Source organism: Trachinotus anak, unplaced genomic scaffold, assembly GCF_046630095.1.
Source record: "Trachinotus anak isolate AG129_WGS33_773 ecotype Australia unplaced genomic scaffold, CSIRO_AGI_Tana_v1 ptg000012l, whole genome shotgun sequence".
Taxonomy (NCBI): domain Eukaryota; kingdom Metazoa; phylum Chordata; class Actinopteri; order Carangiformes; family Carangidae; genus Trachinotus; species Trachinotus anak.
The window spans coordinates 1,586,500-1,874,857 of NW_027273863.1; the positions used below are offsets into that span (position 1 = coordinate 1,586,500).

Sequence of the window (288,358 nt, forward strand, 5' to 3'; positions counted from 1 at the left end):
AATACAGGGAAATGGTTAAAGTCTGGTGGAATTCTGTTTTTCCTCACAGTCGACAAATCCGACCCTGAATGTATCCTACCAACTTACTCCTCTGTGCCACAGAGCTCCATTGTTTTCCAAAAAAATATTAAACACACACACTGTCCTGATGCAGGACACACCAGCACCAACTGTGTATTCATCTGACGCTGAAAACATTGTCCGGCAAATGCACTATTTCCTCAGTTTGAGTAAAGTTTTCTAACAACTGCAGTTGCCAGCTGTTCCAGGAACAGTTTCTGAGCCACTTTAAAAAGGTTTATGTGTTCAGTAGGTACCAGTGGGCATGTGCTTGGGCACAGTAGGGAAGTCTGAAAATATTGAGAGGCAAACTAAGTGTTGGTTTTTAAAAATGTGGAATATTTCCAGATCTATTCTTTAACCCAGAACACGTCAATATGTGTTGCAACAGTCGGATTATTGTTGGTCAGGGATCCTTTTTCTGTTCCACTAGCTGTACTGGTGTGGCACCAGTACTGATGGCACTGTTCATGGAGTGTGTGCATGTTATATTTGCTAAAGGTCTTTCTGTTGAGTTTTGGAGATTAACATAGATTATTAAGTGTTTCAACTTTTCTGTTTATAACAGTAAAATCAGTCCAGTTTTGTTCTGTTAAAGCTATTAAAGCCTTTTGAATATGGTGCTTATCCTCATTTTCATTCTGCTATAATGCTGCTGTCCCAGATAGCAAAATGAAACTTCTGGACTAACATATGTCTTGGTCTTATGCCCCAAACCTGGCCCATATACTTCCAGTGAACAGCACAGTCTGGCTGTCATCCTCCAGTTTTGACTGACTGAAGATTTTCTGTGTGTACACTGAAAGTGGTCCAGACGTGGAAGCAGCATCTGACAAACATGCTGTATCCGGGTTATGGAACCGGGCTTATACTGGGCCAGAAGAAAACAAGCATGTGGCCCAAGTATGGGCCAGATTTATTTCGCTGTCTGGGGTTGGTCTCTAGAACTTTAATCCTGTTTTTAACACATCCTGACAGCGACTGAATGAGGTTATTTCTATGAAATCTAACAGGAGCCTAAAACTAAGTGAATGAATGCCTAACAACTAAGTGACACATTTTATTCATATGGCATACAGTCCATTAACTCATTAAAACAGACCACTGTCCTTCCAATAAAGTAACTGTTATTGCTATTCTTAGTTAAAAACGCTTTAATGTTATCAGTTTGAGGGATCAACTCCGGCACAGGACCTCCCTCCCCAGCTGCCTGGTTCTGGGTTTTACACCTACTCTTCCTCCTGGGTGTGGGCCTTCAGTAGGTTGTCTCCATATTTACCTCCTCCCTCTTTATTTGCTGACTTCCGGCTGGTGTCGAAAAAGTTTCTCCTCCTCATTAGTGATGTGATTGTGCAACATGTGTATTTATGATTTTGCTCTGGTGCTCAACCCCTGGCTTAGAATGGAAACTGTTTCAACACTACCCTGAAGTGAAACATGTAGGCCCTCCTAGGTCCAAGCAGCCATAGCTGGGAGATGGAGCCTCCCTTTTTTTTTGCTAATTTCCGGTTGGTGACAAAACAGTTTCTCATTTCTCCTCATTACTGCTGTAACTGTACAACATATACCTGTCTGTATTTTAGCATTCACCAGTTCCTGTACAACAGGTGAGTGTATATGCTTTAGTTCTGGCTCCAAGTTAACAGCCCTGGCTGCTTTGACATCTCTGGTCCTCACATCTGGTCTCTGAACCCGGCTCTGCATCTCATCCCCTGACACTGGCTCCAGGCTCCAGGCTCCAGGCTCCAAGCCCTGGCTGTTTGTGACTGGGTCAGCCACACACCTGGTCTATTAAGGTGTTTAGTAAAAGACACAAAAAGGCCAACCTTATGGCTAACTGAGCAGATATTAGGCAGGGACTGTATGAGACAAAGGGATTATGCTCTAAAATCTTTAAAAAATAACAATAAAATAAAACTGTAAATGAACACAGGAAGTGCAGAGCAACATTTTTAATTAAAAGTCTTTTGTTTTGGAAACATATTAAACATCCCATTTTAACAATTTGTCTGACTTGGAAGGTGAACAGTAAACACTGAACAGAACCTAACAAAGCTTAAGTAAGTGCAGTGCAATAGAAGTTTATGCCATGATAACAGAGCAGGAATAAAAATGATCCTGCTGGAACGTTTTTCTACCTTTAGGCCTATTCATTCATTGTCCATTTTGGAATGCTGGAATTTGTATAACTTTAAACATTATCATATCAACTATGTCTCAGGCACCTGCTGCCTGTGAGTAAAGAGAACAGCAAAAAGAGTTAAGTCTCACTCTTTGACAACAGCTGACATTCAAAGATCCAATGTTTTGGCTGGAGGAGTGAAGACGTACAGATGTCCCTGCCAGGTAAAAGCTCAAGGCAGCATCTGACCGATCTGAGGGACTATTACAACTTTCACTACTATGGAAATCTTTAAGGTTTCACTTTGTCTGACTTATTTAGATGCAGTACATAACATCAGGCTACTTTAAAGATATTATCAGTGAGCATTAACAAACCTGACTATCACATTTGAAATGGTCTTAAAACATCCAACAAATCATTCTCTTCCTTATACACTATATATACACTATACATACACTATACTACTGGATTATTTAACCACTGTGCCTATTTTCTCAAACTTTAGAAAGCTGCACCAAAGCTACAGAAAGACATGGGGAGTCTCAGCTTCCACAGGCTGAGCAGTAGTCATGACATCTATACCTAATTTCATGTGTAAAATCCGTGGTGTGTCCCTGTATTTCTAGTTTAAGAAAAAAATAAACAAATGTATCTCTGATGACAAAATGTATAGGCCTACTAGCACAGGTTGCTTTTCCTGCATTTCCTCATAGATAATGTCCACAAATGGCAGCAAACAAAGGCTGAAAAACAAATACAGAACCTCTTCAGTACTGACAGTAGACATCATGGGCAAGTAGTTCAAGTTGGCTCCCAGGACAAGAACTCCACTGTTGGTACAGACATGTGCAGACTTTCATTGTGTTTTACACCTCACTGTGTTTCAGCAGCATGAGCAAATAATTGGAAACCTTTCTCTCAACACTCATTCTAAAGCATCGTGGACACTTCAAAGTTGTAATGTTTAGAAAAAAACTGAGCAAAGGCTTGTTGTCTTTATTTCCACTGGTTTCCTGTGGAGGGCGCCAATCGGCCTGAAACGCTTCATATCTGCGTAAACACCCTCAAACCTCCTTTGATAATCAAGAAAAACTGTTTTCCTCCTCCAGGTCCAGCCACTGGTGTCAGTATTAAGAGCATCCATGTATTAATATAAATGTATCATCGAAAAGACAAACTGAGCGCGTTGTTATTTCCTCCACGGCTGTGGGCGTTTACAGAGAGCACGTGAAGGCACCAGTCGGTCACCGTGTGTGTGTGTGTGTGTGTGTGTGTGTGTGTGTGTGTGTGTGTGTGTGTGTGTGTGTGTGTGTGTGTCGCTGACCGTCAGGGCGGAGACACACACACACACACACACACACACACACACAGGAGCACCCGGACAGAGACACACGGACTCGGACTCGGTCAGAATGAGGGAGAACAGTTTGCCCCGGATTTGCGTGATTATCGTGTGTGCTGTGGTTTTTATCGCCGCTGTAGTCGTCAACGCTTTGGCCGGAGCGGGCAGAGGTGAGTGACGGTAACGTCAGAGCCGTGAGGCGGTGAGCGCCTGTACTTCCCCCGACACTTCCCTCTGGCGGTCCCTCAGCATGTTTAAGTCGCATCGCGGCCCGGGCCGTCCTCTCCTGGTGCCACTGCGCGCCGGTCATGAGGCTGAGTCCGTAGAGGACGCAGGGCTGGCGGCTCGTTGTCACACGGAACAGCGGGGGCTGATTTCCACGACCTTGTACGTGTTAGCATGTTAGCATGTGTAGCTAATCGTTGTATAACTACCCGGAGTTGCTGGCTGCCTCTTCTTTTAGTGAAAGCGCTGTCGTTCTATGTCAAGACGATGCAAAAAACTTTCTGAGACGAAGAAGCTCAATGTTTTTGCACCTGTAGAAATGTTGGCTCACCCAGTCAACGTGTAGGTGTTTGTCCTCTAACTGTATTAAACCATGCATCTAAACTCCATCCAAAATGGAGTCGCAAGGAATTTAGCTCTGTGGTTCTCACTGCATTGAAAATAAGTAAAGATTAACAGCAACGTCTGTGTCACCACAAATCACTGTGAAGAGATTTTATTTGAACTACTTTCAACCGAAGACATGGCTCGAATAACTTAAGGACGAAGACCCAGGAGAGAAAAAACAGTCATTTAATAAGAAAGGGGGGGGGGCTCCATCCTTGGCTTCATCCTTCATAGGGTGGGGCTCAAAACTCCAGTCCCAGGCTCTGGCATGGATGAACATATTTTCCCCTCAGAGTCTCAAGTGTGCTGTAACAAACTGTTGCATCACTTTCTTCTTTTCTTTCTTTCTTTTTTTTGTACAAGCCCAGATTTATTCAAGGCTTTGTATTTTTGGCCATGCTCTTCATTGCCATTCCTCAAATTAATCCCTATGACCTGTTGACATTGTGATGTATGGATTATTCACAGTAACAGCCAGTGTGTTTATATGCACTGAAGTGGTGCTGGAAAGTAACTGTAAATACATTTGTCCAAGTACTGTACTTGTATACACTTTTGAGATACTTGTACTTAACTTGAGTGTTTCCATTTTATTTAACTTTATACATCCACTCCACTGCATTTTATTTGGAAATGCTGTACTCCACTACATTTACCCGACAGCTACAGCTACTATTTACTTTGAGGTTAAGATTTTACATAAGAAAACACAAGTTTCTGAAATCCAATAATTTGTTAAGGATTAAACCAAGGCTTGCCAAAATGCTTGGCTTGTTACCTCTCACAAAAAGCAGTGTGTAGTTGGGATTCCTTATCACGGCCATGAGCTGTTAGCTGAGGGATGTCCCCTCCAAATGTCTCATATAGTTTCATTAATCACTGATCAAGGCCCAAAGGTAACTTTTTAGAGAAAATTCATGTAAAGAAAATGAATTCAAATTTGTGTGCAAAGCTTTTTCCCTCCCCATTAATCATCTCACAGTTACTCAGTGACTCATAGGAGAGCCTCCAGGGAACCACTAGACTAAACTTTCCAACTGCATATTAACTTTTACTTTGATGCTTAAAATATATTTTTTGATCATATTTCTGTAATTACACTGTAGTGGGATTTTGAATGGAGGGCCTTTACTTATCATGAATTTTTCCATTACAATTTTACTTGTAAACTTGATTTATCTTTAGATTGTTATGCTGTTACCTTTTCTTTGTTAAGGGATGTGTGGACTTCTTCCACCACAGCACTGGAGTAGGGAGCACTGGAATTAAGTGTTATTGTTCAGTGCTCAGGACAATAGATAATGTTCTGGTCTCGAATTTTTGTTTTTCTGCTGATACCTGTCATTCTCTGTAGCAGTGATTGAAAAATCCTGTTGATTTGACACACTTCATATGTTCATAGAGGGCTCTTTAATCCAGCTGAAATAGTTATTTTTTCTCTAAGGACACCTCTGTCTCTCTTTAGTCAGAGTATGCCTGCAGTGTTGAAGGTAACAGTTCTCTGGCTGCTTGGACGTGCTTCCATGCATGCAGTCAGCTTCATAAAGAATTGGTTTTATAAGAACTTGACTGACCTGCATAGAACCTTTGGCATCTTTGGCATGGACTGGAACACCTACAGTGAACCAGGCCTTATCAGACAACATTAATGTTCTCACTAATGCTTGTGGCTGAATGTCTTTGCTGTTTTCCAGGACCTTTCCATCACTCCACTGGTAATGTGTCAGCCCGCTATGAGACCGACATCACTCCAGCTGGCTGGACCTTCTCCATCTGGGGTGTCATCTATACCTGGCTCACCCTGATGGTCATATATATGACCACATATGTATTCAGAGGGTGAGCTCACATCAGAGTGGTTACTCATGTAGATTCCACCTGTCTGATAGGAGTCGTTACTCAGAGCAACGTGCAGATGAAACTGATACCTCTCTTTCTGTTAATAGATCCTGGGCTCAGTGTCTGCTGCCCTATGCCTTCTATTTTTGCTGGCTGTCCAACATGGTGATGAACGTGGCATGGCTGCTGCTGTGGGACAGAGAGTATGTCCACTGTTTCTACTTATTAGTTTATGTATTTGCACAGAAAAGGTATTAAAAAAAACAGAAAACAAAGAATGATTAAAATAGTTTGAATGTGAGTATTATATGTGGACTTGGTGTGAGGAGAGCACAGGGATAAAAGGACTGGAAACACCCTCTGACCAATCTCAAGTAAACATTAATACATGTTTAAACCTAGTCAGGGTGCTCTGGGGAGCGATGCAATCACTATATGAAGAAGAAAATTACATATATGCTAATGATGATCAGATTCCTCGCAAAGGGTCGGTTCACCCAAAGAGAAGTTACTATTTCTAATTTACATTGAGCCTAACTGGGCCTCTTTGAATTTCAATTGTATACCTCTCCCTTAAACATTTATCCAGTGTTTATATTATGTCTGACCATATCTAGGCCCTAGATAGGATAACTTCCCTATGGAAGTCAATGATTGGATTTTGTTAGCTACAGTATTTCTATGTCCATAGTAGTAAGACCTAGAGTTTGCTGATATGATGCATTTATGGCCCCTCTCTGTTTTTCCCTCTGTCTTGCAGGTTGATGCTGGCGGCTCTGGTTGTTTTAATTTTGATCGCCATTTCCAACTACAGTGCCTTGTTCTTCTGTTGCTTTGCTACGGATTACTATGGGATGTGGTTGAAGACATACCATCGCAAAGACCTGGGCTGTCTCATAATACTGGTAGGGCAGAGTGAGTGTGTACTGACAGATGTTACCCAGAGAAAGTTTTGTCACACACATTTTCTCTTTATTCAGGATGGTGTTGATGAAAAATCCAGTCTGTCTCCTGTGAATAACCTCTCTGTGCTTGCATGTTCATATGTTCAGGTCCAGAATGGTTTGGCTCTGTACACCACATGGACATCCATCGCCTCTCTGATCAACTTCTCACTGGTTCTTCATCTGTGGGGTGTGGACAGGAGCACAGCAGCGACCGCCTCTCTGTGCATCCTGTTTGCAGAGGTGGCAGCATGGTAAGCTCTGCTTGGACACAGTTAAATGATGAGCATTTACAAATAGAAGAGCAAAACACTCATCATGGGGTACTAGAAGATTGATGAGGTTTTGTTTAACCTCTGCTAATGAATGCTTTTATCAAGGATCCATCACTTCATTGATTGAACTAAGATTGCTTTGCACACCAGCTGCTGAGAGAATGATCCCATGCTGTCTGTTTCTTGATTATATGAAAACACTGATTTATTTTTTTGCATGAAACTTCATAAATGTTACTTAAGTCAGCAACTCACAGAAGCTACAGAGCAGAAATACTGGTACCAGTATCAACTTTTCATCACCAGCAATATTACATGGGATAAAATCCACTCAAGCACTGTAAATTTCATCACTGTGCTCCAATACATTTTATATTTGTCTGATAATTGCTGTCCTTGTGTGTTTGTGTAGGTTCATCCTGGAGAACTGGGTGCTGGACCGTTGGGTGCGTAACATCCTGACAGTCTACCCTGTGGTGATTGTGGCGCTGGTCGGAAACATCTTCAAACATTTTAACCCAGATGATCCCACTCCAAATTCTGTGTTCATGGGTGAGTTTAACACAAACATCGAGACCAGTCACTGTGAGTTCACCACCACCAGCACCATAGTAGAGAGTAACAACTTATGTCCTTTCCACCTGACATTAATACTGTATGTGTCCTGGGTTAACTGCACAAATAAATCCCAAATCCACTCCCACCCTTTCAGTTTCAGGTGTCAGTGTAAGTTACAGTTTTATCCACTGAGCCTGAATACACTTAGAATAAAAGAATCACAGTATGCTGTCTGTGTTCCTTACAAAGAGTTCCATTTTTGCATGAGGTGAATCTTGTGGCTGTCACCGACTGGTTCATGTTTTTTTTGTGTTTATTTTCTGGTTGTGTCCTATCAGTCGTACTCTTGGTGTTGGCGTGCATCCTGCTGGTTTCCCGGGTCTGTACGGTCATCTGGAGGAACATGTGGCGGCCTCTGTACTCCCCAGGTTCAGCACGGCTGTTGATTTCACCTCTGGATGGCAGCAAATTCAGGCTCTTTGCTTAAACAGTGGGAACTCCAGCAGTGCCACCTGCACTCTCAGCCAAGACACATTGTATATTCACACAAGCAACTGCAAAGATCATTTGTAAAACTGCCACGTCTATGATGGAGCTGTACATTTGTTAAGGTGTTTATCCAGTCATAGATCTGTAAAGGAAAGGCAGGAAAATCTCTTCTTTTGTCTTCTCTCTCAAACTGAAATTAAGATGATGCATCCAGTTTTTCCAAGTTTCTTGAAATACTAATAATAAACTAGGACTGTTTACCACTACTTCCATTAATACTGTCTATATAAAAAGCACTTTTTATACATACACAGATAAGTTGCTATTTTAAGGTTGTTTTATTGTTGCATTTAATGCTTTTTTTTTTTTAATCTATACGATGGCATTAGACACGCAGTCATTACATGTTGGCTTCATCTTTTCTAAACGCTCACACAAATTTTGTTGAACACATTCTGATTTTCTAATTAAAACATTCTGCTTCATATCTAATGCAGTCTGGTTTCCTAAACATTTATATGAAAAAAAAAACAGGATTTGATATATTGATACATATTGCTGAAGATAAGTGTGGAGATGTGGTTACCTCGGTCCAGGAGGTCATGCTTTCACTCGTGTCTGTTTGTTTGTCCGCAGGATTACACAAAAAGCACTGAACCCATTTGCACTGAACTTGTGGAGGGATGGGTCACTTTCCTTTACGGTGCAAGATGGGACATTTAATGGGACTTTTTTTTTTTTCAATTGCTTAGGAAATAATTTATGGATCTTGATGCAAAAAAATCAGCATATTAATGGTGTTGACATCCATAAGTCTGTATAATTTGCTCTAGATGCAAAGAACAATCCAGACCTGGTGGAAGTAAATGCAGGACTGTTTGGTTGTGGTGGAGGTATGACTCCACTGAGTCTTATTCTAGTTCAAGTTGTAAAACTGGGGACAGACCTGAGAGAACATTTCACATTCTCTAGCAAGTCTCTTATCCCCTTATCTGTTTACATTACACCTCTTACCCCTGGTGCAGTAAGTGCTCTTAATTCTAATATATTATAAACTGCCTCTTGGTTCCTAACACAGCTTAGCACTTTATTTTTCGTATCTTTATTCTTCGTGTTGCTGTTTTCTTTGCTTGTATTATATACCCCTGTATTTAATTCTGAATTGTATGCAACACTTCTAATGTCTTCGGTTGTCTTCTTGTGTTTTTATTGTGATTATGTTTCATGTTTTTATTACTGCAAATAGAATTTCCCTTTGTGGAACAATAAAGCTCTGAACTGAAGTTGAATCTGCAATGATTATACATCACACACAAAAAGACAACCAGAAAGAAGTGCATATGAAATGAGAGAGTTTTGCAGAGGTGGTGGCACTAACAGATAAACATCTTGCTTTGACCAGTGTCCTCTGCAGGGTCATGCTCACAATGTCCTGCTGCTCACACCTCACAAAGATGTTGAGCACATTCTATGATGAGACTGTGGTGTAAAAACAAATTGTTGCTCAAGACTTTGAAACAACCAGATATTTGTTGACCACTCTGCTCTCCCATCGTTCTTGAATGCAACTGAAGTCAGTGAACCTTTCCCACTTCACTGCAGCTCCCAGAGAAACATTCTCCCCTCAGGACCAATCGCCATCTGTCTGGTGTATTGTTGATTTAATCTCACAGCCGTTAGTGTGTTTCCCTTCTAAAATGATAGATGTGCTTTATTTAAATCCAACATAATTTCTCATGAATGTCATTTAAATTCAGCTCTGCAGTAAAAGGCAGTAAAACACACTTTAGTATGTTAGGAAACTCTTTGCCAGTCACTCACAAAGAATTTCCTGTAGTTTATATTTGGCTGCGGGCAGAGCCACCGTCACATCCTCAGTACTGGAGAGGATGGAGACTGGCACTGTGTGTATCTGTCGCCAGGACAACGAGGAGCAACAGTGAAAGAAATGGAGGTGATCCATTGTTTATGAGAGCGGCTCCATCTCAGCGTCTTTCCTCTGCAGCTCAGCTCCTTCACCTCACCTGACACCCACTGGGGCCCCTTGTTTTCTTCTAGGATCTGATTATCTGATCAGGTGAACCAGTTTGATGTCCTGCTTTCTTCACCTTTCCTAAATCTAAAAAAATATGGTGCATATTTTTCACCTACACTGGCCTCGTTAGAAAGATTAGTTAGCACAGAGGGCAGCTGTGGATTTGTGTTTGATCCCAGACAGTAGCTGTGTCCACACAGTGTAGTGACCAGATCCCTCTGCAGGTTCAGACACATCAAAAGGCAAGGCTTCGTCTTATCCAGCTGAATTCCTTATTATTTTCTCTTCTCGGTGTTTTGGGTGAGAATTTCACTTCCTCACCACAGACTGAAAGCCAGTCTCCGATCTAAACAAAGCTCTGTCTACTGTTAATGTGCGTTTGCTGATATGCATTTTGTTGAGTTTGACCACATGCTGAACTTGCAGTTCTGTAACAGAGGATCAAGTAATTATGGAGGTAGAATGAGCAGAAACATACAGAGGATAGTTCCAGGTTCTGCTTGAACTTCACCGGTTCTTTGCCTCATTTACAAAATGAGGTAAAGAAGTGTTGTTACATGGGGAATAGTTAAAACATGATTTAAATGTAGCCTTCGTAACCTTTTGTGTGGTCAAGTCTGAGTTAATGGGAAAAGCTAAACTGTGATGTAACAGCACAGCACATGTAGAGAAGAGTAATGAGTGAACTGACTCAGCGAGGTCAGTTACACTGCAGTCTGCTAACACCAGCTAATATTAGCCACCATCAGCTAATGGTCACATCAGACCAGGTAAGACTGTTAGAACCAAACACCTGACGGAATGGAACTGAGCGAGGGTCCGTTTTATTGCTGATGAACTCAACTGTTTATAGAAACCATTTATGGTCTAAACCAACACATTTTTCTTTCTGTTTTTATTCTCTGTTCCTGTTTCACGTGTCTTTTTTTTCTCAGATGCATAGAAACCAAAAGAACACACACAATAAAACGGTTAATACTTCTTTGATCATTTGTGTTGACAAGAATCAGATGGTAAGGCTGGATTACTGACTGGGCAAAGCACTTCTGGTTGCATATGATTTAATTTGAACCCAAAAACTATTTTCTGTCTCAGAAACCATCTCACACTGATATGTCCATGGGCACAGACACTGCAATATGCAGGCAAATGTAAGATAATGAAACTTGGAATAGCACAGTAAGATAGGACAGATATGAGCAGTTTCAAAGAGTTTTACATTTGGAAGAGTGAGATGAGACACTGAGAACTTTGAGAGGACAGGAATCAGTGACATGAGAGACAAACACAAAGCTTTAGTAATGAACTCAAATGTATTGTTGTGAACTTATTACAACTTGACCCAACACCACAGTAACACTACAATCAGCACCATGTGTCGTACTGTTGGAAGTGGAATCTGATTACTTTGTTCAGGACCAGACTGTTCTCATTTAATAGGTAAATGATCACTGTTGTCGTCAGAGAACTCAAAGCTACCACAGGAACAGATGTGTCTCTTCAATGTGGACGGTTTGCCTGGTAATTTGATTGAATTATGTTGCTGGGAGTTGATTTTATTTGCTTTGTTTTTCTACCCTCTAGTGGTCATATATGCTTAATGCAGGTTTAATAACATTATTATTATCTAATCCTGTGAAGTTGACCCTCATATTTTGCACCACTTGTTAAAGGTAATCTGTTGAATGTGGAGTTTAATGTGGCTCTTATGGTTTTAACCAAAGGAAAAAGTACAGCAGGAATGTTTCTGCTCCATGTGATTCATTTTAAATTCTCACAGTAGATTAAAAACAGAACTCAATAAATAATCACTAATAGTGTGACAAAAAAATGACTGCAATAATTATGTGTTACAGATACCACTGTGATGAAGGACTGGTTAATATGTGTATCATTGCAGTTGAATCACTCAGCTGGTTGGAGGGAACCAGCTAGTCAGAGCCCTTCTTAATAGTTCATGCACTGTAATAGATAGATAGATAGATAGATAGATAGATAGATAGATAGATAGATAGATAGATAGATAGATAGATAGATAGATAGATAGATGACTTTATTCATCCCCGAAGGGAAATTAGGTTGTTACAGCAGTCCGGTGTACTATAATAAAAAAATACAATAGAATGGAATACTGAGGTAGACAGAATAGAAATAAAAATACAGAATGGCAAGATATAAATACCATAAATAATAAATAATAATATACTATGAATAATGTTTTGTTTTATTGTAGAAAACACACACACACACACACACACACACCACCCTTCACCACAACCACAGAGACCGGTGACATCACCTGAGCCTAAGGTCCATTCTCCACTTTGTAAATAACAGTTTGAGGATGGTGTTATTAATATTTGGTGCCTCTGAACATTTGGAGCATTTATGTTTCCTTACCATAGCTGTCACAGGCTGGTTAAGTCCATTTAACAGTTCGAAGATCTATATTGAACCTATTCTACACAGTAGGTTCAGTAAATGATCACTGTTTCTAAACTGTGTCCTAGGCTGTAAATCTGAGACAGGGATGAGCTTAAGAGTTATGTAAAACTACACCACCAGCAAGGATTTATTCCAGACACAACCAAGAATATCACAAGGGTTGTTGCACATGACCTTGCTCGCTCAGACATATCCTCTTAGAGGGACACGTCAGTGCCAAAAAGCACAATTTATGAAAATGAAAATGGCCTTAATATGCGTAAGTTGCTTTGGGGGAAAAGCGTCAGACAAATGAATGAATGTCATGTAAATGTGTTTCAGTGACAGGGAGAATGATGAGAATCCATTTTCCACCCACATTTGCCACAAGGCAAATATTCAGAAACAATTTTCTCAAATATTCATTCTTTTTGGAGCACAAGCTTAACATTGGTGCCTGAGGTTACACATGAAGTAAAAGATGCAACGTTTGTGGGGGAAGGGAGATATCAGACATGTTTTTACCTCTCTTTTTAAAATTTTGTCTGTTCAATGTTTGGAGCTATGAGCTGACAGTGGATTTAGATGTAAAAGATGAATTTAGTCTTTGTTTAGATGGAGGGAAGAGAGAGGGATGGCAGGGGGCAGGCAGGCAGCAGAATGAAGGGGATGGTGGAGAGGAAACATGGAGGAACTATGATGACTGTAGAAGTAACAGGCACTGGACCTGTGGCACAGCAGATAACAGGCTGAGGAAACACAAGAAAAAATAGCTCCAGTGAATCGGTTAGTGAGTGGCCTGAGTGTAGCTACCACAGAGCAAACTGATCAATCTGGAAAGAGTGGAAGGAGAGTCAGGGTTCTTGACCTGCACATCCAGTCAGGAATGCAGACTATTGAAAGCAACATATAGATTATAGAGAAGAGTATTTAGAAGCAAAGAGGTGGTTATTTAACATTAACAGGATGTGGCCTGCAGGTGTTGAGGAGAATAACAAACCCATGTGATTATTGTACAGACTGTATATTGAGTCTTTGTGTGATCTTTTAGGTTCCAGCCCGTGAAGGTGTGGTAGGCAGTAAAGACGTCACTGAGATCCCACAGAGTGGACGACAGGTTCCTTCACGTAAAGCTCAAAACATGCAGAAACAGTTCTTGAGCATCGGTCAAACAGGAAGCGCTGTACAGTAAACACATTCATGTTGGTGCTGAATGAAGGACATTATACTGTAGAGCTCAATCACACAGTTAGATTATGTCTCCTTTAAGAACATAACCTTTGTAATAACTTTAATATACTGTTTAATAAGGGTTAGGGTCCATCTCTGTGTTTACTGCTGTCCTCCTTCTCCTCCTCTTCCTCCTCCTCTCCTACATCTCTTCATTAGCTGCTGTCCCTTCCGGACCCTCAGTTAACCCATCTTTGCCAACATTCTTTTTATTGTTTTCACAATATAACAAAGAAATACAAAGAAATACAATTACATGTCTTGAACGAACATGTCAACCCCCCACCCCCGGCCCTTACAAGTTTTCAAATTCTTGGTTGGGAATCAGGTTAGTGAGTTCATTATATAATAAAAAATAAATAATATTAAAACAAACATATTTCTGTAATATTAAGTACTACAAAGCGCGACTGTTTACATGTCCCCAGGCTCTTCCACCACATGAGACAAGTCTGTCCTCAATACATAACAAATAAAGGGGTCCCAGATCTGGTGGAAATTATGTTGTTGATGTTTCATTGTATATGTAATTTTCTCTAAAGGGAGAGTTGAAGACAGTTCAGACAACCACCTCTTTACACTTGGGCTACTGGTGTTTTTCCATGAGCACGCTATTACTCTCTTTGCCATGAGTATACTTAAGTCTACAAATATTCGTTGATGTTTTTGAAACTTCAAATTATCTGGATATAGACCAAATATAAACAAATGTGGGACTAAGGGTATTTGAATCTGTAAAATATTTTGAATACATTGTTTTATTTCTTGCCAGAATTTTTGTATTTTTGTACATTGCCAGATACAGTGGAAAAATGTACCTTTTTCCTTCGCACATTTAACACAAATATCAGGTATAGTGCTGTTACATTTGTGAAGTTTTTCTGGAGTGATATATGTTCGCATCAACCAGTTGTATTGTAGTAATTTCAGGCGGGTGTTAGTAGTTCTTGATTGTGCTTGAGAGCATGCCTCCCCCCACTTCTCTATTGGGATGTCCTCCTGTAGATCTTCTCTCCATGCCCCCAGTCGTCCTGCTGATGTTTCTGTACTTCCATTTACTAGGCATTTATAAATTTTGGATATTAAACCCCTCCCTGAGCAATCCATACTCATTAACTTTTCTACTGTAGAAATTTCAGGGATGCATAATGTTTGATTTTGGTGTGTTCTAAGTTTCTCAACTGCAGGTATTTAAAAAAATGATTATATTAAATTGTAAATAGTTGTTCCATTCCTTTCCAGAGAGGAACATCTCTTTCTGTGAAGTAAAACAACATTGTTCTTAATTGAGCCGCCCAATAGTACCAGAGAGGGCAGGGACATTTGAGTCCCCCTCTGTCATAAGGTAAGTACAGTAGTGATAGTTATGTCCGGGGACGTCTATTATTCCACAAGAATCGAACGAACAGTCTTTTAAGCTGAGTGAACAGGTTACTTGGAGGAGGAAGTGGAAGGTTTTGAAACAAATACAACAATTTGGGCATTATATTCATTTTAAGGATGTTTATTTTTGTGTTTATTAGTGACATGGCTATGGGTGTCCACCTTTCCAATAATTTTGAGATTTCTTGTAGTAATGGTTCATAATTACTGGCAACAACATATTTAAGTTGTGGGACAATTTGAATGCCTAGATATGTAAAGCAATCCACAATTTTAAATTGAGTGGCTGTTTTAGGAGGACTTTTATTTTCTAACTGATTTAAGAACATTATTGATGATTTTGATTTGTTTAATTTATATCCTGAGATTTTTCCAAATACATTAAGGAGTTCTAATAATTCAGGAATGGATTTTTCCATCTTTTTAAGGAATATGATTACGTCATCTGCAAATAGAGCCAGACGGTGTTCCTGTTGCCCAATTGATATGCCAGTTATATTTTGGTGTGTTCTTACTGCTATTGCCAGTGGTTCTATAGCCATAATGAAAAGGAGAGCGGATAGGGGATCTCCTTGTCTACATCCTCTTTGTATCTTAACGGTTTTGGATATATTACAGTTAGTCATGATTTCAGCATATGGTTCTGTATATAGTAGTTTTATCCATTTATTAAAGTTTTCTCCAAAGCCAAAATGTCTGAGGATTTCAAATAAATAAAGCCATTCTACCCTGTCAAAGGCTTTTTCAGCATCCAATGACAGTAATGCTGTATCTGCTGCTCCCTTCTCCTCAAATAATATATTTAGAATTCTCCTAACATTATGGAAACCTTGCCTACCTTGTACAAAGCCATTTTGATCTTTGTCAATAATATTCGGAATTATTTTCTCAAGTCTCCTGGCTATAATTTTACTAAAGATTTTTAAATCCACATTTAAAAGACTGATTGGCCTAAAGTTTTCACATTTGTTGTTCGCTTTGCCCAGTTTTGGCAACAAAGTAATTAGTGCTCCCCTTAATGATGTTGGAAGGATTCCGTTGTGAAAGGATTCCTTAAACATTTCTAGTAAAGCAGGCATCAGTCTATGCTTGAACATTTTATAAACCTCAATGGGTATTCCATCTGGCCCAGGGGTTTTCCCTCCTTTGATACTGTCAATGGCCATAGATAGTTCCATTAATGTTATATCTTTCTCTAGTTCTTCCTTAATTACTTCTGATATCTTGTGAATTTGGATTTTGTCCAAAAAATTATTCATTTCAGATGTATTTGGACCTATTTCCGAGCTATAAAGCTTTTCATAAAATTTTTTGAAATTTTCATTTATTTCAATTGGGTCGACAATATTTTCATTATTATCATTTTGTAGTGAGGTTATAAGTCTTTCATTCTGAAGTTGTTTGATGTGCCATGCTAGCACTCTGCCAGGTTTTTCCCCTTGATCATAGAATGTCTGTTTAAGTCGTAGTAAACTTGATAAAGCTCTTGTTGTAGATATTTCACTGTATTGTGTTCTTATCAAAAGTAATCTTTGATGGGCATCTTGAGAACCTGACTGGTAGTATTCTTCCTCTAATTTCTTTATTTTTGTTTCTAATGATTTTGTTTTATTGTAGGATTCTTTAGCTTTAAAGCTAGTAATGTTAATTATTTGCCCCCTGATAACGGCCTTAAACGCTTCCCATCTGGTACTTCGTGAGGTTTCTATTGTATTTGTTTCAAAATAATATTTAATCTGTTCATCTAGAGAAGTAACAAAGCCAGTATCAGCCAGCCATTTTGTTTTAAATCTCCATTTGGGAATATCACTAGCCAGTTTAGGGTCATGATAGACTAAAGAGTTTGGGGCGTGGTCTGACAGGAGTATGGCGCCGTAGGACACCTCCTTTATTTTATATTTTAGTTGTGCTGAAACCAAAAAGAAATCTATGCGGGAATATGACTGGTGTGTACTGGAGTAACATGAATATTTTTTCCCATTGGGATTATCTTCCCTCCAAACATCAATTAGACTCATTTCTTTCATAAAATGATGAATTACACCCCTGCTTCTTGAATGTGACTGACACCTGAACTTTTGTCTTTCTGGGGATCTAAGGTGCAGTTAAAATCACCTGCCATTACACAAGCACCAGGTAAAGAGGCAATAGTAAGAAATAGATTTTGGAAAAATTTGGGTTCATCTGTATTTGGAGCATAGATATTTATTAGAATTAATTGTTCCCTAAGAATTGTCCCTTGAATAATCAAATATTGTCCTGCCTTATCTTTGATAACTTTATGAATTTGTAATGGAATACAATCGTGGATCAAGATCATGACACCCCTTGCTTGAGAGGTAAAGGGAGCTGACAGAATTTTACCCTTCCACTCCTCCTCCTCCTCACTTTAAGCTCATCTTCATGTGTTAGGTGGGTTTCTTGAAGGAATACTATTTTAGACTGTAAAATTTTAATCCTGTTCATAACTCGCTTGACCTTTTTTGTTTTCTGTAGCCCTCTGCAGTTCCAGGATGTAATTCTAACCTTAAGGTCAACAGACAGATGGACCGATTGTTTTGAATTTTCCCAACAATTTAAGTATTTTCAGCTCGAACAAAAAAAGAGAAAAAAAATGAACAAAAAGAAAATTCATCTCCCTCGGCTATCATCAATCCACCTGAGTGTTACCCCGTCAGGTGTCCCCCCTCCCCTTCATATGTTGGACTTCCCGAAAGCAAGGAGCTGGTCCGCACAGTGTGAGGATCAGTGTAGCTCTGCTGATGTCAAAAACAGACAAACAAACAAAAAAACAACGGAGTGAGCGTAACTACTCTGCTACTGTGTTTTAGAACATTCTTTTAAAGCAACCCAGCAAACGAAAAACGCATCCATATTTGCTTAGTTAAACAGCGCATATCAGAAAATTGTCCTTGATCAGGGTGGGAGAGCGCTCAGGACTCAGTGTAACAACTTGACTAACTTTCACTCTGCCCCCCACTCCTGTCTCTACACTGCATCCAAATATCAGAATAATGTTCCATCAGCAGTGTTGGATCACATTTCCTACCCTGTCATGTGTTCTTCAGTACCTCAGTCTGGATGATTGTCTGACTGGATCTTCTTAACGCAGCGCTCGGCTTCGTGCTGCTGAAGATGTGTGAGCGCTCTCTGTAGGTGACAATAAGCTGGGCAGGGGGGTCATACCGTTCCGGAGCCCCAGGGAACTCTTTTAGTTTCTTGTGCGTCTCTGCGGTCATGTCTTGGTGAAATCGCACCGGGTGATTTTTGTAGAGGACTTGCTTTTTCGCCCTGGCCGCTCTCATCACCGCTTCCTTGTCTTTGTAACTCAGAAACTTCATTATGAGGGTTCTAGGTGCGGAGTCAGTCTCATGTTGTCTTAGTTAACCCATCTTTAGTTAGGTTCTTCAGTAAGCAAAGAATCTAGTTGTATGTTCAGTGTATGAGTTCATTTCTTGTCCTCTTGTTGTAGTATGATAGAATCTGTAGCAACAAAAATCTGACTGCACAGGGAAAAATGGTGTGGGGAAGAATTCCCATTTCCCCTAAACCACTAGGGACATTACATGGCTTTGAAATGTTTTCCTTTTTGATAAATATAAAAAAAATGTAATTTGTTATTGTGTTCCACACATAAACAGTGCTGCTCATGAACAGCACATGGATCCTCTCATTGCATGATCGCGGTGTTTTGTATGTATTACTTTGTTAAAACAAACAGATTCTTAAACACTAACAATGAAAAATAGATCACGTTACCTTGAAGGGGAGAGTACTGAAAGAAAACAGCGTTTTCTAAGGAACGTCGTCCGAGCGCCGGGTCCAGCACTCCGGCCCAGCAGGTGGGGTAAGACACTGGTTTAGCAGCCGCCAATAAATCCAAAGAAGAAGAAGAAGAACAGGAAGTGAGGACGCGAGGACGCGAGGAAGTGAGGAAGTGAGGAAGCGGCTGTGAAGTGGACGGCTGAGCTGCAGGTATCTGCTGTCCTGAACGTCTGCGTTTCTCTGAGCAGCCTCCACTGCTGTGTCCAAAATGTCGAAAAACACGGTGTCCGACCGCTTTAGGAAAGTGGACGTGGATGAATACGACGAGAACAAGTTTGTGGACGAGGAGGACGGAGGAGAGAACCAGGGGGGTCCGGACGAAGCAGAAGTCGACGGTCTGCTCAGACAATATCCTTCCACTTCACTGTTTACTCCGTGCTGAGTTCAGACAGACACGACCTGTCCGTTTGTCGCCATGTGGACAGCTAACGGCTGTGGGGAGGCCGAAACCTGGATCTGCTCCGTTAGTTAGTGTTTCAGTGTACTTTTACACACTCAAAATATGTCCAGCTAAACTGTTCATATTGCATTCATGTAAAATGAGACATGAGTGACCTTTATTGGAAATCTCCGGTGCAGTTTGCAGCAAATGTCCGTCGAGTGGCTGTCAAAAGCGTGGCTTCCGGGTGTCAGTTCACAGGAGGGTGTGGTCGCCGCGGATGTCTCACTGTTGAAGCTCGGGGGTGTTTTATCCACGCGTCTTTATCTGCGATCGGATCATGTGTCGGTGCACCGACCGGAAACTTTTACCAGGGTTATGAATGGTTAGCTCCAGTATTAACCAGTAACTCCACTGTACTAGTGAACTGACAGCTGGAGTCACTAGTTACATTGCTCATTAAGACCTCACATTGTGTGACCAGATGTATAAAAAGCATAATTATTTAACTGCACAAAATATACAAAGTAATTACCAGCTACAACATTAAATCCCTGCTTACAGTTTAAAGTACTCATAATAATAATAATAATCTAATTTAGGTTTGGGGCAATATTCGATAATATCGCGATGTTTCCCGTCATGCACGACATGTCACTGCTTTGGTTACGGTACAGTGTGCCTCAGCATGTGACTAATTAAACAAATGAACTGCAGGTTAGCGGCAGCATTGCTTATACCTGAAACATGAAATACAATAACACCCCCCCCCCCCCCCGCATATCGCTAAAGCCTAATCTAACTTTGTGATTCGTTACAATAAAGTACTTTAAATAGATTTAGCTTATAAAACTAAAAGCGCCTTTTTGTGTAACAAAAGGGGCTTCATAGAGTGGTATCACTTTTTTCTGAAACAATATGAATAATAGTGCCACTGGTTAGCCTTAATCGGTTGTTTAACCCATGTAGCTCATATTTGAATATCTGTTTGCTGCAGGGTTGTATTTACTTATGGAATTTGGAACCAAACTTCTGCATCGAAATGCAGAAAAAAAATCAACATTTTGCTTCAACTCAGGGCTTAAATTTTCATTTGAAATGTGTATAGTATTTGTACTGTTTTACATTTTCATGCCCCAAGCCCTTGTTTAACCCATATAGAAATATATAATACTTCCTGTGTGTATGTTTCACAAAAAAAACCTTTCCAGAGCCTCAAGGGGCTTAATCCCTTACCTTACCTGGAGAGCTTTGATTGTGAAAAATCCACAGGAGAGTTCAGCCAACAGTAAACCCACAACATAAGTAAGTCAGTGAGAGCAAAGTGAGGACTGTGCCCTCACTCTGAGGTGGCAGTGGACAGTGAAGAGGAATCGCTTCTCTCATTTCCTTGTGTTTATTTACCTGAAACAAAGAAGAGCACATGTATCTCCACCCTGTGGAACTCTGTGGTCCTTGACTGTTGTTTTGCAAGGGGAACATGAACGCTGCTCTCCATGCTGTGCTGAAGAACCCTCCAATCAACACCAAGAACCAGAACGCCAAGGTATCAGTGTCTGTCTTTGCTAACTGTGTTTGTGTATCTGCAGTGATGCTGTCAGAGGTAAACAGCCTCTCCACTGTGACTTCTGATATTCTTCTCCTCCATCAGTGAACTGATGTGCAGCTTTAATAATGCCAGTGTCTTTGTATGTATGTACTGAGTTTGTTGCTTGGAGGTTCATGATTTGATTTTATGAGAAAGACGTCTCATGGTGTGCAGAAATTATTTAGTTATTTTAGTGATAGAGCAGCTGTGGTGTTTGTGCCTGATGCAGACAGATGCACACAATTAAAATGTGTTTGTTTCTGGAAGAGATCAACACACACAAGGCAGCAATCTAAAGAGCAGATGGATGAGCAGCAGAAGTCACATCACCTGCTGCTTTATCAGAGGCATCACCCTGAACAGTGGTTTAAGAAAAGGCTGTCCTTCAGCTTTTAATAACTGTGTGCATCAGCACAGGAAGTGCAGAAAAAAGAGGAAGAAACTAAATTATTCAGTGTGTCCTGCAAAAACATCAGATTCAGATTTATTAGCTGGAGCATTTTAACATGGAACAGAGAATGAAACAACACACACAGCGAGAGAGAATTAAATGCTCTTAGTTTATACAGATGAATTCTCGATTGTGACAACAAGGAACCTAAGCATAGATGGAAGGTTTAATAATACTATATATAATACTACACCAGGCTTTTCCTATTTCTTACTATTCAAAGTTGTAAAGTTAGTTGTTAGTTGTAAAGGTTAGTCCCTTGATAATCACAGTTGGGAAACCTTTTTTTTCTCAGAGTGACTGTTGGGATTCTGGTTTTGATGACCATCATGTCTGTAATGTCTGTTCCCATGCAGGTCATACTTTTTATTTTAAGCTGTTGGAATAGAGATGACGAGATAAGATGATGTTTCTGGACTCTGTTTGTTCTGCAGTTTGCAGAATATGATTCAACAGCAGAAACAGCTGAGTCATGTTGTTTGACAGTATCCTCCCTCTGTGTGTGTGTGTGTGTGTGTATGTGTGTGTGTGTCTGTGTGTGTCTGTGTGTAGGAGCGAGCGGAGCTGCTGGTGGTCAAAGTGCTGAGCAGCTTTAAGAGCAGTGACATAGAGAAAGCTGTGGGGTCTCTGGACAGAGCAGGAGTGGACCTGCTGATGAAATACATCTACAGAGGCTTTGAGAAACCCTCCGACAACAGCAGCTCTGTGCTGCTGCAGTGGCATGAAAAGGTAAAACAGTACAAATATTCTACACATTTCAACTGAAAATTTAAGCCCTGAATAGAAGCATATTGTAGATTTTTTGTTTCGACATTTCGATGCAGAAGTTTGGCTCCTGGGCAGATTACATAAGTAAACACAACCCTGCAGCAAACAGACATTTAAACATGAGCTTTTCTTCATCTTAATGCTCTGTTACCTTCCATTTCATGAATTTAAGTCATTTCAAGCCAGAAGCACCTTGATGTCTTTTTACAGCCACCTCTGCATCAGTTAGCTTCACTTTCAGATCCTCAGTCAGATGTTTGCTCAGTGTTCCCACAGTCAGAGACTTTATCAGATGACGAGTCACATAATTCTAATAACTTACAGAAATAATAAAATGTAAGAGCATTAACGTTTGAAGATGTCTGTTTGCTGCAAAAACAAATGTCTCAGATCAGTGGTTCTCAAACTTCCTGTCTCACCTTCCCACTGGGGAAATTAACAACAGAACCAGGTGCAGTGTTCAGAGAACACACAAGATTATCCTTTGAAATGGATGCCCAACCTCCTCCCTGTCTCCCCTCTGTGCCTCCACAAAGGGCCCCGCCCACACTGTACACACTAATGGGTTCAATAATGTGGTGAATTGGACTAAATCTGTCTGACACTGGTGTTTGTGAAGCTATTTGTGTACCGGAGTCCATTCAGCTACAGGGTTCTGCAAACTAACCTACAAGCACATAAATGAAACACAGGTTCTTTAAATTCACTGTAAGTGTATGAATATATTATAATCTGTTACAGTACATTTGATGTGTATTTCCACCCTGTGTGTGTATCCACAGGCTCTGGCCGTGGGAGGGGTGGGCTCCATAGTCAGAGTCCTGACTGCCAGGAAGACCGTCTGATGGTCCAAGACCCAGTGGAGTCCATTTGTGAACGAACGTTAGTCAGAATCTGGCCAAACACGAAGTCACCGGAGCTGACGACAGAGACAAGTCTCTTCTTCTTCTGCTTTTGGACATGATCCCCATTTGTTTTTGTTCTGGAACTGAGTGTCTTCTTGATGCAGCTCTTTCCTCTTTTTTTGTTTTTTTCTGCATTCACTGTTTTCGGTCACACCTCTGGGATTTAGAAGTGCTGGCAGTCAGACAGGAGGGTGCTGGCACCTCAGACTGTCTGTGTTTGCCAGCCATGCAGACAGAAGACACACTTCAGATGCTTCACTCAAGACACATTCTGCCCAAAGCAGCTCCTCGCTCTTTTAAACTGCTTCACAGCTGCTCTGATGCGTCTGCTGGCTCACTTTAACATCTCTCCTTGTCCTCCTCGTCCTCCTCGTCCTCCTTGTCCTCCTCTCCTCTCTTCCTTCTCCTCTCCTCCTCCTCTCTGAAGCCTCTGAGTCATCCAGGTTGAGGAAATGGAAAAGATTGTTCTCGGGTGGGCTGTCAGACTGGTGACCTGTTCAGGATGTTTCCCCGCCTTTGGCCCAGTGCATGCTGGGTTCTTTTTTCCCTACTGTTCTAACTTCTCAACATCTTTGTTCTATTTTTTTCTACTTAGATTCCACATTGCTTATTCTTTTTATATCTGAAATAAAAGAAAAAATAATGCGCTAAATCTGAAAGTTGATTGATTCCATTCCTGTCTTGTTGCTTGTAGCGTTGCTGCCCTCTCAGTTTCTTATGTCTGGGATTTGCTAAAAGCCAGAAGTTTCAGTTGTGACCAGGAAGACTGATGTGGAAACAGATTCACTGAAACTGCAGCTAAAGTCAGTTCTGATGCTAGCAGAATGAGTGGAGGTGTACTGAGAAATCAAATGCAGCAGCTGTTCAGATCTGTCTTGTATTAATGGTCTCTCCTGTGTTTTCTATCAAGTCCTGTTGAATCTATGAAAATCTCTTGTGGGTCTTGTCAGGGCTCATTATGGTTATGAATGGAGTCATAGATTAAGTAGTGGTAACGAGAGATGTGTAGCAGCAGTTTCAAAATTCAAAACTGTAAAACACAGAATTCTGCCAACACAGAACAAGCAGAGTCCTTAGACTCACTGGAAAACTGCTGTAATTTGCTACAGGAACATTCAATAACGCACAAGTTAGATTTCCAGAATAAGATGTAAAGTCTTATTCTGGAGTTCTGTGTTCTGTACACACCTGAGAGAGAGGAAATACATTAATAATCTCATGTTTCATAATAAAGTCACTTTCAGGTGAATTTCAGTGAATGACACCTCAATAATCTCTTTAGAGTCCATTAAGGCTTTCTAGGTAGAACAGGAGAAACCACTTCAACAGTTGTATATAAAATACATACAACTACATTAGTGCTGCTGGACATTAAAGCTCCACCCAGTCTAAAGGTAGATGTCCATGTGTTTGTGATTATAAAGCAGGTCTAGGTTCTATATTAATACTGTGAAAGTATCAAAGTCTCAGTCCACAGAGAAATGCACACAGCCTGTATTCAGAAACTGAGCCTTAAAACCAGCCGTCAGGACTTCTGGAACTTTGTGATGTCACAACTAAGCAGTCACCGCCCTCAGCCATGTTACAAGCCCTGCCCACCTGGACCCACCATCCAACCTTGCAGGATTTGGTTTCTCTGAGTGTTGACCTGAAATCTGCTGTATTTTTTTATTGGATCACTCAGAAAACAGTCAGCCAATCAGAAGAAAGGCTCAGATCTTCTCTTCTGATTGGCTGACTGACCTGTTGTTACTAGAGCTCCAGAGAGAAGCCTGAGAGAGGAGATGTAAAACTACACTGAGATGGTTTTTGGTTCTTAAAACCACAGATATATCTTCTGATGGAGATCAACACTTCAGATAAAACACAGGAGAAGTTAAAACATGGAACCTTCAAACCTGCTCATCTTAAACTATGACTGTGTGACCACTCTTAATGGTTCCCATCTAGGCTTTGGATTTCCATCATCATATCGTGTGTGTGTGTTACTCAAAATGCACACATCTGTAATTGTGGCAGTTTTCATGTTTTATTTTGTCTCCAGCTTTGACACTTGGAAGTGAGTGCTGTGGTTTTGTGGTTCGGTGGGACAAGACGTAGATCTATATTCATTTAATCCACTTTCACTCTCCTGCTAACAGCCACTCTCCTGGTTCTTTATTCAGCTCGACCCATTTTTCTTTTATGACAAATTCAGTTTAATGTGCAAAGACAGAAGTCTGACCTGAAGTTGATAGAGAGTGATTAGAGTCCATTACCCTGCTCAGGATGCAGTAAACTCATTGTTAAATCAGTGAGGACACAAACAGCAGCGGCACTGTGTTCCAGGTTGAACACACAGATTCAGGTTTATTGTCCAGAAACATAAAGATGCAGTTCACAGGATCCACACACACAGACAGCTGTTCAGACTCACAGGTACCAAATGAGAAGGGAGTGATACTGTTTTCATGGAGTTGTGACTTTAGTGTTGAGTTACACCTCTCACCCAATGTCTTTCAGGACAGTCCCGTGAAACGTCTCTTTCCTAAAGTTAGAAACTAGGGAAAGGCCATTAAATTCATCAATAAGATCAAAAGAACTCAGCAGAAGTCAAATGTGAAAAGTCATTCTTGACCAAATAATAAAAATAAAAAAAATCGACACGAAGTCCATTGTTACAAGAGAAAAACATCTCTGTGACAACTGCTAAATACATCTGCTGATCAAGACAGTGAGATGCGATTGAAAGCTCTGACAAAAGCTATTAAATGGACCTTCAGTTAAGGTGTTTGTTTCCTGTCAGATTAACAGAAATGATGTGGGTCACAGGGAGCAGTACAGAAGTAAACGGTGGTGATAGCCTCTAGTTCAGGAATCTGAAGTCCATTCTCACAAACACTGACTGCACTGCCCTGAATCAAAGTGAATATTGTGAAATCATAAAGTAGCTGCGCTCTGCTTTTAATGTTGAGTGTGGCAACACTGCGCTCAGACCGTCAGATCACATGTTGAGGTGAAATCCTGGTTCTCTTCATCACTTCTGAAACCATCGCTGACACCGTGCCACATGTAAAATGCTGCAAGTTGTAACGACTCCTGGATCAACATGTGAACAATATCACAACATGTACAGGTGGTGCTGAGGATGGTATCTTCCACACCCGATGAGCTGCCAACACACCCATCAATTCATTCATCACTACTCATCATTAGTGTATCTGCCCCCTGGTGGTCTTCAGCAGCTTTAACTTGCCCCTTTGCAGTACTGCTCATCAAATACAGAGCTTTACACATAAAAACTTTAAAAAAAAAATAAAATAAAAAAAGATAAACTCCTGTTAAACAGAGTGACATCATGTCTGAACCTGTAAATGTTGGTGTCATGGCTGTGGTTTCTCTCATCAGCTTCCTCGTGAACAGGACAAGGTACCAAATCAGGTTCAAAGTGAAAGGCGTTTTAATATCAGGACGTTTATGGCACAAACAGGTTCAGCTTCACATTCACTCACTCTTGCTCTCGCATCCTAAAACTGTCACAACTGTTCCGGGCTTCCTGTCCGTTAGCTACATGGAGAGCCAAACCCCCACCAGGTGTCTGTCCTTGTACGGAAACACAACAAAAACAAATGTACCCTAATGTGTTCTGTGATGTAATATTTGGTTAATGTCGCGTCTTTACGAAGTGACAGACAATCATGTCCCACTGGTGACACAACAACAAAGGGAGTAGGTTTGTTCAAATAGCAGATGAGATGGTGAATACTGTTATGGTCTGACTATGGTGCTGCAAAAATACCCTCCCACCCCACCCCACCCCACCCCACCCCACCCCACCCCACTCCACCCCACTCCAATCACACAAACTCCCTACTCTCCATGTTACAAAAGACATTTATAAAAGGAAAAGCAGCCACAGATATTAGAAGACAGTTTGTTCCTACAGGCAACAGATCAACACAACAGCTACGAGATTCTCTCTCAGTCCAGGGTTTCCAGGTCAGTCTGTTACACTGCTCTTTGCAAACCTTGCTGATGGTGCAGCTGGGTTGTTATCATGTGCTCGCACTGGCAGCTTTGTGTTCAAAGAGTCACCAGAGCTCCATTTATTTGGTTCTCTTGTTCCCTGGTAGTGATTCAGTTTTCAGACAGCAGCCACTCACACCTTCACCATTCTCTGGTTTTATTTGAAAGACTACAGAGACACGTCAAAAAAAAAAAAAAAAAAAAAAAGTTCAGAGAACACTTGCAATATTATTGAAAACAAACCAACAAAAACACCAATTTGCCTGCTTCAACTTTCGTAGCTTCATATCACTGTGTACTGTAAATGTGACTGGATATGTCTGCACTGCCCCCTGCTGGTCACAACTGTCAAGTTGCTTACTGTGAACGCACATTTTACCATCTAGTATTTAAACAGACAGTTTACCAGGTGCTTGTGTGATGACAGCATGTCATGCTGTGCCTGCTGTTTAAGTATTTTAAATCCAAAACTGTCTAGCAGTCATTTCCTCCCTGCCTTCACTGCTGCAGTTCTTGGCACGTTACCGCCCCCTGTGGATCAGTGGCATAGCGTGGCGGGATCGTGTATTGTGTCACTTGTGTGTGCAACATGTGCTGTACATTAACAAACCAGGGACCCACTTACAGAAAAACACCTCCATAGTGCTAGCAGAAGTCAAAAACCCCATAAGGGACCTTTAAAGGAGCCAAGTTTTGCTATTGCTACATAGCTAATGTTAGAATTAACAGCAACAACCTACCAGTAATGCCAAGAGCTTCATGATACCAGAGGTTGCAATAGGTCCTGAGCAGCTACTTCTTCAGGATAGACTGGACGCTACAGCGACTCAGTGTCTGAAAGTGACGAGTCAGTCTGGCCGGACCAGGACTAGCTGCTTAGCATGCTAACTTCAGTAGCAACAAGTTCCTGAACTTGCCACGTTTCTTCTAGACTGGTAAGTAAACAGCTGTTAATGCTAACGTTAGCTATGTAGCAATAGCATATCTTACATATAGCTCCTTTGATATTTAACATTAAAATATGTCTGGATTTATGTAATTGGAATCGATTTCTGGTAAATGTCTGGTATATCATTTCAAGTTGACCATTTTACGCATCTAATTTTCTGACACAACTTATTGGTATTAAAAGTGCTCAGACTCAATTCTGCACATCAAGTTTTTAGATGGGATTGGTGAAATTCAAAATTCATGGTGAGAAGCTTAAACTTAATCATTCAGGGTATCAAGGATAATCAGTCGAGCCTGTATCTATTCAATTTAATCTGTTAATCCGAAGGCCCTTTCAGATGAGCAGCTAGGAACCACAGACTGAATTTGAGGAAAAAAATAAACACACAACATTAAAATTGCAAATCTTGAAATGACAGGTGACAATAAAATTAAAATTATTATGGCCTGTCTTTGTTTCCATACATGTCATGTACTTATGGGCCTGTAGAGTTGAGAAGCACACACCCATGTGGTACGAATATATGTCTATGGGCATTTACAATGCTGGTATGTTGGCCTGTGTATGCAGTGTTACTTAATGCTGTTTTGTGAGTGGTTATTTTGTAGATGTGGGTTCAGTTTTACCAACGTGGTCCTCAATTTCAGACTAGCATTTTAGAAGCTTGATACAAGTGGTTTTGGTCTCTAAAGCTCTCAATCAACCAGCAGTGGGTGTGTCTCACAGTGAGATCAAGGAACAAGAACTGGTCAACCTTCATCTGGGACAGACCACAATCACACAGTATAAAAGGGCCTTTGCTGAAGACAGATACAGTATAATACAATGTCTTGACTTGGAAAACAGCACATTGCTAATTCAGACTGTGAATGGACCCTGGTTTTCTGAGTTGGAGAGAATCTACACTCACTGTTCACAGTCCATTATCTGTGATTTACCTGCTAGCTGCTGTACTGATCTGCTACCTTCTACTGAGAGAAAGATAGAAAGAGACACAGAAAGATACAGAGAATATAAAACAAGGTTTTTTCTTTTTACAAGAGTCCTTTTGAGGGTTTCACCAACCCCCCTAATCTCCTTCAGACACACACATTCCTCTCCTCTTGTTTTTGTGTGCGCAGGTGTAGCCGAGTCCATCTGTTTACTTCTTACTGGTGAGTGTGTATGTGTTTTTGTGTGTATGCGTGTCTATGTTTTCATGTGTCTACTTGTGTTCTTTAGTGGGGGCAAAGTAGAGCTCCATGGGTTTGTTCACCTTCCAGTACTTTTCGCTGACCAGCTCCAGAGAGAATGAACCATTCAGAACCTGTGGACAGAGTTGAACAGTTCAAACATGCAGCACGTCTCCCACTCTCCTCACCTGTGTCACACTGTGCACTTCAGTCCATCTTTACCAGCAGAGCTGTTCGCTCTGACTGCTGTTCCACTGCATTAGTATCAAATCCATCTAATTCAGTTTAGATGCAAAAAGCTCTGTTCTACTGTGTTCTACTATTTCTCTAAAGTAAAACCCTGAAATTCCCCAAAGTCCAAGGGAAATTTATCAAGCAGCTTAACACCTGTTTACTTGTAGATTTCTGGATGACCACCAGACACAGTGTGTAAAACCTGTACCTTCACCAGCTGTGGTGATTAAGAAGAATGAAACAAGTTTCCACATCACAGAGACGTCATTACTGTTATTATAGCTATCTCAATAAGAGGGGGCTGCACAAAAGGCAAGTCAGATTTCTTCTTTCTAGATGTTGTAGCATAATCAACAGGACTCTATGGTTAAATTTTTTTAATGAAAATATTTAGGGGCCACTACATTTAAAAAAAAAAAAACAAACAATTATGTCTTTGATAAATACCAAACATACAGTGTGCATAAGACACAGGAGATTATTAAAAGATTTTTGAAACAAAAGAGGTCCTTGGGTCCTAAAAAAGGACCACGATGCATTTTGCTTCATGACTACATCACTTTTCAATAAGTCAGATAATTCATTTTAGTAACAGCATTTCATCAGATCGGAATCCAGTTTTACGTCAGTGACGGCATTCACATTCATTTTAGCCAATGAAAGATCAACACTGGCTTAAAATGAGAAGCTGCTGTCTGAATGTCGTGATTGTCATGTGAGTCAGACCAGGGGCCGGTTTCATAAAGATACACTTTGATACTATCTTAGATATAACAAACAGTCAGACTTCAGATAGACCTCGAAATACATCCATTGTACAAGGCAGTTTAGTTCTTGCCGAACTCTGGTACAATGAATTCAACTACTCAGCTCAGTTTGTCTTTTCGAAGAATTCAACAGTTACAAGGAAGTTTTATTTTACTTTATTATGAGCCACATTTTCTTGTTTTTAGTGTTGGGTGCTTCTGGACAGTGCAGGTGGAATTGACTGTTACCATGGTAACTTTTGGCCTTAGGCCTGAGTCTACCTGGGAGTAAGGTGTCTAATATTTTGTCTTAAAATGAGTCAGTCTTTATTTGTCTTATTTGCATTAGACTAATCTATGAGCACAAGACTGGACCAACACTACAGACCAGTCTAACATATTTCTGTGAAACTGGCCTCTGGGGCTGTGGTGAGGATTTCATCAGCTACAGTAAACTACTGTTTTCTCCAGCTGTTTGGTTCATCACTGATTCTCTTATCAGTTTGTTTTTATTACTAAAAACAATTGTTTAAAAATAATCATTAAAAAAATAATAAATTCAGAACAAGACGAGAATTTATTAATATATTAAAATAATACATTATTTCTAGGGTAGCGATATCTACAACATCAAAGCATCATTCACATACAGGAGCTAAATGCTGACACCATAAGAGCCCGAGAAAGAATCTGTATATGTAATTTTCTAACACAAAAAAGGTGGATTTAGTGTGAAGATACTGTCAGTCAGGAATGAATTTAATAAATCTGCATTTAACCAAAAGGATTTTGAAATGACTTTATTTATGTGGACACAGAATTTTTTTACAGTCATTGTAGGAAAAGCACAGGTGTTAATAACAGTAACAACTTTCAGAGAACTGCTGTTCTCTGAAAGTGTCTCAGTGTACAGAGAGCCAGTATGGACAACACCAGGACCTTGAAACTAAAACTGAATTCAGACGTCATTCTTTTTTATTTTTTTCTCCATTAATTTCACTATTTACACTTGAGCTTTTCCTACTGTGGCAAGTCAACATGTCTGCTGTGGCCACTGCCACTGTCACTGTGAGTGCAGTGCCATTTTTAGTGTATAGATGATGTATAGGGGGGTGTGTGTGTGTGTGTGTGTGTGTGTACTCACAGTGAACTGGTTTCCAGCAGTGGGTATGTAGATGGTGTACTGTTTCTCTGAAGCTGCCTCCACATTAACAGGACTGGCCTCAGCGTTTCTTCTCAGCTCCTCCAGAGCCAATCGGACAGCCAGGTATTTGGACAGGTGATCCACTGTGGCGTTACCGGACGTCTTAATGTAGCGAGGGACAAACTCCACACTGCAGACACACAAACACAAACATGTGTAAACAAACAGGTAGGCACAGCTGATGAGGACACAGACACCAGACGTGAATATGGTCTGGTACTCGACTGATTTCATTCGTCTTACTATGAGGGCACTGATCCAAAGTTCAGACCCTTCCTTAAAACTGAAGCTGTATTTCTGTGTGACACTACCTGTTGTGACCGTCATCCTTCTCCATCAGGGTGGGATGTGGCCTAAACACAAGCTCTATTTCACTTGCACCACCATCAATCACAGAGTCCCCGCCCCCATTCTCAGCAGCGTTATCCATGTCCAAACCACTGTCGTCACTCGTCTTGGTGCGTTTGATGCTTGGACCTGCCTCCTGGGGAAACAGATGAAAATACATAGTCAGTATTCGTATTAAGACCACATAAAGACACATAGAGACACAGACAAGGCTAAGTTGTTCCTGAATGCCATAATTACATTGCTGTAACAGCAGCACTGACTAGGCTTTGTATTACACCCAGTGGCACTACATATCTCCACCGCTCACACCATCACAGCTGAATCCCAGCTGTGCTTCTGAGGTCTGACACTTGCTTTGCTTGCTCTGTTATTCAGCAGAAAAATCAAATACTAGTGTGTTTAACATCAGTGTTAGAATCACGTGTTGTCAAGTGTGCTAATATGTTGTATATGATGACACACCTGGTTGCTGTGGACGGAAGCATTGCTACAGTGGGAGGAGTCCCCGTTGTCTTCAGCTCCGCTCCCATTCTCCACTGTGTGCCTCTTACCACGCTGCAGTCTGACAACAACACAGACAAATTCAGTTTATTAGACTAAACTGAATTTTATGTGTGAATCTATGTTATTATTATTATTATTATTATTATTATTATTATTATTATTATCATTGTCATTTGTGTATGTTGAGACTGGCCTGTTCACCTGGTCATAGCCTGTATCTTCAGCCCCTCCTCTATGCTGTGGGACAGGGCTTGCTGGTTGTTGTGTTTGCTGATGCGGGCCAACACTCTCTCCTGGTGGGCTTCGTACTCGTCACGGCTGGGATAAATCTTACCTGAAATGGGAATTAAATGAGTTTAAAACAAAGGTCTACAATATTTTTATACTTTGACTTAACGGTGATAATTTTCAGTTCATCCAGATTTGTTGAAACCTTCTTCTTGTGGTAACTTACTAATCAGAGCATCAAAGTTCGGGTCTGGGCGCAGCGACCTCTTAGACACCAGCTTCTTACGACAGGTGGGACACTCTTTATTACTGCAAAGACATGCAGGACAGGTGGACAAATAAAACACCAATACCAATGCAACAATGTGACAACCACTGTATGAAACTTTTTCCTGATAAATTTTTGTTGAAAACTGTGGAGAGGTGCAGTCAGAGGCTTCTGTGACCAGACTAACTGAAGCACTGCTGAGATTTTCCCTTTTGAAGTTTCTGATCAAGCCTTGGCCTTCTAACCAATCAGAGAAGGCCAAAATCAGGGTGTGGAAGCTCATAGCTGTCAATCAATACGTGAGCATGACTCTGGTCTACTGTACCTCTCACACTGAGGCTGAGTTACTAGTACAGACAGTGACAAATTACAGGAAACACCTGAATAAATGAGGAGAAACAGGATGGCAATGCCCCCATTCACAGAGACAGGAGGGGTCATTAATTGGTATGAATATGAAAATAATGTGAATCATATGCTCGTGGCCTTCAGTCACCAGATGTCAACCTAATTGAATTGAACACTTATGGGAGATATGATATGTTAGACAGTGCTCTCAATGCCCTCCAAGGAGCACTGGAGCTGTACTGGCAGCTTGTGGTGGCCCAACACCTGACTAAGTCACTTTATGTTGGTTTTTCCTTTAATTTGTCAACTGTTTAAACAAGGCTGTTAAAAACAAAACAAACAAAGAAAAAAGACGCAATGATGGAGTCAAACCTGAATACCTGTAGGTGCCTCAGGCCACATGTGGGCACCTTAGAGCAGACTTCACAACACAACACATAACTGATCTACGCAAACCTTTTGTTTGACATTTACTCAGAACCAAGTGGCAACCCACCGTGACGTCACCCATTGGTTTGCGAATTTCCATTTTTGAAGGCTCGAGTTTGCAATTTGGCTGCCGTCATCTTGATTTTTTGAAACCAGAAGAAACCATATTTGGAGAAGAAGGTGGAGCTGAGGAGGAGCGAGGAGTGGAGCTGACCTAAGAGCCGAGGTCACTGTGCCCGCCCACCTAAACTGTCGTCCTGACAACGGCATCAATCTTTCGGCTACGCAGCGCTGCTGAATCTGAAGTCATTTTCCATAAGTCGAGGTAAACTTTATTACGAAGTGTTAAAGTACTTTTAATAGTTAATAGTTAAAAGGGACTGCTCTTGATTGACAAGCCAAAATGTGTCAATCATACGTTAGCCACGCCCCAATGCACACCCTACTTTATCGTCTATTTTAAATTAAATGGGACTATAATTTTAAACATGAACATCATGTTGTATTGAAGAAGACTTGAAACAAGCTATTAAGACCATAAACTCATTATGAAAACGTTTACTGGAGTCATAAACCAAGTGAGAAGTAGGGTTATTTTCTCATAGACTTCCATTCAATCGGACTTCTTTTTGCAACCAGTGGTTCGCCCCCTAATGGTCATTACATAGAATGCAGGTTTACGGCACTTCCGCATTGGCTTGATTTTCCGGAGCTAGCATCGACGTCCATTTTTATATACAGTCTATGCTCAGAACCCTTTTAGAGGGTTGTGGTAAAAAAAAAAAAAAAAAAAAAAAAAAAAAATAACCCACATCAGAACAAATGTTACTGCTGATGGAAATAAAAGAGCTTCTGATTAATGAGCATGCACATTTGTGATCTCATGAGATGGACAACGTAACATTTCTTCCTCACTGGCTGCTTGTCCTGCAGATCAGAGTTTTAGTGGGCCCTTTTATATTTTCACTGGCCTGAGGAAAAACAGATCCATTAAAATAACTCCCATAATTTGATAATTATCAGGGCCCTATATTGTATGTTATAAGACAGGTACATATTTACATAAAAGAGTACAGTACAGTACATTGTAGAGATGCCATTATTATTATTATTATTATTGTTAGTAGTAGTTTTAGTAGTAGTAGTAGTAGTAGTAGTAGTAGTACTTCTTGCCTGATGCAAGCGACATCATGAACAATGAGGCAGTCCACAAATTTGGCAAGGATGGGAACAATAAATCAAACACACCCTTCCAGGCGCTCAGAGTGTTTAGGGAAGAAGCTAACAACACTATGATCTGAGGCCAGTCACAGACTATGGAAGTCACATCGCTTGTTCAGACTGCTGTCTGTTGTTTGAATAAAGCCTCACACTGTGTAACATCAGGACTTATCTTGTCTACCGTTGGCAGATTTGTGCAACAAGCGACCGCCTGCACAGCACTCGACATTAGACAGTCAGCTACAGTAAAAGTTACGTTAGCTAGCGTTAGTGTTAGTTCAGTACAGTCACCGAGCAGTGAGCAGCTGAAACAGAAGAGTCTGTGCTGTAGTAACAGTCATGTTTTAGATCTCAATACTTCATGAGCAGATTTACACTAGTTCTGAACTTTAATTTACCTTCAACACACCACATTGTTCTTAAAGAAGAGCGACTGTCTTTTCATAAGCAGATCAGTTACTTGTCTTGTCTTTCTCTTGTCTGACTGTGGAGACCACACTTGACACTCTCCCTTCCCTCTGAGGTCACCATTACTCATTCTGAATTGCTCAATTAGTTCCCCACACTAGGGTAAGATAATCAGAAACCTGAATGCCACCACAGGGACAGGGGGAGCGGGGGTGGCTCTCCTGGTTTCTACTGCAGGGTACAAACTCACCCAGATCTCAAGGCTGTGATGATACAATCAGCGCAGAAGCGGTGCAGACATTCTTTAGTTGTCATTGTGTTCTTCAGCATGTCCAGACAGATAGGACACATTAGTTCGCTGTGCAAGGACCTCGGCGACACTGCTATCTCCAGTCCATCTGTTATAGCTTCCTGTGCCAGTACGAAACAGATTGAGATGAAGGTTAGTACACACACAGAAACAGCTATCTCTAGAGTGGTACACAACTGATACAGGTCTGACTGATGCTTTTAAAATCTCATAACTACAGTCAGTATTTTGGATATTGCACATGTCAGTGTTCTAACTGAGTTATAATGATAGTTATAGGATCAACTCATATGAAGTGATTACGTGTTTTAGGTATATGTCCCTTATACTGGGGATGTTTTGCTTTATGACACATTCCTGATAAAAGTCTGGTCAAACTTGATGAAGGCACAGAAACAAAAATTGATTTCAATATGAGACAGTAAGGTCAAGGCTTAAAAATGATCTAAAAGCTCTACACCAGAAACACATCAGCATGTTGTGTGATTGATTAAAAGCAAAATGATTATGAGAAGTCAAATATGTGATTGAACTGATCAAGTGTGAATGGGTACCTGTGGAGTTCTCTGTAGCTCATACAGACTCAGTTCCCAGGTCTTACTGAGGGGTTGGACCCCGTTGGTCTGAACCGTCTGAGTCATCACTGCAAAACTGAAACACACAAAAACACAATTTTTTCTCATTCTAGGATGCGACAAAGACCTCTGGTTACAATGACTGGCGGCTGCAGATAAATGGTAAACGATCTCCACTCAAAAATCTTTTCTACCTTAGCAGACAAAGCCCTTTACATTTTGCGTCTCACACAAGCACAAAACTGAGGTTTTACGTCTTGCTCAAAGGCACTTTGGCATGTGGACAAGAGGGAACCTGCAAGCACTGGACGATCCATGCCACCTCCTCAATGTAGCCCTAAATAAATTTCTCTAGTTATGACAATATGTCTACAACCCTAGTGGACACCCCTCTGTATAGTTGCCCTGTTTTAATAAATCAAATGCCAACTTTTTTTTAATTTCTACCTCAGTCACCACTTATTTAGATAAAATATGTTCACAATATTATTGTTTTTGTGCCTCATCCAAATTTGATTTTTAACTGTATGCTAATGTATGCACTGTATACATTTCAAGTTAACTCCACTGGTAAGACACAACATCTCAATAAAACATGCATGCATCAGTTAATCTATATGAACCAGTGAGGATTTAGAAATGAATGAATGGGGAGAGAGAAGTTCACACTCTGTGCTTCTTGTTTTACAGATGGATACCTCTTCTTCTCACCATGAAGACTGTATTATATCTGAATTTGACTCTGCTGTTCTTTTCATTTGTGTCCACATGATGTTAATTTAGAGGTGCTTTTGTCATACAATGTAATTAACCTCGTTTTGAGGCCTATGTAAAAATGTTCAATTATTCTGTTGCACTTGTTATGCTTTCGTCAACACACTTTTGATTACAGATCTGGGAAAATATAAAAAATTATATCACCAGAGGAAATGTTTCATTACCTAACATTACACACCAACAACAGCTACTCAAAAATTTCAGGAGGCCCCTGTTTAAAACACACCTATTGCACTGGGCTATTTTGTCTACCCCCCTGCAGGTCATTTAAGCTCATTTGTAAAAGTTACGAAAATGAAAGAAAAAACTAAATTTGAAAAGAGACCAAGAGGGGAATTTTCATTTTTTTAAATCATATTTTAAAGATGTTTTAGGTCATGAATTTGATAGAAATTCAGTTTCAAATTATAAACTCAAATCTTAAAAAGATTCTTCACAATTTTACAGCATCATCAAGCTGGCGATGAAATCCCTGAAATAAGAGATTCATTATTCCCTAGGCTATAGGCTTCCTTGAGAGAGAGAGAGAGAGAGAGAGAGCTATTCGGGTTGACATCTGTTTTAAATGTCTTTCAGTATCCAAAGATCTCAAGTGTGTTAATTACAATTGACAGTTCGGAGTTGTCCTTTGCCTCTTCATCAATGCTCCTAAGACCTTTGCGCAGCGCAAAGCTTTAATTCTTGACCAAAATATCTCTCAGGCAGTTAGGGGTTACCCGCATTGGATATTAGGTGTGATGGACTCCCTGTCAGTCCACAGAAAAGACCAACATAAGGACAGAAACCTAGATTCCAGCTCTTCATGTCTGCTCTCAGATGGCTGCGTTTTTGTGACCACACTGCCATGCATGTGAGGAACAGGGGCTGGTGCGGGTGGTCCACATCAAACACACGACGTGGTTTAAGGCAAACTGTTGTGTCTTTTCACATAAGCTTCACATGTAAAGAAAAACAACACGAACAACAGATACTTCAATCTCGGGATGTCTTGACTACAACTTACACATTCTGTGTGCCGCAATCATTAATTCATGTCAATAAACAAAACCGATGTCTCACAACTACTGCCTCAAATTACATACGCGCTCTCTTCGGTTGTTGTCTTTTAGATCGTTTTGCTCGCTGGCACATGATAAGGAGGCTCCACTTGATTTAGTCCCTCTTATCGGCACTAGCTAAGCAGCCGCAGTTAATGGACAGACCCCACGCACCTATTTCATGTAAAATCTATGGTGCTCGGCTAACGCGAACTAGCTTCCACAGAGGGTAGCTATTCTCCGTAACGCTAACATTAGAGGCAAAATAAGCTCAAGATACATCGTGTATGAAGCCGACAGAGGACAGATTATGTGCAGACACCGGAGACAGTATCACTGTGTCCATTTACACTGTACAGTGAACGATATGAGAAGCTAACGTCTGAAATATTGCGAGGGAGTCATGAATGTAATTTGTCGCTGTGACAGAGGGAAAAACAACAACAGAGAAAAGACCCGACGCATCAGTCTTCTGAGGTAAGATACGTGTGTTTTAAACCTTAATTCCAACATTTAAACAGCCGAAACGGTCAGAGATGAACAAATGCAGACACGGTGGCGAAATATTTCTAAATGGTATAAAATATGATTGTTTCTGTACTTACATTTTCAGTTGTGGGTACGAACCGATCCAGCCAGCGCGTTCAGGCGAAGGCAATATGGCGGATGCACAGGAAGCGATGAAGTCTGGGAAATTGAGGCGCTATGCCAGAGGGGCCCCGGAGTCCCGACGATAGGAATGGAGGAGCATGGCAAGGTGAAGACAACGGACAGCGCATCTTTGTGCACGTCGATTATCCAACAGCTTAACATCCAAAATTACATCATTTGAGAAGAATACATCCATTCATGGCCCTAGCGCCGGCTCTGAGGGACTCACTGATAAATCCCGTACTTATAGCAGGTGAGAGGGACCATGCAAAACTAACGAAAGCACTGAGACAGTGTCAAACACAGCAGAGTGTAGAGTTAATTCCGAAGGGCAAAACAAGAAGAAGCTTTAGTTTAATTGAGGTGTAATAAAAATGATAGAGGAGATGTTATTTTTTTTGTTTGCAGACTCTCTTCCCTCCCTGTGTTTCCTCTCTTTTATTTTTATATCTCCCCGCGAATCACATTCATTCATTTTGTCCATTTATCCGCTGTCTACTGTGATGTAGTTTTACATTGATGCCACTAGAAGACGTCAGAGCTCTACTGTAGCCTATCAGAAATCGATAGTAGCTATAAGTACCCAGTTTATTTATTTGCAGGTTTAAATGTGTATTCAATTGGTTGGTGAAAGTTATTGGGTGTCTAAGTTGATAAAATCATTGTTTCAACACAATTTAGCTGACTACAGTATATTTCACAGTGAAGCAGATCCCCTAACTGTACAAATGTTAAGTTACAAATATGCTGTGCATTCAACACTCAAATACAAAAACACAATGTGTAATTGTAAAGCAAGGATCTCACAGCTGTGTGGCATTAAAGTGATTGCCCACACACCAAGGGGAGCAGGGAGGCACTGGGCATTAGCAGCTACAGGATCAAATGTTTGAATTCAGTACAGGTTTGCAGGGACAGGTTGAGGCTGGAAGGAACACACACACACACACACACACACATACATGAGATAACAGAAGCTGAAGAGAGTTTTAGGCTGAGGATAACTTGTTGAATGAGATGACAGCTAACAGAATTGGCAAAATAAAGATGACACAAAACTATGTGCTGAAAATAATTTTTGGAAACGGCCAGAGACATCTTTCCTCAATAATCAATAGTCAGCAGTCATTAGTGATGGTTATGGTTGAATTTTTAAATGATAATTGTACACATGTATTTGTGAAGTATCAGTGGATTGGCCGGGGATTAATTAACAACAATCCAAATCAGCAGTAGCAGTTTCACCATTCATCCAACATCGGCTATTTTCTATTAGTAATCAATAAAATAACTTCAAAAAATAGGCAAAAACTAAACTCTAAGCAACAAACAATAAAAAAAAACAGAACAAAAAAACTGCAGCGAGGGTGTCCTTGTGCGCGTGCGTACGTTTGTGAGCGCGGGCGACACGAGGGGGCGTGGCTCCATCAGAGAGGGGTCGGGGTGGGAGGAGCCAGGAGGGCAGGAGCGGTGGGGCTCGGTGGGGAGCGGAGGTGCGGGGAGGCCGAGGGTTGTCGGTCCATGACATGAATGAACCATGTTCGGTAACGGAGGGTTAGCTCTCCCGGTTTGCTCCTTTCTCCTGCTGCACCTCCCGGTTTTCCCGCTAACGAACAACTGGCCCATTAAGGTAAATAGCTGGCGGAGTAGCCGTTTGTTCACCTCCCAGTGCTGCAGTTGTAGTTCTCCATTAGCGCAGTGGTTTAAGGTTATGAAGGGGGACTGGTAGTTTGCTCCAGTGGAGAGTAGTCACTTCACAAGCCTGTCACTTTGATGCTGCTTTGCTTGTCGTCAATGGCACTATCTGGGTTTCACCCTAAATTAATGAACGGAGCAATTTTTCAAAGATACAATTAACCCAGCAACGATAATGTCTGAGTGAAATTTCACTCCCCAGAGTAGTTCGGCTTTCGAAAAACCACATAACCACAGTGTTATTGTGCATGTGAAGGTAAGCTAACTGTTACCAAATGCGGGAATATCACTGTTCCCTGAGGCGAACCTCCAAGAAAGTTGATGCTTTTTTTAATGAAGTGTTGTCGGATGCGTCAAAGACTGAACGGTGACGACTGTCTTATATGTGTTTTCATCAGATGAAAAACAAGGCAGCTGTGAAATGACATAAATGATGTCAGTTGTAAATGCTGTTTGGTTACCCCTCTCTCCTAACCAGTTGTAACGTTGAGGAATGAGGTCCCCCCCCAAACTTTGCGCTCAGATCAAACCACATCAGATAGTCGTGACCCGTTATGTGTAGTTTATTTTAATCACCAGATTAAAATTCTTTCTGAGTGGGGTAAGATGTTTGGACTGTTACTGCTTCCCCCCATTCAACTTGTCTTGCTTGTTTATGATGGTGCAGCTAAAAACAACTTGACCATTTTGTAACAGAATCTATGATTGTAATTATATTCATGTTTTATTCAGGCAGATGGTTGTAAACGCAAATCATGTGAATAAGCGACTCATGTTAAGACCCTAATGTGTTAATTGTGTGTTTGTGTATTTGGCTGTTCTAACTCACGATTTTCACATTATTGTTGTCTGCATTCCAGTTTTGTATGAGAAATAAATGTTTCAGTCCATTCAGATCTCTGCCAGTTGAATATCTACCTAAATTGGACATTCAGGTAATATGGTAATTGTGTCATATCTAACAGTACTCACAGAGATACTGCTTACTATAGTGCAATTGGATGAACAATTCAACATGAAAAAATTAATTCATTGTTAGTTTTGGTCTACATACAGTACTTAACTTTGTACTTTGTTGATTAATCTCCCTAAAAGACAATATTTTATACCACACGTCTTCTTCTTGTTGGGAAAATCAATTTGTCTTTATGTGGCCAAGTATATAAGTGATAAAGTAATTTAGTTTGTCAAATAGACAACAACTGTCAGCGAGGGAAACATGTGGACTCCAGTCTCATAGATTGCAGGATAAAACATCTCTGCCTTAATATTGACCGACCATTTGGCTGCACTGTTCACTGTGGACTAAATGAACAGTTAGCTGACTGACAAACTAACTGATTGATCTGCTCCTTGATCAGGACGCTTGATTGTTAAACTGTGTAAATAAGACAACATGGTGACAGCCAGCAGCCAGCCAGCCCAACAGGATTGAGGTCTAATGGTTGAAACTCTGAACAGATGCATTTTCAAAAACTGTGCAATCAATTGTTTGCAGACACTCAGTGGTAACCACTGGCATTAACAGTTTGGTTAGCACAGATTTTTTAAATTCAGTCGATTTATTCTTTCCAATGAATGGAATATACCCTAAAGTGAATTTAAAAGAGCCCTGGGTTTGTGGATGTGAATCTGAGCTTCGTGGACTACACATAAAAATGATGGCAGAAGTAAAAAGGGATAGTTGTGTAATGCACACAACAACTGGCATGACATCTAATATACTTTTTTGGCAAAGGTTATTTAAAGACAGTGTCTTCCAACAGTGGTAAAGCAGTCTTTGCACATTATTACACACAAACGTAATGCATCATAGCAGCGATGACGCAATGCTTTCTATTTAAAGGTTTACATTCATTGTGGTAACATTACTTGGTCTGAAATAGCAGGCGAGTTGCTTGATTGAACTACATGCATCTTTTCTCAGTGTATTGGTGTGCGCACTGCACACAGCTTTCAAAGTAAAGCAAGCAAAAGACCATACATATTATATGATAATCTTCCCATTTGTTGTAGCCCTATTTGTGAAAAATGTGGGCATGCCTTTTGATTCTAACCTTATATCCAAGAGCCACTTAAGCAAAATAGCCAGATCTTTTAAAAACGTAAAAAACTGGCAACCAAGACATCGGCAATTCTGTGCTTATGCATTTGCCATATCAATACAGATGCATCAGTGATAACCGAGTACTGACTTATTATATCAACCCTGCTGACATTTACTGGGCTGTTCTCCATACCTCCAACTTGTTCAGAGACTTGCTGCTGGATTTAAACTAAACAACACTGGTGTTCATTGATCCATAAACAGTATTATAAATGGTCACATAGAGCCAAATGCAATGCTAAAAAAAATTAATAGACATGGTTCTTGACAAACTCAAAACTCAGACCATCTTCACTTTAAGTTGTGAGACAGAACCAGTTGTAATATATTTTAATCTCAAGCACAGGTTCAGTAGAATGTGTAACCACTGACATCACATGTGCTAGCTAATCACAGCACCACAAAATTAGCCACATTCTATTGTGGTGGTCGACAGATAGAACTTTTAGGTGTTTAGTTTCCCCAGTTCAACCAAATTGAGATTTCTGTGTACATGTGCTCCAAGTTCATGTGTGTGTGTTTGTGTATATGGTGTGTGTCTGCCAGGACAGAAGTGAAGGGAGGGTGGAGCAGGGTAACATCCATCTGCAATCACACAGCCATGGAAGTCTGAATGTCAAACACACAAGCAACAAGGTACTGCATTTACACACTCACACTCTTTTTAACCTGTTTATCATTTTATTTGTAATGGAAATGTAATCTGTGTATGACTGAAATCAATACGTGAAGCCCTCTTTACACAGAGGTCTGGCTATACTCATTATACCACCACTTTTGCTTGTTTACACTGAACAAAACAAAGCCAACATATTGCTGCCCCCAATATGTGTGATTTTTTTTTTTTTTAAATCAGCATCTGTCCCGCAGTGCTGGCTGACTGTCTCCACTGCCAGCATAAAGGTGGAACAACAAGCTGCCCCACATGCCATGTTTTTACCTTTTGTACAGAATTGCGAGGTGTAATAAAAACGCAACATTCCTGCCTTCTGCAGACTGTGTAAAAAGGGCTTGAGTCTCAGGTAGGGGCATTCTAACATTGTGGACAAGAGTTTCCTGCCGGCAACATACATACTCCAACCTCAACCAATGCTCATGCTTCTGCTCAGGTTTAGGTCATAGATGGTTAAGGTCAAGGACGTCACATACCAGCTACATATGCTGTTTGATGTTGTTTTCAGTGTAAGCCCCCACACTGGTGACAAGCAAAATTCCATCATCACAGGTTTTTATCACCTCGTCTCAGCTATAAAGACTATATCCAACACAATTTTAATAATACTCCCTAACTCCAATTACCAAACAGTTTGATATGTTACACCTCTCCCTAGTTGAAATTACATGCTTGTTCAGGTTTTTTTAAAATTTTTTTATTGACTGTGTATTTTTTTTTCTAGGAGGAGGTGTTTCAGTGGTGGGGGGAGTGGTCCAGTTGGTCCTCTTGTTCCAGGAGCTGTGGAGGAGGAGTGAGGAGTCAGGAGAGACACTGCCTCATACAGAGGTAGTGTGTTTACAAAAACTACATGGATACACACACACACACGTAAGATGGAAAGTGATTTTCATTGGGACAACAAGAGGAAGTGGGTACAAACATCTCACGGTACAAGCACATGTGAACATGACCATCTGTGGTAGCTCAAACCAGGCACAGCTTGACTGTCAACCTCAGATCCTGGAGGAGCAATGTGGATTCTGTCCTGGTCGTGGAACAGCTCTTTACCCTTGCATGGTTACTAGAGATCTGTCATGGGAGTTTGTCTATTCAGTCTACACAAGTTATGTGGACTTGGAAGGATTACAACCGTGCCCCTTGGGAAGTCTTGTAGTGGGGTGTATGGGGGTATGAGCTACAACGGCAGTTGCTATCAGCCATTTGGTTATTTTATTAATGTAGAGACAGCTGTGCCCGCATTCTTGGAAGGAAGTCAAATTTTCATTTTTTTGTAGGTGCTGGGCTCTGCCAGGGTCCCTTGTCACAGATTCTGTTTGTGATTTTAATGGATAAGATCTGAAGCTGCAGCTGGTGGGAGGAGAGTGTCGAGTTTGGCGACCTAAGAATTGCTTTCCGACTCTTTTCAAATCATGTCGTTTTTAGGGGCTTCATCAGACCGCAACTTACAGCATGCACTGGGGTGGTTTACAGATGAACGTTAAGTGGTTGGGATGAGACTCAGCACCTCCAGGTCTGAGCCTGTGGTTTTCAGCCTGAAAATGGTGGATTACCGCGCCATGTGGAAAAGAAGCCAGTTGAGGTGGTTAGGGCATCTGATCAGGATGCTTCCTTTGGATGTTTTCTGTGTATGTACAACTGGGAGGAGACCAGGTAGACTCAGAGCATGCTGGAGAGATTGTATATCTCTTCTGGGTTTGGAAAGCAGCAGAATCTCCCAGAAGGATGTTCAAAAACGTTGCTGGGGGAGAGACATCTGGACTGCCATGGTTAGCCTGCTGGCACCACGACCCTGATAAGCAGCAGAGGATGGATGGATGGATTTGGGAGAAATTTGCCAACAAAAGCCAGTAAAATTGCATAGCATTTCTCCTTGTGCCTGTGTGAGTTTCCTCTAGGTACTCCCACAGTCCAACGACATGCAGGGTAGGTTAACTGGCAACTCAAAATTGGCTGTAGGTGTGAATGTGAGCATGGTAGTGCTATGGTAGACTGACGACCTGTCCGGGTGTACCTCGCCTCTCGCCCAATGTCAGCTGGAATTGGTTCCAGCCCCTGCCATCCTCAAAGGATAGCTAATGGATGGAATAACACACTGTGGAAGAGTGAGTAGAGACATGGCCATATACAGAAGGAATATAGGTAGAGTGTTGACAGAATGTGTGTGTTTGTTACCTTTGACCTTCCCCTGTCAGACTTGCGGAAGTTTCTGTCAACCAAGATTAACACCACTCTGCCCTCACTGTTGGCCCTCTGTCTCTCCCCTTCTTGCCCCCTCTTCCCTTTTCTTTCTCCTCCCATTTTCTTTTCTCATGTCTGCCCCCTTTACTCTCTCCATTTTTCTCTTTTTTCTCCTTTTTCACTCTTTTCACCCTACACTCTTCTCCTCTTTTTCCTCACTTCCCAGTGAATTCACAGCCTCCACTTCTCTCCTCTCCTCCGGCTTTTCTTCTCTCCCCTCTTCCTCTCCTGTCCTCCCCTCATCACCCTCTACCAATTAGATGTGACACTCTCACATAGTGACCTCCCGCTCACCTCTTCCTGCTGTCTCTCCCACTTTACCGTCTAAACAGTGTAGGAGGATGGGGTGAAGAAAGAGAGCCCCGGATAGATAGACAGAGGAGGTGTTTATGTGTGGGGGTTGGGGGTGGGGGGGTTAACATGGTAATGAAAGACAGATGCATTAACTCCATGTTGGAGTTCTTTAGGTCCTCCCCAACACACATACAGAATTGGAATCATGTTGAACATAAACTACAGCACTCTAAGATTTTTCTTGGTGCAACTGGTGCAGACACACATTAGCAGAATTTTGAAGTGTTGAGACCCTTAAGACGTGTTTCCAACAGCTGGTTTCAAGTGAATAAAGAAGTCCTTACTCCCTCACTGTCAAAAAATCCAAGTTGTTCCTGTTCTTCAGAATCAATTACTGTTGATCACATGTTTCTTCTGAAGACATGAATGCATGTACTTGCTAGTATATTCACCTATTCTCAATAGAAAACTAAACACAGGAGCAATAGCAGGTTTTCATTCAGCTGACCCATGGTAACATGTTAACATCATATCCATCAGTTTTCAACATATATTTTTGATTTTGCAATGTAAGTGAACATAAACAGTTTTTTTTAATTAACTGGGAAATTTTGTGATCACATTTTGACTTTTATGTGAAGCTGTTAATCAAAAACATGCACTTCCAGAGTGTCAAAGTCTTCCGCACTATACAGTATTCTGACATACATGACACAAGGACAAGACAAATAACATGTACAGCTGAAGTTAGAAGTTTACATACACCTTAGCCAAAAATATTATACATTACCTGTCTCAGGTAAGTGAGGATCACCACTTCATTTTAAGAATGTGAAATGTCAGAATAACAGCAGAGAATGGTTTATTTCCGCTTTTCTTTCTTTCATCACAGCCCCAGTGGGTCAGAAGTTTACATACACTTTGTTAGTGTTTAGTAGCATTGCCCTTAAATTGATTAATTTGGGTCAAATGTCTCAGGAGCCTTTTACAAGTAAGTTGTTAGAATTTTGCTCCTTTCCTCCTCAGTCAGATTTGAAGGCCTCCTTGCTTGCAAATGTCTTTTCAGTTCAGTTCACAGATTTTCCATTGGATTGAAGTCAGGGCTTTCTGATGATCACTCCAGTACCTTGACTGTGTTGTCCTTAATCCATTTTGCTTCAACTTTGGAAAAGTACTTGGAATCATTGTCCATTTAGAAGACCAATTTGCGACCAAGCTTCAATGTCTTGAGATGTTGCTTCAGTATATCCACATAATTTACCTTCCTCATAATACCATCCGTTTAGAGAAGTGAACCAGTCCCTACTGCACCAAAGCACCTCCACAGCATGATGCCGTCACCCCCGTGCTTCACAGTCGGGATGGTGTTCTTCAGTTTACAAGCCTTATCCTACAACTTCTGACCCACTGGATTTGTGATATAGTGTATCTATCTGTAAACAATTGTTGGAAAAATGACTGGTGTCATGCACATAATAGATGACTTTACTGACTTACTATAGTTCTGACCAAAGCCATGGTTTGCCAACATGAAATTTGGTGATTAAACAATTAAAATTAGTTAAATGATTTCAACCTAAGTGTGTATAAACTACTGAGGAATAATGGCAGATATACTACTAATAGATAGCTAGATACTTTTTTTTTTTTTTTTTTGGCCAATTTGGGGGGGGTGGGTGGTCTTTAAGAACAAACAGAAAACCCAGCTGCTTGCTGATGCTAGAGAGAATGTTGAAGAGATTAGAGTCTGGGCTGTAGCTATGAAACAAGGAGCTAAAAGAGGTTAGCTGCACAGAGTGGACCCCTTTCATGTTACACATTGTCATTGTTAATATAAAAATATTGAGTGCAGCTTTAAATTGATACATATATTCAACCATTGGAGTATACAGGGTGCTCTGTGGTGTGCAAAATTGGGGAAAATATGAAAAACCTTAGCATCAACGTTTAAAGATTTAGAGTTTCACAATAACTGTACAGCACTGAGTAATAATGGTGATTCTGTGCTGATTAATTTAGGTCATGTTTACAGTATACCTATTTAGCTAAAGTGTTGTTGGTTGAACAGCAACAGTGGGGCCACTGACTGACTGACTGATATATGGTAGAGTGACCACAGCTCCACCATTAGTCAGTTGAATGCCACGTGACTGAACTGGAGTTTCCCCATTGGCCAATGTTCTCTTAAAATGAATTGGTGCAAACAGATTGCATTAGGAGGCGTTTACAGTCTGCAGCACATTTGTCACTAGATTTAGAGACATTTTTTCATTAAAAAAAAAAAAACAAACCAAAAAAACAAACATAGAGACAAATCTAGTAACTTTTTGGTCAAACCTTGGCTACTTAGAAGAGAGTCTCCAGTCCTGCCCTCACACTGTGTCGGCTTTGTTCAGTGAGGGGCAGAGAGGCGGAGCAGCAGTCAGTTAGCCACACAGAGCCTGTGCGCTGTGTCAGAGACTAAATAAGAAAGATATTCTGTCACTTCTCACTTTCTCTGAGTGATCATTTACAGTAAATACAGCTGAAATCACAGCACAGTCTTTGTCTTTAACTCATGTGTTTGGTGATTTTTTCAGATGGTGTCATGGTTATAAAGGTCAGGATTTTAACAGCAGCAGCCGAGCAGCAGCTTGGAAGTTAACATTTTGGACTCTATTTTAACAGTCCAAAGCACACAGTGTACAGTGTGTGGTGCAAGTGCATTTATGTCGTGTCCATGTCACTTTTGCTGTTGTAATGGCAGAATAAATACATTTTGTATTGTATGCGAATCGTGTGCCCACCTGTGTAGGCACATAATACTCTCTTGATAATTTGTCCAAAAATAACAGTGAATTACTGTTACTTAAGACCAGGTTGTTGTTGGTCAGTCACTTTCCACTGTCTCAAGATAGCAATGTGCCAACAATTCACCTGACCACACTTCATTTTAAGACCAACACACCCATGGACGCAAGTGTATTTTTAAACAGTGTTGGCACTGGACAAAAAAATGACAACTGCATCGACTTGAAACAAGCAAAGACTCTCCTTTTGCACCTTGTGCTGGGCATTAGATGGGGCCCGTAGTCGTTTCAGTCACTATTTCAAACTTGTTCCACTGTCTGACAAGAGAAACAGAAAAACATGTCAATGAGAGCAGCTTTATTATGAATTCAGCTGTATTAAAACACTGTACATGTGAGCACAGAGAGGAGGAGAGAAGCAAACAGATAAGGAGCTGAAACCAGCTGACACTGGAGAGAATGAAAATGGGACACGATGCTGTCAGTTGTTTACAGTGGTTCCACAACAGTTTTCAATCACGTCCTCAATTTTGCGCATTGACCAAAGGCAGCCCAGCCACATACTAGGGTTTGACTGAGTCTTCTTACATTGAGCTGCTGAAAAGTGGCTGAATAGCTGCCTTTATGGAAAGTGGAAGTGGAATAGCTTTTCATTGGGGAAAAAGTGAGTGCTCTCTGGAGTTTTTAAATGTCCACCACAACAAAATGAAAGTGGATTGAAACTGCAACAAATGGAAATGGAGCAACTGATTGTGATAAATTTGGTAGTGAGTGTATAAAATGGAAGACAGTAATGGGGATAACATTGGCATTAGTCAGCATGAAGCATTTTAAATGTGCTGTGTGAATTTGTGCCAAGTGTCTGAGAAGTATATAAGTAGTGTTTGCTCACAGTGGCAGCTGCTCTAGCTACTCATTACAGAAACAAACTCACTTTTCATTATAAGCCCTAAATGTCAGTGAATCACTGTTTATTCTACCAAGAACTATTTCTTCATAATGGGCGAGTTGTCACGAAAGCTTTGTGGGCATGATAGACTGTATACTGGAGGAAAGGTTTTGGGTTTTGGTCTTGGATAGTAACATTTATTTCTCTACTTTTCATACATTTCCAGGCACCACTCTCAAGCCTCGACTCCTCAGCTGGCAGCCTGCTGGCTAGCCCTCAGGTTTAGTGATCACAGGCACTTTGATTTCTGACTCAATCAATCATCAAGAGATATTTCATTCATAATTTGTCATCCATACTGGTAGACAGGTGATGAAAGTTGCTTTAGTTTAGTTCCATGTCAGGACTAGACTAGACTGCCATCAAAAGCCTTTGCTGGACAGCTGGCAAATGTCTTCAATATCTCTCTTGCCCAAGCAGTCATTTCCATGTGCTTCAAGTCACCTTCATCCTGTGTGAAGTCATCTGTATGCTGTCTGAATGATCACCTTCCCCGTAGCACTCACACATATCATCATGAAGTGCTTCAATAGGCAGGTCCTGCAACACAAGTCAGTCCAGCCTCCCCATCACACTTTTAACCCCCTCCGGAACAGCTACTTCTCCAAAGTACTTCAGTTTTTAAGATTTGGGTTGACACTCAAAGGTGAACACACATAAGTCTCAGTTAAAGCAAGAACTTCCCTTATTAAATGTAAGATTTGATAACCAGAAGAGAGGTAGGTAAACCCAACCGGTCGAGGCAAACGGCTGCCCACCCTGAGCCCGGTTCTGTTGGAGGTTTCTTCCTGTTAAAAGGGAGTTTTTCCTCCCCCCTGTCGCCAAGCGCTTGCTCGTTGTGGGAACTGTTGGGTTTTTTTCTGTAACAAAGTAAGGTCTTGACCTGACCCTGTTAAGTGCCTTGAGATAATGGAGATTATGATTTGGCGCTATACAAATAAAATTGAATTGAATTGAATTGAGGTACATCACATCTTTCCTGTGCATGGACTCCATGACAGATGAAGTAAAGTGGGGGGTCACACCCCCACAACCTGCCCTGTCTCTTGTGTAGTTATGTAAAAATATACAGAATTATTTTCTGCATTTTGTGTGTTGTCCATGTAATACAGTATATTAACCATGCCGTATTCTGTATCCTATGATGTATCCTGTCTCTGTCTCAGGCTCTCCACCACACAGAACATAAACAGCTCATATTGTGTTGGCTTCCCTAAACAGTACCAGCTCTGTCCAAACCAGGTACGATGACTGATATGATACGAGGTTAAAGGTATAATATGTAACTTTTCCACATTTAAATGTCTAAAAATGACAAATTAGAGAAATCCATGAGTTTAATCATGGTACGGTCCGTTTCATTTGTTCACCTTATATATATGACTCAGTCCATTTGTTTTGGACATGAGACTTGTGTGGATCATTCCCTTAGTGCCAAAAGCTGAACAATAGGCACTTGAGGAATCCTAACTTGGAGAAACTGACTGCTGTAATGGGAGTGGTGGTAAAGACAGCATTTCCCATGATCCCACACTACTACTATAGCCGTCTTTTGTTATTGTATTCATTGAGAGACCACTAGTGGCAGAAGTTACATACTGTGCGTTTAACTAAGGTTCACAAGAAGTTGGTGAAAAACTGAAGACCTTGTCATGCTTGAATTGTCCTTTAAGCTGTAGGCGTCTTTTTCCATGTGTATGTGTATGTGTGTATTTGATTGTGTGTTGTTGTGCTTTCTAGCCCTGCCCCAGCCATAGTGTTAGCTTCAAACAGCACCAGTGTTCCCAGTTTAACTCTAAAGCCTTTGGAAGAAGATACTACCAGTGGATACCCCTTTACCCAGGTATTCATTCTGTCTGTCTGTCTGTCTGTCTGTCTGTCTGTCTGTCTGTCTGTCTTCATACTCCTCTAACTGTCTATATTGCACATGAGCATTCACAACTTGCATGTTTTCCCTCTCTTGAATAAATGAAAGTTATTTTTTGCCTAAATTGTCAATTGGGTAACTGCTGACAATCATTCACTTCTAACATGGGGTAATTTAGTCCTACTAACTCTTGCAGTGGTGAGTCTTCTGATCTACTCTCTTGAGTTAAAGCTGCATTAGGACACGTTGCACTTTGGCAATCCCGAATGATAACCAGATATAACTAATTGAGTTTTGTAGTCTGGATTACACGCAAATCATATATTGTAATGTCAATAAAGTAAAATTTTAAAAAATACTATAATTTCCTGTGTAGCTGATTACATCAGCATCTCCAATAAGCCATGTGACCTGCAGTGCACAACCATCAGTGGTGAGCGACAGCTCCTTGTTCCCGCCCACGATGGTACATTCTGCCGCGATACCAAATACCACGGAGTCTGCATAGAGGGAATATGTCAGGTAATCCAACCAAGGACAAGTGGTGTTTTCATTTTCTTTCTGTAAGAATGATTAAATGTACTACCATGCAAAATACATTTAGTTTTTTTTACAGTCATTTAAGGCAAAGTTTTCTTGTTATTGAGAAAAGTTGACTGTCTCAATAAGTGAAGCTCTAAAATTGCAACCTGACTGTCTTACATGATTTAACTCTCTTCTCCTGCAGCCTGTAGGTTGTGAGGGGAAGCTGTACAGCAGTAAGACAGTGGACAGATGTGGAGTATGTGGAGGCAATGGGACATCATGCCAGCGCATCTCTGGATCATACAGGAAGGCACTCACACAGTTAGGTAACACACACACAAACACACATGTAGACAGATGTGCATACAAGTATTAATTATGTACCATTTTGATTAAAGACAAGTTACCAGGTGGTGAATCTGGTTACACCAGCACAACAATACTTAATATGCTGGATCCACATTCAGATTCAAACATTGTTTTCCATGTAACTCTCATCCCTCATGCTATAACATTTTGTACAGACACAGTGAAGAGTTTTCACTTATGTGGTGAAAACATTTACTCAAGAAAAATTGTATTGACATTAATGGTATCTGGAAGATGTATTCTAATGATTTATGTGATCCTCTGGCTTTTTAGCTAGCACCATCATAACGTGAAATTTTCACTTTTTCCAAAATTCGGCTTTGTGACCAAATACCTGCAAAAGTAATGGCATTCCCCTCAGACTTAGTAGATGTTAGCATGTTAACAAGCTAAACTCAGACGTTGGACATTATACTTGCTAAAGATCAACCTGTTAACATTACAATTGCATATTATCATGCTGACATTAGTGTTTTTGCTCAGTGTAGCCTCACAACCACCAGCATCACTGTAGATTCTTAGGGCATGTTGATGCTTTGACAACAAATATACCAGACTGTCAAAACGGAGTATCAAAATCAAACTATCTGCATTGTTAGATTTTACCCAATCAAAGTTGGAGACTACTGTTTTTGTGATTTGGGTAAACAGACATTTTTCAAAACCCTCTAGAGCTGCTGGAGAAGCTGAGGTCGAATTGAGCTGATGTTTACAGCTGAGCTGTACATACACTTTTGTTTCACTGATGACAGTCAGGTCACATCAGACAATCCTGCCTGTATTTTTCCCATCAGGTTATGTGTTCATCACCAATATCCCAGCTGGAGCCACTGACATCCAGATCATAGAGAGACACAAGACTGAGAACATCCTGGGTGAGAACCTACAACTTCTGTAAGGTCAATATACTGAATATAAAATCACCAGATTTTAAATAATCATTTCAAGCACAAAGTACCACTGTAACAGTGGTTCTGAGATGTGTTTTCTTAATTTATGAAATTATATATATTTTAATATATCCACATGAGATGGTGAACATGGCCGGACCATGTTCAGCCTAGCTTATCTCACATGTATGTCTCACTGCACAGAGATCATTTAACCCTGGGTAATTTGGTAATTAGAATTTCAAAATCTATATTGTGGTACTACAATCTTGAAAATGATTTTTGTGTAGATATGTTTGGATTCTGACCCAGTTCTAAATATCACCGTCTTTGTCTCACCCCCTCATATTTCCTGTCACATCTAGCCCTGTCGGACGAAGCCGGTAATTTCTTCTTCAATGGAAACACTGTGTTTGACAATCCTCAAAACTTCCGAGTGGCGGGGACAGTGTTTAAATACCGACGTCCAAGCAATGTGTTCTCTGATGGGCTGGAGTACATCATCGCCCAAGGACCAACACAGCAGGGCCTCAATGTTATGGTAGCACACACACACACACACACACACTCACACGTTTTGTTAAAGTATATGTCTAATTTTTACTTATAAAATTAGATGAATTTCAGCCCAGTATGAAGTGTTTAATCAGTATCATTTTTATCCTTGTGTATGTAGTACTACAACTTGAATGGGAAGCTGCCTCACATCACATACGAATACACCGTCCCCCTCAAGTCTTATGACATCACTGCTGCAGAGGGCGCCACTATGAGCCCTGGCCACTCCCATCTTAACTTCACCTATAATGAGGTAAATGAGGATGTTGAAGGGGATCAGGTTAGGTTGACAAATCACAGCAGAGGGGGCGTGACATCTCTGCATCACTACAACACCCAGCTGAGAGCTGACGACCAATCAGATATCCAGCTACAGGAAGAAAAAGAGGAGGAGGAGGAGGAGGTCCTGTGGGAAATCCGGACACCCAGCCCTCCGCCACCAGCGGCCATGTTGGTCTACAGACCTGCTGATGTCACCAGTCATGTTTTCAGCCACAATGATGTGGAAGAGCAGGGACCCCCTGCACCATCTGGCTACCGTGAGTCAGAGACTGATCAGAAAATCAACAATTAGCTTGTGTCTATGTATATATATTTTAATACCATAATTTCAGTGCATTATTGATCTAGGTCTAATAGCCAGTCGATGGTGTTACTGTCCATTTGACAAATTTTGAAAGTTATAGAAATTGCCCGATGCAGTCCCCAGAGATGTTTACAGATACTAATTAATTTTAGGACTGTCCAAACAGGACCTCTTCTGGAGAATATACTGGCCTTTAGATTAAAAAAATGCTCTTTCCCTCTGTCCAGCCTCTTAGTGTTGTGGGCTTACCTGTCATTAATATCTCTCTATTTGTTTTCTGTTGGTTTTTCTGGTCATTAAGGGAGTTCCTCCAATTTGATTGAGGAGCCGTCCGCTGCTGATGACAACACTCTAGTGCTGTCTTTCCCAGGTAGGAAAGACAAATGAAACCTTTTTTTGATAGTTAAGTGTTTATGCTTCCCTAGGAAATTAATGTATATCCCTAAAATGTTTGTTTTTAACTTTTGAAATATTATATTATCTGCTACACAGAGGCTATTTCAAGACATTGGAGATGAACAATTTAACCAGTATTATCTGCACCCTTTTTACTAACACATCTTTAGAAGTTAGCAACACAATATGACAAATCCTGCACACAAATGGACTGGATAGGATGGGAATAAAGTGGCTGGAAGAACACTACGCCCTGTTTAAATATACAACTCACCAGGCCCCAGCAGTGTGCCATTGTGTAGCTGTAAATGTAAAGAGAGAAGAGATTATAAAAATTGCCAACAATCATAGATAAATTATTTCAGTTTAGTAATTATTAAAAAAAAAAAATCCAGTTTAGCTTAATCTCTTAAATAAGATAGTATGTAGTAGTATAAATGTAGTTTACATAAATCTCTGTCCCTGGTTTGCATTAGTTAATGTCAAATATCTCAGGATGTGTTAAATGTTTATATGTCCATTCACAGGCAGTCAGAGTGTTCATCCTGCAGCCCTGCCTGAAGAGGCTCCCTATCTCCTGCTGGAGGACCTACAATACAACCAGACACACTCAAACACACACTCTGTGAAACACATCCTCACTGATCCACAGTCACCAGCAGAAACACACGTGGAAACATTGGCCCCCACAGACACAGTGACACATACAGACACACAGTTGGAAATACACCCAGACATGCTCACGGTCACTGACACACACTCTGTCACACACATGGAAACAGAGCCCGGTACACACTCAGACACACACACTGCCATCTTGGTACAGCTGCAGCAGGTGTCGGCAGTTCAGGCAGCCAACACAGAGAGGTACGAGGGAACAGCTGTAGACAATATATCCGCAGACCACTGACGCCACGAGATGCAGTTCAGTTCTCTTTTATGCTATGATGTTCAAAAGCTTGAATATTTGGAGCTTATAATCCTGATCATTAGTCCATTTACATGCTCTTAAATAACCAGGTTATAGTCTTTGTTTTCCAGCAAGCCCATTTCTTAAATGTCAATTAGAAACCTGGTATCCATAACTACAGCAGGGGATTAGAGAAACCTGTTTTCCCAGGTTTCCCATGTTTCTCTGCCTCGAATACAGGTAACCAGCTTTCTGAATGGCTTTTTCTAAGTGCACATGTTCATGACAAAAAAATGCAGACAGGGAAATAACAGTGAAACAGCTGGATGAAAGGAGAGCTCATTACACACAGTGATGTGTCTTTGTGTTTAAAATAATTTGGTCTTAAGTCCAACTGGGACTGAGACTAACACAAACTAACCTCCAGAAATGTTAACGAAAAGTCTTCACGCTGAACATGTGAGCGGTTGTTGAATTCAGACACATCTGCGCTGTGAGAAAAAGCTCTGTTTTGTCACGGTCAGGAAAGAGGGGAGATCTGATAACTGACCTTGTGTGCAGGTCTGGTGATAACACACAACATTCATTAGAGGAACACAGTGGAGGAGAAGGAGCATCAGGCTGAATGACTGAGTTCAGACCCAGAAGTCTCTTTGAAGCCAGCATCAGAGACTTGAATTTGATTTAGGTAGTAAGTGTAGGTCAATGAGCAGCAGAGTGATATGTGCCCTTTTAGGCTGATCGAAGACCAGACAGACTGAGTAGTCTTGTTACTTAGATGCATCTAACACACTGAATGAGTGCTACATTACATAAAAAACTAATAGATATTTCATGTGAATTAATGAAAATCATTAAGATTAGCCCTTTCTGTTTGAATGACTGTGTAGAAGCTTGCTTGTGTAAGCACATTAATTGTTACATTAGTAGGTTTTTTTAATAAAATAAATGGGAAAACAGTCAGGTTTCCAAACTGTGCTTGTTTGCCTCTGTCTCTGTGCAGCAATGACTTTGATGTGGGTCTGGACCCAGATATTAGTCTGGCAGACATGTATCGCTGGAAGGTTTCTGCTTATGCTCCATGCAGCTCCACCTGCACAACAGGTAAACTCATATGTACTATATGCAACTACCAAGATGATAATATAAGTGAATTAGAATCTTTGATATTGGCTCAGCTGACCACATTTCAAACATTGTTCTAAATGAGTTTGTTAAACTGCAGGTAACCATAGTGACACTTCATACTGCATTTCCACCTTGTATCATCTTCATTGTGTTTTGTCCTATGTATTTGCTTTTATTCCTGTTCATCTTCTGCTAATATGCACAGAGAGCTGTACATGCAATGTAGTGCGCAGAGGTTGTATGTTGTTGATTCCTGTGTACATGTTGTTAACAGTGTGTGTCTGTGTGTATCACCAGGTATTACCACTAGCTATGCCCTGTGTGTTCGGTATGATGGTACTGAAGTGGATGACAGTTACTGTGACTCTGTCACCAGGCCAGAGCCCACACACGAGTTCTGCACTGGAAAGGAATGTCCTCCAAGGTACTGCCTACCTTCACTAATTTAACCTGCTGACTGACCAACTTACACAAACTACACATGATGAGGTCTGCTCCAGTCTTCATGGTTTAGCAAAGTTTCATCTACAAATGACAAAGAAGTGATCATTAAATTGTGTGGCAGATCAGAAAAGCTGATGCAGGATGTAGGCATGATTCTACTACAGCACTGTTGTAGTTTATGTATTGTGAGAAAAACTAAATAATTAAAGAAGTGGGCTGAGATTTTGGGTTTCACCCCTTTAAAAACTTGAAATTTAGATCAGAAAAGGATCTGTGTGTCTGGAGGTTAACTGAGGTCAGATCAATTGATTAGGATTATGTATTGTGAAACAAAGCCCTGAAAGGTTTTGAATTTTATCTCTGTTTTTTTAAAAGGTTTTATATGCTTTTGTTCAGTCATGCAGATCTGCAGTATTTTCACTTGTAGTTTTTTTCATTTTCTTGAAAAATTTGCAAGGCCAGACCCGTAAACGCCAAAGTCTGCGACTGACTGACTAAGTGATAGAGCTAAGTGATCAAGTAACACCATTGGTCAGCTGCATGCCACTGAGTCATGAAGTTACACCATTGGTCGTTGCTCTTTCGAAACTATTTGGCGCAAACTGTTTCTATTTGGGGGCGTTTAAAGCTGCAGTGTTGACATCATAGCACTAATTTTTTGCTAGATTTAGAGACTTTTTTCAAAAAGCAAAAATAACAAATCTACAGACTTTTTGGAGAAACCTTGGCTACTTTCCACAGAAGAGACTCGCCAGCAAGGTTAAAGTGGACTGAAACGATCCACTTTCTATTAATAAGTAAATGAATCAGAGTGTCTAAACACAGAGAGTGAGACGGACGAGCGCACACACACACAGGCAGGAGAGAAGTTCCTCTTGACAGATCGTCACACACAGCATTGGTCCTTTTAACTTCATTTTAACAGAAGAAATAATGTCCTGCTGATCCAGGAACACATAAAAAGCTCTGTTATGAATTCATGAGGTTATTATAAAAATCAGCTCTACGTGTGTTTGAAAAAGAGAGAGAATACAGAGAAATGCGCCAGGCTGCTGATCGTCCGACAGAGTTGGACTGGTCACTATTTCAAAGTTGTTTAACATCAGAAACAGAAAGACATGTCAATAAGAACAGCTTTATTGTGAACTCAGCTGCATTAAAACTATGTATAAGTGAATTCAGAGAGGAGGAGAGAAGCAAACAGATGAATAACTTTTCAACTATGTCCTCAGTTTCACACATTGACCATACGTGGTCCAGCCAGATGCCTGGTTTTGACTTAGTCTTGTTGACACTGGTGATAACAAACACACACTGGTGGTAACAAAAGAGACACTGGTAGGGAGGAATGCATGCCGACTATCCCCAACCCCATGCAGCCATCGAAGTGTCTTAGGAACACAAAGATGAATGGACTGAATGCAACAACAATCCATAGGCTATTAAGTTTCACTGGCTTTGTCTCATTTTTCTACAAACAGGAACCAATTGAAATTCTACACATAGTGGCTTTAAAATGTTCCAAGGATTTCCTTTGGAAAAAGAAATCATAAATATTTCCAGAAGAAAGTGTGACGTCTCTGAATGTGACTCAAATGGTTTTACTCACTAAATAAACCTGAAACTTGATTCACTTTGACAAGAACTTTACCAACTCCACCGTCTCACCACTTTCTCCTCAGATGGGAGACCAGTGGTTGGAGTGAGTGCTCTCGAACCTGTGGTGAGGGTGTTCAGTACCGCACTGTGCGCTGCTGGAAGATGCTGTCACCCGGTCTTGACTCTTCTGTCTACGATTCACTGTGTCTGTCACATGACCTGCACAAACCAGCCAATAGAAAGGTCTGCCACGGCCAGAGCTGTGGACCGCAGTGGGAGGTGTCTGAGTGGTCAGAGGTAATGAAGCAAGTGCAGTGTTTTTTTGCAGTGTATTGTGATGTGCAGAGATGTCGATGATGTTGATTGTTTTCACTGTGGAGACCATCTTGAAGTCTGAGGCCTTGAAATTAGACATTGATTTAGTCAAAGAAGCAAAAAACACAAAGCGATGTCCAACAACTGCAAGTGTGCATTCTGTTCATTCAACATCAGAACATCAAAACATTTGATTTTATATTTTACAACATATAATCTTATATGCTAGAGTTTGCAGTGAGGAGTCATCATAAATGTTGAAATTTAAAACCTAAAACTGAAAAAAAACCATAATAAATTACTCTGGCATCCATCCATTCATTACTTTGAGTCACTGGGAAAGCAGAACAGCCCAAATGTCCTTATAGACTGTCCTGCTCCTCCTGGAGCCTCCAAGTCTCGGATTAACAGAGACCTTTAAATCCCCCCACATATGCTGGGCCTCCCCAGTCGTGTTCCCAGGATATCCGAGAAGAGTGGCCGCTGGGAGGCTTCCTCACCAGGGTGAGGGGCAGTAGCTGAATACCCTCAGATTTGCTTAATTCCTCATATTTACAGTTTCATTATTTTGGTCACTCCACAAATTTTGTGACCACTACCACATACAATGCCAGTGTCCCCTCCGAAGGTACACGACACCTGGCCCCAACACAGACCCTACAACTGACTGCTAGCTACATGACCCCCTCCGTCGTACAGCTGCCAGAGGTGGTCCCACTTTGCATTTTCAGGCTGTGCCCAGCTGAGCTGCAGTTCTCTTAAATCATCTCAAAACAAACACAGTCTTCTTGAAACAGAATTTCTCAGACATTAGTTAACCCTCCGAGAACCTGGACTCCTACACTGCTGCTCCCTGGGTCGCTAAATTCCACAAACCCCACCACAGTGGCAAGTTTGAGATTCACAGAAAGAATTGCCCTGGCTGTGAAAACAAAAATGAATGGAGCAATATTTCATGAAATGGATTTTTAAATGGCCAAAGCATAAATAAATCTGACTTGTAAACAGGACACCATAAAGTTCCACGGGATTGAAACAGTATTCCACACTTTTCTTAGTATTAGTAGTAAGTTGGTGGTCCCACCACTATAGTACATGGTATGTGGGAGACAAGTAATCACTGCAATGTAAGGGGGGGTCACCAATATATAAAAAAAACCCAGAAATTTGTCCCCCCAGCATTTGAAATGACCAGTCATCAACTAGCTCCAAAAACAAAAAAAACAAATTTTATTCCCTTAATTTTCCCTCCCAGATGTTTCCATGTAAATCAGCAACAGGAAACACAACAGCTGTGTGCTGCTGATGAAATGTTCCTCAGTGCACACAGCTGTAATGTTAATATCAACATTTCAAGTTTTCGTAATACATTTTTTTTAAGTAATGATGTGTGTGTGTGCGTGCCAGTGCTCAGCACGCTGTGGCTCTCGGGGTGTTCGGACTCGGGAGGTTCGTTGCTCCATGGAAATTAAACTGTGTAACAAGTCATCTCAGCCTATCGAGAGTCAGGAATGTGAGGGCCCGCCCTGCGACAGACGATGGACAGTTTCTGATTGGGGACCTGTGAGTTTAACAACACACACACACACACACTTCAGAAGAGTGAACATTCACACTGAACACATACCACACCGCCTCTCATTTGATAGGTAGTATATGAAAACAACAACTTCAGTTTTATGGTGAACTTAAAAATGTCTTCATGTGTGTGTCAGTGCTCAGGTGTGTGTGGAGAAGGGAGGATGATGCGTGCAGTGACATGTCGATCATCAGGTGGGTTAGTGATGTCAGAGGAGCAGTGTGACCAATCACTGCGCCCACTGGCCATCTATCCCTGTGGTGACAGAAACTGCGCCCCCCACTGGGTGGAACAGGAATGGCAGCAGGTAAACAAACAAATTTTGACTGGTGGGGGGGTGTGTCTCTCTGTAAAATCAGAGTCAGTCCACACAGATATGTTAAGTTCTGTTTTGTTTGTTTGCTCATGTTTGTGGGTGTGTCAGTGTAACGCTACGTGTGGCCGCGGTGTGCGGCAGCGTCAGGTGGTGTGCGCTGGGCTGGACAGTGGTGTGTTCAAAGAGTTTCCAGACAGCAGCTGTGACCAAAGCAACAAACCAGAGACCAGATCCTCCTGCTTCCAGAGACCCTGCTCCAAGTGGTTCACCACATCCTGGTCCCAGGTAACTTGGCCTGTCTCTCTCTGTCTGCCTGCCTATTGATGCATCAACCAGCCACTTCACTACCATAGTGATCCAAAACCACAGGGGCTATTTGTATGAATCACTGTACCTTCATAAATCCTCTCAAACTGTCTGTGTGTGATGTGTGCACTTTGTTAATGACACTTATATCTTGATTTGTGTGTCCAGCTGTATTTGAACTGATAATATGTAGAGAAAAATGAAAAGTCCTGTTCCCTGCCCCCTCAGTGCAGTAAGACCTGTGGGAGTGGTGTCCAGGTTCGAGAAGTCAAGTGTTACCAGGGGGAGGAGCTGGTAACCAGGGGCCACAGCTGCGACTCTGCCCTCAAGCCAGAAGCCAGACAGAGCTGTGAAATCCAGAGCTGTCCGACAGACGCACCAGGTACAAAAACAAACACAGTGTGTGCGCATTTCCTGGAGCTGATGCAACATTTCAGTGCACTTTCGGCTCCATCAGAGGAGGATAAATGAGCTCTGCATGCGTCACTGTGACAGTGTTTTTCTGCAGTGCCCTAATGAATTAATTCATCATTTTCATGGCCTTTGTGTGTTCATCCAGCAGCGGTCCCGGCAGAATCTGTAGCAGTAGATGACTCCTGCCAAGATAAGCCAACAGCCAACTGTGCCCTCGTCCTGAAGGTGAAGCTGTGTTCCCATTGGTACTACAGAAAGGCCTGCTGCCAGTCCTGTAGGGCACCAAGATCCTGAAGTCTTCACTGTAACCTCTCACCTCAACTCCTCAGCTCCAACCACTGGTACCAATGGTCACACCACATTCTAACCACACTAAAGCCTGCTGCTAGCAACGTGGCCTTATGACATCGACATTTACCTTGTTACTGTTACTCTATCACTGGTGTCAAAGGTCAACCTGTGTTCACTACCTTCTACTTGTGTTATCCCTTTACTCTTGTTCCCTCACGCCAAAAAATACTCCTAAAAAGTAAATATTTTTAAGTATCATCACTACTATAGATAATCCAATCATATTTACTTCCCAGTGCAAAAACAGACAGACCCTCACTTCCTGCTTTGTCCCAGTATTTTACAACTGGACATTTACCTAAAGTACTGAAACCTTACAACCTAACACATCGAACAAGGCTTAAGTCTTCTTCCTGGATTTAGTAGCACATTTAGTGTGCTACTAAATCTATTCACTGACCACCTCCTCCCCAGACAATGTGAAGATAGACTCACTGGGATGTCTGTTCATCTGGTCACTTAACTCAAAAACATAAGATGAAACTGGTCTTTTGATTAAAAAAAAATTCTTCCTCCGGAGTTTATTTCGTCTGTAGCTCCACCCTTCTCACCACCACCAAGGACTCTTCATCTATCCATAACTCAAAGTAACTCCCATCCCTCTTTAAGGTGCTGTTCTGTACAGTCTATATGTCTGTAATCTATCCATTCCTTCACTTCTTTTTAAGGTGCTATGTTCCACTAGAGAGAGTGCATCCAAAGCTCATGAAAGACCTAAAGAAGCTTTGTTGTTAGTGTGGCAACAGACCAGGACGGACTAGACCAGGAAAACACTGTAGCTGAGCCCCCTGAGCCTTGGTCCAGTCCTGTCCTGCTACACACACACAGCCTCATACAGAGAGTTTGGTCAGGCTGTGCTGGTGCCATGCTGGTTTGTAACTATGCTCTTTTTTTCTACCACTGACCAGCTGATCTAAATCACAGCCCACAGCAACACTTCTCCTAAAGAAAGAGCTCTCCATACGTCCCGCAGGTGCTCAGAGTGAGCCTGGGTGTAGCATGTGAAAACTGGCCTCTAGACTACTACGACATCCAGACAGGCACCAGTCGATGGCGAGTGAACCAAATGCAGCAGTAGCTGAAAATCCTTCTGTTTTTCAATGCATACAAAGAATAACACTGAAAATCTAACAGCAGTAATGGTTATATCAACGTAGACCTGCAGTAGCTGGGTCACAGATGCTAACGCTACATCAACAACCAGAACACTCACTTGACAGGCTGAAGCATGGGGCTTCACACAGGGGGCTCATTCACAGACAAACCTGTGGCTGTTTCTTTTATACCTGTGTGTTTGTGTGTTTTCACTTGTATAATGTGCACGTTGTTGAGTTTTGGGGTGCGTGCACGGTGGCTCCTCTTCAGGCAACCTGTGGTTTCTCATACCTCACTTCACTGCACAGGTTCACAAATACATTTATGTGTATCTCTGTAGAGGCACAAGTCTGGCTTTAGTCAAACACACAACATGCACAACTTCACTCCACTGAGTGTTTTACATACACAACTTGCTTGTTTACTGTCTCACTCAGAGTCACATGAGAAGCTCAAGATCAGTTTCACCGCAGCGTGCCTGGAGTAAGACATTTTTAGCCTAGCTTAGCACAAAGACTGGAGGGGAAACTGCTAGCATAGCTACTTCTGTCAACAATGAGACAAATCATCAAACAACCTATTTACACATTTAACTTGACACATAAAGAAACAGAAGAAATTATGTTTTCTGTCTCCAGCAGCTGCTGAGGGCCTGAACTGTGCAGCACCTCAAAACTCTCAACCTCATTGTGGCGTTCTCCGGTGGCTCTTAGACAGACAGTAGCAAGCTATAAAGATAAAACTGATGTTTATCCTCTCATATCTCTCTGGGAAAGATGGCACAAAATGATGGTTTTCCTTTAGAGCAATCAAAAAGATTTTTCTCCAGGAGGCATTTGTATTGTCAGAAATGGGAAATAATGAAGTTAATGCATCTGCAGAACCGGTTATACTCCTGTAGACATTTCAGATGCGATGGATCATATAAGAACTAAATGGAAACACATCACCTGAGTTTCTGTTTGAAAATATAAGACTAGCACAAACACAGCACAACACAGAAATAGCTGAGGAGCAGGAATGTGGTGCTCTGGGTGCCAGTGAAGATTGTTGGGACCAAACTCATCTATTCAATACACTGTGTAAACATGACTGTCGCTGTCGGTCTCTCCCAAAGTGATGTTTACCTGTTGTTATCCTGCCCACAGAGCTGCTGCTGCTGCTGCTGCTGCTGTTGTTGTTGTTGTTGTTGTTGTTTACTGTATCACACATAAAGAATAAAAGACTGGCTGTTTGTGACAAGCACCAGTGTCTGACCTCTGACTGCTGCTCCTCATGGTGGACAAACACTGGACTGACCCTTGCATGTTCACTACTTCCTGAAGAAAGCTTCGGGTTGTGGAGACTATTGAATAAAAACGTGAAGACCTGAAAATCAAGCATCCGACCAGTGTCAGTGATTAACAGCTTAACCATATTAAAACACAGAGATATCAGGGTGCATGCTGGGTTGAATGACTAAGAGAGGGGAGCTGTGTGTGCTAAGCTATCATCAGAAACATGATCTGTTTGTGTCATAATTGACCATTGTGTTGTTCAGAATACTCGCCCCCTCTCACCCCAGCATTGTCAACTTGCATTGCCATGGTTACAAGAGATGGGATCCCAGTGGATGACTCCTTGGTGAAACCAAATCACACACATGAACGCACACTAATTACCCATCTGAACTGGTCTCGACAAGGCACTTTGGGTCTTTGGCTTACAGACGGCTGGTAAGAGGACGTCACGGTGGTTTCACGTCATTTCATTTTCAGATTTTTCCAACATTCAGAAACAGTTCAGCTGCCACTCTGTTGTAGCTGCAGAGGATTCCTGACAAATCTTTGTGTTTGTCTGCGGGAGAAGAGAAGCAGCTCCAGAGAGAAGGTGAGCACTTCCACTTGGACTCATAAAACACACACACAGCTGATGTTCAGCATTTGCAGTGAGAGGATCAGCTGTAACACCTAAGATCTTATACAAAATACATGAAACTTTTACCATCCAGGCAGCTACAAACTCACTTCAGTGGTCTGTGAAAAGTCGATTTGCTGACAGTCTGAGCTCTTTGGGCAGTTACTGTGGTAACATTTTTGCATAAAACTTTGTGAAAGTGACAGGAAATCAGAAATGTAAACAACCATTACACATTTTAAAGGTAGTGACATTACTAGTAATTGTATGAGAATAAATGGCTTCAGACCAAAGCACTAATGACCATGTTATTGCATCATATTCACATTGTCATATTCATGTGGATTAAATCTTCCTGCAGTCATAATTCTTGACCCACTGAAGTTTTACTTCATTTTTTTCATGGAGCCTTAATGTAGTTAGGAAGTTAGTTGAGGTGGCGTTAGCGTAGCCTAACTGTCTTTTTTCTCAGCAGCTTTTACTGTTGCATTAGGACAATGCTTGCAATATTCTATATGTTTTCTTTTTCTGTTTCTGTTTCCTACTAACCAAGTGCTCTGTGTGTATCTAAAGGCTGATATAGCTTATTCCTCTGTGTCATAGAGCGCCATTGTTGTGCACAAACTATTAAACACATCAGGAAGATACACAGCAGCACTCAGATCCTGCACTGTGGTTAAAATATCAGTGCAGCAACGTAAAAACCCTCTGTTACAAGGAAAAGACCTGCATTTAAAATTCTGCGTAAAATGTACTTAAAGTTGCAGTTTGTTAAGTATCAGAAGTTACTTGACTAGTTCAGTTCAGTGGTTTCCAACCCTGGGTTTGGGCCCCTAGGAAGGGTCATCAGATGAGTCTGGCTGTAAGATGAATAAAGGGGCGGGAGAGAAGAAAAAGCAAAGTTCTGATACACATTTTTAAAAACTTTTCTCAAATTATTGCTTTTTGTTAAATGTTGATAAGTTTACGCCTCTATGTCTCAAACCGGTATGTTTTAAATAAAATAATCTGAGAAGCTTTTTAAGGAAATATATCTGTGGTGTAACTGCCAACAACTTACAGCCATCTGAAATGTGGGCCCCAACCAGACTCTGTTTTTCTGTAAGAGGTCACAAGCCAAAAAGGCTGAATCCACCAGATTAATCTATAACAAATAATGAGAATATTTAGTAAAATTGTACTTAAACTCACTATACCAGCAAATCTATGTAGTTACTTTTCACTACTGGTGCTTGGTTTGTTCCTTCATTACCTCAGTGTCCTACTGCCTGGTAATTATTAGAGCACTAAACGTGAAGACTTATAGCTAGGGGAAAAAAAGACTTTAAGAAAACTTTATGACTGAGAAATGGACTAATGCATTGTTGATTTAGGAAAAATATAGAAAAAAGTCATGCTTTATTATTACTATACTGTAGATCTAAGCATAGTTGAATTCACTTTTAAACCCAGACTGGGAACTGTGGAGCATTTGATGTTACTGTTCTGTGGGAACACAACCATCGCCTGTTGAATAAAACCCAGATGGGGCTGCATGTCCATGAGCCTGTGTATGAGCATTTCTGGGAGTTATTACATTCTTAGGAAATTCTTACATTATTGTTTTCTACAAAGCCCATCACTGCAGGTCTCCAAGGGTCTCGCTTCATTTGTGTCTCCTTCCTTTCTTCTTCCTGTTACTGGTGCTACACTCATAATGTGATGTTCCTCTGTGAGACTAACATCTGGCTCTGCTGTGTCCCGTCTGTTACAGATGCCTCTCAAAGCCTCTGTGTCGCTGTTCGTCCTGATGTGTGTGTGCTGTGTGGAAGAATGTGTGTGTTTCCCCAACGGCTCGGTGGCGTTCTCCTGTGGCAACATGATGCCAGTGCACCCGCCCTTCACCCCCTCCACCAGCAGCCCGCCATTCAAACTGTCCACCTCTAGTGCTACCTATAGGCCTGGTGGCCTCATTACAGGTACATGTGTGCTGCAGCGTCCCCATGTACTGAGCATGTCCAATGCAAATCATCATAGGAGCCTAATGAATGACTTACTTTGTGTTCATATGTATGGAAGGCCAGGGATGTCACAGGAAAAGTAATAAAGCATTTCCTTAATTTCATATTTTAATAGTCATTAAAATATGAAATGTAAAAAGAATTTATCAATGAATGATTAATCCACCAATAAATACTTATTAATTCATGAATAAATAATAGACTTTGAAAAACTATGAGAAAAGGTTGTTTAAAAATGGGAATAACTGGATTCCCTTTTCAAGAATTTATAAATTCACTATTAATCCATCAATAAATACTTCAGATGAGCATAAAACATTCATTAAATACACCATTTATAAATACATTTATTAATCAATGAATAAATAATATAATTGTAAAACATTTTTGAAAAGGCCCTTTAAAATGGGAATACATACCTGGATTACAATAATCTTAACATGTAAAGGTAAACTACCTTTTTTTACTAGATTTTTTTGGAGAAATTCCATAAAATTCAAAACAGAATCCTCAGAGTCATTATTTCATTGGAAAGTACAATTTGATTGAAAAAAGGAGTGACAATAAATTAATTTGCAAATTGGTATCTTCTCTTCGTTGTGTTGTCACTTGCAGTTAAAATTTCAAACCAACTCATTTTACCTGGGCAAAAGCATTTAACCACAAAGTGTCTGGTTTAACTGCAGCCAGGTGTCTTTAAAATAAGTCTATGAAATCAGTTGATTTCATGTCATGTAGCTGTGCTGAGATGGAACACACCCGAACGTTTTTTGTGGTTTCTTCATAGATCTGTGACTTGAACGTGTCTCTGCAGTGAAGTCATAATTCAGATGTGATTCAGTCATAAAACTCTGATCACCTGGGAGGACTTTATAGAAATGCTGATTATTAACAGAACACACTGACAATCAAACACCACATTGTATTTTTCTGTATGTATGTTCTCTCTCTCGTCCACCTCCATTCTTCCCCGTCTGTCTCTCTGTGGTCTGTCTCCTCTCTTCACTCTCTAATTCTCCATGACCCCGCCCCCGTCCCAGGAGAGGTGTTAAGTAACAGTTCAGAGGTCAAAAGTCATGTTTGGAGGAATTTACTTTGACCTCACTCCTACCCTCAGCCTCCCTCTTTTTTCTCCTCCAGCATGAGGCGTCATTAACACATTCCAACTGAGACGCTTTTTCTTTTTCCAGACGAGTTGCACATACAGTTTTAAATGGGGCTCAGATGCAAAGAAATCCTCCCCTCTCCTCCCTTTTCTTTCCACCAACATACACACACTTTACCCATAATACCTCTTTCCAACCCCGGTTGCTCCTCACAGCTTCTGTAGTGAGCCTGTGTGATATGACCATGACTCCCTCTCTGTCTCCCTGCAGTGACGGTGGAGGTGGTGAGGAACAGCTCCACACAGTTCCAGGGTTTCCTTCTACAGGCCAGGAGCAGAGACGGACAAGGTACAAGATCCTTGACTGTTGGAGTGTGTACATGTTGATTTGTCATTTAGAAGAGGATATGGACTGTGTGCCTGTGTTTGTCTTTGTCATGACATTAAGGCTCAGTTTCATCCTGGTAAAAGTTTTTGAGGACACCAGTTTTCTGTGTGGATGAACTTTCTGTTTCCGTTTCCAGCTCTGCTGTGGCCTGTAGGAAAGTTCACCAACATTGACTCCACCCAGTTCACTGCACTGCACTGTCAAAACATGGAGGTATGTGTCAATGTTACATTTCTGCTGTTTCTTTGCATCCTGAGGTCTGGATAGTTATTATGTTTGCTACATACATTGCCTACATATACATATATAGCAAACATATAGGAATAAAACATGTCACATCATGTTGCAGAATGTGTTTGCACCACAATACATTTAAAAAAAAAAGTCATGAAACATTGAAAAACTGCAGAAAAGTTGAAGATTTAACTTATTCTTCTATTGCTAAGTGTAATGGATCCCAGTCAACACAAAGGTCATTTTACCAGTTGTTACTATATCATAGTTTTTATCATTGACTCATGTGTAAGAAATTTTTTAATAATTTACCGTGTGTGTGTGTGTGTGTGTGTGTGTGTGTGTGTGTGTGTGTGTGTGTGTGTGTGTGTGTGTGTGTGTGTGTGCAGAACTCAACTGTTAGTCAGGCATCAGGGGCCAGGAAACAGAAGGTCCAGCTGACCTGGGAGGCACCAAGCAACAGTCACTACAGAGAAATCTACTTCAGGTAGATAAAGTCACACACACACACACACACACACACACACACACTCACACTCAAGGGTCATTGCTGACAACACCCACGTGTGGTTCTAATCTGAACCTGAAATCACAGTCCAGACTGATTTTATTAGTGGAAAAGCTTCAACCTGAGTCACATCCAACACAGTGACAGCCCCAGATCTGACTGTATTATACTTGTTGACCTCCTACATCATTCACTGACTCACTTTCATGTCCTTGTTGTTACTGTTGCCATTATTGTTGTCACTGTCATTGTCGTCATCGTCGTCGTCGTTGTTGACAGTGCCACTCTGGTCCAGGACTACACAACATTCTGGGTTCAGCTGAACAGCAGCTCTCTGAGACTGGACAGCAGTGGAAACCCTGCAGCTGGAGTGAGTACTGACTGACTGATTCACTGACTGACTTATCTGGTGCTGACTATATAAGACTGTAAACATTGCTTGTTGTAATGACCAGTTGACTCTTCTTTGGGGTTTTGTTCACCTAGCTACAGGAGCAGGTCTGTTACAGGAGCTCCGATGTGCTTGGACACTTGTTTTAAGCTCTGACGTTTCACAGGGTGGAGAGAGCTCGTCTCCTGTTGCTTTACAGACATTTTATTTAAGTAAATGACTTGTGTAAGCTTATGGTGGCACCAGAGGAAACGTCAGGGGGTCATCATCTGCATCTTGGATTTGGAGAAGGTTTTACACCAGATGTCCTGACCACCTGTACAGACAGGGATCAAACTGCCAACCCGGAGATCAGCAGCCAACCTGCTCCACCAGCTGGACCATGCTCCCCCTCATCTGAGGACCATGAATGTCTGTGCAAAATTTTGTGCCAATGGAATAGTTACTGAGATGTTTGACTGTAGAAGTGATGGACGCACTGATTGATGTACCGTAGCCAGGGACATGGTGCTGCCTGTGTGAAACAACAGCACTGATCTTATTTTAAGTCATATGAGCTTGTTCTAAGAATTCTGGTAGCTGAAAATCTGAGTGTGCTGGCTGCCACGGAAAGCTCATCCCTAACCTAATGTTTTCACCTAAATTTGATGAGGCTTTTTTGCAGAGTGCAGAGCAGAAACAGCTGACTGAGCCGTCTGCTCCACGTCTGAGCTCTGCTGTGATGCTGACATGTTTCTCTTTCCTTCTCCTCAGGTCTCCTCAGCTCTGATCTTCATCAGTCTGCTGAGTATATCTGCCTACTGCTGAGGCGCGCGCACGCACACACACACACACACACTTGTACTTCTATCTTTGTGAGGACATTCATTGACATAATGCATTCCCTAGCCCCTTACCCTAACCTTAACCATCACAACTGAGAGCCTAACCCTAACCCTGACCCTAACCTTAACCTAAACCTAATTCTAACCATAACTCTGAAACCAAGTCTTAACCCTCAACATGTGATTTGAAGGTGTCTCAAAAAGTGAGGACCGGCCAAAATGTCCTCACTTTCCCAAAATGTCCTCACTCTGTTAGTAAAATACTTTTTTTGGTCCTTACTATGTAGCAAGTACACACACACACACACGCACGCACACACGCACGCACGCACACACACACACACACACACACACACACACACACACACACACACACACACACACACACACACAATCCTTACTAACGCTATTGTCCTTCTTCATCAAGCTTCATCATGTCTCTTGTAGAACATGCATGTTGTTAGTGGAAATGGAAACTATTGGGAAATAATTAGAATATTTTCAGTGAGCTTGAAAATAAAAGGTAATTTGCTGAGAATGTTGTTTGACTGTTTTTATTTGATTCTTTAACCAGCTTAAACTTAAATTCAACAAAATACCCGTTTGCCCCTGGGGGGTTGTTATATTATAATGGTGGATTTACCAGGCGGAAAGACAGAGCTCCTCACTGCAGAGGATGTGTGGAGAGGTGTGTGTGCCTGTGTGCATCCTGGTGACCTTTCCAGGGGATTTAATGAAGGTCACGCATAATGGCGTTGCGCTGCGCCACAGCCGCACAGAGCAGACACTTTACATCACAGCCTTTAAATCACTGAACTACTGTGTCACTGGCCTCAGGGGCCCTGGGCCCCATCCTACAGCGTATTGGCTAGTGTCAGGCCGACGCAGTTGTCATTTTCTCATCCAGCGCCGACGCTGTTTAAACAGCAGATACACTTGCACCATCTGAAAATGAGGTGTGGTCAGGTGCACTGTTGGCGCATTGATATCTTGAGACAGTGGAAAGTGACTGACCAACAAAAACCTGATCTGAAGTCAGTGATGAGTGATTCACTGTTTCCACTGCACATCCTAAAGAGAGTAATAAGGCCGTACTGAGGCTCTGTGCCTGGTGCAGGACCCAGGGCCTGAAGCAGAACTCTTCAGAATAGATCATCAGTTCATGAATGCTCCTGTAGGTCTAATTCAATGACTTCACACATGAATTGATTCCAGTTCAAATGAAACATTAATCGTCATGAGTAATGCATTAAGCGTCACTTAATCAGTTGGACATAATCTCATAGACACTACAGTAAAGTGCCAAGCCTCAGCTTTGATCTGAGGAGCTTCACACCTACACTGACAGACCTGAGGGAGAAAAGGCCCAAAGTTTTAAAAGTTATTGGACACTTGGCTCGAACATGACTCCATCCCCAAAGTCATCTGCATGGTGAAGAAAAACTCACAGCGAGTTCAGAGGGTTCACCACAAGATACAAACCCCTGATAAACCTCAAGCTGCAGGCTTCATCATATATGATCTTAAGTTGGCTTGGTCCCAGATTTCATATATCAGCATTCATACCTGAGGAGGGGACTTTGGGGGGATCACAGGATCTTTTTTTTTTAAAAAAGTGCGTGTTGAGAATCTAGTGAAAAAAAACTAAGGCTGGATTTTTATTATGGAAGAATTTCTCAGTCAGGAAAACAGTCGGTCAGGTTTCTACGTTTTCTATCCAACTCACTGTCCTGTACTCAGCACTGCAGACTTGATGATCTGGTTTCCTGAGCCTAAGGAGGCAGCATCATATCTGTGTGACCTCCTCACTCACAAACTGCTGCTGGGATTCCCCCCACTCCACGGGCAGCTCCACCAGGTACCTATTTCTCCTACAGTCAGCGCCGTATCAGTTCATCCTTTACACTCGTGCTCCAGTCTCTGTTCACTGTGATGTTTGTCCCACTGTGTGTGATGTGATGCGTTTGATTCAACAATGAAAATGAAACCAATGAATACAAATATTCAACTCAGGAAAGAAGAATTCTCAGAGACCAGATGATCAAGTCAAGAGGATTTTAAACACAGAACAGTTACACACAGTGACACTGGATGTTTCCAGGTGTTAGTGAAGATACACACTGTGACTTTTCTGAACACATCTTCAGACTACTGACACAGGAGCTGCAACAGTTTGTCCTCTGTGTCTTCTGTTGTCACCAGGTTCCTTCTTTCTTAGAGAAATGCTGATGTTTCATGTTAAAATTCAAGACAAGACACAGACTCATCAGGAGACGTCTACGGCATCGTTACACAGGAAAAAAAGCTACATTCATGCACATGAATGAGTTTTACATTAAGACGCAGCTGGATGATGATGATGATGATGATAAAGACAGGTTACACTGGAGAAATGTTAAACTGCCAAAACAGCTGGAAGACCACGACTGAGGGGTTTTATGTCATGAGTGTAAAGGCATCAGATGGTGGGTTCAGGGAACACGACAGTTTACAGAACTCAGCACATCACTGGTGCTACAGCTGGTGATCAGGTGACTGTAGGTAGGTCACCTGTTCAGACAGAAGGTAGGTGAGGACAGTGAGGAGGTAGGACTCCAGGTGTGAACGCACAGTGACATTATCTCAGTTCTATAAGAATCATGTCTGTTAGACGACGGCTCAAAGTGCTTTAATGCACAGTGAATGGTGTGATTAGTATCATGGCACAGTTCACTGAGAACAGTCAAGAACATGGTACTAATGACAAAATGTCTTTAAAATCGGTTAAATCCCACTTCACCGAATTAAGTCAGAGATTTTTGAGTTGACTCTGGTCTGGAGCTAAAGCAGCCACCTCCTGATCTTGACTTTCTTTCTGTCCAATGTGGTTTGATGATTTTCTCTTTTTGAGAAGGTCAGATTAGTAAATGCAGATTTTCAGGTGAACACAGGAGAGAAACTGTCCTGTCGAAGAGATACATCTGTATCAAACACTGTGTTGGTGTGTTTTAAACACTGTCAGGTTCAGGATCAGGATCAGGTTCAGGATCAGGTTCAGGTGGTATCTGTAGGTTTACAGATGATTCAGGTCCTTGATATAAACATGAAGCAGGAGAGTGACCAAAATACTGTATTGATTACTAACACTAAAGCTGACTGGCACCATATCTGCTCTGAAGCTGCTACTAGTTTCAAAGAACTGCTGTGAATATGCTGCATTTATGTCACATGAGAAAAGAAGAGGAAACAGTTCACGTTAGGTTTCAGCTGGAGAACTGAAAATACAGCAAATCTAAGCTCAGTGCAACATGGGAACTCAGGCCTCAGCAATAAAGGCCAGCAATCATAAGGAAGTTGTTTAACGGAGAGAAGCTTTAACTAACTAGTCACCTGACCATCTGTGTGAAACTAACACTGACTGTTGAGCTGCGATGCATGAACTCAAACAGATCCTCGCTCAGATGTGTTAAAGTGAACCAGAAGTTAAACAAGTCAAAACAATGTCCATCAAATTTCCCACTACACATAAACGCAGCATGAAAATCACTCTGATCACTCAGCAAGAGGTCGGAGGTCACGACTGACCCTGGTGATTCACAGACTGAATCGCTGTTGTGTCTCCTCAGTCAAACTTCAGCCCGCAGACGTCTGCTGCTCTCAGCTACGACAGGAAGTGTGACACCAGGGGCCGCAAAGGTCATCTAGAGGTCATGGAGGACCTCCAGCACAGTGGCCAGAGACCAAGCCTGGGTCTCACAGCTGAATGGGCAGTACTGGCCGTTCTCATTGGTCAGTTCTGGCAGACCCTTCCACGGAGACCTGAGGGAGCAGAGGACAAGAGGAGGGTTATCAAAATGTACACAGCTCCACAAACACAGGAGGATGAGGATGAGCAGGAGCAGGAGGAGGAGGAGGAGGAGGAGGAGCAGGAGCAGGAGCAGGAGCAGGAGCAGGAGCAGGAGCAGGAGGTGATGAGAGACAGTCGTACTTCTCCAGGTGGGTGTAGTGCCGGGACAGAACATTTTTGACCAGGGTGACGGTTCTGGTGTAGGTTTCCTCTCCCAGCTTCTTGGCAAAGTAGAGTTTGGCACGCAGGAAGTAGCCTACCGGCCACAACCACTCCTGCACACACACACACAGACACACAGATAGAGAGAGACAGTGAGTTCCAGTGTGTGTTGCAGCGCAGCAGAGACAGGAACCACTGTGTCAGTGCTCCTCCTCTCCCTTTTAACCTCCTGTGAGAAGAACTGAGAGTTAGTTGCTGTCTCCTGGAGATGATGTAAGTGCTGTCTCAGTCAATCAGAGCACTGTATAACATGTGCCTCTGGCATGTTACATTAAATACATCATCTGAGCTTTAAATGGTTCCTACATCTAAACTCAAAACCTTGGAATATAAAATTTTATTTTGTCAGTAATTTTATCTTTATTTTTATTTTTTTAAAGTGAACACATTTTTGTTATGATGTTATTTTATATCTCATATTTAGTGCTAGGTTACACAGTATCCAAGGTAACAACGCAGCAAAATAAAGTCCATTACTGTGGGAACAAGTCGGCAGGCTTGTGTCCCTCAGGTGAAATCTGTAAATCTGAATCTATTCATGTATATCCTATCAGAGAGAGGAACAATCACTGTCTGTGTGTCTTCATTCATCTTTCTCAGAAGCGTCTTTATATAATTTATAATAGAAATGTTTTGATCCTGGTAGAGTTAAACTGTTGGTCATATGATTTATTAGTTAACGGTTCCTGAACCTGCTACAGTTCACTCATTAGTGTTTTAAGTTTCCACCGGGCTCGTATCCTACAGATCCTGAAGAGCCTGTAAATGATACAGAGGTCAGTGAATGGACAGTGGAGCTGTGTGTGTCTCCTTGTTGGAGCCAACCAGTCAACTGCCAGCTGTGAGTTCAGCACGTCTTTAACACAACGCAGAGAGAGATGTGACAGGCTGTTGTTATATGTGTATCTGTCCTAACTTTTGACTGGTAATGTAGACATTCAGGAGTGGACTGGACTCTGGAGGCTTGAACCATGTGGATTGACTGTTATGAACCTACACTGAGCCTCAGTAGCAGCAGGGCCTGGTCTCACTCACCGGTCCCTGGTGGTAGTTGAAACCTTTTGCCAGGTTGTAGTTGTCATTGTCCAGGGCGTTGTCATAGACACCACAGTACACCATATCACTGGGACAACACAAATACAATATGAGACTCTTCATCAGATATGATCATAACACAAACACATCCAAGCTAAAAAAAGGTGGTTGGCTGAAAAACACAGACACAGACACAGACACAGACACAGACACAGACACAGACACAGACACACACACACAGACACACACACACACACACACACACACACACACACCTGGCTCAGTGCAGAGCTCCAGTTTTCACTTATTCACTGCACAAAAAAACCTGGTGACGTTCAGAGCACCACTGCTCTGAGAGCAGTGAAAACTGGAGCCCTGCAGTGTTTGTTTGTTTCTCATGATACAAACACAACAACAGTAACATTTACCACAAGAGACAAAAGAACACAACTGCTTCTCCTGCTCAAGAATAAAATGACTGATCCTTCCACTACAGTTACTATTTAACCTTGTTTAGTTGAAGTTGTCAGACGCAGTTTCTTTTATGTGGAGGGATACAGACAGTAGGTTGACCGTGTGTGTGTGTGTGTGTGTGAAGATGTATTACTCAGGGTCTAGTGTCTTCATTCCCAGTGGTCCCAGTAGTTTCTTCTCAGCCACGTCCAGAGCGTGCCAGGCTCTGTCCACTGTGAACAGCTCCGGAGCCTTTAACAACAGACATCAGGTCAACTGACCAATCACGGCTCAGACATCATCAAACCCTAACCTTTAAGCAGTAAAATGAAATATTTATTTATAATTATGGTTTCCATGCTTTCCACCTACCACCACCATGGCGATAGTGAAATTGGGTCTCAGCTGATAGTCACACCAGGGGCTGGAGGCCCCATAGCTGTCTTTGTAGATGCCTTTTTTATGCACCAGATCAGGGTGTTTCTCGTTGGGGTCCTTTGGGTCCCCAGACACCCAGAAAGCAGTTTCAAAGGAGTTCTGGAGCTGCTGGTTCCACTGGGAGTAGGAAACGAAAACTTCTTTACCTGGAACAGAGTAACAGAAAATGAAAAGTTGGGTTATTGTACAAATGTAAAAAAATTGACACACACAAGGAGGGAAAATTGGACCATTAGGCTGAATACAACACCAAATTAATATGCAGGTTAGACAGAGGAGTGATTTTTTTATTGAGGGAGAAAGGATAAGGACCATGGAATGATATGTATTAGTGAGTTATTGCTTTAAAACATATAATCAAAAAACTCAACCGGATAACTCTGGCTCCCAGGTTGTTTTTATAGTTTTTTAATATCTGAAACCATCTTTTACTGTAAAATTCATGCAACAATAAATAATAATAAAACAACTGTGTAAAAGATAGTTCGTTTTATAGTTAATAAAAGTAATGCTTGTTTTTTTTTTTAATACCTAGGAGTCTTTTAAGCGGTTGGTTATGATGTTTTTATATAAAGATAAAAAAGCAATTGTTTATAAAAACTTTGATATAAAAGAAACTAACTTATTGTTTTTCATTTAGTCCTTTTGGATCTATAGTTTCCAATGTGTTTATCCACTCTCTCTCTTTTCTTTTTCGTAAGGATCTCGACCAGTTATTGTTATTTTCTAGTCCCAAAAAGATATAATTATAGGGACCATGGTTTCTGAGGTGATTATAAAGAATAGTACAGTTTTGTGTTTTATTGAGTTGATATGTATGTTGATAGATCCTTGTTTTTAAACTGTTGCCTGTCTCTCCTACATATATTTTCTTACAGGTTGTGCACTGAATTGCATATACTACATTCCTGACGTCCTCTTTAAAGCTCTGTCTGATGGGAGCACCTTTGTCAGAGAATGTATTCCCTATAAAGAGTATGTTAATAAATTTGGGGTTGTTTGAGCGTGGTCTTTCTTGTTTTTCCATAGCTGTGTGTACTAGGATGTTCTTCAGATTCTTGTTTCTCCTGTAGGCAGTGATCATCTTAAAATCTCCCAGTTCCTGGATCTGGTTTTGTGCTTCCTGGAAATGGGTTTTCAAAGCAGAGTTTAATTGTGACACATGTGGTGAATAAGTGATTACAAAAGGTACGACAGGCATGTTATGTTTCCTGCTAGTGTATTCCCCAGATGATTCGAACAGTCTCCTCACCTCACTCTTAATAGCTCTGAGAAACCTGGCTGAGTAGCCTCTCGGTCTCAGAACTGTAAATAGAGTGTTGGTGGCAGTTTCTACATCCTGTTTATGGGTGCAGATTCTGTGAAATCTGATAAGTTGTGATTTTATGAGACCTTTATATGTATGACGGGGATGAAAGTTAGTCTTATGGAGTAAGGCATGCCTGTCTGTATCCTTAAAGTGCACTCTGGTGGCTAAACCCTTTGAACTGTGATTAACATCACAGAAGAAAGCTTGTGTGTCCAGGAATTCCACTTGGTGTGGTTGGATATTATGTTTGAGGGAGATTTTAGGATGGTGGTTGTTTAAAATTAGCATAAAATCATTAAAATCTGCCAGTGAATGAGGCCATATTCCAAAAATGTCATCCAAGTATCTTAAATAGAGGCCTGGTGTTTTCCTGCATTTTTGGAATGCTGTCTTTTCCCAGTCTGCCATATAGATGTCCGCATAAGCCGGTGAGTACTTACGGCCCATGGCGCATCCAGAGACCTGCAGGAAATATTTGCCATTAAATTCGAAATCGTTTCTCTCTAGTGTGAGTTTTAAAAGGTCTAAAATAAACTCATCAGGACGAGAGGGATTAGGATTCCTGCTAAAAACTTCAGCCACAGCTTTCAGAAACAGCGTTGTGTCTATGTTTGTATACAGAGAGTCAACATCGATGGAAAAGATAAAAGCATTAGTGCATGTTTGTATATTTTTCAATTTATTGACAAAATGATATGTATCTTTCACATAACTTGGATGTTGTTGCAACAGTGGATTCAAAAAGAAATCAATGTACTCCGTGATGTTATACGTCTCCGAGCCACAGTCGCTGATGATGGGTCTGCCTCTGGGGATGACGTGTGGAACTGGCCACGATACAGAAGATTTGTGGATTTTAGGCAGCAGATAGAATAGGCATGGGCGGAAATTATCTGGACCCATAAGGTGAGTTTTTTGTTTGTCATTTATGAATTTGTCCCTATATAACTGTTCTACTCTGTCTCTGACGATGGTTTGTGTTTCAGGCTGGAGTAAGTACTGTAAAGGTTTGTAATAATGGATGTCACTGAGTTGTCTATTGGCTTCTTGTAGATAATGTACCTTGTCCTGTATGCAGATTTGGCCTCCTTTGTCTGCACCTTTAATAATGATGTCAGGATTACTGGCGAGACTGGCAAGCGCTCCTCTCTCTGCCTGGCTGATGTTTTGCTTGCCTGTGTGGTGCGGCTTAAATTGGCAGAAGGCTGCAATGTCCTCTTTAATGAGGTTCTGAATGGGAGAGGACACTGCTTCCAATTTCAGTTCCCAATGTGATGACGTAATGAAAGGTACAGATTCCTGTTGTTTGTTATAATCAAAGTAGTCTAATAATTTTAGACGGCGATGACACAGGTGGAGGTCTCTGCGTATTTCTAGATGAGCTGGTGGTTTGGGCGTGGGTATAAAAGTTAATCCTTTTTCAAGAATTTCAATTTCCGCCCTGTTTAAGAAGAAGGACTGGCTTAAATTAACTATATTTGATGATGAGGGGAGTGCGTTAACAGCATTTTCCCTTCTTACATGTTTAATTTGGCCAGCCAATGTTTGAGGATCTTGTCTGCCGTCTCCTTTGTCCAGTGGATTGGATCGTTGGGATTGACAACGAAATCTGGTCTGTCAATATGGGTAAGGAAGTTATACTTAAGCCTGATTTTTTTATTCATTTCTGAGATTAATACTTGTTGGTTTTCTGGTATCTTATTCAAGTAATGAACGATGGGGACATGAATTAGGGTTAGGTTAAGGTTAGGGTTAGGGTAAGGCACTCAGTTGTGATGGTTAAGGTTAGGGTAAGGGGCTAGGGAATGCATTATTTCAATGAGGGTCCTCACAAAGATAGAAATACAAGTATGAGTGTGTGTGTGTGTGTGTGTGTGTGTGTGTATACTACCGTCTCTGTGTACTTTAGCTCCATCATAAGGGAACATTCCTTTGGTGTGGAGCTCCACCACCCAGCGAACAGTTGATTTACTGAGACCAACAATCTCCACCGCTGCTCCGTCCCTGGACAGAGTCACACAGAAAACTGACTGTTATCTGTTTTTATTGATTCATTTATGATGATTTCATTTATATTAATAAAGTCATTTATATGAATAAAGTCACAATTTCTAATGAACAACATCAAAATCTAAGATATTCAATTACAATCATGTAAATTCAAAAATAAAATCTGACGCTCCTGGAAAACTGAGAGTCTGGCCGCTGTTGAGCAGCTGGTTAGAGGTGATGTGTGTGTGTGTTTGTCTTACCTCGGAGTAGCCGGCATGCCTTTGTTCCTGGCTCTCTCGCTCTCTCCCATCTTGTCCATCCATGTGCCGCAGTTGAAGCGGTTCCCTCCACTGACAAAGCCTGTGGCTGGATCCACTTTAGCAAACAGGTTGAAGCCTGCTCAGGAAGACGTACGGTGTTAAAACACAGAGCAGTCTGCTCACTGCTGTTTACAGAAGAGTCTGTGTAGAACTAGAAAATGATTTGTGATGTTTGTTGATACAGTAAAACTTAAGTATTCAAACCAGAACTGAACCTCCACCTCCTCCTGTATCGTCTCATACTGGGAGATCTCTGTGAACATTACACTGTACTCAGCATGTGTATCTCTCTCACACACACACACACCCACACCCACACCCACACCCACACCCACACACACACTTACCTTCATCTCTCATGTTCATGTCTATCTTGGGTCCAGCGTTTCTCTCTCTGAAGGAAATTCCTTCCAAGTGGCGCTGCAGAGCCTCCTGGATCACATCATACAGAGGCTGCTCCTGTACGCACACGCAAATAAAATATATTAGGCATGTGAATACACATGTTTGAGCATCTGTGTGTGAGAGTGGTGGTTTAAAAATGAAATTTGAAAATGTTGGTGGTAGTATAGTACATACCACCTCTCCAGGTTTACAGGGCTCACAGTCATCAGTAGGGTACATGCGTGTAACTGGGCAGCGGAGGATTTCATGTCCTTGGGGAACGTGGGTAGCGTAGTCCTGAATGAAACCAGTGCGTCATCAATAATAACATAATGACATGACTCTCCTCATCCATTTCTATTACTATTATACTCATAAACCTTTCAGTGTAACGTTTCAGATTATGGGGTTAGGGTTAGGGTTAGGGAGGGGTACTTTGTTCTTAGTGTTTCTGGAAAAGAGGCACTAAGGACTGTGTGTGTGTGTACCTGGATGCACTGCAGCCACCACCACACAGCATCACGGCAGTTGTATCTGGCACAGCGACCCTCACCCAGCAGGTTGGGGATCAAACCGTGGCGCAATGTCCCCGCGAAGGCCAGGATAATATTACTAAACCAGGAGACAAAATGTTTGTTTTTAGATTTGAAAATAAAATCAAAACAAGCAAAATGAAACTTATATATTTCTATAGTCAAAGCAGTTCATGCACACACACCGAGCCTCAGTGTGTCTCCCAGTGAGCAGCATGAGTCCTCTGAGGGCGATGAAGGTGTCTCTGCCCCAGCAGCGGAAAATCCCAGAGGAGAAGTGAGGAAGACCTGAAGAACCAAACAAACAACCAGTCAATCAATCAATCAGCTGACTGTACTTTTCCACACTGTAAATACTGAATCTTTATCTGGATTTTTCAAATCAAAGCTTGGCAGTTTTTAATTTTAATTTCTTACATGATTATTTTCATTTTATTTTCTCTTAACTAACAAAAGAAACATGAAGTGTCTTGTTGTACCTGCAGCCAATGAGACGCAGCACTGCTCCTTCTCGCCTGTGATTGGACTGATGCGATAGGGAACATCGTCTAACTTCACAGACAGGGGAGGGAGGGCGGGGAAGCGCCCCACTCCACACATCTGAAGTGAACCTAGCGCCAGGTGATGAACGAAGGTGGAGCCATTCTGGACGAAACTGTTTGGACAGAGAGAAAAATGTCACTTTACTAAAACAAATCAGTGTCAGATTTTATTCACATTAACAGCACAGCTGCCTCTGACTCTCCCACCTCGACATGTGTTTGTAGGTGGCATCCAGGGCTGTCATGTAGGTCGACACCAGGATGGCGTCAAAGTAACAGGGGATGAGGTAGCGGGGGATGTGCTTCAGGTAGTTAAACATGGCTGCCAACCACTGACCCACCTGTGAACCCACAGAAACAAGTAAGACAGTTAAAACCAGAACTACCTGTGTGGCTAGATGAAAAATATTTGTGTAATTTGGGTGAGTTGACCCTTTAAGGGTGTCACATCGTCACCTGAGACAGTGGTCCCTCCCTGTGTATCAGTCTGTTAGAGACAAAGTCTATCAGCCAGTCTCCTTGTCTGAGGTTAGAGCACACAGGATGACCCAGGTCGTTGTTTGGACGGATATCAGCCAACACTGACATCAGACCTGCAGAGAGACGACAACTGTTTTTACACTCTGTCACAGACACACACAGGAACAAATACACAGTCAGTCATCAGTGTGAATACAAAGTCATTTTGGCCAAGACTCTAAATGTCGTTTCATGTTCCACACAGAGCAAAATTCATTCAAACCCCTGGGTGATGATTCTGTCCCCCTCTATTCGCCAAAGTTATATCCAAACGTTTTAAAACAAGTCATACATATAACAGAGCAGGATGTCCAGCTGCTCTGTCCAGCCTTCTTTGATGCAAGGTATAACACATGAGTATGGCCTACATTTCTCGGCAGCTCTTGCTTATTATTTGAAGGTGCCTCGTTTGTACTGTGTGTGTATGTGTGTGTGTGTGTGTGCGGAGATGGGTAAAATCACTGCAGGTCAGAAGCAACAGAGATAATGTATATTATGATTTGGCGCTATACAAATAAAATTGAATTGAATTGAATTGAATTTACGTTTGTCACTACTATGAGATATTTAAGTTTTCTGGTTATAGGTTTGATGATAAGCATAGTTTTAGTTGTAGATGCTGTTTGGACCTGGTTTTATTTTTTATTCCACATTTACCTTGCAGTCCAGCATATTTGAGGCTCTCCCATCCTGGGATGCTGTAACAGCCTCCTCCGTCCTCCTGTTCCTCTGAGTCACAGCGAAACAGCAGGACATTGAGGTCTGCCAACGTCAGCTGCGACATCAGCCTGTGAAACACACACAACTTTAAAATAAAAGTTCACATTTACAGATTTACCAAATGAAATACTGTGTCTATGTGCTGCTTTTTCCTTATTCCTGTACTGTATGTATATATGCTCTGTATGTTCTGAGATTTTCTGTTACCCCCAAGACTGCACTATTCCATCAAATGGAAAGTTACTCAATGTTGTGTATAATTTCATACAATTCCCCAAATTACCTAAAAACTCTTCTAAATTCTCCTTCTTTGATTTACAGCTTACAAACAGATTAAACAAGTTCTGCCCTGATTCTGCTTTGAACTCATCTGACATTATCAAATTCATGATGGACACTAAAAAATCTACTGCAGCAGAACTGATCAAAGAGTTAATGTCTTGTTTATTTCATGCATTCTTCTCCTGTGTCAAGCCTGGCGCCTACATTACCCAGAATGCAAATAAATCACCAACAGCTCAGTCAGAAATTTGTGTGTGTTTTAGTAGCGGCAACTAATGTAGACTACAAGACTCCAGCAGAGATGAGGAGGGGGCTGCAGAGGTCTGGTACAGTCACTTTCTCTCTCCACATTGTTTTTCCTCCTCAGACTTCATGTGTACTCACTGTGCCAGAGGCTTCTGCAGAGCGTCTGGTGTGTTTTCATCTGTGATGCTGCCTTTTCTGTACTTTGGGCTGAACTGGGAGAGATAATATCTCAGCACCCCCACCAACTTCTGGGCCTTGGGGTCCAAACTCACCCTGAGAGGAGGAGAGAGAGAGGGACAGGAAACAGCTGATCAGAATATACAGTGTCAGTACATTTACTTTTAATAAACCATGGATGGAAAGATGCAACACACACACTCACCAGCCACTTTATTACTGTTCAACTGCTCGTCAACGCAAATATCTAATCAGCCAATCACATGGCAGCAACTCAATGCATTTAGGCATGTAGACATGGTCAAGACGACCTCCTGAAGTTCAAACCGAGCATCAGAGCGGGGAAGAAAGGTGATTTTTTTTTAACATGGTTGTTGACAGACGGGCTGGTCTGAGTATTTCAGAAACTGCTGATCTACTGGGATTTTCCCACACAACCATCTCTAGGGTTTACAGAGAATGGTCAGAAAAAGAGAAAATATCCAGTGAGTAGCAGTTCTCTGCGAGAAAATGCCTTGTTGATGCCAGAGGTCAGAGGAGAATGGCCACACTGCTTCGAGCTGATAGGAAGGCAACAGTAACTCAAATAACCACTCGTTACAACCAAGGTCTGCAGAGGAGCATCTCTGAACACACAACATGTTGAACCTTGAAGCACATGGGCTACAGCAGCAGAAGAACACACTGGGGGCCACTCCTGTCAGCTAAGAACAGGAAACTGAGGCTACAGTTCACACAGACTCAACAAAACTGGACAATAGAAGATTGGAAAACGTTGCCTGGTCTGATGAGTCTCGATTTCTGCTGCAACATCAGATGGTAGGGTCAGAGGTCAACAACATGAAAGCATGGATCCATCCTGCCCTGTATCAATGGTTCAGGCTGCTGGTGGTGGTGTAATGGTGTGGGGGATATTTTCTTGGCACACTTTGGGCCCCTTAGTACCAACTGACCATCGTTTAAACCCCACAGCCTACCTGAGTATGTTGCTGACCATGTCCATCCCTTTATGACCACAGTGAACCATCTTCTGATGCTGCTTCCAGCAGGATAACGCACCATGTCACAAAGCTCAGATCATCTCAAACTGGTTTCTTGAACATGACAATGAGTTCACTGTACTCAGATGACCTCCAGAGTCACCAGATCTCAGCCCAATAGAGAACCTTTGGGATGTGGTGGAACAGGAGAGTCACATTATGGATGTGCATCTGACAAATCCACAGCAACTGTGTGATGCTGTCATGTCAATATGGACCAAAATCTCTGAGGAATGTTTCCAGCACTTTGTTGAATCTATGCCATGAAGAATTAAGGTAGTTCTGAAAGCAAAAGGGGTCCAACCTGGTACTAGCAAGGTGTACCTAATAAAGTGGCCAGTGAGTGTATATTGACTTTTTCTGTTACAGTTTGTGTGTTTGTGTGTGTGTGTTTCACCTGAAGGCGATGACGCTGCCAGGAGTCAACTTCTGAAAGGTGATTTCCTGCACAAACTCTGACCGACCTTTAGATGTCACCCCAGCCTGCTTCACCACTGTGCTCTCCTTTAACTATATTACATGTCACAATTATTTTATTAATGTGTTCATTCACTTTAGTCATACACAGGATTACAATGATCCCACAAATGTTCAGAGTAACTGATATTTGCTAAGATACAATATCATGATATTTCCTGCCATTTGTACATATATAATCATATAATATCATACACTGATATCATACATATTACCCAAGCCTGATTAGAGTAATATTCACCGATATATGCTCTTTTAGTTCCACAGTATATTCTGGCATGCCGTTGATAAAGTTGTTATTCTTCTTATAGCTCCCAGCATGCCTTTCTACTGTCCTCGCCTCCAGTACCACTTCCTCTATCTTCCCTGGAGGGAGGGAGAGAAATATTTTCAGCTGTGGGAAAACTCTGTTAACATCTCACCTGGTTATGTTCAAGTTGAATAAAAAATAAAAACAGTGTAGGAAAGTTAAGACAGATGTGAACAACTGTGGAGATACTGCTACTAAAATACTCAGAAACACATGTTTGATTCCTAACATGACTGTGGTCATGTTATGGTCATACCAGGTATGAACATGGGTGGAACGTTGGTGCTGTACTGGTGGGTTTTGGGGTTCCAGAAGGCGGTCCTGGACACGGCCACCACAGACTGGTGGGTGCTGGGACAGTGGCGAGTTACTGCAACAATGTCTGCATCTACCTGGTCCACATACACCTGATGAGGAAGATGTTCAGAGATTAAACTCTGGCACGATGTTCACTGACAAGTGATCTCTGGGAAACACAACAATTGGCATAAAGCACTATGAACTGACATGAGGCCGATGGCGGTTTGAGTGTGTGTGTTGTGTACATGCAGCTCACTGCAGTCCTGTACCTGTATGAAGCCCTGGGAAGCCAGTTCCTGGTGCAGCTTGTTGAGAGCCAGTTTTCCAGCTATGATGCCAGTCTGGAATCCAACCTCACCAGGGGAGGTGGGGGGGGCGGAGGGGTTCCACTTGGGGTAGAAACGCTCCTCCTTCACCACAGAGATCTACACACACACACACACACCTTACGTAGGGTATCACATATAATGGTACTAATTCATCATATTTTTCTGTTTCCCTGCTGTAAAGCAAAGAAGTTCATATAAGCAAGTGTGTGTCACTCATTTACTAGTTCCCACAGTCAGTTCTGGAGGATCAGTGTTTTTTGAGTTTGGATCAAAATAATTTCTGTGTTAGAAAATAATTATTTTCAAATCTTTAATGAGAAGAAAACCACAGAATGAGGCAGAAAACAGCAAGCAAGTCTGATCAAAAGGCTGCTGCTTGAGACAGACTACCTAAGTCAGGGGTCGGCAACCTTAAACACTCAAGGAGCCATTTGGACCTGTTTCCCACAGAAAAGAAAACACCGGGAGCCACAAAACCTTTTTTACATCTAAAATGAAGATAACACTACATATATTGTTTTTTACCTTTATGCTATGTATAAAGAAACTATAGTGTGTTGCATTTATGAAGTCAATGAACTGCTACAGAGAAAATGAAATTTTATTTCTGCATGCAGCAAAAACATTTTGAACTCTGAAAAAAAAGACGCTTAGTTGAAGGTTACTTTCAAATAAAACACTCAATGTCTATTTGAGTTCTCCTCGTCAGCAGTGAAAGCAAATGAATCTGCCCACATAGCATTAAACGTTCTGTTTTCTTCAAAAACTTTTCTTTTCTTGGATTTATCCATGGTTGGCCTACCGGGGGTCGAAAAGCTCAATAAATCGCGTGCCGGTGGGTGTCCCACATCGGCAGTTGTGATGCATATTTTGAGCAACAAAAAATTAAACACGTTTTATTTTAATGTTACAAGATCACCATAATCTTCAAATTTAGAATAACATTTAAAATACTAACGAACTAAAATAAAATAAATTTAAATTAAATACTTATTATTCAAAGCCACAGGGAGCCGCAGCAGAGGGTTGAAAGAGCCACATGCAGCTCCAGAGCCGTGGGTTGCCGACCCCTAAATTCAATTCAATTCAATTCAATTTTATTTGTATAGCACCAAATCATAATATACATTATCTCACTTTACAGGGTAAGGTCAAGACCTAAAGAGAAAAACCCAACAGTTCCCACAAAGAGCAAGCACTTGGCGACAGGGGGGAGGAAAAACTCCCTTTTAACAGGAAGAAACCTCCAACAGAACCGGGCTCAGGGTGGGCGGCCGTGTGCCTTGACCGGTTGGGTTTAGGAGAAGATAAAAAGAGTGGGTGGAGGGAGGAGAGAGGAGAGAAGAGAGAGAGAGAGAGAGACCAGGAACAGCTGTGTAGGTAATGGTGTTATCAATAATAATGACAGGTAACAGTGGTTAATAGTAAAGATGAGTAGTGGTGGATCTGGATCCTGCTGCTCCCGAGGCAGAGATACCTGCAGAATGAGGACAGAGAGAGGGAGAGAGAGGAGAAGCACAAACTACGGGAGAGAAAAAAATACAAAGTTAATGGCATGAAGTCATCGAGAGAGAGAGAGGGAGAGAGACAGAAATAGAGAGAGAGTGCCCAGTGAATCATGGGAATCCCCCAGCAGTCTAGCTCTATAGCAGCATAACTAAGGGATGGGTCAGGACATACCTGAGCCAGCCCTAACTATAAGCTTTATCAAAGAGGACAGTTTTAAGCCTGATCTTAAAGGTAGAGAGGGTGTCTGCCTCCCGAACCCACACTGGGAGCTGGTTCCACAGGAGAGGAGCCTGATAGCTGAAGGCTCTGCCCCCAATTCTACTCTTACAAACTCTGGGAACCACAAGTTGACCTGCATTTAGAGAGCGAAGTGTCCTATTGGGAAAATAGGGAACTATAAGCTCTCCAAGGTACGATGGTGCCTGACCATTAATGGCTTTGTAGGTGAGGAGGAGGATTTTAAATTGTATCCTGGAGTTTACAGGGAGCCAATGCAGAGAAGCTAACACAGGAGAGATGTGATCTCGTTTCCTAGTTCCTAGTTTTTGGGACATCCTGACAATAAAGAGTTACAGTAGTCCAGTCTTGAGGTAACAAATGCATGAACTAGTTTTTCAGCATCCTTTAGACACAGAATGGGTCTGATTTTTGCAATATTGCGCAGGTGGAAGAAGGCTGTCCTAGAGACTTGCTTTATATGTGAAGTCCTGGTCAAAAATGACACCAAGGTTTCTGACTGTAGCACTGGAGGCCAAGGTAATGTCATCCAGAGTCAGTATATTATCACATAGTGTATCTCTGAGGTGTTTTGGGCCAATTACAATAACTTCAGTTTTGTCTGAATTTAAGAGTAAGAAATTACTGGTCATCCAGGTTTTTATGTCCTTAAAACACACCTGAAGCTTGGCTACCTGGTTAGTCTCACCTGGCTTCATGGATAAGTACAGCTGGGTGTCATCTGCGTAACAATGGAAATTTATCTGGTGCCTCCCAATAATGTTTCCTAGAGGAAGCATAGATAGACTGAAGAGCATTGGTCCTAGCACCGAACCTTGTGGAACTCCATGACTGACTTTTGTGATGATAGAGGAGTCATTATTAACATGAACAAACTGGAGTCTATCTGACAAATATGACTTAAAACAGCTTAGTGTGGTTCCTTTGATGCCGACCATATGTTCTAGTCTCTGTAATAAAATCTTATGATCGACGGTGTCAAATGCGGCACTAAGATCTAGTAGGACAAGTATAGAGACAAGTCCATTGTCTGAGGCTATGAGGAGATCATTGGTAACCTTAACCAGAGCTGTTTCTGTGCTATGATGGACTCTAAAACCTGACTGAAAATCTTCAAACAAACCATTTCTGTGCAAATAATCATATAACTGGTTTGCAACAACCTTGCAGGTCTATAATTGGCTAAAACATCAGGTTCAAGAGTAGGCTTTTTAAGTAGAGGTTTAAGTACTGCAACTTTAAAAGCCTGCAGTACATAACCAGCTGATAAAGATAAGTTAATCAGACTTAATATAGAGTTGTCGATTAAAGGAAAAACTTCTTTGAACAGCCTTGTTGGAATGGGGTCTAGAGGACAAGTCGATGGTTTAGATGACGAAACTGTTGAAGCGAGCTCAGAGAGATGTACAGGAGTAAAACAGTCAAAATATAAACCAGTTACAGTTGACTCTGAGGCTGCTGAACTGGACAGTACATCTGAGCCAGCTGTGGGGAGGAGATGGTGAATTTTTTCTCTAACAGAGACAATTTTATTTGTAAATAAGCTCATAAAGTCATTACAACTGAGGGCTAAAGGAATAGATGGATCAACAGAGCTGTGGCTGTCTGTCAGCCTGGCTACAGTGCTGAACAGAAACCTGGTATTGTTCTTGTTTTCTTCTATCAATGATGAATAATAGGATGTTCTGGCTTTACGGAGGCTTTTTTTATATGCCGATAGGCTGTCTTTCCAAGCCTTTAGAGATTCTTCCAGGTTAGTAGAACGCCACCTTCTTTCTAGTTTCCTTGAATTTTGCTTTAAAGCTCGTGTTTCTGAGTTGTAACATGGAGCTAGCCTTCTCTGACTCACTACCTTCTTCCTCAGAGGGGCCACAGTATCTAGAGTTGCACGCAGTGAGGCTACAGTACTGTGAACAAGATCATCAACCTGTGTGGATATGAAGTTAAGAGAGCTGTCCCCTACTGCATTGATACATGGCAGTGGGCTAAGTACTGATGGGATCCTTTCTTTAAATTAAATTTCTTAAATCGGTATTGTCAGACAGACACCTGCTGTAATAGATTTTTTCCCCAGATGCTGTGTAGTCCATGACTGAAAACTCAAATGTTAACAGAAAATGGTCGGATAAAAGAGGGTTTCTGGGAGAAACTGTTAGATATTCAATGTCAATGATGACATTCAATGATGGTGTTTAAATCCTGTATACATTAAACATTAAGAGCTAAATGTGAATGGTATAAGGGCAGTCATGTAGCATCTTCAGTAGCATAAACGTTTGCTGTTTAGCAGCTGATTCTCAAGTTACCTGCTATAAACATGCACTGAACTATTTAACTGACTCATTATTGTGATACTCAGGCTCTTCATCTAGATTTAATGAAACTACACAGGTCACAAGTTCAGAGAAAAAAATATATATATTTGAAATCAGAATCAGAATCAGAATCAGTTTTATTGCCAAGTATGTTTTCACATACAAGGAATTATTTCTGTTGATTGGTGCAATTGAGGATCAGGGGGATCAGCAACAGTGGGGCTCTCTAGCCTTGTTGATAAGGCTAATAGCAGATGGGAAGAAGCTATTTTTGTGGCGAGAGGTTTTGGTCCTGAAGGACAGCCTCCTGCCAGAGGGGAGTGTCACAAAAAGTTTGTGTCCAGGGTGGGAGGAGTCAGCTACAATCTTACAAATAAATTATCCAATTTTAGGGATTTTAGGGATTTTGTTTTTAAAACACATAAAACAAACCATCAGCCAAAATGAGTGTGTATGTGTGTGTGTGTGTGTGTGTGACTAACCTGATGTGGGACTAATTCATCATATCCTCTGGTGGAGCCTGTAGCACAGCAGGCCATAGAGACAATAGCGGAGCTGGGCAGAGAGTCCAGCGCCGAGCGCAGCTATGAGACAGTCAAACAGCAGCAGTTACAAACCAACACCTGCAGAGTTTAACCAGTGCAGCTGAACTCAGTGATGTCGTCATGATTTCTTTTTGAACAAAGGCCCTGCCCTAATCTGTCCCTAACAGACACCCACCTGTATGGGACACTCATTGTCATGGGTTACATCCAGGAACATGGCATGGGCGATGGAGGGCGTAAGAGGGCGGAGACTGGGCTGAACAAAGGCTCCCACTGGCTCACCTCCGTAACGGTAGACTAACCGGCCCTCTTCATGGCTGTCGCCAGCTGACATGGCCTCTATGGACAGGGTGGGGGGTTAGGAGAGACTGGTGAGTCAGGGGAGGACAACACAATCCATGCAGCACTGTGGGTCAGTTCACACATTCAAAGCTTAGTGCAATTTTGTTTGAGAGCTGATGGACTACATGAACCTGCTTTTAGTAAATATATCTAAGCTGCCTGTTAACCCTCAAACTTGATGAATACACAGTTTATCAAAACTATCCTGTACTGAAAGCTTGAACTGAAGGTGAAGTTCAATTTATATCTGATTATTATTTAAGAAGATTAAAATTATTTAAGATTATACAGTGGGGCAAAAAAGTATTTAGTCAGCCACCAATTGTGCAAGTTCTCCCACTTAAAAAGATGAGAGAGGCCTGTAATTTTCATTATAGGTACACTTCAACTATGAGAGACAGAATGGGGGGAAAGAATCCAGGAAATCACATTGTAGGATTTTTAATGAATTAATTGGTAAATTCCTCGGTAAAATAAGTATTTGGTCACCTACAAACAAGCAAGATTTCTGGCTTTCACAGACCTGTAACTTCTTCTTTAAGAGGCTCCTCTGTCCTCCACTCGTTACCTGTATTAATGGCACCGTTTGAACTCGTTATCAGTATAAAAGACACCTGTCCACAACCTCAAACAGTCACACTCCAAACTCCACTATGGCCAAGACCAAAGAGCTGTCAAAGGACACCAGAAACAAAATTGTAGATCTGCACCAGGCTGGGAAGACTGAATCTGCAATAGGTAAGCAGCTTGGTGTGAAGAAATCAACTGTGGGAGCAATTATTATGGAAGACATACAAGACCACTGATAATCTCCCTCGATCTGGGGCTCCACGCAAGATCTCACCCCGTGGGGTCAAAACGATCACAAGAACGGTGAGCAAAAATCTCAGAACCACACGGGGGGACCTAGTGAATGACCTGCAGAGAGCTGGGACCAAAGTAACAAAGGCTACCATCAGTAACACACTACGCTGCCAGGGACTCAAATCCTGCAGTGCCAGACGTGTCCCCCTGCTTAAGCCAGTACATGTCCAGGCCTGTCTGAAGTTTGCTAGAGAGCATTTGGATGATCCAGATGAGGATTGGGAGAATGTCATATGGTCAGATGAAACCAAAATAGAACTTTTTGGTAGAAACTCAACTTGTCGTGTTTGGAGGAGAAAGAATGCTGAGTTGCATCCAAAGAACACCATACCTACTCTGAAGCATGGGGGTGGAAACATCATGCTTTGGTGCTGTTTTTCTGCAAAGGGACCAGGACGACTGATCCGTGTAAAGGAAAGAACGAATGGGGCCATGTATCATGAGATTTTGAATGAAAACCTCCTTCCATCAGCAAGGGCATTGAAGATGAAACGTGGCTGGGTCTTTCAGCATGACAATGATCCCAAACACACCGCCCGGGCAATGAAGGAGTGGTTTCGTAAGAAGCATTTCAAGGTCCTGGAGTGGCCTAGCCAGTCTACAGATCTCAACCCCACAGAAAATCTTTGGAGGGAGTTGAAAGTCCATGTTGCCCAGCGACAGCCCCAAAACATCACTGCTCTAGAGGAGATCTGCATGGAGGAATGGGCCAAAATACCAGCAACAGTGTATGAAAACCTTGTGAAGACTTACAGAAAACGTTTGACCTCTGTCATTGCCAACAAAGGGTATATAACAAAGTATTAAGATGAACTTTTGTTATTGACCAAATACTTATTTTCCACCATAATTTGCAAATAAATTCTTTAAAAATCAGACAATGTGATTTTCTGGATTTTTTTTTTTTCTCAGTCTGTCTCTCATAGTTGAGGTATACCTATGATGAAAATTACAGGTCTCTCTCATCTTTTTAAGTGGGAGAACTTGCACAATTGGTGGCTGACTAAATACTTTTTTGCCCCACTGTATATCATTTAGTTTTAGATTGGTGGCCTGTACCCTGCCTCTCACCCAGTGTCAGCTGGGATTGGCTCCAGGCCCCCCTGTGACCCTTACAGGATAAGCAGTAAAGCTAATGGATGGAGGGTGGATGGATGGATGGATGGATGGATGGTTTTAGACAAATGTGTTAAGACCAGTGGTTCTGAACCTTTTTTTTGGCCCAATGCCCTCCTACCCATTATACAGGTCCCTTCTAAGATGTATGACTGGTCCAGAATATTTTCTGCTGAGTTTATAGGACCTGTTGCATCTTTCTCTTACAAAAATCTGCACTCCCTTGATTTCTTTAGTGGTGGTGCAGGTAATCATTCACTGGGGTCATTAGCTGATCACCGTCCTTCAGTAATATTTCACTGATTGAGCTCATGACTGCTCCGGAGGTCTAAACGGCAACATCTGGCGTCTCAAGTGTGCCCCCCCTAATTTTACCCTTTCCCCTTTATTGTAAGTTATTGTAATGAGTGGACAAACAAAACAAATGCAGATTCTTTCATATTCTTTACGGATATGAAAATGATGTGAATTGTATGCTACGATCAATATAAATATGCACAACCAACATAAAAATCTACCTTGGTGTCCCAGACTGTCCTAATACCTGTACTGTATATGTAAGAGTATGTCATGTGTGTGCATTTTCAGCACATACAGTACTGTACCTCGTATCAGTGATGTGATCCCTAACTTGGTAACGAAGATGTTATCCAGCTCCTCACTACCGGTGAACAGCTCAGCCACCACATACAGGTTAGGACACACTGTTCTGGCCACGCCCAGCATGAACTGGTCAACCACAGCAAGGCAACACACCGAAATCAAGAGGTCAGTGTGGGGAGGGAGGGAGGGAGGAGTGGGGTAGAGGGAAAGTACAAAAAAAAGATAGGAAAGAAGGAGAAAAGAGGAGAACGAGGAGGAGTAAGAGGAGAGTTAATGTGAAGGGGACACAGCCAGTTAGTGATGACAGGTACCAGAGTTAACACACCATGCAGTCATACAGTCCACCAACAGAGTGAGAGTACAGAGATGGACAGAGAGGGCATGTTTAGGTTTGAACGATGCAGTGAAAAGAGAAGGAAGAGACAAAAACACAAAGTTAGCTCAGGCAACAGTTCTGTACCTCGTATAAGGCTGCTAATTCCCAGCCGGTTAACAAACACATTGTCAATGAGCTCACTTCCTGTAAACAGTTCAGCTATCACATACAGATTGGGTCTGACCGCTCTGGCTGCATCTAGCATTGCCTGGACAAGACAGCACAGCAGCAGTACAGACAGGGAGAGAAGAAGAGTCTGCTGTTAGCAGGGTTACACTGACAAACAATATACAGCTACCTTCACACAAACAGGAAGTCTGCAGTCAAATTAAGGGTTTCCCTTCACACCGTTTACATATTATTTACATTTTTACCATTTCTTGCCAAACTATTTCTATCCTATTTCAAGCAGGATATAGACATTACACCAGTGTGTACTCTCCGTTTGAATTCAACACTGGCAAATCTGAAAGTCAGTGTAGCTGGGTAAGTTTGCAGCATACTGTTTCCTGTGGGTATGTCATAAGACTGTGGCCACAGTGAACATCAGTATTGTTTTGCTTTTAGGATGTTAGTTTATCCTCAGGGTTGACTCCTTTAATGTAGACAAAAGGGCCTGAAGTAGAAGTGTGGCCTTAGGGGTTTTGGAGGTTTTCATGCAGTTATATGCAGCTACATATTAGTCCTGATAACTGGTGGAAAGTTGTATAAATATTTTTTTTACAGAGTATAATAATTTGAAAACTATATAACTTGAGTTGAGGATACAGAAACCTGGATCAGGTGTTTACAGTCCAGAGTATACTAGCTTGTACTGGAATACTCCAAAACAGAATCCAGATATGTGCTGGATGTAGTATGATGATGATAGACGACAATACCTCAGCTACGTGTAATGGTGTTGAGTGGCAGTTATCCAGTCTGACTCCATGGAAATATTTGGCTGTGATTTCAGTGTATTTCTGCATGTGGGCCCACAGGTATGGACAGTCCTCAGGGCCTTTGCCATAGCGCAGTTTGACACTGTCACCCCAGCAAATCAGCTCCCGACGCAGGTACACATTAGAGCCTACAGAGGGTAAAGACACATGACAATACTGATCTAGTCATTTGGAGTTTCAAGGGCAGAGAGAGAAATGAGCTTGCATTGCATGAGGGTCTCAGGTCTTTATTGATCGGTTAGACACACATTCAACTGTGCACTAGAATGTACAGTGCATCCCGAAAGTATTCAGAGCTTCACATTTTGTTGTGTTACAGCCTTATTCCAAAATTGATTACATAAATTTTTTACCTCAAAATTCTACACACAATACCCCATCATGACAAAGTGAAAAAAGTTTGCTTAAAATTTTTGCAAATATATTTAAAAAAAATAAATAAATAAATTTTTTTAAATCACACGTGCATAAGTATTCACAGCCTTCGCTTAATACTTTGTTGAAGCACCTTTGGCAGCAATTACAGCCTCAAGTCTTTTTGAGGATGATGCTACAAGCTTGGCACACCTATTTTTTGGCAGTTTATCCCATTCTTCTTTGCAGAACCTCTCAAGCTCCATCAGGTTGGATGGGGAGCGTCGGTGCACAGCCATTTTCAGATCTTTCCAGAGATGTTCAATCGGGTTCAAGTCTGGGCTCTGGCTGGGCCACTGAAGGACACTCACAGAGTTGTCCTGAAGCCACTCCTTTGTTATCTTGGCTGTGTGCTTAGGGTCGTTGTCCTGTTGGAAGATGAACCTTCTCCCCAGTCCGAGGTCCAGAGCGCTCTGGAGCAGGTTATCATCAAGGATGTCTCTGTACATTGCTGCATTCATCTTTCCCTCGACCCTGACTAGTCTCCCAGTTCCTGCTACCGAAAAACATCCCCACAGCATGATGCTGCCACCACCATGCTTCATTGTAGGGATGGTATTGACCAGGTGTTGAGCGGTGCCTGGTTTCCTCCAGACGTGACACTTGGCATTCAGGCCAAAGAGTTCAATCTTTGTTTCATCAGACCAGAGAAGTTTGTTTCTCATGGTCTGAGAGCCCTTCAGGTGCCTTGTGTCAAACTCCAGGCGGGCTGTCATGTGCCTTTCACTGAGGAGTGGCTTCCGTCTGGCCACTCTACCATACAGGCCTGATTGGTGGAGTGCTGCAGAAATGATTGTCCTTCTGGAAGGTTCTCCTCTCTCCACAGAGCAACGCTGGAGCACTGTGAGAGTGACCATCGGGTTCTTGGTCACCTCCCTGACTAAGGCCCTTCTGCCCCGATTGCTCAGATTGGCCGGGCGGCCAGCTCTAGGAAGAGTCCTGGTGGTTCCAAACTTCTTCCATTTACGGATGATGGAGGCCACTGTGCTCACTGGGACCTTTACTGCTGCAGGAATTTTTCTGTACCCTTCCCCAGATCTGTGCCTCAATACAATCCTGTCTCGGAGGTCTACAGACAATTCCTTGGACTTCATGGCTTGGTTTGTGCTCTGACATGCACTGTCAGCTATGGGACCTTATATAGACAGGTGTGTGCCTTTCCAAATCATGTCCAATAGACTGAATTTACCACAGGTGGACTCCAATCAAGTTGTAGAAACATCTGCAGGATGATCAGTGGAAACAGGATGCACCTGAGCTCAATTTTGAGGCTGTGAATACTTATGTACATGTGATTATTTTTGTTTTTTATTTTTAATATATTTACAAAAATTTCAAGCAAACTTATTTCACTTTGTCATTATGGGGTATTGTGTGTAGAATTTTGAGGAATAAGGCTGTAACATGACAAAATGTGGAAAAAGTGAAGCGCTGTGAATACTTTCCGGATGCACTGTACATTTTACACAGGAATTATGTGTAATCTGGTTGATGTTATAAGATTAAAGGTTACATCAGGGAGAAATGAGGCTCCCCCTTCCACCTAAACTACAAAATGTTTTATGTCTCTATATATTTATTCTTATCTCTCTATTGTCTGCTTTACTAAGCTGTGTGTACCTGGCTCAGCAAAGTTGCGCAGCGGATCGTCCCCCATCACCCAGCCATTGTGAGCCAGGAAGTGACACATCTTGTCTGGCTGGTTCAGCAGCTGCATCTCCTGCTCCAGAGTCAGGTCCTGATATGGGTAGGTGAAATACCTGAGACAGACAGACGAAAACACTGAGATCCACCAACACTAAGCCTCACTTCACAATTGGAACTATCCTGAACCTCTCCCCCTGTTACCTGGTTCAATTTTACCATTTATACCATCTCCTAAATTTCACAAGGGAGAAAAAGGCTTAAGTCTAAACTGGTGTCCTGCTCTTCGTGGGACTGAAGCTGAGTCAGCTGAAGTAATTCTAAAAATGTATTTGCTCATTGTGGATTAGCACCAACATTACTTTAATACTGATGTTCACAGGTGTTAACTTTCGTCCCTGATGGTCTCTACCAGGGGTTTAATCAGATAAATTAGAATCTATCCAGGATTTAGACGCATCTTCTACTTGCATGTCTCTGGCTGTGGTCAGGTAGAAACAGGCTCATTGATGGACAGTACAGTACATTTACTCATCCTCTGTCAACCTATCTGTATATCAATTGGTCCAATGCACAAGCTTATTTTTTAATTTAGTTAGTGTAACACAGTTTAATAAACATAATATGCATCTATAAAAAATATGCATATGGAATACAGTGAAGGTGATCAGATGATTTAGGATGACATACTGTCAGCATACTGCTCTGCAGAACCAGGTTTCATTACCACTAAAGCAATTTTAGAGGAAGCAAAAAAGAGGAAGCTACAATTTCTTATCTTTGCCTTGCGAGCAGTGCAGGACAAAGAATGGGGATGTTACTTAACAGGTCTGTCAGCGGGAGGTTTATCCATTTCTTCACCTCTCTTTTGTTATTCATCAATTTCCTTTCTTTTTCATTTCTAAATACAAAACCTGATTTCCAGCGGCTACATACCAAAGGATAAAGGATAAAGTTGCATGTTGTGCTCCATTAATATGATTAAGCTCTGTGAAGTTCACATATTTGTTGTACATGTTATTTGTGTAAATCAGTGTTATACTGACAAACCCAGCGTACACTCTACAAATCTGTGCACATTATCCATTTGTTCAAAATTCAACAAAAACATTTTTTTTAAAACGTCTTTGATCCAGAACAACCAGGCTGCCGTAAAACTGGGTCCAAACAAGTTATTCTGATGAACTTCATGAATCCTACCTGTAACCCTGGATAATCAAACATCAAAAATCCTGGACTGTCATGAAATTTGCTCCCAAGACGATGAACTGTCTCCATTTTAACTGACACTAATATAAATGCCTTTCTCTAACAGACATCTCATATTTAAGGTAAACCTGAATAAACAGCATGAGGAATCTTTAGGCATCTTCCAGACCTCCACCTCTTCAAAGCCATTACCTGGTAACCAGAGGGTTCTTCCTGGTAACAGGACCCAGTTTAGGGCCGTGGTTGGCCAGACGCTCATACACTACATTTCCCACAACGCAGTTGGCAGCCTGGAGGGAAAGAGAACATGATGAAAAATGATTACCCCAGTATATGCTAATACTATGGTGCATACAGTGTGTCCTAATGTCTCCTAATGTCTCCTAATGCACTATTTTGTTGGTTAGTTTTGAATAAATAAATAATGAACCTTTGCTATAGATGACATGACACATTTTCTCCTTCCTGACTGCTCTGGGAGCCATGGCAACAGGTGTCAGGTTTGTTGTGCTACAATCTAATTATCAATATATGTGTCATCAGCAGTGCCCCTGTCTGGTGCCACCCCACAGATAACATTACCTGCTCCTGATGCTGCTGTATGATGTGGTGCTGTTCGTCATTCAGCTCGTTCAGCTTCTGTCTCAGCCAACCACAGCACTCCTCGATGTGATGTGGGGAGGAGCTAAACAGAGAGAGAGGAAACATGAAATAAAAATAACAATGTTAGCTCTGCATACATATATGTATACATGCTGTACATAACTGTGCACAGACAAAGTGCAGTACAATACTCCAGGTCAGGATCACTATTGTGCTGTTGAGTGTGTTCACTCTTGAGAACTTGAACTTGAACTGGTTGCAGTATTTGAGAGCTGTAAATATTAGTTTTCTAGTTCATAATTTATAGCCATCACAAACAAATATCATAGACATGGCATGTGGTACATGGTTGAACTGTACCACATGTCACTAAATTTAAATTCACTTAAATTAAGAAAAAAAAAACATTTCCAGTGATGTTAATGTTACACAATGTTCTCATCTTACCAGAATGAACCTTTTAACAGTTAGATCAAAGAGACCTGGTTGTTTTTAAATCAATAGATATAAATTCATCAAAGAACTCAAACAACCATTAAAAAACAGACTGGTTTTGAGTCAGACCTGTGAGGTACAAACGTCTCCAGAGCAGAGTCCATGTCCACTGTGTTGCCATAGCGATGGTACTGTGGGTCCTGAATGATCTTTAGGCCCTTCTTCCCTCCAGTCTTACTGTGGTCTGGCTTGGTGCCTAAAATAAAAACAAATATATACAAAGGATATTTTAAGTCTCTCAAATAGTGCACTAGCAGCTTCTGTTTTTTCCCTTTCAAAACTTCCATTTATTTAACTTTGGAAATGCACAGACAATCACACATGCCTTTAATTTCCATTAAAGAATGACTGATACATAAGTTAAGTGACAGACTTCTTCAGCATTCTTCACAAGCCTTTCAGAATAGAAATGAACTGCTGATGAACATTTCTTGTTTGTTACAAATTTCATACACTCAAAGTAAGGTTCAATAACAATGAAAAACAACTTAAATGAGTTGAACTTTCATTTCATGAATATGAAATTTGTGACTACCATCTCTGTACTGATGAGAGCAGCCACAGCGATCTGTCACTGGACAGACATTTGACAGCAAGGGTTCATGTCCATTTTATCTATGGTTTGAATCTGTCAGTTCAGTACAATACACTGGATATTCTTCATCAACAGATGAGTGTGGCAGAATCTGCATTGATATACTGTATATTGTGGAGTTCTAAGCTGAGGCACCTTATTAAAACCAAAGTTTTGTCTATATGAGGCTTTTCAGTTGCTTTTTGCAGTCATCTGTCTCATGTGCATCAGAACAGATACACTTCGATGTGAATCAGTATAGGTGTTTACAGAAGATCTTGTTTATTCATGTAATCTCAGTGATTGTGTATTGGGCTCAGGAAGGTGCCAAACTCACAGACCTACACAGCAGACCTGGGCCTGAGTGTATCCTGTGTAGATACTGACGCTGCTGCTCTGCTGATACACTGACATCTTTTTTCAAACCTTTATAAAGTTTGCAGTGATACTTATTGATACAATATGAAGCTGATCTACACACCATTTTGCAGTAGGATTCTGAACTGCTCCACAGCACTATGCACTTTGACCTGGAAGAACTCCCACAGTTTGATCTGGGGGTACACGTCTTGCCACAACACACTGCGGATGGCCTGATACAAACAAATCAACATACAGAGACAGAGGAGCAAACACATATATCATCATATGTATTATTTATAAGCCTTTGTGTGTTTTACAAACATACTGTTTCATAAACCCTTTTTATCTCCATGTTATGTTTTGTTAAAGGTTTCAGTAAAATGTAGGTTAAGGTCTGTGTTACATTCCCAGTGGTGAGGTATGATGTTAACACTGATTAATGTGCCATATCCCACAAATCCCACTCATTATTACATGTACCCTCTACAGCACAGTCAAGAAAGTGTGTGCTGTGTACAGTTGTGCAGTGTGTGCTCACATTCAGATGGCTCTCACTGGTAATATCAGGAGGAAGTCCTTTAGCTGTGTAGCGTCCGTCTGCGACTCTGGTGGTTAAATGCCAGATAGCTCTGTCTAAGACCCAGGCTGGACGCAGGTGGGGAGAGTTCACCAGGTTGTACCCACACTCTGGATGTTCTCGTATCCAAACACTGTTGGCCGCTGTAAAGAAAAAGAAGGGGAACAAAGAATCAAAATTACCATTTAGCTATTCTACTAACAGCTGATTTAACTGTTGTAGGTAATGATGAATACTTGACACAGAATCCAAAATTGTTGGCAATTATAGTGACAATGAGCCATGAATGAATTATGTATTGAACTTTATTTAAAGGTGGAAGTTTACATCATCCCCTGGACTGAACTCAACTGCCTTTCATTAATCCGCTGAAAAAAGATTGCGGCAGCATTAATGTGTAGTAATTATTGTAGAGATGTACAGACAGTTTGATACTCAGTCAAACTGGAAATCAACTGGTTACTCTGTCTAACCTTTTAATCAGGCTCATTTTACTGCTTGACCTTTTCTGAGAGAGGGAGAGGGGATGAGGTCATAAGGGCAGACGGGTACACAAGCAGCACACAGTCCTAATATAGGAAAGCACATACAGTGCAGAGCTTCAGTGTCCTTTCATTCAACCTTCACTGCAGTTTATTCAGTTTGTATTCATAAGCTTAAAACCCATTTCATCTGACAACATCATGAACCCAACTCTGAGTTCTGTTCTGTTCTCCTGTTACTGACTGATGACTAACAAACACAAACTCACAACGACGTGAATCTACATTTGTCTTAACTTTCTAACATAAGTCATTACATCTGTCAACTTTCAGTTACACTGGTGTCCCTAGTCTTTACCTGACAATGTGTGTGTGCGTGAGTGTGTGAGAGACAGGGGGATAAAGACATAGAGACTGTGAGTTACCATATTCTGAAAGTTAAGTCCACCACTGTCTTATACACCAATCAGCCATAACATTACACTGACAGGTGAAGTGAATAACACTGACTTTGACAAAGGTGAAACTGTGATGGTTAAACAACTGGGTCAGAGTATCTCTGATTGAACTGTAGGTCTTGTGGGATGTTCCTGGTCTGCAGTGGTCAGGACTTCGCAAAAATCGTCCAAGGAAGGAAAACCGGTGAACCAGCGATCATGGGCCAAGGCTCATTGATACACGCAGGGAGTGAAGGCTGGCCCGAGTTGTCTGATCCAATAGAAGAGCTACTGTAGCTCAAACTGCTGAAGACGTTAAAGCTGATTCTGATAGAAAGGTGTCAGAACACACAGTGCATCACAGTTTGATATGTATGGGGCTGCGTGGCTGCAGACAGGTCAGGGTGCCCATGCTGACCCAAAAGTGCCTACAATGGGCACGTGAGCATCAGAACTGGACCACAGAGCAATGGAAGAAGGTGGCCTAGTCTGATGAATCATGTTTTCTTTTACATCATGTGGATGGCTGGGTGCATGTGCGTCCCTTGCCTGGGGAAGACATGGCTAAGGATGCACTATGGGAAGAAGGCAAGCCGGCGGAGGCAGTGTGATGCTTTGGGCAATGTTCTGCTGGGAAACCTTGGGTCCTGCCATTCATGTGGATGTTGCTTTGACACACACCACCTACTTAAACATTGTTCCTGACCTTTTCATGGAAGCGGTATTCCCTGATGGCAGGGGCCTCTTTCAGCAGGATAATGAACCTGCCACACTGCAAAAATGGTTCAGGAATGGTTTGAGGAACAAGGTGTTGACTTGGCCTCAAAATTCTCCAGATGTCAATCCAATCGAGCATCTGTGGGATGTGCCGGAAAAACTAGTCCGATCCATGGAGGCCCCGCCTCACAACTTACAACCCCAGTTGCATCCAAGATGTTAAGCAGCTGCCTGCCACTAGGTCGTGAAGGCTGCAGCCTCAGCAGACGAGCAAGGTGGAAAGCTTTGCATCTAGTTTATTTTGACAGTACCTTTAACTAGACAATGAAAAAATGTTAGCAGTGCTGCTGGTGCTAGCACTGCTTAGCCACACTCTGCAAACCAATAGGACATTGTTTTTAAATTTAAATGTTCTTAAATTATGGCCAGATATTCTTCTAAGTGCAATTATGAACAAACACAATCTATTTTAACTAATAACACATAAATCATTGTGTTGCTCTTGTCCATATCGAAAACATCATTCAAATATTCACAGTGTAGGTTGGAAAAAGTCCTGTAAACCCTTCAGCTAATGACATCTAACTGGAGACAGGAGTCTAGTCAATGAAACCAGACTGGAGGTGTGTGTTAGAGACACTTTGACTTATAAACTAGAATTATCACCTTGTGGTTGTAAGCCTCTGCCAACCAGTTAAGTTGCAGGAAATATGGTCACAATATCCTCTTCCTGAGTTACAGCATTGAATATTGACCAGAAGTGTTTTTGCAGAACATTATGATGTCACAGTGAAGTTGACCTTTTGGATATAAATTGTCATCACTTAATTTCATCCATCTAGACATCTGAGTTCAATTGTGTCATAATTACTGTATGAATTTGAGTTATGGCCAAAAATGAGTTTTTACAGTGACCTTTGACCAAATTCTAATCAGTTCATTTTTGAGTCCAAATGAATATTTATGTCAAAGTGAAACAAAGTCCTTCAAAGTGGTCTTGAGATGTCACATTCAAGAGGCCAAAACTGTGCTTTGTGAGGTCACTGTGACCTTAACCTTTGACCTCCAACATTTAATCAGCCCAAGTGAATGGTTTTTTTTTAAGATTTCTTTTGGGCATTTTGCCTTTATTAGATAGGACAGTAGAGAGTGACAGGAAAGGGACAGAGAGGGGGAATGACATGCAGGAAAGACTTGGGCCTGTCAGGAGTTGAACCGACGATTCGCCTGCTAATAGCATCTGCACTCACATGGTAGAAGCCCTAACCACTCGGCTATCGGGTCGCCCAGCCCAAGTGAATGTTTGTGCCATATTTGAAGAAGTTCCCACAAGGTGTTACAGAGACACAGTAACAATGTTGACGAGAACAGGACGGATGGATGGACAGCCCGAAAACATAATGTCTCCGTGCTGGTGACATTCAAACATTTTGCGTTTGCTGTTCACGAGAAGCTGATGTGAACCAGGCCTCAGAAAACAATGATTTCAGAAGGCTTAGGAACAGAGCTGGTTAACATCTCTGTTGAAGTCTACCATACGTAGATCATGGAGGATGGAGTATGGTGTCTATGGCACCACAGAGGAAGCTGCTACTCTCACTGCACACTTGCAGTTTGCCAAAGAGCAGCTTGACTCTCCATGACTAAACTAAGGTTGAACTCTTGGGAACATGCTGCTCTTTGTGTGGTGTAAAAGGGGCTCTGCATACCAACATGAAAACATCATCAAAGGTGAAGCCTCTGGGTCTGGACAGCTCCACATTATCAAGGGTAAAATGAATTCCCAAGTTTATCAAGGTCTCTTCCAGGATAATGTCAGGGTAGCTGAACACCTGCTGAGGCTCAGGAGAAGAACACTTATCCTAAACTTCAAAGTACAGAAAGAAGATCCACCTTCTGGAGTGGTCCCGTCAGAGCCCAGCCCTTAATCCAGTAGAGATGCTGTGGACTGAGCTCAGAGAGCTGCTCACACCAGACTTCCTGAGTATCTGTCTGAGCTGAAGCAGCTCTGTAAGAAGAAAGGTCCAAACCTCTTCCTGAACATTGAGCAGATCTGATCAGCAGCTCTTGAGAAGCTGGTTTCAAGTTATTAGAGGCAAAGGAGGTTCAACTAGTTATTAAATCCAAGGGTTCACTCACTTTTTCCACCAGCACTGAGAAGGTTTAATGGCTGTGTTCAATAAAGATGCAGAAGATCAAAATTGTGTGCGTTTTATTAGCTTAAGCCCATCATGTTTGTTTACACCTGTGACTTAGATGAAGATCCCATCACATTTTATGGCCAATCAGAGCAGAAAACCAGGGGGCTCCAAAGGGCTCCAGACAGATGGACATAACACTGTATGTCTAAGGCTTCTAGTTTGTTGGTGGTGAACTGTATGCTCATTGATAACAGTGACATTCCAGCAGGAACTGAAGCTCTCATTAGCGCCACATGCTGTATATGTTACGACTGAGTTGAGAGTGGTGCTCCTGGTGTGTCTGAACTACAAATATTCTGATGACATTGTGCAGGAGATGATAAAAATAAAGCATCATTACTTTCTTATATGCCCACCTTCTTTGTTCATTACCAGCATAAATATACATTAACATACTCACCAGTATGATTATACACCACATCGGTAATGCACAGCATGTTCCATTCTTGCCTCATCTTCTCTACCAGTGCCCCCACATCTGCCCAGCTGTAGCTGCGACCCTCTGGGCTGAACTCAGGGCTGAAGTTCATCTGGTCGGCTAAAGAGTAACAGGACCTAGACTCTCCCAGAGTCTGCAGAGGAGTGAAGTGGATCATGGTGTATCCTGGAGGAGGGCACCAACAAGTACACAGTTACTGAAACACACTTACACAGGATTAATATGGCAACATATCAAACTGTGTTATACTAAAATGTGCATTCTGTATGGTGGGAAACACTCCACACCCCAGTGACCTGTCTGTGACAGCAGATGTTGTACAGTACCTGAACACAACAAGCATGATGATTCATTAGAGTTCAATGTGACGAGTAAAATTATGTACTATAAACAAAGACTGGCTGTCTGTATTTTTAAAATAATTTTGGCTGATACTGATATATATATATTTTTTAAATGATGTATTAGATTTTAATCAAGTGTGTTTTTTCCCCAAAGAACAGTGGTACAGAACATCAAAATGATTACTATTACAAAACAAATATTGCCAGCATATTAACATGTTACTAAATTACAGTATTTGTATTTAACTAATTACAGTATCCACATTATCTTTTTTTTATTTCATTGAAGAGAGTAACTCCCAGTCTCTCCTGTTGCAGAATGAATCTATTATTCTTATTGTAATGGCCATGAAACAAGACAAACAACATTTGATTCTCTTGACAAGAGCCATCAAAAGAAGAAGTGGGACCCTCGATCTTTGATCCCGTCCCATTTATCTGATTAATAAAAAAAATTCAGACATTTGACAGGAGAGGATCCACACTGGTCTATAAATAATAAATAGTATTAAAAAGAACCCTGAGAACTCTTATTAGAGTGTATTAAAACAGAAAAAACATGGTTCTTACATTTTTAATTTGGTCATTGTAGGTCTTCAGCTCCTTTGTTTGCTGATAATGTATCAGGAGCTGCTTTGTCTTTCTCTACCTGCACTCTACTCTGCTGAATTCTCTTGTTAAAGCGTGAATGTCATCAGTGATAGAAGGAGAAAGATTTTTACAAAGCTTCACTCTGGAGGTGCAGAGAGAGTTAAAATAGTGCACCAGATTATCAACATGTGAGAACGCACCATCTGTGGTCACTTTACTGACTCACTCTGGAGGACACTGTCAAATGCAACACGTGAGTGGTCAGACACATACAGGTCAATAAAATTACGTGTACCAATATTAACACCAGATCCAAAATATGGCTATAATCATGTGCAGGCCTTGTAATATGTTGTATTAGATTTAAAGAACTTATTGTATTTAAAAAAGTCAGAGGCAAAAGGATCCGATGGATTGTTTATATGAATATTAAATTCACCATCACAAGTATAATGGAAAGTAACGGAAGATAGAAACTCAGAGAATTCAGATAATAATTGTGGGTTAGGTTTAGGAGGACCATAGATAACCACACATAGGATCTAGGTTTCACATTTAATTTGGAGTGCTTTTGACCTCAAAGCTAGTGATAAAACGATAAAAACAAACAGCTACTCCACTATCACGACCATTTGATCTGGACTGACCCCTACGTTGTGATACTCTACTGCATTTCTCTGTGGACTGAGGCTTTGATACTTTCACAGTACTAATATAGAACCTAGATCTGCTTTATAATCAGGAACACATGGACATCTACCTTTAGACAATATGGGACCTTTAAGAGTGTTGTTTTACCCATCCTCACACCACTGGTGCCTTGCAAATAGGTATTTTGTAATCTGTTTCAGACACTTTAAAATACTTCCATACAGCTGACATGTTGAAGCTTGTTGCTGGCACTCATAATACACATTCAGTGTTTACCATAACACAAATTTAATTAACAAGTTGCATTATTGGCCAGACACGTCAACAGAAATCTGCTGATGCCTGTAGAAGCTTTTAATGATTAACACCAGCATTGCTTCCCTATCCATTATATCTTATCAGCTAATTGAGCAGCTAATTTGTTCACATGAACTATAAAACCAACATAAAATAATGATAATGGAAACATAAATCATGTTAATTAGATGATATCTTTAACGTTAAGCTCCACCAATCATTTCACTTTCCTGAGACCTCGATCCACTCCAGGGTCCAGCACTGAAGCACTTGCAAAAAAAAAAAAAAAAAGAAAAAGAAAAAACACACACACCTGACTCCTTGGCTACTCCCAGTCTATCAGGCCAGTCATCTAAGTGTCCCAGACATTTGGCCAGGTAGGTCTGGATGGTGATGCAGTCTAATGGCAGGATGTGGTTGTCTGCTCCAACACGAAGGACAGGATCAACCACAAAGTATCCTCCCCCTGACCGCTCTGTGTCTCTGCAAGAGACAAAATAAAGAAGCAATAATATGTGATGATTAGGGCTTGAGGTGAAAGTATCTTGTAGTATTTAGAACAAACAATTAGTATGAAGAGCACAGCAAAGCAGGAACCTCCTACATCACAGGAGACATTATGGATACTCTGAACTGACCAGCAAGATCTGGATCAGGGCCAATCCAAACATCTTTTTATCGTGTTCAGTTAAAACATCAGAAAGCCACAGGGCTGTGCTGACGTGAACTGTGTGAACCAGACATAAAATCAATAGACAGCAGCTGTAACTGGGTCATATGTACAGTAACCTCTTGTTTATGAATTAAACAAAATCTGTGAAATCACAGTTAACACCAGACTGAAAAGGTGTCCAAACCTATTATGTCTACACTATGTGTCCAATGAATAGTGGTTCCAACAGTAAACTCGTGCTACACCCTTTATCCACAATTTTCCTGTTGGAGTAGGCAGTATTAATGAAGTGTTTTTCATTCCACAGAGATCCTGGTGTCACAGCGTCTTCATTTCTAACCAACACAACACAGAAATCCACTGTTTCTACAGCCGTCAGTTATGGCTACGGAAGCCCTGAAAGGCAAGTGAAAACATTTTTTGGCCAGGATAATTTTGTGATAGTGAAGTTTTTGCGTTTACTTTCTCAGTCTGTCACTTTGTCATTTGGTCTGTGCATGAGAGCATATGCAGCTCCTACATAGGAGGTTTTCCCTTCAGGGCCTTCTGGAGGAAAGAGCTGAAGAAGAATAGAATAGTTAAATAGTTAAATCATTAAATCTAACAAGACCCATACCCCTGCCCCTTAGGTGAAAGTCCCACATGTGACCCATTCTTCCATCACAGCTTATTACTTGTGTGGAATTTGGTGCTCGCTATACTATCTTGCCCAGTGGCGCCGGCAGTCGGAATCCTATATGTACTGTGCAAGCATTTTTGTTCATGATTTTGTTCGTTTGTTTAGCTAAATGACGGAATCCACCGCAGCTTAATGCCGACTTTAGCAATCATTTTTTCAAAATGCTGATACACCTTCTTTCATGTGCTTATAACCCAAAAATATCAATCAATCCTGCCGGTGCCACTGATCTCAGCTGACTTCCTAAAGCACTTCTGACAGAAAGCCTTTGCTGATTAAAATATTTTTCTAACCAAAAGAAAGCAACAGCATCACTGAGGGTTTAACCAGCCCGAGGAACAGCTGCTCATCAAGGCTCAGAAAACACTGGGGAGAGAGCCTATTCATGAAGTATATTTAAGTAATGATGTGATATACTTATTATTTTTATTGCTATTTCATTTTTTTTCTTACTTGCTATGGACCCTTTTGTGTGTCTTTAATAGAGTTTGAATTAATGAATGAAAGGACAGTGATGTTACATAACTTGCTCATACCCATTATATGTATCTTGTGTTTAGAGAGCATGGAGAAATTAAAAATCACCTAGAATGAAACGAACAAATGCTAAAAATTATCCTGGGGAAAAAAGATTTTCCTGCCTTCCATATAATCTTAATGCCTTTATACTGTACACTTTGCAGCTGCAAATCAAACTGCAAAAAAACTGCAGTCACATCACACAGAGAACACACACTATTAATGACGAGTGATCTCTGGGGAGTGCAACGAAATGTAGCCACAGCAGTGAGGGATACAAACATGGACCTAAAATTGAATGGAAACAAAATTATACACTCAGATTCAGAAATCTTGTGTCAGGTGCTGATCAGGCACAGGAAGTGTAAATGGAATCAAAAATAAAAAACAGCTTTGCCACACACAAAAAAACTCAGTTTGGATCAGCTTAAAACTAACTGTTATTTAAGTTTAATAAATAAAGTTAGTTTTAATTTAAGTTTATTTAGTTTATCTGTTGTGGTTTTGTATTTTGGTATTCATCTAACTTTGAGTTAATGCAGAGCTGAGCTTATTGAAGCCACCTCTTCAGCAAACTACATTAGTAGAACATGTTGTTTTGTTACTGCATGTGCATTGGTATTTTCAGAAATATACTGGCAATTTTCTCCAGCTCACTCTGATGAGGGCCATAATATGCTGTCGTGTGAATGTACAGTCTGTAGTACATTATCAGGAGGGTCTTACCCACGTCCAAAGTAGTACTGATAGGACCCAGCTATCTTGAGGTCCAGAGAGCAGAATTTATCAGAGTCATCCTCTTTCCCTGTTGGGTAGTTCCACAGCAAAACACGGTAGTTGTTTCGTTCAAACCGCTGTCCTTCAACGGGGTAGTTGGTGTGCACCGTGACCCTCCTGCCCTGAAGACTCGGACCCAGGCGGAACTGCAGCTCAAAACCTGAGGAGACAGAGACACAAAGAATTTTATAAATAAAAAAAGGCATTAGATAGAGCTGAACGATGGTGAAGGTGTGAGAACATACAGGCAATAAGACAGGACTGCAAAACTATTCATGATATCAAACAACGTAATGAAGATGTGGGAGGTCACTATTTACTAAGTTCATCAAAGGCAACATAAATTGGAGTGACCAAACTGTTGGTTTGATACTATGGAGGATAGAGAAATGCCCTGTCATTTGATGCTAAATTTTGATTTGAATGTGTAAAGAGACCGAGCTTAAAACAAAACTAAAGTAAAAGTAAAATCCTTACCAAGATGTATGGTGTAATTCTCTTTTTGTTAAACTGGATTTGAAAATATTGGTATTGAAAAAAGTATCATTATGAATTGGTTTTGAAGTCAAGGTATCCATATCAGTACCAACCAATATCAAACATTTTTTTTATGATACCTGGCCCTGTATGTATGTATGTGTAAATGCAAGTGGGAAGGCTAATAAGTTATGATGAAGAAAACAGAGAAAGAGAAAGAAGAAAAAAACTTCTAAGATGATGAAAATCAATCAATAGTAATAATAACAATGATAAAGGTTGGTGGGGGTGAGCTGGATCCTGAGGAGTTGCAATTTGCAAGCGAGCCCTCGGCCAACAACCCCAACCCCAGAGGCAATGAAGAGGAATTGAGGGCAGCAGGAACAGCAGTAACATTGGTGAGGTGAACAACTCACTGACACTACGAGTTTTATTAATCAACAACAAAAACAGATGGTGTAAATGGCCACTGCAGTGCACACTGAGTTCAACGTGGCTGTATATTTAGTGAGGAAAATGCTACTGTTAAAAAGACAAAGTGACTAAAACAACTAAACGACATCCAACACAGTGATTTTGTATACACCACATACACCTACAACTAGAGTTTGAATTTATCATTAACATGAGTCTCAACATGTTTGAAAAGGTTCATTCACTTTGTGCACCAGTGTCTAACGTATCGAACTCTGACAGTTCCTTTGCCTCCTCCCTCATCCACAAATTGTCCTGCATAGTGTCACTATTAGCAACACAACTGCAGGGCAATTCGATCCAAAACACACCCATACCAAGACATCGCTCTACTCCCATGAAGTATACAAAAGGAATACCTCAAACCACAGTGAGTCACAGTGGGATCTGTGAGAAATGTCAGACTTCCTGGTCCTCCACAGTGGCTATATATAGTTCAGTTTAATACGGACTCACAAAATCCCTATCAGGTTCAGAGTGCTGTAAATGTCAAGTGCTACACTTCTCTCCTCAACATAACATGCTACTCCTTCTTCAGCAACACACACATACACACACACACAAACAGACCAACATTATACTCTATATTTAATCAAATGTGGTCTTCCTGACACATATAGAGTACTTTTCTCGTTGAACTTGTATTCACCGTAGAACTATCTACATCAGTATTGTTTCAGAGGCCTCCAGTTTGATAGTGGTGTTGTTTGCTGCATTAACTTGTGTCAGAGACAATAAAACCACCAGTGACTGAAAATATAATTGAAAATTATCAAATACATAATTAGAGACTTATTCGTGCTAAAACAGACAGAAGAAGAAGAGGCTCATGGTCGTGAGATCGGTGCTGCTGCAGCAGATTCAGTATGCCACACATCTGTACTGTGATTAGTGAAGACTTCCATAATTTTGTGTTTAGGGTTGGGTTCCTCATTACACTGCCATCAGACTGTTCAACACCTCAGACAAAGGCAGTGGATCATGACACGGACTTAAATATTAACTGTATACAGTAGTGAGCTACAGGACAATCTGAATTTCCTCAATGGATTAATAAAGTATTTTATCTGTCTATATATTGAATCCTGCTTTAAAGACACTCTGAATCCTGTGTTCCTGCCAGTCATGTGTTTCATGGAGGGGCACAGGGTGTGGCTAACCGAGACCCCACCTTCAAAGTGGGCTCATTAAGGGTCCCACAAGTTCACTTCCTATTTTTCTTCTTATCTACATTTCATTGTATATGTAAAACACTTAACTGTCTGTATAATCACCATGAAGTCGGACAATATTAAAAAGAGGTTGTAATGTCTGTCCCTTGTTGGCAAACAGTATGTAGTCCTGATTTACAGTGTGTGTTGTCTGTCTGTTACCTCTTGAAGGGGTAACACACTGACAACAGACCCGTCTGTCACAGTCGGTTTGGCTAAAGACAACAATGCATACGTGTTTATTTGCATATAGAGCAGGTAAGTGAGATCCAATCATGAGTGGTCACTGCAGATGCATGGGGAGATGCATTTAATGCCAGGTTTGAACTGGGCCTTTGTCACAAATACGGCAAAATCAAATTGCAGAGGAAAGCCAAGGAACCTCAGCATTTCAAGAAGAAAGAGTCTATAGGGCTTCAGTTTTTTTCTGTGCTCAACCAAAAACATTTTCATCTTCCTGGTGCTGAATAAAAAACGCTTCCTGTTGCACAGTTTTATTCTGAGGATGTATGCGAGCAGGAGACTTTGCATGACTTTCAGTGCAGCACTGAATATACAGGACAACTGGAGTTTTGGCTGACTAAAACTCATCAAGACCTGCATACGGCCATGTGTGAACAGGACCAATGGGAAGACTCAAATGTTTTATGACAATAAAAACAATGTACAACTCAATTAAAATTCTACTAGTTGATTTTTGTTGAAACTGTTGAATAGTAGCACAAAATACCAACTACAGACAGCCTAAATCAAAAACATATCATCTTGATATCCATGTTGACTACTGTAGGAGAATCCTCCTTCATAATACAACTACTGTATACAAGGTAGAAGACAGTAAATCACTGCTATATCACCATCACCAAGTCTGAGCAGCCCCTCTCGTTTTTGAATACAACAACAGATTCAGTCATTTATTAAAGCAAATGATAGATGTTTAATAGAAGCATTACCTTGTTCAAGTCTGAACAGTGTCCTCTCTAAATTCTCCTTCTCGTTGAGCATTAGGACTCTGATCTGCTTCAGGTGTTGTGGTAACATCTTGAGAAGATCTCTTCAAACTTCACTGATCCCTGGCTTCCTGCAAAGAGGAAGGAGAGGTGTAAATAATTTTAAATAAGTCTATTACATCACTCAGTGGTCAGGGCATGCTTGAAATTTCACTCTGTCCAATTCAAAACATCCAGGGTAAAAATCTATGAGTCTTAGTGAGAAGTGTATAGGATAGAAATTATGTAGTCAGAAAATAAGCAGGAGATCCAACCCACTGCTGATCACTTGTAATAACAAATCGATAACATTCAAGACTTGGTCAGTAGACCTCGGATTAATATTATAGTTTTTTATTGAACTTCTTATATTGCTCTTAATTTCCTGTTTACAGTTGTTTCACAACAGTTTTGAAGGACGTCATCAGTTACACACTGACCACACACAGTCCAGTTATATGCTAGGTTTTGACCTGGTCGTGTTTGGTGTCAGTTTTTTAAGTAAATGTGTGGTATTTATGTCTGAGCTGATGTTTATGTCTGATTTTGTGTGGTACTTATAGTGGTTGTATTATATTGTTTGTATTTGTTCATCTTAATCTAAAAAAAAAAGGAGGGTTAAATGTTAAACAAGGATTTTTAGGCAGTTGCACCAGTTGATTGAGACATGTGTTGTAACACACTGTTGTAACACAGCATGAAGTTTGTCCTAATACTTTACATACCATGAAGTATGTACCTTAGTTCAAACAGACAGTTGAAACTGCTAAAAATGCATAAGTATTTACTTTTTATACTGTAAAGTAAATGTTGCTTATATTTCTAAATATTTTGAATGCAGGATTTTTACTTGTAATGTAGTATGTTTATAGTGTACTACAACTGTTACTTAATAGCAAAAGATCTGAATACTGCATACAACACTCACTGTTTTAGCCTATTTGATTATGGGAATACAATCAAAAAATTGCAAATGACTGTACTGTTTGTTATCTTACAGTGAGCATTTGTGCAATCTGAAAAATAAAGAAATTCTATTTTACCATATGCAATCTGATTTTCAAGGACTACAACTTAATCTTCTGACTGGCATACACTTGTTACACAACATGCTTTTAGATGATGGGACATTACATTAGACTAATACATGAATCATAAATATGAATTGCAATCTCAATGCCTCCATAGACACCCTTTTTAGAATTTAATTTCAGCAAAATCACATGAAAATGTTTTGATAAATTAGTATTAAACTGCATGTGCAATATCTATTTTTTATTTTACCAAGAACTTCAACTTCATGGACTCCTAAAGACCATGGAACGTACTTGAACAGTAGTTTGAACACAATACCGCACAGGACCAAATCCTGCAGTCAGAGCTTTGTGTTCAGCTCTACAATCACTGGAGCAGGTTAACGCATCCAGAGTCACTGAACCCCTTTGAAACCCTCCATCTGAGTCTGCGCAGTGCCTCTGTCCGATCAGGACAAGGTCAGGAATCCAGTCGTTAATGTCACACTACCTATTTATAAAACTCTTCCCACCACTCTTCTGTTGCCTGCCACTTTGGGTCCACACCGACACAAAGTGACGAACAGGCCTGAAATCACATGAAGATGACAGTATATTTTTTTATTCGCCACAGTGATGCAACAACCTGCAGAGCGGACGTCCGGGTTTCCATTCAAAATAGTCATAATTTAATGTTGCCTTGTTTACTAGCAAACCCTTTGTGCTCTATGAAACATAATGCAAAGCGCGGTTTAATTGTTAGTGACCACTTAACAATTCGGCAAATCTACTATTTAACAAAGGCACATTATTTCACTAAAACAACGTAAACAAGTTGTGATTCACTTGGTATCCATCCAGTGACCTCCCGGCAGAATGCACTGTAGTGGGCGGTGCCGTCAAGTTGGACTTTTACTGAAGAAAGGAACGCAGGCTGGTTCATGTTGATTTCGAAGCGGAGAATGGCTCTGGTTTTTTAATCGGGTGTTTCATGTGGTAACGTTAGGTACCTTCCCCATGAAGCAAGACAGCGTTAAAAACATTAGTTAACCGACAGAATTTTACATGTTTATCAACAGTCGCTGTCTCAAAAACAAGCGACACTGTATTTCCCCATATTAGAGTGTGACGCTGCGAAGCGCGAAGAGAAAAGCGTTCGGTAAAATGAATGTCAAAACAGTTAGCTAAAGTTATTTAGCTAACTAACGTAGCGAGTAGTTCATCCACCGACCTGCCAGACACTAGCTGCAGACAAAACTCCTAAAAGCTTAACATTTGACAATACTATACGACAGTGCAGAAACATGTGTAAACGTCCATGGCCGGTCACCTGTCAGTTGTGTCCTCTGTCCGTCACAGCAACAGGAGAACAGTTTGCAGAGAACAGCGCGGTTTTTCCTGGATGGCCCGACAGGCTGAACTGAGGGGGCGTGGTTAGCAGACCCGGAGCTGTTCGGCTGCTACCGTAATAACCCGAGTAGAACGGAACGAAATGTCGCAACCGTTATTGTTATTATGTCATTTTATTAGATGCGTGTTGAATGAAATAACGATGTATGCCTTCCCAAATGCTGCTGGTGCTGCACAGATACTTACTATTAATAATAAGCGCAATTGTTTTTTTTGTTTTTTTTGGATTCAGCTTTGTTTAACACCAAATCCGGATTATTATCTGGATCACCCTTATTAAAATGAAATAAATGATATTTTTAACATCAAGATTCAAGCATTATTTCCTGGGAATTTCACAGAAATGTGAAAAGTTTGAAAAAAAAATTGCTGCATCCCCCTTTGTAACCGGATCAGAACCAAAAATCTTAATTGTTCCTCCCTGGCCCATGACCCATCCCTCCACCAAGTTTGGTGCCATTCGGTTCAGTATTTTTTGCACAATCCCGCAGACGAACAAACTTACATTAAAAACTTAAATTGTGTCAATGTATTTTCCTGAGATCCTTGTAAAATTTGATACATTGCTTAATGGAAATTCAGTGGTGGTTGCCAAAGTACTTAACTATTTATCTCTCAAACCCTCAAATGCAATCACAGAAAGAAAGGAATCCCATATTTCTGATACAGACTGATTTGGATAATCAATACAGGTTAGTTGGTCAACCATGAATTTTCATTTCTCAAGTATTTCAATAAATTGTTGACAATGCACTCTGCTGGATTTCAAAGGTATATCAGCTTGATGTTATCTGGTACATTTACAGAAATAAATGATGGTAACATCTCATTGGAAACTGAGGCCATAATGCTCACAAAGAGCATTTGGTTGCATAATTTCTGTTGCGCTCTGTCTGAGCTTTACCGGACACATACACTTATCATGTAGCCCACACACACAAATAGACAAGGCAGTTACATAACCTGGCTCTGCAGTGCAGTTGCTGGGGAGACAGAGAGCAGCACTCCAGGCCTTTACTGCCAGAGCATGGGCTAGTGACATAATGCCAGTGTTAGGCCACTGCCATACACTGTCAGATACATTAGAATGTGTTTTTAAATGAGCTTCTGTAATCAGATTTCTGTAACTGATTATTTGTGTGAACCTTATTAAGCTGATATTACTATGTGTCTCTTTTTATATCATTGTGTATTTCTCTTGCAACATCATATCCAACCATCAGTGCCAAGCCTTGTTCATTAAGATTCAGTTGATCAAGATGAATTTCATTTGACATTAGTCACAAATTTGTCATTTCATTTTCTAAATTTTACATATTAAAAAAACTGCAAAAAAGATACTTTTCTATGTATTTCTTTATTTTTGTCTGTGAAAGCCTGTTAAAAAGCATTTTGAGCATCCTGTGATACTAAAGCTTTTAGCTGAAACCCAGACTGATCAAACACCTCTGGCTGTCATTCATAGCAGGCCGGCCACCAAACCTTCTCATCAAGTGTTATTTATTAAAAGTTTAATGTTCACAAACTCAACTCATTGGGACTGAGTTGGGTTTGATTTGATTAGAATTTAGTTACAGTGCTGGCAACAGTAAGTAAATACCACAGCTTTGATTGAGATGTTGCTAAATGTTGGTGTCTCATTTTTATAGCTTTGCCCTGCATCATTTCAAACCAGTAAGACAGACTGGCGTTTTGGATACTATTGTCACAACTGTTCCACGGTGGAAGTACAATAAAAATGAAATCATTTAATATAAATCTAAATGTGAAGTGAGGCTGACATCCTGCATTATTTCCTAAATAAAACATAACACACATGAACATGTTGAACATGTTGCATACTAGCTGCCAATACCACACTGTCAACATTAGTATACAGTGTTTACATACAGGACATGAGATGCAGTGTTTTTAATATGTACTTGCACTCTGTGGCTGTGTCAGGGGTGAAAGGCCAGTGGAGAAATGAGCAAATTAACAGTCCATCCTCTGACTGGGAAATTAGTTGTTTATGACTTTACAATGACAAATGTGCTTTGTCATCAATGTGTTTAAGAATTATGATTTTTGTGAAAAACCTTATTGCTTTCACACTGTCACCAAGTTCACTCTTCTAAAGCCTCAGTTAAATTCCAATGCATTGATTCAAATGTCCTAGTTCTATATAGTTAGTCAAAATAGTCAAAATATCACCTGATGAAAAATATTTGAAACAGACAGGAAGTATAACCTCATTTACTCATATAATTAAATTCATGCGGTACTTGCCTGTTGAGTTGAAGATGTTAATCTTTCCTCTGTTTTACCACATGATGGTGGTAGAGGACCAGACAGTCCATACAAATTCTTCCACTTCACACACTGTAAAAAAAACACATCTGGGAGAGAGGGTGAAAGGGCTGCAACTGAAACCAGTGGGAAACACAATAAATATTCAGAGTGATGTACCTTTGGTAAACTTGTATAAAAAATACAGAAGATGAAACCGCTCCTATGTGGCAAACAATAAGATTTCATAGCTGAAATCTCTATTCCCCAAAGCTGTGTTTAAATTGGGCTCACACATGCATCTGCAGCCGTCAGTTTGATCACAAGGGTCATTCACAGGAGCAAAGGTGGCTCAGGTTCTCACTTCGTCTCTCTGGCATTGCACAGGAAGCAGAGAACATTTGTGTTAGCAAAAATACCAACAGCAATAAACACCTGCACAATAAAACCAAGGCATGATTCAAACAGGACTCTGTTACTCTGTTTCACAGTCTCGACAGAAGAAGCCATGTTTGTGTTCTGTAAAACTAAAGCTAAGCTGTAAATCACAGGATGTGGTGCCCTGCACTATCAGCAAACGGGCGGAAGTCTTAAATATTTCATGTGATTGATCAGTAACAAACCCTGGCATAAAAGTGAAATCTGTTACTCTAATTTACATGGTTGCATCCTCCACCAATTTTGAAACAAAGTTTTAGAAGCAGTCATAAGATGGTTCTCATAATCATCCTGGTCACAGTCATCAAAGTCACTTCTCATCTTATGGTCTCAGCAAAACAGCTGACTGAAAGCAAGAAATTGTTAACTTTTAATTTTACCTTTAATTTTACTCTAAGTTTATTTATGTTACTGTTTTGCACCAAACACCAGCACAAATTCCTTGTATGTGGAAACATATTTAAACATACAAAACTGATTCTGATTCTGATTCTTTATATCAATAGTAAAAACAATGTGTTGGTATGATTCCTTGACTAACCAGAGCAGACTGAGGAGGCTCAGGTGTTGTGGGGTGCAGGGGACACTCCTTAAGACCTTTCATGACAGTGTGGTAGCGTCAGCTGTTGTTGGAGCAGCAGCATCTCAACAGCAGACACGAAGAGACTAAACAAAATCAGAGGGCTGGCTCCGTCCTGGGACAATTTAACCATTTGTCATTAAAATGTGCATAAAACACACTAACACCAATGACTTCACTTCCTCTGTTTCCAGCTGTCCTTAACTTAAAGTTACACAGACCTTTTTCACAGACCAATTACACTATTAATTGTTGCACTACATTGCAAAGATTTCTGGAAGAGTCATCATAGCTCTTTTATCATTAGCTCCAGCTGTGTTCTTCCTGTTGCTGTGAAAAAGGTCTGTGAATTTGATTCACTCAGAGGTGGTTGGAACTCAAGCCACTGGGAACAGTGCAATCACACAAAAAGAAACTGCTGTAAAACTATGAATGCATCTTTTGAGTGTCACAGAAACACTGAAAAATTAATCTTTCTATTAACTTTGTCATATTGTCATTTGTGTGTACAGTTAGCTTAGTCTGTAATGTTCCTGCTCTGTGGTCCCAAGAACACAGACAACTGAAGAACATTATCCACATTCACACCTTGCGAGCAACTGTCTGTGGAATCTATTTGGGGACGTGTCATCCAGTTCACCAAGGAGGAAACAAACAACAGATATGAAAGGAGCTTATCCAGTTTCAGTGTTAAAGCTCCTTTCACTGTTTTTTTAATAGTACATTTAATTATAATTATATTTGTCCAGATAAATCCTGTAGATATATTGTGTATATAGCTGTAAGTGGAATGTGATAAGGTAATGGAAATGACCTGCGCCGGAGTGAAAAGTCATATCAGGATGTTTCAATAGTCCATCCATCAGGTCGTAAAACTGCTGCAATAGTACCTTGAGCTCCACTTTAAAACACACTGGAGCAGTGGAATTGACTCACACACACTATAGTCACACTTGGACATTGTTCTGCAGAGTTAAGGCAGCGTTTCCTTCTGCTGCAGCAAGGTGGTGAGTAGTCATTTTAAGTGTTTTTTGCTTTTAGAGGGAAACATTTTACTTCTATTTTTTATGACAGTTTTTACAAGTGGAGGCAATTTCTTTACAGTAAAAACCCAAAGGGTCTCCTGTTATTGGAACAATCCTCATTCAACATGTACTTCAGTGACCAGTCCAGAATACAGTGGAAACCATGCTATTTAGTGCTGCTGCTCACACACTTACACACCACTCTGTTTACACACATTTGTTCATATTTCTGGACACAGGTGAAAATCCTCCCTGCCATCTTTTTCTATACAGCACAAAGAAGGTTGAACCTGTTTACTAGTTCACTAAGTCTATCAGTCTTTTAACCTGCAAATCACTAAACTGTTATCAGCTGCTCCAGCAATAAACTTCAACACCAGACGAAAAAAACAAAATCCACAGAAGAAATCATGCATTGTGAGATTGTTGATATATAATCATAGGCTAATAAGACTTGTCTGACCTCCAGCATGTGGAGGTCAGACATGAAACATTGAAGTTACTCATATTATTATTTCAAAACGTGTGTCAGAACCCTGAAACAAAAGGTTTTTGAAACTGGAGAACTTGTGTCAAGGAGGGAAACTAATGACCAGGATGAACTCATTAATGGTTTTACTGCTCAGTTTGACTGTGGCACCACAGTAATGGGGTCACTGTGAGAAAACAACACATAAATCAACAGATGGATGAGATACTGTAAATGCAGTTCATGCAGTTAATTTAATTCGTTTTATTGTTTTGCCCACTGCAAGAAGCTGATCAAAGGCTAGGTTAGGCTATATTACTGACTGCCTTTTAATTAGCTGACTGCTAACTGTTGGTTTGCAGATGTTTTGGCTGCAATTTGTTGACACCTGCACAGATCTTCCCACAATGTAACAGATCATTTTCTACTGCTGTGCTACTCATAAGTACAACTATAGGAAGTGTAGTGTCACCTACAGGTTTCTGAAGAGCAGTTCTGAAGCTCAGAGTGAGCTGCTCCACCATCACCATCTTGCTAATACCTGATTCTGCCTAGTTCCTGGCCAATCCAAAAATGGACAAAGAGGTGTGGCGTGTGTGGAGGCCAGCCCACCCAGACCCACCATCCAACCTTGTAGGATTTAGTTTCTCTGAGTGTTTACCTGAAATGAATGCTATATTTCTATTCGCTCACTCAGAAAACAGTGAGAGCCTCATAGAGCTCAGAGATAGAGATGTAAAACTGCAGTGAGATGGTTTTGGTTCTTAAAACCACAAATATGTTTTTTTTTAATGGATATCAACACTTCAAATAAAACATAGGAAAAGTATAAAATATTGTCGGGTAATAAATGAGTCGTTTCTTTTTCATTTCAGACGCCCTGGACACCCTGTAACAACTTCATCCTGAAAATGTCTTCTGTGGGCTTGTGCTGTCTCCTCTTCATCTCTGTCTCTGTGTGTTACTGGGTGCCAACAGACTGCTATGCTGATGGCAAGGTCACCAAAGTCTGTGGCAGCATGGAACCCCATCATGGTTCCCCTGGTCAGACCGGTACCAGCCCTTACCACCTAGCAACCAACACCACCACATTCAACCCTGGAGATCACATCCAAGGTGACTAGCAGCTGTCATCCACAGAGAAATATTCAAACCAAGCCTGAATGTTTAACCCATATCTAAATATCGTATAAAATGCAATATTTCAGAACCTTTCAGGAAATCCACCATAAAACAGGATTTAAATTGCCAGTTCTCCCAATCTGCAAAAACAGTTTAGTCCTAAAGGAAGAACTGTAACTCTGTCTTTGTATGTATAATAAATAGAAATCAAAAATGAACAAATTCTAATCAATGAGACTCAACTGAAGATTAAACCTGTTCAAAATGCAGGTCTTCATCATCCTGACTAACAGTGGGTTAGTACATTGTTTATTTAGATGATGAATTTTTGTTTTAATACTTCGTTTTAAAAACACTTTCCAGTCATTCTGTCTGGGACATCATACTTTGAGGGCTTCCTGCTTCAGGCAAGAGATGCAGCCAATCAGGGCTCAGCATCCACTGCTGGCACCTTCACCCTGACCAATCCCAGCAGGACCCAGCTGCTCACATGTAATAAGCAACAGGTGTACAGATGCACACATGCACACATGATACATAATAGTCAAAAAAGATTATGTTGCCTTAGTTCATCACAAACCATACAACATATTACACAATGCAAGTATAAAACATATAATCTATGTGTGTGTGTGTGTGTGTGTGTGTGTGTGTGTGTGTGTAGGGTTCAGCAGTGAGCCATACAAGTGACGCCAGACAGACACAGGTTACTGTCATCTGGAACGCTCCTCAGGATGCTCCCAATGAGGTTCAGTTCTTGTGAGTTTCATTCTCTTTCTAAATGCTAATGCTAATGCTTCAAAGCTGAACCATAATACCTTTGTTGTCACAAGTGATGATTACAGTATAAGTGGATGTGCAAAAAATACTTTACCAGTAGTACAAGTAAGAGTCATAAAGTCAGGAAACTGACACAGCAACGCCAGTTACACAGCGTTAAGTGTTATTAGCAACATTAGCCCGTGTAACTTTCAGCCACTGAAACTAGCTAGTTAGGCTAGGACATGTGGTCTGCATCTATTTCTGTGCTGTTATGTTTTGGCTGAACAGGAACTGAATAAAGGCTACACTACTTTCAAGTTTCAGTATAAATAATATATCAAATGCAGCAGAATAAAATATATAACCTGATAGGAAGAGAATACTGGTCGGTCATACAGATACACAGCGAAAGTACTAAAGCTAGATAAAGCCTTGGTGTTATTTTAGACTCAGACCTGAAGTCCCACATCAACAAGGTGACAGAAACATAATTTTCCACATTTTCCACCATAGAAATAGCTACACTATGGCTATTTACAAATCAAAAAGATGCTGAAAAACTGATTCTTGCCTTTATTTCAAGGCTACTCAATTACTATAACGCACTTTTTACTGGCCTCCTGAAATAAAACCATAAACGCTGATTCAAAAAAACACTTTGCAGCTCGAGTATTAAGAACCAAGAGGAGAGAGCACATTACGCCAGTTTTAGCTGCTCTGGTTACATTTAGAATTGATTTTATGCCATCCTCCTTATATACTAAGCCTTTATAGGATGAGGACCAAGTTACATTGCTACTCCCTGATTACTATATTACTGAGATTATCTACTGCTGCTGGTTTATTGAAGGTTCCCAGTGACAGCTATAGGAAAATCAGGAATCGCAGCCTGTGCAAATAGCATCAGCCTAATCTTAATGATGGCTTAATTTTCACACGACTCTATCACTGAGCCAGCATGGACATACTGTACTAATGAAGTGCATCCATTATTATTTAGACCTGTGCTGACAAAGGTCTTTGCAATATCCTTTAGTCCTGTATGTAAGTGAGAATTTTGGTTTGAGACAGACATAGAGAAAACAACAACAACAACAACAACAAGACAACAACATAACCAAAATCAATGGGGCTCATCTTCAGGGACCACAAACGTCCACAGCAATTAGCCATTTGACTAAAATGATTGAGTGTATGAGTAGAAATATTATTTGTTTGTTAGTTTTCTTTTACTTAAAAGATTGATGTCGAGAAAGGAGAGTTAAAAGAAAAAGATTGTTGTAAGAAAAGGCGCTAAGTTGTAAGAAAATACTTTCACTGCTACTGCAGTTTAGAGTTGACCCTAGGTTTCTCCACCTTTTCTACAGGGAGATCATAAATAGCTTATCCTATGTGTGAAAGTACAGAGGCTAAAGTCTGAAATAATTTACACATTTACTTTACATACCTGTTGGGGAAAGTGTTTTCCTGTGAGTGAAGTTCTCTCATTGAACACTCACTAAAACTTTGATCTAACAAACCAGTTGCACACGGAACAGTTAGTTTGTATTCACCTCAGAAAAAGTTGTGTGTCTGTGTATACCCTTGACATCATTTTATAAATTTAGATCCATCTGTGGGTATATTTTCCAGTGTGACTGTAGTCAGCCACTACAGGGTGTTTTGGGTGAAGCTGCCTGGACCAATCATTTATCGCCATGGTGTTACACCTCGCCCAACTCAGCCCACCACTACACCTCCTCCGATACAGACGACCACACCCTCTATCCTGCCGGGACCTGTGAGTGTTACAGCATCTGATTGCGTCATTGATGTCCTGTCTCAACATGCAGTGATCAATAAACCTGAATGTGAAATGTGCATAACATCAGTGTAACATACTTCCTCCTCATCTTACATGTTTAGTTCAGTTCTGACGGCTGCGGCCAGTCAAAGTCCTGCCTCTTAGACCCTCCAGGATGTGATCCACAAGATCCTCGCTGCTTCTTTCTGTCCATGACCACAGAGGGACCAGACAGAACGGTTTGACAGTTGACTATTTATTTCACTAGTACAGATAAAACAATTACACATGCTACATGTAGCATTTTAACATCAGTGAGGCAGAGACATGAGCAGCATCTAGACTGTTTGAAATGATCAGAATGATATAATGAATCACCTGCTGTATCTTCATCACTGTCCTCTGCAGTCTGTGATGTTTGAGCTGAGTGGCCCAGCGGAGGGATATGTTGCATTTGCTTTGTCCTGGGACACATGGATGGTAAGCTAGTCCCTCTATATAATCCTAAATACTGTGTAACATCGAAGCCAGGCTGATGTTCAGTTTAGTCTGATAATGATTTACAGCGTTGATCTTAGTGTGAGAGGAACAACTTCCTGTTATAATCCATTAACCTACATTGTGCCTTTCTACGAACCTGATTATGACAGTACACGCCATATATATGCTGTGTTTTTCCATGTGTGTGTTTGTGTGTGTAGGGCAACGATGATGTGTACATGTGTTTGGAAGATGGGGACAGAGTATCAGTGAGCGCTGCCTTCGTTAGCGGACGAACTCACCCTGAAGACCAGACACAGGTGACAAATGAAAACACACTTGGCATGAATACAAGTTTTCTCCGGATGAATCCACTGTGATGTGAACTGAAAACACAGGAGCAGAGATCCCTGAAGACTAGATGTCAGTGAAATCTGGAGTCAGGATGTGGTTAGTTTCGCTTAGAATCAAGACTGGACCCGAAGGGAAACAGTTAGCCTGGTGGTGTCTCTTAGAAATGATGTTCAGAGACTAAAATGTTTTCATATTTCACTTTTGAATGAATGTATTGAAACACTAGAGACTGAGTTTCACTTTCCAGAGTCCAGTCTGTGGTTTGGACAAAAAAAGACTTTGGTTGAGGTTAGGGAAAGATGGTGTTTTTGGTTAAATGCAAATAAACATGTTATGTCTGAAGACACCAAACCACAGTCTTTTCCTAACCTAAACCTCGTGTTCTGAGAGTCTCAACATAACCATCGAAGATCTGCAGTAATGCTTTAGTCTCTATAAGTGTATATTGTGCTACTTGGCTGCTCGGATAATTTTATTAGCCGTGTTTCTGCTTAATGTGCAATTTGAAACTGCTCATTTAAAAATGAATAATGGAAACACAAGAATTTTTCAAAAAAAATGTAAATTCTCACGTGTGGTGGTTTCTCGGATTATTCAACAAAGCAAAAGTAAAATGGAAACACTTTTCCCGCATTCAAGCCACATGACATGACTTGAGCAGTCACATACAAGACATTGCAGACTATTATCTCCCAAAAAATCCCTGAATCATGGCTGCTGCCAGATATAAGGGGTTTGCCCTTCTGCCATTACATGCACCAGATGCCCTCGTCTGTTGCAGTGGATGTAATCATCCCATCACTTGACCGATGTTGGAAATCCTTGGCCATATTTAGCTGGAATGATCACGACAGGAGAAACACACTCAATGGAGACACAGACCATTCGAAATTGTGTTCTGGTGACTTTTCAAAAAAAAAATTGCTTCTATTTTGTGCAAAACTGCAATGGAAACGCAGCTACTGGTACATTCAGCATCAACATATTTGTGACTTGCCAAACACATTGTTTGTGTTATTTAACACAAACATACCAACACCTCTGGTTAGGCCTATATTGAGTCCAGCTCTGTGCGATTTGGATGCCACCAACATGTTGTTTTTGTCCTCTCTGTGTGACCATGTGTTTAGTCTGGCGTCTCTTCAGTATCATGGCGGCTAGCAGATGGAGTGATCCAATGCAGGTTCAGCAGACCTGTCAAACTGGCCAACCTGGAACCAGGCCGCTATGATCTGGACCAGGAGTACTTTCTGTTTCTAGCCAGTGGACATGCTCAGTATGGTAAGAGACCTACATTACCTTGATTCTGGACCCACTGACCCTGGCAGTCACCGAGTGTCTTAAAGGCTGATTAAAGTTCTTATCAGTCTGTCAGAGCTTTATCACGTCACATGACAGTTTGATTAGCAGAAAATGTTGCAGTGGGTATCAGTTTTATTAGAACAGAATCGCATTAAAGGAGATAGTCATAACTTTTGATATTGCCATTTGTTCAGTGGGTTGTTTTTATCTGACTTCATAAGGTCTGAGATTCCTACAGTGTCTGTTAAACAAAGACACAGTTACAAAATTAAATTCCTTTGAGGGATTTAAAGAGTGAGCTCCCTCATGTCTCTTTCCTCCAGGTAAAGTGTGGAAACATCGTCAGCAACCATTAGTGTCCACCCACAGAAAACGTCTCACCGGCCCCCCTGAGGTCCTAACAGGGTCCCGAGGACCCACCATAATGAAAATGCATGGTAGGTTGAGTTAAACCCAGGACATGTTATCCAGGCTGGGCCAGGTTTGATTCCATTACCTCTGTCAATGAGTTACCTACAGCATACTGTACGTGAAATATGTAAATGTAAACCAATCAGTATCTGAAGGAGGAGGACATGCAATAGTTTTGATGTTATGATGTGTAACACTGAGAAAAGCTAACAGCTGAACTGGCTCCACTTCTCCAGGTGCATTAATGCTGTTAGCCTGGATGCTAACAGGGAGTGTTGGCACCTTCATTGCCAGCTTCTACAAATCTGATTGGCCAAATCAAACTCTGCTCGGCCAGAAAGTCTGGTTCCAGGTAGGTAATCACTCACACACACACACACACACACACACACACACACACACACACACACACACACACACACACTCACAAAAGAATGGCAATACTATTATATGTGTGTGTGTGTGTGTAGGTTCATCGAGGCCTGATGATGCTGACTGTGACTCTGACCGTTGTAGCCTTTTGCCTCCCATTTTTCTACAGGAAAGGTTGGAGCAAGGTACTGTACACACACACACACACACACACACACACACACACACACACACACTATATGCTTGGTGAAAAGGGATGCGACGCATATACTTGTGTATGTGCATTTGATGAGCACAATGCAAGCATGAAGATGCATGTGCATGTGCACATGTGACTCTTAACTCTAATCACTCTTGTTGTTTTATCTGTTTCTATTATTTATGTTACTTGAATTTCTATGTATGTATGATTTTCCATCAGGTAATTTTTATGATAGTGAGTTGGTGATTAATTAATGTTAGACAGCAGTGTTTGCTCTGCAGTGTGGTTCATACAGAGCAGCAGGAAGGTAATTCAATTCAATTCAATTCAATTCAATTTTATTTGTATAGCGCCAAATCATAATATACATTATCTCAAGGCACTTTACAGGGTAAGGTCAAGACCTTACTTTGTTACAGAGAAAAAACCCAACAGTTCCCACAAAGAGCAAGCGCTTGGCGACAGGGGGGAGGAAAAACTCCCTTTTAACAGGAAGAAACCTCCAACAGAACCGGGCTCAGGGTGGGGGGGGTCTGCCTCGACCGGTTGGGTTTAGGAGAAGATAGAAAGAGGGGGAGGGGGAGGAGAGGGGAGAGAAGAGAGAGAGAGAGAGACCAGGAACAGCTGTGTAGGTAATGGTGTTATCAATAATAATGACAGGTAACAGTGGTTAATAGTAAAGATGAGTAGTGGTGGATCTGGATCCTGCTGCTCCAGAGGCAGAGAGACCTGCAGAATGAGGACAGAGAGAGGGAGAGAGAGGAGAAGCACAAACTACGAGAGAGAAAAAAAATACAAAGTTAATGGCATGAAGTCATCGAGAGAGAGAGAGGGAGAGAGACAGAAATAGGGAGAGAGCGCCCAGTGAATCATGGGAATCCCCCAGCAGTCTAGCTCTATAGCAGCATAACTAAGGGATGGGTCAGGACATACCCGAGCCAGCCCTAACTATAAGCTTTACTAAACAGGACAGTTTTAAGCCTGATCTTAAAGGTAGAGAGGGGGTCTGCCTCCCGAACCCACACTGGGAGCTGGTTCCACAGGAGAGGAGCCTGATAGCTGAAGGCTCTGCCCCCAGTTCTACTCTTACTAACTCTGGGAACCACAAGTTGACCTGCATTTAGAGAGCGAAGTGTCCTATTGGGAAAATAGGGAACTATAAGCTCTCCAAGGTACGATGGTGCTTGACCATTAATGGCTTTGTAGGTGAGGATAAATAAAATTGAATTGAATTGAATTGAGGAGGAGGATTTTAAATTCTGTAATCACAGCTCAGTGCAGCCGAAGCTGAACACATGATGATATCACACAAATAAGTCAAATGAATTCATTTAAAAAAGAAAAGTTGTTGTATTGCAGCTGTTTAATGTTGCTAGCTTAGACACAGTGTCAGTGTTGGTCTTACAACAACAGTAAGCTAACGTTAGCTTAGCCTGCCAGCATGATGTGTGAGAGAGAGGTACTATATATGATATTGTACAAACAGTAAATGTTATTTAGCTCAGGGTTTTTTTGTTTCATCATTTATATTCTCATCATGGTCTGTTGAGTAGATGGAGTGAGATAGATGTACTTGGCCTAGACTTTAGACTCTCTCTCTCTTTTTGTAAATTGTTATTACTTACAGTTGAAGCCAAAATTATTAGCCCCTCATATGAAATTAGACAAAACTTGTGATTTCTGCATGGAAGTGGCCATTAAGTGTTTATAGTGTATTTGTTTCCAAATAACAAAGACAAAATGTCCACTAAGTTTGATTAAGATATTTTAATGATACACTGAGTTGAAACAAGAAACGACAAAAATGAGACGTCCAAAATGATTAGCCCCCAGGCCATTAATAGTCAATAGTGTACCCTTTCTGAGCCACAACTGACAACAACCTCTTAGAGTAGTTCTTTACTAGGTTGGCACAGGTTTCCTGAGGGATTTTGGCCCATTCTTCCATTGCAAATTGTTCCAGCTTCTCCTAATTGTGTGGTTTCCGAGCATGGACATTCACCTTGAGCACTCGCCACAGATTCTCAGTAGGATTGAGATCTGGGCTCTGAGTGGGCCACTCCAGGACTTCAGTTTTGGTGTCCTTTAGGAACTGTTTTTTGATGCATGCTTTGGGTCATTGTCTTGTTGGAAGACCCAGTGACGACCTAAACCTAGACTAAGAGCAGATTTCTTCATATTATCCCTAAAAATTTCAACATAATTTTCTTTTTTCGTGATGCCATGCACCCGAACAAGGCTCCCTGTGCCTGAGGCTGCAAAACAGCCCCACAGCATGATGCTTCCACCACCATGTTTAACTGTGGGAACTGTGTTCTTAGGGTTGAAGGCCTCTCCCTTTCTCCGCCAAACATAAGCAACATCCATGTGCCCAAACAGTTCCAGTTTAGTCTCACCAGACCAAAGCACAGACTTCCAAAAGTCATCTTTACCTTTTAAATGTTCACGGGCAAACCTCAGTCTGGCTCTGATGTGCCGCTCTTTGAGTAAAGGGGTTCTTCTGGGACAATGGCCCTGAAGCCCACCACGATGAAGAGCCCTCACAACTGTGTTCCTTGAAACATCAACCCCAGAAGAGGCCAGGTCAGCAACAATTGTCTTGGCAGATGTCCGGGAATTCTTGCTGACATCTCTGACTAGATTCCTCTCCAGAGTTCTTGAAATCTTGCACTTTCGACCACGTCCCGGTTTGTTTCTTACAGAGTCTGTCTCCTTGAACTTAGCAATGATGCAACGTACAGCTGTTCTAGACACTGTGAAATGCTTGGAAATGGCAGTATAGCCTCCACTATGATAGTTATAGCTCATAATAAGATAAGATCACCTTTATTAGTCCCACAGTGGGGAAATTCACAGTGTTACAGCAGCAAAGTGGCAGTGCAGAGAACAGGAAAGCTGCAGAAACTGCAATAACAAATATTTGGAAAAAAATTTACAAAAAAAAAAAGACATATTTACAACAACAGTAGCTAAAGCATGAGGTTGTTACGGTGGTGAGTTGTCTGTTTCTGGTGTGTGTGTGTGTGGTTACTGAGCACAGTATTTGTTGTAAAGTCTGACAGCAGCTGGAAGGAAAGACTTGCGGTATCTCTCCTTCGCACACCGTGGGTGCAGCAGCCTGTCACTGAAGGAGCTGCTCAGTGCTGTCAGAGTGTCCTGCATGAGGTGGGAGGTGTTCTCCAACAGGGATGATAGCTTCACCACCATTCTCCCGTCGCCCACTACCTCCACTGAGTCCAAGGGGCATCCCAGGACAGAGCTGGCCTTCCTGATCAGCCTGTTGAGTCTCCCCCTGTCAGCAGTGGAGATGCTGCTGCCCCAGCAGACCACACCGTAAAAGATGGCTGATGCCACCACAGAGTCGTAAAAGGTCTTCAGGAGTGCCCCCTGCACCCCAAAAGACCTCAGTCTCCGTAGCAGGTACAGCCTGCTCTGTCCTTTCTTGTAAAGAGCATGTGTGTTGTCAGTCCAGTCCAGTTTATTGTTCAGGTGAACACCCAGGTACTTATACGAGTCCACAATCTCAATGTCCATTCCCTGGATGTTCACTGGGGTGGTTTGAGAGTGTTTGTACCTGCGGAAATCCACCACCAGTTCCTTGGTTTTCCCTGCATTGATCTGGAGGTGGTTCTGCTGGCACCAGTTCACAACATCCAGTTCTCTGTACTCCCTGTCGTCCCCATCAGCAATGAGGCCGACAATTGCAGAGTCATCGGAGAACTTTTGCAGGTGGCAGTTGGTGGAGTTGTAGGAAAAGTATGCAGTGTAGAGGGTGAAGAGAAATGGAGCCATAACCGTTCCCTGCAGTATAGCCTCCACACTATTATGAGCCTTCACTGTCTTCTTTCAGAGCTCAAGACTGATTTCCTTTGTCTTTGGCATGGTGAGTAAGACTAGTCCCTCACAATAATGTGCTCAAGTGCCCCGCTGGAGTCCTTTTATGCTGATTGACTGCACAGGTGCTGTGAGTTAGCTGATTAATTGATTAGGTGTGTTTTAAAAGCAAAATTTCACAGGGGTGCTAACATTTTTGACCACCCCATTTTTCACTATATTCGATATAAAGCAAGCTAGAAAATATATTTTAATTCCAAAATGTACCAAAAGATACTAGTAGCACTGGTGTATGTTTTATTATATCAAGTTTTGTCAATGCTGCAAACGTTTTGCAGAATTTTAGGATAATGTTCCATAATTCCTGGGGGGCTAATAATTTTGGCCCCAACTGTAAATAAACAGTGACTCTCACAGCTGCAGCAATGGATCTTTTCCTCTTCTTCTTCTAAATATATATATATATATTACATCATTATTATATATATGAGTGTATATAAGATGTGATATTTTTTTTACTTCCTGTATTTGTTTCTCAAGCATGATGTTTTAAATGTATGTTGTATATTTGTTTGATGGGTACGTTTGTATTTATAGTCAAATATTGTCCAGATGAGTACTGACATCAATTTAACAATGGCTGGAATTTTCAATACAAATTACTAGACCAGGAAACTGGGACTTTATGTTCTGACTAGTTCACTTACATGTATTGCCTCTAGATTAGGGGTGGGCAAAAGTTACATTCACTTTTAGTGGGAACAGTGTTGTTGATCACCCTTTTTTGCCAGTGCATCAAAGTCTGGTGTTAGTTTAGTTGTGGCAATTCTCAGAACAGATCTGAGGTGTTCATCACTCAGCTGAGATCTGTGGGGGGCTTTGTTGGTGTTCATCACACTGAAAGTCCGTTCACACACGTAAGTAGAGCCAAATAACACCAGCATTCTCTGTGCCATCTTCTTGATATTTGGAAATGTGGCTGTGCTTAAAGAAGCATAAAACCCAATCAGTGAAAGAGAGTTGAACTTCTCCTTTAACACAGAGTCACATTGGAGATCAATCAGTTCCAACTGCAACTCCTGTGGTACAGTTTCAGGGTCTTGTGTGAAGGGACATGACACCAGCTGAAGTGACTTGTCAATTTTCCCAAAATCAGAGAACCGATGGCAGAATTCTCCATGCAGGTTATCCAGTGATTTCCTGTATTTTTTCACATGTCGAGGGGCCTCTTTCAGTGTAGCCAGTGTGGGGAAATGAGTGAATGACTTGCTTGACCTTTGCTTTAAGAATAAAGCCAGCTTGGCTTTGAAGGCTGTGACGTTTGTGTACATTTCATGCACAAACTGGTCTTTCCCTTGTAGCTTCACGTTCAACTCGTTCATGTGTGTCAGTATGTCCACAGCAAAAGCTAAATCACAAAGCCAGTCTGTGTCACTCAGCTCAGGAAAATCGTCAGCTTTCTCAAGTAGCTCCAAAAATGAGATAATCTCCTGTTTGAGCTCCCACACTCGTTGACATACTTTGCCCAAACTTAACCAGCAGACACTGGAGTGGTAAAGCAAGTCCTGATGATCAGCGTCACTTTCTTCAAGAAACTTAATAAACTGACGATGCTGAAGTCCCCTCACTCGAATAAAGTTACCGAGTTTTACAACTGGCTTCACTACGTGGTCGAGCTGCAATACAGATTTACATAGAGCTTCCTGGTGGATTATGCAGTGTAAGAAAATTAGCTCCTGCTCAGGGTTGTCCTCTCTCACCCTCTGCTCGATTCTTTTGAGCAACCCGACGTTTTTGCCGGTCAGATTTGGTGATCCATCCGTGGTAACGTTGGCTAGCGTACTCCAAGGTAGCTTGTGCCTCTCGATGACGCGCGACACGCTTTCAAACAAGTCCTCTCCCCGTGTTTTCCCCCTTAATGATTCCATGGCCAAAAACTCTTCCGTTATCTCACAATTGCCATCGATCCCTCTAATAAAAATTAAAAGCTGAGCAGTGTCCTTTATGTCATTGCTTTCGTCCAGTGCCAAGGAGTATAATGTAAATGACTCCGCTTTTTTATTTAGCCTGCTAGATAAGTCTTCGTGTATTAACTCAATACGGCGAGTCACTGTCCTGCGTGATAAACTAAGTTTTTCAAATTTGTTCTTGCTCTCACAAGACAGCTGCTGTCTCTACCATGCACTCTTTTAGAAACTCCCCTTCAGAGAAAGGCTTGATGGTATTTGCTAATTTGAATGCCAGCAAATAACTTGCCTTCGTACTTGATTCTTGGATGGCAGTTTGTCGGATAAAGGTGTTTTGCTGAGCCTGCAAACTAGCAGCCAACCTCTGAGCTGTAGACGACCGTTCTTGCGTTGACTGGCTGTTAGCATAATTAGCATGCTTGGTGGAAAAGTGACGGCTGATGTTGTATTCTTTTAAAACAGCTACCGTTTCTTGACAAATAAGACATACAGCTTTTGATTGGACTTCAGTGAAAAAGTATTTAGTTGTCCATTCCTTATTGAACACTCGACACTCACTGTCGACTTTTCTTCTCTTTGGTCCACTCATTGTTGATGGGTTTAAAGCAGGAGCAGAGTAATAGCCGAAAGAAGTGCGGGCTCCACAAAATCAAGTCATGTATCACTGTGCCTAAAGCGCCACCTGGTGGAGCGCCAGGCATTACAGGACAAGGCCAAATGAATGCAGTTATGATTACGATATGATTTGATTTGGGCAATTCTGTACCAACCGTCGGCGGGCCAGATTAAAAAGACCAACAGGCCGGATGTGGCCCGCGGGCCGTAGTTTGCCCACCCCTGCTCTAGATACTGCTGTAACTGTGTGTGTGTGTGTGTGTGTGTGTGCAGCATGCAGGTGTCCATCCCTACCTTGGCTGTTGTGTTCTGGCGTTGTCCCTGCTTCAGTTTGTGCTGGCTGTGTTCAGACCAGGACCTGACTCTCACAGGTAAACACTGTTTACATTTTAAGAAAATGAAATAAAGGGATTTAGATTTCATCATGTTCAGTGATACTTGTATTTCAGAGGAGTCTTTAAAATCTTGTAATGTATACTTGTATATATGTACAGTGTCGGTATACTGGTATTATTTGTGTCTCTCTCCAGGAGGTACATCTTTAACTGGGGCCACTGGGGAGTCGGATCAGTGACTGAGATCATGGCAGGTGAGTCCACAGACACTTTGGCCGCGTTCAGACTGCCAGCCAAAATCCGATTTTTTAGCCCATCCAGATTGGAACTGGAGCTCTTTTGAAGTCTCAGTCACAAATCACATGAAATCCGATTTTTGGAAACCAGATCGAAACCACCTGAGACAGATGCGTCTCAGTCTGAACAGCTCCAAACACTCAGATCGGTTTCGATTGTCCGTGACGTCACTCTACGCGACGCCAGACCCAGCTCTTTGGGTGGCACCCATGGATGTATTATAAGACCTTAAGGTTCTTATAATACATCCATGGTGGCACCACACTCGTCGCTGCACAGAAACTCTGGCAGTGAGTGCAGCACGAAGGATTGTTGTGTATAATCCTACCAGCCTCCTGCGGCGTTGCAAATGTCTAGTGCAGGGGTGCCCAATACGTCGATCGCGATCTACTGGTCGATAGGAAGAGAAGTGCAGGTAGATCGCACGGAACTCCCAATGAAGTTGAGGAAAAAATGTAGATCGCACGGCATTAAAAGACGTAGATTCTACGTCTTTTAATGCTGCGAGCGACGTATTGGGCACTCCTGGTCTAGTGCGTCTGAGATGTTCTGCACCTCTACTGGACAGTGATACGGCCAATATACTGAGGTGACCTGCCTCCATCATGTTTGTTGTTGTTGTTGTCACTGTCGCAATTATATGACATATATCAGACACTCTGTTACTACAGCAACTTGTCAGATCAGTCAATAATGTGGTACAGTCTGAACAGAGCCGTATCCGATTTGGACACTTGCTAAAAACAGTGTGGACAGTCAGCCCTAAAAATCGGATTTGAGTAGGAATCTGATTTGAATCAGATTCGCCTGCAGTCTGAACGCGGCCTTTGTAAAGCTCCTTCCTACCTGGCTGTTTAAAGTAACTGTGTTCTCTGTGTTTCTTCAGTGGTGGCCATGTTCCTGGGCATGCGTCAGTCATCACTGCTCCTCCCCCAGCCATGGGCAACACATGTTTTGATTGGCTACGTGGTTTGGTTGGCCTCATTCAGGCTCCTCCTCCTGATCCACAAACACTTTTACATCAACAAATGTACGAAATCCTTCACGAAGTCGTGAGCTCAGATGTTTGTATTGATGATGATAAGGAAGCAGGTGCTGTGAGTTTGTGATCTCCTAACTGTTGTTTGTTTGACCTGCAGCTCTGGGGTCAGATGACCAACAGGGCATTCTTTCTGACCAATCAGAGTTCAGAAGTTGGGTAGGTACCCGCTTCACGCCACCACACAAACAGATTCAATATGAGCTATTGGTGTGTTTTCATTTTACATCTATTTCTAAGTAAAACTGTGCAGAGGAAGAACAGCGTCAGGCCTTTCAGCCATGTTTAGCTAAATGTGGACATTGACTTGGGACATGACTGATGAAGACATGACCACAAAAATCCAGACAAATGCACCAACTAAGGTTTTCTGAGGGCGGTGAGAAGAATCCATCCTGACTCTGACCGTACTCTCTGTTTCAGGGCTCCTTCAAGAAGTCTGTCATCCTGGCTGTCTTGGCTTTGGGAAACTCTGGACTCCTCGTGGCCTTGTTGTCTTCTATTGCTGAAATTTGACATTTAATGGCAAAGAAACTGATAAAACCTTCAAGACTGTGACACACTAATAAAACACTTTTAAATAGGAGACTTTTTTAACCAAGGTTTGGCAACAACAATTGCAGTATATGATTCAAAGTAAAGCAAAGCCGGAGGACAGAGAGAATGAGGAACTTAACTTTATTTTTATTTCACATTAGATCTGTTTCACTGCTTCCTGTTCGTCATGTTCATATTGACATTTTTGGTTGTATTTAGTTTGGAAGTTTGTGTTAGTTTACAATGACTCTATTCTATTCTCACCTGTCATTGGCATCATTAATGTTTAATAGCAGCACTATAGGAGCTAATTAAATAATTTATGAAAAGAAAACTCTTGAATCAGAAAAATACTACAGATGCTTTTTAAAGCTTTTCATTTATTTTTCATTTGATTCTCATTTACTTGAACTTAGCACTCAGCTGAGAGGTTTTTTTTGCACAGTGAATATTTATTATGTTTAATTATCTTTTTCTTTCACTTTCACTTTCATCATCACAGATTTGTGAATAAATATTTGGATAATGGCCTCAAATAAAAAGTTTTAGTCGTGTTACTGCTCCTCTTCATGTGGGACTCAGCATTTTAATTTTGAATTCGGATTAAAATAGGAGCAAAAGCCACTGAACACATACACACACACACACACACACACATACATATATATGCTATATATATACTGTACATATATATATATATATATATATATGTACAGTATATATAAAATAATATATATTTTACTCTCTAAAATAGATCAGAGAAGGAAAGAAGTGTGTGTGTGTGTGTGTGTGTGTGTGTGTGTGTGTGGCATTTGGAGAGTAGGAACCTGTATGACCTCTGCACATTTGTGACAATTATTCTTGTGGTTCTCCCAAACTTATCAATGTTGATTATCAGACTAAAATAAAGGAGAAAAGGAACAAAAATGCAAAGAGGAACTTTCATGTTATGTCCTCCCTCATGGATGCCGTGCTCACTACAGGTCACATCACATACTGTAGGTGGTTCTTCTACTGTCCGATACAACCCACTGGAGCGCCCGCTGAAATAACACCTCTACAGTGACAGGTACACTGGACTGTTGTCATCATGGTGACACGAATAAACATGCAGAGTGTACTGGCGGCAGCTTACCTGACCTTTGTTACTACGGTTACAATAATAAAACATGCAGTTAAGCATGGATCTGTCACAGTTTGGTTCATGTTAGGCACAAAAACCTCTTGGTTAGGTTCAGGATTAGATCATGGTTTGTGTTGAGATAAGTGCTTCATTATGATGAAGGTTAGAGGACCTACATCATCTGGACTGGTTTTGGAGAGGTTTTGGAATGGTTTGGAAATGTAAATTTGAAAGGTAATAACTTAGGAATCCATTTTTTAGACAGTTAACAAAACAGATAATTCAGGTACATTTTCCCCCAAAAGAATGGTGTAATATTGATGTTCAATGTCCTGTAATGTTGTGGAGATTAATAAATCCAGTAATTAACATATATATTCAATGGTACAAAGCTTTAAACAGAGGTAATATATATATATATATATATATATATATAGTTCATTTATGTAAAATCACTCATCTTTACCAAAACACATGTATTAAACAAATGTACATATTAGTTAGTTGTTCAGGGGCAACTGAAACAAACAACCCTCTGTCCTCAGATGAATGGCCGCCACAGGTGGGAGTAAAGCTGCAGGTCCAGTCAGTCAGGTGGGTGGGGAGGATGCTAAATGCTAAATTCAAGCTTAATTTCTATTAATTGCTGTGGTGTTTGTTTCTATTGTTTTATTTTTTCAATTGAAAACCTAGTGACCGAGCGACAGACTGAAAAGGACACTGGAAAATGTCTCTGGCTGGATAGAAACTCTACCTTCCTGAAGAGGCAGGCAACACTGGAGCTCATCATCCTCACTGGATTCATTGTCATTGTCAGAATGTCGACTGGGCTGTAGAGAAAACAACATCAACCATCAAGTTTGAAGTCATGAAACAGGCTGAGAGTATATTTTTCCCACCTGACACTTGTGAGAAAACACCTGTTGTGTCCATTCTTGATCATGAAGATGATGAACCTAACTGTGTGCTTAGCTGGTTTCTCCTCCTGCCCTCCTCACTCAGGAGGATGTTCAAGTCCAGATCCTGGAAGAATGGATGGTCCTTCACCTCACTGGCTCTTCCTGCATGAGAAGTACAGCAATCAAACATTTAGTTTGTACAGCTACACATCTTGAGTCACCTGACCCAGTCTCTCCACACAACCTCCACACCCCACTTATATCTTCCTCTGTTATAAGAACACTCAGCACTCAGCAGTTATCAGGACCTAATCTTTTCATTAAGGTGTATCAAGCTGCTCTCATTACATGTCATGCACCTCAAACCATGACACCCAGTCATGCTGTAATAGAAATGGAGAACGCTGAGCAGCTGGGACAAAAAGCAACGAGAAAAGTCAGGAGACGCAGAGTCACAAGCTGTACGCTTCCTACAAAATTTCAATGAAGTAGCCCTTCTGGTACGTTTCACCTAGATGCCAAGACCACACGCTGGTGTGCATGATGGCGCTGTGGCCTGATCAGTGATGCACTTTTGATTGTTATTCAGGCCCGAGCACCAACCATATGCATGGATTTTTAAACTGTAGCTCTGTTTCCTCTCAGATGACCCTGGAGGGGCTCCACACAAACATAATGTAGGCTATAATTGTATTATGTCAATAAGTTAACATAACACAAGGTGAAGGGCAGCAGTTTGTTCAAATATATTATTATATTAATATATTACATAATTGTATCATTATTTAATCTATATATGTGATGTGATCACAGCAGCCATGACGCCTTCAACATATTGACATTCTGACCTATAAGAATTCACTATTAATGGGTCAGACCCATAGGTACAAAATACCTTAAAGGTCCATCCAGTCCAAAGGTAGATGTGCATGTGTTTCTGATTCTAAAGCAGGACTAGGTTCTATATTAATTCTGTGAAAGTATCAAAGCCTCATAGCGGTTGATGAAATCAAACATCTTTTTTTTGATTCCATCCTCTCATATTCTCAAAGGCAAACTCACTGTAGAAAGTTCTTTTAATGTGCTAAATGTTTCAATGTGCTTTAAATGGTCAGGCTCAGTCTTATATCACAGACGTTATTCACTGGCTCTCAGCTCTGATCTGACAACAAATCTCTTCTGCTTTTGCTGCAACCAAAGACCATTAGAAATGAAATACTGTTCCTCTAGCTCTGTTTTAAAATCCAGGCTAAAGACACATTTTATTCACTGGCCTTTTTAGCTCACTAATCTTTTTATCTAATGTCTATCATTCTGTATTTGTTCCTGGTTCTTTATTGTTGTTGTTGTGTTTTTCCTCTAACTTGCTACATTAAAATCCTCTGTCCAGCACTTTAGTTCGATTAAACTGTGTTTAAATGTGCTTTAGAAATAAACTAAGCCCATTTGTTGGTGTGCAGTTGATGTTCATGGCTGCTACTGTCATCTAACTATCTAAAGAAATATATGAACATTGCTTTGTTTTTTTATCTCTGCCATGCCCTCAGTTATTAATAATTTTAATCCTTAATAAAATGTAAACATGTGAGTTCTATAAAATTCAGCCGTGCAGGTGTCATGAAGGAGGAAATGATCTCTAGAGACCAGAACAGTTTCTGTACCAGGCTGTAAACATGTTTCTTTCTGCTGTAAAGTTGGACATTTGAACATGGGAGTCTGTGGGGACTGACTCCCTGCTGGAGCCAGACTCTAGTGGTCATTAGAGGAGCTGCAGCTTTTAGCTCTGCACTGTTGATGCTTCATGTTCCAGCCCCAGAGGTCCCTGCTTGGTTGCAGGTCACTTAACCTGTGCACAGTGAACACTAAGCGCACCAGGTTTGCTTTGCTTCTTGCCAGTGTATTTTAGTGAACATTTCACAAATAAATATAAAGCACAGCACAGTGTTTGTCTTTACAGCATGTGTTTGGTGATTTTGTCCGACGACATTGTTGTTATAACTAAATCAAGATTTTAGCAGCAGCAGAGCATTTGAAGTTAACATGTATCTTAACGGGCCACGTTTCGGTCAGGATTTCAAACTCGTTCCGTTTTCTGACAACAGAAACAGAAAAACATGTAACTGAGAACAGCTTTATTGTGAATTCAGCTGTATCAAAGAGCTGAAACTGGCTGATACTAGGATGTAAATAACCAACGCTATGGTCCAGACACACACTACAGTCTGACCTGGCCTTGTTTACTTGATATCCTCAGGCGGATTTGTGTCATCTGTAACTGTTCTTAAAAAAATACTACACCACTGCTGTGACATCACACTGGTACAACAGTATATTACATAACACTCAAACCCCCACATAGCATTATTGCATGTTAATCAGTGTGACATCACAAACAGCAGCTTCCTCTGTGCCTTATTTGAAACACGCGGAGCGTAACTCTGCATCACGCACAGAATCACAACGATGGAACGACCACACTGCACACACTCGCAGACAGACGACGAGTGTGTGAGGGAGATTATCCAGTCGAGTTTCAACGTCAAAAATTAAATTAAAAAAATTTAAAAAGCAGACTAATCCTCTGAAAGGTTGGATAAGGCGGTCACAGATGACAGATGTGCTTCACTGATGTGTGTGTGTGTGTGTGTGTGTGTGAGAGACAGAGAGAGAGAGCAGTGTGTATGCCTGTATCCATCCTCTAAGTGTGTCAGTATGAGGGTGTGAGGCTGAACATGTGTGTCGCAAATGTCGCTAAAGCTGCTGTTTTCTGATTGGCTGCTGCCCACACACTCTCAATATGTAACCCACTGGCACTGAGACGTGTGTGTGTTTGTGTGTGTGTGTGTGTGTGTGAGAGAGAGAGAGAGAGAGAGAGAGAGAGAGAGAGGGAGGATATAAAGGGGATAGAGGGGGGTAATGTAAGGGAGAACAGTGATGTAGAAACACAGAACAGTTGTTCACTGTGACCAGCTGACACAACACCACCTCATCAGCAGGTAAGACACATCTCTACATCTCTCCTCATGTTTCCTGTGCGTTTGTCACCTTGAAAGTTTTTCCACGAGGCCTCTGAAACACACTGATAAGACTGTGACATAAGAACTGTTAGGATGTTCTTTGTGTGGACAGGAGAGTGTTGTGTTGTGTTGTGTGTTTTATCCAGTGTCCTGTTCAGCGTTCCAGTTATGATCCCTGTATGGATGCAACCTACAGGGAAAAAAAATAACATTGTGTTTTATTGTGTATTTTATGCAACATCTGATAATTCAATATAGAGAAGTCTGAGAGCTGGAATTTTATATTGCATTCATATTGAATCTAAACCCAAGACAAATCAAAGGTCAGACTTTGCAAAGTGTACAAAGATTCAGCTCAAGATGGTATATATACAGTACACAGCGTTTTTTTGTCTTTATATTTTTACATTTTTTTATATCTTTATATCTGACAAATTACACGAAGGGTTCACTAAAAACAAAACAAACCTGGTTAATGTAGGAGAGTGCTAACAGAGAATAGCAGCCTACCAAGGGTGGTTTTAATATGCTGAATTACAAACTGTTGTATTACTAAACTGTTATAGTAATATTCCTCAAAATGATTGATTAATCTTGCCCTGTCACATTTATCTATCCAATCACTAAGCTCCATGAGCTGTGAAGATCTGTCATGGTGCTCTTTGATGGAATTTGCAGAACCTCAGTGTAATATTTGTATCTGTGTAACACTTGTCACTACACAATAATACCTCCAACATGTGTGTGTGTGTGTGTGTGTGTGTGTGCGGGGGGTGGGGGTGGGGCTATTTAACTGATTGCCTTTTAACTCTGAAGCCGGTGGGTAAGTTCGTGCATTATTTGTCCCATGGTTTGATTGATCTGTGAGTGTGGAATACAGGAAACACTGGTGATGTTCACACAGAGTGATCAGAAGAGGAAGTGTGTGTGTGTGTGTGTGTGTGTGTGTGTGTGTGTGTGTGTGTGTGTGTGTGATAGAGCTGGCAGCACAGTGTCATCTTGCTGTGACCTTGTCTTTCATGTACTAGTCAAAAGAGAAAAGCATGTAATGATTTGCACTGTTGGAAAAACCATGTCCACCACAGTCACAACACAACACAGCCACTCTGATATATTACATAAAAGCAGGATTAGAGCCATCTTTGGGAGCGCTTGATTAAAAATGGAATCTGACCCAGTCAGTGACCTCTGATATGACATATACATAGATGTATGTGTGGAACTTTATTGAAGGGATGAACGACATTATTCCAAAAGAGACTCCATCATTTGGTGTTTTGATGATGATGATGATGATGGTGGAGAGTGATGTCTAATATGAAAGTCATAACATATGATTCACATCATTCATCATTCACATATCTTTATTTCTACAGATCTTTTCTTTAGTTGTCACCTGTCTGTATTTATTTCAGACTTCATATCACTTACAGACCCTCAACATACTTTTAAGGCTGTTGGCTGCAAACTGACAGTGTCTGACAGTTGTTGTGTAAATGGCTAGTGAGCACAGAATATGACTTGTATTTTCATTAGTAATTAATCAAGCTACTTTTTTTTTTTTTTGGATAAATCAATTAACAGTTGGATCTTTTGTATATTAGCCTCAGTCTGAGCTGATGCCTTCAGTGACTTGTTTTACACAAGCAACAGTCCAGTAACAAAAGATATTTAATGTAGAACTGTACCACATGATGACACATGAGAAGCTGGTATTGTTTGTCATCTATTGACCAGAACTGGTGGAACATCAAACACTTCAGATACCAGTCTGAAACTTCTAAAATTATTTTACTGTTAATCAATTATCAAGATACATTTTCATTTCATTACCTCATTTGGTAGATGCTTTTACTTAATGTGACTTACAAGCGAGGGACATCAGTAAATCTTCAAGATTTACTGATGTCCCTCACTGAAGAGCCTTAAACCTGCACCTATCTAATGACCATCAGGGGGCGACTCCACTGGTTGTAAAAAGAAGTCTGATTGTACTGAAGTCTATGTGAAAATGTTTCTACTTCTCACTGATTTATCACCTCAGTAAAGTTTTCCTGAGGAGTTTCTGGTCTCAGTCTGTAGTTTGTTCTTCAATACAACATGATGTTCATTTTTTAAATTATGGTCCATTTAGAGGAAAATAGACCATAAAGCAGGTATGCATTAGGGCGGGAAAAGTTAGTATAAAAAGTGAATAAACGGCACAAAGGCGAGTTTTCTTCTACACACGTCAACATACACGGATTTTGTGTCGCAGTTATTCGTCACTTCTTACACTTTTTTGAGGAACATAATTGGATTCACTGATAAATTTTTCGTAACTACCCCCGTAACAGTTTTTTTCAGGGTAATTTAATTTCGTAAGTCATTTACCTTTTATGTGATAGTTTCTGTGATGTGTGCCAGCAGTGTCTCATCCTGGAATTCACCAGCCTGTCATCTGCTCACAACAACCGTGTTATTATTTTACACATTAATTTATGACTTCAACTGTGTCAGGGTGTTAAAATTATAACTGACTTCGGGCTGGATGCAGCGTTATGCAGTGCATAACACGGAAGTAACCCAGAAGCCAGAAACTTTTTTGGCGTATGCACCAGACAAGCAATTTGTATTGGAATGAATGGGCACCATTTTTAGATCAGGTATCCTGTTCTTATAATACATCCATGGGAGCATCTCACTCTGAGCTTCAAAACCACTCTTCAGAAACCTGTGGGTGATGTCACTGAGGCTGTGTCCATCTTTATTTACAGTCTGAGGTTGGGTGCCCTCTTCTCAGCCAACAAAGACACCGTTCACACATTATCTGTACACAGTTATTGTTTTGTAGGCCTTTTCCTAGTACTTCCATTTGTCAGAGCTGGAAAACCACAGTAACAATAATTATGACTGTTGACTGAGGTAAACTTTAATGGAAGGAAACCATCATCAATGTGAGTTTAACATGAAGGATAATATTGGTCCTCAACTTGTTCGTTTTTCCTACTCTACACTCCAGTTATAATTTGCCGACATATTGACACTGGACCATGATCTGTAGCATTACTTAAAAAACCTAAGTAACACAAGTCAATTCCAATCTCAGCTATATTTAAAAACAGTCCCAGAACCGCCTGATAGATTAAAAGAAGGTTTTTATTTTCGACAAAGGGTTAAAAGCAGATTGTTGCCAGATTAAAGCCTAAGTCATTACATCAACAGTCCAGTTTGGTGGCAGTTCAATAATGATTTCGTATCTGAAGGTCAGATCTGGGTTTTACATCCCGCAGTGACAGTACACCCAGTCGACTGTCTCTCTCTCTCCCTCTCTTCCTGTTCATCTGTCTGCATCCCTCCCTCTAAGCTGTAGTCCTTATCCAGGGTGGCTGGCACCCAGTCAGAGTCCTTTATTGTGTGTGCGTTGTGTGTGTGTTTGGGTGCTTCTGGTCCAGGCCTGCTGTGTGTCTTGCTTGTGCTTGGGACATGATGATCACCACAGCCCAGTGCAGACCACAGGGAGGGAGGTGGCTGCAGGCGCAATGTGACGGACACATTCCTCAGCAGTTCCTCAGCCTAATACTGAACATTGTCTGAACGTGCTCTATGTCAGATTTTTGTCCTTATTTTAGCACAACAGGCCAAACCATTTTGCCATTTTTTTTTTATTTTAGGGAGGGAAAGTTAACCTTTCCTCAGCTCACCTGGATCACTCTCTCTCTTGCTTACACACACACACACACACACACACACACACACACACACACACACACACACACATACACAGATGACATAACAGTCTTTCAGTCAGTGTTAAAGCTCATGAATCAAACTCTAGTGGGGTCAATTCATTTTATCCCTCACACTCCTGACCAGTACAAATTTCAGTCACTTACAATTAACTTAAGTGTTTCTTCAGCCTGAAAAAATAAAGCAGTTTGTTCACTCTAGTCTACTGACAAAATCGACCGTTCATTAATATTCATATTGTTACTTTTTTCCTCTTCTACCTCCTTTCTCTCAGATTAGCTAACCAGTCAGAAACAGCCTCAGTGTTTCACTTAGTGCAAAATGAATTCAAATTTTTACATTTGTGAGATTGTATAAGTCATCAGAAGAGATAAAATATAGTGAACTGAAGTTTGCTGCATGGTTTGTTTAAATTGTCATAATTTGAATCGTCATCTAAGGTATGGTGCTACATGTGTTTTCTTTTTTTTTTTTAACACTAAGCAGTGAGTTAGTGCCAGGCAGCCATATTGACTGTCAAGAAAAATGAACCCCTGAGCTGTGAGTGAGAAAGCACAAAAACTGAGCCATCAATATGTACAAATTACACTGGGATAGATAATTATACTGGAATAGATCATTATACTGGGATAGATATTGGGATAGATAATAATATTGGGATAGATACTGGGATAGACAATTATATTGGGATAGATACTGGGATAGATGATTACATTTGGATAGATACTAGGATAGCTAATAATACTGGGATAGATACTGGGATAGATAATTATATTGGGATAGATACTGGAATAGACTATTATGCTGGGATAGATGATTACATTTGGATAGATAATAATATTGGGATAGATACTGGAATAGATAATTATACTGGGATAGATACTAGGATAGATAATTATCCTGGGATAGATGATTACATTTGGATAGATAATAATATTGGGATAGATACTGGGATAGATAATTATACTGGGATAGATACTAGGATAGATAATTATCCTGGGATAGATACTGGGATAGATAATTATACCGGGATAGATACTAGGATAGGTAATTATATTGGGATAGATACTGCGATAGATAATTATCCTGGGATAGATACTGGGACAGATAATTATATTAGGATAGATACTGGGATAGATAATTATATTGGGATAGATACTGGGATAGTTACTAGGATAGACAATTATATTGGGATAGATACTGGGATAGATAATTATATCGGGATAGATACTGGGATAGATAATTATATTGGGATAGATACTGGGATAGTTACTAGGATAGACAATTATATTGGGATAGATACTGGGATAGATAATTATATCGGGATAGATACTGGGATAGATAATTATATTGGGATAGATACTGGGATAGTTACTAGGATAGACAATTATATTGGGATAGATACTGGGATAGATAATTATATCGGGATAGATACTAGGTTAGACAATTATATTGGGATAGATACTGCGGTAGATAATTATACTGGGATAGATACTGCGATAGATAATTATCCTGGGATAGATACTAGGATAGACAATTATATTGTGATAGATACTGTGATAGATAATTATACTGGGATAGATACTGGGATAGATAATTATACCGGGATAGATACTAGGATAGATAATTATACTGGGATAGATACTGGGATAGATAATTATACCGGGATAGATACTAGGATAGATAATTATACTGGGATAGATACTGGGATAGATAATTATATCGGGATAGATACTGGGATAGATAATTATATTGGGATAGATACTGGGATAGTTACTAGGATAGACAATTATATTGGGATAGATACTGGGATAGATAATTATATCGGGATAGATACTGGGATAGATAATTATATTGGGATAGATACTGGGATAGTTACTAGGATAGACAATTATATTGGGATAGATACTGGGATAGATAATTATATCGGGATAGATACTAGGTTAGACAATTATATTGGGATAGATACTGCGGTAGATAATTATACTGGGATAAATACTGCGATAGATAATTATCCTGGGATAGATACTAGGATAGACAATTATATTGTGATAGATACTGTGATAGATAATTATACTGGGATAGATACTGGGATAGATAATTATACCGGGATAGATACTGGGATAGATAATTATACTGGGATAGATACTGGGATAGATAATTATACTGGGATAGATACTGCGATAGATAATTATCCTGGGATAGATACTAGGATAGACAATTATATTGTGATAGATACTGGGATAGATAATTATACTGGGATAGATACTGGGATAGATAATTATACCGGGATAGATACTGGGATAGATAATTATACCGGGATAGATACTGGGATAGATACTGGAGTGTAAACATGAGTTCATGTTCATGTGGGGCAAATTTGTTTTTTACACATAACGCACTGAAAATGGAGAACATAATGTCAAACAGTTAATTTTGTTGAATTAAAAGTGCACCAGGTCGTGACGTCACCACAACGCACCCAATCAAAGCGTGAATTGAGTGAGCGTTCTGTCCCTGCAGGAGCAGCCCACTTGTTAAGATGATGGGTATCTTTTACAGTGTTACAGAGCCTGGAGGCGGGAACGGCCCGATGCAGCATGCGCGCACAGCGGTAGAGGGATGAGAGAGAGAGAGAGAGAGAGAGAGAGAGAGAGAGAGATGTACAATAGTCTGCCAATATGGATTTATCTCTTCTGCTCTAATTCACCGACAGGATAAGAGTACGGCTCAATATACCCTTCCCCTCTCTCTCTCTCTCCGCTCCTGTCCTTTCACTCTCTACCTCTCTCCACCACACACACACACACACGCGCGTGCGCGCGCGCAGCGGCTGTCAGCTCGCATGCGTCCCTCCTCGCGCCGGCGGGCGGCCGCCTGGCTGCTCGCGCTACCGTCAGGGAGAGAGGAGTGCGCGCGCCGCGGCCGCCTGGAGATGATCTCGTTCTGGTTGCTGTGCTGGAAGCTGTTGGTAGGTAACCGAGCAACCGCACACCGCCGCAAACTGCCGCACCTGCTCTTCTCCCGGTGCAGGGCCTGGTCCTCGCGGCGGGCACGGGGCGGCCTGTGCGCAAGGCTTTCAGGCTTTACGCGTGTTCCCGGGGAGAGGACGGTGTGGTGTCGGGGCCCAGGCCGCTCTGACGGGGGTTAGGGTTAACACACCCACACACACACCACACACACACACACACACACCCACACACACCACACACCCACACACCACACACACACACACCCACACACCACACACACACACACACCCACACACCACACCACACACACCCACACACGCACATTGACACACACACCCACACTGGTGGCTGATTAGATGATGCTCATTATGTCGTCTCCAGCTGTTGATGGCGAACAGAGGTTTGAGGCTATAAGTTAAAACGTGAATTCACTTCTATTGACTTTAAAGGCAATTTCATTCCGACTTTCATATATTTGAAATCTGAAGTTCAAAGGAAGGTTGTGCAAGTCGACAGAGGTCACAGAGGTCCACCAATAATCCACATCAGGCAGTGATCGGATGCCTGGATTAGAACTGAGAGCTGCTGTGCAACTAATAACTCTCCAATCCTCCCCCACGTTTGACTTCTCTGAAGAACTGAAGATCTGTTATATTGAGGACAGATTGATTGAAAGACCACAGATGCACTGTCATAAAATACATCCTGCAGTGCATGTGAATGTTTCACGTTTTACCATCCGCTGTTTATTTTAACTTATTTCTTATTTTACTTTGAAAGGTCAAACAAGTAACATATTAAAAGCTGGGTGGCGCTGAGAATGATAATCGTAATTGACCCTGCAAGTCAAGGTTATATGAGACGCAGACAGATGTTGACATCTGTTGGGGAACAGTTGTACTGTCTAGCGTAACTAAATGAAATCTGAGCTGATGCATCAGTGGACTACTTCTTCATTTGTTCCTAACATGTGTCGCCTAATGGCCAGATAAACCCATCGTGGACTGGAATCAGATTCGTTTGCCTGCCACGTGCTCCCAAAATCTCTGACCTGGCAGGATGACAAGACAGAGATTTTCAGGCAATTTGAGGTTCAGGCTGCAAAACTGTCCAGTGGCTCTTTCCTGTGATGGACATTTTGATCCAGGATATAACTATTAAAATTATTAAAGGCTGCATTCCATTCAGGTGTGCCAGTCCCAGGCTGATGCTCACTGCCATGGCTTGTACTCTTATATATAACAAACTCATTGTTAACAATGTTACCATGTGCTCTTCCTGCTGTGACAGTCACACCGTCTGCTATCAGACAGGTTAGTTACAAGCTGCTGTTTCCAGATTTGGACACTTAAATTATGTTCATGCAAAGCCACATTACATCTTTTGAACTCAGTTTTTGCTGCAGCTTTAAAGCTGCACACCCATGAGAACTGATTCAGCCTGGCAGATATGTGTTGTGACAGTCAGCGAGTCAGAGCAGGGTCACACCAAAATTAATTTCCCAATTCATTTCAGTGAGGATGCAGGCCAGACACATTCGATTCCTGACATGAATCGATCCTGCTTTGTTCACCTCACACAGAGGTCAGTCTGAACTTTGACTTATGAAATCCTGAGACTCACCAGTGTCCAGCCTCTGTGTGTGAGAGAGAGAGGCTGGAATTGACTCTTAATATCCATATTTACATAACTGCTCGATGACATAAGCAGCAGAGCTGCAAGGGCACAACAAAGTGGTTGGTGGGAAGTTGAATAATTCTCAGCTTGTGGAAAGATGCGAGGCTGCTGGTCATGCTAGTTCCTGCAGCTTCTGCTCACAGCCCTGCCCACATTATCTGAGTCCCACCTGCTGCCACAGTGTGGAAGAATTGCTTTGCTAATCCTGATTTGACTGTGTTTGTGCTTTTATGTGGTTATGAGTGTTTGTGTTGGCACACTGCCTCTTCAAAAATAACTGCTGAACTCTGCGAACAACTGTTTCAACAAGGCATTGTGACATTTGTTCAAACACAGAAAAATGTCGAATGTTGATGTTTACTACATAGGAAATCAATTTGAAATTCAGTAACTTCATCACAGTTACTGATCCCAGTAACACTCAGTTCCTCTGACGTCAGATGGAGGACTGATGTCAGCTGTTCTCTGTTGTCAGTGGACAGGTTGGTCCGGGACATGCTAGCTTGGCACAGGAAAACGTGACTTCTGGTCATTCCAAATTTGTTCTCCTCATTTATTGTGTGTTCTTAGCTTGCTAACGTTAGCCACGGATAAATCTACAGTGGGAGATCTGGTGACTGTGAAGGCCACAGCGTGTAGTTCACAGGCTCGTGCCCTGTGGATGGGGGCACTGTCATCCTGGAGGAGACCCCTTACATCAGGATAGAAATGTTTCATCATAGGATAAAGGTGATCAAGCTTTGTATTGATTTGCAGTGACTCCTCCCACTATCGGGGCAGTACCGCCCCCTAGGGGACATTCAGAGAAACAATATCTACAAAAGGCAGGCGTTGAGGGGTTCTTGGTGGGGGCGTTTGTTTAAGGTGGGCTGAACCTTAGTTCTACTTGCAAGTGTGTCGTTTCCATGGCAACGGCTCTTTACTACAGTGTTTCTGTCAGTTTTCTGTGGCACTGCTGCATGCTGCCTTCATGGGAACGGGACGTCAGAGTATCATCTATAAAAGTCACCAACTGGGTAAAATGGACGATGTCCTCCCTTGAATTCCCCATGAAGGAAATTGAGAGCATTAATTTCTCCTGAGAGCAGCTACATGAAGGCCACATTATTGTCATGGTTACAGATTTACAAGTGGGATATTCTGGTGTCCAGTTACACACTATTCAGTTGAACTGGCTTTACTGGTATATGACTGCATACAATACTACCTTGCAACGTTACAAGGTTAAAACAATGTTCTACAACCAGACACCACCCACCTGAGTCACAGCAACACCATCAGCTGGCCTGACTGTTACACATCTTCTCTGTGTGTAGTCGTGTGATGTTGGTGCATTATATCATGATTAAATTGTGGCTTTAAATTTTAATAAAGTTCTTTAAACAGTATTGGCCAAAACAGAACCACTGGGGCGAGTGCACCTGTGTGGAAGCGTCTGTATTCATTATGTTTCTACACTCATTTACGCAGGTGGTTTAGAGGTGGAGGGCTGTCTTCTTCCAACTGTCTTCTGGAGAGCTGTATATGGTCATCGAGGCTGAGCTAGTGGCTGCATGGCCGGTATATCTCTTCAAACTGCAGGGTTGTGTACTTAAACCACAAAGTCTTGTTCTCTGTTTCTCCAGGTTTATACAAATGATGTGACGTGGGGCTGTGGTAGGTCTCATTGTCTCATTGTTCAAATGCACCTTGACGGAGCTGAGCTGAGTTACAAAAGTCAGGTAACAAGTAATGCAACACGTGACTTTAGTGCTGGGTAATTAGCAAAGTAATGTAGCTGCTAATGTGCAGTGAGTAAAGCTGAGTGGGACTTTTTCCAGAAGTCAAATTCGAATGAATTTGAACAAGCACGTTACTCCACATACTGTATACTATCCAGTTTTAACAATGTCCTCGACTGCACCACAAAGTGAACTACCTCAAACAGCCTGATGTAAAACTGGAATTCAAACAGGTCATTACAACTCTGATATTTATTCTACGTGGGAATTCTGACAGTGATATATGATATTTTGTGGAACATAAAGTTTGAAGTAGTGTGACATTGTAGCACCTCAAAGCTTCTCTGTTCTGGATGGCTGGGCGGACAAAATGACAGAGACTGTGACCACGCCCTTTAACAAGCCCCCCAACCTCACTGACCATGTAATAGCGCCCCCATGGTGGCAGGTGTACTGGACTAGCGTCTACATGGTTATAGCAGTAAATACGGTGTATGTAGGCTTCATTGTCCTAATTAATTGAGGTCTGGAGTTTCAGTGCTAAGGAATTTAAACTCATATAACATAGTTTATAGAAGTTTATAGAACTGTAGGCTAGCACCCAAAAATATGTGATGATGGGGAAATTAAAATGTTTTTCTGTTGTCATCCCTTAAAGAATCAATGTTATGGCATCTAAATAATGAGTTGAAAGAGGTTAATAAAACTTTTATCATTAGTTCTTGCATTATTCAAGAGTGGCTTGGTGAAAGTGGATGATGGGTGTGAACATGTCAGGGGATTATTAACCGCAGCCATTTCAGTTCTTGTGTTGAAAAATGTTTTACACATGTCAACACATTCAGCGTATAAGGAACTGAGAGCTGTTGCTGCATGATTAACTTGATCTCTCTCCAAACATTGTGACTTAACTGATAGAAAACTGACTTTAGCAGCTTGCCCGCCTCTGCATCTATACTTAGTGTTACCGTAGCAACAGCTCTCATCTGTCACCAGCACATGCCTGGAACAACAGACCATAATAATCTGCCAGCCCACTCACAGCCTTCACAGTGCCACCGTGGTAACGATATGAAGGCTTGAGTTTAGCCCATCGAACATTTATAGGTCAAATACACTGATTTAATCTGCTCTGCTGTGTGTGTGTGTGTGTGTGTGCTGTACTGTTGTGTATGTGCCTGTGTCATTCATGGTTGTGTGTGTCTATATGTGCATATGCCTCTGTGTGTGTCAGGGGTGGATGGATGGACATGACTGACCAGTTCAACACTGAGGTTGATCTTTGGTGGTGAGCCGTCACTGCTTTAGTGTTTGCTTTTAAAGCAGTTTGTCCTTTTATTTTTCTTTTCTATACGTATCACACAAGACACTTTAAAGAAAAGCAACAGTTGTGTTTCAGCTTCTTTCAGCTCAGGTTTGGCCCACACTAACTCATGAGGAAACAGGGCTGCAGCCAGGGTTTGCAAAATAGTGAAGTCTGGGGGGGACAGATAAATGGATTCATCAGCAGGCAGTAGTGATACAGGTCAGGATTTTTTATACCCATCCCCTCCCCTCTCTCTCTCTCTCTCACACATGCAAACACACACGAGATGCATCATCCTCCACTTAATGGCAGACTATTACAGTACAGCCTACATCTGTGAGTCTATACCGTCTTTTTTAGTGCTAGCTAATGCATTATAAACTAGGGTGGAGAGACATATGGAGTAGATGTAGCTGGGTAATGCAGATTATTGACAGGACATTAGAGGACATGCACCCTCTGGTGTGTGTGTCCTCCTGTGGCCAGAGGCGCCCACTGCTGTCAGTGGAGGTGCTGCTGATCTCACGGCGGACACTAAATAACCAGTCTACACTGAGTTAAACATGTTCTCATCTTAGAGGAGAGGTTTTCATCTGTTGATGTTTTAACCCAGATGTATTTAGCTTTGAATTCTATGATCCAGTCATCCACTGATCCAGCTCCTCCAGTCCACATGTCAAAGTGTCCTTGGGCAAGACACTAAATCCTGAATGGCCTCTGATGTATCAGTGTATGTGCAATAGGAAAAAAAGTGCTGCATGAATGTGTGAGTGAATGGGTGAATGTGGCTTTTAGTGTAAAGTGCTTTGAGTGGTCTTTAAGACTAGAAAAGCTCTACAGAAATTTATCTGTAACCTTGTTTGTTGTTTGGTGCTGGGAAGTGATCTGTTTTGACTTACTAACTTGAATTTCTGGGTTAAGAAGTAAACATGTAGAGATCCAAAGTACAAACTTCTTTTTTTGAAGGATCAGTGTGTAGGAGTCAAGGGATATATTGGTAGAAGTTATAATATTCACAATGCTGTTTTCATTAGTGTATAATCACCTCAAACTAAGAATCATTGTGTTTTCATTAGCTTAGTATGAGACCTTCATACCTACATAAGGAGAAGGTCCTCTGCCATGGAGCCATGTTTCTACAGTACCCCAGAAGGGACAAACCTAACACTGGCTCTAGAGTGGGCCTTTTTTACATTACCTGAAGGCCACCGTAGCTCTCCTACACCCTTTGAAAGGGAGTTGGCAGTTGGTTGCAATCTGAAACCTCACCACTAGGTGCCACAAAATATTACACACTGGTCCTTTAATTTGACTTTCTAAAAATTACAGGGGAGTTATAATTATTTCTATAATTCATTTCATCTTTTTTATTCTATAAATATATTGCATTAATAACCACAACATATTCAGAGTATGTTAGTCTTCAGGCTACAGTATGGTGTGTATGATGTAAAGTGTATCTTTCCACAGAGAGCCACAGCTGGTTTAAGGAGGACAACACCTGAGCTAACTGACGGTAACCACGACAACTGTAGCTCTGGCAACAATAACCCTGTGGACGATTCTTCCACTCCTACCCAGCCAGCGGATCCAGTTGCCATGGAGATCAGCTCCTCACCACCTCTGACAGACCCGGAGAGAGACAACTTATTTAGCTGCCGCAGCCAGGAGGTGGAGGAACTCCACTACCCAGAAGTCTATGGGCTGGAAGAAGAAGCTGCAGAGGGAGAAAATGGAAAAATAGATGGAGACGAGTGTGACTACCTTGTTTTTGAGATAAACAGAGGAGGTGAAAGTGAAGAGGGACAAGATACGGAAGGAAGAGGGGAAACAGAGGGAGAGGATGAAGGGAGAAGAGAGATAGAGGGAGAAGAAGAAGGGAGAGGAGAAACAGAAGGACAAGTTGAAGAAAGAGAAATAAAGATAGAAGACAAAAACAGAGGGAAAGTAGAGGGAGAAGATGCAAATAAAGGAGAAACGGAGAGCAAAGACTGGGGGAAGAGAGAAATAGAGGGAGAAGATGAAGGGGGGGAAAAGATAGAAGGTGAAGATGAAGTGAGGGAAAAGATAGATGGAGAGGATGAAGGAGGGGAAAAGATAGAGGGAGAAGATGATGAAGGGAGGGAAAAGCTAGATGGTGAAGATGAGGGTAGGGAAAAGATAGAGGGTGAAAATGATGAAGGGAGGGAAAAGATAGAGGGAGAAGATGGAGAAAGTGGAGAAAAAGAGGGAGAGATGAAAGAAGATGGTCTGTCAGAGCTCCTCTTTATCTCTGACAGTCCACTGTGTCCTTCATCATCAGAGCCTCTGTTTGTTACCTCAGTTCCTTCAGAGCAGCCAACAGTGGCTATAATGCCAGACCCCTGGGGTCACGACCTTGGCAACAGAGATGACCTCAGCGATGGTCACCTTAGCGACTGCCTGCAGGCTGAGCTGGCTATCGTGTACTCTGACAGCGATGCTGGAGAAGACCAGTGGGCAGCTTTTGCACCCTCTGATGTCACCAACCAGGAGGAAAAGGGTGGCATATGTGATGGAGAGAGCCAGGGAGAGGAGAGGAGAGAGGATGAGGAGGGACAAGAGGAAGGGGATAAGGCAGAGGTAGAGAGTACAACAGAGGAGCAGAGGGAGGTGGTGACAGAGGAGGAGGACAGGAGGGGAGTCAAGGATGATGAAGAAGAACAGATGAGGTCAAGGAGGGATGTTTTCCCGCGGTCTCCTTCTGCCAGCTCCACAGCCAGCTCCTCAGACCCTGACCGGAGGGTAGGCCTTATCTTTGTCCTGAGCTCGAGCTTTGTTTCTACAAGCTACGGTGCCACTTTGTCCGACAGTAAATTTGATTATTAACCATACAGTTTCACAGAAATGAAATAAGTCAAAGTAAACACAGTCTGTCAGTCAATTGTACTGGATTTTTACTTGTTTACTGTAAACAGTAATAATGTCTGTGTATGTGAATGCTGTTCTCTGTTCCTTCAAACGTGTGTTCTGAGACTGAAAACATCTCCCTGTGTCTGCACTGTGTGTTTGATAATCTCTGCTCCTGGTTTCCCATCAGGTCCCTGTAGATTTCTGTGTGCACCAGGAGACACAGAGTGAGAACGTCTCCACTGAGCATGTGGACTTTCTGTTGGCTCGCCAGCAGTGGAAGAAGATGGAGGAGGAGGTCAAAGGTCGGCCCATCCCCAAACCAGGGCTCAAAGCTCAGGGGAGCTTCCAGGGCACCCACACCTCACTGTACCCCCCGACCCGCAGCCCCCGTCTCAAACGCAGGTAGAAAACTCTGGAGGTAGTGGACTCTGAAGTATAGAAATACAAACTGTTTATTTAGTGTAGTTTGTAACGTTTATTTTTCAGGGGTCGTGTACAAAAAACATTAATCACATACAAAGAAAAAAGATGCATTGTAACAGATTTAGTTTCCATCTGCAGTCCATGTATTGTGTATCATACTGTGTATGATTTAATAAATCTGAACACTAGTCTTTATTTTTCTTATAGAGCATGAAGTGCTTTAGAGCTGAAACAGTTGGTTGTTTAAAGGAGCTAGATATACCGGTAGGTTTTTCTTTTGCTACATAGCTAATGTTAGCATTAGCAGCTGCTTACGTACCAGTCTAGACTTTTTCGTCTACTGAAGTTAGCATGCTAACCAGCTAGCCCCAGCCCGTCTCGCCACTTTACAATAGCAACTCACTGTAGCCTCACATCTGCTCTGAAGATGTAACTCTGCTCAGAGGGCGTATCATTACTTCTTGTGGCAACTATTTTGATGACTGTTTTATTTAATCAATTCAATAATTTTTCAAGCAAAACTACCAAATATTCTCTGGTTCTCTTTTTAAATTTGAGGATTTGCTGCTTTTCTCGGCCTTGTGATGCAACAGTAACAGTGACAGTGACACTAAACTAAATCTTTGGGTTTTAGACCGCTCGATCAGCCAGACCGAGTTTTTCACTGTTTTCTGAGATTTTTACTGACCAAAACAATGAGTGATTAATTATTAAATTAATTTAATTATTAATTAAAATTGCTGACAATATTCCCTAAATTTACAAAACTTTTGGCTCATTTCCATCCTGTTATGGACATTTAAAATTTGAATGGAAAAGACAGAAAAAGCCATGATGCTGCAAACATGCTTTTATGATCAGATGAAGTAGGAAACAGGTTTTTCGAATACACCTTGACACGACCATATCTGCCCCTGTTTCCGCTCACATCTGTGTGAATATAACTGGGTGTTACTAGTCAGCTGGTAGCCTAATAAAAATGTTACACAATGAAATGGAAACACAAGTGATAACTGATCTTTTAGCATTATCTTAACTTGAGATGGGGTTCCTCCTGTCTCTCAAAGGGAGATCCATCCACCAGTGCCCAGGGAGCCCCCCCTGTCCTCCACTGTGTCCCCCAGTTCGGAGGACTCAGGTCTGGATGACTCATCTTACCGCAGCCCCCTGGAGGAGCCAGAGAGCGCTGTGGAGAGAGAGATCCGACTGACTCTGGAGAGAGAGGAAAGGCACCGCAGGGAGAGGGGGATGATTGCACAGGGCCTGACTATACCCAGGTAAACTTAACAGCTGTTTTCATCCTACCATCCTATCATATGAGCGGTATAATATTTGTGGTGCAGTAGAAGGGCAGAGTATTACAGACTGGTTCTGCAGGAGTGTAGAGGAATGTGGGGATGGAGGAATAGAGTGGAGAACAGTCTTCAAGGATGTGGCCCCATCACCATCTGAACACTGTATTTAATCACTGGAGGAGAACTGAAGCTGGTCCCTGTTTACCTGAGGTTCAGCTCACAGATGTGGAAGACTACGGGGATCATAGAGCCACAACATGCTTGTGGGAAATAGGTTTAGTGGGATAAACTGGTACAGTATCTGTAATGGTGTTTTAGGTGGAGCTTCATACAACTTCATGAAAACCACATTAGCTCTAAAACTGAGCCTTTATGACATGAATGAGAGACAATTCAAAGAACTCTCCCTTCTACAATGTGGAGGTGTTTAAAATATTGTGCATAAACAAAAAAAAACATATCTGATCCATTTAGGCTACGTCCACACTGCTGTTTCTGTCCAGATGAGCATTTTAGCTCTGTATCAGAAACAATCTCACACCTGAACATGCACACACGCGCATACGTGACCATTCATGTACACTGAGCATGTGTGAGCTGTGTAAACAGGAAGCACATTGTCTACTCTGCAGTTGATTAGCTGAAGAAAATACTACAAAGGAGGAACAGCAAAGAGAGTTGTAGGGTTGGAATACAGAACTGAACTGAACAACAGCTGCTGCAAAGACAACAAGGTCACTAACACTTTAATTCATTATCCATGTTGTTTCACCACTGGTAATCCAGGCTGATGAGAGCCAATCAGGAGCCACCGTGGGTGTCTACGTCATTGTTTCCAAAGGTCTCTGTTTCGGTCTGGTCCAGCAGTGTTTCTCAAAGTCTCAGTTTTAGGGGCTGAAGACTGTGGAGGAAACAGAGAAGAAGAGATGAGTTTAAAACTAAAACATAGTGGATGTAGCCTCATTGTCTGTATTCCAATTAAATGGGAGATTGCATTGCTTGTATTTAACTCTTTAACTTTAGTTGTATCAGTTCTACAGTTTGAGGAAAATGAAGAAAATTAAAATGGTAAAACTGTACTGTAGTGTAAAGCTGCTGTTTTTCCTCTTGAGGGCAGTGGAACACTGACATCAGGTACATAGTTGTCCAGCAGAAACAGAACAATAGTAGCATTTATATGAAGTCATGTGTATTCACTCCATAGCTCTGGTCAAAGAGAGTTTAAGCTGCTAAATGCTCCACTATGTTCACAGCTGCTCACCAACAGTGGAGCTTTTTTTTTTTTAGAATGTATGGACCAAAAATCCAAAACTATAAGCTAAAACAGGCTAAAACTCTCTGCAGAGCTGAGGGGTACTGTAGACTTGGTGACTGATCCATTGTTAAGATAACAATTTTATTTGTGCATCTTTAAAGATGTGGAGTATCAGTAATAAAATGTAAATACCCATAGATATAAACTAAATGTCCAAAAGTAAATCTGTGAATGTTTCATTGTCTCCGTCGACTGGCAAAAAAGATAAATTGAGCCAAAACTAAACCTCATGTGTTTCAGACCGTCCACCCTGCAGACGGGACGATCTCCACCCCGACCTCCTGCCTGCCGCACCCCTACTCTCTCCATCTCCCCTTCCCCTTCCTGCTCCTCTTCCCTCCCCCGGTCTGTCTACCATGAAATGACCGCCAACAACGTCATCATCCTTGAGCCCGACTCCTCTGGCTCCTCCAGGAACCGCCTCCTCTCCTCTGCAATCGGGGGTCTCTCTGATTGGCCGACAAGCCTGGACGTGGTGCCCTCCGCCAACGTCATTGTCGTGGAAACTTCCAACCTAATCATTCGCAGCGCTTCCGAGTTCTGCCTCAGCTCCGCCCCCGTGGCAATGGAAACGCAGGAGAGCACTTTCTCGTCCAATCCGTTCTTTAAGCTGCGCTCCCTCAGCAGCCAGTCGCTGGTGGAGCAGGAGATCAGGATGGTGAGGCAGAGGGAGGAGGAGTGGAGGAGGCAGAGGGAGGAGATGTGGAGGAGGAGAAGGGAGGAGGAGTGGAGGAGAGGGAGAGAGCGGTACGACACTGTGCTGGTGTCTCCAGCCCTGAACGATAGCATCAGCTACAATGGTAGGTATATATGTATATGCTACGTATTGTCCACGTGTCTAAACAATGTTCAGTATGTGTTGAATAAGGTTTTTGTGTTTTTTGTTTCAATCTCCAGATTATTGAATAAATGACAATTAAATTAAATGGTCTTTTTGTTTCCGTCATTTTTATACTAGTGCCAGAGGTTTCAGACAGATCTGTCTCTTCCCCTTCGTCCCCCTCCAGAACCCGCAAAATGGAACGATCCAGTTTGTCTTGTGACCACAAGGTTTGCTAACAAACACACACACACACACACACACACACACACACACACACACATGCACACACAACCTCGATCCACAGCTAGGGCTGAGTATTGAACTTTGATACTTTACTGGACCCACCAGATAAGTTTGGGACTATTGAGGATCTAAAAAAACCTTCATCATTTGATACCTTAGGGGTAAATGGTAAATCTCATTAGCCTCAGTGGACCAATCAGCATGCAGCATGCTCGGACCAAGCTCTAATAATGCTGGTGATTGGCTTTTTATTTACACAAACACGTTTGAGTGAGTATAGAGACTGAACTTCAAACAAAAACTAAAATTTGTACCATAATGTGAATTCTAATTTTCTTTTTGTTGAAAGTTTTGATAAAATTAGTATTGAAAAAATTATTATTATGAATCAATACCAATATGGACAACATTTGAACGGTATTCACAACATATCAGTTTATCTGGAGACGGCGTTGCTTGTTATAGTCTCTGTATTGAAGCCAATAGAGTCTATAGCTCCTCACATATATCTATAAATAAGTTTTGAAAGCACATGGCCATCACAGCTGTGACTCTCCGGCTTCCCCGAACAAGACTTGATTTATCAGTCAAGATTTACTGGACAATGTTCCAAACGACAATTAACAAACAAAAAAAAACACTTTGGCTAAAACAAAAACATCAGACACCAAAAGCAAAGTGACAGACACACACACACACACACACACAGCTTTGACTTATTCATTCATTTGAAGTCATACAATGTGTTAACATGCTCTGTAGTAACATGGTTACTGTAAATCTGTGTGTACATGCAGCAGGTCTGTAATCAGATGGCTCTTATTTTGAAACCATGGTTTGTTTATTTTAACTGAAGTCGCGGCATCTGTCTGTCCTGACACGTCTGTCTCTGCGAGCTTTAGTTTTAGTTGAATTTTGAATTGAATTATTTAAAATACAAAGACACATCACTCTGTGTAGTTCTCACCTGCTAAGCTGTTAAATTCCCTGTCTGCAGTCTTTTGTCATGCGCATGTGCACATGTGCAAAGCTGATCAGAAACCTGGTCACATGACCAAGACAGCGCTCTCCAGTAACCACCTGGGTGTCCCTCACTCTGATAATTGAAACCAGCTTTCTCCTTTACATTACATTTAAGAGATTATCTTACTGGTGGAAGCCGACTGTAACCTCATTACTTCAGAGCATGTAAACACACTCATCATCAACAGCTTCGTTAGATGTTTCTTCATCAGGCACCGACAAGTCGTAGGGTTTTTCTATTAGGGTTTGCCATGCTGAGCCAAGTCATGATGATGTGCTCCTACTACAGCCACACAGCAGGGGGTATCTGCACAGAGCCACACTGGTCCTGCATGGAATCAGACCTGACCACGGCCAGCCCATGTTCAGCTCTCAGTACTGTTGTACTCAGTACTCAGTACTCTGAGGCTTGGTTCACTCCTGTGTTCCTGTTTGTACTCAATCAGATGCACTAGTTAAATATCAGTCTGGTTTTACTCTTAACTGATCGTTTTTAGCCGTGTCGGAGATGTGTTTGTTATTACAAATGCAAACCGGACATTTCCTGCTGTTGATGTGGCGAACAGCTGCAACGCTTTTATTTTTAACAAGTTACATCAAGTTTATCATCACGTTAACAGAACTACATTAGCAGCATGGCTCGGTGCAGCTACACCCTCGCTGTGGAAATATCCTCTGTTGAACACCATTAAAGCTGCATTCATTGATTGCATTCATTTTGTGGGGGCAGCGCAGTTGAAAACACTGACATATTGATAACAACTTAAAACAATTAAAAACTATTAAACAAATGTATATCACTGAAGGTAATATCGGAAACACCTCCCCAATCTCCAGCCTCCAAAGCAATCAGACAGTTGAATCAACATCTGTGTGAAACAGTTTCAGTATAAACTGAACATTATAAGCTTCATAAAGGTTATATGATCTGCAGGGCTGTTGTGTTAGACTGCATTAGTTATGTTAGCTGGGTGTACCTAATAAACTGCCAACTGCCATTGTTTATATAAATATTGATAATATAAAATATTGATGAGTGCAGCTTTAATCATATGTACAGTCCACCAATGAGTAAACGTCTAACTACATGTTTATATCGTATTTACTTACAGTAATATTGGTAATATAGTAATGATAATAAAGTAATATAATGACCTTTGGACTGTGCGCTGTTAAACTGCCACTGATTTTATTTCACTTTGTTGAATTGCTTCATGTATCAGTACATTACATATTTTTCTTTAGAGATTTCCTTGTTGGGTAATTGATTTCTTCCTTTACTCATTCACTCATTTGTTACCTTTATTAATTGTGAACTTTATGATTTGTTAATCAGTTGGACTGATTAATTTTTTAATCCATTAGTTCACAATTTAGCAAATATATTCATTATTCAGCTAATTCTTTCGTTTACCCATCACTCCTGCATCCATCTGTCCAATAATTCCTCCAACTGTCCCAACCTGTGTTTTTCTTCTTCAAAATCCATCAATCATCCATTAATGTGGTCATCCATCCATCCATCCATCCATTCATCCATCCGTCCATCCATCCATCCATGCATCTTGGATCCAGTGGTTTAGCTGAATCTCCCCCTCCCACCAGTTCCCCCCTTCCCTCTCTTCGGCGCCTCAACGACAGAACGCCATGGCGCAGCGATGGGAGGCCTCCCTATTAGCCAATCAGAAGAAGGATTGAGCAACGATAGCCATTTAAAAGCCAAAATGAAGTCCCACACCTTTGTTTACTCCTTACTCTGTCCTTAAAAACTCACACATTCCTGTCTGTCAGCAGCAGACGTCTACTGCAGTGTTTGTCAAGACTGTAAGTTAGAACCAGTGGGTCTATGAGTCTGTTTTCTGGTTAGAGGAGAAAAGGGCTGCTTCACCAGTGTACAAGATCATGTACCTAGTTTGGATAGAAAAGTAGATAAGGCCTGTTTTCACAATCAGATTGTTTTAATGCATGCTGTCTGAAAGAATATGACTGTATGATGCAATGGAACTGCCTGTCATGTCACAGTTTAAACATTTACTTATATATAACAACGTATGTGGACTTCTGAGGCACATTCCTAAGAGGTGTATCACAATAATAATCAAGTATAAAATTGCATCCATAATGATACCACAGTTTTTGACATGTGAGCAAATATTTTATGTAAAATTAGGAAGAACATGTCAAAATCTGTCGTATTCTTTAATATTTAATATTTACAGCACTTTGTTAGCTAGATGTTAATAACTTATGGCACTATTGATATTGATTCATTTTTGTAACTGTGATGCAGTGATTTTCAAACCATTTTTGGGCAGTCGCATTTTATTTTCAGATTTTAATATATTTCAAAGTGACTACTTTAAAAGCATATGTTTATTTTAAAATACTGTAGCTATGCATTGCAGTGATTTGAGAAGGTAAATGCTAAGATAATTTGGCATGTTGTGCTCAAATGACGTAAATTAAAGGTGCCAACCCAGACATTGGAAATCACTGAAATGTTATAATGAGCCATGAATCATAAGAGTTTGTACGTCCCAGGTTTCTGTCTCAGCCATGTTGGCTAAAGAGCGCTAACTGCTAACTGAATATCATTTGGGTCATAGTTGCACAGACTAGCTTTTGCCTCTTCTGTGGCGGAGGTTGGTTGTGACTCAGATAGAGTTCAGTTTTGTGGGCTTCTAATCAACACAGTGGAAAGAACAAAAAATAATTTCAAATATTCTCAAACAATTTCAATCTCAAAGCTGTATGCAATGCTCGTTTCCTTTACTCCTGCCTCAGAATAAGGCATACGGCACACGGCGTGGACATATTTGACAAGAGCTGTTGATGTTCTACACAAAACCAACAACCAGCAAGATACTTAATATAAAATTAGTTTAACTCTGTTTGCTGCTCTCCATCATGCTATTGCCACAGCAAGCGGAGGTAGTCATTTGTCAAGGCAGCACTCATTAGCTTCTTTAGAAATATGTCGCCACAACTGGTGATAGAAATGCAGCAAAAAGATTTTAGAAATTACAAACAAAAAAAAAATATGGATGCCAGAGAAAATAGTTCAGACTGAAAAAGAGAATGAGATCATATACACACTCAGCACAATCAGACATCGCTACCTAGCTTCTGGCTAATGTGTATTGCTAGCTAGCTTCCAGCTAACTTATATTGCCAACTAGCTTCCAGCTAGTCTGACATGTCGGATGTAGGCTGTGGGCCTGGGCTCAGTGGTTGGTGATTGGTTTAAAGAAATCCAAACAAGAGTGTTTTTCCCCCTACAGAGTGCCACAGGAATGAGTCCTGAAACCCGCAAATTAGTTGCATTTTAGCACTTCCAGTTCCCTTGATACCGATTCTCTGGGTTTTTTGAATAGGTTTTGGTTAGACGACATAAAATGATGATTAAATAAGGTCTGTGGTTAACACAAGCTCAAGACATTTCCACGTTTTCTTTAAGCTTTTACATCTAAGATTCATCTAAGATTATCATGCTGAACAAAATATGTAAGTATAATAAACTTTTGTTTGTCACAGTTTATTTTCTGCAGTAATTTAAAAGCCAGGGTAAAAATCCCATTGGCTTTCTGACAAGGGAACCAGGGTGATGCTAAGTTTAGGGTTGGCCTGCATAAATAATTCATCCCGGCAGCACCCTATAGCAAAATGACAGTAGGTGGAGCCAGACTCTCCTGCATTGCCGACACAGTGCCGTGAAGGTCTAGCTCTGCGTGGCTAGCTCCCAGCTAACACCTGCATTCAGTGTTTGGGCTGAATAAACAGGCCGTAAGAACACCACAGCTGTCAAATTTATGTGAATAAAGTTGAGGCAAAAATCCACATTCAGTGTGAATACACCTTTAAAGTGAGACACCATGGTGGTTTTATAATATTAGTTTGGAGTATTAACATGTTGCATATAGCAGAGTCCAGACACATTTTTTTGTCTCTATAGACTCTATCTGTGGCTTTGCTGTTAAAGCAAAAAAACTTGAGCACCTCTGTATGAATCAGATATTCTAACCCTAATGTTAAGTAAAGATTTTTACATATTTTTACGTCCTGACTTGATTCCTAGGAAGAGACTTATTGTATTGTATTTTTGCTGCATATATTTATGAATTGAGCAGTGCTTATAAATCCTTAAAGTTTTTATTTGTAAAAGCTTTCTAATATATATCATGTGACAATGACTATTTGAAAGTCTGCCATGTTTTTTAGGAGACGGCTTTTGTGCGTGGTGTGTGCATGTGTGTGCGAGTGTATGCTAACCCGTCCTCCATAGTCCATCCTCCTCAGTTAATCAGGGCTTACTTTAGTTTGGCTTCTAGCTCCAGAACAGGCTCACTCACTCATTTCTTCCTGTAAATTAAACTTGGCTCAGCTGTGGAATAAAGGTGCATTCAAGTCAACTCAGAAATGGGATGTCAAGGTGAAATAAGACCATGCTAACAACAGCAGTTCCTGTTTAGCATCACTATATTTCGATTGTGCTGTAAGTTTTCATGTGTTTGCACTACAGTGTTTCAGTATAAAGTACATACTACAGAGGATCAAACTGAAGTAGCCAAATGAAGTCGCTGTCTTTATCCTGACTGTGCGATGTAGATCCATTGCCAGTGATGTGTAGAAGACAGTTTCCCATCGATGTGTGTTTCCTCAACCAAACCCAAACTAAAGTAGTAAAGTATTTGAAATAAACTAATTGTAAGTCTGATATTAGCACAAAACAAGGTAGATGCTTAAATGATTGTGTCTTTGTTGCTTTTGCTTCTTACACAACAAAAATATAATTTTGTGCAATGGGCAAACCTTTTGAGTGTTTGACCAATGAAAGCCATAATTACGTTGGACGATCGAAGGTAAAGCAATGGCATGAGTTTGTCAAACTAACTTGTCAACATCTTTTTTAAAAAGATATGAGAGTCATCACCACCGGCTGGGCACAGCCATTATAGCAAAAGCTGCAGAATTTATAGATGGTAGCTTGATGTGGCTAACGCAGATTTCTAAACATTAGTTTCAGCTGATATTGGAATACATTTGGTTTTTGTTCATGCTGAGAAAGGACCAGTTCAGGGCCAGTATGGAACAAGAGCCTGTTGTTCTACATGTGGCATGTGTGTAATGTATTAAGGTTGATGTGAAAACCTACCCTTTAAAGCTTGAAGTTGTGATGTATCAGACTCTGAGATGTGTTGAATGCACAGTGATAACTGCCCCCCTGTGAGCAGGTTTCAAGTTCAGCATGTCGTTATGTTGCTGTGGTAGATATTCCGTATGATAGCACATATTACACACCACTGTACGCTCAGTGTTTGCCCTGTGATTTTTCAATGCAGTTGGGTTCTTGTATTCACATCCATGTTTGACTTCAGTTTTAGCTTTCGTGCAGTTTATGCCATCAACTATTTAAGATACTTTATTATTATGGGGCAGTTTAGTTTTAGTTTTGAGGACAAAGTGTATTTCGTCATAATATTCTTTAACATTTTCTGTGGTGGTGGTGTTCATGCCACTTCTCAGTGATTACAGAGGTAGCACTGGGTGACAGCACACACTACTTGCTAGGATCCTCTGTATGGACTCATATAAACAGCTGTCCTGACTATTAAAGCATTTCCTCACTAGTGTCATTTATTTCTGACTTTATTTGCCTTTGAGTTTCAATCATTTATTATTGCCAAATTAATGGTCTGGTGGTGACATCTTCAATAAAGTGTGTGACTCCTGAAACCTACTGTGTGTGGCCCATCTGTTTATCTGTGAGCATCAAAGCTTTTCATTTTATTTGCATTTTGACTTTTTGTTCTCAATTTCAGTTTAGTTTTAATTATTTTTTAAAGCAGGATTGTTAGTTTAGTTTAGTTTAGTTTTTAGTTTTTTTTTTTAGTTTTTGAAAATGTTATGTTTCAATGTTAGTTTGATTTATTCTTATTTATTTTTTTATTTTTTATTTTTTTGTGATGTGGGGTATTTGTTGGGGGACGAGATTCAAAACAGTCAGAAAAGTATTGTGTAATAAAAACTCAACTCAAAACTCAACTTATGTATGAAATAAACTGACAAAGACAAAAACATAACACATTTTCCTGATAATTTTAGTTTATTTTAGTTCATTTTGTAAACACACAATACAGTTACAGTTAGTTTTTTTCTATAAAGTCTCATTTTTATTTTTATTTCATAACTTTAACCGTTTTGGTGGTGAGACACAAACATGATGCTGATCAGCAGTGAAGGTTTAATTTCAGTTTGCAGTGATAACTTCCTGTATGGAAAAGGTTGAACTGAACAAATCAGATCAGATTTTAATTTGTCTAATATGGTAACTCTCCAGTGTCTCTGTAAAAAATATTAAATGTTATTTAAGCATGAAGTGAGAGAAATCATTAAATACCTATTTCTGTAACTGTATCAATCTCATGATGACGCTGATCGTGCTTTAGATGTTGGAAGCACAAAGAATTAGAAATGCCATGAACAGGTTCTCCATTATTAATGAATTAACCTTAATTAAAATCCCATTTAGTTTCACCAGGTTATGTTGCATTATCTTTGATGTTCTTGTATCTTCTTGAAAAAATATTAAAGTGAGAGAAGAAATAAAATTAATTCTTTCTGCAAATGGAAAGTGGAATTGATCATAATAACGTAAACTCCTCCTCACTTCTCTACACTCAGGGCTTTTGCTGATACAACCTGTCTTGACAGTGGCCAATGTTAGCCAGTCTTAGCAGAATTTAGGTCAGTATTTCTGTGTTATTAATGTCAATGAGTGTTTACCTCCTTTTTTTTTTTTTTTTTTTTTAACTAGAACAACATAGAAAGATCAGTCCTGACCCCAGCAGGCTCTGCCACAGGCCACAGAGCAGGGCAGCCTGTCTGTAACCTGACAAGCAAAACCCAGGGCCCAAAAAAACTGATGTATTAGCCGCTGTTGTTTTGTCCTCATCTACCTTCTCATCTGTGACAGCTGGACAGAATTAGGACACTGTTCAGAGACATTTAGAGAGATTTTAGTTAAGTGATGCAAACTGAAACTATAAAAGTGTGGGGGTGTATGGAAATGATGCCCTCGTCTTAAGCATAATACAAAAGGTGGTTTTTAATGTTTCCTAAAAAACAAACAAAAAAAAAACAAGAGACTGACAGAAAGTCTTTAATGTCGGACTCATGCATTTACACTGTGAAACTCAAAAGACACCTGGAAGATGATTAGTTGCTTCACACATCTTGTGATGAGGTAACAGAAGGTGAGATGCGTTAAATGAAGAAGCTCTGGTGGATGAAAGCAGCGGTGATGATGATGATGATGATGATGATGAACTGGTCAGCAGGACACAACAACCTCAAAAGCTACTTCATGTCAGATGGACTGACCCGCCTCCTTCATGTCTCATCTGTACATCACACACACACACACACACAGTCATTAGTGTGACATTGAGCTGACAGTGTATCTGACTTAAAAGAACAATGCTGAAAACACAGATGTAAATGTATTAACTTCATCTACTAAATCTCTTAAAGTGCAGCTTCACAGAAAACAAAGATTATTCTTCAGCTTTGACATACAGCAGGTAGGTCGCTAAATATATATGTGTGTGTGTATATATATATATATATATATATACCTGTACGACAGCACAACAGCAGGTATTTACATTTACAACATGTCTCAGTATAAACACAGATGTAAATAATAAAATCTAAACAGTCTCAACTCAGTCTTCAAAGTCACTTATTTGCTAGTTCTAGAGCTTTTGACTGAATCATCGGCAGATTAAGTTTGCTCAGAATAAATGGAATTTATTCCGTTAATTCTTGACTCAGAAGCAGTAGGTGTCAGAGAATGAAGACTGCTGCTGATGAAGGCTGAGAGTCAGCTGTGGACCTTGAGCTGAGATTGTTTTATCAGCTGTACAAAGACTGTCTTGAATTCTATTGAAAATTAAGTTTGCAACAGAAGAAGGTGAATCTTTGCACTTATCATGGTCAGTATTCTGTGTACTATTCAAACTAAATTGTTTCAAGATAAAATTTCTGTTGATCATTTTTAAATATTAGCCCTTTCTTTTCCAGTTTAAGGAACAATGTTTTTTTTAACATAAGAATATGAACAGTGACTGACTTTCATGATCAGTCTTAAATATGAAGTGTTAGTGTTAATGTGAGCAGTGGACTGATTGTGTCCTGCAGTCAGAACAATAACAACAGCCCCACTGTCTTCAATGACTAATTAATGTTGACCGTGTGTCTGTGCCAATGATACAAATACTGTCAGTAAAGTTATTAAACCTGAAGCATGTTACAGGCTGTCCACACACACACACACACACACACACACACACACACACAACATACCATCAGTGCCAGTGTAAGCTAACACAAGCTGATACCCAGCATGACTGTGTGGGGCACATCTGAGCTGATTCACATCATACAGCATTAATGTGACACACACAGACACACACACACACAGTCACAAAGTGTTGTGTTGTGATCATGGTTAGATCAACACAGACAGAACCAGCTGTTAATATCAGTCAGTAACAATGGTTTATTAGGAGGGGTTAAAGTGGACCGGAACAATCCGGGTATGTGTTTTGTCTCACACACACACACACACACACACACACACACACACACACAGGCGGGAGGGATGCCCCTCCCTGCAGATCATCACCCAAGGTGATGGTCCTTTCAACTTTATTGTTGCAGAAGAAGAGAGGCCCTGTTAATCCAGAAGCAGAGCTCTATGGTTTACATGTAAATGTATGAGTTCTTTCGTTCTTTATAAAGATCAGCTCTATAGAAAAGAGCAGAGGAGCAGAATTGTTTTGACCAGCGTGAAGAAATAAAAGACACAGAGACTTTGTCCAGTCCAACTCTGTGACGTATCCCAGTGAGCAGCAGCACTGGTGGACCGTCCCTGCATCACCCCCCTCTGTGTGCCCATGATCCTGGGTGTGCTGCCTGTTCCAGGACACGTGGTCTTTTAAAAATACAAATATGAATGTTTCAGGTTAACTTAGCACAAGTAATGTAAGCTGGAACGACAGGGTACCAAGCCAGCTAGCAGCGCAGAGTAGCACATAGCCTAGCTTCTTAGCTTGGTAGCTTCAAGCTAGGTGGGTGTGTTGTAGTGTAGTGTAATATTTTGGATTAGCTGGGAGTTGGGTGGAGTCTGGCACATCAAATCAGTTTCCTTTAATTCTAAGAGTCTCTGTCCTCTAACAAAAACACAGTGATAGTGTGATGCTGGGTCACTTAGGATGGTGGACTATTATTGCTGAGATGTTCCCTTTGATCTTTTTTGTCAATGATCTGTGCAGTGCCGTACTTTCGCCGGTCGCCAGTCTCAACCCTTTTAGTTGCTGCAGAAAATGGAAGTGCTCTGAGTAAGGCTCCTTTTATTTAATGCTGTCTGAAACACAGCTGCTTTGTTCATTTTGTCACATATTTCTTTCTGATTTCTCCTCTTTTGATTTGTGGAGGATTTGGTGCACATGAATGCACGTGACTGTTTGTGCTCAATGATTTTTTTTTTGCAGTAATCACAACTGTGCACTGAGGTTGTTGGACAACAGTACACGACTGCCACTCAGGTTTCAGCTGGTGCTAAAAATGAAAGGCTATTTCTTTGTCTTTTCCTCTTTACTAGTTAATGTAGAGACTCGAGAAGAAATGAGTGAATTCACTGAGCTGCTCAAAATCTTGCAGCATGGAATGCTTTCTTGCATGTTAGTGCATGAATCGAGGTTGTGCATCATTACATTTACTCATGTGACAGATGCTTTCCTCCACAGAGACTCAGTGAGGTGGATCAGTTTCAGCTTCAGGTCAGTAGAGACTCAGTGTCAGGACTCAGTTCTGTTTAACCAGTGGAGGAGATCAGGTGAAGTGAACTGAGAGTCACAGTCAGAGCTAGTTAGACATGTGAGGGTGTTAGCGGTGTTAGGAGAGGAGGTGCTCTCTGAAGAGAGGAGGCTTGAAGACAGAGAGAGGGGAGACGCCCCTGCTCTGACAGAATTAATCAACACACCTTAAATATCAATATGACAACTGTGACCATGAAATCCCACTTCAACACATGTTTATTAGCATCATCATTACACGGCTATCAACATGCCTTTCAGGTGACATAGTGTGGTCAAACATACAGTGTGCACAGTACAAACATTTAAAGTTAGTATAAAAACGTGAAAAGCATCAGCAGTTAGACAAAAGCTAAGGTTAGACAAAACCAAAAAACACCTTATTACAAATTCTTTACAAAAACTGTCTTGGATTAGACAAGTGCTAATGTGATTATGAAACAGCAGGATATGTTTAAGTTTGACACCAAAATGAAAACCGCATCACACCTCAGACTTCATTTAGTAAAGACCTCAGTTTTTATATCAATTTGCTAAAATGTCACACTTGTATATTCTCTGGCCAGCTTAGCATAAGCAGTGTTAGTCAATTAAAATAATTGAATTTGCTGTTATTTATTTGAGTACCACAGGGTGTCTCTGAATCCTACTTCGGAAAAACTGTACTACAGTATATATATGAAACAGCACTATACAATATTACAAAAGCACCTTAAATATCATAGACATTTTAGCTGAAACTGAGGCATCTCTGCTCCTCGAGTCATTATAGCTGCTCATCATTGTGAACACGCTGACACCAGCAGAGGGAGCCAAAGGAGAGCAGGTTACCAGAGTCAAGCCCTGAGCACAAGTTTATCAGCTGCATCAGTTTTATACATTTATACAAGTTTGGAGTTCTTCAATGTGTGTGAAGTTAATGCTTTCAACACTGTGCTGCACATTTGCATTTATTTACTAAAAGTATAATATAGATTTATTTGAAACAGCAGAGAAGTGCATGAGGAATTTCTTCTTCTGCAGTGAAAACTGGTCCTGAGCACAGCACATGACCTTTGCTATGGATGAAAATACAACCTTTAAGCCACAATCACACATCTTTGCTTTCCAAACTGCATGAACTGAGCTTCCAGACACTACCTGGTTTATCACCTTACAACCCTCTGAAGGCTAATATGTTAGCAAATGATTGGTTATATATACACGCAGGAAAAATATCTAGCTCTTTAGCTGCTAAGCTAATGTTTACCAGCTAGCTACAGACGCTACATCCACACTACTATGTTCTAAGTTTTAAAACTCATCTCTTCTGCGACGTCTCCTCCTCCGTCCACACTTCTCCAGACTTTTTGACAACCTAAAACAGAGACTTTCAGAAACACTGCTGGACCCATGTTGCAGTGATGTAGACGCCCACGTGGCTCCTGATTGGGTCTTATCTGCCACAACTACCAGTGTTAAAAGCAACATGGGTAATGAATTACAAGTGTTACTGACCTTTTGTGTTTGCTACCAGCTGCTGTTCAGTTACAGTTAAACTCTATAACTGTTTTTACTGTTCCTCCTTCAGAGGATTTTCTGCAACTAATCAGCTGCAGAGGAGACGATCTGCTTCCTATTTACATTGACTCGTGAACTCGACTTAGTATGGACAGAGATTGTTTTCATTTTAAAATGTGTGGATGTACCCTGACTGTGTCCGCCTGCTGTGCAGAGCTGAGCAGGTAGTTTACCGAGCTTTCTACTGATGAGAGCGGTGAGACAGAACCATATCGTTCACTGTTACATGAAACTAAAACAGTTTGATCACAGGCTAAAAGAGAGCTGCAGGATTACTGTGAATTTTCCATTCACATCACTGTAAATGATCCCTGCGTCATCACCTGTAGTCATCTGATTCAGCATTCAGGACCAAGACCATCGATCTCTCAGGGAATAACTAATGCAAAACCTTAAGAATGTGCAAGTTTACAACAGGGCGCAATCTGAGTTCTTATCTTATCAACAAACTGTCCCTGCTGTTGCAAATCTAGTTACCCATGTCGGAGGAATGGTGCCATGATGCTGATTTCAGTTGGTGAGTTGCAGCATCCAACCTTATTCTCAGATACCTCAACAGTTCAGTTAATGTTGAGCATGGCTGCGTGAAACCGATTAGTCTGTGCAGTTAATGGTGAGGTGAGCAGACTGATGACGCTGGCCACGTGCATGAGTTAGTGCCGTTAGCAGACAGTACAGCAGGGTTTGTGTTTTTTCTGAATGTTCTTGATGCCTGGTCTCACCTGTCTCTCTGTCCGTCTGTCTCCAGATCCCTCCACACGCCCCCCACCTCCATTGGCTTCTTTTGAAAAGATGTTGACGCCCGGCTGGGCATGGCTCCTCTTCTCATTCATGTTGATGTCCTCACCATTTTCTTCACTGTCCTCGAGGATGACCAGCTCGGCCTTCAGAGAGCCCTCAAACTCCTGACCCCGCCCACTGTCGTCCTGTGCCGTCTGGAAGCCCATGAAGATGGCTGTGATCGGCTCAGTTGTTTCCATGGCATTAAGGATGGTGTAAGGGGTGTCGTCTCCATACAGGGGGGAGGGTACTCTGTCAGAGGGGGTGGGGCCAGGGTACGGAGCAGTGGATTGGTAGGTGGGTGGGCTGTAACCGTAAAGTTCTTCTTCATCAACCCTGATGTAATCAGTGAGGGGAATATAATTGGCTGGAGTGTAGCAGAGCTGCGGTTGGTAGGCTGACACTGCTTCCTGGTCATGTGATCTGGGTGGAGGGCAGCCATTGGGTCTGACTCCATTGACCCTGCTACTGCTCCTGATGAAGCTGCTGCTGTGGTGCAAAGCAGGCCGATGATCCTGAATACTGTGACAGTTTCTCACCTGGTAAGAACTGTAGGGACGGTTGCCTTGGTGAAATCCCACCCCCTTGTTGTTTCCAAGGTGATAACCTTCCCTCAGGTTGCTTTGGTTGTGTCTCTCTTCCAGCCTACTGTAAAGGTTTCCCTGGTGACCATAGCGATGCTGATCCTGTGGTTTTCTCTGCCAGCTGAAGTCTGTCTCAGCTGTGCTGTTACCAAGGATGCGGTTACCTTGACATCCTCCCTGGTTTCTGAAGTCACACCCCTCCACTCTCTCATCTGGGTAGCTGTAGAAACAGTGGTTCTCTCTTCTGCTGGAGTTTTGGTGGTGGTTTTGGTAGTTTACTTGGCGATGCGCTGTGGCACTTCTCACCAGGTGTTCCACTTCGTTTGCTGACAGCTCAGAAACACGGGTCTGGTCATGTGACCCCTAAAAAAGAAAGGATGTATGGGTCATTATGAGGAGAACACAAAGAGAGGCCAATGTTACAAGCAGATGATCTTGGGAAAGCAAATCAGGGAGGGGCCCAGCTGGAAGTAAAACAAGGAAAAGGAAAAGTGGATCATGGTATCCGACAGTTTACACATCATCTGTGTTTTTTCATTGCCAATGACATCAAACTATATGTGTCCATAAAATCCACATCCACCAGCAGTCTGGCATCTTTAAAGATCTAAATACAAGACACATGATGAGCTAAATAATCAGCCAACACCATGACTGAGTGTTTCCACCTTGAACTGCAGTGAACCAATGACAGTCTCATAAAAACAGATTCAGACAGTCAGGGATTCATACATCATAGAACCTAAGGAACCAATCCTGTTGACTTGTGGGGATGGGGGGTGGGGCTAAATACACCTGAAATGTTGTCAGTACAGAGAGTAGCATTAGCACAACCACTAACACTGTGTCAGCCACTGCCAGTTACAAGCTAACAAACAACATAAACTAATAAAAAATGCTAACTATGCTAACTGTTGAGTCTCTCTGATGTTTCCTCCTCTAACCATCTTGATACTCTCTGCTCTTCCACCTGGACACCTGGAGCCAGCAGGTGGGGGGAGGGGTCAAGGCCTGATCCAGGTTTCTCAATCAGGAAGTCAGAATAGATGAGCTTCAGACCAGTTTTTTTTCACTTTTTATGATGGAAAACCACGTTAAACAAAATATTAATCAGGATCTTTACAAAGTTTAAAACATGTCTGGAGAGGTTCTCTTTGACTCCAATATAATATATATTTATATACTATATAGTATGTTATATTTATATACTTCTGATTCAGTCTGTTTTTATCAGCTTTGTGTTGTTTCCACAGTTTTTATAATTCTCTGATTTGGAGAAAGTTATCAATGCTTTTACCTTCTCCAGAAGGGATTGTTGTAACTCTCTTTTTAAGCCCCTGAGTGAAGCCAACTCACACTTGCATGTTTCACAGCACACTGCAGCCAGACTGTCAACAGAAACTTCTATTTAGCCTCTTTGCACCGGCTTCCACTTGATTTAAGAATGGATGTTGTGGTTTTACTCATTACTTCTAAAGCCCTCCAGGTCTGACTTGAGCATACACTTAACTTATATACCTGCACTCAACTTCACACTCAACAATCTTGCAACAAAGTTCACAGTTCCCCAGTGTGAACTAAAACCAAAGGAGATGGTGCTTTTCCTGCTGCTGCCCCCAAACTCAGCAACAGTCTTCCTGTTGAACTTCCACCTGCTACCTCAGTCACTTCCTTTAAATCTTTGTCTTAATTCATGCAACTTTTAACCTTTAACTACTTTGTGATGTACCAATCATTTATCATTTATGTTATTGTTTTTTTGTGTGAAACAATGTGTAACACTGTTTTAAGTTCTACACAAATAAAGACTACAATAATTATTATTGATGATAATACCTGTTGTGAGTTCAGAGCATAGACACACTTCCTGCTGTCCTCGTAAACCTTGAGCCCGCCGTGTTGCTGTAACTCCTCAGGAGGAACAGTCGCCGTGGAGAGGACGGTGTTCTCCCCCGTCAGCAGGTTTTTAGTCACACTGATCTCCATAGCAAACACAGCTGAGACACACAGGGAAGACAGTTAGTCCATGTTACTGTGAGTTCATGCTGGTCCAACATCATATCTGCTTCAATGATAACCTCTGACCTCTGCAGGTTCAGCTGCTGCTCTTTGCTAATTGTTTAACAACCATCTCCACCTAAAGTCTTCAAAGTGTCCCTGCCTCTCTTAGTCCTCTAGCACCACAACCCGATATTTAACATTCAGCCCCTGTTTGATTGAATGGTGGATCTGATCCAGTGTTACAGTGCACTCCACTGGTTCATATGATTCACGTTCACAGAAACAACAATCCCCTGTCCACTGTTCACCCACAGGCTCAGCATGTTCTACACAGTAAAAATGTACAGCTTCCGTTTGATGCTAGCGAGGTTAGCTTACATTTGTCCAGCAACAAGCAACTAAGGCCCTGTTTAGACAAAGTGTCAACCCACTGTGACTTCACCCAATAGTTTGTAAACTCTCATTTTGAAGCCTCCAATTTGTAATTTGTTCGTCGCCATCTTGGTTTTTTGAAACCAGAAGAAACCAAATTTGGAGGAGAAGGTGGAGCTGAGGAGGAGTGAGGGGTGGATCTGACCTGCTCTGTCCTCTATCCTGATTGTGTAGTACAGTCTGTCAATCACATGGTAGACCCGTCCTAATGTATCCCGTTTTATGGTCTATTTTATGGTCTATTTGGACTAAATGGACCAGTGTTCATTTTAAAAAATGAACATCATGTTGTTTTGCAGAAGCATCATAAACTCATCAGGAAAACGTTTACTGAGGTAATAAATCAAGTGAGAAGTAGAGACATTTTCTCATAGACTTCAGTACAATCAGACGTCTTTCTACAACCAGTGGCTGCCCCCTGATGGTCATTAGATAGATGCAGCTTTAAGACTCTTCAGCATTGGCTTCACTTTTCAGACCCAGAGTCTACATTCAGATTTATAAACAGTCTGTGGTTCAGACGTGTTCACACCTGGTGGACACACAAGTGGACAGCTCTAAGTTCAGGTGGGAACACACCCAAGACGCATTGAGGACGTATTTGATATCCAATTACTCTGCCACACTCTGATTAGTCCCAACACAGTCTCATAATGAACCTAAAATATTTTAAGATAAAACCTTTCATTGTAGAGCTGTGATTCGCTCAACCCCTCCACGCCCCGCTCTCTCTCTCTCTTTCTCATGAACACATTGACAACAAACCCAATTGGCTAAAACCAACATCGCTTTGGTGTTTATTTACATATAGAGCAGGGAAGTGAGATCTGATCTGGTCAGCGGAGACATATGTGGAGACAGATGTTAAAGCCAGGTGTGAACAGGACCTGAGGTAAACCACAAACCTTTCAGACACATTTCAAGTTTCTAAATACTCAAAATTTCAGTTTACAGTTTTACAGGGGATGAATCATAACATACATAACCTGAGAGAACAATGTGCTTTAGTTGACTTTACAAAAAAGTGTAAAAATGATCTCACTCTTTCTTGGTGTGTTTGGCTCAGTGTGATTATTGGCTGGTGGAGAAAGGGATTCTGGGACATCAGGGATCACCGTGGCAACCTGTACTGGTTCTGTGGGACAGAAAACAAACCTGTGAACATGGATTCATTCTTTGTGTCGGTTACATCAGTTACATTAATGCCACGACTTACCAGGAACAAAGTTTTCCTGAGCCTCCTGGAGAACAAACACAGAAGAGTCAGAGCAGTGTGAAGGGAGTACAGTGCCGTGTGTGTGTGTGTGTGTGTGTGTGTGTGTGTGTGTGTGTGTGTGTGTGTGTGTGTACCTTAATGATTTCCTCAGGACTTCTCTCCACAGCCTTCAGTCTGTTGAGTATGAAGCTCTCGTTGGTGGAGATAAGAGACTCCTGTTGCTCCAGAGTCTCCACCTCCATCTCCATCCTGGAGGATCAGAGGAGATCAGCAGGTCACACTAGTGTATGTATGTGTGTGTGTGTGTGTGTGTGTGTGTGTGTGTGTGTGTGTGTGTGTCTATGGTGTGTGTTTGTAGTTTGTACCTCCGGATGTTGAGCTGCAGAACGCTGGTCTGCTGCTGGTCAAACAGAAGGCTCTGGTGCCGAGGGGAGTCTGCTGCATTGTGGGAAGCGGAGTCCTGTAGCAGCCACTGGTCCCTCAGAGCTTTTTTCTGTTGGTGTCACAGGACAGACGGACACAGGCTTCAGTACTGTGCATCATCAAACAGACTAATAATGATGACGTGTGGACGGACAGATGGACAGCGATTACTGCAGGCTTCATGCTAATGAGAGATAATACTCATCCATCCACTCATCTGCTGTAACTGCTGACCATTCATTCAGATAAATACAAGTGTGTTGAACCTTCAGATGCTGTAGTTTGAGTTTCTCTTGGTCCAGCTCCAGCTTCTTCTGTCTAATGTCTTCCTGAATGTGGTGCTTCTCCTAATGTGTCAGGACAAACAGACAAACGGTTACAGGTAACAGACTAATGCAGGTGTAGGTGATATTAATGAATGTTTATTGTGGACAGCTTTGGCTACAAAGCCTGAGTGAAGCGTTACAGTGATGGCCTGGAGCCTCTCCTTCAGCAGGTCAGACTCCTCCATGCTGCCTCAGGCCTGACAGAGAGAGAAAGAGAAAGAGAAAGAGAAAGAGAAAGAGAAAGAGAAAGAGAGAGAGAGAGAGAGAGAGAGAGAGAGAGAGAGAGAGAGAACAAGAATGAGAACAGGAATGAGGAGGAAATGGACGAGAAAAGAGAGAAATTTATCAAACACCTTTTTCCACAGTTCCATATCAAAATTAAGGAATTCTGCACTGAAATACAAGATTAACTCATTAATGTAGAGCACTGGTTCTCAAAAATAACGCTTCTCAGAGCACTTTTTATTTTAATGATAAACAGCGAACATTCAGGACTGAACTGAAAACAGAGGGAGCTCTGTTCTTCTTTTTGTTTTAGACGAGTGAAAGATGTTGATCACTTGTCAATTCACCATCTGTCTCTTGACTCTTTCCTTTTCATTCTTCCTGTTGCTAACAACTTTGATTCTCCAGTTTTTTTGCCATGGATGAATTTTACTGCACAATCAGACTGACAACAAACAAGTATAAAAGTTCCAATCATTGGCTAATATAAGAAAAAAGAAAAAAAAACAATGAAAGTTTTTAAACATTTCTAATGTTTTTAAAGGTTGTTTAGCTTTAAAACATTTAAAATCATTATTTTATTTTATTTTGTTTTTTTAATGTATTACATTTTTTCACCAAAAACGTTTTGCAAATTATTTGATCAATAACTTTGTTAGAGGGAAGACAGCAGTTTGTGGTCACTGAGTCCAGAATCATACTGATCTCACTGTACTCTACTGTATCTCAGTGTTGTTCTTCAATCTACGGTAAAAATTCTAGCATTTATGTTAATTAAGTGAAACAAGCATCAAAAGACAACAACAAGAAAATATTAATATAATCACTCTTAATGATTGGACCACAATAGTCACATTGCACAGTTAAAGACTATAAAATCAGTGTAATGTGTAATATTTACAAAACAGCAGCAAACGTCACATAAAATATTGATTGAATAATCATTACAGCCCAGTTAACAGCCAACTGAACACAGATAAAACAAATTTAAGTCACACCAAGAGAAATAGGAGAAATAATTGTCCAACCCAGTCTTAATAAACACCACATCCAAGTCCAACATTTGTTCACTTCTTCTCAATGCAATACATTTTACATCTGTGGCTGAAAAATCTAAATTACATTTGGCTCTGACACATGTTTTTGCACATTTGAAGATCACTGGCTTTAAAACTACTACTATTCAAGTGTGATCCACTTTACTGTAACACTGTATATTCAACCTGCTGAGGAACCACTCACGTTTACTTCAGAGACATGCATATGCAGAGCTGACACAGGTCCAGCTCATTCAAGCACATCAAATGGTCACTGATATCTGTGTGTGTGTATTACAGTATGTTACGCTGAAGAAACACGTCATATAGATGCAGGCTATCAATGCTTTGTGCAGTTGCTGCATTTGAAGACACTAAATGTTGTACAGTATGTTTTCTACTGAGGTTTAGTCACTTGAACTGGTCATGTGAGAGCAGGTGCCTGAAAACAGTGCAGTGTTGGTATTAATAGAGGAGGGTGGTGTCTAGTCCAGTGGTTCTCAAACCTGTTCACATCACGGACCCTAAACTGACACAAATTAGACCACAGACCCACATCTGAGAAGATTTCAGCTTTTACATGTTTTATTACCGAAAGTGTTCGAAACCAGAACAGTCACACACACTGTCATTGTGGAAACGAATTATTCCCCTTTCTGCTAGGGACCCCCAAGAACCCCCTCAAGGACCACTGGGGACCCCACTTTGAGAACCACTGTTCTAGACATCAGGATCAGTATCCCAGCACCCAATTCTGGTCTGAATGCTGCTTTGAACCTTTGTGTACCCAGACCAGATGATCATAAAACACTGGTTTATCAACATTTCTGTGCACAATGTTAAAGATACACAAAACCACATGAATATACACAGTGGGCACAGCAGCTTCTTCCTGTGCTCAGCTAGAGTGCTCCAGCACGACGATGACCCTGATGACCCTGATGACTCTGAGGAACTTGAGGTCATCGTTACTGTTACTGCAAACAGCCTGAGCTGTGTCCTCACTGTCAGTGCATTAACTCAGGAGACGACTGTCTGACAGGTCCCTGATTTACAAGAGTCTGCTTTAACTACAGCTGCTGTATGTGTGTGTGTGTGTGTGTGTGTGCCACGCAGGCTCTCAGTTAGTGTTTTGATGATTCTGTATCATGTTTTAGCTGTATCATCATATTTCTAGTTGAACTGGTTTTATGTACAGCATATTAGTATTATTATCATCATTTACAGTCGGTCACTGTGGTCACATGTTGGTGTTTTATGTTCATACTGTCACATAAACCTGGAGGAGTGAAACCGTGACAGCTGCTGTACTGGGGTCCTCACTACATGGAGGAGATCTATGACCTCCTGGCTTTTTATACACTGTGGGGTCAAATCTCTTATTCATATCCAGTGGGTCAGTGGGCCGTCTGCTGGGGGGAGTGTTGTCACTGCCTTGTTGTGGTTTTACATGTTTTTGTCGATAGTTGAAAAAATACATTCCTAATGGATGAATGTGCTTCCTTTCATTCTTTACGTCCCACTGTGATTCTGATTGGTTTTACTAATTATCAAACTTCAGTGCAGCCCTGCCTGTGCAGGGTTCAAAGTTTAATTTAAGGCTTTTAAACTAAAGTCAATCATCATCATCAAAACAAAGTATGAAAATATGAGGCAGACATGCTGCAGAAAACATCCCCCCATGATGAGGCTTCCTCCTCCAAACTGAACTGACTTCTTCACACACTTTGGGTTTGGTCGTTCCACAGTTTAACACTGAACATGTTTCTGACCCAACTACTTGCTCTCATCACTTCTCACTCTGTTCAGTGCAGAATCAGAAAACCTATTCCATCTGCAGTGTCCAGACGAATCTCCATCCAGAGTCTCACCATCGTCCTGTCTGACCAGCATTTCTTGAAGACTTGAATGAATTGAAAAACTTCAATATTGTAGAAAGTGTATTCATAACACTGTCCATGCAAAGTGTTTATTGTCAGTTTTGATTTAGAAACATTATCATCATCATCATCATCATCATCATCATCATTAGTTTATCTAACAGATTCAGTTGTTATTTATTCAACTGTAAACACCCAGGTGCAGAACACATTTAAAAATACCTGGGAAGCTCTTTAGGTTCATTTCCCACTCTGCAGAGTCAGTGCATGTAGGAGCCAGAGACGCCGTGTGTCTAATATAGATATGGGTCAGGGGGGTTTATAGCAGGGGTTCAGAGACGTATAAAGGGGTCGGGGGGGTGGACCATAAACATACACATTTACCGCTTCTATTTCCAGGTCACCTTTTGCTGAGTTAAAACCCAGTTAACTGTTCTAACATATGTATACTTTGAATTATCCAGGTATTCTGCCAATGCATGTGTACAAAATCAACATTTATCAACAATGTGACTTAAAGCTGAACACACAGTATTCTAACATGTCATTACCCACTACGTCCTCTTCACAAACCTCTCTGTCCACATTATTCTGCCCTAACTCCCACAAACAAGCTGCGAGCCTGCAGCCTGAGGCAGGGGCTTAACTGACCCACCCCCAGTCACACACACAATCAGTCAGACAGCTCTCTATTTATCATGTGCTAACTCCAGTGAAAACACGTTTGTCAACCTGCATGTCAGTAATAAGTGAACCTGTCAGTCAGTCAGTCAGCCAGTCAACCAGTCAGTAAAGTAGTGGGTAAACTGAGCTAATCTGCTCATGAGGTAGTTAATCTGTGTAAACCATCTGTCTGCCAGCTCTGCACAGTTACAGCGACCATGTACTCAATACCTGCTATCTGAAAAACCTGATCACTTTATTTTCTGTGCGAATTAGAATAAATAGTTCTCTGATATTGCTATGGATCTCACTGCAGTGAGCTGTGTTCCACTGTCATGTTTTATGAGCAGCATTTTGTCCAACTTGCAACAACAATGCACAGGGAGCCTGCAGAGTCCTGACAGATGATATTTTCATCCTGTGTGCACAACATACAGATTTTGTGCAAAGAAAACAATAAATATCTTGTGCACAATATGTTCTGTAACCTTTGGAGGCTCCATGCATTTCAAGAGTTACAAGCATCTGATGTAGGAGTGTTTTCTCAATCCACAAATGACCACAGATTCTTTCCATTTACCTAAAAATATGAAATCCATCAAACTCTGATAAATGTTTTACATGCACCACACCAAGAACTGCACACAAGTGTCAAGACGAGGTAATAAAATCTGCAAGTTCTGTTTAATTGACTAAAAGTCTGGGAATCCGTGCACAGACTCACACTCTTGCTCAGTACTCGAATCCTAGAACGGTGCACAACTGCAAAAGGTACCAGTCCTAAATCCTCTGTGAAGAATATGAGTGACACACTGTGCTGAGGTGACTTCAGTTCAGTCCTGAGAGTCTGTGTGAAGTCAGTTTACACGTCTGGAGACAGGACTTCGCCTGAGTGAACAGAGCTGAGGTGAAAGTTCGACGTGCTGTTACCTGCCAGGAGGTCGGAGGAGGCCGCGGCTCTGACCCCGCCGACACGGGCTGAAGCTTTCACAGCGTCCGTCTGTGCTGCTCCTTCCTGTCGGTGCTCAGTGTGTCAGCGACAGACACACAACATTTATGTTATTTTAAACCCACCACCACTGTCCAGATGATGTGGCTGCGAGTTAGAAAACTACAAATCAAATGCAACAGTTGGAGGAGCAGCGTTTTACAGGTGAAGATAACTAAAGAACCGGACTCTTCACTAACACTGCCGCCGTAAGACACGCACTCCGCCCGGCGCAGCCAGCTCGGCGACCCGTCCTCTCCTCCGGGGCCGGGCGGTCTGTCCCGCGGGAAGCTCGACGCCACCCGGGGGCAGGTGTAGGTGGGCGTGGCTCTCTGTGTGTCGTCGTACGGCTGATTGACAGTTTGATGTCCGCCCGTCAGCCAATAGCAGACGAGTGTCGTCACTGGAAGGCGCTGTCGTCGGGATGATGCTGAAGTCAGCGCCTGTGTCTGTCTGAGAAACTGAACGGAAACATGGAAGCTCTGAAAGACCAGTTTTGGGTATTTTCTGCCTGGATTGTATTTCTAAATTTTATTTAACCTCCACGAGGTTCCATCTGTTAAAATAAGTGATTTTTTCAGGCTCATTTTTCATGTATTTTTAACTTGTAAAACTGTATTTTCCCAGATATTTTCACCTGATTTCACAGGTGAAAAAAAAACAAACTTAGAAAAATGAGCCTGAAAAAAAATTCACATGCTCAGAAGCGTCATGGGAAGGACACTGAGGTGGTGCACCTCAGTGAAGGGAAGTCCTGTAAACTGTGGGTTTCAATTTGTTTCAGTTGACTGACTTTAGGGGAGATTAATTATTGTGTTTTAAATATGCTCTGATACCTGCATTAAAAAAAAAGATTGATGTTCATGAGAAAGATGAAAAGTTTTGATATTACAGTTAGAGTTTAGGTCAAAATCTTTATATTTATCTTAGTAAGTAAAGTATTATCATAAAACTCAGTATTATTACTGTAAATAATGTATTTGCAGGATGCTGCAGATGAGAGTCTTGTATCATTTATAGACAAACCCAGTCTCTCTGGTTCTCAGCGTGTTGAATGATCTGTTTCTCAGTCCTAAAGACACCAGAACCAGACCAGGTCAAAACCCGGCTGGACTGCGTATGGTCAATGATTCAGTATGTAGTTGAAAACTGTCATGGAGCTGCTGTAAACAACTGACATCATCATGTCCTATCTACATCCTGTCCAGTGTCAGACAGTTTCAGCCCTTTATCTTTAAAAGTTTCATATATGTTTATGTACACATAAACATATATCTCATGAACTGTTGTAGCTATTTCCATCATCTCAATTATGTAAGAGACAAATGATCTGATCTTCTTCTTTTAACTTGTAAGGCTGGTATATAAAAGTGAAACGTTGTGCTCCCTGCATTAGGATCCTTGGATCCATCAGAACATATTGAGACAAATGTTTGATATACTGTCTTCAACAAAGACTGCAGCATTAACCAAACCTTTATGTACCTGTGTCTTTTTCCAGAATATAGAAACCAGCTGACACAGAGGGACAGCCAGGGTGGTGTGACTGGTAACAGTAGGGATATGTCTTTCTCACCCTGTTTGGCCCTTTCTCTCTCCCAACATGGGAGAAAGGTCCAAAGGTCAAAGGTCAACTTCACTGTAACATCATCGTGTTCTGTAAAAACACTGGTCATTATTTGACACTGTAACTCAGGAAGGAAAGATTGTGACCATATTTCCTGCAACTTGGCTGCTTGGTGGAGAAAACAACCAACAACCGTTTATTTTCATTCTTTCTCTTTTTTTCTGATCTCAGAGATCATCAACAGAGAAGCCTGGGAAGAAGACGACACATCACTGGACAGAAAATTAAATAACACTGTGTGTTTATAAATAATAATCATATATAAAGAAAGCACTCTCAAGTTATATTTACATCTGTGTACACAACACTAATTCTAAAGAGACAAATATGTGTTTACATATACAGTAGATCAGGCTACTATCTGTCACAGGATTGTACTATCTGAAGAGTCTGTGTCTAATATATCATTCTTTAATTGAAGCTTTTGCCCCTCTTTGGATGCACAGTAGCGTATCCCTTACTATCTTTTATTTATTATTTATATTATTCTAATTTGAATAGTAGGATAAGTGGCAAGGGGCAAAACACATTAAAAAGGCCTAATCTCTTTGCTGACCAGTGAGAGTGAGGTGATGAACAACACTATACTTTATAAAGATTACACATATTCAACAGTAATAGATTTTACCCGATCAAGACAACACATCAGATAATGTATTAAGGAAACACGGACTGTAGGAAGTAAAGTATGTTTGGTAATGAGGGTGTTGTTGTTGATCAACCACAACATACTGTGATGAAAAAACATGTCCAGAACCTGGATGTGTTCAATCAACGAATATTGTGACTTGGGAAGGAAAACTATGACCATTAACTACAGATGTAACCAGCATAAATGTACTTACACTATTTCACACAGTTTTCTATGGAATAAATATGAACTCATGATACACAGTTTTACTAAATGGCATTGTCTGTTTGTTGCCTGTAAATAATATATATATATAATATATCTACCATCATTTACAGTGTAGCATCCACTCATCCTAAAAATTGGTATCATTAAAGTTACCAACTGTGGTCAAAGTGACTGGAACAGGAACTGTTTATCTGACACTTGTTCTATTGTCAAATTGAAAACCATTTGAATTTGATAATACCACTTTACTGCATTTCCAAATTTGCAATAAACCCCTTATGTGTGGAAGCCTATAGGGGACTATATTTAAATTACAATGTAAACTTGAAAATGAAAATTACATAAAAGCATTACCCTTTTCCAATATCTATGTGTTATTTGAAAAAAAAATGAAAACGTAACAATCCAATTTTCATTATGACCTGAATATAGCTTGCATCTACAGCAGTGGCGTGTCTACGGGTGGGCTGGGGTGGGCGTTGCCCACCCAGAGATAAGGCTTGCCCACCCAGAGGAATCATCTGCCCATCCAATGAAAGCTCTGAAAAAAATCACCGTTATAGCTATTTTTGGAGCTTTCATAGTTTTCTGTAATTTTGTCATTGGTCATCAAAAAATGCACTGCTTTCCTATTGGCCATTTTGAAGGTGTGGGTGTGCTGAGTCAGTGCTCCTCCTTTACATTGTCACCCCCCCGCTATTTAGGAAAAGCAACATCAAATGCCCACCCAAAGATGACATCCTAGTCACACCTCTGATATACAGTATGGAAAAATTAGGTTACCTTTTTTATATTGCATTTTAATTTTCAAATTTGAATTAACATTTGACTATTGTCCACTTTTAAAATGGAATGTCAAACAATTTTTCCATTTTCATTTCAATGTGGCCATAGAATACTCATACGAGTAAGTGAAAATTAAAATGGAAATTTCATTTTTACATTCTGATTTTAATTTTTACTCAAATAACACATACACATAATACAAATTATAATGTCATTGTGGAATTACATTATCATTTGAATATAGTCCCCTATAGGCTTCCATACATATGCTTCTTATGCACCTGCCAGAATTCACTCTGGGAGAACGGTGCCCTATGCCTGTTTTGTGCCATAAAGCAGATATCCAGTAAAAACCTTCTTGTCGCACATGATGTAAATGCAGATACATGGCTACTTACAGTAATTATACTATTAACTCAAAATTCCCTTGTTAATGCTTTTCAAACACAACAAAAAGCAGCTTTAAACAAAAGTTACAACAATCACAAAATATGGCTGGTTTAGGAAATTTAAAGGTCCAAGTTTGACGTCAAACAGGTAATGTCCATTTCATCTTGGTCATGTAGTGGGGGTCAGGGTGGGGATGGGGGGTCATAGTCATGTGACTTCTGTGACAGATCGTGGGCTCTAGATAAACAGGAAAGAAAAACACCATGTAATTAATCCCATATTTTCTTTTTAGGTGTGTTATTTTAAGGGTTGATATCCATTAGAAGATATATTTGTGGTTTTAAGAACCAAAAACCACCTCAATATAGTTTCATTGCTCCTTGTTCAGGCTTCTCCCAAGAGCTTGAGTTACAACAGGTCAATTGGCCAATCAGAGGAGGGGGTCTGAGGTTCTCTTCTGATTTAAGGATTGCTTTATGAGTGACTGAATCAAAACATAGCAGATTTTAAGTAAACACTCCAAATCCTTCAAGGTTGGATGGTGGGTCCAGGTGGGCGGGGCTTGGGGCGGTGACTGCTTTGTTGTGACATCACAAAGTTCCAGAAGTCCTGACGGCTGGTTTTAAGGCTCAGTTTCTGAATACAGGCTGTGTGCATTTCTCTGTGGACTGAGGCTTTGATACTTTCACAGTAATAATATAGAACCTAGACCTGCTTTATAATCACAAACACATGGACATCTACCTTTATACAATATGGGACCTTTAAAAAAATTCCCTCTAAAATAGAATTTGTACACTTCTGCAGAAAAACAGCAAATATGAACATAATGGCTTTCATATATAGTTGGTATATTGTGCACTCTTACATGAAAACCACTACCTACATGTGTAAAAGCGTAGTCTGAATGCTTTACCTGTGTAGCAATATATTTGTCACTGGTTGCCATGGTGTGATTAAGTTGAGGCGCTGCCTCATCAGTGTTGAATGTGCCCACATCTGATGGACTCTGAGGAAGTCCAGGTCTCTTCTTAAAGTACTGAACCACAAACACCACCTGCACAGACAGAGAGAGAAGAGACAAATTCATAAAGTCATATAGAGTCATTTTAATTATTCCATCAGAAACAGACAGAAACAGTCACACACTAAACTTAACATAAAGAACTGAATAAAACAAGGAGGATTTATTGTGACTGGAGGGAGAAAGGGTTTTATCTTTTTGTTTAGATTGCCTCTGTGAGCCTCCTGTCCCAGTCAGTCAAGCATGACCTGTTACATAAAAGAAGAATTCAAACTCAGTGAAGCAACAACAACATGTAGGCTGTGTGTGTCCTGCAGCTATTAAGTCCATTATAACTATAAAGGAAGGAACCTACTGTAATTTGGCCAACTACAGACTTGATAATGTACAGCTGCAGAGAGGCTGTCTCACTCTGAAAGGACCCTCTGGATATCTTTTTAAAACTACCTTAAAATATAAAATATGTGATTAATTCATTTCAACAGGGCAGAACAGGTCAGACCTGTTGTTTACGGTCTGGTTGGCAAATGCAAGAGGGAGTTGATTAACTATTTCTGATTTATTCAAATGATTTATTGTTTTACTTTTTGTAAATACTTATACCACTGTTTTCTGGACATTATGGTTGTAATTCTTCAGGCTCTCCCTGTCCCTTCCTTTTATGTGAATGAGTATTTACAGCGCACATGATAGTGGATGTAGGTTTACTATAATAAATTACATTCACATTCACATTTATGTTTAAAACCTGTCAGGATCAGAAACTGTTGCTGATTTACTCTAATTATCCAAAACACAGCAGAGAAATCCTATTGGCTGTTTGTGGAGGGAACCAGGTGATGCTAACTTCCTGGTTGGCCAGTTTCCACTCTAACAAGTGCAACAAAATCACCGTGAGAGGGCTGAACTCATGATAGGGAGATGTGAGGTAACCAGCCAACAAATGAACATGAATGAGGACGTAAAATAACTTCAGCTCATTAGCTGAATAATAACGGACAAGAAAGATGGCGATAGCTCCCCCGATGACTTGTCCTGCTATGACGTCGCTCCAGTGGTTTCGGTACTCGGCCACTCTGTTGATGCCCGTCAGCACAGCCAGACCGACCAATGAGAGACTGAGGAAGGGGCCTGTCAGTCGACCTCCGCCGGAACCAACGCAGGACGTGACGTACATCTGCAGAGAAAGGTTATTCAGTGACACTGTTCAGAATCAGGGTAAGTGCTGAAGATAAACTGTGCCTGTCTCTCCACATTTTCACCACCTGCTGCTTCAAAGTGAACCACTCACTGCCAGATAAACCGCCGTGTACAGACTCAGTGCAGCCTCTTTGGAGGGAAACGTCTTCCTGGCTCTCATGATGTCATCGGGGTCACCAGTGCAGGCGTCTGATTGGCTGACAAAGTATGCAACGTCCTGGCAGCTGAGGGCGGTGTAATTAGGCCGACAGACAGACAGAAAGTAAGGCGCCAGACTTCCTGTCACCAGCTGACCTGCGCTGACGAAGATGTCTGTTGTAAACAGACCGAAGACGTACACACCTGCAGACACACACAGATTAGATGATTTACATTAAAATCAGCATGTTACTGTCACTGACATATGATAAAGACTCAGCTTCAGATTTTACTGAAAGTGTAATTGAAATAAATCAGTCACATTAATGTAGTTAAATGTTAGCATCGAGTTCTCTGTCACCTAATACACCGTATGTTACACTGTTAGCATGAAGCCTCCGCTGACACAGAGACGTGTGTGACTTTGCACAATAACATTATCACTGACATGAAACAGGCTCGTGGTTACATTGATATATTATAATTTCACTAGTTTAGTACAGAAGCATTTAGTTTTTCAAATTAAAGTCAATTATTATTGTGTGTTCAGAGAGGCTGTGAAGCAAATGTTTGACTGGGGATTTTAAACATGAATTATGTGAATTCTAGGGCTTTATGGATCTACAAGAAAACATTTATTCAGTCTTTATTAGTGAAAAATAACAACAGGAATAAAGAGGGAAAAAGCGCAGTTGGAGGGACTGCTGTGTCTGAGGCTGAGCTGACCAACACACACACACACACACATACACACACACACAAAAGAAACCATAGAAAATTAGTAGAGTCTGTCCTGCTGTGACTGACTCTTCCAGTCTCAGTTTGTTTGTTAACATGAGCCATCACTGATCTGATTCTTCTGCTATGACAAGTCAAGTGTCTGCTGTGAGAAAGACTTGTAGTGAATGAGTAAATGAGGCAGTGATTTTGGAAACACCCATAGTGTTTTAAAGAGCTGTTCTTGTTATCAGAAGGGTATCTCATGTACATGTGTACACTTTCATATTGGGTCATGCCCAATATGAAAGAACACGCCCTTCACCTGGTTCCGACAGCTACATGTTTTAATGAGGACTGTGTGACAGAGTGGTTTGTTATAACCAGGGCACCAATGGTGGATTTTGTTTGTTTACCTGTAAAATAAGAACTGACCTACATGAAGTGTGGAGCGAGCTGGTCAGAGCCCAGCAACCAGAGGGCTTCTGTCACCATGACACTGATGGATCATTTAAACACTTATTCAGTACGTAGCACTTCTGATTTCACCACAAAACACTATCACATTATTAATAAAAATGAAGAGAACAGCTTAACTGGTTCTAAATTAAAACTAACAAGATTACCAAGGAAACGGAAGGTCCTGCGCACCATAGGGTTCACGTAGCAACAGTCATCCATGACAACAACCTTATCTTGGTCGTAGAGGTTGTTTGAATGAAGTAGGAAAATGACCAGCTCTACAGATGAAATCTGCAACACACAATAAAAACAAAGAAGACAAATAAAAAGTGCAAAAAAACCAAAAAAAACCAACAAAAAACAAACAGGTAGAAGGACATTAGTTTTGAACAGACTGTCCTCCAGTAACAATGAGCCCACAGGTCGTCTGTCAGCAGGTTATTATGACCCAATAGTTAGGTTTTGTTGCTAGGCAACATCTAGTGGTCGTAGTAATGATGACAGGAGCAAAGTGAAAAGTGCGGTGACGTAGTTTATAGAGCGACAAAGTCCACGTCAGGAGGGGGTTAGGGTGGATGGATGAATATGACACAGGAGAGCAGTGTTCGATTCCCATGTGACAGGAGCAGTTTATGTTGTTTCTAATATCCATAACTGTTTGTTATTATTGTAACCATGACAACAAAGATCATCTAATCTTGAAGAAGTACTTATTTTAACCCAAATCACCACCTTTTCCTAAACCGAGCTATGACCGTTATTATAGTAACCACGGCGACAAAGGTAGGTACACCGCTCTCTGTACAGTCGGTGTGTTTATTATTGTAACTGTGAGTCTCTCTTCTGATTGGCTGATGTTTTCTGAGTGATCCAATAAAAATAAATCAAATTTCATGTAAACACTCAGAGAAACCAATCCTGCAAGCTTGGATGGTGGGTCCAGGTGGGCGGGGCTTGGGGTGGTGACTGCTTTGTTGTGACATCACAAAGTTCCAGAAGTCCTGACGGCTGGTTTTAAGGCTCAGTTTCTGAATACAGGCTGTGTGCATTTCTCTGTGGACTGAGGCTTTGATACTTTCACAGCATTAATATAGAACCTAGACCTGCTTTATAATCACAAACACATGGACATCTACCTTAAGACTGTGTGGGATCTTTGCTATAAAACATTGATTAGTGCAACTTTAAGATTGCTATATCAGTTTATACTTTTGCTGCTAACTGCAAAGTAATGCTATAAAATGCATTCACCTCCTCTCTTTCATACAACTATCAAAGGGTTGACAATGCTTTTGCTAAAATTAAAATTTGCTCTGACTGTGCATATTTATGTACAGTCTTTTATTTATTTAGCAGCTGCAGTTGGCCCATTTAGGGACCTGCCAGTCAAACTAAGCCTACCTGCACCTGCAAGTCATCACATCTGTCTCTCTTTGTCTTTAACATCTGTCTTGGTGCTGTGTTTAAATCACAGTTAGACCTACCAGTACAACAGGCAGTCCACCCACCACAGAGTACAGTATGACAGGCTGTATGAGGCTGTCCTGTTCAGGTCCGGGATCTGGTTTGGCTAAAGCCGGGTCTCTGCAGATGAAGCCCTGCTGTGCTGGACTGAAAGTGTCTGTGAACTCACAGTAGTAAGCCAGCATCACTGTAGCTGCCAGAATCACCACCTGGAAGTACAGCATGGTGGAGTCCAGTAAACTGTTGCCACGGTGATGAGGAACTCAGTCGTACTCGGTCCTGGATACTGTTGCTTTGGACACAAAGGATCCAACTTACAAATTAAAATGTCAGCTGTTCTTTTAAATCCTGTTTTGCAGCTTCCTAGTTTTTGTCACCACGGTGAATTATCCAGTTTTACTGATTCTTGGGTTAATGTCACCGAACATAATGCCTGATGATCCAGTTTTGAAGCCACTGTGACGAATAATCCAGTTGCACAGGTCTTCAGTGCACATGTGAAAGCACAGATGATGATGACTACACTGACGATGATGATTTCTGCCCCTGAGACACTGACAGAGTTATTCTTCTTTGCCTTTTTGTGACTGTGTGAGAGGGGAAACCTTCCTTCCACCCCTGTGAATCTCCTGAATCATCTGACGGCGGTGAACTAGGGAATTCGTTCTGTTTCACTGAACAAACTCTGAAGAGCCACTCGCGGACACAGACTCAAAAAAGCACTGTAGCCTGCAACCGCCAAGATCTTCAAGTGTCTTATGTCAATGTGACATTTCAGTGTAATTAAGAATTGAGTGCAGAATGATGAGGGAGATTTTTTTTTTAACCACTTAACAAAACTTGAAAAACTCAGAGGTGTTTAAACACTTCCTGAATGTGCCGTGTATACAGTGCCTAAAGAAAATCATCATACCCATTTGAAATAGTTACTTTATTTGTTATATAAGTTGAAATCAAAACCAATTTTAAAAAAAGACATGCTCTAGATTTGTTTACAAATTTACCTACATAGCATCAAACTAAAGAAAAAGCATATCTTTTTGGGTATGTCTCTACTAGCTTAGCCCACCTAGACTTCCATTCTTCCTTACAAAATTGTTCATGTTCAGTCAAATTGTTTATTGAGACTGCTCTCTTCAAATCCATCCACATATTTTCAATTGGATTTAAGTCAGGACTCTGACTTGGGTTTTCAAGGACATTTACCTTCTTATCTTTACACCACTGCATTGTTCTTTTGGCGGTATGTTTAGGATCATTGTATGTTTAAGATCCTGGCTTATTGTCCAGTCCCAGCTGAAGAAAAACACCCCCACAACATAAAGTTTTCACCACCATCCTACTCAATCAATCAATCAATCAATCAATCAAAGTACTTTAATGATCCCAAACTGGGAAATTGTTGCATTGCAGCAGCAGCATAACTTACAATATGTACAATTTATTATTATTTATTTAAACAGATTTATTGTATAGGGTGATGGCTTGTGGCAGGAATGATTTCCTGTATCTGTCCCTTCGACAGCGGAGCTGTAGCAGTCTGTTGGAGAAGGAACTCCGCTATCTGTCCAGTGTTTGGTGAAGAGGGTGGTCAGGGTTATCCATGATGGATAACAGTTTGTTCAGTGTCCTCCTCTCCACCACGGCCTCCACAGTGTCCTGTTTACAGCCAATAACGGAGCCAGCCTTCCTGATCGGTTTATTGAGTCTGTTGGTGTCGCTGGCTCCGATGCTGCTCCCCCAACAAACCACTGCGAAGAAAAGTACACTGGCAACAACAGACTAGTAGAACATCTCCAACATCTTGCTGCACATGTTGAAGGATCTCAGCTTCCTCAGGAAGTAGAGTCTGCTCATCCCCTTCTTGTACACAGCGTCAGTGTTGGATTTCCAGTCCAGTCTGCTGTTGATGTTGACGCCCAGGTACTTGTAGTCCTCCACCTCCTCCACATCCTCCCCCAGAATGCACACCTTCTCAGTAGGTGCGGTGTTTTTCAGGTGGTGTGCTGTGTTTGGTTGTTGCCAAACATAGTACATAGCGTACTTCAGTCCAGAAAGCTCAACTTTGGTCTCATCTGACCATAGCACCTTCTGCCACATGGCATCAGAATCTTTCAGGTGTGTTTTTGCGTTGCACAAACAAGACTGTGTGTGGCACTTTTTCAGAAAAGGCCTCTTTCCTGCCACCCTGCCATACAGGCCAGCTTTGTGTAGAGCTTGTGAGACTGTAGTCACATGCACAGACCGACCAGTCCCAGCCATAAAGACTTGTAACTCCTTTCAAGTTGCCGTTGGCCTCTTGGACGCTTCTCTGATCAATGTCCTCCTGGCTCGGACATCCAGTTCAGATGGACGGCCTGATCTAGGCAAGCTGATGGCCATATGCTTTCCACTTTTTTATGATGCTCTGAACAGTACTCAGAGGAATAGCTAAAGCCTTTGAAATCTTTTTGTAGCCTTGTGCCTTTCTACAACTTTATCCCCAAGGTCTTTTGAAAGCACTTTGCTTTACAGTACCATGCAGACATCTGAAGCAGTGGAATCTTCAAGAAACAGCTGGTTTTATTCCAGAGTGATCCCAGCCAATTGTCAGGTTGGGCAGTTAGCCTGGTGTTTGATTTGGAAGTTGATTGGTTGCACCTGAGTGAGTTTATAATGGCATATTCTAAGGGGCTGACCACTTATCCAAACCAGGAATTTCACTAGTTACTTTCACTTTAATTGTGAGGGTTATAATGTGTATATACAGCTGAAAAAAGTTAGACTTTATTTTTAATACCATGGTGTAATTTGGCAAAAGGGTAAAGATTTTCACAAGGTATGATGACTTTCTATAGGCACTGTATATATATATATATATATATATATATATATATATATATGTGTGTGTGTGTGTGTGTGTAATAGTTGGCTTTGTGTGTCATTTCATATCTGCAATAACTGAAAACACACTATTGTATAAAAATATCTTTATTACTCTTCATTATTGGTCACATCCTGTATGATTTATTATTCCAGTGAGGGGACTGGCCTGTAGACAGGCTGCTGACACTCAAACCAGTCCTCTCACTTCAACCTGCTCCAGAGCATCTGCTTTGTAATGAAGCTATTCTATAATATATCATATAATAGCACTAAAACACTCAGAAAACAGTGACACCATTAGCCAGAAGGTGACACACTGAGCGTGTTAGCATGAGTGCAAAGCCACCACCTCATGTAAATAGATCCAGACAATCATCCAGCTCTTGCACACTGCTCGACTCATCACCATGGCAACAGTCAGTCTGATGTTGTTCTCTCTTCCGCCTCCGTTTATACACACTTGTTTTGCTCTTCTCTTCCTTTTCTGTCACTAGTCTGTTAGGGGGATGTTGTAGTTCCTGTGAGCTGGGAGGATCTGGGAATTGTAGTTTTTGCAGTTTCTCTGTAGTCAGAGCTGACTGGAGGTTCTGGTAGAACCTGGATGTGACAAAAAGACAAACAATAAACTCTGAGCGCCCTGCAGCTGAGTTTATAGTCAGAGCTTTGAAATGAGTCCTGTTGTATAGATTAGTGAGAACTTTTTATCAGTCTAGTGGCCAAGAGACACTGTTTTAACCAATCACTAAACAGGAGAGAGCCAGGGAGCAGACTGACCTGTGGATCCGTCTGAGGTTCTCCTCCATCTTCTGATTGGCTGTCTGAGTTAGGAAACTGATGTACTCATGTCCAGCCAGGAGCTGTCCTTTGTGGCTCAGAGGAACCTCCAGGCCGTGGGTGCTACGGACTGCCTGGAGGGACAAAATACAAAGAGGTATTTACACTTGTTACATAATATATGCAAGCAGCACCTTTCTATTCCTATCCTATGGGCTGCCAATAGTTGGTGATACTTCATTAATACTTGATGGAATCTAATGTCTGGTAGAACAGATTCTTTTCACCACAGTTCTGGAAACTAGTGTCTCAAACGTACCGTGATTATCTTTCCTGTCTTACTGACAGTGAGACCAGAGTTCCTGAAGCCTGAGTTGACGGCCACTGAGTGCTGGAGGAGACAAAAAACACTTCAGTGACCAAGTGGTCAGTTTATTTAATTAACTGTTTACACTTACATCTCCTCATTTGCCGAAATGCTTTTATCCAAAGAGACTTACAATGAGAGACATCTCTAAAGCTTCAGTGTAGCAGGAGACCTTGCTGTAAGTACTAAGTACTACACCTATTTAATAAGTTCAAGGTTTAATAGCACTATGTAAACATCTCATGAGACAGAAAGACATCCATCTGCACAACCTCCCAGAACCAAACAACTTCCTTTAAAAGAGCAAACCACTGGTTCCAAGTGTTTCGTCTACATGATCTAAGCTTCCGTACAGTCTGTAGTGGTGTGTGTATTCTGTGGGTTACAACAGGATAATGTTGATTGTAACAGTGAAGTGTAAATTTAACTGTACACTGCTGAATTTCCCAGAGGACACAGGAAGTTTTGGTTTGATTTGCTTCCCTCTACACAGTCATCAGTTCCACATAATTTAACTGCACTGTGACATCAACTTGTCAGGATAATTCAATAGATCACACTGAAAAACTGTCTTTATGACAAAGTTACGTCATCTCCTGGTAGCGTGGATGGAAGCAGGGAAACAAACTCACTGTAGGTGCAGTCAAGAGCCATCTGACACCTGTGATTTGACAACCGGCTGCTGAAATGCAAAAAATCACTACATTAATAATATTCTTCTAAAAAATCTATAATTCATATTGTCGTCTGAATTAGATTTTCATACATTAATGGTTAACTGATAGGTCATCAGTCCTCAAAACAAGAGGGAGAGGTGACACTTGACAACTTGTTATGTCCAATAAAAACTTCCCAACAAGTATTCTAAATCCCTCTAAAACCAAAGATAGACAGATGTCGACCACAAACACCTAATAGTCAGGAATATCTGTGTTTTTTAAATGCACACAATCTGGCATTGGTGGCAAGGATGTGAGCAACTCTGCTGCCGTCACAGCTACAAAGAGGAGCTGACAGTTCCCCTGCTGACTCAGCAACAGTCGATAGTGTCAGGTGTTTTTTGGTGCGGTTCATGGCAGCAGAATAAGATAAGAGTCTGCATAAGACTTAACGAGAGTGGCTTCCTATTGGTGCATATGATTTGATGGTGGTGTTTGCCAGTGGAACATGAATGACATGCTGTTTATGTGAGTCGTATATACCAGTCAGTTGCATACTACAAACAACCAGCGTATGACACTGAACCAAGAGTGGCTTCCCATCAGAACCTTTTCAGTCCCTGTGTCACTCTAACAAGTCTCTGCAAGTTCACGTTCATACAGGACTGAAAGAATGTAAGGCAAAGGTTCACTGGAGCCTAAAAGATATCTGGTATCTGACCATGCGTTAACCTGTGTTATGTCTCTGTCAGAATCAGTCCTGCTAAGTATTGAAGATGCTTATTGTGACACTTTTGATAAATAGTCTTACAGTCATTGCTTTTCATAGCAGCGAATACAAAGAGCAAAACAGACTCATGGCATGTTCTGTTGATGTCTTCACAAAGCTGTAATAGTTCAGCAATACACACATACACAAACTGTCCTCCTCACCATAAGCTGTGCATCTTCCAGCCTCCTACACTGAACATGGAGCACGAAGGGCTCGAACTTCAACACAGCGTCTCTGCTGGACTTGGCCAGACCAGACATCTGAAGAACAAACACAACGTACTCTGATTAATATTGAATCCATGTTATTATTTGGACAATCAGAAGTGCAGAGGTCCATTATATCTCACCAGGTCACCAGATGTGCATTTTTGGTGCGAGACAAACAACCAAGTACAGTTCTGTTTCTGGACATCACTCTCTGGAGCCTATAGGGAAGAGACGAGACAGATGACAAAGATGTTTCATATGAAATACTGTGGTGACAGTATCTGTCAATAAGTTTTATTAACTACTTGTTTTTATTCCAAATGCACATCTAAGAGCCATGTGAAACCCTGCCTCTAATAACAGCCCTCAGAGACCGAAGAACGTCCAGCTGTTAGCTGGCTGGGACCGTCTGCTGTCAGAGGACCAGTCCGGAGAAAGCCTCTCTCACCCCGTCAATGAGGATGATTCTCCCGGAGCAGGAGCTGGTGGTGAAGTACTCCTCACAGCCGTTTAGCAGAGACACTACATGTTCAATATCTTCATCCACGCTGCCCTTCTTACTCAGGTCCAGCTTGTTCAGACACTGCTTCTTCCACTGACTGAACCTTTTATCCATGGCTGTGAGTGTTTCAACTGGCTGCCCAACCGCTCAGGACCTCGGCGTGACGAGCGGGAACATTTTCACACATTTCTTATTCATTTTTACGTTGGACATGCTAGCGAGGTGCTAGTTGGCTTCTTCTTCTTCTTCTTCTTCTTCTTCTTCTTCTTCTTCTGGTGTGATTGGCGGTTAGCAGCCAGCTTGAAGGCGCATTACCGCCACCTACCGGACTGGAGGGGGAAGCGTTAGTACCGGTTCTTCTTCTTTAGTTAAAATTGCGGCCGAGACACGAGCTCACAGTGCACACTGGCACCTGCTGTATCGGAGGCAATACCGAGGGTACTTCATTACAAATGTTCTTAATGTTATATTTTGTTTTAAATTAATATTTAAACTTAAATTTGTATTCTAACACTTTCATTGAGTTGTAGCAAAAATGAAGGAGGTTTTTCTGTCTCTAATAAAGCCATGGACCATTTACCGACAAAAGTAAAGCATAAAAGTAGTAGTGACAGCAGGCAAACGTGTTCGGTAGAAACCAGGAAACCTGCTGTTTTATTGTTGCATTTTATGAAAAAATGATTGTCATTCATAGTCGTATATGTCTTTAAGGACATTCATTTGAAATGTAAAAACTGGAGCAACCTGTTGGATGAATGGTTATGATCCACACTCTCTCTCCCTGCACTCCCTGTACTGAGACATAGAATAGCCAAAATAAATAATTAAATAAGATTTTTTTTAAATATGGTGTACTGAATGCAAGACGTGAAAAAAATTGTATGACTAATAGACAATAAATAAATCTGTTCAATGAAAATGAAATAAAAGGTAGACATTTCTTCCAAAATTGAATAGAAAAGTATACTGTGAAATATTTAAACATGCATTTCAAAGTGCTGTGAATTAAATAAATCAATATCTATTTATTTTGTGGCTAATTCATTTGTTATTAATACTATATTCTTTTCAAAATCTTTTAAATAATTCCAGATCAATTTGAACATTTTCTTGATTACAGCATCTTTTTCCCTCAGTTGAACTTTACCCAATGTCTCTATTATATTTTTTGATCTGATTTATTTATTTGCTCTTAAGGTCTTATTTACTAGAAAAACCCAACATACATAGACACAATGAGGAAAAGAGGAAGGGTACATACAGATGATGGATAATTTAATAGTATAACTGTCAAAGTTACATTAAGTCCCAGTGATTGCCCAAGCCTCTGCCTGAGTCTGAGAATCCCAGCTGCTCTCTCCATGTTTAACAGATCAGGGTAGTTCTCCGTTGACCTACTTTTAGTAAAGCAACATGGTTTATTTGTGTATGGTGCCAGTGTTGTTAATCAACATGAACACGAGGGTCGATGTGATGATCAGTCTGATCTGTCGCTCAAGTCAAAACTGCAGATGGTATTTTCTGACTCTTTGTAAATCAGAGAGCGGAAGAGGAAGAGAGTGAGAGCGAGAGAGGGAGCATTATCCCCTGTTGGACTGGCATGGTTTGCTGGCCCAGAATCTATAAGTGACAACAGAGCAGGAAAACAGTGGAAGCAGATCAGAATCCAGTGACACAGTAGAGGAGCAGGATATCTACCATGAAGAATTGAATTGAATTATGAGGATCAGACCACAGGTCAGTCTCGCTCTTCTTCTTGCTCCATTTACATGTAAGCTTCCTAGATCACTGACAAAACAAACAGCCGGCAGTAAGATAATGAAGTGTGAGGGGGTCAAGTCGAAGTAGTCAAATAAGAGTCAGGTGTTGGGAAGAAAATCACAGGAGGACAATGGAAAAAGGCTGGAGGGAGTTTTTCCTCTCTTGGTTTCTCAGTTATCGTGGGAGATGGTTGAAAAGTATTATAAATGCAGCCGCCCACACTGCATCCGACAACACAACCCCCAGCACTGTTACAACATCCAATACTCCTGTGTTTGGAGCCTTAACAGTGGAAATGTACATAGTTTACAAGCAGCCCCAGTCACAGTGGTTTACACTTCTCCTCAACTGTGTGACTATGACAGAAAAGGTGATGATCACACTCTAAGGACTGATTGTATTTAGATTGATTCACCTGCCATAATGATTTCTAATTATCAGTTTGATGAAGACAAGTTTTTAAGGGGTGATTTGTTTTGGACAAAAGGAGCCGGTATTTCAGGTATTTTGTGCCTGTTGTCATTTTTAAATGAGAAACGTTTTTGCTTTCTTTATTCTTGTTGCTGTAAGATTTTTCATTAGAATCAGGTTAAAGGGTGAGATTATATTTATTCTACATTTTTGTTATTTTGATCAAATCCCATGAAGAGACCTGAACATTTACAGACCAGTAGTTTCTGACCACCCTGTCTGCAGCTCTCTGCCTGCTCACAAGCTCACGCATACAGCGTACAGTTTCATGTTTTTAAAGGCTGAATAATTTCCTAAAATAGCTGTCAGCAGAGTAAAATGTGTACTTATTGGGGACTATTTCTGTGGCACATTAATCCATATTTGGTGGCAGCAGTTCAGTGACTGTGGGAGTGAGTCAAAATAAACTACAGTGTGTGTGTGTAAATTAAGGAACATGTCAGCCAGCAACAGTGTGGTTCATCAGCCTTTGGATAGACACACCATTCTTATGAATAGGATACATTCATTGTTGGTTTTGATCTTGTCATGGAATTTAATAACAATAAGAAGAAAATAGAATATCACCAGACTTGTCTTCAGGAGCCTCCTATAAAGAAATCTGATGAATGAATGAATCAATCTGCATAATGTTCTTAAACAAGGAGATCAGAGCTAAAATTAAAGTAGAACATAAACATCACATTTTACAGCACATTATGGTCATGTATTGATTATGGGCAGGCATCATTACTGATTTACTATGTACAAATTGGGATGCAATATATTGAACACCACCAGTCAGAGCAGCGGCACTGGTCTCTAACACAAACCCATTTCCATCTGTTTTTGACAACTGACTTTGTTTACAACAAAGAAAAAAGTAAATAAATAACACAATGCATTTCAAGAGGTCACAAACATTGAGTCTAGTTGTGTCTTTTCACCGACAGTATGGTTCATATCTTCCAGCTGGTGTAAAGTCTGTTGCTTTGTTGCTAGAGGGGATTTATTCATATTTGATGAATAACTAAATATAATTAGGAAGTGCCCCCCCCTCCCCCCCGCCAGGCAGTTGTACTACATTTTGTATAATGTTGCATCAACACAGGACTCACTATTCAATTACATGTTTAATAGCATTATACTTATTTCAAGACAGAAAGTATTCAGACCAAATTTTATTGTGTTGTTAATTTAATTTAAACAGATAAAACTGAGATTATTGCCCATCAACCTAACACATGATGACAAAGTTAAAATGAAATTTATGCAAATTTATTAAAAATCAAGCACCAAAATCTCTTATTCATGAAAGTATTCAGACTTTAATTCTAGTGCTGGGACGTTGAAGTGTCCAGACACATCTCAGGGATAATTAAAGCATAGAGGATGATAGGGAAGGTGAAAGGGTCTGAATATCTTTTGGAGTAACTGTCAGAGGTACCTGTGCAGTACCTGAACCAAGGTGAGCCTGCACAGCAAAAAGAGATCATTACAAATAATGATAAGTGTTGACCAGGTCAAATATAACAAGCAGGAGGGGAGAAGAGTGTGTATAGCTGGAGTATGATGACAACAGTGAACAATGCTGACTATCATTTGAAAAGAGGATTTTCTCATTACTAAGCTTCAACTTTAGGATTTATTTTACTATCACTGTTAAAATTAGGTCACTCAACATCAAATAAAATTTAAGCTTTTTGAAATTAGAATTAGAAAACCCAATAAATGAGGCTGGCTCACGTCAAAGCGCTTTCAGCTATCAGTCTACATACTGATCATGCTGTCCATAGTGTAACCTCCTGCCTCTCACTCTGTCTTTCCTCATGACACTGAAAAGGTGTAGGGGACCATCACTTGTAGTCAGCATGTTGGAGGCAGTGGCCTGAGGCCCTAACAACATGTTTGATGCCTGTGTGTCCTGGGGCCGCTGTGTCCCATATATTATTATCACCAGCACGGCTCTGCTGAGCTAGAGGGGGGCGCTCACACACTCATGCGCGCTACCCGTGCGGAAAATAGGTTTTTAGCACACTTGTGACGTCACAACCATCGATCGGTTTTGGTTTTCCTCCGATGGTTGAACAGCATATAGCTGGTTGGAGCTGGTTGATATATATATATATATATATATATATATATATATATATATATATATATATATATATATATATATATATATATATGCACTTTTGATAATGCACTTGGCCATTTGACAGTTTCGACAATATTTTAATTACTTGTTCAGCCTTACTTACTGGCATAATTAGGATTTAACCCAGTAAATAGCAGATTAAAGAATACACCAAAATAACACTGCGCTGATACCCAGCCGTGGTCCACACTATGATCAACCTGCGATGAGGGATCTCGAGTATACATCCCTTCATTTCAAGAGGTCACAAGCCAAAAAGGTTGGAAGCCACTGCTTTACGTAATCATACATAGTGTGAGTGGCATGCAGTATGGCATGGGGATGTTTATATTTTCCCACACAGACCTGGAGGTATTTATTACAGTTTTATTTTGAGGAATGTGCCATTGTGACTTCTCCTGCCAGCACAGAAGAATGGAGGTGAATGGGATTTTTTTGGACTTTCAAAAAATGTATTTTTTTTCCCAAAATATTTCTGTGGATTAATCACAGATCCCACCATTAGTAATTATGTTAACTTCAGTGGAAAATAGTTAATTCATCAAAACAGTTCACAACGATGTCTGACTGAAAATAGTGTAAACTGAAGCCACTGTATATTTGCATGGATAAATAGGTGCAGAGTGAGACATCCTCAAGTTCACCTCTTCTCAATATTCGCCACCGCCTGGCACCTGCTGATTTACAGCAACATCAAGTCAGCGGACGTTAACCAGAGATGACCGGATGTTATTTTATATTTGTAATATAATTCTACCACCAAAATAAAAGCGAAACCCTGCTGGAAATAATAGCAACGAATTTGCTAATATCTGCACAAATGGTTAAGCTCGAGTGTAAAATTTGATTGAATGGGATACAAAAGTGCTGAGAAATATTGTAATAGGTTTATTTTGAAAGTCACAACAGGAAATGAGCTAGTGTATTGCTGCTATCTTAACGTCGTCACCTGCTGCAGCAGAGCAGCGCTGAGGGGACACGGAGCGGAGAGGAGTGTTACTGGGGCTCCCGGGGAGGCAGGAGTGAAGCCCCTCCTCTCAACCCCGTGTGTATCAGAGGATGAACTTTCCTGTCAGCGGACAGGACCAACAGATCTGGGGGAGCCCGTGTCAGCTCTGCGCTGACACATTTCCTTGAAGCCCAAAAACCGCATTTTAGGGGCGACAACCGACAAGTCACACTGACGGGCACCGACACTTCCAGCTCACCTCACCGGGTGATGGAGGTCCGCCGTTAAGGGTCTGGGGGGAACCGGACTCGGTCGGAATTACGCCAAAATTACGACGGGTATCAAGTACAGCTCCCTGTCTCCCGGCAACGGGAGGGACCACCAGCCGCTCGTGATGTCTCGTGCCAAGGAGCGGCTGAAAGGCGGGAAGGAGACCAAGGACAGCGTCACTCTGCTGCCGTGCTTTTATTTTGTAGAGGTGAATATCTATCTATCTATCTATCTGTCTATCTGTGTGTGTGTCTGTGTGTGTCTGTGTGTGTGTCTGTGTGTGTGTCTGTGTGTGTGTCTGTGTGTCTGTGTGCGTGTCTATCTATCTATCTGTCTATCTGTGTGTGTGTCTGTGTGTGTCTGTGTGTGTGTCTGTGTGTGTGTCTGTGTGTGTGTCTATCTGTCTATCTGTGTGTGTGTCTGTGTGTGTCTGTGTGTGTGTCTGTGTGTGTGTCTGTGTGTCTGTCTATCTATCTATCTGTCTATCTGTGTGTGTGTGTGTGTGTGTGTGTCTGTCTGTGTGTCTGTGTGTGTGTCTATCTGTGTGTGTCTGTGTGTGTCTGTGTGTGTGTCTGTGTGTGTGTCTATCTGTCTATCTGTGTGTGTGTGTGTGTGTGTGTGTGTGTCTGTCTGTGTGTCTGTGTGTGTGTCTGTCTGTGTGTCTGTGTGTGTGTCTGTGTGTGTGTCTATCTGTCTATCTGTCTGTGTGTCTGTGTGTCTGTCTGTGTGTCGCCTCACAGTATCGAGCTGTAGCACTACCTTGCAGAGGTGTGTGGTAATTGGAGCAGACTGGTTGACAGGCTGTTTGCTTTGGGCTGACTGATATATTGGTTGACTGACTGGTCAGCTGGTTATCCACTGACTGACTGACTGACTGACTGACCCACTGGCTGACTGGTGGCTCACTGACACGTCCTGATATCAGAGCCGTAGTGTCAGTGCTCTCATTAGGTCAGGTTGTGTCTGTTTTTGGTGCATCTGTTTTACAGTGGGGGCAGCACAGAGGGGCGGTCTGTGCTGACAGATGATGGTCAGGCCTTTGACAGCTCTTTCTCAGGAACATGTAGTTATAACAGTTTGTGGCCTGCAGCCCAGGGAGCCAAGCAACCACACTGAATACCAAAATCAGGTTAAGCTAATAATGTGAATAAATATTAAGTTATGATTCTGGATATTTACTGCTGAGATGCTACACAACCACGAGCCAGACAGGCTGTAATCCTGCCATCACAAGACATGTGCAGTTTGATAGCAGTGACACTGAGAATCTGTATTCTCCTCATCCCTGTTTACCCAGTTGTATTTGTAGCCAGTGACACTGCAGTCTCCACAGGATATTATGATTCCATGTGCATACAGCGATTTTGTGCAGCAGGATACAAAGATTTCTACAGCCTGACCAACAGAGACAGTCACCTCAAGCACCTTAATATCAATCATGTGTCATCAGTCAAAACACCTTGATGGGAAAAGACAGACTGATTTATAGACAACAGCTGGCCAGATGAGGAAATGTACTTCAACTTCATACCACAGTAACACAATTTAGAGACATTATCCATCCAGTCATCATATGAAGAACCAAACAGCCACAGTGTAGTCTGTCTCTGACAGATCACTGTGTTCCACTGATTCTCTCACAGTGGCTGCCCCTCGCTCCAGGGCTAAAGCTTCTAGTGATGCTGCATTTAGTTCATCCGCCCCCAGACTGTGGAACAACCTGTCTGTAGGCCTGAGGATGTGCTCCTCTTTCAACTATTAAACATTTTGCCATTATTAGTAATATTAATTGTATTAGTAGAAGTAGTGGCTCACAAGGGCAGTCTTTGTTTGGATATTAGCTACATTTCTGGTACTGTGAAAATGTCATATTACAATATGAACACAACGACAGTATATTATCTATTACTGCATTCTCAATGACAGGCCAGGATGAAAAAAAGATCATTTTTTAGCTCAGGTGAGACCATGTTAACCCTACACTTGACATTTAAACGATTGTTAACGTAATCTTTATGTTTTTTGTCATGGTGAATAAAGGCACACTGTTACTCAGTGGCAGCCATGCTCAGACAAACATGGACTGAGCAGCACCAAGGAAATAATGTTTTCCTGGAGTCTGACCTCTATATTCCTGTTTTCAAAGATTTAAGTGGTTTGAATAATCAAATCTGTATTGAGTCTTGCTTGCTACAGTTCAGGCTCTGCTTGCGTCATCAGAGCTGGAGCAGTTAATAGAGTCTTGCTATGACCAAAAGAGTCACAACTGAATGGTGTTCAGTCTCTCCTGTTGAGATCAGACACCTGGAAATTGATGCCAAAGCGCACTGAAGTCCTTGTGGTGGCATGTATATGCGTGAGTGTAGTTTAGTTTGTGATATAGTGAATTTACAGAAAATTAACCAGGTGATGAAGTCTACTAATTCATTGAGTTGAATACTCAGCAAACTGGGAATCAAAAAATCCAATATATCCAGTGTTGCCTTAAAACTCCCCTATGGCCTAACCAGAGATACATTACAGGGAAAGCTGTAGGAACATCTCTGAGGGCTGACACATTTATATTATCTCAGTGTATATAGTCATGTGGACCAACACCACCTCAATGCCTCATAAGACCCATGTCTTTCAAAATCCGAACCATTGTTTGTAATACATTTTTTTTGTTTTAAGTTGGTCTCCAAGCCCAAGACTTGAAAAAGATATGATGAAGACATTATACAGGCTGTGTAGTACTTACCTTGATGAGAAAATTGAGGTTGACATGTTAATTCTGTGAAGTGCCCCTTTAATGTCTGGAAGGATTTTGTCTACAAGTCTACAAGCCACTGTTGAGGTATTTTTCGGACAGTGAGCAGAGGGCGGCTGCTGCCTTCATCAACATGGTCCAGATCCTTGGTCGGTACTGATGTTCACCCCAGATTATCTGGTCATGTGATGGGTTTACAGATCCAGTCGTACATCTCTTGAACTACTCACAGACTCTTCAGCACTGGCCCCAAAAATCACAAAAACTTGAGGTTTTAAAGGCCTTGGTTTTAACAGTTGTACTGTTAGCTATTGATCTGAGCTGAAACCCAAGATAAAGTGTAATCCTCGGGCTCTCTGTTGGTGTTGTTTCACTGCCATATTATCTTGGGATAGTTTGGGCCATAAAGGATCCACCCGTTGAAGCCTTCATTACCCAGGAAAAGAAGGGCACATTTCTCGGTTGCATTTGAAGGAGCCTTCAAAATCTAGTTGCACCGCTGTGACGCAGTTGGTCTTCAAATGCAGGCTCTGAATTGGAACACAGGTAGTGTTAGTCCCAGAGCTGCTGACATTGTTGCCCAGCATCAGTAAACATTCTTGCCCTTCAGGCTAACATTAGCTAGCATATGACTGTTGACAGATATCGAAACTGACAGTAGAGTAGACAACCTGTGTTGACGGCATCTTTCCACACATCTCCTCAACCAGACCCCTTTATCCTTCTGCTTTTGTTTTTTCTCTCTGCAAAGTTTTATTAACATCACAGCAAGTTGTTGCATCTTAGTCTCCATTTTGTTTACACCTGCTTCCCCCATGAGATCACATGAATCGAGATCACGTGAGGTGAGATCACGTGAGGTGAGATCTGATTGCTCCCTCTGGCATGATAATCTTGGTAATATCCTGTAGCGTGTGATGTGTCGGTTTTTTCAAAAGCCTATTGACACAGTTTTTGCTGATTTTATTCTTTTCTTAAAATTTTGCTGCGTTAACTGTAAATATTGTGTATGATTAAGGATAGTTTCAGCTTGGCCTCTTTTTTTTTGGTGAAGGTTGAAAATATTCAGAATCTATCATAATTGCTCCTCGTTTCTCCTTTATCTTCCTGACAGAGCTGCTCTGTGTTGGCAACATTTTCTATCTCACAGTCACACCATCCTACCCACTAACTGGCTGCTAGGCAACATGGACCTCTGAATGGGGTGTATTTTTATAACTGTGTGTTCAGGGCTAGAGACATTAAGAGGAGAAAAACACCCCTACTGCAGCCTGGTTTCCTGTGTGTGCACAGTGGCCACTCAGGCTTTGGTTGATTTAAAATGATCATCACCGTGCATTCACTTCATCAGATATGCATGATATAGTACACTCCAGATGATTAAAAGAAAGATACAGTATGATGTTATTACATCAGGCATTGACTGGATTCAGTTCATTGATGATACAGCCTGAATGTCTGCGTTTACACCTGTGCACAGTCTGCTCTGTTGTAGCTGCAGCTACAGCAGTACTTCAGTACAGGTGGCTTATAAGTAGGGAAGACCCCATCCCGTTTTTTGCCACCAATATTGATCATCTATAAGTGTGATTGGCCGATACACATCCAATAACGATCATTTTTTGTTTTGTTATAGCAGCACACTTCAAACAAGATGCACACATTTTAAATTGCACAACTGCCATCTAAAGCCTGGCCTTTCTTGCGCTCCTTCATGCAAAGTCAATTACATCATCATATGAAATCTGCCCAGCAATTGCATGGTTAATATTGATACTGTATGGAGATAGAAGTGTGCTATTTGATAAATTTCCTGCTCCCCTGCTCCAGTGGGCCTGTGGTGAAACTATCCCCCTGCCTCCCTCTACATCTCCCACCACCTCTGAGAGTGAGAGAGGAGACCTTCTCAGCAGCAGAAGCCTGCACAACGTAGAAAGAGCGCCCACTCCAACCTAACGTCATTGATGTGATGTACAAATGAGTGATAGAAAACACATCATGCAAATGGAACTTTTTTTTTCCTCTGTGCCCCTCCACCCCCCCGACAAGAAGCAGCCCTGGGCGGCTGCCCAGTATATGTTGCCCATCTCTAAATCTGCTATTGAGACGCGATGTGTTATGTCAGTCTCACAAACTTTGTAAAAGTTTTACATGGTCTGACATGTTGTTTTGTTTTGGTGGCCTGTTGTGCGGGAGGCTGGACTACACTAAACACTACACACAGTGTTGCTCTCAGCTGCAGACACCAGAGTATTAACCACAGCTGATTGGTTTTCAGGTGATCAGTGACTATAAGCATTGATACCGATTTACAGATCACATATTTTTATGAAAATCGGCCAGTCAATCGGGGCATCCCTACCTATAAATGTTTCCACACAGTTCTAACAAAACATCTAGCTAGTGGTGGGAGTACACCATCATTACTGTGAGAGTGGCATTGCTGATGTGGCAGAATCTTCTGCTGACAGTGGACAGTGGCAGCTGTATCAAACCGGAAAACAAACCTCTATCACTTCATTTTAAAAGCCCTAGATAAACACAACAGATCTTAGGTGGGAGAGAAAACACAATGAAGATAGAACAGCATTCTGAAAATAATTAGCTTTTAACTTAACTTAATTTTCTGCAAATAAGACCCATCTTGGGAGTGATTTTTGGCAACTTTATCTAGGTTGAACTCACTAATTTTCACCAACTTTCCTGCTGTGATGTCTTTCAGAGAACAGACACTGTAAACAGACCTGTCACCTGCCCAGCACTGCTGCTACACTGCGCTTAGGGATGAAAGAGTGAGCTGCACCCCCGATATAAGTTTTAAAAACACACAATCACCCATCGAAGTGTCTCACACAGAGGTTGCGACACTTTTACAGAGGCACCAATCCGGGGATGAGATGTGACAGATCTGTTTTCCCAGTTTGCAGGGCGGCTAGCAGCTCCCTCTTTCTCCACTGCGTCTGTTTGTGTCCTCTGCTCCTTGTAGTTATGTGTGTCCTCGGTCTGAACAGAAAGACAAACAGAAAGGGGTCAGTCAGTAACCTTGACTACTCACATGTCCCTACATACTTGCTGATAACTTATTTGTAGAGTTGGGTCTCTGACAGTGTTGAGCTCAGGACATAGATAGACGCCAACAGCAATCCTCCCTCCTGATCATGCCGAGATTCATAGTGTGCACGGAGAGGAGGGGTTAATGAAGTATATAATGAAGTCATGTTGCCCTTATAAAATTAAAGTTGGGGGGGGGTCTTGTTGTAATATAAAAGATATTGTTTGTTTAAAATTAGGTCAAACCCTAAATGATAAAGATCTATACATTTTTTCCAGGGCTCAACAATTACTTGTGTTACATTGTGGCCAAGTGCAATATCCAAATCGCAAGAGCTGCATTTTTTTGATAAAGGTAAAATGTGTTGTTATATACTATAAATGAAGCTTTGTACAGCTACAGAGACGCCGCAGCCTACAAATCATATTCTCCAGATGGAAAGGAACAATATTGTTTGGTACAGGACCCAAGAAAACCATATCACCATGATTTTTGTATTTTTTTCAGTGAAATGAAAATGTAAAAACGTAAAATGAAAATGAAATGTAAAATTACCAGGGCTGTCAATCGATTAAAATATTTAATCACGATTAATTGCATGAGTGATCATAGTTAATCATGATTAATCGCATATTTTTAATCTGTTCTAAATGTATCTTAAACTGATTGTAATACTCTTTTCAACATGAGAATAGACAAATGCTTGCTTTATGCAAAAAAAAGTCATGTTTATTTATTGCTACAATGAGAAATACTCTCAGTTCAAGTAACTAACATGTGCAAACTGCATTGTAAAACAAGATGCTGAAATAAATATGGTTTGCTTCATGCGAGGAGGGGGCGCCGGGCTCTGTGCATCCGCTGTGTGCTTGGCCGACAGGTGGTATTCGAGACTAGACGTACTCCGGTGGTACGTAAATTCACCGCGACAATAAATACAAATGACTTTTGTCCTGTCAAGAGAGCCATCTGGCAAGACTTTGAAGCTGAACTTGCCATTCAAAACATCTTTTTCATCCATTACTGCTCACAACGGCATCGACCTCAGTCATTGCTTCCTGATTTCCCGAGCTATGGAGTGGCCCGAGGTTCAAAATTAATCCCGTTAAAGGCATGTTGCGTTAACACGTTAATAACGCGCTAACTTTGACAGCCTTAAAAATTACTGAAATCGTCATTCGTATCTGCTAAAATAATCATAATGTGATTGTCTTTACATGTCGTTCGGTGCGACTTCCATGCTGTTTGATCCTCCTTATTTTGAAGAACCTGTCCTTTTATAGTGGGACTAACGACCTACTATCAAACACACTCTGACTAGTCACACAACAACACTGCTTTCCATACGCCAATCAGAGTAAATCAAATTATAACATAGTGTAAAGAAACCTACTGTATTAAACATTAAATGGACTTTACCCTGCCGGCTCCTTAGTACAGTCAGTGTAATGTCTGATTGAGCCCATGTGTGAACAGAGCAGGTCGTTATACGAAGAATTCACAGTGAGAGTGGGCGCCTCCTGCCCATTGATCCTGGTACCAGCCCTCATCTGAACCTCACAGAGTATTTGCAGTAGGTGAGACACGGACAATCTCCTGTTGTGTGCTACACTGTCCCGAGAATCAGGTGTGGACAGAGTTCGTATGAGAAAAAACAGCCTGTGTTACATACTGAAAAGCACAGCTGAGCTGTGAGTGGCCCCACAGTAAGTACAGCTACAAATCGCAAACAACAACTTATTTGACATTGACAGTGATGAGTCAGTATGTTCACTTCAGCTTGAGGATTCAGTATTAAACTTTCAATTGTTCATGCATTGAACATGTCTTTTTCTTGAAAGAGCAGCCTAATGATGTTGACTCAGGCTGACACATAAAGGCTTCATTTGCGTGGATACAATACTATGACCTTCTTGTTCATGAAGCAGAAAAAAAAATGGTTCAGTAAAACTTCTCTCCTATTGGTGAGCCTATGTAAACATGGTTATTCATGGTCAATGAGGAAGCAAAAGTACCTTGAATTAGGGATGCCCTAGTGCCTAGTGATTTATAACAATACTTATACTTATCCATTATGATTATTTTACTTTTAATATTCTAAAATCCAAGAGGTATAACTCAAAATGTACATCTTCAAGAAATATTATAAGAAAACAGTAATGCTTGCCTCATACCGCTGTGAACATTTTAGCATACTGACTTTAGCATTTAGGTCAAACTACAAAAGTACAACCTTCTGGAGCAGCCAGCGTTGCACACAGCGTTGGACACTTAATCCTGTTATAACATTACAATACATCTTTACTTTTGCTGGACTCTTACCCACACTGACTTTAAGATAACTAGTGCTGTCATCTGAGGGTCAGAGGGCAAGAACTGGTAAATGTGGATTACTAGGGATCGAGCGAAACTTGTAGCAAGTTAACAGCCCTGGTGGAGAGCCCTGTTTGCAGGCTGTGGAAACAGAGAGTCAGTAATAAGTCTTTACATAACTCTTTCAGTCAGAAATGTGGGCGCCTCAGACAAATAGACAGATCATGCAGTTGATAATTTGAACAGAGAAGCGAGGCTCGATGCAGTCTCTAACTCCAGAAACAGCCATGTTTAGGAAATATCCATCATTTCGCAATTTGTAATCGTGCTAGTACATCGCAATAAAGTGAACATAACACCCTACTGAGGATTGTTATGATGTATCTGTGCAGGGGTCTAGGGAAGAGTTTGGTAGTAATCAAGTAATAATTCTGCCTTTACTCCTGCCAGTTAGGGCTGCAACCAACAGTTATTTTCTTTATCGATTCATGTTGTGAGATATTTTTTATTTTTAATTGTTTAATCTATCAGAAAATAGTTTTGCCTCAGATGACATCTTGATTTTCTGTTGATCAATTAATAATCTTATATATTTTCAGCTCTACTTGCAGTTCACATAACTAATACTTTTCAAGGGTGAGGGGGACAATTACTTTGCTGCTTTTCAAGCAGCAAATTAAGATGAACTGCGTTATGGCCTCAAGGTTGTCACACAAGGTGATGAAGTAGTAATTCACTTTTGTATGAACAAACCACTTCAGGATAAAGGTAGGACACTGTGACATGGCAGCAGTTTTTTGTGAGATACTGTGATAGTGGGTTTGTGGGGTTTGAAGGTCCTTCTGGTGCGGACAAGGTCCTTCTGGTGCGCTAAGTGAGTGAAAGTGTAAGCATCACACTATACTGACTGGGGCGGTCAGAGTATTCAGCATAGTGTAAGCATTACACTACTGGGGCGGTCTGAATATCTCTGAATATTTCTGTGGCAGTCTAAATCTGAATCCTTCTGAATTCTGGAATCATTCAGAATTCAACTCTGTCCGTTGTAAACAACTGAGGCCAAGCGAACAATAAGAGCTGCGAGTTTCGGTCATCTACGGGTGATCAGAACACTCAGGTATGAGCAATTGAAAAACCATTCACAGCAACGACAGAGGGCGGTCTACGCTGGTCGCAATCAGCCTATACGCGGGAACAGCCACGTTCAATTCCATGAAACTGTATAAACAGGGCTGGTCCCTGAAGCGTCAGCGTAAGCGTCAACCGTAGCGTTCAGCCGTCCATGGTGAAGACGGACGAGGCTAAGACAAGCAAGCTTACCTGTGCAAGACCGAACCGGTCCTATTCCCTCCACAGTCTTAATAGTACAGTATGTGCCACTCCATACCTATCGTGGTCTCCGATCCGCACAGAAAACACTCTGTCAAAAGACGCAGAAATCCAGGTAACCTCCGGCCTCTAAAACAGTCCTCACACACTGTTGCCTCATTTTCCATGGGCTTATGGAACTGCCAATCTGCAGTTAACAAAACCGATTTTATTACGGCTTATGCCAATCACCTTTCTCTTACGCTCCTTGCTCTCACTGAGACATGGATCAAACCAGAGAACACAGCCACCCCAGCTGCTCTCTCCACTAATTACACCCTCTCCCACACCCCCCGCCCTTCTGGTCGAGGAGGAGGGACTGGTCTGCTAATTTCCAACAAATGGCAATTCACTCCGCTGTCGCACTCTACTAATTAAGACACTTTCGAATACCATGCCATTGCAGTAACGGCCCCTGTTAAGGCCTACTTTGTTGTCATTTACCGTCCACCAGGCCAACTGGGTGGCTTTATAGACGAGCTAGATACCCTGTTGTCATCCATTCCTGACCATGACTGTCCGTTGCTTGTCCTAGGTGACATGAACATCCACTTAGACAGTCCAGACTCTGATTACTTTATGTCATTAATACATTCATTTGACCTCCAGCTGGTCCAGAGCCCTCCTACTCACAAAGCTGGCAAAAACCTTGACCTGATTCTCACCCGAAACTGTGCCGCAGATGCACTGGTGGTAACGCCTCTCCACCTATCAGATCACTTTTTTATCCAGTTTAATGTCACTCTATCAGAGCAACCCTCTGCTCCTCCATCTATGGTTAACCTCCATAACCTATCACCAACCCACTTCTCCTCTACTGTTGCCTCTGCTTTACCTCCACTCAGCACATTCTCCTCTCTGAAGGTTAATGATGCCACTGATTCACTCATCTCTACTCTGAACTCATGCCTGAACAGACTGTGTCCTTTATCTACGAGGCCTGCTCGATCCAACCAATCCCAACCATGGTTGAATGACACCCTCCGTTCACAGCGCACCAAACTCAGAGCTGCTGAAAGAAAATGGCTCAAATCCAAACTAGCCGATGATCTCAAAAGCTACCACACACTCTTATCCTCCTTCTCAACCAGCGTTTCTGCTCCAAAGACTGCTTTTTACAATGACAAAGTCAACAGTGTCGCTGACACCTGGAAACTTTTCTCCACCTTCAAATCACTACTCAACCCTCCGCCTCCTCCTCCTCCTACCTGCCTTACTGCCAATACATTTGCATCATTCTTTACAGGCAAAATGGCAGCAATCAGCAGCCAATTCTCAGTCCAGCCTGCTCTCCACCCAACTCCTAGCACTGTAACATGTAGCAGTCCTACTACATGTCTCTCTGTACCTCAGCTGGGTGGCACTGAATCAGCTACTGCACTTTCGCAACCGAGCACAGTTGCTAGCACCTCTTTTTCTGGCTTTACACCCCTCTCTGAGAGTATGGTATCCAAACTGTTGACATGTAGCCGTCCTACTACATGCTCGTTGGACCCTATACCAACAAACCTCCTCCAAACCATTAGCCCAACCATCACGCCAGCTATCACACATGTGATAAATGAATCACTGACCTCCGGCACTTTTCCCACTGCATTCAAAGCAGCTCGGGTAACACCTCTACTCAAGAAACCCTCTCTCAGCCCTGCTGAGGTCGAGAATTATCGCCCTGTCTCGCTTCTTCCATTCCTATCAAAAACTATTGAACGGGCAGCGGCTAAACAACTCTCAGAATTCCTCCTACAGAACAATCTTCTTGATCCAAATCAATCTGGTTTCAAGAGCGGTCATTCAACTGAAACTGCCCTGTTGTCTGTGACGGAAGCCTTAAAAGAAGCAAGAGGACCTCTGTCCTCATTCTACTTGACTTATCAGCTGCCTTTGACACAGTTAACCATTGCATCCTCCTCTTTACTCTCTCTAACATGGGCATCTCTGGCTTGGCTCTTTCCTGGTTTGAATCCTACCTGACAGGGCGCTCATTCAGCGTATCCTGGCTTGGACAGTCGTCCACCTCGCATCACCTCACCACAGGGGTCCCCCAGGGCTCAGTGCTGGGGCCCCTACTATTTGCTATCTACACCACCTCCCTGGGTCCGATCATTCGCTCACATGGCTTTTCCTATCACTGCTACGCAGATGACACTCAGCTGTATCTGTCATTTCCTCCTGATGACCCCTCGATCTCTGCACAGGTCTCTGAGTGCCTCTCAGACATCGCCACATGGATGAAGGCACATCACCTCCAGCTGAATCTTTCAAAAACTGAACTGCTGGTTCTCCCAGCTAAACCTACAATACACCATGACATCAACATCAAAACTGATTCCCTATGGCTCGCCCCCACCAAGGTGGTGAGAAACTTAGGGGTTATGATTGATGACCAACTAACCTTTTCCAATCATGTCGCCTCAGTTGCCCGGTCATGCCGCTATGCACTTTACAACATCAGAAAAATCAGACCTTACCTAACTCAACATACTACTCAACTCCTGACACAAGCTGTGGTCATCTCAAAACTAGACTACTGTAATGCCCTCCTGACGGGCCTCCCAGCCCGCACAGTGCAACCACTTCAGATGATCCAGAACGCGGCGGCGCGCCTGGTCTACAACCAACCCAAAAGGTCACATGTCACCCCGCTGCTCATCGAGCTCCACTGGCTACCTGTTGCAGCCCGCATTAAGTTCAAATCTCTAATGCTTGCCTACAAAGTTGTCTCTGGTACTGCACCTACCTACCTGAACGCCCTGGTACAGGAATATGCTTCCTCGCGACCGCTGCGCTCCTCTAACGAACGATTCGTTCAAGGCAATCCAAACTCTTCTCTCACGTTGTCCCCCGTTGGTGGAACGCACTACCACTTCCTACCAGAGCAGGGGCGTCACTCTCTAACTTTAAAAGACTCCTGAAGTACCAGCTCTTCAGAGAGCACCTTCTCTCCTAGCACTACATAGCAAATCTACACTTAAAGAATCGTCACTAGCACTTATTGCTGCGCTAACACTTCTTATCGCACTTGACCTTGATTGTTCCCCTTTCTGTAAGTCGCTTTGGATAAAAGCGTCTGCTAAATGACTAAATGTAAATGTAAATGTAAACATGAACATGTGAATATAAACTTTAAAAAAAACCAAACAAACCCCCCAAGACAGGAGTAGTAGAGCTGTGTAGTAAACAAATTATCTTTAGTAAAGACATATCACTGTATCCACTGTTCTGAATTTTCAAATCTCAGGTTATGTTCAATGATTGTAAGTAGCAAAAATTATAAATAAATTAAAGCTACAATTGTCCCTGTTGACTACAATCGTCCCTGTTGACTTGGTGACACCTTTGTGTATCTTTTTGTTTTTGTTCTTCTGTTCACAGTGCAGCCAAACAAACTGGGCTGAGAGGATTCATAAGGCTGATCTGTTATCATGCTGCGTGCACGGAACCACCAGTTTTCCGCTCAGCTGGGTGTTACAGCAAAAGGTTTTGTTTACCTCTGCAGCATGAAGACCATGTCTTCTTCTGCAGATGCACTGACGCTGATCTTGGTGGGAGATACAGTATAATGCATTTCCTGTGGCTACTTCACAATAAAAGCTGCACCATGGATCGTCGCTTAAAGATAAGAGATGAGACTGCACCTGACCACACCTCATCTTCAGACCATGCGCTCAGATGGGCACAAGTGTATTTCCTGGATGGGAACATGACAACTGCGTCGGGCTGAATCTATCAAAGACACTTGTGTTGCACTTTGTGTCTTTATGAAATGAAAGTCTTATGAATTGTAATTTTAAAGCCTCTGTGTGCAAAACATCTGGCATCAGAGTAATTTAAAAGCTGATACAATAAACTCTCTACACACATTGGTTTTATTATTGTAGAATTGAGGTAATATTGTGAACAGTTCAGGCTGGTGTTGGCTTTCACCTCAGACATTTGAGAATAGGTAGAACATATCCTTGTGTCTGTGCTTTAATAGCAGCAGAGCAAACAGTGGGTAAAACAGCTGCATGTCTGTCTGCCACTGCTATTAATTATGAAATACCTTTTCTAGGAGCATAGTTTTATCTTCTGATCTCTCGTCGCGTGGAAATGATGTCGACTGATCAAGATTTCTTTGAAAAAGACTGGGGACAGTTTCCCAGTCTGGCCCACATTTGTTTTGGTTTGTTTTCGACCATTTTTGCATTTAATATGATTGTGAAAGTGAGAGAGAGAGAGAGACAGGAAACGTCAGGTAGAGAGAGGTAATGACATGCAGCAGAGGACCTGGGTTTGATTCAAACCAGAGCCACTGCATTAAGGACTCAGCCTTAATGGTACATGCTCTTCCAGGTCCTCTGTGTCAGGCTTGGGACACACTTGAATATCTACCGTAACGCAGATTAAAGTGCAGCAAGTAAAATGATTTGTGCTCATGGCAGATTGTTGTGAAGAGACTGTGTGACTGTAACTCTTTGGTCTTCTTTTTCCTTTCAGTTTACATTTCATAATCCTCTGTCTGTACTGCAGCAGTGTGTGTGTGTGTGTGTGTGTGTGTGTGTGTGTGTGCGTGTGTCTGCTTACCTGACAAATATAAGGTTAACAGAAGCAGTCAGAGGTGTGTTGTTGCTGTTAGCAGACTGACTTTCAGAGTGCTGACCAGTCTACAGTCTACTACAAAAAAATAAAAAATCATGTACTTGTTTCCTTGACTGCATGTGTGTTTGTGACTCGTCTTTTTGTGTGTATTTCACGCAGATATTTTCCTTCCACTAAAGAAATCAGACATCAGGTGTTGTTGAGTAGTAGTTTGAGTGTGACTACCTGGGGTTTAGAACGTGATAGTAGATAGAACGTGACAGTGGGAGCTCCAGGGACTACAACTGGGCCTGGCTAAGCCATTTTCTAACTGGGAGTTTACCTCTTTTCTCATCTGCTCTCCATGAGACATCAGTAGGCGTGCTGTTTAACAAGAGTGGTGACACCAACATAGAGGTCATGTTGCAGCACTCTAGTGTGCGACAGTACGTGACTGAACAGTGAGGGAAAAGAGAGGAGCAAATGGAGAATGTCAACCTACCACATTGTTGACCATTGCAGGGCACCGTCGAACCGCCAGTGAAATACAGTGATTCTTGGTACCAAATTAAATACCACAGCATAAAAACAGCTGACGTTAGCCTTTATAAACGTTGTGTGTGGAGCGTTGCTACAACAGATGTCAGCCGTCACAATTCCCGATAACAGTAACATGTCAGGATATGAAAATATCGACGACATGTTGTTCATATAAAACTCAATTTGATGTCTGTCTCTCAGAATAGTCTGAGCTGTTTCCTCCTTTCATCTGAAATGCTCTGTGATGTTTACATACGTTAAATGGCTTTTCATTGTCTATAACTTGCCCCTGATGATCCTTGTTGAATACAAAATATCTCTATACACCAGTCTTGACATGTTTTGTTTTTTTTTCCCACAAGTTGTGCCGTACCTGACACCATTCTATGTGTTGTTGTTAACCGTATCTGCCTTCTTCTTCGCTTTCACTTTGATGTCAGACTGGGACACTTGTGTTATTACACTGCCCTCAACAGTAGCTCTGACATCTACAGAAGCTTCGGTACCTATGGTGCTGCAGAAAAACAAGCACTGTCAGAGCTTTGGAAACAACTTGCTACCGGAGTCAGATCCCTGTCTGATAGTAATGATTCAAAACCACCACATTTACACGTTGAAGTCAGTATGGAAGTGCTGTAAGTTTGAGACCATTAGAATCTCCTGAATCCATGAAACTGTTGTCACTGTTGAAGTGAACCTGGAAAACCTCAAATGTCCCTCTTGATGGAAAATGTATGTTTTTATTTTAATAGAAGTTAAAGCACATCTTCTATTGTGCATCATAGTGGTGTTTTTGCATTGCCAGCAGCCTGGCTCCACGGGTGGAAGTGTTAGTCACTCCACCACTTTTGTCCAGACTGAAATATCAACAACTATTGGATTGGTTGCTGTGAAATTTTGTCCAGACATTTTTGGTCCCCACAGGGTGAACCTACTGACTTTGGTGATCCTCTGATTTCCTGTAGTGCTATTATGGGGTCAAAATTTTCACTTGCTCTCCCTAGAGGATGTTTAATGATCCAGTATTTTTTTTTTCTCACTGTCATAAGCTTCAAACTTGTGGTTTTGTATGAAAGAACTCAACAACTATTGAACGTATTTCCATTAAACTGATCCTCTGACTTTTCATCTAGCACTATTATCAGGTCACACTTTTATTTTGTGCAATTTATGATCAAATACCTGCTGAACTAATGATGTTCCCTTCAGCTTCAGCTGCACTTTGGGTCTAGTGCTAAATAACAGATGCAAGCTAATATGCTAAAGTAAGACAGTAAACATTACACCTGCTAAACATCAGGACTTTATCAGGACGTCAATGTGAGCATGTTAGCATGCTGACATTAGCATTTAGCTCAAAACACCGCTGTGTGTAGGTGCAGCCTCACAGAGCTGCTGCCATGTCTGACTCTTACTTGCATGTTTTGTGACATATTTGATTGATTGACAGGGTCTAAGCCTATCACAGTTCCCCTCTCAGCTCACTCTACACCCAACTGACAAAGTTGGTGGCAAACATGAACCGAACATTCAGACTTACTGCACTTACTGGAGTAATTGTTTTAGTTTTGTTCCTGTATTGACTGATTTTCATGTGTTCAGAAAGGTGTTTCTGGGCTGGCTGTACAGTCTGAATACTCTTTAAGTGCCATTCAAAATATGTCCATAGCCTGGATCATTAAATATCAGACAAACAAACAACCCAGCCCTGGTGTTTATTAATTGTCCTGGTCATACATGTGAAGTTTGAATAGTTTCACTAAGGTCATTTGTCTTGTTCTTTATTCTTCACCGCAGCTCCCTATCCTGGCCTCCTCTGTCGTCAGTCTTTACTTTCTGGAGCTGACAGATATTTTCCAACCGGTGCATTCTGGGTACAGTTGTAATGACCGCAGTCTGTCTCTGCCCTACATCCTGCCTAGACAGGAAGTCTGCCCACTACCTCTGCTCTTCAGTTTGGCCTTCGCCGCTCCCACCGTCACTGTAAGTAAACCTCCACCTCCTCAGTCTCCACACTGGACCTCACAGTAATGTCTGTCACTGGGACTGTGATTATACATCCATGGGGTGACCCAGCTGTCCACACTTACTGATTTTTATGTTAAAATGAAGATACAAACACAGATACTTCAGAAAGTATTCAGACCCGTTCACTTTCTGCACACCCTACAAAACAATGTTGGAACTGAAAAATGATTAAATTGCCATTTTTGCTTATAAATCTTAGGCCAATAACCGGTAAGGACACAGTGGAAACATGTTTTTAGAAATTTTTACAACTTGTTAAAAGTTGAAAACTGCAAATGTATTCAGAGCAGGTGTAAAAGGTTACGTCACACTTTCTCGTCGTCTGTAATGTTGACAGACAGGGTCTTAAAATTCTGTCATAATCTACGATTACCTGTCATTTTAATGTTAATTTTTATTGATAATGAGACGTATCCTATTTAATAGGATTTCATTTTCAAACAAAACTCAGATTAATGCATTTAGGAGGGCATGGAGAAAAAAACATGAACAGAGACACTGATCTTTCTGTCAACACCACACAGCAGGTGAATTAAATTTCTTTCTGCAGTGACAGCGGAGGGAATAAAACACAGCGGCCATTGTAGCTAATCTGGTCAATATAGAAATGCAGTTCAATGGATGGATTTAACCTTCTCCCAATGGGCTGTCCGCCACTGATTCAGACACTTTATTCATTACTTTGTAGAAGCCTGTTTGGCAGCAGTTACAGCTTCGAGTCTTCTTGAAGAAGTCACTGCTTATGCTCAGCCGCTTGGGTAGTCCTCTCAAACTCTTTCAGGACTCTTCAGGTCTTTCCACAGATCTTCTATGTGGGGTTTATCACTCAAGGACAGTCAGGGACTTGTCCTGAAGCTACGCCAACATTTTCTTCCTGTTTGCTGAAAGGTGAACTGTCGCCTCACTCTTAGGTCGTGTGAACTCTGGAGCAAGTTTTCCCCAAGGACCTCTCTGTTTTTGGCTGCTTTCATCCTTCCCTCTTCTGACCAGTCTCCCTGTCCCTGCTGCTGAGAATGACCCCCACATCATGATGCTCCCACCACCATGCTTCACCGTATAGATGGTGTTAGCCAGGTGATGAGCAGTACCGAGTGTTCGCCAGATATAGTGTTTGGAGTTCTGCCCTAAGGGTACAGTTTTTATCTTATCTTATGAGTAAACTTATTCATGCCTTTATATCCTTCAGGGTCAAGCTCTCCTCACTGGTTTTACCAAATCAGACTATGAGACAGCTACAGCTTGTTCAGATGCTGCTACCGGGGTTCTGAATAAAACTAAAAAAAGAGAGCACATTACTCCAGTTCTCAGGTCTTTGCACTGACTTCCAGTCAGATACAGAATTGAATTTAAAGTTTTATTTATTGTTTTACAAGTCACTGAATGGTCTGAGCCCTAAATATATCTCTGAAATGTTCAATGTATATGAGCCTGATAGGCTTTTAAAATCTGCAGGAGCTGCTCAGGTAGTGTTGCCTAGAGTTAAAACTTAACAGAGTGAAATAGCTTTCAGCCACTGTGGACATCAGATCTGCCCAAACTGTAACTGTTTTTAAAAAGAAGCTAAAAACTGTTCTGTTCTCCACTGCCTTTAATTAATCTTTAAATCTTCCACTTTAATTAGATATTATCTGTTCTATAATCTGTTTTATACTGTTTTCTTATTATGCTTTTAACCTCAACTTTTATGCTTCTTTTATTTTCTGTTCAGCACATTGAATGACCTGTGTGTATGATAATGTGCTATACAAATAGATTTGCCTTGCCTCATCAGAGCAGACAGTCTTTTTCCTCCTGCTCTGAGAGTCTTTAAATGCTGTCACTCAAACTCTAATCTATCTGTCTATCTATCTATCTATCTATCTATCTATCTATCTATCTATCTATCTATCTATCTATCTATCTATCTATCTATCTTTCTAAGGTCTGAAACCTTTCTGAAGCCACTGTGTGTGTAGTAAACGATGTTTCAATAGGAAAACCTTCCTCCAACAAACAGAAGTTGTTTCCAACACGCTACAAATTTAGAAATGTGCCCATAATGCTGTGGGAGTCTGACCATGCTGAGAGAAGCACAAGTGAAACCTGTTTCCAACATTTAGTTGGAACAAGAGCTGTTTTAACCACTTTGACTAGAAATCTTTTAAACTACTGTTTGCTGAGTGAACTTGCCTGCTGCAGCTCTCAGTCATGACCATCTTTTCCACTCTTAGTCTAAAGGTGTTTTTGTGGTTGGTAACACAAAGGCACATCTTATTGGTTCGGTTTAGAATTTTCCTGACTTCATAGAGGTGGTAGAAACTAGAATTCATTTCCTGCTAATTTTGTAAAGTGTTCTTGCAGATCTAGATTTTAGAGATGTAGCATCTGTCAATCTGGCAATCTCATGATTGCACTGTATCAGTCCAATGCAACACTGTATCAAGCTACAATGCTTGTACAACAGAAACTTCCACCCTTATCAGCATTTCTGGGAAGATTCTCAGTCTCTGTCATCAGTCATGGTGTCTCTTAAAGCTTCACAAAGGCAACTGGACTTATCTGAGGTTCTTGAAGATGTTTCACCTCTCGTCTGAAAAGCTTCTTCATTTCTAACTGACTGCTGGGGAGTTCCAGGCATTTAACTTCTTACCCGTGGACAACAACATTAAGTTCACTCAGGAGGATGTCTTCTTGTCTTCTTGGACTGTGCTGTGAACTTGAAGATGACAAAAGCCTCAGCATTGAAGTATACTGACACCTCCCTCCACACATAGAGATCAGTATTTACTCTTTGATTCTCACTGCTCACTGGAGCACAAGCTGGGGGGTATCACAGTCTTTAACAAACACCCTCCACCCTCAGGACAAAACACCCAGGTGTAAGCAGAGCAATGTAGTGCACACAGATTAGATGAATGAGAGAAGAAAGATTGAAAGACGAGTAAAAGAAGTCATCTATGTCAAACTGAGTGAAAACTTGTAATTTGAAAAAAGCCAAAAATATCAAGTTTTTAATGCTTTGTTTAGGTGGAAGAATTAATATATAAGAGGATAGATAAGTTGTGAAGCGTATGACATTTGTTGTTTGTGGTCCACAGATCTGGAGCAATGAGACTCTAACCTTAAAATAATACATGAAACAAACATATGTCATGTTTCCCTCATGTTTACCAGATTCCATAGTTTGAGGTGTGACTGGCACACCAAGTTTTGCTATTGCTACATAGCTAATGTTAGCATTAACAGCTGTTTACTTACTAGTTTAGAAGAAACATTGTGAGTTCAGTGTCAAACTTCATTCCTTTACTCACCAACAGCTGTCTCCACAGGTGGAAACCAATGTTATGAAGTGAACATGCTAGCTAGCTAGCCCCAGTGCATCTGAACTGTTTCATCATTTTCTGATACCGAGTCACTATAGCATCCAGTCTGCCCTGAAGATGTAGCTGCTCAGAGGACGTGTCATAACCTCTTATCCTGTAAACGCAATGATGGCTGAAGTTCTTGGTAAGACTGGGAAGTAAACAGCTGCTAATGCTAATGTTGGCTATTTAGCAACATCAAAACTTAAAAATAGCTTCTCTAAATGTCATCTAGTTGTGTCCTCTTCTTCTGCAGTGGTTTGATGGCACCCAACCACCAGCTGTTTATCACATTGTGTTTAACTCCTATTATTCATATAACATTGCTGATGTTCCTGAAGTTAGGTTAAATTTGATCCAACATTTGGATGGAAACCTATTTTACGGCAGCGAGCTTTACCCCCAGCAGTCAATGTGGCTGACTGGAACAGGTGTAAACTCTGTAGCCTTTAAAATTAGTTTGTTTCAGTATAACCTGCCTTTATTCTACCAGCAGGGTCTCCCCCATACACATGCACACACATAGATAGAAAGGCTTAGCCAAGAAATCATCTTTCTTTAGGACAGTGTTTCTCAAACGTTTTCAGACCACATAACCATTAAAATGAAACTCAATTCAATTCAATTCAATTCAATTTTATTTGTATAGCGCCAAATCATAATATACATTATCTCAAGGCACTTTACAGGGTAAGGTCAAGACCTTACTTTGTTACAGAGAAAAACCCAACTGTTCCCACAAAGAGCAAGCGCTTGGTGACAGGGGGGAGGAAAAACTCCCTTTTAACAGGAAGAAACCTCCAACAGAACCGGGCTCAGGGTGGGGGGCCGTCTGCCTCGACCAGTTGGGTTTAGGAGGAGATAAAAAAGGGGGGGGTGGGGGGAGGAGAGAGGAGAAAAGAGAGAGAGAGAGAGAGAGAGACCAGGAACAGCTGTGTAGGTAATGGTGTTATCAATAATGATGACAGGTAACAGTGGTTAATAGTAAAGATGAGTAGTGGTGGATCTGGATCCTGCTGCTCCCGAGGCAGAGATACCTGCAGAATGAGGACAGAGAGAGGGAGAGAGAGGAGAAGCACAAACTACGGGAGAGAAAAATATACAAGGTTAATGGCATAAAGTAGTCCAGAGAGAGAGAGAGAGAGAGAGAGAGAGAGTGAGAGTCAGGGACCACCTAACTCCCCAAACATCCCCAAAACCAACAGGGCTACTGATTCAGTAGTAGGGACAGAGTTTTAACTATCAGCCACTTGCATCAGGTTGTTGCACCTTGCCTGTTGTGTTCATTGTGTCAGAGGTTTCATTTGATTTCTTTTAATTGACCCGGTCTTCAGCCACCGCTCCAAGACATTGTCTGTTGTCTTGCTGACAACTGGATAAATTTAGCACAATCCTAGGGCAGGCTAACTGGGCAAGCTAACTATCACGTTAGTCATCATTAAACAAACTGTAAACTGGTAAAGCTACGGGAATAGACAGCGTCGCAAAATGGTCAGTTACACTGAAGTCCAATAACTGCAACACAAAACAGGCAATTCATATAATATTGTTTGAATTTACATGTTAATATAATACTGAAAACAACACATTTACAACACTTACTACCAGGCTTTGTGGTCACTCTTAGACAGCTCGAGAAACACTCATTTAAAACATGATAGTTTAACGATGCTGGATCTTTCCGGTGCTCGTGCTTGTTTTCCTTGTAGTTTTCCTCAGCTTGGGTTGAAAGCTCCAGAACAAGTGACCTCGAATTTTATTTGTCAGTTTTTTACACTTTATCTTCTATTTTGATATTGTGTAAATAAACACACAAAACCACAGACTCATTGTCCACCATCCTCCGTGTGTGTGTGTGTGTGTGTAGATTCTGATCGGAGAGGCCATTCTGTACTGCTATCTGTCCAGGAGGTCATCAGCCACACAGACCGAGGCCAACATCAACGCTGCAGGCTGTAATTTCAACTCCTACATTCGCAGGGCTGTGCGCTTCATAGGTGGGAGGACACATGAATTATACCCACAGCTGAGTCTGTGCACGTTTTTAGCAACAAACCACAGAAACAGAAATAAACAGATGATGCAGCTCTCACATTAACATGATATTCACAAATGTGTTATTGTTCTCAGGGGTCCATATCTTTGGCCTGTGTGTGACAGCACTGATAACTGACATCCTCCAGCTGTCCACTGGTCAACACACCCCCTACTGGCTGGACGTGTGCAAACCCAACCTGACCCACATTAACATGTCCAGCTGTGATGAAGCGTTCATTCTGGACGACATCTGCTCCGGACAAGACACAGGGCTCATCAATGCTGGAAGGTGAGTCTCCCTTTGGCTGAGTGAGAGTGGGAGAGTGTGTGAGTGAACTGTCGATTGTGTCAGAGGATGTGTGTGGGTGTGCTGAGTTTGTGTATTCGAGGAACGTTTTTGTGATGTCTAGTTTTAGCAAACACTAGCACAGGCTGTAATCTCCTCGTAGCTCAGATCTAGACTGTTCTGCTCTCCCAACAGTTACTGAAACAGAAAATATATGAGTTTAATACCAGGACACTGTTCATCATACATTACCATGGTCATGTTCTACAGAGATGAGGTTATATTCTTTAGTTATATTCTTTATATTCTTTAGTCAGAACCCAGGTAGATTTTCAAGGCTGGTTTTGTAATGAAATGGTCAGACTGCTGTTCTCAAAGACTACCTACGGCTGGGTGACAAAGTAAAACCCATCATAAAGTGTGTTAGTGAAGTGTTTTTCCATCACAAGCCTCCAGAACAGCTTCACTGCTCCTAGTCGTACATTCTCCAGGTTTAGTTTTCTAGGTTTTTTTGGTTTTCAGTTGGGTTGAGATCTGGTGACAGTGAATCACCCTGATTGTCCTGACCGTCCCTCACACTGACTTCAGCTTGCTGAGGTCACAGCACTGCCTCAGTCACAGGCCTCAGACTATGGAATAGCCTGTCAACATTAGTCAGATCTGCCCCATCCAATGATTCTTTCGAACCTTGGCTTAAAACATATTTAATTTCATCAGTGTTCAAAACAAGATCAACTGACTCCTTCATTTTGATCACTTATGTGTTTGTTGATCTTTATAGCTGTTTGCTGTTTTTAAACATGCTGTAAATATGCATTTGAATTGAATTATACTGAATATCATTTTCAGTGAATCACTCAGTGAGCCCCGTGACCTCTATGGAAGCAGCTACATTTGTTGTTCCTCTCCACTTATTTGCTCCAGTTTTGTCCGTAATTTGTAACTCACCTACAGCTGCAGGATGCCAGCAGAATACTTTATTTTCTGTTGTTAAAATAACTTAGGAAGTGTAATGCATTCACTTGAGAAAAAAACAGCTGTTTTTCTGAATTAACAAGATTATTATCTCAGAATTCTGAGATGATAATCTTGTTAATTCATGAAAACAGAGCAGCACATTTTTTGAGTGAATGCATTACGTTCCTGTAGTTCACAGCTTTAAAGCAGCCTTTAGGGATCTCAGTGTTTGGAATTACATTGGCAAGTTTGTACAACAACACTGTGCCCTTCAGGGCCATTTTAGGCACAGACAGTCACCAAGTCCACCACCAGTTAGATGGGCTCCAACATGAAGGACAGAATCTTTTGTAATTAATTTCAGGCACAAAGTGTAGATTTAAAATTCACTCTGTGAAATTAGGTGCTCACACTGTGCATAGGAGCCGATGCTAAGAGGCATCCATTGAAAGGGGGCCGACACTCATTATGATATCAATAACTGACATCGCTGCATTAGAGTCCTGTGCACAGGGACGTGAGTAACCTGGGGCCACACTCTGACAGCTTCTGTTCTGATGTCATGTTATTATTAACAAATAACAGACCGACCAGCACATTACTTTATTTTTGTTCATTATGTCATCGTACATTTAAGCAAATATCTGAGCAGTTTTATGAGGTCATCACCGTGCAGACAGGAGGTTAAAAGTCAGAGCACTTCCAGGTTGCTAAAATACATAAGGTCACTACCAATGTTCCCTCTAAGCTGCGCGCTTGGGCAATCGCACACTGCCCACACATTCTCAGCGCACAAGAAAATCTATACAGCGCATAAAATAAAATTCTACATAAACTGTAAATTAATTAGAGCAATAACATTTTTTCCGTAACTTTTTGCAGTGTAACACAGTGAGTGACAGATGTCCAGCCAATGATACGATACGGTTCACTTACGCTATGCAGCCAATCATAGCATTGACATTGCTTGTGTAGGTGCCCTTCCCATATGCGCCGCGGCGCCGTGCAAGTTAGCTAGCTAACAACAGTGCATTTCATTTTAAGTGGGCCAAATCACTTATATTAAAAGTAAATGAATGGAAATTGCTGCTGTAATTTGATTCTTTTAATAAGCCATGTAACTTGCTATGATCCCAGGTGTTGATCAGGTGTGATACTGGTGTGTGGCCACAGCGTGCACGTCTGATGTTGCTCACAATGGTCCTCAGTGTGCTCAGGGAGCTTGTGTGTATGCCCAGACACATGAAATATTAGAGGGAACATTGGTCACTACAGTGCATTGCTGATGAAGAGATAGAAAGGTTTTATAACTTTGTACAGTTTTATGAACAGAAAGGAAGAAGAAGAATAGGGAGATAGTCTGGTCTGCAGTGAAGTTCAGTTTTATATCACAACAATCTCAAGAACCACAGTTTAAACCACAACATGTACAATGTGACTCCATTAATATCAAAACAAGTTCTGTGCAGTTCATAACGGACGTTCAGGCAGCAGCCAGGTGTGAACTCAGACCGTGAAACTGCTCAGACTGCAGACAGCTGACGTACAAGAAATCCAGCCAGTCATCCAACCAGACTGTTGACTGTTCAAGTGATTAATCATAAGATTTGTTGGGAGGGACACAGTCTGGGCTAAACATGGGCCAATTCTTTACAGTGTTTGCTGTAGAGAAGTCACCTCTGAGCAGAAAATGTTTATTTTCTACCAATGATGAGCTGCTATGGTTAAGTCACGTTTTTGTGCTTCTTTATATAATCCTGAATTTGCAAGTATAATGTTATGTCTCTCTGACTGACCTTCAACATGTCCATGTTTTTGCTGTGTTGACCACGATGGTACAGTCACAAGCACCATGAACCTGAGGTAGACATAGAGCGAGTATCACCACCCACTGCGTTATCTCTCACTGCAAAGACCACAGTGCAACTTCAGAGGCATTAGATGGCAGAAACACTGTGATCTAAAACCAAAGTGCTGCACAATGTACACAACTCAAACAGCGAGGAAGCCTCAATTAAACCTTGTGACACAGCGACAGGCTTCAGCAGCAACAGAACAGACTGTTCTGTGCTTTCCTACACGCCAGACTGCTGAGGTGCTGCACAGACTCTTTGTCTGCACACTGAAATGATCTGGAGTAGAGCAGCCTTCACAAATCAGGATATTTTTTTATTAAATCTCTGAACACCATTTCCTCTGCATAATTCAAATATTATTTTTCATGCCTTTTATTGGCAGATTTCTTTATGCAAATGTGTAAACAGATGAAACAGACTGCTTTGCTTTTCTCTTAGTGTTTGCAGTTTGCAGTACAGATATCATTGTGCATATGTAATCAGATATGACTTACTGAATGCAACTTATTTAATTCAAGTTTGTATAGAGCCAAATCATAACATACATTATCTAAAGGCACCATACAGAGTGAGGTCAAGACCTGACAGTTGAGCAGCACTTGGACCAGGAACAGCTGTATATGATGTTGTATTTAAGCACTGTCAGACTGGTGGTTTAATGACACTAATAATACTGATACATAGAAATGTAATAGTGTTATTAATAATAACAGCAGCACCGGTTAATAATAACACTAATGATAATAATTGTGTTCAGTGCATCAAGGAAGTTCCCCCAGCAGTATGGGCCTATAGCAGCATAACTAAGGGATGGTTCAGGACTCACCTGAACCAGCTCTAACTATAAGCTTTATCAGATACAACAGTTAGAGGCCAGATCTTAAAGGTAGAGAGGGTGTCTGCCTCCTGAACCCAGACTGGGAGCTTTTTCCACAGGAGAGGAGCCTGATAGCTGAAGGCTCTGCCCCCCATTCTGCTCTTAGAAACTCCAGGAACCACAGTAGACCTGTGTTTAGAGAGCAAAGTGTTCTGTGAGGATAATAGGGAACTGTAAGCTGTTTAAGATACGATGGTGTCTGACCATTAATGGCTTTGTAGGTGAGGAGGAGGATTAAAATTTTACTGCGCTACAAGTTGCTGTAGCCTGACTGCACATATGTTATTGTCTTCTGAAATAACTGAGGGTCTCCTGAAACATGAATACAAGTCAAGAATGGGTGTCAACATGTTGTGTAACACAAGGTGAGGTGCTGTGTATTTGACACTCTACACCTCCAAGAGAAGAACTGTTGCTCTTATGTAAAGTTGTGCTGGAAACCAGAGCTGAGACTGTACAAGCTTCTTTCAGTCACGTCTTCCTGGAAGATGCTCTCAGTGTCGATGTTAAAGAGAAGCTGAAAAGCCAAATGCAAACACCAGCACATGGAGGAAGTTGCATCAGTAGGGATGTCAGTTTCCTGTCACAGATCTATTCTGTTGTCCAGCAACATGATGCATATTTATTGGTGCATGGGCACATTGTAAATAGGAGCTGCTAATAGCTAATTCAGCATAGGTTTAATGTCAGTTGGGGGGCTGCTCAGACCAACTATACACCCCTGTATGATGACCAGATTTTCATTTCAAGTGTGGCTGCTCAGACCAACTATACACCCCTTATATCTGGTGTTCAGTATTTAAGCACTGGAAATTCAACACTATCAGCAGTATAAATGCAAAATGCAAATTAAACACCTGCTACACACACACTATTTCACTCGCTCACACACCTCCAAGTTTCTTTGAAAGTCACTTCCTTGTTGCACATGAATATTCACTATTGTCCTTTGCTGTCTGAACATGATAATTAGCTTGAAGAACACTCTGTCTTTCTGTCTTTATAGGAAGTCTTTCCCCTCCCAGCATGCAACTCTGGCTGCCTTTGCTGCTGTCTACATCTCAGTAAGTGGTGAACGTGCACCCTCATGCGTAGAGAGAAACTCGTAGCTTCGGCCAACATGAGAAGGTAACGGCTGGTTCATGTGACTGTGTGTGTTTCAGATGTACTTCAACACGGTGCTGACAGACTCTGCGAAGCTGCTGAAGCCTCTCCTGGTGTTCTCGTTCGTCATGCTGGCCATCCTGGCCGGGTTAACCAGGATCATCCAGTTCAGAAACCACCCGGTCGATGTCTACTGCGGGTGGTTACTGGGAGCTGCCATCGCTGTTTATCTGGTAAAAATCAGTGACTGTCAACTATTTTACAGGCCAGGTGCAGGTTATTTCTGACTTTGTGCACATTAAACTGACTGAATATTTAGTTTAGTGACCCTTACAGCGGCACTTTCTTCCACATCTATCTACTGTTGTGAAATTTCCTCCAGGATGGAAAAAACTAATCTGATAAAGTGAGCGATTAATGAATAAAAGTCATTCTGCTCTCAGCTAATAAAGGGTAGAGTTAAGTTTGATCAAATCAGACAAAGTATATAATTTTTTTATATTTCTATAAATATATTTTAGTCAAAATGTGCTCCAAGATAGAAGATTTTTGCTCATAACACTGTGACGCTCACATGGTTTATGATTCTGAAGTAGAATTAGGAAAAATTACTACACAGACCTCACATATGGAAATATTCATCCAGGTTGGTAACTCATGTTAGAGAATGTACAATCATAAGGGAATAATCCCTCTTGTTGGTCAATTTGAATTATGATTGTTATTAATCTCATTCATTTTATTTTATGGAAGTGTCTGTAATAATCCTAAAGTATTGTCTGTGCAGTAGACCACAGAAGGTTAAGGTTAAGTGAGACGAGGTACAAGAAAGCTCAAATCAGTTGTATATGCACACACATTTATTAGTAGCTTTATTAGCTACAAGTGACAAACACTGTCATACATATATTACAATGTCAGATGTCCATATTAAATGTGGCTTAATTTTCAAATAAGGATGAGGTAAACATATGTCCCACTGAGATTACAGGTCAGGGGTCAGTCTGCTCTGAACACCAGGTTTCCTACAGTGTTTTCCACGTCAGCTCGTCACAGATTTCTTTGTACAGTCATCGGCTCCAAGCTCAGCTTGTTCTCCCAGAACAGTGGAGCCAGCAGGAAGTCAGACAGTTTGGTCTGTGGAGCCTCAGACACACACATGCTGTCAGCTGGCTCAGGCAGTGCACAAGAACTGAGTATGCACCATAGGAATCAGTGGTGCACCATTTTCTGAACACAGTATCCACTAAGACAAAGTAATACATGGTCACTATATACACTCCATGCTACAATGAGTGGTAGTGAATCAGTCTCCCTCATGTGCCCTGACCCTCTGCGTCACACACAACAATAGACTGTATATAAACCTGGACGTAGACTCTGGGTCTGAAAAGTGAAGGCAATGCTGAATAGCCTTAAACCTGCATCTATCTAATGACCATCAGGGGGCGACTCCACTGGTTGTAACAGGAAGTCTGATTGTACTGAAGTCTATGGGAAAATGTCTCTACTTCTCACTGATTTATTACCTCAGTAAACGTTTTCCTGATGAGTTTCTGGTCTCATTCACTAGTTTCAAGTCTTCTTCAATACAACATGATGTTTATTTTTTAAATTATGCTCCATTTAGAGGAAAATAGACCATAAAGCAGGGGATGCATTAGGGCGGGGCTACCGTGTGATTGACAGACTGTAACACGCACAGAGACCTGCCTGACAATCAGGACAGAGGACAGAGCAGGTCAGATAATCTGCGAGTTAACTGGCAAGGTAACCTGAAGCTTACAAGCTCTACTTGTGTCTGATACCAGGTACTTCCTTTTCATTGCAGATAGTACCTCCTCAATGCAGCGTTGTTACTATAGCAACAACATACAAAGCTGTTACGAGGTTTCCTTCAGTTGACCCCATCCCAGTTTTGCAGGTTGTCTAAAAGTATAGAACAATAACTAACAGAGATGTAACAGGCTACAGTGAGCGGTGCACAGTTGTGTAAAAATGTTGGTTGTGAGTGGTCAGCAGTAACTTATATTGAAGCAGACTGAACTTAGCTTGTTCATTTAGTGCGTTAATGTTGGGGCAGCACAATAAGAAAGAAATGTATTTAATTTGCCCATGTGTGTATCTCACTCTCCTGATATGTTCTGTTGTGCTGTTTCAAAATAAAGGGGAAAAAGATGGCAGGTTTATTCACAGCATCCCATCAATTTGAGTTGAATCAGTACCATGCAGTGGAACAGGTCGATGTGTGTGAGGTGTCAGGGTGCAGGGTGTTTTTTTTCATCACCATGATATAAAGTGTTACCTTTTTTTTCATGTTTTAAATACAGTTTCTAAACTACTCCTGTTAGCTGCCGCAGAATACACTCTGTTTAAATGTGATATAGTTACTGCAGGACGTGCGTTTCACTACATGATACAGGCTAAAGGAGACAAGAATGTTCAGCTCTCATGTAGAAAGTGGTGGATACTGGCTCAGTGTAATACCTCCCACACACCATCATCCTCCACCCCACACACACAGATAGACACATCCACACACGCACACACACGCACACACACACACACACACACACACACACACACACAGGCCCTTTCAGCTGCCTACACTTGTTGTTCTGCTGCAGGAGGAAACGTTGGCTACAGATTTGAGGTCGTACTCTGGAACAGCTGATGAAGAGTTCAAACTAAACACATTTCACCGGTGTATGTCTTTTATCTTTATGCAAACAGATAATTATTGATGAGGGAAAATGATCTCTGTAATTAACTCAGGTTGCAAGATTTTTATCCTTTATTTTTTATGTGGTTCTGCACTGTAGAGGGTTGATGATTACCCACATTTGGTCTCTAGGCAATAGTCTTGTGCAGCACAGGATTCATTTGGCTATTTTAAGATGCTTTGTTTGGCTTTGTATTATCTATCAACAGAGCGGAAATGAAGAGTAGCTAAACTGGGTGTGATTGGCAGCCTCCACATGTTTTTGTGTTGCAGTGTAATATTGCTGCTCTGGATCAGGAAATCTACACAGAATAGAAAATCTTATTTTTCCTGTTCTTTTTAAAAAATTTTTATTCCAGTTGCTCTGTTCTGGTAGCTTGTGTGCAACAACATGTAAAGCTTATCGTGTCAAATGTGTTTTGTATATTGTTGGTTGTGTAATTGGATTATTATGACTGAAGCATTAAAGGTTCTGTTAGGGATCGTCACTGCTACTAGATGTCACACTAAACCACCAGCATGTCAGACCAGAACAATCGTTTTGTCGGCCACAATCTCTCATACCCATCATGTTACTTAAGCATCTAGGAGAAGAAAACCCAATTCTGAGTCAAGCTGGAGCCTTTAGCAGCTCGTAGGGTTCTACTGTTGGTAAAGACAGACCAGTATCGCCTCCACGGTCGGACTGGGAAAGAAATTCAGGCTCAGACTGACCCACTGAGACCTGCCACATGAATGACATTGATGGAGCATGTAAAAACTGGATGTTGTGACGGTCCACAGGCCGACCAGGATTTGAACTAGTTGTCCACATGTCCAGTCCACCTGTGCTCTGGTCTCATCTCTGTCTTTGTCTGAGCCTTTTCAGACAAAATTGTGGTTTCTTCATTAGAGGAAATTCTGAAAGGTCACTTTCACCTGAACTCTGCGTACTGCACTGTGTGATCTCACATGTGGGTGGAGCCTGTGTGTTTACATGGGGAGGACCAATTATTTAACAAGAAGAGGCTCACATGCACTAACACACACACGTACATGCACTAACATGCACACACTGCCAGAAAGGCTACCAAAAGAAAGACCAGAGAAACTCAGATTACAACAGACACAGAGGGGGTGTGGCTTCGTTCTCTGCTCAGGAAGCCATGACTCCGCTTGATCTTTACATAGAAAACAGTTGTTTGCTGCTGTGTTATTGGTTAAAATCTGATTTTAAGAACCTTTAAAATGCAAGCAGAACTTTAATGTTTTTATGTTTTTATTCTGGTGGGTTGGTTAATCTGTAACAATTCATCATATTTTATCAACTTTTTTTATTTTATAAACTAAATTTTAATCTGTAAAAGTCATTACAAACTACAGCCGTGAAACTGATACATAAGTGGAGACGTACAAATAGCCTTTGTGGCATGAACTACAGAATCTACAATATTGTGGAACAGCAGCACAGGTAGAGAAGTCAGGGACCTGACTCAGTAATGTCAGCTAACATTATATATTGTGCATAAGGTTAGCTAACATTCACCTTAGACGTTGGGTATAATGTAATAGCATGGTAGTCCGGATGCCCCTCTCCCCAGCAACATCTTCCAGTCTGAGGGGTTCCCAGGCCAGATTAGGTAGTCTCTCTAGAATACGCTTCTGGGTCTACCCCAGGGTCTCCTGCCACTTGGACATGCCCAGAAAACCTCCAGTGGAAGGCTCCCAGGAGGCTTCCTGATCAGATACCTGAACCACCTCGACTGGATCCTTTCAACATGAAGGAGCAGTGGCTCTATTCCTAGCTTCCCATGGGTGTCTGAGCTCCTCACCCTATTTACACTTACCCACAGTCTCATTATTTGGCTCACTACCCAAAGTGTTGGAACGTAAAGTTTTGCTTTCCAGCTCAGCTCCCTCTTCACAGTGGTCAGATACAATGCCTCAATGTCCACCTGTTGATCTCACACTCCATTTTACTCCCGTAAACAAGACCCAGGGCACTCAGAGTCCCTCACCTGAGGCAGAAACTCACTCCCAACTGAAAGGACGTCCTCCTGAGAATTCAGACACAGCTATCCTGGCAGTTATGAACGGACCAGATGGCTCATAATAAGCTTGCATTTGATCAATGACCTTCAGTTGTTCAGCTGTTTGTGTGTTGTCTTGCAAGCTCATTTGAGTGCAGTGTGTAGAGTCTGTCATGTTCCTCCCTTCATCTCCCCACACCTGCCTCTCTCTAGCTGTTGTCCTTGGACTTATCCCTCCGTCTCTCATCACCTGACTGCCCCACCCTGTCCCCACTCCTCACCTGAGCTCTCCCGACCTGCACCTCATTCCCCAACAGCCTTGCTCTACTTATACCAGTTCACTTCCTGTGTTCCTCCTCAGATTGTCTGCTTTTGTTCCTGTATATGCTCCAGCTTATGTTCCCTTGTGTTTTCCTTGTGATCCTGCTCCAGCGTGTGTTTTTGCTGTTGCCTCTGCCTGCTTGTGTTCCTGTTTGCCAGTGTGTCATCTCATCGGCTTCTAAGCCTTTTGTCATATTAAAGCATCTTCAGTGCATCAGCCTGATGTGTGTGTCTGTGCCTGTGCTGCTGCCATTGTGGGCATCTTTATTTGCTCTTAGGTTCAAAAATTACAGATTATAAATCATGATTTTACTATATTTCAATTCCAGATAGGTTTGATGATAATGACCTAATTGTATCCATCCTGCAGTGAAACAGCAGTAGCACTGAGGAGCTAACATGGCTGCCTCCTGAAACTGGATTTGCTGAAGTCTGTTTCATCCCTCTGTCTGTACAGAATGCCCTTCTCTGTCTCACTGTGTGTGTGTGTGTGTGTGTGTGTGTGTGTGTGTGTGTGTGTGTGTGTGTGTGTGTGTGTGTGTGTGTGTGTGTGTGTGTTTGTATGCAGGGTGTGTATGCAGTGGGGAATTTCCAGCCCAGTGAAGATCGGTCTAGAAGTCGACTGTCTCCCCCCATACTGAGAGAGCCCCCCCTCTCCTCCCTGCCCAATGTCAGCCAAGCAGCAGTTAGCAACAGCCACCAAGGTAAAACCAGCTTCCTCTCAGAATTACAGATCATCGTCACCATGACGTGTCATCTACCAGAATACATTCCCACAAAAAAAAACACATAAATAAACCTTATCATGTCATTACCAGCAATGTTTCAGTTCAGCTCAGTCTGACTTTGGGCTGATGAGCACAGTCTCACTGGTCCAACAATGCAGTGACTTTGAACAAAGTGAAATGCAATAGAAACAAAATCAGGGGAAAATAAATGTTACTCATCTGTAAAAGTCAAAGCACAGAGAACAAGATGTAAAATTAGAGGTCTTTGCTTACTTTCTTAAAACTTGAACTTGTTTACAGCAGTATTTTTAGAGCCTCAGCCTAAAAACACTGGGTCCCTGTCACACACTGAACGTGCAGCAAAGATCAAATGCCTAACGAGAGGGAACCTAATTCTTCGATCAGCTGTTGTGATCTGTGGAACCTACCTTTACTTTAGATTATATTATCTGTTCTGTTACATTCTACATACTCTACAGTTGTTGAGCTGTCGTCTCAGTGTGCAGCTTGTAGAAGAAGATACTCAGTTTAGGATTCTCATCCCATACACATTATATATGGAAGCTATTAGAAATAGGAACTGTTTCATATATTGACATATAAGTCTAGCCCATACAAATATATATGTTTATGTTTGTATGTTTACATTGTAGACATACTGTATATATTACATAAATATACATATATCCATCCTAAAGCCTGTCAGTATATGTTGATATGTTATACAGTAGGGTTACACGTCTAAGACCACTATCTCTGAATGAGAAGACAGACATGTTTAAAATTAATTATAAATTAATTTTAAAAATAAACATGTAAACATATATAATCGCTATATGTATGTTGTTGCTGTATGTTCAATAAGCTTGCATATATACATTAAATATATATTGTTAACGTATATGGTTGCAACATATTAAACCATAAAAAAATTCATCAGATATTCATTATACATATATGTTCATATATACAGATGATGTCTATATGAGATAATCATAATAGATGAAATATATGATAACATCACTCTTGATATAGGGACATACATGTCATGTATTACGCCTCTGTCAGGGATGTTCAGTTCAGTTGTTGCTGGTTTGATGTCTGATCTTATTACGGTACTTTGACAGTGAATGACACTTTGTTGTTTTAGTAAAACCCACTTCAGATAAGTAAATTAACTTTAACTCACCACCGTTTTTAACTCACCACTGTGACCTCTCCTTGACGTCCTCTGATAGGCCACCACACCCTGGCTCCCAGCCAACCAGAGCCCATTATCACCAGGACCTCCTCCCACGCCTTGTCCCCCGACCAAACGGGGCCCATCCTGACACGAAGCTCCTCCTATCGGGAGCCCTCACTGACCAATCTGAAGAGAGCCAGTGCTGAGGTGGAAGTGATAACTCCATCCAGTCCCCTTGGCAACCGTGACAACATGATGACCTTCAGCAGTAGCACACTGCCCAGGTAACTGTTTTTAATGAGAGAGGAGAAAACAAGAACTTTGCTTTGGTTTTGCTTTTTTGCTGAGAAAGGAGTTTGCAGTTCATTTAATCTAGTAACAGTCGTAGTAACTGTCTATCTAAAGGCAGGAAAGTTTTCAATGTGACTCTTGAATCTTACTTTTTTGATGTTGTTGTGACTGATATTAGAATTTGTTCCAGGGTAAATCTGTCTTAAAGCATTGTAGCTGCTGTGGGCTACCAACAGCAAATTTTGGTAATCCTCTTAGGGAGCCCTTCATTCACTCTCCTGATCCTGGGTTATGTCGTAACAAAACGCTCCCATTTAAAAAATGCAAAAATGATCTCAGTCCAAAGTATCACACCTTAAATCACTGACCTTTCACGTACACTGGGCTTGCACATGCCGGTGTAAACAGGAAGAGATTGTCTCCTCTGCAGCTGGTTAGTTCCAGTAAATCCTCTGAAGCAGGAACAGCAAAGACAGTTGTAGAGTTCAAATCCAGAACTGAACTGAACAACAGCTGCTGCAAAGACAACAAGGTCACTAACACTTTAATTCATTATCCATGTTGTTTCACCACTGGTAATCCAGGCTGATGAGAGCCAATCAGGAGCCACCGTGGGCGTCTATGTTATCGTATCCAAAGGTCTCTGTTTCTCTCTCTCTGTCCAGACTACAACACAACCTTGGAGTTTTCAAAATAAAAAAGTTCCAGCAGCGTTTCTGAAAGTGTCTGCTTTAGGGCCTTGAAAACAAGAGTAGTGTGGATGGCAGGCGTAAACATAGCAAAAGAGAAATGTTTTAAAACTAAAATGTATTAGTGTGGACGTAACCTCGGACAGTCACTGGATGTAGCTTTGGCTACATAGCATTAGATTAGCTAATGTGAGCTACACCTCAGCTAGTCTCTTGGCCTGTAAAAGAGCTGGAAGCTCAAGAGGGTTTTGCAGAAGTAGTCAACCTACTATTGGAGTAAAAATGTGTGTGTGGGATGTACAGAGCAGATGAACAGAGCTGAGCCTAGCATTGTGCTGCAGACATAGTTCAGTAACTTTTTGATGTGAATGTTTTAGAGGAGAATAGTTTCACAAAACAGGAACCCTGTGCTCCATATTAAAACCTAACTGATGATAATCACGAGTCAGTTCAGTCAACCTCTTCATTCAGCAGCAGTATCCCACACAGTGTCTGAGTCAGCCATTACTGGCTGCAGCATAGCTGCACAGTGTGTCTGAAGGTTGATGTTTGTCTCGTCACAGCTGTCTGAGGTCAGATCACAGAGGGAATACCACAACAAACAGCCCGAGTACTACACATGATGAGACCATGTAGCAATCATTGACATCTCAGATACATATGGTTTAAATAATCATATTAATCATTTATTATTGGACAGTTGATCGTCTGACTGTTGCATTGTCATTGACATATTAAAAAGCTGTTCAGTCTGTCTTTTCCCTGTTCCCTCTGTCGGAGGTAGAAACACTAAGTGATCTGAGATGTCGTGTTTATCTAAAGAAGAAGCTTGAAGGTCTGTGTGGGTGTAACTGAGAAAACGATTCATTTGATATACTGGAAAAGCACCACTCTAAAGTAGGGATGACACACAGGGTTCTGTGACAGAACATGTGGGGGTTGTTCTCCAGGAGCTCACCATAGAGCTGACTGCTCCCAATTTTTAAAAAAAGGGTCTAAGGGATGTGGCAGTAATAATTAATTGAAAACTGCAGTAAACTGAAATGAAAGTTGTTGAGGTTGTTTTCATGAGGAAATACCAGGTGCTGGTGGGAGGACTTCCCGATCATGTGGTCAAACTGTCCCTCGTGTTTGGATCCTCATCTGATTACTTTTTTGTATCTCTGTGCTGGTGACAGTCAGAGCCAGAGGTATTATGTTTTGTTTGTTGTACGTCTGTCTGTCTCATTCTCATGAACGCGACATGTCAGTAACAACTTCAGGGAATCCCTTCAAATTTGGCACAAACATCCACTAGGACTCAAAAGGTCACTTTGGCCTAACAAAACATGTTTTTGGCCATAATTCAAGAATTCATACAAATTATGACACAATTTAAATCAAATGTCAAACAGGATAAACTAAAATGATGACATTTTATATCCAAATGGTCAAAGGTCAACTTCACTGTGACATCATAATGTTCTGTAAAAATACTTCATTATTCAATGCAATCATGCAACTTTGCTGATTGGTGGAGGAAACAACTAAAGCACTTTGTGTTTGTTTGTATGAAAAGTGCTTTACAAATAAAGTCTGATTGATTGATTGCAGCATAATTCTACTTTTTTTATGAAATGGATTTGAAATAGTCCAGAACAACTCAGTAAACAAATATTTTAGTTACTTCCAAAGCAAATTGAATTTTAAATGCTTTTGCACATAGTGATTTTAAACCTCTTGCTCCAGGTCCCACGGGGGCTCCTCATTGGATGAGGGTCGCATTCCTCGCCGTCATGCGTCCATCCACGCCTCAATGGACTCCACTCGATCCAAGCAGCTGCTCAGCCAGTGGAAGAATAAGAACGACAACAGGAAGCTGTCCCTGCAGGTGATGGATGGAATAAGACCTGCCTCCTCCTCCTCTCCTCAGAGGAACATGGAGCTGCGCTGCTCCTCCGAACCGTCCACCATGGGCCTGGAGGCAGAGCTGCGCGGTGTAGCCCACCCACCTGCAATCACTGCCCAGGAGGCAGAGCTGCGAGCTGGGGCCCACATCCCAGCTCAATACATGAAGCTAGCAGCTAGCTCTGTTCCTATGGCCAATCATAATCACATGGCCCATAATGGCAGCACCGGATTGGCTGGTGGGGCCAGAGTGTCTATCCAATCCCGGCCTGGATCCTCCCAGCTGGTTCATATTCCTGAAGAGGAGAACCCCACCTGCAGGGATCAGGAGAGTGAATCAGAGGACAGCATTATGGACGGCGGCGGGTCAGTGAGGGAGAAGTGGCTGAGAGTGGCTGAGAAGACTACCATCCCCTGCAGGCCACTGAGTGCTGGAGGACAGCCGCGTCTTATGCAGGTCAATCATCCTTTTCCTTTACCTACTTAAACTCTGTCTGTCTGACCCAGCTGAGCGACCACAGTGACACAACTAGAGGCTAAGGAGCTAAGTGGTTGCAGTGGTGTGTAGGGTTTGATCATGGTAGGAAGAGCAGTCCTCATCACTGCCCTGTAGACCAGAACCCAAGTTATGAACTGGAGTGAAGCTGCCACAAGGTTTTGTAGTGAAGGGAGAGGAGTAGTGAGGGAAAACAGAAGCTGGGTATCGGTGTTCTAGACTAGCAGCAGAGGTCTGGTGGAAGACAGAGGGACTCTAGATAAGAGGGAGTTGCAGAAGTCCAGTCAGGAGATAACAAGAAGGTAGAACTGCACCTGGACCTGCCTCCCTGTTGAGGAAGAGTTACATCAGCCTGATGTTCCACTGGGGGAATGTACAGGAGTGGATGTCATAGCTTGACATCTACACCAAGATGTCTGCAAGGCAAGTGATGATGTGTGCCTCCACCTGAGGATCACATACCAGGAATGAGAAGAATAGTTGGGTGTGGTAGTGGAGGTGTCCCAGGGGCCTCGAGGAGCCCATGTTCACTCATTAAGAGTGACCTGTCAGATAAGATCCATCCAGAGAGAGGGCAGAACCTGAGACATCCAACCTTTAGGGCTTGACAGGAGGTTCACTGTGTCACACACGGCTGACAAGGTCAGAAGTATGAGAACAGAGGAGAGGGAGTTTATTTTGTCTTGCACAATAATTTTAACTAAAGCTGCTCTTTGTGGACCCTTTAACCACATTACAGCCTTGATCAGTTGTCGCTGAGCTTGAGTTGAATTGTTAGTTACATGAAGTAGACTGTTTACACACAAACACGTTCTTTAAGCACAATAATGTGTGGTTCACATGTGTAAACAAACACAAGTGTGCATTTTTAATGTATTTGTTATATTATTGTTATTGGAGATGCAGTAATTGAGATTTTCCTTGGGTGATTATTTCATTTATTTTTTCAAACAACTAGATGAAGGCCTCTCTCTCTCTCTCTCTCTCTCTCTCTCACTCTCTCTCTCTTTTTCTCTCTCTCACCTGCAGCAGCGGTTCAGTGCTGTAATGTTTCTGCAGACCCAGAGGCTGCAGTTTCAGGACTTTCAGGACCGCAGTCCTAAGAGCACATTTCACCCCAATTTTTTTACTTCAGCGCCACCTAGTGAATTGGTGAGGATTAGTGTTGTTCCACACACATGGGGTTTCCTGTAAAGTGGCAGCGTCACAAAAAACTAGGGTTCTGAAAGTCCTGAATCTGCAGCCTCTGGGTCTGCAGACACATGCTACTCCGCTGATCACCTAGTCACCAATCATAACCAATCACGTTAACAACTGGCCTTTTCCGATCGCCAGCAAATTGAACAGAACAGGACTTTTTTTTTTTTTTTGAGATGTTGCAACTCTAGTTTTTATTTTGTTTTATTTTGTGAGCATGGAAGTTTATTTTGAAAAACACTGTATGCATGTAATGAACGTGAAGTGGCTGCAGGAAACAGAATAAACAGAATTAGACCTTTTTTTTTCTTTATGGGAATGATACAGGGATTTAAAAATTATTTGAAAGAATTTGAGAAAAATATGCTCAAATCAGAAACAGAAATACATTTCAGAACTATGTAGCACTGCACTGAATAAGATTTTACAAAGGTATTTACATGGTTAAATGAATAGAAGAAGTTTTTGGGTTGTTATGGTGCAAGAAAAAAGCTATACAGAAAAGCTATACAGAAAACAATACAGATTACATGTTTGTGGACAGCTGCAGCCTTTCTGTTAAAAGGCTGAACTTCACCTCTAGAAGAGCAGGTTAGTTGATACTGATTTAGTTTCCCAGCATCAAGATTAAGAGTAGCTCACATTTAGGTCTTTCTCCTCTTGCAGGTTATAGCCTTATCCAAACAGCAGGGTCTGCTTTGCTCTCCTCGGTCGGAGGACGGTGGCAGCACTGTCAGCTGCACTGGCTCCATCAGATACCGAGCTCTGATGGACCAGGACCCATCACCGCCCGCCTCCACCACCGGAGCAATGGGAGGAGGTCCGTATTACTTATAGAATAATATATACTGTATATCTTGTGTGTATGTACTACATATACTACATGGGTTTTAACATCAATGAACCATTGCTACATCAATCCTGAGACATCAGTGTAATTAACTCAACTACCTGCTACTGTGAATGTTAGTTCTGAACGATGGACTGTTTCATGACAAAGAACAGAGGAGGATCCTGTTCTTTCAGCAAGATGAAGATACATTTAATCATGATGCTAAGAGTGGAAAAAATGAAAGGAAAAGGAAAATTATTTGCAACAGATTTTTTCTCTGAGCAGAAACAACAGGATTCACAGGTGGAGGGTCTCAGTTCTAACAGAACTAGTCTTATAAACCAGAAGCAAGAAGCTAATGCTCTCATTCTGTTCTAGTAAGTTTTTACTCTTAATTGCACATCACATTTAAAAGTGAAATGTGTTCAAGCTTTTAATATGAATATGTACATATTAGTCAATGAGCCTGCGATCCTTTTCATTTTCAAGGATTGAGAACCATAAAGGTCTGGGTAGCATCTACAAATATTCATTAAATAGCACAGATATTGTACTTGTGTTTAGGTACTGACACCAGAACACAACTTTTTTTCAGATTCTTACTTCAAACAATATAAGAATATTATTAAGTATAATATTAAATGTTACATAAACACAAGTGTATGTACATGATCACAGCTGAAATTAATGATTTTCCCAGTTTGGTCTTAGAGAAGGAAATCTTAACTCACTTTAGTCCTGTCTTATTTTACTTCATCCGGTCTTATCTCAGGTTAGGAAATCCTGAATACTCAATCCAACATCAGGTATCAACTTAAATGTCTGTTTCCCACCAACCAACACTACTTTTTTGTATTTTATAACCCATTAGATTTCTCATTGAAACATACAAAAAATGGTCACTTCACTCTGCAAATCTCCTTTAGGAAAAATAACCAAACACATTTGTCAGTTGCACCTCAACTAGAAGAGGCCCATGTTACAGGGAAGACCTCTCTGCAGGTGGTCATACCTGCCCAGCTAACTGCCCGGCTCCTGGGGTAGCCTGTATCTGCTAACAAGCATTCTTTCATCGAAGCACAACACATCATTAGGGTCTGCCGAGAGCATCTCAGTGAATAACTTCCACCTGTTGACATTTTGTTGGTTGTATAAAAGCAATTATAGAGCAACAGTATGGATGAAACAAGTTGGCTAAGTGGTGGAAAAATGAAAGGCAAAACAGCTTAGCCTGTTATCCTGAAGTTGAAGTCAGCAAAGATTGTACATAACATAAAGAAAAAAAAACAATAATGAATTTATCTCACTAACAAACGTGCATGTATCAAAGCCTGTTGTATCTTATTCCTCTTTGACAAACATGTCGATGAGCCATACTGGTGACAGACAGGTTCCTCCATCACCATGAACACACACATTGGAGTTTATTTGACTCATTCCCACAGACACTGAAGGACCAAATATGTATGAATCCTCAGCTGAAAATAGTCCCCAACAAATGCACTTTTTCCACCTGTTTGAATAACAAGTGCTGAAAACTCCATTGTCCAGGTGTTTTAGAAAGTTATTTAGCGGGTTCCTCCATCCCTGTTTTATATGTAGGAGTATTTGTTTAGGCTTCACACAAAGGAGAAAAAGGAACTAGCTTAGTTCTATACTTTGTTCCTAGTGTAAGACGACATAAGGTCTGGACAGTTTGAAGGATGGGAGCTAAATCACTAGGTTCTGGACTCTGCTGCTTAGTGGCACATCATGGAAGATGATTAGAGATTATTGTCAGTAGTAAAAGATAATTAGTTATTGTCTTGTTCTTTTAGGAGGAGGTTTGGAAAGATCTGGCAGTATAGTCCGTGTTGAAGCTCACCCAGAGTCCAGATCAAACAAACCAGTGGTAAAACCTCCTAGCACTGATGGCAGTGGCTCCTGGCGATGGAAACCCCCGGAACAACGAGCATCTCTCCGACAGTCCGCTTTCACCCTCAATGACTTGAACAGACACACAGACAGCTGTGATTCACTGAGGGATGGGGGGTCAGTGGATGGACGGAGGAGTGTGACAGGGACTGAAACTGAGAGTGATGGGGGAGGAGATGGAGGGGTCGTAGGAATAGGGGGAGGAGGAGGTGTTTATACAAACCACCCACATGTTGTACACCCTGTATACCCCTTACACCCAAATAACCCCAACAACTTCCAGCACCCCAATTTTAATCCCAACAACCCCAATAACCCCAACTTTAACAATGCTCACCCTAACTTCAACCCCATTTCAACCAACTCCAGTATGCCATTCACCCCCACTGCCACCTTTGCCCCTCCTTTCCACCCCCACCCTCAGGCTGTTACCACCATCAGGGTCACCCCAGTGGAAGGTACGGCTGCCAGCAGTGACGGTGGCTCAGACTGCCAGTCGGTGGCCTCGTCAAGTCGGGAGTCAACCCTGAGGAGGAAGAGTGGCTCCAACATCGTCCACATCCCTGAGCGAGGGCCCACCCCCGACCTCCACAACAACCACCGCATCTCTGATGACAGCAACTTCGACAACGAGAGCAGCAGCCGCTTCCATGAGAACCTTAGAAATTTTCAAGAAAACCCCATCCACCCCAACCACCCCAACAGGCAGTTGCAGGGGATGTTTGGCCGTCCCAGCCCTACCCCCCCCCCTACTTTACCCCGCCCCATCCTGACTCACACTCCACCCCCTACTCTGGGGTTGGCCTATAAAGAATGACATGCTCAATGTTGAGTTCACTGATTTACGTCCATGATAAAAATTTGTCCTACTCGACCAATACAAAAAATGCAGCGGAGCCCTTTGGACTGGGCCAAAAATGAAAGGAAATTCTGTTAAAGCTGTTCAGACCACCCAGGGTCAGCCAGTAAGGGATGACTCCTTAAAGACTCCTTAGTCCCACCCTCAACCGCTCTCCTCGCTGTACCACCAGTTGTGTCCCTCCCAGCTTTCCAGCTGGTTCAGTACCAAACTGAATAAATGATGTGTCTTGCTAGGAGATGTACTGTAGGCTTATAAAAACCTATTGGCGATAGGTTCAAGATCCACTTTGGGTCACAAGCCATACAAAGTACAAACACAATTAGCCCTGCCCAGATTTCCAACAGGGCAATAAGAAAGGACTATAGTCAAGGCGTGAGTTTAATTCAACATTTTTGCTGTGTTTTATTTATTTATTTATTTATTTTGGACAGCTGAGTAAACCAGACAATTTTTTGTATATCTAAAAAATTGAGTGCCCTTGCGTCATGGGCGCAAGAATAATGGGCTAAATAAACTGCTGATCCTTTGACCCGCTCAGAAATGGAGACTCCGGCCTGCTCAGTCTGCCCTATAGCTCCCTGTCAGCGAGGATGGATTCAGAATAACGACTGTGCTCCCCTTCTCTTCTGACTCAGCTTGGTCAGCTGTGAATGGGATTACATTTCACTAACATTTATACATATATTCTCAACTTTCATCCTGTTGTCGAACACAGGTAACGTATTGTTATATCAAGTTTTATAGTATAACCACATGCCATTAGATGGAAATCGCATTAAAAGCCCATAACAGTGCTGTGTTTGTACATATGAGAGTGGGTGGCTGCAGTGGAAATTAAACCCACAGTCTTAATTGTGTCAGGGCTACAAGGGGATCACTTTTGGGCAATAACAGTATCTCTTATTTTCATGGTGGTATTGTGTTTGTGTTAAACAATATCATGGGACATACATTGTGCTTAAATATACTTCAACAAGCGCTCTATTTTTTGCATACTGTGTTTTAATGATGTGCAGTAGTTGAATTATCCTTACTGTTTAGTAGCTGTACTGTACACTGACACGTGCAGCATGTGAATCATTTGAACAAACCCAGACCCAACTAAATTCCAAAGACTGGTTTGTCGTACCAGCTCATCATGTCTTACCGAATTATGGGTGTAATTATGATGCAGAATTCGGGCCACTGTTGAGAATAAATGAAATCTAATATTTCAAGAATAAAGTATAGATAAAGTAAAGATATTTTGAGAAAAAAAATTGCAATGTTATTAGATAAAGTGGTAGTTCTAGCTGAAAAAAGCTCATATTATGAGAAGTTGCAACATTAGAAAAAAGGCAAAATATTAAATAATTAATGTAATTTACCAAAAAAGTACAATATTACAGCTCTGTACCCTTTATGTCAGTCCCTTGATAGACTGGTGACCTGTATTTCACCTGTACCCTGCCTCTCACTAAATGTCAGCTGTTATTAGCTGTATATGCTGTATATGGATGCATGGATGGACAGTATTACAAGATTATCAACATACTTTTACAACAATGTCATAATACACAGAGAAAGTTGCCATTATGAAGAAAGCATAACATTAAACTAAGAATACTTAATAAAGTAGAAGAAGAAAGTACATTATATAGTATATTATATAGTATTATGTAGTCATTACAGTATAAAAAAGTTACAAGTTGCAAAAGTTACATATTACAAGAGTATTTAAAAGAATTTACACAGGTTTTTTTATTTTACAAAGAAGTTATTACAAGAAAGAAGCTGTAATTTGAGAAAAGAAATATATAATTTACAATAATTGAGTAATTTAATGGGGGAAGGAAGCATCGTGTAATTTTCCAAAAAGATGCCATAATCTCACAGGTAACATAATTTCGAGGCAGACGGCCGTCCACCCTGAGCCCGGTTCTGTTGGAGGTTTCTTCCTGTTAAAAGGGAGTTTTTCCTCCCCCCTGTCGCCAAGTGCTGCTCTTTGTGGGAACTGTTGGGTTTTTCTCTGTAACAAAGTAAGGTCTTGACCTTACCCTGTAAAGTGCCTTGAGATAATGTATATTATGATTTGGCGCTATACAAATCAAATCAAATTGAATTGAATTGAATTGAATAATTTCACAAGAAAAAGTCATAACATCAAAAGAAAAAAAAGCATAACATTACAGGAATTAAGTCATAGTTGTAAGACATTTTAGTTTTATCACATTTCAAGAAAAGAATTATGAAAAAACAGTATTTCAGGAAATTATATAAACTGGTTATATTTTAAGAGGAACAAATTGTTGTGAATATGTTTGCATGTTTTAGCATGCTGACATGCAGTTGACAGTTTGGTACAGTGGTTGGTTTTTCAAGCAGAAGCAAATCTGTGGTAATAAGGTATTTTTGAAGCCTATAACTTCAGATCCGATCAGATTACAGATCCGTAATGACCCCCCCAAGGGTGACAGGCTGTTTAATGTTAGGAACCAAAACTTGCTTCCAAATTAGAACCAGTTAAAAAATTCTAAAAAAAACTGGGTACCATAAAAACAAAAATGTGTTAGTTTAATGAACTGCTTTAGATGGATCTATATCAGTGCACGTCTGTGGATTATATGTTTTTGTTGTAGTAATTTCCAGTAAATGATAAATGCATTTTACTTTGTGAATATTCAGTTAACATTTAAAAGTATAAAGATATTTTTGTGACATAAAAATTTGACCTATTTTTTTGGAATCAAATGTGGAATTGATTAAAAACTAGAATCAATAAGCTGAATCAGAATCAATAAAATTCACGATACTAAACTCAACACTTGTTTGAGAAGAGAAATGCTAATATAAAATATGTTAATATAAAAATATTCAAATAAGTTTACATTTTACAAATAAAAATTTAATTGAACTTTTTACCCTTGCAGAGATCACTATTTTTTCTTAGAACTTCATTTTCTTAATGTTGCGACTTCTTTTTAAATTTACTTTACATTTTTATATTTACTTTTACATTAAATTACAAGTTAATTCATGTACTGTTATCACTTTTTGTTGTATAACAACTATTCTTATAATTTATAATGATTTTTTTTCTCAATTTATCTATCTCAAAATTTGTCCCCATTAACAGTGGCTCAATTACTCCTATTCTTAAATTCCACTGTTTTGTTGTGCTGTACAATTCCACACTACCTTTGCTGTAGTAGTATTTTGCATGTGTGGTTGAATTCACTCATTACAGTCTTACATTTCCACTCCAGTAATGTTACGGGGGGGAAAAAAACCCTAAAAAAAAATCTAAAGATTTTTATAATTTACCAATTATCAGACACAACACAACATGTGGACTTTTCAACAGACATTACTTTTCTTGGTCCAGTGTTTACATTCTTTGTTTAACTTAGTGCCCAAGTGCCATCAACAGAAAAGATATGTGGCTGTGGGCTAGTCACATAGATATACTGTGTTAACTTTCAGTAGTAAGTGTTTTGACGGAAACCTGCCTGGATCGTGTAGAATTTAATAAAGCACAATTACTGCAGCTTGATGACAGTGCTCAGATGATAGCAGAATACAGAGGATATTATAGCTGTTGCTGTATACAAGCTCCCACTCTCGGTCAGATATCGCTTTGCTTATTGCATTTATAGATTCAGGGCCACGATGAAGATTTTGCTGGAGATAATGATAATTGCCGTGTAAAGAGCTATCAGCATGTTGACATGATTTTAAAGGAATACACAATAGGTGAGTGGAGAGAACATATATTGTATTAAGGGAGTACAGTATTTTAATTAAATAGGCTGATATATCAAGAGTATATGGTTAAATGTGACCCATGCTTTTTAATTTCTCTCAGCTCTTTTACAAGTGTTGGTGCTTGTTTTTCTACCTAACAATGAAGAGGGGACACCTTAAATTAGATGTAAAGCTTTCAAGAAAGTTTAGTTAATTGTCAACCAGAAACATTGACTGTGTTTGATGAAAAGGATTCAAGAAGGTTTGTGCATATTCTTGTTCTGCGTTATAAATTTTGGCAGGAAGTTTAGAGAGAACAGGCAGTAGGTAGAGTGAATGTTTGGTGGTATGACGCTGTAGAGGGTATGAGCCACATCATCATGTTAAGACAGACACAAGCCATTGTGGATTCATCTTACAGCGGAAAGGACCACAGTCAGGGTTTTAATTGTCCACTCCTGGCAACTGAGGAGCCAAGTTGTCTGCAAATAACATTTTATAGTCTTAGTGATTTTGGACCCGGTCAACATTTTCTGCAAAGCAGATGGTAAACTATTCCATATTTAGTAATGGAGACAATGTTAGATGTAAAAAGATTTTTTCAAGTAATTTAAATGTAGGGTTTACCTTCTCATTGTTTGCCACCATAATAATATATATTTACCAAAATCATTGTGATTGTGCCACTGCAGAGCAGCACAATCATTTATTCAAGGACCACCATTTGCGGTTTTATTAGTACAAGATTTATGAATGTGATTTAGGACAATCCATTGTGCTTGTCCAGACTAAGAAATACTTGGGCTGAATAATAAATAAAAGTCTGTAAAAAAAAAAGTGCTGAATGTTTACCAATGCTTCAGTTGGGACGTAACAGTTAATTATTTTTAATTGAAATTGCATTTTGAAAGAGCAGCTTCCAAGCAACGGTGTCCTTCGACATACCCATTTCGGACGACTGATTTGCATTTCAGGACCCTTATGGGCCTCCACCAGAGTTTCCTCTGGCTTCATCCTGCCCAGGCTTAGTTCATCATCTTTCAAGTCCTTTGGCACACAAATCCAGTTTAATCTGCGCTAATCTGCGCTGTGCATGCTGTGGGGGCAAGTATTAAACAAAATCTATGGACGTGGTTTATCATATTTGCTCATAACTCAAGATGCCTTCGAGAACTACTGATTAAACTCATTAGAGACATCCTGTGGTATCTCCTGGACATTAACACCAAATTTCATTCATATCTGATGGAGGGGGGACAAATGGCATAACCTTGAATATGCAAGTATCGAAATGCTGCAGGTTTGTCAAATAAAACAGTTGTGTGATTGGTCTCACTCCTTTAAACAATGTCAAACTAGGTGAAGTAACTTTGCTCAGCATTGTCTAACTAATTTTGGGCAAATGAGGTACCACAAAAGAGTTAGAACCTGTAAATTGCTGCTTGCTGCTATCTTTTATTCAAATTTTCCTGTACAGAAAGTCTTTACTTAATTTAATAGTCTACATATAACCCACCCCTTCACCAAAGCTGCTTAACCTGCCCAAACCATTTGCTATATCCTCATGATATAAACTCGCAAAAGGCAGGATACACATATGCTAATATCATAACTAAATTTGAAGGACTATAAATATATTTTCGTAAGTTATTTAATTTTTGCATACAAATCTGCGATTACATACATTACATACATTTCTTGAATGCTAACTATTTCCACAACATGTTTACAGTGTTGTGCTCACTAAGTATTCATTCTATTCTACAGTATATCAGTAGGTGGTGGTGATGTGAGCCAATGTACGATAGCAAAGTCAGGACACTCGGCAGCCATTATGGCTGTTGTTGTGTTTGCAATTGCTGTATAACATGATGCAGTATGTGCCTTGCTACTGTTGCTAAAAATCGGTAATCATCATTACCTGATCCAGTCTTATTCTACTTCTAAACGTAAAATAATGATAAGACAGACCTCCATATGTTTTAAGTGACGATAGCTGTGAATACACCATTTCCAGGCCACCTGCTTTGGCCAATTTCTTTTTAATCAGGGGTGAGGATGTTGGAGAATTACCTTCTTGGTATTGATGAAAGTGGAAATGCATGGCCTGAGGAAACAAGCACTATTGCTTTTTTGTTTGAGCTTAAAGTTCCTGGAACACCTCATGACACAGAGCACTTGCAAGCCACTCCCAAAGATGCTTCCTGCTTGTTCCTTGGTATGCACTTGGTACAGAAATTTCATACCTAACTATCCCACAGCAGTGGAGTGTCTCCATGCTTGTCTGTGTCAAGAAACTACATTTGAATGATGAGGCTCAGAGCTGCTTGTTGAAAGCCCTGCGCTAGCCTCATTCAACCCAGACTTGTCAACCATAATTTCGACAGACACATCTGATTATGGTTCAGGTGCTGTGCACCAACCATCAAGCCCTTACAGCACTCTCTACAGAAGGCACTGATTGTGCAGAGATGCGCATTGCACAATGTCTGCACACCTCCTTTGTTTCATTTGTGACATCATGTGTTGTGCTGGATCATGGAATCTCACCTTGTACCAGACCTTTGAGGTGAAGAGGGAGCTGAGCCAGATGGCAAAGCTCTTGATTTACCAGACAATCTTCATTCCAACCCTCACCTGTGGTAATGAGCTCTGGGTAGTGACCGAAAGAATGAGATTGCAGATACAAGCAGCTGAAATGGGTTTCCTCCGTTGGGTGGCTGGGCTCAGCTTTAGAGAGCAGGTGAGGAGCTCAGACATCCAGGGGGAGCTCAGAGTAGAGTCACTGCTCCTTCATGTTGAAAGGAGCCAGCTGAGGTGGTTTGGGCATCTAGTAAGCATGCCTCCCGGGCGCCTTCCTTTGGAGGTTTTCTGGGCATGTCCAACCAGGAAGAGGCCCTGGGGTAGACCCAGAACTCGCTGGAGAGATCCCATCTGTCCTGGCAACGCTTTGGGATCCCCCAAGAGGAGCTGGAAAGCTTTGCTGGAGAGAGAGATGTCTGGAATTCCCTACTTAGCCTGCTGCCAGTGCGACCCGACCTCGGATAAGCGTAAAAAAAGGATGGATGGATGGATATGTTGGTCACACTTGGTTGTACCTGTGTCTTTGCGTTACACACTCATTGCTCTAGCACATGAGGGCCACCATAGCATAGTGCACACAAATCAGCACTTGCACAAGGTGTACTGGTTCCCTGGTATCGACTGCACCTTCACTGTGTCAAAGGTAAGACAAGTATGCAAAGGTTTTTGAGGCACCATTGCAACCTCTAATTCTATCCTTGGACCCTTTAAAACTGCAACAAGGCACTGCCGTTTTGCAATCGTTCTCACCGATTGCTATTCAGAGTGGCCCGAAGTTGCTTTCGCATCATCTGTCACAACTGAAACAGTGTTTGAATTCCTCAGCAGTGTCTACAACCATTGACCTGGAGTCCTTGGTTACTGATAATGGACCACAATTTACTGCTGCTGCATTCTGGCTAAATATGTTTCTGCTCGGCTCTTATAAAGCAGATGATTGGCTTACTGGGTGGAGGGGCGGAATGTAAGTTACACAATCACCATCTTTGGCGTTAAGAACTTTCTATTCAGGATTCTTAAAGTGGTTTGTCTCTATAACATCTCTGGCAATGGGCAAAAGGCAGTAAGTGATGTTTTGTTGTGGTTGCACTTGCTGTATGTGCTTTACTGCTGTTATTAAAAATCAATAACCACTTTTCATACAGAGCAGGTCTAAACCGTACTCTACAATATTGATAACAGACAATGATGATGATGGTGAGAGTGACAGGGAAAAACTTCCTTTAAAGAGGCAGAAACCTAGAGCAGAACCTGGCTCACGGTGGGCTGCCAGCCGCCTCAACCGGTTGGGATGAGAGAGAGCACGAAAGGGAGAGTGAAACAAAGAGAACAATCAATAATAATAATAGTTGTAGCAGCAGGTGTTGAGCAGGATCGTAGGGGAAATAGGTCGTTTGCGCAGGAGGAGAGAGGAAAGAGACAAGGAAGCACAGCCTGGACAGTCGTGTACTTGAGGAGAAAGCAGTTTGTTCTTATTTTATTGCTAAACACTACACAGTCCATTGCCTTTTACATGAATTTCAGTTATACTGTTTAAGATGGATACCATGATACAATATAAAGATATAAATAAGGGACACCTATGTATAGGCTTGGAGACAGATAAGTATATTTTGGTACAATAGATGTGGAATATGGTTTCTAATCAGACACAAGAAATGTAATCTAGTTAGATGAGTAGCGTCAGTGGAGTATAGTAGTTATGTACACTGCCCGTACTCACTACAAATAACAGTACAAATATTTTATAGTGTCTTTGTCTTGTTTGCAAGATCAACAAAGAAATATGTGTTGATGGAAAAGATAAAAGTGAAAGATCCTTCTTACTGATTGTGTTTTCAAGGAAACCTTTGAATTATAGTTTATTGAGAAAGACACAATTAATAGTCAAAGTACTGGAGAAACCATAGAAAATATTTATGTTCATAACTTGTGTTGTGGTGCCTTTTTTGATAGATGTCTCATCTCTTTCAGTATTTTTAGTTTTCTATAATCCTATAATTTAAAATCAGGGTTTTATTAACAGACATGGTTTGAATTAATTTAATGGTGGGTGAAATAATGGGAGGTGCAACTAGGATGAAAGAGGATTATGTGATTTTTGAAATCCCTCTGAGAACTACACTGAATCACCAAATATATCCAAGAAGACCTGCATCTGTGCTGAAGTACAGTGAGAGTAAGGAAAGAGTACAATGTGTTCAAGCAGATTTCTGGACACCAACATGGAGCCATGTCAAGCTATAAGTACAGTTATTACACTGACACTCCCCTTTAATGTGCACATCATGTCATGGTAAGCCCAACAATTGGCATTTAACTGGAAGAACGTCACTGTGCCTGATCGTGAGCATCCTTAAAGAGGGGCCCGTGTGCTGAAATCGGGGCTTGTGATAGCGAGAGGAAACCCTCCTATTATTTTGCTTTTGACTGTGTAGTAACGAGATATAACATATGATGTGCTATTTGGAAGAAATGTTACATGACAGTCTAATTATATTTAGACATTTTAGACAGTTTCTCCACTGCTTCCTCCTGCTTCCATGATGTTGCTGCTGCAAGAGAATTAAAGAACAGATTTTATGTGACTCTCTAAAAGCTACAGTTCATCTCACAGTGCTGTTAGCTGGCTGCATCATTAACTTCAACTTGTAAACACTCAAGAGAGACTTGTTTGTGGCCTTAACAAGTAAATTTCAGTTAAGCTCTTGGTATTATCACACATATAAAATGGGTTGAATGGGCTTAAGTTTGGGACTGGTGCTGGTTATTAACTAGTTAAAATGTGGGTAGCACTTTAATAGCTTACTTGCATACAAAGGGTACCTGGTTTGGTGTTGTCAGTTATGCTAGCAGCTAAATGGCTAGCCTTCATACTACCTATTGTTACACAATTAATGGCCTGCTTGTATATGTTCATAGATAAAACCAGCTGGTGAAAGTTTGTTTGAAAATATCAGATAGACTGAATGTGAATGATCCGATAACTATTTAATACCTTTGTCATATGTATAATAATCAATGTTATTTTGTCTTTAGCTTTTATTAAATCTCTATTGATATGATACAGTAAATAGATATTTTTGATTAGTGTATGTGAAAGAGATCTTTTTATATCTGCTCGTCAAAGCTGTTGCCATGGAAACCATCTGCACTCTTATGATTGATATACCTTAGCCAAGAAGGAAGTCAGCTTGCATTTCTACTGCAAGTCAGTTCATAAACCAGCTGATGGAATTCAGTTCATTTTCTATGACTCCAACAACTCACCAATGCAACAGACTGCAGTTTGGTTTTTCTCAGACGAAGGACGACAAAATGGTTGAGAACCATCTGATTGCTGGATCAATTTTGAAATATGTTAGAAACTTTTTCAAGAAGTAGTTCAATATTTGGGAGAATACACTTATTTGCTCACTGTCAGGGGGTAATACGAGAAGCTTGAACTCAATCTCCATTAAACACAGAGCTGGAGTCAAGTCATGGTTAGACTAGAAACTGTGAAACAGCTTCAAAAACACACCAATACCTCTACAGCAGAATGCTTAACTACACACAAACAGAAATGTAAAGCTTTGTTACATGTTTGATCAGTTATCATTGACGCAAATCAGTGTATTTTCCAAAATACTTCTTCAATATGCTCAAGACACAGGAAGAAGTCCAGTAGGATCCAAACTGAGCAGTTACAAAATATACAGAATTGATTGGATGATAAAGTCTTATTGGACGCTTGATGTAGGTTTAGGTTTGTTTGTTTTTTTCCTATCAGATTTGTAATCAGTTGAAGACATGAGCTACTAGCTGTTTATAATGATTGACAGCAGTTTTCTGTTTCTATTGCTGTAAATAGACATTTGTATCTTTGTACTCATCAGTATATCTTGTAAGTGATCCCAGACGGATCTGTGGAAAATGTTAATGTGACACTGACTGATAGACATTTTCAGCAAGGCCTGCACTCAGTCCACCCATATTCACAATCATATCAGACACCAGTGTTCAGGCTGTAGCCCTCTGGTTTTTACATGCTATGGCTAAGACGACTGAGCCTTCTGTAATTACACTGAATCTCCATTTCTAGGTTTTAGTGGATTGAATCCAGGCCTCACATCTGTTTGGTATAGTAAAAGACTTACTTACATTTTGATAAAGTGGTTATAAAACAGCTGCTGTCATGTGAAAACCTTGGGACTCCGGATAAAGCGAGACTGTGTAACTTTTATGAAACTTTTTGTAACTTCTGAGTAGAAGCAACAGCGACCTCTGCAGCTGCAGGACTGTTGGGCTCTGCGTCAGAGTGGTGAGGGGTCGTGGAGGAAGGGCACCCCAATCAACTAACAACTCATGAAACCACCATGACTACAAAACAAGTCAAGTCAAGCTGCAGCAACAGACAGCTCAGTGAGTCACCCAACAAGTGTATACACTTTATGAACATCATCCTCACACTGTGGAAAATACAGCCTAGTGGCTGCTCTGTTTTTCTTGGCTCTGTTGCTAACTTGCAAAGTTACAATTTCTCACTGATGTCTGTTGGTAACATAAGTAGCTTAGCTTTGTTAATGACCAGCTACATTAGTCTGAGTAGTAGTCTGGAACTTAGCTTTGCTGATTACTTATTGACGAGATAATGAGCAATGAAACGATTGAATTCTGTAATTCATCGGAGGGGTTGGTAAAGGAAAGGCTTTGTAGCTATCACCCACAAACAGAAATTAGAGGAACATGTTGCTGTTCTTTTTCGGCTTGTTGACCCTCCTTCCCATGACCTGATCTTCCTCTTTTCTTCTAACTTGTAATGCTCAGTGCTCTGACTGGTGGTTTCTCTTCCTTCTCCCTCAACATGTTTACTGTGGTCTCCTCCTCGTTTGGTGCTTTTATGTTTTATGGTGGCTGCAAAGTTCATACTTTATTTTTATTGCTTTGAAATCTAACTTTTCTGAAAGAATTTTCTTATTGCACATTAAAGTTACATAGTCTCGCTTTGGAGTGTCATTTTACACATTGTTTCATAATCCATGACTTCATTAAAAATGTTTATTTGTATAACTGCATACCTGTTCATCATCTTTAGTCCTGCACAGTTTTTCTAAGTAATTTTTGGAGATGTGATGTTTTCACTGTGGAAGTTGGACCTCAGTTAGAAAGTTGCAGATCATGCTGATAGTTGCAGAAAACACTGACACACCACCTCTTTGAAAGTTTTGCCTCCACATGAATGTTGGCTGGTTTGCAACTGCTTTTCTACCATTCATCTTCATTGTAGCTGAGATCTGCCAGAAGTTAGTCAGTGGTCACCACAGTTTTCTGTGGACGTTAGTGTTCTCTACAGCTGTCAGCTGATTCAGAAATGAGAGACCAATAAAAACATCCAAAAATTTCAAAACCTTAAGACAAGGACAAAAAGCAGAGAGGAAATGTTATTTGATGGTGACAAGAAATTATGTTCCAACTAGTAACTGTGTATTTATAAAATTCAGTATCTGTGCAGTCACTCTCAGTGGCAATGTTTACATGTACACTGCATATTGGATTTCCGTATTCATTTACAGTACACTGATTTCTCTGATGGCCTATATACAATATATCAGAGAAGCTTTACAGTGGTACTACACACCAAACAAAATCAACTGTGTGTTTTCATAATCTCACATCTCTATTTTTTTCTGAGTTTTATCTCCTTTGTTATTTCACATTAGCCAACTAATGCAAATTATCACGCAACTTACAAAGCCTTCACTCTGTGTGACACCAAATTAGTCCCTAAACTGGAACCTAAGACATTAAGTCAAATGATGTGCACATGTAAAAACAGCCACTGAGACTGAGTCACCTCATCCACTGTGTGGCTGTGACACTCCACACTCCACATGAAAACACAGTCTGCTTCTTTTTCCTTCTCCACACACTGAACATGTGTCAACAACAGAACTGCTGGACAAAAACACTACGTACTGACTTGCATTGGGACTTGGATTATTTCAGTGTGCCATAATATTTGAAACAGCAGGACTATGTTGAAGGGTAACGACAGTGTGGATGAGTGACCTGTGTGACTAATGGACTGAACTGTTATATTTGGACTGACTCTGTGAACATGTACAACAGTGACAGTGTACTGACCATGACAGACATCCTAAAGTTTCTGTTTTCCAGTGGTGTCTCTGTAACAAAATAAAGATTTGATATCAAGTTACTTGTTTGTCTCAGTTTCGGTTTTGTCAGTTAATGTTTCATTTAGTCTTAGACCTAGGATCAAAAGTAAATGTTAGTGTTAGTGTTAGTTAACCAATCAATTTTAGTCAACTAAACTCTGGAAATTTTAGTATAATCTTAGTCAAAGGAAGCCATAAACACTAAATGTTTTGGTCTTATTTTACACCAAAAAAATAGTTCACTAAAATCCTGTGACCCTCTTAGTCTCATTTGGAAAAAGCATTTGACTCAAACCTCAGCAACATGCTTTGAAATAAGATTTATTATGGAATTTTTACTTACTGTGGTAATTGTGTTGCACCCAGACATCCCAGATGCCATGATTGTATACCACAGGAAATTGTTTGGGGTCAATTTCCAAAAAAAAAAAAACTAAGCTCTCTGCGTCCAGAGTGCTTGCCAGTAGCCAATGGGGAAGTCTAACTGGAAGCTCCAAACCTACACTATCATCCACACAAGGAAGAGGAAATGAATCTGGTTTGGTAACATTGGTAACACCTTCCTGAAACCAGTAAGAAAGCAAAGGGTCCAAACAGACTCTGGCAAGAACAAACGCAGAGAGCTCCACAGGCTGGAACTATCAACAGCAAGGCCATGTTTCAGGAAATACTCAATACTACACATGATAAGCATTCTGCTTAATAGGAGGGAATCGCCAGCATCAATGTCATGCAGCACAGTAGTGGTTTGGGAAGGTACATCTGAGAGCAGTGTACAGGGACTTTCAATCAACCCGATGAAGTCACTCTTATGGGACCCAGAGAGATGAGACAGATTAGTCCACAAATCACTTCATACCTGGGAATTCTGCAACATCTTGCAGCACTAGATCATCTTCCCCCCAGGAGAGTAAGACGACAACACAGAGCCAGAGACGCACTAGAGGCGTGTGGTCGCGGCCACCGTTGCTGATCTGCTGCAGAAAAACATGCACGTGTTCACACTCGGCTGTGTGTGAGGTGAGATGCTAAATCTCTAGATCACGTCTCACGTGCGTCTCAAACAGGTAGTGTGTCCGCTCTGTGGGCACCGAAATGAAAACCAAGACATTCTGCAGCCACGACACACACATGTGAGCCAGTTGTCTCCAGCTCAGGGCTTCATGTTCACATGACACATGAGTCTATCTGAGATACAAATATCATAATCAGTCTCTCTCAGTTTTTTCTCAACCACATAGGAACCTGCAAACTTGGCTTGCAGTATTGAACCAGGGACAGGAAGGGAAGCACAGAATTTCCGAATTGAAAACTTTGTTTGATCGCATTTTTATCAAAGCCAGCTGTCATTTTAGATTGGGATTTCGTCAATGCCTCCTCACAGCTAGGTAAAGGAGCTCTCTGTAAGAGCTTATGTAGTCCTGCATGTTTTGGCTAGGATAAGACTATCCAACTAACTGCTCATGCAACAATTTAAATGGGCCTCAAACTGCATCTCCACCAGTTCTGCAGAACTACAGCTCAACGACTCCTGAACTGCTTGGATGTAATATATAGGTGAGATCATAAGCAGTGAGAATTGCTCCTCAAAAAGTAGAGTATTAGTCAATTAGTACATATGTGTCGTCTATAAAATAATTGGATTTACAGTTTGAAAGTGGGCATAGCCGAGGATGGTTCAGCTATGACTGGTATGGCATTGAACTGTCACATATATGATGCTCTCCTGTCTATATTGCTATACGGTGGAGCTTGACTGCACCTAGATGTCAAGAGAAGTAGTGGACTGATCATTTTTTACTGAGCGGTATATGTGGTTTATAATCATAACAAGCCCTGAATGTAAAAACAGTAAAGAAATAAACACAGGATTTGGTCATAATTGATAAATGATGATGTTTCATCATCTGCCCGTTTCACCATACTCCAGAGTTCACAACCATCCACTGAAAAGGCGATTCCTAATTTCATCCACACGTTGCTGCATGTAGTTGAACTGCTCATGAGCTGTGGCCTTAATAAAGACTGAATGAAATGACTTCATATTATGCATAAGCATAATATGAAGTCATTTGCACATGAGCACGTGAGCTGAGTTATTTTCAGAGTTAATCATCTAGAGTGACAGAAATCAATGCAACCTTCATGGCAACTGCAATTTTGTGACCTAGTTTATACATGGGCTAACACCCAGGCTTGTATTTGTCAAAACGGGGAGCCCCTGGTCTTTACAAGGAACTCTGCTGATGTTAACTTATTACCACCAGTGACAACCTATTAAAAAACTCCTCAGGTCTATTTTGCCTTGGGGAGCAAACACATTAAACAAAGAGATTGTCAGCCAAAAACAGACCAGTCAACAGTAACAATCGAAGGAAAACCAGCCTCCTCATCTTTTCATTTTTGTGCTGACGTTAACCTTAAAGCTTTGTTTTTCATAAGTTTCTGCCACATCCACCCTGACCTGACAGCAACACCCCTTGGACAAACCAGACCACTTCATGTAGCGAATTTAATAATGAAGCAGTGACACAGCTTTCTGAAAGGAGCAGCAAGTGGATAGACTGATGCACTGGCTTTTGACATGGTGCGTTTTTATTTTAAACCTGATTGTAGTCACCTCTCTTTCATAAACATCATCCAGAGATTTAGTCAAAGTTCATGTTTAATGATGTCAATATCGTCTTGTCTTGTTTTCGTCATGGGAAAAAATTTTTGCATTATATACTTCACCACAATTTAAGGGAACTGAAGCTGCTTTCACACCTGCACTCTTTAGTTAAATCCAACCCTGGTTTGTTTTCCCCCTTGGTGCGGTTCCTTTTTGGGCAGGTGTGAAAACAGTAATCACACTCAGGTGTGGACCAAAACAATCGCACCAAGACCCTTTAAAGGAGGTGGTCTTGGTCCCCTCTGGAGCGATTCGTTTTTGGTGTGCAAGAGTTCTGAACTCGATCCGATCCCACCAACACATGAACTCACAAATTTGAGGTTAGAGGTGATGTTAGCATGTCACTGTACATCCTCAACATCCATCCTTCTCAAACATCTTACAGGTAGCGTGTCAGAGTCAGAGCCCATACAGTAGCACAAACGTACCGAGGAGAATTTGGCGTTCTGGTGTTGGATAGTATGTAGGTATAATGCCCAGATACATGTTAGAGCTGTGAAGAAATGTTGCATAGTATGGTCACAGTCCAAAGTGCAGGACCTTCTTCCTGTGTTTACTTTCCTGCTCCTGCCAGACGATCCAACCACCAGCAGAGCGAAGGCGCTCACCTGCTTTGTGAAAGCAAACTGAACCAAGAGGAAATGCTACGAGTTTTGAAACTCTTCACCTGAATGGAACCAGAGCTAACGCTCTTTAGGTGTGAAAACGCCCTAATGCTAGTTTGTACCTTTTTACCTCTGTTTTCTTCCCCCATCATTCTGTATTTGTGGCAGCTGGTATCAGCTCTGCTTTGTTTTCAGAAGTGTTCATTGGTTTTGTCAAAGTGATGTGGTGCAAGACGTTTTCTGCCAAGACAGGGTCTAGACAGGGAGGGAAACAGAGTAAGAAAGTCTGACAACTGATAACATGAATACAGAGACTGAAAGGGAGAGACAGGGAGAGACAGGGTGGGGATGTGGTAGGTTTGTTGATTTTCACACCCCCTGTATAATACATTATACGGGGGGGGGGGGGGGGGGGGGGGGGGGGGTGTTTATGTAGTGTCTTCACATGGTATGTGGCCCATGTTGCTTTGTGTGTATACACACTGCAGACAAAGCTTTGATTGGCTAGACACAAATTTACCATGGCAACTATGCCAGAGAGCTCAGTATGAGTTTAGCACACTGGAGCACACACACACATATATTGGAAGTGAAGTGTGTGATCCAGTAGGATACAGGACAACAAACCAACCAATCAGTGTTCAGTCCTGACAGCTGACTGCAGAAGATGATTTACTGTCTGGCAGTGGTGCGCACAGACTCTCTGAGGGCCAAGGGCCAAAATGAAAAGCATGGTGAGAGTATGGTGTTACAGCAACCTCAAAACTTTTTTTTGAAAAACAACAGACACGGATACAGATTTACAGTTAGAAAAACCTTAAAACATTTCTATTTAGCAGAACTTACAAATGTTAACTTACTACACTGGATGATATTTTATGTTTGTCCATTTTATGCCATGACGTTTTATCTACATTTTATTTGTTGTTTTTATTTGCCTTTTTAATTATATTTTATCTGTAGCACTTAGAGATTTGTATATAAATGTAAAGTGCATTATAAATAAAATGTATTATTATTATTATTATTATTATTATTATAATTAGTATTATGAATACTGCATGGTTCTTGTACAGTTCCTCTCTCAGCTGGTCTTCTGATGCATTTTTTTTCACAGATCTCAGCAGGTTGTGATGGATGGACTTTTTCCAAGTCCATGTCAAGGATGTGGTTTGAGTGATGTGTATTTTCGCCTATCCATGGTGCCAAAAAGTAGAAAGCTGATGGACCTCTGGAAATATGAAAACACAAATATGTCAATACATCTTCAATGCCTTCAGGGAACATCTTCAGATTTAGCACAAACATTCATTAGGAATCAAGGATGAACTGATTAGATTTTGGTGGTCAAAGGTCAAAGGTCAAGGTCCCTGTGACCTCACAAAACACATGAACTCACTACACTATGCACTAATTATGACATAATTCATTATAATCATTATTATTGATAACACCATTACCTACACAGCTGTTCCTGGTCTCTCTCTCTCTCTCTTCTCTCCTCTCTCCTCCCCCCACCCCCCCCTTTTTTTCTCCTCCTAAACCCAACCGGTCGAGGCAGACGGCCGCCCACCCTGAGCCCGGTTCTGTTGGAGCTTTCTTCATGTTAAAAGGGAGTTTTTCCTCCCCCCTGTCGCCAAGCGCTTGCTCTTTGTGGGAACTGTTGGGTTTATTCTGTAACAAAGTAAGGTCTTGACCTGACCCTGTAAAGTGCCTTGAGATAATATATATTATGATTTGGCGCTACACAAATAAAATTGAATTTAATTGAATTTAATTGAATAATAAAACTGACATGTCTATAGGGATAAAATGAAGTGATGACATTTTATATCCAAAAGATAAAAGTTCATCTTCACTGTGACATAATAATGTTCTGCAAAAACACTTCTGTTTATGTCAATGAAACAGTATATTTCTTGTTATTTGAACATCTTGACTCAACCATTTTGACCTTATAACTTTTTTTCTGCCCCCGCCTCCAAGCATAGTGACATATAAGACAATAAAGTGAACAACAGTATAGCTATTACTGATCATAATGTGTGTCTCCATTCTATATTTATATACATATCTACACTGTCAATTACCCACATACAGTATATATACACATACGTACATGCATACATAAAGTATACATGCACTATAGCTTCATACATAAGCACATACACATATATACACACGCAAGTTACATCCTGCACTCATCAACTGTTCTATTTAGTTTCAGAAAAACATGGACCTTGCTGCACTTCTCACTGATTTCCGGTCAACAGCTTCACCATAATAAGCCTGTAGAGTCCCTGTGAGGCTCTGAGGCTGCTGTGACTGGCATAAGCTGCCAAACATAGAATTTATTTCAGCAATGGCTGATGATTATCGTGGCCCAAGGAGGGAAGTTTTAGGTGAATTAAACTTCAACTAATACCAGTGGATACAGCAATACAGTCAGTGTATCATTGTAAGTTCATGTGACAGACAACAGCCCCATTACTCAGATCAGGGCTGGATGGGGACCTCTGCTGGTCAAAGTTAGGGAAAGTGCTGTGCTGCAAAATATTTCACAAACGACCAGCAATGAATGACGCAAAAATGAATGAATCAATAGATGAATGATTTAATGAATTAATTACTTAATACATAAATAAATGTATTAATTAATTAATACAGCAAATTGTTACAACCATCCCCAAGCTAAGCAGTTAAATCAAAACATACCACACAACAGTATTTTTCATCATTTTTAGTTCACAATAGGTGTAATTCACCTAATTCATTGCACATGATGAAGAGAACAGGCAAATATATTGTAAGACCATGAGAGGCTAATGAGAAACAAAATAATTCCCAGAATAACTTGTATTTTCTTATATGTTAAAACGAGCATTATTGTTGCATCTGCTGTGCTATGGGACAAAATTAGCTGCATATAGAAAAGTTTATTTATTTGATGTCATAAAAGTAGAAATTGTATTGTGTTTGTTTTCAGTCTGTCCTGAGTGGGGAAGAGGGTTAATGACAGAGGGGTTCACCTCAGTATTTCAGAATGAGCCTGTGGTGATATTTAAATAAAATAAAATAAAATAAAAATAAGAAACTGAGCAGCAGGCCAGAATAAATGATATCCACACGTAAGTGTAGAGTTTCTTGACATAGGTGCTTTTGACATTTCTAGTGCCCTCCACATTGGGGATTTAGTGAAATGACATTTATGTATGTAGTGGTTTGTTTTCATGATGATATTGTTAACCATAAATTCAATATTCTTGTTCTTCATGATGACTCCTGACTGGATTTAAAGAGAAGAAATCTATATGTATGGATGCAGTCAAGGATTTCAAACATAAAGATGGTCTGCTGTGGTAAAAACTATGTTGCTGCTGCAAGGAATCATGGGACAGCGTTCTCTCCTTTCCATATCAGGGTCATAGGTCCAGTGTTTCCTATGCTAAAGGAGATAACACAGGAAGCATTGAAGCTCTTTTCCTTATCTTTTAGAGAACAGGACCAGCTCTTATCACAGCTGAAAATTCAGGGAATTTCACTCAGTTTGGAACCTTTCTAAGAAAAAAGACTTTGACCATAGCCCTGATCTTAGAAACTAGAGTTTAGGTTGTGCGTGGCCTCTGAGCCCAAGATAAAATACCCGGACAGCATCATCAGAGTCTCCACAATACTCAACTTAAAGTGACCTTTGAGCAGAATCATGGACTTCCTCTCTGCAGCACTGAGAGTTAAGAGCCTGTGTGAGTAAAAAGTCTGGAGTCACTGCTGTGTTGTCACAAATCTTTTATTGCAGCAAAACTGACATTTTAAATCTGTTAAACAACCCATCATCATCATCATCATCATCATCGTCATCGTCGTCATCAGCACTTCACAATAATTTAATCAGCATCATCAGCGTCTACAGGACAGCATCAGATCTGCAGACCTCAGGCTGCGACTGACAGACAACGCTGTGAGATGGGGCAGTTTTTATAGCAGACACTGGTTCACAGCCTCTACAGCACGTTCACGACCTCTGGTCAGAGGTTAGCGATGAGAACACTGAATCATTTCCTCTGGGCTGCTGCTGCGTGTTGTGTCTCTGTGGTTTGAATTTTATTGCTCTTCCTCGTATTGTTAGAGAATCAAACTTTGTCCTGAAGTAGCACAGCCCCTTCAACCTGCCTGTCACAAACAGCTTATGGCTTTGTAAAAAAAAGAAAAGGAAAAAAAAAGCTCTTTAAAGCATTTTCAGAAAATTAAGTTCTTTCCTTCTCCAAGTTCTTTTTAAAAATGTTCCTCTTAAAAATCTAGAAGCTCTCTCTTTGTCAAGAAGGAAATCTCAAATGTTAAAAACAGTTCACATTGACTTACAAAGGGTTAGGAAGTAGAAAAGGCCAACTAGTGTTAAACAGAGAAGACAAGACTTCCTACAAAAGATCAGCTACCGCACACCACCGGTGTTACAGTATGAGAGGACTACACGCACAGACTGGGACTGTGACACCAAAACAAAGAGTTTTTTAAAATGAGGAATGTTTTCTAGTGTTCCTCTCCTCCTGTTGTGTTCTAATTCATTCCTACAAAAAAAATAAAAATCTGATCTGCATATTGATCAGTGTCAGTATCACAACAGGAATGTGTTGTCCAGGGTGCTGCACCCGCTGTCCCAACACCATCACAGTCACAGCTCCTCCAATACAAAGTGATTCACCTGCAGATCTCGTCTCCAAAATAAGAAACAAAACGTCTCATTTGGCTTTTTTTAATTCTCAAAGTTGATTTGTGTGATGGAATAAATCTGCGCTCTGATTGGCTTCCAATAATCAATGATTTTTTAAAAAAACGACTAATCAAGACAAGGTCTGATGTTACAAAGGAAACTGAGAAAGAAAACATGTCGAAAAGTTTCCCTTTAACAGAGTTTATAAAACACACAACTGTAGGTTTCTGAGCAGAAGGAAAGAGGCAGTGACATGACTGATCTGTTTAACCCTCTGTGAGCCAGAGATAATTTACACTAAACCTGCTGTTAGAGAAAACAGGATGTGGCTCTCACAGGTTTAAAAAGCTTCAGTTCAGCCCTCCTGCCTGAATTAGCCTCCGTGTGTAGAATCCTGACATGGCGGTGACAGCTTCACACCGTCAGTGTCCTCATCACGTCACAGTTCAAACACAGAGCTGAAGTTCAACCAGAAACTTCAGTTCAACCTTATTTTGATAGTCTGCTCAGCTGTTACTCATATCTGGAAATATGACACAAAAAAAAAAAGAAAGCTATACAGAGCTCTAACCATAACCCTGCCCGCCCCCCTCCCACCCCAAAACACACACACACACACACACAGGTGTGGAAAAAAACAAAAAAGAAAATAAAATTAAACAGTCTCCAAAACTACAAAACATCTTGACATTTACTGCTCACAGAAAGGATTGATTCGCATGAGATGTGTCAATGCACAAGAACACACACACACACACACACACACACACACACACACACACACTTTCTCTCCAAGTTCACATGCTAGCATATGGCTCATCCTGGAGTCAACACATACTCAGTGGTAAATAAACTGGCTGGGTGAAGGGGAGGGAAGGGGGAGCCCAGACTTCAACAGCTTTGCATAGAATCTACAACAGTAACCAGAGACTCAGCCGACACTACAACAGAGAGGTTAGGGGGGCAGAAATGTGAAATGTTGTTGTTGCCTCCATTAAACTGACTTTATCAGCCGGAGGAAGAGGGGGCAGCAGCTGAGAGATCCTGGCTGAGGTCACAGACTGAGCCTCCTCCACAGACCAGAGTCTTCTTCACTGCTCTGACACGAAACATCTGGTTTTTAGTCGTGGCTGAATTCTGGAACTGAATTTATCTCCAGGGAGCCAAACTACGTCACTGAGGGACGTCAAAATAAAATTCAAGATGGGCCGACTGTTACAGCTGTTGACTCTGGTAGACCTGCTGCACACGTAGAGCACACAGACTTCACATGGCCTGGACGTGTGGCCACACACACACACACACACACACACACACACACACACAAACACACAGACATGAACCACCCTGAACAAACAGAGACGGGTGCTCTACTGGAGAAGAAGAAGAGAACGGTGAACAAAAACAAAACAAAAAGAACAGGAGTACCTTATTAGTAAACAGTTCATTATCTCACACTTTGACACTAAAAGGAAAATGTAAGGGAAGGTGTGAAAACGGGGGGGAGGGGGGGGGGGGGGGGGAGAGAAGGGAGGGGGGGTTTTCATCGCTCTGATGCAACATCAATGCAACATCAATGGGTCCCTGCTCCATCACCACGACGACCACAGCAGTCTCTACGTTTCTATGGGAAACACAAACAGAACGATGTTAATGCTCAGAGTGTGTTGGTGTCTGATTTGTGTTTGATCACACAAACACTTCCACTTCACAGTCTGTGTATGTTTGAGTGTGTACAGATGATTATAATGTTTATAATGTTCACACAAACTTTCTCTTACAAGTTGCTTTACAACACACACACACACACACACTCTCTCTCTCTCACTCTCTCACACACACACACACACACAGTTGAGATACTGGATCAGGAATCTCTGAGTACACAGGTCTGTGCACTGATCTGTAACATGTAATGTATTAATAAACTTTATAGTTTCACATCCAGATAAAAGAGCAGTTTTCCCAGACATTAATTCTTCTTCGCCAAACAAACACCTGAAAACTATCACATGACCATTCACATGCACTGGGCATGTAAACAGGAAGCAGATTGTCTACTCCAGTGGTTCCCAACCTGTGGCCCGGGGCCCCCTGGTGGGCGTGAGGGTATTGCAAGTGGGCCAACAAATAATTTGCAAAACAGAACAATTTTGGTGGAAAAAAAAAAAAAAAAAAATTATATATATATATATATATATATATATATATATATATATATATATATAAATAAATGTTTTTTTAAATATTTTAAAACAAAGTGATCTATAAAAAAAATTTATATTTCTATTTAATGACCCTTAATAAAAATAATAATGTTTAAAAACTTGTTTCATTGTTTTTCACTGTGACAAGTCAGTAACAGGAACTTTTATGTTGTTGCCACCAGACAACATCTTATACTTGTTTGCTGTCTCAGTCTGATTGTGCACTAAGAGATCCCATCCATGATAAGGATAGAAGGAAGTAGCCTTAGAAAGGCTCCAAACTGGGCTGTAGACTCTGGAGGAGAGTGGATGGAGGAGGAAACGTAGAAGAAGAGATGAGTTAAAAACTAAAACGTAGAAGAAAAGATGAGTTTTTAAAGTAAAACCATAGACTTCAGGTCTGAAAAGTGAAGCCAATGCTGAAGAGCCTTAAAGCTGCATCTATCTAATGACCATCAGGGGGCGACTCCACTGGTTGTAAAAAGAAGTCTGATTGTTTTGAAGTCTATGGGAAAATCAGTAAATGTTTTCCTGATGAGTTTGTGGTCTCAGTCTCTAGTTTCAAGTCTTCTTCAATAAAACATGATGTTCCTTTATTTAAATTATGGTCCATTTAGAGGAAAATAGACTGTAAAGCAGGGGATAGATTAGGGCAGGGCTACTGTGTGATTGACAGACTGTTCCACACACAGCGACCTGCCTGACAATCAGGATAGAGTACAGAGCAGGTCAGATCCACCCCTCACTCCTCCTCAGCATCTTCTGGTTCCAAAAAACCAAGCTGTCAACAGCTTTTCGAGCCTTCACAGTGCTGGTCACATGACACTCCTCAGCTAATCACTGTGGTTGGAGTCAGTCAGTGAGATACACAAGAGGAGGTATAATCAGAGCCTCAGCAGATGACAACTTGCAGCACTAGACTACAACAAGAATTTTTCCACATGTTGTTAAGTGTAAAAGACCCAGAATGAACCCTATCAGTGGACCACTGCATCACTGTGAGATAATTATTTAAACAGAATTTGTAAGGACTGATTCTGACCCAGGTGTTTTGGATCCATATAAACAGCTGATCACTGTATAAGCAGAGATTCTATATCATTCATGTATCTGTTCACGTTTTACAGAGTTTAAACTGAGCCATGTCACAGTGTCAGCAATTATATCACATCCACACAGGGTTAATAAGAGCTGATTTCAGATCAGTCTGAGCTGATACAGGTCAGGAATCAGAACCAGGATCAGGATCAACATCTCTTCTACTGACACAGCAGCAGCAGCAAGAGAAGGTTTCTCCTCTCAGGGTGAAAATCATGTGACTTTGACAGGTTTTCTAGGAACAAGGACAAAGATAATGTTCTGTGACAGCTGACATCAGCTAACAGCTGTTCTGGCCTCGTGTCGTTGATGGATTACATCCGGTTTCAAAAACCTGTTAATCCCAGATAAGAGCAGGAGCTGGGTTAAAACCTTCCGGTTCTGTCCTGCTCTCTGTGATCACCCTCACTGTGCTTTAATGGTCCCTGTCTATTCAGGTAGTTTGTTTTCTTATTTCACATTAAAAACACAGACAGAGAAACAGACACAGAAACAGATCTGTTTCTGTTGTCAGATTTTAAAAAATTCTTTTTTTGTTTTCATTTGTTGTCACGTGCCATGGAAGTAAAGGTAAATATTTCAAAATAATAGCCAAAAGGCTAGAATAAAGTGTAACATTATACAAACAGAGAAAATCATTGAGAGAGATCTTTGTTTCTTTACATTAAGACATGAAAAATATTTGATCAAAAGTGGGAGATGTGTTATTTACTTACTTACTTATTTACTATTTACTTTACATGTAACATGAATATGTGGACATACACTGTGGCGCTTCTTTGATAGTGTTGTCTGAAGTGACCAGCAGAGGTCAGCACTGTTACCATATGGTCACACTTTACCAAACAAGTTCATAAATAAGTTGTCCACACCATCCTCTTCTTCCATTCAACACAGATGAATGAACAGATTAATTTGTTTGACTGTTCTTGTTTTTCATTTTTTAAACTCTAAACACAGCTACACTGATCTTTAACACAGATACACTGACTCTTATTCAGCAGCTGTGTGTGTTTTCAGGGTTATATGCATGTTAAATGAAATGTGAGACAGATGTGTTTTCAGAGTTAGCTGCTGTGGCTAACTGTGATCGACCGTGTGCACATCAACTATCAGGATGATGCTGGCTGAAAACAGTATTTACCTGTGGGCTCATCCTGAATCTGATCCTCTGTCTCAGCAAACTCTGCTGCTGCTGCGAACACACACACACACACACACACACACACACACACACACACACACACACACACACACACACACACAGTAAGATACAAAATCTGATAACATTGCCTCATAAAGCCTTTGACCCACCAAATCTACAGTCACCTGTCCCCTTAAGTTTGGTTTGGTTTATAGATTGTGTGTGTGTGTGTGTGTGTGTGTGTGTGTGTGTGTGTGTATACCTACCTTCCTCTGCTGCCTCCTCTACCTCCTCTGCTACTTCCTCTGTCTCTGTGTGGAAAAAAAAACACTGACATGAAAATCTGGAGATGAACTCACAGACAGAAACACCAGCTCCAGTGCAGCTTGCTAACAGCTAGGGAGATTAATTATAGATAGATTATAGATGAATTATAGGACATTTCAGCTCATTCTCTGAGGAGCAGGGGGAAAATGTGGGCCACCGTCACACAAAACAGTGTGAACTAAATGTTTTCATCATGTGTCATAAAAGGAGCCTCTGAAGATGCTCCTTCATCCTTTGGTAGACAGGAAGGGAAGGAAGCTGTATTTAATACCAAGAGCCTCAGTTAGACTGGCCCCTGAGCCCAGCCCCAGCATGCTCTCATCACACCCAGGCACAGAGAGAGACGGTGAAGACTGAGGCTGCAGGGCTTCTCCTGGAGCTGCTGAGGTCAGGCTGAGGTCAGACTGAGGTCAGACTGACTCGGGTCTGTTGTCATGTGTTTGTGTGAGAGAATCAGAAGCTCTGACACTATAAAACCATCCTATAAAACCAGATCCTGTGTGTGTCTCCTCTGTGGACTGTACCTCCTCTCCTCACCTACAACCTGTCCTTCTCACCTGGGACTGTTTGCTCCTCCACCTCCTCTGGAGCAGCCTCTGTCTCTGCTGCTTCTTCCTCCACTGCCTCCTCCACCGCCTCCTCCACCGCAGCGGGCTCTTCTGAAGGAGCCGCCTCCTCGTCTGCAGCGGGCTCTTCTGAAGGAGCTGCCTCCTCTTCCTCGGCTGTCTCCTCCTCAGCTTCTTCTGAAGGAGCTGCCTCCTCTTCCTCGGCTGTCTCCTCCTCAGCTTCTTCTGAAGGTGCTGCCTCCTCTTCATCTGCTACCTCCTCCACAGTTTCTTCAGCAGCTTCCTCCTCTCCAATGGGCTCCTCAGCAGGCTCCTCAGCAGGCTCCTCAGCAGGTGCTGCCTCCTCCTCCTTCTCTACAGCTTCTTCAGCAGGTGCTGCTTCCTCTTCCTGTGCTACCTCCTCAACAGATTCTTCAGCAGGTGCTGCTTCCTCTTCCTGTGCTACCTCCTCAACAGCTTCTTCAGCAGGTGCTGCTTCCTCTTCCTGTGCGACCTCCTCAACAGCTTCTTCAGTAGGTGCCTCCTCCTCTGCAGGAGAGGCCTCCTCTTCTTCAGTGGGAGCGCTCTCCTCTGTAGTTGCCTCCTCCTCAGTTTCCTCCGCTGCAGCCTCTGGTTCTGAGGCAAGTTCCTCCACGACCTCTTCAACAGCCTCCTCACCCACGGCCTGCTCTATTGTCACCTCCTCCACCTCCTCAGCAGGCTCTTCAGCTGCTGCAGGCTCATCTGCCATCATCTCCTCGGCAACCTCCTCAGCATCCGGCTCCTCCTCGGCTGCTGGCTCCTCTTTGGCTGCCGGCTCCTCCTCCACCTGAACAGCCTGAACAAAGAAACCACAGGTGATAAAAAGTTATATTTTCATTAAAAGCAGGTTTTAATACATTTAGCTCAAGCTACAGGTTGTACTGATTCTCTGTTCGTTGCCTCCTCAGTCAACAGTCTGGTTTACACCTCTTCTATGTTAATGGTCTGACTGGTTTGACTGGCAGCTACACTGGAGCCAGTTATGAGTAATGTACCACGTTTTGTTCATTACAAAAGTTGAAGTGAAACTGTATATGAACAAATATGTCAGCAGTGAGAGACAGTGTTCACAGGTAAATCAAACAGCAGCTATAAAAAGAGAAGAACCACAGGTTTCACCCTCTCTACCAGCAGGAGGTGCAAGTTTTCTATCTGCTGTTTTTTTGTTTTTTTTTTAATTAGTATGAGGTGGTGCTGACTCCTGCTGGGGCACAGGTGTGACAGGTGGACTGACCAGGAATTCAGGATCATGTTGTTGACTAGTATTTGATTTGTTTAAATGCACATGTTCATTAATCTTATTCTGATCCTGCAGAGAAGATAAGAGACTTTTCCCACACCCTCCACACACCAGGATGGAGACAGTTCAGTCTGCCAGAAAAATGTGTAGGAAACAAAACGCAAACTGTGTACCTGCTCTGCAGGGGCCTCCTCCTCCTCCTCCTCTTCCTCCTCCTCAACAGGAGGCTCCTCCTCCAGCACCTCTGGATCTTCCTCAATCACCTGAAAAGGAAAACACCACCCAGATGTCACCAACAGGTTCACACGTGTATTGGTGTAAACATGTGCATGTGGCCTGTACAAACCTCAGGAGTCTCCACGGCCTCAGGTTCTGGTTCAGGCTCTGGTTCAGGCTCTGGTTCTGGTTCAGCCTCAGGTTCTGGTTCAGGCTCAGCTGCGGCCTCAGGCTCAGGCTCTAAGAGGAGGAGCAGAGAGTTGTAGATTCTCCTTCCTGTCATGTATCTACACATTTAAATGTGACAAATCTGACCTGAGGGACACAGGATTCACACTCATGTACCTTGTGGTGGAGCAGAAGTGTCCTCAGCTACAGCAGCTTCAACCACCTCCTCCTCCACAGGCTCAGGGTCGGGCTCAATGACAGCTGAGGTGAGAGGATGAGGATGAAGATGGAAAAATATGCAAGAGAACTTTAAAAAGAACTTCATCTTCTTCCTGATTGAGATGCTTTTTTTAAAGAAGCAGTTTAACTTTGAGAAACTTCTCAGTGTTACTTGGTTGAGTTATTATAAGGAAATGTGAATATTCCACATTGGCTCAGCTGCAGCAGAATAAACTATGAAACTGCTGCTTTAACATTTTCAATATCTCATATAACTTGTCAACTTGTCACATTTTGACTTATTGAACATGAATGTAACTGATAACACTGTAATATAGGTGCTGAGCCATGAATGTAATGATGACACGACTTTTCTACAATGACATGTCAAACTCTGCCATGAACCCAAAATACAGTAAAATGACACCAGCCTGTAAAACTGCACAAATATTAGAAACATTTTCTAATATATCATAAAAGTTTGAAATCATTTGTTTCACTGTTTCTACACAAATACAGCAGAAAATATTAAGAATCAAATCTCTTATTTACATGTAAAGTGACATGATCATTAAACATTTGCAGTGAACATCTTTATTATTACACACTGGGAAATGTGTTGGTGTTAAGCGAGACCCAGCCAAAGTCTCTTAAAGTTTTTCATGACATTATCAAAATAAAGAGCACATTTGTCACAAGGTCATAATGTTATATCTGGATACAGTCGAACCCAAACATCACAATAAAAGATATTATCTCAGGAGGGGTTTTTTAAAATATTTTTGTGTTTAATGTTTCAGTTCTTTTTTATTATTGGATTTTTATGTTTCAGGTGTTATATAAAATGATAATGATGGACTGATGCAATTGGCGCTGCATTTCTCGTATGAAATGTGCTATACTATGGTGCCCCTGAGGGCTCAACACACTGCGACTTGTCAAACTGATGTTTTCTGATTGTGTTTTGTCTGTTTGCCTGTGTTTTCTTAAGCTGCAGTGTGTTGAGCTCTCAGAGCCACCGTACTATACAAATATAGTTTTTTCAATAATTTATTATTATTGTTATTATATTGTATTTTATGTTTCAGGTGATGCTGCCACTAAACAGCAGTTCAAAGCTTTATTTGTCACATGCTGGGGTACAAAGTTCAGTAAGAAGAGCTGAGGAAAAATAAAAGATTTCCTCACTATCATGAAAAATATCATGATTTTCAATATTATTGAACATGAGCTGAAGTTTAATTGTCACTACAGTTGGATCCTTCCGGCCCGAGGTCAGTTCACATTGAACACACAGCCTCTGATCTGAAGTCAGTGAGAGGTTCTCTGGATATTATTTGGTTAATGCTGATAAACACCATCAACCAAACCAATTAAACCAGTGTCACCAAACTACACCTGTGTGTACCTGGTTATCTACCTCTAACACATTCCCATGATGACACTGGAGGGAAAAAGTGTGTGTGTGAGTGTGTGTATAATGAACATGTGTGTTACCCTCTGGAGTGGGTTCAGGGTCAGCAGCCTCCACTGGAGCAGCGGCTTCTTCGCTAGGGGAAGTGACAACGACGGCTTTCTCTTTCAGTCCTACATGAGATGATGCACATGTGGTTGGCAAAGAGAGCAGCGCAGACACAGCACAGGTAGTGTACATCCTGCACGAGTGTACTTGTTCTTCTGTCTTTGTGAGGACCAGTTAGAGGCCTTACAGAGTGAGGACATTTCGACTGCTCCTCACTTTGTGACACAGCTTCAAGAGAGGGGGTGTGTGTGTGTTGTAAAGCAACTTGTAAGAGAAACTTTGTGTGATGTGTTGTGTGTGATATATAACACATCATTCACATAAAAACATTTCTTCACATGTGAAGGAGGTGTGGGTTTTCTTTTGCTGGCTCAAGTTTAATCTAAAATCACATAAAAATAATAAAGATATAGTATAGTATAGTGTTTGTTGTAGTTCGTCTTGAGCTGATAGAAACACTTCACACATTTCAGCACAGACATGGGACAAATCATTTTAAGGGAATTGTCATTAATATAGAGCCGAAAAGTAAACAGAGTTTTATCCTAAGGCAATGGCTGTTGGTCTGAAAACATAAACAAGATCTTCATTTCTGTTCTTCTTCCTAAAAGAAAGACACATACGCACGCACGCACGCAAACACGCGCGCACACACACACACACACTTCACTTCACATAAAAAGAGACACAAATAGATCCAGAAACTTTATTTTGCCAAAAAAAAAAAATACACCTTGATGACGTTGGACAGACGCACAGTTTCTAACAGTGGAGAAACTGATGAGTCAGACACCTGATTCATTTCAGTCTGGTCAAATCTAAACACTATCACAAACATTTGATATCAACACTACTCTGCAGGATTTTTTTCTGATGCCTGCAGTTTTAATCTTCCTCTTCTCTATTTCTCCCATTGTTCCCAATCATCTTAGTTGTCCCTCATCCTCATCAAAAGAAAGACAGACAAAGAAAAGAGAAGGGAGACTTGCCACGACATCACGGCTCTGTTCCTGCACACTGACTATGCTGGGGTCTGCGCTCTGCATGACCTTGGTTTGTCGGGGCCCTAGGCCCCTTGAGACTAGGCATGGACATAGATGTAACAAGCTAACTAAAACATGGCCGAAGGTAATTATGACAAATTAACTTAACCAAAATGCTTCAAGCAACTGTAGCTGCAAAATGACTTTTGTCTCGTTGTAGCTGTTACAGTTGGTCTGTCAGTCGACTTCTCGACAACCTCTCATCCAATCAAGTTCAGACTTGGCCGGCGTGTTGATGAGGACCTGAGTGAAGCGCAGTGATGACTGATGAGCAGTTGTTAGGACCCTAACACTCCATAAATAAAAAATTGCTCCCATCAGGCGATGGACAGGCACATTTTGGACGAGTGCTGCACTATGACCAGCTGTTTTAATTTTCTTAAACTAGGAACTATTTTTCTGGGATCAACTTACAAACTCACAAAGCTGATCACAGTTTATGTGACATCATTATTAATATTTGAGGGTTAAGGTCTCGACAACTGCTCATCCAAAAAAAACACAGCCGACTGCACTTCCTCAACAACACACCATGGACTAAATAAAGATGGGCGGAGCCTCCATGACGACACCCAGAGGTTTCTGAAGTTCAAAGCGAGCTGCTTACTGTCACCATCTTGGCAGTGCCTGACTCCGCCCCTAACTCCCAGCTAATCCACAAATTGGCAAAGAGGCCGGGCGTGTGTGGAGCTGAAACTTTGGTGAATGCCTGTTTGTTGCAAAGATACGCTCACCCACCTGTCACTCAAAGGGGCCACGCTCTAATTCTCCATAACTTTAGTCCTTAGTAAAATGTAAACAGCCGTGCAGGTGTCATGAAGGAGGAAATTAGCTCTAGAGACCAGAACAGTTTTTGTCCCAGGCTGTAAACATGTTTATTTCTGGTGGTCATTAGAGGAACTGCAGCTTTTAGCTCTTCACTGTTGATGCTTCATGACAAACACTCAATTCTAATTTAACTAAATACATGCATAAGCTAATAATTGTTAACTTCCCTCTGGGGATAAATTAAGTATTTAGCTTATGTTTCAGCCTCAGTGGTTGCTGCTTACATCACACCCGTCAAGTCTGAAGTCGACTGGATGAGCGGTTGTTGAGAAAATGAAAGACAGACTTTTCTGTTTCTGAGTAAGAAAATAATAATAGCCACAAATGAGCCGATGTGTGCACTAAGACCGGATCAGTAACCACTGATCTATACACATATAATATCCATAAAACCCCAGAGTACTGGTACAGAACCAGAATAAGATTATATTTATCAAAATTATGCATCTTAAACGTATTTTTGTAAATCTGTTTGTGCCTTAATTTGACAGTAGAAGCCAAACTCCTCAGATGTTGCAGAAATAACCAAGAAAAACATCTGAAACTGGATTTAAATCATGAACTAAATCATGAACTTAAGTAAAATGAGTAGAATAAGTAACATGATTCTGAATTTGGTTGGGCAGTGCCACCATGACCCCGCCCGACACTGACTTCCTGTGGGATCAATCATTCCTCTGAACCTCATCATTTCTTTCCTCTGTCAGATTTCTTCCTCTTCTCTTTGGCAGACTCTTTCCCTCTCCCCTTATCCTCCTGTGCCTTCTTTCCCTCCCCCTCAACCTTTTTCTCTGACTTCTCCTCTCTCTCTCCTCCTTTCTTGGATTTCTCCTCTTTCTCTCCTTTCTTTGATTTCCCCTCTCCCTCCTCCTCCTCACTCTCTCCCTTTTTCCCATCCAGTTGTTTTGCCTTTTCCTTCCGTAGCTTCTCGACAGCCTTCTCCATCTCTTCCTTCTCTATCTTCTCCTCCTCCTCCTTCAGCCTGGCAGCCACTCGCTCCTTGACTCTGCCCATTATCTCCTTCCTCCCCAGCTCCAGCTCCTTCTCCTCCTCCTCTTTGACCAGGAGCTGTCTGACCTCAGCCAGAGCCAGCTTGGCGAGCTTCTTGGCCTCCACACGTTCGTGGATGATGGCCAGCTGCTGCTTCAGAGCTTCTCGAAGCTTCCTGCCTGCGTCCTTGGTCGAAGAGGTTTCTGGGATAGATGATCAACAACACCGTTGGGGATGAAGACCATGCTCACACACACCAGGCATGTGCATGTCTGTGGATGACCTTACACAGCAAGACCAGGTCCATGCCCTACCCCTCTCACCTCCTCCTCCTCGCTGTGTGTACACTTTGTCCACAACGCTCATACATTATAGTATAAACATCACAGAACAGGATTCACACCAGTCTCTTAAAAATTACTTTCACTGTTTAACATGGATTTTACTGATCAAGCGCAGGCAAACAATCAGGCCCAAACTCTCAAAATCTCAACCCATTTAACACCAGGTTAATAACTCAGTACTTCATTTATTAAAATGGATCTGGAGGGTTTTAGTTTATCAAATAAACACAAGCTCATTGTGAGTAGCTGAGGCTCCGTCCATTAGCCCACACTGTAACATACAGCACAGCTTCATGCATTAAGCTGCCTGACGATACCTCTCTTAGCTCCTCCCCTGGCTGTGTCCCCAGGCTTTTCATCTGATGTCACACAAGAACAAGACACAGGTTAAAAACACTGGATATCCGTCTCACGCTCTCACTCACACTCTCACACACAGCGATCAGTGCATTTACACAAGTGTTCATCATTCCCACCGTCCAGCATCAGTCACACGAGCCAGTTATCACGTCCAAAAGAAACAGCATGAAGATAAACTCTGGACGTTCAGTATCAGAAACAACACTGCTGAACAACTCCACTACACACCAACAAGAGATGAAACTCAGGTTCAGCTGTGAAGCGTGCTTTGATTTCTCATAGCAGCAGAAGCATAGGTCAAATTAATTTCACCAACGATGGCTCAGATCTGTGACTTGTCCCTGTGAGACAGCAGGTACAACACCTGGACTCTGGAACACACTCACTTTTTAAAGGTCCCATATTTTAACTTTTCCTGTGTTGTATCTGAAGTGTTGATCTCCATCAGAAGATATATTTGTGGTTTTAAGAACCAAAAAACATCTCAGTGTAGTTTTACATCTCCTCTCTGGCGCTATAGTGACAGCAGGTTGTTTAGTGTCGGTCTCTGAGCTCCTCTTCTGATGCACAGCCAGGTCAGCCACAGGTGATGGACCGGTCAGCTTGTTTCAATACAAAACAGTTGGTCAGATTCCAGGCGGACCGGCACAGTGCTTGTGTCCCCAGGCCAGCCAGGGCACTCTGACTGCAGGCGGTGGATATCATCCCTCAACTGTGGGCGTGGCTGAGGGCGGTGACTACTTTGTTATGACATCAAAGTTCCAGAAGTCCTGACAGCTGGTTTTAAGGCTCAGTTTCTGAATACAGGCTGTGTGCATTTCTCTGTGGACTGAGTCTTTGATACTTTCACAGTATTAATATAGAACCTAGACCTGCTTTATAATCAGAAAACACATGGACATCTACCTAGACTGGATGCACCTTTAATTCCTCATTAGTTCTTCCTGCTACGATAAGCTAAAATGTCGGCTGTGAAAAAGGTCTGTGGTACTTAATGCTGATAATTAAATGAGAACTAGATCCTGATTGTAAAGTAACACATTTGCATTTGCAGTGAACAACAAAGACCCTGCAGAGTCGACGCCTGCAAACAAATAATGTCACAACTGTCACAACACCTGCTGAGCAGGACACACACCACACAGGGTTACAGTGCAAGCTGCACAACGGTTTCAACATAACAGTAAAATTTCTCATCATATTAAAGGATGATTGCATCGTCTGTTGTGTGTTTTGTTGACTAAAGAAATTCATTTGTATAAAAGGGAAAAATCATCTCTATGGCTTTGCAACAATCACAAAACTGGAAGTCATCAAGTACATGACCACGTCATGTTGGTTCACACCAACAGGCCAAAGCCAGCAGAGTAATAATACACAAAATCATTCTCCCTTTTAAAAGCACAACACTTGTCTTGACCTATGACCTGGAACCTGAGGCAGGAGAGAATGATTTTCTCTGTCCCAGTAACCCAGTCTTACAATAGCCACAAAACCAGATGTCTAGCGAGTCAGAGACCACATTCTTTCAAAAAGGAGTGCATCTGATTTTCTGTTAGCATGTCAGTGTAGAAAAGTCTTAGCTTAGACAGTCAAAGAAAAAAGTCCAGTTACTGCCAGAAACTGATAAAAAGATACTTGAAGTTGCTGCAAATGCAACTGGTAACAAACGTAACAAAGCCAGTAGAGAGACTGGGAGTGAGTGACACGTTCAGTCTGTGTAGCAGTGACCGCAGGCAGAGTGATTGTCAAACTGACTACTCTCTAAAGTTAAAGTTTACCTGGAGTTCTGCAGCTCCTCAATCTTGGGTGTCAGTTTTGGTGCTTTAACAGCATCTTGTAGCTTCATTATTTTTACAAACCAAACCTGGCGCTACTCCACCCAGAGCAGGACGAGCCTGTTTCCAAAATAGGCACCATCCATGCATTCATAACAGCCGTTAAGTTCACTGCAAACCTGCTGACACACAACACACCCTCTGTAACAAGAGGGAAACACACCTGTGGCTGGTTTCAGCTGTCTGAGCTTTTAGCAGCAATAGGTAGATTCAAACATGACGACCCAAACAAACCCTCCTCTGTGCATCACCTGTCTCAGCCCTCAGCACTTTTACCTGTGCAGAGCCAGGATTAATTAGACTGGTCTCAGGCCTCATGACTGACAACTACTGCAGGTGTGAGACATTTGTGTTTTATTGTTATTTCTGGTGTTTAAAGGAAAATGATCAGGAACAATTACAGAGGTAAATTCTGAAATCCTGAGGGACGGAAAGCACCACGTGGCTTCATGTCTGCTCATGAAATAAGAGTCTACGAACCGTCACTGCCTTTTTAAAGATGAAGTCAAGACCCTACATCTCTACTGATTAACATGCACTCTGGATCTGGATATTCAAGTGTAACTCTATTTAGTTTTTTTTGCATTTATTGAAAATGTATTGGTGGCTTTGGTTGGTTGTGGCTTTCATACAAGTCATTACAGGTTTATGTAGATGAGTCTGCACACTTTTAGATTTCCTTCATGTGCTTTCTAGTTACGTGTGTAAAAACTAACCCATAAATAAATAACCAGGGTTTTACCTGATACTGTGATCAGGTTTTAAAATGTGAATTCAGAGGGCAGACATGTCCAACACAGTGAACTGCCACAGTGAGGAAGGTGAGGCCCATGTCAGAGGGAGCAGACATGGACTTGTGGTTCTGTTTATAATATCGTCTGGAAACACAGGCTGAACACTTATCGGCTTGTGCAGTCCGCATGTTCAGTACCAGTGATCATGAGCTTTACACAGACCTGCAGAGTCTGCATGGGAGCTAATGAACATGGGCAGGTAATGAAATTTACATCACACCGACCCCCTGTGAACACAGTATAATTTAGCATCACCGCCAGGCTCCAGATGTCCTCATATACTCGTCTCAAGCGAGCAACTGTACTCGCCACCAAACAAGCAAACACATCCATATCTGCAGACACACAACACACTGTCAAACAAAACTAAGTTTGTGTCTGCAGTGTGTCCACAGCCATTTCCAGTGTATCCAGTCATTTAAGGAATAGTTTGACTTTATGGGAAATAAGCTCATTCACTTTCTTGCCAAGAGTAAAATGTTAGATTGATGCCATCATGAAGCTGCCAGCTCCTGGCACCTGAGTGTAACATAAAGGCTGGAAGTGGGGGAATCATCCAGGAGCCTGGCCAAAGGTGGCAAACCACACCTACCAGCACCTTTAGAGCTCAGCTCTATAGGGGCGCCGTGCCAAGCCGTTTCCTGACCAGTGTCCAGGCAAATTTTACACTTTGGTTTTTGCACCTAAAAATAAAGACGTGACAGTGATGTCAATCCTCTTATCTAACTTTCAGTAACAAAGCAGACAAGCTAAACGTGAAACTTTTCCTTTCAGAAGGTAAACTGAGAGTCAGTGAGAGTCTCTCATTCTCATCTCTCCTTTGCTGAGGAAGTTGTCTTTAACTTTTTGACACGGAGCACAGATCAGGAAGAGGCAGGCCAGATTTATTTTTCTTAAGAATATGACTGAACTGTACTGACAATGTGACTAAGATCCAAGCGAATCCATGTCCAGATGTAGTCTGAATTTTTTGACAGGATTCCAATTGCAATGCATTATAGGTGCGTCAACATGTTTTTCTGTACCCAGATACTTACTGCATGTCACTACCAGGTGAGAATGGGGCCCTTAAACGTGACAGAGGTTTAAAAAAAAAAAAAAAAAAAAAAAAAGTACAAATTCATGCTTAAAGTCTGAGAGTTTCTGGATCAGTCTGTATGGCATGCTGTGTTGTTCAGTGATGCTGGCAGCTGCCAACATGTTTGTGCAGAGGATAATGCAGTCACAGGTTCTACAAAAGGTTTAAGAGAGGACTTATAAAAGAGTTCCTGAGTATCATGTCCACATGTCACAGCAGAGGAAATGACATCATAGAAAACTCCATCAACGAGATTTCACTTTCAAGACTCTGCTGATCCAAGAGTGAAGCTTGTTCGCAGAGTTTGACAATATGTGGGGATTAGAGGAGGTGAGACCTGGGATAGGTGGGGCCCACAGCACGAGGCGAGACTGGAGATATTCACAACCAGAGCCACCGACTGGGTGAAGCTGCTAGAACCTGCAAAAGTGAAGGAGAGAACATACTGCAGGACAGTATTTTCCCTTCCTGAAATAGTAGCTTGGATGCTGAGGCCGTTCTGTTGGAAACGACTGCATTAGAGGATCATCGTCTGCTGCAGCTGGCCTGAGGTTATTGATTATGGAGGCCGACTATGACGATCTTCTGCCCCTGATTCCCGTAGTCTTTGGTTCCTCTTCTTCTGACTCCCCTCTCATCCTCGTCCTCCTCATCCTCCTCATGCAATTCCACGACCTCTCCTGAGGCACCGAGCTCCTGCTCCTCCTCCACGGGCTCCAGGGGATTTATCAGACCATACAGGAAAGTGACGAAACCGTTAAACCAATCAGAGCCACCCTCCTCCACTTCTTCTAACCAATCCAGAACCTCGGATTCACCCTGACCATCGCCCTCACTGGTCAAGCCTATGTAAAAAAAAAGGCGGGGGAAGGGAGAGGGGAGACGTGGGAGGATGGAAGGGAGGCACGGTGTGTGGATATGGGACATGGACGGAGTGAGGAAAGGAAGTGGGGAAAAAGCTAATAAAGAGGTGGGAGGAAAGAAAGGTGGAATCACATGAAGAAAAAACAATATAATGCAAAAATGAAACAGGGTTAAGGGCAGAGGAGACAGAAGAGGGAGGGAAGGAAACAAGAGGAGAAGGTAAGAGAAGTTTTAAGTGTAGATTAGGCAGCAAGGGATCTACTCAGACTCTATCAAAAGCAGTTGGAGCTGGGCTGTCTACTCATGATCAGTAACCTTCAGCTTCAGCCTTCAGACACTGATGAGCCTGAACCAGGCTACAGGGCTGAATTTAAGACTTGTTGCTGATAAATCATCAAATCAGAATTGACCTGAACTCTCTGCAATGTGGACATAATCCAGAGAGTTCAGTTTAAACTGCTCATCATGTGTAGACAGCCTGCAATCACAGAAACAGGAGTTGGATAGAGAAAAGAGGAAAAACTGTTTTTATTTAAAGTTCCCATATTTATATATACACACGTTTCCTGTGTTGTATCTGAAGTGTTGATCTCCATCAGAAGATATATTTGTGGTTTTAAGAACCAAAAACCATCTCAGTGTAGTTTTACATCTCCTCTCTCAGGAAAAGAACGTTTTAAAGATAAAACTACAAGATCAAAAGATGTATGATGTCATACATCAGGCAAATAATTTGAGTCATGACTATCATAATTATTACATAATGGACAAAGGCCATGGGAGGGTGTCCTTCCTACGCTGTACAGAGTGTGAGTGGTGACAGCAATAAATGCTCATTTATCATGGTGGAGGGAGGACAACGCTGCAGTTTGCCAGCAGACAGGAAGTAAGACTGTTCTTGTATAGTGGTCTGTTGAAGATGTTTCAAGGATGTATTATTTTGCACTGTGCAGAACATGACAGAGCTTGTACAGCACTTTGATAGATTTACTTCTACATATCTTCCTGAGCTTCTTTGGTTCAACACAAAGTAAAGACACAGAGCTACAGAGAGGTGGGCTCAGACACAAGGAACAAATACTCGGCAAGAGGAGAACAGCGGATGAATGAGAGCATGCACTATAACAACAGGCAGCAAAGTTCAACTAACAGCTTGTCAGTAAAGCTGGTTTGAGTAAATTAACGTAAAGTACGGAGACATGGATGATGGAAGGGCTGAGGGTGGGAGGGGCAAAAACAGAAGCACCTCTCTGAAGGATGATGAATTCAGCTGTCAAGAGTTAGACAAAATTACTGCGAGTGCAGTGAAAAAACACTGGAGCAAAGATTTACTGTGTGCACTGACATCTGCTTTTCCTAAACACTGAAACACAGCAGCTTTTCCTGGATCACATACAGGAGGAGCCATCCAAAGACCGAGCTGGGAACAAACAGGTCCTTTTGATCCGGACTGGCCTCCATGTAAAAACATGAACAAACTTTAGCTTTAACTTGGGCCTGTCTGGTTTTAGAGCCAGAGGAAGGCCACAGGTTTAATGGGTATTTTAATGTTCAGGTCTGTGAGGTGCTGCACAGACCTCATCACACCACGGCCAAGATCTGGACTGTTTTAATTCAGCAGTTTGGATACAGCTGTGGTCCAACACCAGTGGACGATGTTCAGTTTGTTTGGTTACATAAATATGATCGAAAGAAGAAAAGAAGTAAAAGCTGCTCCTTCACAAAACCAGGCAACATTCAGCAGACGTCACATGGAGCTGACAGCGTTTTACACTAGTTGCACTGGTGCCACTAACATTTTTATTCTGGCGTTTCCTTTGCTGCCCAGCTCTGAAACGCTGCTGGGGAGGGGCAGCTTCTCTGTACACGTTTTTTAATGTTTCAATTTGGAACGATGCTCCGAGAGCAGAAACACTGTTCACTTCTCATTGCAATAAATGCAGTCATATTTGATCATATCTGTGCCGTGGAAGTCAGACAGGAGATTTTTCTTTGGTGAGGCCACCTCTGCTAAAGATGCTGGGTCAGGATTTGGCATCTCACCAAGGAGAGGTGGTGGAGCGGTTACCTCCGACAATGATTTAGGGTCTGGGCTGGGCCTATCAGGGCCGGGAGACACGTGCATTTTTGTTGGCGAAAAACAAAACAATCAATAGTTCTCTCCATTTTAAATTATCAGTATGTTTTAAGGTTGTGATGTCGCAGGAGGAGGAGCACAGGTTGCTGCCCCCTGCCCCTGGTCGCGCACAGGAGAGATGCTCCAAAAAGTATATCGCAATGACAGAGACCTGATGTCAGACCGACAGAGAAGAAGAAAACTTCCACAGGAAATCAACGCAATGGTGCAGCTGGAAAAGGGTCTGTTCCCCTTAGGTCAAAGGTTCATTCAGCAACCTGTGATCCTGAGGACCAGCGTTGATTCCATCTTTAATGGCGGTTACAGCCCTGACACAGAGCACCTACCTGAGACTGAAGCTTCACACTGATTAAATGGCCCCACATCTAAAGAGTATTACGTTTTTTAAAGAGACACTGAACCTTCGAGAAGAACTGTCCTCAGTGTTTGAGGAGTCCAGCTTTTTAGCTGTGCCACTGATGATAGTCTCTATGGTAACAATCAGCGATATGACTGTCAGCCATGCAAAAGAAAACCCACATGCCACTTATTGTGATCAACAAACATAAAACACACATGATCAGTGGCCTCCAGAGATGACGACTGTGGGACAGCAGTTCACTAATGACGCAGTGGGGATCGTTTGTCAGTGGAGTCACATCAGTTGTCGTCATGTCTGCAGGACACTGACAGGAACATTAGTAAATCATAGATGAATTAACTTGCCTAGCAGGACTTTAGCATCCTCGACATCAAAATCACCGTCGCCATCTGTATCGTATGCCACCAGTTTACCTGCAGCAGTGACAGACACACGGAGCGCTTATACTTCATTCTCACATGAAAACACAACATTTATAGCATTTATACATTTACATGCATCATTCAACACAGACACACACCAAATGATGAGACTCAAGTTTCTCAATCTATGTCCATATGTACATTAAAACTTTTGTGACTGTAGTCCTCCCTCATGTTCGTCCCTTTAAATGCAGCTCCAGTGTTGGCATCATTCATTATTATTATCATCATCAACAGGCTTGGGCGATATCCAAAATGTAATCCGAATATTATTAATATTTTTTTTTTATACACACACACACACACACACACACACACACACCAGGATCCATTTTTATTCAGAGCCACATAACATGACATTGTATTTGTGTCGGTGTGAACAGGAGGAATGACCACAGCACCTGAAAACTGTTTGACTGTACATGTGGGCATTATGATGCGTTTCAACACAGACCTAAAGAAAATGTGAACCCATCCCTTAAAGAAATACACCGAGCCTGTGGGACACCGGCTGTGACCTTTCACATTGTGGCTCTTTGTGATTTTGGCTGAACTTTCCCAGTTAAACTGGGTAAAATCACAGTCAGCCAATAGCCTGGTGAATTTCTTTAAACATGGAGGATCATGGGGAAACAACAGGACGAGATGGATAAACAGGAAGTGGCAGAGTCAGAGTTAAATAAGGAGCTTGATGCCGATTTGTTTCAGTGAGAGTTGCACCTAAGGGTGGCTGCTAGTGTTATTGTGATTGTGATGAACTCTACTTTGTGTTGTAGGTTTAGGATGGTGGTCTGAACTGGGTCACTGGGACCCCGTCTACCAGCCACAGTGAGGGGTAGGACAGGAGTTAGACCAGTCATTCAGCAGAGACCTGAGATCTGAACCAGCTGAGACCAGAAAGAGTTCAGATTATTCTCTACCTATGATGAAGATGATAATCTCTTATTCATTATATCTTATTTATTACATTTCATTTAATGCAATACACAAGAGTCAAATAAACTTGACAGACATTGACATGTTGACTTCTGTTTAGTTTTCTGTTCGTTTTGCAAATTTAAAATTTAAGTCACTATAAATAGAATAAATGGACATAATTTTCCATAATTTACTATTTCAACACAAATGTAAATATTTTTCAAAGATTTTTAAAGTGTGTATACATTTTGTGTTCTCTTATTTTTTCTCTAACACAATTAAAGCAGCAGAAAACAAAGAAGGTCTGTGTGTAGCATCTTCTACTGTCAGCAGCAGTTAGCTTCAAATCTGGAGCCTTAACTCATTTAGACTCAGGTCTCTGAGAACAGTGTGTGAGGGAGTCAGGGGAAAAGTCTTAAACACACAATAATAATAACACCTGACAACAAGAGAAAGATGCATCTGATTTTTACCTTGCAAGGCCTCAGACAGGTTAATTTGTAAGCCCTTAGCCTTGTCTGCATGCAAAACACAAAACATACATGTTGGAGAAACAGCACGAGTAAGAGATAAAACAAAACAGGTTCATAATTCATACATTCATCACAGGTACACAGAGCGATCAGCGCCAATCATCAGGGATGCAGATTAGTGACACAGACGTGCAGCTGACAGGAAGTCGCAGCTGGTCACAGGTAGTGCATGTGGTCCAGTAACTGCATGAGACTGAACCAATGACTGTGTGTAAAGATGGATGACATGAAGCCAAGACATCTTCTCTCCCCCCAGCTGGCTGACTGCAGGACAGGTCATAAACCCCGCCCCCTCCATGTTAGCAGATGGGACATGCACCACTTTTCTGACAAGTTTGGTTTTAATTGGTTATTTGCTGTGATAAGTTGTGTGGGTTAAGCAACGGTAGAGGAAACACTGCAGTAGGAGGAGGAGTCACGTCATCCATCTTTATATACAATCGCTGACCCGCACTTAGTACAGAAATAATAAATAGATTTATTGTGCTGCTAAAAAAAAAAAAAAAGCTCAAATTTACAATCACACAAGCTTTAATGTTTCCATGCTGCAGCCTGTTTCCTTCAGTATCTGGTTTAAACTGAGTGTTGATCAGACACTGGAATAAAGGACTGAGGAAGATTCCGGTCAGGTTAGTCATGCCTGCTGATGTGAAAGTGGGGGACTTCACAGTTAGACTGGTTCTTATTCAGGGCTGGAGTTTGCTTTAGGGGCGGTGACAGGTGCTGTTGATATATGAGCATGAAGATGACAGAATCCAAACTAGTTGCTGCCACACCTGTCAGACAGGTGCACGAGGTAGAGGATACTATAGGAGGAAGAACACATTCAGCTGCTGTTTAAACCAAACAGATGTGTGTGTACTCACCAAGGACTCCCTGATAGTCAACCAGGTCGAAGTAGACCACGGCTACGGAGGTCCACACACCCAGCAGGGCCAGGACGATGAACCAGGTGAAGAAGCTGCTGCTGGACCCGGAGTCCAACTTCTTCCCATTCTTATTGGCCGATTGGGCTTTAGTTCCATCTGCAACACATCAACAGTACAGGGTGTCAGGGTCACGTGTTGGTTTGACATGTTTCTCTGAAGACATTCCTCTTTACACTAATATCAAGTCATGCTGTTCACACAAATGAAACCAGTCTCTGCATCGGCACTAAACACACTGTGTATCCTGTGCATGAGTGTAAACGTTACATAACCTGCAGTGCTGCCAGTGTTTGGACTTTGGCTTCCTGTCAAACTGCTATTAAAACCTATCAGCTTCCCAGTGCGACCTATCAGCCACCAGTGTGCAGCACTATAGGGGTAAACAACTGTAAATGATGAAGGCAAGTGAGAATGGAGCTCTCGCAAGGAGGAGAAGAACATGGACCTTGTCATGGCTCGAGAAGAGAGGCCAAGTTGAGATGCCAATTTTTTTGTTTTTTACTCCACAAACGTACGTTGATGATCGTGCATTGTCGCATCTCCCATGTTGTAAATGTGATGACCATTGTGATGTTTTAAGACCAGCAGTGTCTTGACAAAGAGGGCTTGTCGCATTCCTATTGGTTGGTTGGTTAGTAGACAAAGGTCACAACATGAGATGGTCGTCCTACATTTCTGACACTGTCCCAGCTCATCTTTGCTCTCTGAAACTCTCACAGTAGGATTGCAGTATTGAAGCCACCCAAACCCTTTAGACAGAGGTAAATACGCTACACGATCAGAAGATCATCAACTCTGCTCTCACCACTTCCATTCACACAGTTTCTAATGAAACTGTTGTCTTTTAACCAAACCATGCTAGTTGGGTTAGCGGCCAGATGTAGAGCTGTTACAGTGAAACCCAGAGCTGGAAGAGTCCATGCATCATTCTGGGTTGTTATGGTTTCCCAGTGACAGAATCATCTGCTGCAGCTGGTTTCTATCTGCTCCATCACATTATCACCCCCTCACTCCCACCTTAATTTTAGATCCATTCTCCCACCAGGAGTCAAGAACCAGCTGAGAGTGAGGTGGACAGACCTGATACAAACTGCACAGGAGCGATAAGATGCTATGAGGTTATGTATGGGTATGAGTTATATTTGTATATTTCTGGGTAAATCAGTGAGGAGTTGTGTGTCATCAGTTGTCTCTGCTCTGATCCCTCAGAACTGGCTCCGGGCAAAACACATTCAAGATGCTATTCCGGGGGTGTCGATGACATCCCACAATGTACGATGGGAGAAAATAGCGGCAGAGAGAATGAACAGGTGTTGAAGTCCGCTACATGGTGCGAGGTCAAATCTCAGACACACTCAAAGAACACAGTTCAAAGTACTCACACAGACTGTATTTCTATACAGAAATACAGTCTCAGTGTACACTGAGCACGAGCCTGATCAAATCTGTTGATACCCTGATTTGATGAGAGTTTGATTAGAGTCTTTTTGTTTGTTATCAGACCAAGAGTCAGCTGAGAATATCAATATCAGCTTTGTTTCAGTTTCTACTGCAGAGGTTAGTTGG

General features: G+C 41.3%; 14 protein-coding genes and 1 long non-coding RNA gene across 32 annotated transcripts in view; 9 read left to right on the top strand and 6 right to left on the bottom strand.

Moving 5' to 3' along the window:
- cunh5orf22 (chromosome unknown C5orf22 homolog) overlaps window positions 1–683 on the top strand; it is an 11,183-nt gene extending 10,500 nt beyond the window's left edge. For both annotated transcript variants that reach the window (XM_071492000.1, XM_071491999.1), the window contains exon 10: window positions 1–683. This exon is cut by the window's left edge and continues 410 nt beyond it. The gene's annotated coding sequence lies outside the window, so the exon portion shown is untranslated.
- Window positions 684–3,522: 2,839 nt separating this feature from the next.
- On the top strand, window positions 3,523–9,527 carry LOC139628810 (uncharacterized). Its single transcript, XM_071490878.1, has 7 exons — window positions 3,523–3,697; window positions 5,834–5,978; window positions 6,086–6,181; window positions 6,739–6,883; window positions 7,031–7,176; window positions 7,610–7,749; window positions 8,094–9,527. The coding sequence occupies exons 1-7, from the start codon at window positions 3,598–3,600 to the stop codon at window positions 8,240–8,242; spliced, it is 921 nt and encodes a 306-aa protein (XP_071346979.1). The 5' UTR covers window positions 3,523–3,597; the 3' UTR covers window positions 8,243–9,527.
- A 9,675-nt stretch (window positions 9,528–19,202) lies between these two features.
- On the top strand, window positions 19,203–23,884 carry LOC139628811 (actin-related protein 2/3 complex subunit 5-like). The gene is made up of 4 exons (XM_071490879.1): window positions 19,203–19,488; window positions 20,993–21,066; window positions 22,112–22,288; window positions 23,110–23,884. The coding sequence occupies exons 1-4, from the start codon at window positions 19,350–19,352 to the stop codon at window positions 23,170–23,172; spliced, it is 453 nt and encodes a 150-aa protein (XP_071346980.1). The 5' UTR covers window positions 19,203–19,349; the 3' UTR covers window positions 23,173–23,884.
- A 1,670-nt stretch (window positions 23,885–25,554) lies between these two features.
- Window positions 25,555–38,715, bottom strand: rnf2 (ring finger protein 2). Of its 2 annotated transcripts, none has more exons than XM_071490710.1 (9): window positions 38,607–38,715; window positions 36,167–36,263; window positions 35,553–35,713; window positions 32,855–32,937; window positions 32,602–32,734; window positions 32,359–32,458; window positions 31,857–32,029; window positions 31,486–31,675; window positions 25,555–29,495 (listed from the first exon to the last, which is right to left on the bottom strand). In XM_071490710.1, exons 2-9 carry the CDS (start codon window positions 36,251–36,253, stop codon window positions 29,394–29,396), a joined length of 1,029 nt encoding a protein of 342 aa, XP_071346811.1. In that variant the 5' UTR covers window positions 36,254–36,263; window positions 38,607–38,715; the 3' UTR covers window positions 25,555–29,393. The 2 variants fall into 2 exon arrangements, with proteins under 2 accessions (XP_071346811.1, XP_071346810.1); XM_071490709.1 differs by having other exon boundaries at window positions 35,553–35,718; window positions 36,166–36,263.
- Window positions 36,209–38,748, top strand: LOC139628726 (uncharacterized). Its single transcript, XR_011692852.1, has 3 exons — window positions 36,209–36,349; window positions 36,878–38,478; window positions 38,615–38,748. It is a non-coding gene; the product is annotated as an uncharacterized lncRNA (long non-coding RNA).
- A 1,339-nt stretch (window positions 38,749–40,087) lies between these two features.
- LOC139628715 (ADAMTS-like protein 2) lies at window positions 40,088–64,427 on the top strand. 3 transcript variants are annotated; one of them, XM_071490703.1, is made up of 21 exons: window positions 40,089–40,282; window positions 43,001–43,090; window positions 43,852–43,955; window positions 50,567–50,642; window positions 51,141–51,243; window positions 51,644–51,789; window positions 51,995–52,118; window positions 52,956–53,036; window positions 53,417–53,592; window positions 53,728–53,862; window positions 53,950–54,148; window positions 54,497–54,565; window positions 55,119–55,458; window positions 56,505–56,605; window positions 56,927–57,053; window positions 58,756–58,969; window positions 60,395–60,550; window positions 60,703–60,873; window positions 60,991–61,167; window positions 61,417–61,570; window positions 61,748–64,427. In XM_071490703.1, the coding sequence occupies exons 1-21, from the start codon at window positions 40,190–40,192 to the stop codon at window positions 61,894–61,896; spliced, it is 2,985 nt and encodes a 994-aa protein (XP_071346804.1). In that variant the 5' UTR covers window positions 40,089–40,189; the 3' UTR covers window positions 61,897–64,427. The 3 variants fall into 3 exon arrangements, with proteins under 3 accessions (XP_071346803.1, XP_071346804.1, XP_071346802.1); XM_071490702.1 differs by having other exon boundaries at window positions 40,088–40,282; window positions 53,728–54,148; window positions 61,751–64,427; XM_071490701.1 differs by having other exon boundaries at window positions 53,728–54,148.
- Window positions 61,803–70,932, top strand: LOC139628721 (putative defense protein 1). The gene is made up of 9 exons (XM_071490712.1): window positions 61,803–61,943; window positions 64,589–64,763; window positions 64,851–64,917; window positions 66,698–66,902; window positions 68,321–68,398; window positions 68,574–68,650; window positions 69,061–69,158; window positions 69,459–69,549; window positions 70,324–70,932. The coding sequence occupies exons 2-9, from the start codon at window positions 64,633–64,635 to the stop codon at window positions 70,375–70,377; spliced, it is 801 nt and encodes a 266-aa protein (XP_071346813.1). The 5' UTR covers window positions 61,803–61,943; window positions 64,589–64,632; the 3' UTR covers window positions 70,378–70,932.
- Window positions 70,933–72,435: 1,503 nt separating this feature from the next.
- Window positions 72,436–115,021, bottom strand: agla (amylo-alpha-1, 6-glucosidase, 4-alpha-glucanotransferase a). Of its 2 annotated transcripts, none has more exons than XM_071490699.1 (35): window positions 114,877–115,021; window positions 112,498–112,625; window positions 109,332–109,542; window positions 107,048–107,217; window positions 104,813–105,016; window positions 100,537–100,718; window positions 100,117–100,228; window positions 99,131–99,257; window positions 98,546–98,648; window positions 98,156–98,253; window positions 96,731–96,870; window positions 94,637–94,824; window positions 93,382–93,505; window positions 90,630–90,793; window positions 90,392–90,493; window positions 85,789–85,944; window positions 85,476–85,626; window positions 85,151–85,275; window positions 84,830–84,942; window positions 83,354–83,488; window positions 82,625–82,755; window positions 81,905–82,041; window positions 81,656–81,789; window positions 81,386–81,561; window positions 81,092–81,194; window positions 80,862–80,985; window positions 80,569–80,670; window positions 80,337–80,448; window positions 79,930–80,065; window positions 79,569–79,681; window positions 76,303–76,514; window positions 76,085–76,182; window positions 75,478–75,565; window positions 74,362–74,495; window positions 72,436–74,192 (listed from the first exon to the last, which is right to left on the bottom strand). In XM_071490699.1, the coding sequence occupies exons 2-35, from the start codon at window positions 112,583–112,585 to the stop codon at window positions 74,075–74,077; spliced, it is 4,611 nt and encodes a 1,536-aa protein (XP_071346800.1). In that variant the 5' UTR covers window positions 112,586–112,625; window positions 114,877–115,021; the 3' UTR covers window positions 72,436–74,074. The 2 variants fall into 2 exon arrangements, with proteins under 2 accessions (XP_071346800.1, XP_071346799.1); XM_071490698.1 differs by lacking the exon at window positions 93,382–93,505 and adding an exon at window positions 93,840–93,963.
- Window positions 115,022–119,138: 4,117 nt separating this feature from the next.
- On the top strand, window positions 119,139–135,701 carry frrs1a (ferric-chelate reductase 1a). The gene is made up of 17 exons (XM_071492385.1): window positions 119,139–119,249; window positions 120,612–120,852; window positions 121,222–121,364; window positions 121,523–121,617; window positions 123,253–123,400; window positions 123,526–123,642; window positions 123,812–123,883; window positions 124,105–124,203; window positions 125,368–125,518; window positions 125,863–125,976; window positions 126,187–126,302; window positions 126,421–126,507; window positions 133,214–133,311; window positions 133,471–133,529; window positions 134,459–134,602; window positions 134,712–134,770; window positions 135,035–135,701. Exons 2-17 carry the CDS (start codon window positions 120,648–120,650, stop codon window positions 135,125–135,127), a joined length of 1,800 nt encoding a protein of 599 aa, XP_071348486.1. The 5' UTR covers window positions 119,139–119,249; window positions 120,612–120,647; the 3' UTR covers window positions 135,128–135,701.
- A 4,359-nt stretch (window positions 135,702–140,060) lies between these two features.
- Window positions 140,061–165,318, top strand: LOC139629049 (midasin-like). Of its 4 annotated transcripts, none has more exons than XM_071491396.1 (7): window positions 140,061–140,166; window positions 153,063–154,355; window positions 154,651–154,865; window positions 155,954–156,163; window positions 157,737–158,296; window positions 158,455–158,546; window positions 161,191–165,318. In XM_071491396.1, exons 2-7 carry the CDS (start codon window positions 153,192–153,194, stop codon window positions 161,281–161,283), a joined length of 2,334 nt encoding a protein of 777 aa, XP_071347497.1. In that variant the 5' UTR covers window positions 140,061–140,166; window positions 153,063–153,191; the 3' UTR covers window positions 161,284–165,318. The 4 variants fall into 4 exon arrangements, with proteins under 4 accessions (XP_071347497.1, XP_071347496.1, XP_071347495.1 ...); XM_071491395.1 differs by lacking the exon at window positions 140,061–140,166 and adding an exon at window positions 146,610–146,887 and having other exon boundaries at window positions 160,922–165,318; XM_071491394.1 differs by lacking the exon at window positions 140,061–140,166 and adding an exon at window positions 146,610–146,887 and having other exon boundaries at window positions 161,161–165,318.
- Window positions 165,319–165,665: 347 nt separating this feature from the next.
- Window positions 165,666–181,819, bottom strand: LOC139629050 (palmdelphin-like). 2 transcript variants are annotated; one of them, XM_071491398.1, is made up of 10 exons: window positions 181,521–181,819; window positions 176,926–176,982; window positions 176,726–176,806; window positions 176,402–176,529; window positions 176,171–176,285; window positions 176,037–176,061; window positions 175,863–175,955; window positions 174,224–174,384; window positions 171,746–172,750; window positions 165,666–166,985 (listed from the first exon to the last, which is right to left on the bottom strand). In XM_071491398.1, the coding sequence occupies exons 2-10, from the start codon at window positions 176,968–176,970 to the stop codon at window positions 166,947–166,949; spliced, it is 1,692 nt and encodes a 563-aa protein (XP_071347499.1). In that variant the 5' UTR covers window positions 176,971–176,982; window positions 181,521–181,819; the 3' UTR covers window positions 165,666–166,946. The 2 variants fall into 2 exon arrangements, with proteins under 2 accessions (XP_071347499.1, XP_071347498.1); XM_071491397.1 differs by lacking the exon at window positions 165,666–166,985 and having other exon boundaries at window positions 169,665–172,750; window positions 181,521–181,818.
- Window positions 181,820–183,429: 1,610 nt separating this feature from the next.
- On the bottom strand, window positions 183,430–193,054 carry LOC139629052 (phospholipid phosphatase-related protein type 5-like). The gene is made up of 6 exons (XM_071491399.1): window positions 190,266–193,054; window positions 188,946–189,072; window positions 187,556–187,806; window positions 187,265–187,441; window positions 186,157–186,297; window positions 183,430–185,477 (listed from the first exon to the last, which is right to left on the bottom strand). Exons 1-6 carry the CDS (start codon window positions 190,467–190,469, stop codon window positions 185,448–185,450), a joined length of 930 nt encoding a protein of 309 aa, XP_071347500.1. The 5' UTR covers window positions 190,470–193,054; the 3' UTR covers window positions 183,430–185,447.
- A 145-nt stretch (window positions 193,055–193,199) lies between these two features.
- tyw3 (tRNA-yW synthesizing protein 3 homolog (S. cerevisiae)) lies at window positions 193,200–196,710 on the bottom strand. Its single transcript, XM_071492386.1, has 7 exons — window positions 196,340–196,710; window positions 196,032–196,109; window positions 195,844–195,942; window positions 194,204–194,275; window positions 193,885–194,018; window positions 193,424–193,707; window positions 193,200–193,356 (listed from the first exon to the last, which is right to left on the bottom strand). Exons 1-6 carry the CDS (start codon window positions 196,505–196,507, stop codon window positions 193,461–193,463), a joined length of 798 nt encoding a protein of 265 aa, XP_071348487.1. The 5' UTR covers window positions 196,508–196,710; the 3' UTR covers window positions 193,200–193,356; window positions 193,424–193,460.
- A 4,894-nt stretch (window positions 196,711–201,604) lies between these two features.
- Window positions 201,605–256,682, top strand: plppr4a (phospholipid phosphatase related 4a). 2 transcript variants are annotated; one of them, XM_071491424.1, is made up of 11 exons: window positions 201,605–202,189; window positions 218,358–218,543; window positions 223,797–223,926; window positions 224,060–224,255; window positions 228,949–229,006; window positions 229,106–229,279; window positions 234,667–234,802; window positions 236,065–236,293; window positions 238,718–239,333; window positions 241,236–241,389; window positions 243,219–256,682. In XM_071491424.1, the coding sequence occupies exons 1-11, from the start codon at window positions 202,106–202,108 to the stop codon at window positions 244,130–244,132; spliced, it is 2,877 nt and encodes a 958-aa protein (XP_071347525.1). In that variant the 5' UTR covers window positions 201,605–202,105; the 3' UTR covers window positions 244,133–256,682. The 2 variants fall into 2 exon arrangements, with proteins under 2 accessions (XP_071347525.1, XP_071347526.1); XM_071491425.1 differs by lacking the exons at window positions 201,605–202,189; window positions 218,358–218,543 and adding an exon at window positions 218,559–222,074.
- A 7,004-nt stretch (window positions 256,683–263,686) lies between these two features.
- Window positions 263,687–288,358, bottom strand: part of asph (aspartate beta-hydroxylase) — a 33,117-nt gene continuing 8,445 nt past the window's right edge. For 3 of the 8 annotated variants that reach the window (XM_071491294.1, XM_071491295.1, XM_071491288.1), the window contains exons 2-12: window positions 286,730–286,888; window positions 285,804–285,848; window positions 284,335–284,403; window positions 273,329–273,418; window positions 271,790–271,873; window positions 271,575–271,684; window positions 271,402–271,491; window positions 269,959–270,784; window positions 269,341–269,385; window positions 269,075–269,125; window positions 263,687–266,249 (exon numbers count right to left, since the gene is read on the bottom strand). In XM_071491294.1, the coding sequence (XP_071347395.1) occupies window positions 266,242–266,249; window positions 269,075–269,125; window positions 269,341–269,385; window positions 269,959–270,784; window positions 271,402–271,491; window positions 271,575–271,684; window positions 271,790–271,873; window positions 273,329–273,418; window positions 284,335–284,403; window positions 285,804–285,848; window positions 286,730–286,888 (1,577 nt within the window). In that variant the 3' untranslated portion in view covers window positions 263,687–266,241. The remainder of the gene's footprint in view (window positions 266,250–269,074; window positions 269,126–269,340; window positions 269,386–269,958; window positions 270,785–271,401; window positions 271,492–271,574; window positions 271,685–271,789; window positions 271,874–273,328; window positions 273,419–284,334; window positions 284,404–285,803; window positions 285,849–286,729; window positions 286,889–288,358) is intronic. The other 5 variants (XM_071491293.1, XM_071491292.1, XM_071491291.1 and 2 more) reach the window with 5 other exon arrangements.

Coding starts and splice junctions, on each gene's coding strand:
- LOC139628810 (XM_071490878.1), top strand. CDS start 3,598: ATGAGGGAGAACAGTTTGCCCCGGATTTGCGTGATTATCGTGTGTGCT. Junction 5,979..6,085: donor ACCACATATGTATTCAGAGG/GTGAGCTCACAT, acceptor TTCTGTTAATAG/ATCCTGGGCTCAGTGTCTGC. Junction 7,750..8,093: donor TCCAAATTCTGTGTTCATGG/GTGAGTTTAACA, acceptor GTGTCCTATCAG/TCGTACTCTTGGTGTTGGCG.
- LOC139628811 (XM_071490879.1), top strand. CDS start 19,350: ATGTCGAAAAACACGGTGTCCGACCGCTTTAGGAAAGTGGACGTGGAT. Junction 19,489..20,992: donor AGTCGACGGTCTGCTCAGAC/AATATCCTTCCA, acceptor TGTTGTTTTGCA/AGGGGAACATGAACGCTGCT. Junction 21,067..22,111: donor CCAAGAACCAGAACGCCAAG/GTATCAGTGTCT, acceptor GTCTGTGTGTAG/GAGCGAGCGGAGCTGCTGGT.
- rnf2 (XM_071490709.1), bottom strand. CDS start 36,253: ATGACTCAGACGGTTCAGACCAACGGGGTCCAACCCCTCAGTAAGACC. Junction 35,719..36,165: donor GCTACAGAGAACTCCACAGG/TACCCATTCACA, acceptor GTTTCGTACTGG/CACAGGAAGCTATAACAGAT. Junction 32,938..35,552: donor ATCACAGCCTTGAGATCTGG/GTGAGTTTGTAC, acceptor ATGTCTTTGCAG/TAATAAAGAGTGTCCCACCT.
- LOC139628715 (XM_071490701.1), top strand. CDS start 40,190: ATGTTCGGTAACGGAGGGTTAGCTCTCCCGGTTTGCTCCTTTCTCCTG. Junction 40,283..43,000: donor CGAACAACTGGCCCATTAAG/GTAAATAGCTGG, acceptor TGTGTCTGCCAG/GACAGAAGTGAAGGGAGGGT. Junction 51,244..51,643: donor GTGGATACCCCTTTACCCAG/GTATTCATTCTG, acceptor TTTCCTGTGTAG/CTGATTACATCAGCATCTCC.
- LOC139628721 (XM_071490712.1), top strand. CDS start 64,633: ATGGTTACAAGAGATGGGATCCCAGTGGATGACTCCTTGGTGAAACCA. Junction 64,764..64,850: donor CTTTGGCTTACAGACGGCTG/GTAAGAGGACGT, acceptor ACTCTGTTGTAG/CTGCAGAGGATTCCTGACAA. Junction 66,903..68,320: donor GCCTGGTGGCCTCATTACAG/GTACATGTGTGC, acceptor GTCTCCCTGCAG/TGACGGTGGAGGTGGTGAGG.
- agla (XM_071490699.1), bottom strand. CDS start 112,585: ATGTTACCACAACACCTGAAGCAGATCAGAGTCCTAATGCTCAACGAG. Junction 100,719..104,812: donor TGTGGTGTATAATCATACTG/GTGAGTATGTTA, acceptor TTTTCTTTACAG/CGGCCAACAGTGTTTGGATA. Junction 85,945..90,391: donor ATGAATTAGTCCCACATCAG/GTTAGTCACACA, acceptor GTGTGTGTGTAG/ATCTCTGTGGTGAAGGAGGA.
- frrs1a (XM_071492385.1), top strand. CDS start 120,648: ATGTCTTCTGTGGGCTTGTGCTGTCTCCTCTTCATCTCTGTCTCTGTG. Junction 126,508..133,213: donor ACAGGAAAGGTTGGAGCAAG/GTACTGTACACA, acceptor GTGTGTGTGCAG/CATGCAGGTGTCCATCCCTA. Junction 134,771..135,034: donor AATCAGAGTTCAGAAGTTGG/GTAGGTACCCGC, acceptor TCTCTGTTTCAG/GGCTCCTTCAAGAAGTCTGT.
- LOC139629049 (XM_071491393.1), top strand. CDS start 146,762: ATGCGTCCCTCCTCGCGCCGGCGGGCGGCCGCCTGGCTGCTCGCGCTA. Junction 146,888..153,062: donor TGCTGTGCTGGAAGCTGTTG/GTAGGTAACCGA, acceptor ATCTTTCCACAG/AGAGCCACAGCTGGTTTAAG. Junction 158,297..158,454: donor CGATAGCATCAGCTACAATG/GTAGGTATATAT, acceptor TTTTTATACTAG/TGCCAGAGGTTTCAGACAGA.
- LOC139629050 (XM_071491397.1), bottom strand. CDS start 176,970: ATGGAGGAGTCTGACCTGCTGAAGGAGAGGCTCCAGGCCATCACT. Junction 176,807..176,925: donor AGAGGCTCCAGGCCATCACT/GTAACGCTTCAC, acceptor CTGACACATTAG/GAGAAGCACCACATTCAGGA. Junction 176,530..176,725: donor TCAAACTACAGCATCTGAAG/GTTCAACACACT, acceptor TGACACCAACAG/AAAAAAGCTCTGAGGGACCA.
- LOC139629052 (XM_071491399.1), bottom strand. CDS start 190,469: ATGCTGTACTTCCAGGTGGTGATTCTGGCAGCTACAGTGATGCTGGCT. Junction 187,807..188,945: donor CAGGACCTTCCGTTTCCTTG/GTAATCTTGTTA, acceptor GTGTGTCTGCAG/GTGTGTACGTCTTCGGTCTG. Junction 185,478..186,156: donor ACAAATATATTGCTACACAG/GTAAAGCATTCA, acceptor CTGTTTATCTAG/AGCCCACGATCTGTCACAGA.
- tyw3 (XM_071492386.1), bottom strand. CDS start 196,507: ATGGATAAAAGGTTCAGTCAGTGGAAGAAGCAGTGTCTGAACAAGCTG. Junction 195,943..196,031: donor AATGCACATCTGGTGACCTG/GTGAGATATAAT, acceptor TTTGTTCTTCAG/ATGTCTGGTCTGGCCAAGTC. Junction 194,019..194,203: donor AGACAGGAAAGATAATCACG/GTACGTTTGAGA, acceptor TTGTCCCTCCAG/GCAGTCCGTAGCACCCACGG.
- plppr4a (XM_071491424.1), top strand. CDS start 202,106: ATGTCTCGTGCCAAGGAGCGGCTGAAAGGCGGGAAGGAGACCAAGGAC. Junction 202,190..218,357: donor CGTGCTTTTATTTTGTAGAG/GTGAATATCTAT, acceptor TCTTCACCGCAG/CTCCCTATCCTGGCCTCCTC. Junction 241,390..243,218: donor CACCGGAGCAATGGGAGGAG/GTCCGTATTACT, acceptor TTGTTCTTTTAG/GAGGAGGTTTGGAAAGATCT.